General features: G+C 32.0%; 2 protein-coding genes across 5 annotated transcripts; one reads left to right on the forward strand and one right to left on the reverse strand.

The window, feature by feature from the left end:
• Positions 1-6,720: 6,720 nt before the first annotated feature.
• LOC142327325 (uncharacterized) lies at positions 6,721-35,496 on the forward strand. The gene is made up of 5 exons (XM_075370259.1): positions 6,721-7,047; positions 14,317-14,621; positions 20,710-20,902; positions 29,451-29,622; positions 34,693-35,496. Exons 2-5 carry the CDS (start codon positions 14,317-14,319, stop codon positions 35,385-35,387), a joined length of 1,365 nt encoding a protein of 454 aa, XP_075226374.1. The 5' UTR covers positions 6,721-7,047; the 3' UTR covers positions 35,388-35,496.
• Positions 35,497-41,920: 6,424 nt separating this feature from the next.
• On the reverse strand, positions 41,921-232,356 carry LOC142327332 (3'-5' RNA helicase YTHDC2-like). 4 transcript variants are annotated; one of them, XM_075370291.1, is made up of 28 exons: positions 232,085-232,356; positions 230,650-230,805; positions 228,737-228,850; positions 223,399-223,489; positions 214,185-214,384; positions 198,584-198,783; positions 183,862-184,028; positions 182,202-182,461; positions 159,953-160,007; positions 158,222-158,432; positions 156,937-157,086; positions 148,466-148,647; positions 143,921-144,117; positions 131,835-131,959; positions 131,212-131,346; positions 130,678-130,986; positions 119,577-119,734; positions 115,043-115,157; positions 111,706-111,871; positions 109,350-109,482; positions 98,293-98,534; positions 96,495-96,682; positions 87,481-87,607; positions 80,522-80,635; positions 69,782-69,877; positions 62,138-62,313; positions 59,318-59,569; positions 41,921-48,607 (listed from the first exon to the last, which is right to left on the reverse strand). In XM_075370291.1, the coding sequence occupies exons 3-28, from the start codon at positions 228,843-228,845 to the stop codon at positions 48,353-48,355; spliced, it is 4,413 nt and encodes a 1,470-aa protein (XP_075226406.1). In that variant the 5' UTR covers positions 228,846-228,850; positions 230,650-230,805; positions 232,085-232,356; the 3' UTR covers positions 41,921-48,352. The 4 variants fall into 4 exon arrangements, with proteins under 4 accessions (XP_075226406.1, XP_075226388.1, XP_075226397.1 ...); XM_075370273.1 differs by having other exon boundaries at positions 232,075-232,356; XM_075370282.1 differs by having other exon boundaries at positions 228,737-228,860; positions 232,075-232,356.
• Positions 232,357-246,065: the final 13,709 nt, after the last annotated feature.

A 246,065-nucleotide genomic window follows, 5' to 3' on the forward strand; every position in this document is an offset into this window, starting at 1 on the left:
TATTCAAAGTCAAAATTGGCACCCTTGAGATGGTTTAATACTTAGTCATTTATTATTAATCCCTCAAATATACAGTTTGATGAAATACATTTATACACAGATTGTATGATAGCACTAGATTAGATTCATGGACAACCATCTAATAGGAAAGTATTCATCGGCAATAGAATTTCTGAAATTTCAACAAAATACCACAAATGCTAATTGCTATTATGTCAAATCCTCTGATAATCCAGCAGATGTATTGTTTAGAGGTTGTTCACAAAGTAAATTAATTGACATGTCACTTTGGTGGCATGGTCCTCATTGGCTTTCACAAACTACTGCCAATTGGCCGAAAGATATTAATATTTCTTTAAAAATTTTAATATAAGTGCTGAATATCTAATAGAAAAGCGCAAACATACCGCTGTTCTTTGGTAGTTGGATTTCAGTTAACCACACATCTCAGGAATGTGGTCAAACTGACACTGTACAAGACTACACTTTATTTACACCATATAATCCTCTGAAGTAATACCTGAACAGTAATTCCCAGGGCTAAATAGGAAAAATAAAAAAGAAAGGAAAGTAGGAAAAAACAACACCAACAGATAAGAGCAAAAAGAAAGAACATGCTTACATGATTGAACATACTGCCCGTCAAAAAATCATAAATTTTTTTCTTAAATGTTTATAAACAATAGATAACAACAGTAATAATTATAAAATAAATTAATCAATTTTATTACCGTATTCTTTCATTCAATATCGTAGCAGATCTTAAAACACAATTATTTTCGATACAAATAAATCGATACTGAAAATACTATCGATTATCCATTTACAGTCGTATATGATTTTTTTTTTTGGGCCTTGTGGTTACAGTTAAACATACATATAGGTAAAACACATTGGTAAAATCATATGGTAAACAATAAAGCTCAAAATTAGAATAATTTGAATCTTATACATCCTTGTTAACGATTTATTGATTTCTAAGCAAACTTCTTTTTTGTCATTGTATTTGTTATTATATAATATATAAATAATAAATTAATTAATTTAACTTATACCTAACCTTCCAACTCTCATATTGAGTGAATTTGCATATAGATGTTATGGATATTGATAAAAATGTTGAGTTTGCAATGTTTAAAAGATGCCTAAAACGATCTAAACCAAATTTAATTGGAAAGATTTGCTGATATAATTTTTTCGTTTTACCTTAATCAATTTTCATCATTAAAAAAAAAAAACCATTTTTACACAAGTTGTAATCAATTTTGCCCCATTGCCAGGACAACCCGCCTGGAGGTCCTGGCTAAGGAGGACTGTCCAGGGCGTGCATAGGCATGCCCTGCAGCTAGTATACAATGAAACTTATTGTTATTCGTTCAAATAATTCATTATAAATTGTCATTTTTATCTAACTTATTTGTAATTGTAAAAAATCAAATGATTCATGTTATTTATAATCTAATTCTTCATATATCATGATTTTTGGCTGGCAGTATGTGTAGACTTACGTTTCATTCATGTTATTTGAAATTCACTATTAATGAGATACATTAATTTTCATTTAATACAGGACTTTTAAAATTTAAAGATCTTCAGCCCTTCGGTCGGATTCACACTCTGCTCCTGATGATTCAGCGGCTCCGTGAAGTTCACACAGCTCCTTATAGATGCACTTGGCTCCTGATGATTCAGCAGCTCCGTACATAGTATATAACCAAACAACTCACTTCAATCAGGCTGTCCTATTTCAGTCTTCAACAAGATTATTACAAGTTTCTAAGGACTCATCAAGTTTTATTTCACTCATTACATTTATTAATACAATAAATATTTATAATTTGTTAATGTTATACATATAAATGATATTTACAATAAAATAATTATAATCACAAGAAATCAAAGACTTAATTTATTTAAAAAATCTGCACTACTTTTCGACATTTTGAAAAAAGTCATACCTGTACAATTTGTGAATGAATATCTTGTTATTAATATGACCTCCTTCATTCATAATCAAGTTGTGTGGTATAGTTCATTTTTGACAATTCAGTTTTTTTTACTTTTGCCTAAAATTTTTAATTGGGTTTAAGTCTGGGGAGTTGGCTGACCACAGGAGCACTTTAATGTCTTGTTCAAAAAATTTGTCCACTTTTTTGGCAGTTTAGCATGGTGTCAAATCTTATTGGAACACTCCATTACCTTGTAGTAATTTGTTTTGAAGTTGTGTCACAACCCTTTCATTCAGAATCTTGATATAACTATCACTTTTCAACTTACCATCTGCTGGATGTAATGAACAATGGCCTTCAGATGTGAAACAATCCCGAAATATTTTTTTCTGCAGATGTTACCCAACTTGTTGGATATGAGCTGATGATGTACTTTCAGATTAAACTGTAATTAAACTGATCATAATTGTTTTTGAAACAATAAGTTAATAAAGCAACAGGGCTTGCTGATTACAATTGCAGATCAGTTTGGAGGCATGCAGCCTTCACTTGGGACTCAAATTCAAGAAATCAGTTTTTGTGATTATCAGTCTTTCAAGTGCACAATATTCAGTTCATGTAGTAAATGAAGATGAGTCAATTAAAAAATTTGTTGCACAATATTAATATCTCTAATAATTTACTTTTGACATGAGTATTAGCATAGTTAAAAATCAAATGCAATTCAGTGATTTGTTGCCATTGATGTTTGATGGACCTCCATGAACGATTAGAAATTGTAAATGTTAGGGAAAGATTACCTACTTCATGCATTATAGAAGTAATTCAGTTAATATGAGTGAAAGACCACCAATAAAAAAATTGTGAAGAATTACAAACTATGAATAAATTATTTAATCAATAAGTAACATGTATGAAATGTTTAGTTTCTTAGATATTAATGACATTGTAGAAGACCCAACTGTTTCTTTAGAAGAAAGATATGATGATTCAAGTGATGAAGACAATTTTTTTGAAGAAGAGAAAGTAATAAATAGTACACATTATCATCAATAGTTCTAGTGAAAAAAAAAAAAACTGTAGGTAAACCACGCCCCAATATTTAAGTTTAAAAAATAATTAATCTATCATCACACCCAATATTTAATTTTTATAGTAGCAGCTGTACTGTTATTTGCTAGGATGAATATGGAGATGAGGTCAATGTAGACAAATTTATTAGATTTATTTGCCACTTTATTCATACCAAATTGAATTTAGATGCTATTTTTTCTAGTGATACTTGCCCATACCAACACAGAAATAAGGTATTTTCAAATGCCTTGCTTCTCAATTCTATCTAAACTAATTTAGCATTTTTAGAAAAGGATCACACAATTATTTAGTGTAATTATGTGGATGCTTAAATAAAACAAAATGAATGAAAAACACAGATATCTTCTCCTTCCAGGTACTTTGAAGCACAGAAATGACAAAACCGAAGGGAAAATCATATGATTTAAAAAAAAAATAAAATGGGAATCCTGTTTCTATTGTAATATGATGTATACATGGTACTAATCCTAATGTGTATGTGGATTGTATGAAGTTTCATAAAAGTAACACTGACCCTCCACAAAGAATTAAAAAGCTTTCTGAAAAAAAGAAAATGTTACACACTTTTATAATAATCAAATTCTAATTACCTCATTAATGTACATTTACAAGAATTTAAAATTAAATAAATCAAGCCTCTTCAGAGCTTGCCAATAGTTGTTTCATCAGTTGAATGTGAAATTAAAAATGCACCAACATAAACATAAAAATCTTATACATAAACAATAAGGATGTAAATTCAATACACTTAAGCAATTTGATGTCTACAAAGATACATAAAATATCTTTCTAGGTGAACAAATACAATTTAAATCCACCAATTACCCTTCATACACATCACGAACAACAAAAGTACTTAAAAATCTTATTCATATTCCATTGAATACTCAACATTTCCAGTGTTAATCAATGATGAAGTTTGATTTAGAATGAAAGTTAATGCAAACTCATAGTTTTTCTAACTCTCACCTTAAAATTAAGTGTACTCTTGTTGCAAAATAATATAGACATATAACATTCTTCAACGTTATTTGAACCCGGTACAACATTCATATCAAAATTCAATGCTTAAAAATATTGTTTAATATTACGGTTTTGCAAGCAGTTAGCGGTTTTCTACCAGTTTGAGAAGGAATAACTGGACGTCTGGTCACATCAGTTATATTTTAACAGTAGTGGTTCCTTGATACAGTATCTTACTCTTTATTCATTTGCTCAATTTTAATTAACAGGTAATCCTATTCTGGCGATTCAGAGATGTAACCAGCAAAGTACACTCACTACACAAATAAGAGCTGTACCTGCCCCAAAATCAAGAAAAATTTGCTAAAAATCAGGAATCTAACTGCTTGTTATAAGAATAAATTAATGGTTGTATATTTTCTTTTCTCGACGTTTACAGTGTGGGCGAAAAGTACCTTTACTTGTTAATAGCATAGTACAGTTAGATATATAGATAAACATTGTTATGAATACAAAAAACAGTATATTTCAACATTTATATCTGGCTAACATTAACATTTATTGTGAATAACATTGTTACAAAGGTTCATTTTATCAACACCAGTATGCACTCCGCTATGTTCGATGCAAAGATTGATGTGTCGCCATGTTCTTGTGTGCATCTACTGCAGCATATCAGGGGTGATCCTTTCAAATGCCATGCAACTCCGTCTTGCAATTGATCGTCATTCACGTACATGAACGTTCGTGTCTTCTTTTATTATCTCCCATAGTTCATTGTTTGGTGTGGAGAGGTCTGGGCTTTGTGGAGACCATGGCAATGGTGGTGGGAGGTCTCGTGATCCACTTCCAATACTGCGGTTTGGATACAGTTCATTTAGCCGTGTGCGGACACTCACAGCAAAATGTGATGGAGCGCCGTCTTGAAGTGCAACAGATTTAAGGATGTTGAAAATAATAATATTTTGCTTGAAAGCATGCTATTAGATCCTCACTTTAAAAAACAAGGCTTTAAAGATGAAGCATCTTACCAAAATGCTTACACAAAACTTTCACAGAAAGTTCGAAGTATTTAGATTGAACAAGGCGATGATAGGTTTGAAACCCAACAACAAATTATTGAACCCTCCATTTCAACTGCATGAGAACATTTTGATTAACAAGTAACGCCAATTTTAACTAATTCAAACCCAACAGTAACAGGAATTTTAGAGCTAGATAAATATATAAATGAACCGCTCATCTCAAGAACACAAAATGCTCTCTCTTGGTGGAAAGAAAGGCGGTTAATTTATCCAAGATTATTTAAAATAATGCAAACTAGACTTTGCATTCCTGCAACCTCTGTTCCCTGTGAACGAATTTTTTTCAGAAGCGGGACAGTTAATAACAGAAAGGCGAAACAGACTTACATCAAAGAATTTTGAAAAAATTATATTTCTACATGTAAAATACTATAAAGTTTATTTGAAAGGTATTAACTTAATTTTTATTATTATTTTTTATTATTTTTTTGTGATAATAGAACCAACAATTTTTAAAAACAAAATTTTTGTGTGTGTCTGTGTAAGTTACTGTGCGCGTATTAGTAAAAACATCAAAGTAAATATAAAATAACATCGATGTGATAAAAAAAACAAAGACGGAATCAATGGCTCGCTAAAAATAAGGTAACGGTACAAGCTATATTATTTTACATTATTCATTTTGTCATTTATAGCTTTAGAGAAATTAGTTTATGATAAATTTTCTAGTTTTAAGTACTTTTACCCCTCGGGTTGGTCTAGTGGTTAACGCGTCTTCCCAAATCAGCTGATTTGGAAGCCGAGAGTTCCAGCGTTCAAGTCCTAGTAAAGGCAGATACTTTTATACAGATTTGAATACTAGATTGCGGATACCGGTGATCATGGTGGTTGGGTTTCAATTAACCACACATTTCAGAGCTGGTCGACCTGAGACTTTACATGACTACACTTCATTTACACTCATACATATCACCCTTATTCACTTTCTGAAGTAATTCCTGACGGTGCTTCCGAAGGTTAACAAGAAAAAAAAAGATATAAATACTTTTAATGAGTTTAAAAAAAAAATTGGTTCTCATTTCGCTGTAGCTGATGATAAACAAAAAATGTTTTATGGGGCTACAGATAAAATTTAATTGTTTAAGATTAACTCAGTTAAATAGCACAGTTAATGAACATTTTTTATAATCAGAAGTAATAAATTTGCCGAATGTTCAATAAACATTACTGATGGTGATGGAATAAGTTACGCGTCACGTGTGGAAAATAATAAATAAATAGATAAAACAAAAGCAAGCCAGAATTTGGTATGGTAGGAGGATCCTCCTACAACAAGCTATGCATAAGAAAGATTGCTATGAATCGAATTGTAATTGAGAAAAATTTGATTTCCGTCTTTCTTTCTTTTTCCTGTTTAGCCTCCGGTAACTACCGTTTAGATAATTCTTCAGAGGATGATGTGTATGAGTGTAAATAAAGTGTAGTTTTGTACATTCTCAGTTCGACCATTCCTGAGATGTGTGGTTAATTGAAAACCAACCACCAAAGAACACCGGTATCCACGATCTTGATTTCCCGTCGCCTATACATTTAATTGTTAAGAATAGTAAAAAGAATCGGTTTCTCTTGGAAACTGATTCTCGATTTTTTCGTTCAGTATAAAGAATCGAATCGAAGGAACTACTCGTTCACGATTCTTCCCATTACAGAGGTTTTTGTATAGTTTTGTATTCATAACAATGTTTGCCTACATATCTTAACTTTACTATGCTATTATTAACACGTGAAGGAACTTTTCGCCCGTATTGTGTGTGTGATATAATGTGATTAGTTTCCCCATAGGCCATCAGTTCCGATTATTAACATCCGTTATTCATTCGCTTTTTAATTTTTATACTGGTTAATGGATAAACTGATAACCTAAAAAAAATTCTTATGTTCTGTTTGAATAAATAACTTACTGCAGTTGAGGTTTTATGCATTAGCATATTTTTGTCATATGAACCGCGAAAAAGGTAGGTGTTTTGTGACAATTTAGTTTTTAATACTTATTTTTTTTAAGTTGTTAGACGATGATAACTGTTGTACGTTTTTAATACATTAATCATATTTTTGAATGTAGCAGTTTACTGAAGGTTGTTTATAGTTTAGTTTCCCGAATCATTCTTTATGTCATATGTGTAAGGTAGGTTATAATTGAATAGCCCAAATTTTTATTTTGAGATGCTTAAATCTGCACTTTCTCTTGAGTAGATTCAATATTTTGGTGAACTACCCATATAATACGTTTTGTATACGAACATTTTTGGTATTTTTCGATTCTGAATCGAGAATATGATTGCAGACCTCTCTTTAACATACAGTGGGAAGTTTTCACACCAAAAATGTTGTTTTTTTGCCCATGACGGTCGGAGATGATTTTTAATGTAAACAAATAATTAGCTATGTTGTAACTCAACATTACCATAATTTGGCATTACCAGCAGAATACTCGTAAACAGTTGTCTGTGGTTTATTTATTTATTTGGAGTTAATTACATGTATATACATTATAATTTATAAAAGCATAAGTGCCTCTTTGCCCTTATTCCCCTCCAATTATTATACAAATTTAATACATAAAAAAATATATATATTTATACTTTTGCCAGTTTCTTTGGTTATTTCAGGTATTTTAAACAGATATTGATTATTAGACCTTAATGCATGTCTGTGATATAGATTTCTTTTTTTCATGGTTAAGTTCCTGTTTGACCCATGTAAGGATATTGTAATTTTTTCACAGAATGGTTACTAACAGGTGTTCATCTTGGAATGGATTGTTTTCAAAAATAGGGTTCAGTAATTAGCATATATTTAGATCTAACATCACGTATCGTAATTATCTTAATCCCAAATTTTACAGGCTTCTTTGGGATGTACAGCATGAAGCATCTTCCTCAAAATTCTAAGAGCTCTTCATCTTTTGTTAACTATAAAACTGGTTAATAGTTAGCTGTACATGATGAAATAAAGTCTTACCATATCTCTGTTATCAGTGCAAACCTATCTGTTGTTCTTCACTATTGACTGGTTGTTCAAATCATCAAATCTTAATCAGTGATAAATTAAAATTGTTTCTCAGAGAAAGCTAATAACTATAATGCCCTAATTTCAAGAGAGTTAGATAGACCAACTGAGAATTGCAGAGAGTTACTATATTTACTCTGTTTATTTAGCATTTTGGCATTGGTGTGTGTTACAATTTTATTTATAATACCTTTAGACAAATGAAGTGATTTCAAAGGTGACTATAAAGTTTGCACGTTACTCTTTTGGGCATTGACCTACATTGATAATATTCCTTGCCGTAACTTTTGTTATACTGGAAGGAATTACTTTCATCCAGGGTACCCATTTTTATCTTTTACAATACAAGGAACACATGGGCCATTTGCCGAAGTAGATGTGCTAATAGAAATGGAAGTACTATTAGAAGCAGTAGCAGCTGAGGCATCAGCAGGAGTGGATACACCAACAAATGCAATAGAATCAGAATTGGGGACTTAAGGTGTTGTATCACTTGGTTCAAATTCCCAGGTCTCTTGAGCTTTATCTTTAGATTTAAGAATCTTACCTTGATCTTTGGAACATTTGTACAAGGTTTAGTTAGTTAACTTTATGATTTCATGTTTATAAATCTATGTACCTTTTGGGTGTTCCAAAGCCTAAAAAGTTGCCTGATTTCACATAGATAGAATGTCTGAAAGTCCAGTAGAAGGGTTTGGTAAAATATGGGGTGGGCCGCTTTTTTGTGAAGTGGTAACTGGAATCTGCCTTCATACTTTACTCTTTTTCTTAGCAAGGTGAATTACATACTCATCTGAAGAAATATCTTCACATGATGGCTCAATCATCAGTTCCAAGTACTAGAATAAGCAAAAATGTCATCCTCTTCCTTGTTACCACTACCTTCATCAGTATCATTTTCATCATCAATTACTCTATATCAGATGACTAATATCATTGTAAAAGACAGATTCTTTAAAAAAACCCGATTTTGTTTTACATCTTCTAAAATAAAAATAATGCCTACTTAAAATTCTTTGAGTGCATTATTAATAATTTACACACTAACAACTTAAAACAATTAGAAAAAACTGTACGTAAAATAAATCATGTTAATAATTGCACAGATTGTTTAAAAAGAGTTGATTATTCAAAAAGATAATTTATTGTATAAAAAAACATGGCAAACACTGTAGAAAAAACGTATAACAATGCCACATAAAACAACCCAAAAAAACAGCTGTAACAGATGCTCGCAACCCTTACTTATAACTAACTGACATCTATAGTTTCAGATTATATACTAAAATATAATTTATATTATTATTTATTTTATGAATATAACATTATAAACACAATGATATAATTAATATTCAATATTCAACACCCCTTGTTTATACATAATGTTAATGTTATACATAATGTCTTGAATGTCACTTTAAATATTTATTTTTTCACTTATCATTTGGTTTGTAAATAATTATTATGTTCAAACCAGTGATATTTTGGTGGTACTTTGGTAGTGATATTTTAGTATCTTAATATAAGCAAGGCAACAAAAGACAATCTGAACAACTATTATCATACATAAAAAAAATTACTAATATTAAATTTTACACCCAAACATGAACAAAATAAACAGATTCTCTTCCAAATCACAAAAAATTCAGTTTCTAAAGTATATAGAAAACCAACAATCATCACACTCATTCACAACACCATTAACCTTATCCAAATTATTTTGCCTTTTGAAATATACTACACTCAAATGCCTGTAATAGCACATCCGTTGACACTCCTATATAAAAAAAAGGTAAAAATAAAAACAAGTAAAAAAAATACATCTTATTAATATATGCAAATAATCATTCAGGATATAGCTCACAAATTAAAAGAATAAATAAATACATTGTAGCCACTGAACAGCAAAACCAAATCATTACACTCAGAACATAACCACCAAACAATTATATTTCCTCTAGCTTATAAATAGTGAATTGCCCTTGCTGTACAATGTCTATATTGATCAAGTAGGATGCAGTTCCAAACAAAAGATACAAAGAATGCTTAAAAGTTGTACATAGAGGTGACTGTTCACATTTTACAACTATCTCATACACACAAATCCTTGACAACAGCCATAGTATTCTACACATAACATAAAAAGAACCACATCTTAACGTATTTAAACATGAAATATGTAAACTTACAAAAACAGATGACTACAACTACTAAATGGACAGACATAATTCAATCGAACTATTGACCTCGCTTGACAGTTTTTAATACATTTTCCCAATTAAAAATAATAAAAAACTACCTACAATTAATCCAATGTGAGAACAGGGAACAGTAGTATCAGTCACTGTAGATGGTTGGAAAAAGACTACAAAAAAATTCTGAAATAAGTTTTTAAAAACAGATTTATGGTAAAATTTGTTTTTTTCCCAAAAAAACTTTTATAGAGCTGACTACGCCACATCAGGTTTTCTTGAAAGTTCCTTATAAATATGAATAATATTAGTTATAAGCTTTGTTGGTACCATTCATGAGTTTTTATATGCAATAATAGATTAATATTTACTCATCTTATTTTATTGCTATCATTTTGTTTTCTATTGTTTGTTGTGTAAAACCCTAGTAATTTCAAATGGTGTAGGTGTATTCAGCAAGGAAGGTAATTACTGCATGTATATAATGTATACATACATTATGTTTTAAGTGTCTGGGATTTGTCTCTAACAATTGTGATTATTCATTAATTTTTTTTCTAATTCTTGTATGCATTAAAATTTCACTTTGTTAAATATGTTGTATTATATTGCTCTTAAGTCAGTGGATGTAAAAGCAATTAATTAAAGAAAATTAAAATAATAACACTTGCAGTGAGTGCCCTTATAGGATAATACCTTTAAAAAAAGACACAATAAAACATACTTCTCTTCATCATATTTTCTAAGGTATTTGTATTCTTTTCATAGTTTATTGTGACAATAGAGATGAGTAAAGAAATGAAGTAAAATTTTAAAACCTTTTTTTTAATGAGACCCGGAAGTGAGATTAATTTATTTTAATTTGATCTGCATTATATTGAACTTTTTTGGATAATGTAGGTTTACTTTGAGTAGGAAGCAGACTTTAACACTCTCTATTATATTACCATGTTAAACTTCTTATTATTTTACATCCAAATGTTAACATCACAAAATTAATTATTAATGCTGAACATTTGCAACTTTTACATTCTGATGTTCAATTAATACATCCTTCTTTACGTCAGAAATATTGGATCATAAACAGAAAGAAAATTATTTCTTCTATCATTCGTAAATGTATAACATGCTTTTGATTTACCACAAAAACCCAAGTTCAACAGCTTGGTCAACTACCATCTTCCAGAGAAATTCCATCCTGACCATTCTATACTTGCACAGTAAATTACCGCAGTCCAATTAATTATAATATGTCATGGCAGGGTGAGATCCAAGTCTTTGAGTAAAGTATATATCGCGCTTTTCGTATGTCTTGCTACAAAAGCTATACATTTAGAATTAGTATCAGACCTGACTTCACAGTCATTTATTACAGCTTTGACAAAATTTATATTGCCTAGGGGTATCCTACTCAAGTCTTTTCTGACAACAGTTCCTATCCAACTTTTGTTGTGCTGAAAATATTCTTTATGATTTATATCAACGTTTTAAATCAGACAAATTCAAATCAGACATTCAACCACATAAGGAATAAATTGGTCATTTATTGCTGCCTCTTCTCCCCATTTTGGTTGCCTATGGAAAAGCGCAATCAAGAGTGTCAATTATCATATGCATCGAGTAATAGGACAGACAATTCTTAATTTTGAAGAATTATGTACAGGTTTTACTCAAATTAAAGCTTGTCTCACTCAACTCTCTTCTTATTTTTGCTATTTCAATAGACTACAGAGATCCAGTATCTCTATCACCGGAACACTTTCTCATTGGTTGCCCACTCACCTCTTTGACTGATTACAAGTACCAAAGTTGAAATTAATTACTTAGGTCGCTGGCAACTACTCTAAAAATTTATGCAATCCATTTGAAAACACTGGTCTAAAGACTATCTACATTACCTCCAACAACACAGTAAGTGGCATTTTCCTTCCCATAATCTTTGTGTTAGAGATTTAGTATTAATTACCAACAAAAGTTTCGCACTCATGCAATGGAAGCATGGAGTTGTCACCCAAGTTTAACCGGGTTCTGACAACCTAGTTAGGGTTGTTGATCTAAATACACCTAATGGCCAATTACGAAGACCTTTACATAAATTATGCTTATTACCAATCTCTAATGATTGAGTTTATTATTTACATACTTTATTGTTATTACAATTTCATTTTGTATCTCATAATATGATTGATTTATGTTTATATGCTAATTGTTATTGTAATTTCATTGATTGTTCTTTCAAAAATATGATTGTTATTGTGTTATTTATGTAACCCTTTCACTATTAAACAGTTTACAGACTAATTACTATACATAAACATTATAAGTATTATTATTATACTTAATACATATGCACATTTAAACTTTCTTGTTCTGTAATATGGCATAATCTATGCACCATTGTATATTATATTTTTTATTTACTGACTACTCTGTATAACACATTCATTTATAATTATATTATATAATTTATTGAGATTACAAATCAAGCATTGTTGATATTATATGCATATTATTATTATAACATGTCATTACAATATTAACAAGTGAAAAATCATCATATGATTTTTGGCGAGCAGTATGTTCAGATTCATGTACCTTTTCCTCGTCATTAATTATAAATAAAGAACTAACTGTTCCTTTTTATTCATGTAAAGTATAAAGTTGTTACAATTCAGTTGGCTAATTAACCAGATGGCATTTAGAGATTATCACTATCAATTATTATATTGTGTAGTAAAAATTTCACACTTCATTGTTACATATACATAGTAAATTATATGCATTACTCAACAATGTATTAGATAAATTAAGCATTTATATACTCATGTATACTGAGACAATCTTTTGTATCATTTGTTCAAACATTTAAGGATCATATATAAATACAAAGTGAACAATGTGTCTATATTTATTTAGTGTACTAAACCAGCGATTTATATCTGCAGTTGAGGAACCAAACATTTCACTGCAAACATCAGTTAATACCGGTTTAATTAAATTTTCTCCAATTGTGAGCAATTTTTTGTTTTGGCTATGCGTAGTGCAACTGAATATAAACATTTCAATTGCAATTTATTTTGAATAAAAGTTTCTTTAAATTTTTTTCTTTTGGAGATTAAATTCTTGTTTTTGTTGTTCAAAATATTCCAATGGTTTCTCTTCTAGTTCGGGATGTCTTGATATAAAATGTTGCAACATTTTGGATGATTTCTTGGTACTTACATTTTTCCATACATAACTTCCTTACATATTATGCACATTGGACATACACCGTCTTCCATAGAATTAGACCAAAGTATATAACAATATTTCAAGTATTAATTATTGTAGCACCTTGTAAAAGCAGCTTTATTTTTCTTGTTTGGTGAACATTAATTTTCTGTTTCTCAATTTTTCTATATTTCCATTTCCTGGAGTAGAACTTTCAGTGCAGAAAAAATTATGCCGAGTTCCTTGTCTTTTTCACTCATTTAAGAGGAACAAAAATTGTTGTTTTTACAATAATTAAAAGTAAACTACTTCACTAAAACACTAGTAGTCAACACGTAAAGAATGTAATTGTAAATGTAGCGTTTTCAATAAATTGAACATGTCCATAGCTAAGTCATAAAACAAAGGTACCGCCAAAGCCACACCCTTTAGTGCGGCTTTGTTTTGATATTGTCCGCTACTACACTTCACGTGTCAAGGGATAGTTTATTGTTGCCAATTATGCAAAGAATACTATGTATTCAATAAATTAAACATGCACCAATATTCGCCATTGTATATGTATAGAACATTACTAAATAATAATATATCAATTTTATATTACCATCAAATGAATTTTTTTTAACGTTCCTTTTTTCTCATATTTTTAAAGTTTGTGTTCAACTCATTGATACTTTTTTTTACATTTGTCTTATTGAAGTTTTTCAATTCCAGTTTGTGGGTAGATATGTTTACTTTGACAGAATTGTATGTATTTTTTTCTTTTTGTGCAGATATTTGAATAATGTAAATAAGAAAAAATCCTTATTTCAGATGTATTCTTCAAAGATATTTGCTGTAGGTTGTTGTGTTAAAACTAGACAATTACAGTTGCTGGGCAGTTGTAATTGTAGTTTGCTTAGCACATCAGCTGTAGCTCTTGGCCGATATAAAAGCAAACCTGCAACCAGTCGAACCAGACTGGTTACTAATGCCAGAAATCCTGGTTTGGAGGGTCGTTTAAACATAATTAAACAAGATACACCGGATATTGAATCCATTCCTCTACATGCAGAAGACTTTGAGGAACTTGAAGGAGAATTTGATAATGAAAAACAGATTCAGGAGTATATTGCCAGGTATTTGCCATATTTATATCTTGTTAAATCTTTTCTTTTGTTACATTTTTGTCATGGTAATATTGAGGCAGCTCTGTGACTAAACAAAGAAGTCAGGAATATGGAGTTTGTACAATAGGTAACTAAGCTTAGGCAGTCACTGGGTAAGGATGTCTACAAAGCAATATTTATAATAACAATGTAGGAGTTAACCTTGGGAATGTGGGTTAGCCAATTGGCCCAATGTGGTTTTATGATTAAAAAAAATCCCAGGAACATAATTTATTAACATTTTTTACCAAAACAAATGAAACTGATTTTGAACACTAGAAAAAACAAATGAGAATGTGTTTGGTAAAGAATTTTTTTTATTTCAATTGTCAGAGGTAAAATAAGTAATGAAGTATTTCAATTAAAGATACTATACAGTTGTGATTTGTAGGAAATTCATTAATTCTTATTTCAAGATAGAAAGTTAGTTCTCAATTTAAAAATTATAGAAAAAATAAAGCTACAGTTTTTTAAGAATGAACACATTATGTTCAAAATCCATAATTTTAAATGATGCCCAACAAATGAAAACTATTTTCTTGGATCGTAATTTGAATTAAGTACTTTTTATTTATACACTTCATTTAAATAATTACTGCAATATTAATAAATCAGCATGACTAAATATGTTTTTATAAAATAAATTGTTTTACTTACTTTCTAAATACTTAGAATTATACTTGCAGAAGAGTTTTTCAGAACTACAGTTCAGTTACATTTTCAGTGACACTTGGCTTATGTGGATAGGAAACATGTTTAATATGTGGTTAGATACTGCATTCTGTGTATGTTGTCTCTGTTTAGTCCATTTCTTCTGTCAAATGTAATAGATAAGTAAATTTCATACTTTCTGAATTTGATCTACATATTTAAAAGTAAACTTGTAAAAATAATAAATATAATATATTGTAAGTACGAGGCTCTGCTGATAAATATTGCACATATATACGTAGCATGGGAATGAAGAGATACTGGAATGAAATAAAAAACAAATAAAAGTACAGTCTTAACTACAAAATAATACAGTATTTATTTTTCAATGTAATCGCAGTTTACACTGGTCCTCTTTTCCCAATGTGTGACAAGTGTTTGCATTCCATCACTGAAAAATTCTGGCGGTCTTTGTCAGATCCAAGTGGTCACAGCTTCCTTCACTTCATTGTTGAAGATTTAATGATTACCTTTAAGATCCCTCTTGAGATGAGGGAAGAAGTGGAAGTCATACTGAGCCAAATCCAGTGAGTATGGCAGAAGCGGAATAGGCTCAAACTTTAGCTTGCAGAGAGCCTCTGTAGTGGCATGTGATGTGTGAGGCTACGCATTGTCATGTTGCATGATTATTTTTCTTAATAATTGTAATAAGCATGATGGTCTTTCAAATGCGACATACTACTCGTCATCTGATTTGTCTTAACGTCTCAATGTACCATTCAGAGTTCACAATTGTCCCATGTTCCAGATACTCAGTCACATACATAAATGTGTTTGGCGCCCCAAAACATCATCAAAAGGAGTTCTTTGCTGAGGCTTGAGTTTGAATTTTTTGGGTTTTGGCGATTTGTAATATCTGTATTCCATGCTTTGCCTTTATTCTTCCAAGACATATTGATGTACCCAACTCTCATCTGTCACAATATTGAAAAGGAAATCGTTTCTTTCAGTATGATAGCGCAGTAAAAGTTCTTCGCAACATGTGGCATACATGTTGCGAAGCAACACAAGCAGTGTCATGCCGACACTGCTTGTGTTCATCTGTCAGTTTGTGCAGTACCCATCGTGCAAAGATTTCACGGTAACCCAGCTGTTCGATAATATGCCCTACTTGTTCTTTAGATATGCCTAACTAAATAGCGATACATTGCTGGGTGATTTGCCAGTCACTTTAAATCAAATCGTTCACCTCCTTTTGATGTTTCTCGTCAGTCACAGAAACTGGTCATCCACTGCGAGGTGGATCCTCAATTGTCACTTTACCAGCTTCACATTCATGAAATTTCAATGCCCACCTATTCACAGTACTCCTGTCAAGTTTGACTACTGTAAACTGCTTTTAAACCGTGAAAAATATTCGTAGGATTCACATTTACTGCTGTTAAAAATTTGACCACTCCGTGCTGTTTTAACCGTGTTGACATATTGACCATACTCGACTCCTTTTTAACTGCTACTGAAAACAAACTGGTAAATGGATTTCAACACATCATTGCAAGTTTTTAGATGGGGATTTTAGCTATCATGTGCTGCCATGCCCAACTCAAGAGTACCTTTTGTCTCCGTGTAGCACACTAGTGTGCAAAATTTATCAGCCGAGCCTTGTATTTATAAAGTGAGTTTTCAGTCATCTGTTTTATAGAAATCTAACCCTCATTTCAATATGCTAATCTTTGAAACTGTAACAGTTACTATACCTTGTAATTGCCCTTCATTGTAAGCAGTCAATAAATTTTCCTGATCAGAGATACCCCTCTGTGATTTATTTGTTTCCCTCCCATTTTCTTACCCTTTGTTAAGGAAACAGCAGTTCTTCCGTGAATTAATGTCAGGATAGTTCAGTCAGCTGCTATAGAATCATGCTGGCACTTTTTTGTACCTAGCACATCACCAATATCAGTATTGGAACTTTGTGGGATGGTGATCCTGTGTCCCTGTATAACATCCAAGGATTGTTTCTTATGTGGAGGTGCACAAAGGCAAATATAGATTTGCTGTTCCTGTTTTTAGTCTTATTTATCTATTACAATTGTTTGTAAGAGCATGTACCTAAAACAATTTTTGCAATTCAAATTATAATTCAAGAAATCAATTTTCATTTATTAGACTGATGGTTTAAAGTTGTAAACTTTGTAAAGGACATTCTCATTTTTAGATGATTTGTTAGAAATGCTCATACTAAAACATTTTTTAAAATAAATTTTAACAATTTATCTTATGTGTAAATTATTAAAAAAAACTTTGTCTAATTTTGTTTACAGACTATTTTTATTATTTGTTGTATTATTGTCGTTTACTATTATTTACTATTGTCATTATATTGATTTGGCTTGTTTTACTTATGTTTTTAAACCAATAAATTGTAATTATATAAACATTTTAAATTGTTCATCTCTCAATATCCTGATTGAGCTGTGAACACGCGACTACTTTTATTTTGTTGACTTTGCATATATATGACGTACTTACTGTACAGTTAGATGAAAACACAAAAAATTAAAAAAGCATTATTGTAGGTTTTCCTTCATTACATTTGTGTTAAATTGTTTAAACATTTTTATGAAGTAATGACTTCTGCAGAAGCCATTTTTTTTTAGAGAGATGTAGTTTTCAGTAAACTTACTATCAGTTAGAAAAATGTGTTAGCATAACTATATTTGATGCCACAATCATGTCTGGGTATGATAGAATTTATTACATACCTAAATGCTACTGCTACTTTCAGAATAAAATAGACACATTGTTTCATCATATAACTGGACTTCATGAAGAATTATAAAATGGTTTTGCTATCAGATTCTACAAAACGCTTAGAACTACTGATATGCGTGTTAAAAGTGATCTGTTGTGTGAATTTGTTTTAATTTCATGTTATAAAAATAAAAACTTGTTAAACTTATCTTCTTTTTATTAATTTTCACTTTCAAAATGAAATGAATTCAAATTAGACCATAATTTTGAAAATTTGCATATAATGAAATATATCTGATTCCTGACTTTTTTTCTCTGAAGCTCTTCCATATGTAGTCTTGATGGTTCCTGTTCCAGATCCACACTCTCCAGCTATATTTTTATGTCTACCATTAGTTACCATATTCCAATATACCCGCATTATTATTTTTTTTTTTACCTAACCCTTTCCATTCTCTTATAACATTTTTATCTGTTTATACAGTGCATTCAGAAAGTTACTGTGAAGTAGAATTATGTGGTGCATTTTGTTCTTTCAGCATTAGATTGGTTGCCCTATGGGTTCGTTGGGTGTTGCTCAGTAATAAGACATCAGTTGAGTTGCGATTAAACGTGCTTCGTTTTGTTTTGTTTATTGAGGTCAATAGTTGTGAGAAGCATAATGTTTCGGAAGAGGAATGCATTTTTCGTGTTGAATACATCTTTCATGAAGGTGACAAGTATACTGATTTAGTGAAGCATAAGTTTTCTGAAAAGTTTTAGAATACTCCTGTTCCTCACTGAAATGCAGTTCAAAATCTTATCGAAAAATTTCAGGCAACAGATTGTGTTGAAAATGCTGATCGAAGTGGAAGATCACCTAAAGTAAACAAACAGAATGCTGCTTGATATTTTGAATGCTATGGCTGAAAGTGTATCAAAGTCAATGCATAAATTAACAGAATAGCAAGATATTGAACTTGCTACCATACATAAAGCTGTAAGAAAAGAACTGAAACTTTACCCCTACAAAGTAATGTGTGTTTAAGAACTGAAACTTACAGATCATGCCAAAAAATTAAATGATTGTCAGTGGTTTAAATGTTTTATTGGCAAAAATTCCATATTCTCGACATCGTTTTTTACAGATTAAGCATGGTTTCATCTGGAAGGGTATATTAATTCACAAAATTCAAGACTGTAGTCAACAACTATCCCCCACGAGTTGAAGCAAAATTGGAGTCTGGGTCGGTATCAGTAGAATGTGCATCGTGGGTCCAATTATTTTTGAAAATACAGTTAATAGTGATTGTTAATTGAGCTGTTTTAACAAACTTCATTAGTCAGTTAACAGAAGTAGAAATCAATCAGTGGGTTCCAATAAGATGGTGCCACACCTAACAGGTCAATGATTTTTGTGTACAAATCATTTTGAGGTGTTTGGGGCCTGGATGATCAATCAGCCAACCCGACATTCATTGGAATGTCTCTTATGTTTGCTGTTAAACACTTTAACCAACTGATGTATTGAAATCAGTTGGTTAAAGTGTTTGAAAACAAATTAAAAAGTGGCAGTGTTGTACTGTTGTTGGAGGAGGTCATTTTCAAAAACGTTTTTAAACTATTCCATTTATTCTTTTAGTTTTCAGTTATAGTCATAGATTTAGTTTTAGTTTTGGTTTTTAGTTTCTATAAAATAGTGAAATAAAAATACAGAGTAATAATTAAGAAAGTTTTATTTTTACTCTTCCATAGTTCCAGTGCACAGCAACTTTCCGAAGGCACTGTATGAGTATATGCAGTTTATCTCTTTCTGGTTACCGGGGCTCTTAACTCCAATGCATAATCTTAACTATATTCTTATGTAATTTATTTTTATGTAATAACCTTACTCTTGCTTTCATATTATCATTTGCTCTCAAACTTTTACTCAGCTCAAATTACTCAAAATTTTTTGAACTCTTTAACTCATCTCTCCTTTGCCTTTCTATTGCAGTTTGCTTAATTATGAAATACTGGCGTTGTATCATTCCATTTCTTGCTTCACATTCCCTGATTTAACTCTTGTATTTATCCTCACATTCGAAATTTCAATCCTGAGTGTAGATATTTTTCTCATATTTCCCTTAACACATCACACAGTTCTAAGACATTGTCTACCTGGAAATCCAATTGTTGGTACATTACTTTGGAATGTTGTTTTTTAGGAATTACCATATGTATGAAGAAGAGTAGTGGATTTAAAAATACCAAATAGTGTCTTCAATGGAGTGGTTTCCAAGGGAAATACTATGATCTTATAGCAGGATTTCACGATCAGTTTTCCACTGCAGCTGTTGGCACTTAGTAAAGGAGGATCTCCTTATCATAGAAGATGATCAGCTGTTCTACTAGTGAATAAGTACTTTATAACCAAATTATGCCAATATATTCTGAGAAAAAGTACTGGAGATGTGAAAATGCTATTTTGATCCTGGATGTTCTAGACTCTTGTCGTATATATATCAATATAACTCGATAAGTATCAGGGAAATCCTGAAATTTATTATTTCATGATGGATTGGTGGCCCATGTTGTAGTTAGCAAACACATAGTTAGAGTATCTACCATGATACATTATGTATATGTTTCAGTATGATTAAATTAAAATTCATTAAATATTATTTTTGTTTTTTAGAAAGGCAACAAAGTTAAGTCAGAAGGATGAATTAAAGATAACCGAGCGTAAGTACTTCAAACCAGCTGTTGAGCCAAACATGTTGACTTGGTCAGATAAGGAACAAATAAGGTTTCTCTATAATCAGAGTCCAGATGAATGGAACATTGACAGACTGGCTGAAAGCTTTCCTGCTACACCAGAAATAATAAAGGTGTGTTGTGTGTTTGTGTTCATTTTATCATGCATTCATTATAAACACATTGTAGCACTTTCTGTAATTGCAGATTGCATGATTTTAAAAACCAAGGCTATTACAAAAATTAGTGACCAGGATCTTCCCATCAATGATTCTCATCATTGATTATTCATAAATTTTTTTACAAGGCGTGTTTTTAAAGTAAGTTCTGTTTTGAATTTGCCACCTATAAAAGCAATAAAATAGATGGTGCTTGCATAGCTCAGTTATTTCATATTAACAACAATAGTTAAGTCATTTTGCTGTCTGTAGTTTATATTCATCCATTTATAACAAATGCTACAATTTGTGATCCTACCAGTGTAAATTGTGAAGAGTGATCCAATTTTTTTTATGAAAAAAATTCTGTGGCTGAAGTTCACAGGAAGATTTGTGACTGTTTACATGCTAAAGTAAGACAGTGGTGCCTTTCATAAGACTGGTTGCTACCAGTCGGTAATGACAAATGATTTGATAGAAAAAGTTAAAAAAATTCAAGAAAACTGGTGTTTCACCATATCACAATTGCCTTTAATGTTTCACGCTCTTCGATTTATAAAGTTTTGATTAAAAAATTGGGCTATAAAAAATTATATGCCAGAAGGGTGCCAAAGATGTTAACCACACACAAGAAAAAACCATCTTGCTGCTGTGCATGAATTTTTTAGCAATTATGAAAATGAAGTTGTTTAATCACATTATTATGAGATGAAACCTGGATTTCTTATTTGAATGTACAGACAAAGCTGCAGTCAGTGCAATGGCAACTAGACTGAACAAGTTCAAATAAGAACATTTGGTAAAGAAGCTTATGGCTACTTTTTTTCTTTTGAGAAACTTTCTCCAAAAAAAGGTAGATACACGTAGTTTCCTAAAAAAAAGGATCTCTTGCTTGTCAAATTTAATGGTCATGGAAATTACTGTGAATGCCAGTGTGTATTGCAAAATATTAAAAATCTTGAAGAGCTATTAAAAGCAAACTGTGTAGGATGCTATCACATGGGATTTTGTTTTTGCTAGACAATCCACAAGCACACACAGGAAATCAGACAATGAGGCAATTGGAAAATCATCAAATATCTACCTTATAACTCTGATTTAGCTTCGAGTGATTTTATTTTCTTTTCTTCATCTTAAACAGTAGCTGGCATTACAAAGGTTTGACAAATGGTAAAATGGTGTTACTGTGTGTGTTTTAAGCCATTGGCATTGGAATTTTCTAAATAAGGGGTGAAGAAGCTAGTGAAACACTATGAAAAATGTGATGAAGTTGAAGGCAGCTAAGTAGAAAGTAGTAAATAAATGTTTTTTTGCATAAGTAATAGAGTTTGTTCATATTTTTTAATCTCAGGAATGGTCGGCCTAAGTCTGTACAAGACTACATCTCATTTAGATGCCATACACATCATTTTCATCCTCGTCTTATTGGGCTGTGGGGAGGAGTTGCTTATTGCTAGTTGAACAGGTTGCAATGTACACATTAGGAAAATGAAGTGTTTATTGTATATATATATGACGTGTTCTTTATGGCCCGAAGGATAAGTTGAGGTTATTCGAGCAGAAGCGCGTGCACTTTCACAACGTTTTCATTGTGAACAGCTGTTGATGACCTCGCACTTTGTTCGTCATCATCCAATGACTGATTCTCTACCGTCTTTAAACCACTTCCACCACGTGCATGTTGTAGTACAAGATGTGGCTTCATCAACGAATGCTTGCTGTATCATAGAATAAGTTTCAATGAAAGATTTTTGAAGTTAGAACACAGAATTTTATCGCGCTTCTCTGTTTCATGTTGTGAGCTCGCACAAGGTCACATGAACACAATGTTCACAACCGAATATAACTTGAGACTGGAGTGACAAAACATAATGAAATTTTATACACACACTCGTCAAGACATAGTTCCTTGGTTGTCCGAGAGATGGCGCTACTTGTATCAACTACAGAAATTTAGTTCGGGAACTTTTCAGACTTACTGTGTATGTTATCCTGTAAATAAGAAAAAAAATACAGTATGTACAAAATTTATTGTACAAAGAACAAATATATGGTAATGATAAAAAAATTAACATACTTATATGAAATTAAAAAAATTATCCAGAAACAGTACTGTACAAAGAATGATAAATCAGCTTTAGAACAGTTTGAAGATAAATTACAAAATTTTAGAAGTTTATAAAATTAGTGATGAATGAAGTGAATTAATGAATTAAAATGCAACATTTTTCCTATCAAAATACAGTACAGTAACATTAATAAATTTAAAAACTACTACCTTCGCCTATTATTTTTAAAAATAGCCCATTACACAATTCTGTTTCATTTTTTATACTCGATTTTTCAGCACTCAGTCTCTTGAGATGTTTCATCAACAGAAGTTCAGCTGGTGAAGTGTCATTTTGTTTAATATGACATCAGACTTTCCAATGCCGATGTAGCTTCTGTATGGTTCTCCATATTTTCAGGCTCCTCTTCATCATCATCTGTGGTTAATTCATTATGTTTTAGAGACTGTTCAACAATTTTGACATCAGTTAAAGTAGCTTCTCCATTGTCAACTCTGTCAATGTTAATCCATTCTGTTACATCTTCTTGCAAGTTTTCACATCCTTCAATTGCTTTTTAAGGTTACAAGTGAATCGTCTTATACTGCCTTCTCTCAGTGTCTCTTGATTCATCTTCAGCATCACTAGTAGGCATGTTGGGCTAAATCTTCTTCCATGAATTTTTAAGGATTTTCTCATTCACTTCTTCCCATACTGATGCATACATATGTATGACACTCTTGATGTTAATGCCTTTTAAAATTGTTATGATATCGGGATTCTCTTTGTCATTGTCATCAATTTCTTTGATGATTTTCCTTAATAAAGCTTTCCTGTATGTACATTAAAATGACTCGATTGAGCTCTGGTCCATTGGCTGGATGAAATTCCGTCATGACATTTGGCAGTAAAAATTTGGCAAATATGCCCCCACTTCTTAACTCTACGGCATCCGTATGAATAGGGATGCCGTAATATTTTGGCACAAAAATCTTCAATTTTAACTGTTTTTTTTTCCACTCAGACACAATCGAAATCCCTACTCCATAATCATTAGCAATAATTTTTAAAGTCTCACCTGTATCAATCCAATAAATAGTCTCTAGCTGCTTCTGCATAGTGACCACTACTTTGTTCCATTTGGACAACATTTTTTAAATTAAAATCACAAAAGCCAAAAGAAAATTACTGTATAATGCAATCAAATACTGTACGTATGATGTAACAGTATGATCCATAAACTATTCCTCTCACCCCACCCAGTTGCACTTTCATTCTGGTTTAACATACTGCACATGGGCTTTGCCAATCTTGCTATGGCGGTTTGACACCGAACTCTTGCATACAAAATTACTGTATCACTGACAGTTCGGTACAGTAGACGTATACATGATTTTAAATAATTACATACAACTTACGTATGTCATCCATTTAATTAACTTGCAAAACTCTACACACAGTATTCGTGTGATACATCTTTTTTTTTATCATTCAAAATTCAAAGCCATAGGGTAAGTCGGGGTACAGAGGATCCCTCTAAGCAATTTTCACATGTATCTTGTTTTAATCAATTTTAAAAAATTGCAAAAAATAGTATTTTAATACTTGTACTTTGTATTATTGTATCAATTGATTGGAAAGCTATAATCAATAACATTTTTTTGGAAAAAATAATGAAAATCTACGTAATGCAACATGCTGCCCCATGCTTTGGGGTACATAGGACTGCCTGGTCCCATGTGCTTCAGACTGTAAAGTAAATAGATTACACATAATTTTTTTTAATGTTAAATGTTTTCATTTAATTATACTTATATAAACCACTTTATTATATTATTTATTTTTATTATTACATTTATTACTAAATTTATATTGTTCCATACTATTTATTTATTATTTTTCTTCTTACAAATGTCACATATGATACTGCCATCTACCCCTGCACATGCATCATGTGCCCGGTTTTTGCAAGTTTTGCACATTATCCATCCGTCTGGTTTCAAACATAAATAACCTGGTTGTTTATGCCAAATAAAAAAAACAAAGACCAAATTTTAAATCAAAAATATTTAAAAAGGAACTTAATAAAATAAATTCTAAATTTCAAAATAAATAATAAATACCCAAGAAAGGGCTTTCCCCCTCCTGACAATAAATGCAAAGATAATTATCCTGATCATCATCACTTGAATCTTCAACTTGAAATACTTTTTACTGCAGCTCATCTTAAAATTAGGCTTTCCTGCAAGTGCAGTAGTAGGCCTGTCTTCTTTCCCTTCATTTTGCTCTGCTTTATTTTTCATTAATTTCTTGGCTTCTATTACAAGTTTATTAACCCCCTTTTTCAATTTTTTAGTCTCTTCAGATGACTTTTATTAGCGGGTTCAGTTTTGTTTCCTGCTGCAAGCCTACCTGTAGTCTTAGACCCTTCTGTAGCTGAATTTCTTAGACTCTTCTGTAGCTTCTTAGCTTCTTCTCTTAACTTTTTAGTTTGTTCATCTGCATCTTTTTAGTAGCTATTTCTTTAAATCATTTTAAATAGTGTGCCAGGAGTAGTTTTGCTTGTTAGGCTTTTCCTCTCTTCCTTTTTACATTTTTTTTACAGTTATCATTTACAGGAGTTGGCAAAATGTCAGTTAAAATTTAAAAAAAATAACTTAGGTGATCCACTAACATTCACTTTGCTTGTTGACGGTTGATTTACAACTGTGTGGATTGATGTTATTTTATTTTCTGTGTTTTGAATTTTGAATGATTATTGTTTTGAATGTGTTTTGGTGATTGATTTTCTGCTGATTAAAATGATGATGGAAAAATTGTTCTGAATTGATGTACTTGTAGATGTTTGATTCACAATGTGGCTTACTTTAAATTCAGTTACTGTTGATGGAATAAAATCTTCTTTGCTAAAAACATCTCTATCATAAGGCATTATTCTGATTCTTTTGAATCCTTTAACTGTTTTCTCTACGGTTGTAATATTGAGGTAGGCTTTACAAAATATCTCTGATACTTCATTAATTGTTATTCACTGGCCTGGGTGATTTGTCATCCAGTTATCACAATGTCTTGCAAATTGTGCTTTTAGTGGACTAAAATACACCACGTCAAGTGGTTGTAGTTTATGACTACTGTGCGGTAGAAATGACAGTAAAATAACATTTTTTTCTGGCTAATTCTATTTCTTTCAAAGTATGATGAGTAGCACAGTTAATCAAGTATTAGCAGAACTTTTTTTCAGATGTTGGTTTGACTGATTCGATAAAATGTTCAAGATATTTTATGAAATAGTCACTGTCCATCCAGCCTGAGCCATTCGTGTAGCCGAATGCTCTAGGCGGGCAGCCGTTTAAGAAATTGGGAGACATTCTTTGTCGTGGAAATAATAAAAATAGTGGAATATTGTGCCCTGAAGCTGAAAAACTGAACATCGCACTAACTGTACTTCCTATTTTGTCACTTACAACCCGGCCAACTTGTTTTGGACCCTTTTGTGCAGTAATCTTCCTAGGAGTTGGCACAGTTGAAAGGCTGGTTTCATCTGCATTGTAAATTTGCACAGGTTTTAAAGAATCCTTATCAATTGTAATTTTTAGAATGTCAAATTCACTTGTCGTTTATTAAATCCACCAGCTCTGGCAATACTCATAGTTTCAGGGGTTCTAAATACTAAAGAAAGGTTTTGTTTCTTGAATAATGCAAGCCAGTCAGTTGTAACCAGTAATTTTATTAGCATGACTGAAATTATGTTTTAATTCCAATTTTTAAGCAAGTTAATATGCAATTTTTCTAAATCCATAACTGTAAGTCCGTAAAATTGAACTTCCATATCAAGAATATATTTTACCAGAAGTTGTTCTTGAACTGCGGATAAAACAGCTTAAAATTATCATTTCTAGGGCCCGAGACAATGTTGCATTTTACCCTTCTCAGAAGACATGAGTTTGGTATACTAAATGAAAGAGAAGCTTTTCGTATACTAATACCTTTCTTTACAGTATGAAAAGCACAGGATACTTGCTCCTCTGTTCAGGTTGGCCATGAAGTTTTCTTCTTATAAGTTCGTACCATCTGCGAGGACAAACAAAAAGAATCTTTACAGGTTGTTTCTCCTAAATATTTATATTCATGCTAATTTTATTAATTTGTAATCTATTACTTTTAAATAATAAATAATAATAGCATGTCTTATAAGTAAGATAATAACAAAACTTTTATTGAATATTTTATAAAATTCATTATTACGTCAATAAAGAAATTAATTTCATTAGTAAACACAACTTGTGTAATTAATTTTAAAATGTATTTAAATATTCTCATTGTTATAAATTGATAAGTAATGTTGATTCAGTTAATGATTTAAAATCACATAGTTGGGGCACATAGGGCCAGTGGACCTACGTGCCCTTAGCATGGCTGGACCTGATTGCCCCAAGCCGCCATGTTCTAAACCAAACATTTTCCTGTGTCCCTGTATTCAATATGTTCTACAACCTGTGGAGTTATTTGCAGAATATTCCAAAGTTAAATACATTACTTTTAAACAATATAAATGAAGTTATCAAGATAAATTTTTTAACACTTACCTTTAAATCATGAATGAATTTTCTAAAAATAACTGGAATAAAGCAGCAAACAGTGTCCACACTCAGTACTTACAAACAACTGGTCTTTCTTCATGCAGTGATGCATTTCCTGGTAGCACCCTGTACAAGTAAAAATCTCAGTTGGACCTCTCTGGCTTGTCAGGCTTGGGAAGTCAGGTCCTTTTTGCCCTGACTTCCCTTACCTGTACCTGATCATTTATTTTTTAACCTGAACCTGTTTTGGATAACTGGACCTTTGAATAAAGGATTCCAGATAAATGCCTCCCTAATATATAACCATTAACAAATAAACAAGAAGGTTGCCAAATAAAGGGAGGGATGTTGACTAAAGGCTATATAAAGATTAACAAAAATTTAAAAGTAACCAGTGAATAAGTTTTAACAATGGAGTGATTGCAAAATGTATCAACAAGTGATAAAAGAATGAAGCTAAGAAAGATAAGCAATACTTAAGATAGAAACTATTTTAAGGACTTAAGCACTTCAATTTTTTTAATTTATAATTAACTGTGCATATTTGTGACACTGCTCTGTTCAAGATTTTACTTAATTCATCCAGGAAATACTGGAACAGTTCCTACTTTTATACATATATAAGTATACCAAACTATTCCTGAACTGATCAGTGTATATTGATTAAAAAAAGACTGTTCCAAAAAAAAAAAATCTCATTAAGATTTAGATCTAGATAGCCATTTTCATTGTTACAACAGTTATCAGTAAACACTGAGGAAAAAGAACAAAAAAAAATGTTAAAAAAAAACTAAAAAAAACAAAGACTAGTATAAACAACATTAATTGACAAGTAAACAGTACATATGAAACACTATAAAACAAGAATTTTAGGCAGGATTTAGAATTTAAAAAAAATAACTACCATTTTAGACAATTACTATTGAAAGAATAAATTTAATTTTAAAATATTTAAACCATTTTAAAATCCCAATTCAGACTACCAACCTGATTTGGTGCATAACTCTTTTATAATTTAAGTATATAAACCTTATCTCAGTATGAACCTTAAACCAATCAAAGAGAGATCTCTGCCCATGAACAAATATAAAATGCAAACTGGCTGTTGGATATTGATTCCAATCGTACAACAATTAAGTTTCTGCTTTATTATTGATAATTAAATTTTGCAACTATATAATTCTTGTTTATTTCTTAAGAACCATTATTTCTAATAAAGTAATATTTGGACCAATTTCTGCTCACAAGAAATGGTGGTTTTAATAACATAATAACAATAATTAGTTAGGAAATTTATCAGTAGTGAAGAAGAGACTTTATTGTTAAACAATGATACATACCCAATATCCAGAAGCCCATTTGAATTTTTAATTTTGTTGAAATCCTTTTGTGAACGTTTGCAATAATGAGAACGCTATTTAAAATAAAATTTATTCATGTGCAGAGATTTTCTTTGATTTGTTTAAGATTCATGCTGTCTTTATCTTCTTAACCTTTATAACAAAGGCGTGTACTGAATTGTGGTAGGCAGTATGAATTAGTTTTCAAACGGTTTAGGGTTTTCAAACTAAATTTACTCTTTTAATTAGGATTGCCTGGGATAACATGAGTTACTTTTACATTTATATTAAAATCCTGGCTAAATTATTTATTTTATGATTTCATAAAAGTTGCCTAGTTATCAGCTATTATTGTTACTGTTCGTTTTTTTCACTTACTTTTTTAATGTCTATGAATGACTATGCAATTTATTGTAATTAATCTGTTATAAACAACAAAAAGTAGTCTGTTGTGTTTCTGGATATTTAAAAAAATTTTTGTGTATAGTGTTTAGTTTCATATAGTCTTTCTTCGTAAATGGGAAAATTGTCTTCAGTGTTGGATTTTTCTTTTTAGAAAATAATAAAATCATCTTGGAGACCAGAGTCAAGTGATCGTTTGAGGAAACACGATGAAAATGTTATTCGTAATTGGAATGATTTCAATGAAGGAAATCTAAGTATTAGTTGTCCTTTATTAAAGGAACATTTAAAAAAATTCTCTGGAAGATCACTACCTCTCACTTCTGGTATGTATTAGTTTGTAAAGTTAAGTATATTCAGTACATCCCTTTTGTTATTATTAATGATTTATTTTAATATATGTTAACATAGAGTAACTGGACAGTTAGGTGACAGCTATATGGTCAGAAATAGTGTCTGTATGAATGACTCTGTTAGGCTGTGTTAGTAAATGGTCAGGACCTGAATATAACATAGTAAAAATAATCGTAGAATAAAAGTTGTTGATTATTATTTTGGCATATTTACTTAAGTGAAAAACATCTACCAAAAGTAATTTTAGAAATTTTTTAACCTACATTTTTTTTTTTTAATTTTGAACCTTTCACAGTTCCTATTGACTATCAGCCCAGCTGTCCTGCTGCACAGAAATTGCTGTGTAGAAGTCTGCTTTTGACAAGAGACTAATCATGGTTTTAGATTCCTCTTAGCTATCTTAATTAGCTAGCTTAATGGTGTTAAAACAGTGAAATTTTTTCTTGATGCTTATTTTTAGGAACAGATAAAATTTGATGTAGGCCAAGTCCAAGAGTGGTTGGGATGCCATGTTTTTTCTGCCCCAAAACTGCTGTTGTTAAACATACTGTGAGCGAGAGTTACATTTCAGTTTTTTCATGTTTTTATTGTAGCAAAATCACAGTTGAAGAAGAAATTGATGTGCTTGATACTGACAAAAATTCTTTGTGCACTAATAACTTTGTCAGAAAAAACAATTTATGTCCCAAAAAATTTATAATTTTATGTAAATTAATTTGTGTGATTTTAATATCTTGATTGATCTTATAGATACGTCTTTATTGGAGTACAGTACAATGGTGGTTTACTCTTACTCTTCCAAGAGATGGATGGCTCTAAGGATGTTGGATATCTTCCCTAACAATTTTTTATTTGATTTCCTTCTTGTGAATTTTGGCAGACAGTGGGAACTTTCTCCTGGCAAATAAGATATCACTGAATTATGATTTTGCTGTCAAATAGAGTAGCATCTGAATCTCAGTCAGCATCCTCTTTATGATATTATTTACAGGAGGTTTTACTGCTAATGTTTTTCTAATATTAACTACCTAATATTTTCACTGTTACTCTAAATTTCCACATGGACTCTCGCCATTTAATTTTTACTTTGCATGACTACATTATTAATTACCTGAAGTTTTGTAAACTTTTTTGCTAGGTTACTTCTCATATAATGTTTTACTCTGATAAGTCTAAGCAAAGGTGATTCTCTATTTGGTGTTCCTTAATTATTAATTACACAGTTTACGTGTTTGGTTTTTTGGTTGATTTTTCCTTGGAACCAGATTTACTTTGAATGTGAACAGAGCCCCAAGGAAAAATGAGGCAGAATTCACCATTGTACTTCTTCCACCATCTTTGTGCATTTAATTCTGACTACCACTTTTGACTTCTCCATATGACACATTCATTTGGTCTGTAGCATAGGCCGTCCCATGATGTTATCTAGGGTTAGGATGCCAAAATCTCTCAGGCATAATTCCTTGAGCTGCAAGAATTTATCACTCTCAAACATTGTTTGTTCTGTAGTGTCCTCTCTTCTGCAATAGTCACACTTTGTGGGTCTCAGTGCCCATGCTCACAGATATGCTTGAAAGCAAACATGATGGTTGGAATTAGGGTAATGTAATGGAACTAGGATAAAGTAACCATGATTGGTCAGTTCTCTGTGCTTGCAATCCAGCCTTCTCTGAAGTTCCAGGATCAGTGTGTAGGTCCATCTACCCTACATCAATTCATCCCATTTCTCCTAACCTCTCAGACAAGTGATGCTTCCACATCTGCCTTACTTGCCCCTGGAACATCATCTCCTTCTTTCAAATGAAAAGGTCCAGGTGTGCAAGTTTGGCCACTACACCGACAGCACTGCCTGAGATGGTCTTAAAGCAGCAGCATACCCAAAGGGAGACTGCTCTGTGCTCTCCCCCTTTCTAGTGTGACAGATTAGATTGGTGCTCCATATAACACTTTTGAGCACCATTTGTGACAAGACCACCATCTGCTTTGATATGCAGAGAGCTCCGATGTTGTTCATTACCCAACCAATGGCAGCTGCCATTTATTCGGTCTCAGGAATGTAGTGTATCCTGAGGTACTTCGCTGCAGGAGAAGAGTGAACATCCATGGCATGGACTAACCCTGAACAAAATTAGGTCAGCTTCTGCCTACTTGAGACAAAAACCACTTTTGTCTTGTTGGACAAAATCTGAAGCCCTATCCCTTGCAGGTTTGAGATGATCATATATATTGTCTCGTTCCTAGGATCCATCACTATCCATTCCAACTCATGTTTAGTCTACGTTACCAAAGGAGTGTGTTTATTATTGACCAGTGGCCTTTCATTACATCAGTTGGATTCTCATGATCTGTGTAGAGTGAATAAGTTTCCACTTTTTGGTATATTTACCCAATAATTAGGAACATTTATGTATCTCTTCCTACGCAACCACAGTCCCATATGTAAGATTTTGTACTAGGTTCATAGTTGCTTGGATTCCAAGCAATGAAAGAGCTGATCTAGTCACCGAGGAGACTTGTACTCAACTGACTTTTATAACATGAATTATTTATTCTAATTTTGGATGTTTAATGAACTATTGCATTGCTTAAAGAATTTTCCCAGAATAAGTGGTTGACAATAAGCTGCATCATTTGTATTCAATGCTTATCAGACTGACACATAAATCCTCATTTCTTCTTAAGATGCTCCAGTATGCCCTTGGATAACTGCATTTAAGAAAGTTTCATATACTAAAAATGTTTAAATCTATATAGCATGAACTCTGTACATAAAGTCCCTAAGTTCATTCAATGAAATTGTCAAAAACCTTGTCTTTTAATCAACCTAATATCTCTTTTATTTTTTCGCTATAATAAATAGCTAATTTGCATTTTTAATCTGCAATCTACATTCTTTTTTAACAAATGTATTTTTACGTCAACAATCTACATTTTTTAAATGTAACAAAAAAAACAACAATGTTTTTAAACAAGATTACTGATGTGCTGAAAAGTGATGATGAAATGCATATATTTAGGTTTAGAGATACAAAACTAGGTTTGATATAATAGCATCCTAGAAATTGAATTTTGTGAACTAAGGTAAAATGCCAGTGGTCTAAACCAAATTTAATATACTGAAGTTAAACAATAAAGGGTATTTTACATTTAATACGAGCATATTCATAAAGTAAGGGCCGTTTGGTCATTAAAAAAATTAACTCATGAGAAAAGGTTTTTACTTAGTTTTAGTTTACTAAATATCTACTTCACTTTTCCACATAATCGGCATTCAATTCTAAGCACTTTTCATAACGCTGCACCAGTTTTGTTAACCCCTCTGCATAGAAGTTCATCGCTTGGGAATTGAACCAGTTGATAATGGCAGTCTTGAGTTCCTCGCCATTTTCAAACTGTTGTCCACCAAGCCACTTTTCCAAATGCAAAAAGAAGAAATGCAAGAATGGAAGTAGTCGTCAGTTGTAAGGTTGGGACTACATGGAGGGTGGTCAAAAAGTTCCCAATGAAAATTTTGAATCTTCTTCTTGGTTAAGGCAGTAGTGTGAGGATGTATGTTGTGAAGGAGGATTATGCCAGACAACAGTATCCCACGTCGTCAACTTTGGATCACACATCTAAGTTTGGTGAGCATTCAGCAGTAAACATCAGCTGTAATTTTTGATCCACGTTTTGTAAAATCAATGAAAATGACACCCTTTTTGTCCCAAAGAAAGGTAGCCAACATTTTTTGACTAGTATGGAGATTGCTTAAACTCTCAGTTTTGGGGAACTTGAATGGTACCACTGCTTTGACTGTTGTTTCTATTTTGGGTTCGTGTAGGATATCCATGTCTCATTGCTCGTAACAATGTGGAAAAACAAATCATCTCCATCTTGTTGATAGCAGTCCAAAAACACTTGTTCACTGCACATTTTTTGTTCTTGTGTTGGTCAAAGAGCATTTTCAGTACCAACCTTTTCTGTGACAATTGTGTCGGTAGAGGTGCACCCAACATGTGGAAATTCATCAGCCAGAGCACTAATCATCAATCGCCAATCGCATCACAGTTTTTGGTTCACTTGTTCTATGATTTTATTAGTGAATACTGAGCCTGTCAGACCGCTCTTTGTCTTGCACATTTGTGTGATCATTTTTAAAGTAACTATTATTACTATAGGTCCATACACTTGGCACAACACCCGATAAATTTCAGCAGCTGAAGATCCTTTTGCACACAAAAATCTAATCACAGCACGCACTTCACAACTGGTGGAGGAAAAGATTGTCGTCGACATTGCAATTTGCATTCACCGGAAGGCAAATGACTACTGTATCAAAACAACTGCAGTGACTTCGTAAATAGCTGATAGATGGCCCTACATGCATGAAACTTTGTTCAGACCTACTAATATTTAAATATAAGCTGACAACCCTTACTTTATGAATATGCCTAGTATTATAAGTACTAGCTAACCACCATTATTTAGTTGTTCTCATTAAATGAAAATTAAATAAATGTCTTTTAATGTGATAAAAGATTGTATTTCATAATAAATCATATTTTTAGAATAATCAGGAAACTGTATTACATACTTATCAACTGTATAATTACTATACTAAGTTACCCTCCACAAATCTTCTATACCCAGGTTTCTCGGCCCACAGTACAATTTCATCATGTTGTGGACAGAGAGTAAGAAAGGTGTGGTAACACTTATACTATTAAAAATTAACACCTTATGAATTTAGTGCTGCTGATAGCAAAAATGAGAATATTTGCATATCCTTGTAGCCTACTTCATTTCACCAGTTTACTCACCTTAAAATGGTGTTGTAAATTTTAGCCTGGAAAACTGTAGTTTAATATATCTACCAACCACTGGAAGCTAGCCAATCTAAGACAACATATTGTGATTATAATATAGATATATTTAAAGAAAAAGACAAAGTAAAAATACACAGAAAATGTACAATCTATAGTGACACTATAAATAATTACAAATTTATTTTCCTTAAAATTTTTAATTACTTTTAAATGTTACTGATTTTCAAATTTTTTCAGGTAATGCTAAATTGTTTGATATTGAGTTGCCAAAACCACAAGGATCAGAGTATGTTAGCATTATTCAAAGCTATAAGTTGAATAACTTAAAAGATTGTAAGGAGGCAAACAAGGAAGTTGGGGATGGTTTAGGAGCTGTCAGAAGCAGTTTCAACAACTATATTGGTTCAAAACAAAGTAGTGTTCCTGCAGTTATAAATACATGTACAAATGATCATTCAGAATTAGATAGCATGAGGTCTCCTCCAGTTAACATGAATAAGGGAACAAATTATACTCTTGATAAGCTACGGGAAAAATTGAAGAAAGACTATTCAAAGACAGACCCAAAATTTGTAAATGTAGCAGATCAACAGTTGTTGAAAGGATACCAGTCATCATCATTACCAGCTGTTTCATTTCAAAAACCTACTGTAGAGACTATGAAAGTCAGTGATTCTACTTTAGGCAGCAGCAATGATACATCTGTGGAAGAAATTGAAAAAAACACTGCCCCTGAACCTGTTGGGAAGAACTTTAAACAGGGATTTGGTAGTAATAACAGTGACTTGCCTGATAGCAATATTCCTCTTAGAATACATATACCTAAAAGTAAATTTAAATTTGGATATTTGTATAAAGTTAATGATTGCTTTTATTCACATGATGGATTTTTCCTTTATAGAGTTCCTGGTATGAACAGTGAAAGTACTTAATTTTGTAGATTATTTTTTTTTCATATTTGTTCAACATGTAATGTAAAACAAATATTACAGTTCTGAATTTATATATTATAACTGCAAATAAAAATTTCGTTTTTAATAATTTTTCTCTTCAGAAACTCAGAATTACTACTTTTTTTTTTTACAGAATTAATATTATTTATGAAATAATTAGATCTTGCATGAATGCCAGGCAAAGACTACAGATGGCCAATAGGAGGGATAATGACAAACACCATTCCTGTTGCTGGAAAAAGCCCAAAAGGAGTAGGCAGGATCTCTGAAGTACAAGTTCTCTAGGACCAAACGGCAAAGGTACTCTGCGATGCCCTCAACGAGAATATCTGGGAGATGTGTACAATATTGTTACCAAATTTGGTTAGCATCTTCCTGTCTTCAACAGGGCTATTGAGTTGCACAGAGGTTCTCTTTCCTCGATGTAGCAAGATGAACTATGAGAAAATAGCTGCTGTTGATATTCCATCACAGAAGAGCTTGTTGTGGCCAGTTGTAATATCAAGCATGGCAAGAACCCTGACTTGGGCATCCCTGAAACGTGGTTGAACTTGTAACTCAGTCCATGGTGTATGGTTGATGCATCACTCTGGAATGGTTTCCAGAATCCTGGAAGTCTGCCTGGCTTGTGCTTCTCAGGAAGGAGGGATGCGAGGGAGCAAACCAGTATCCTTAGGCTGATCTGCTTTTTCAGTTACCTATGAAAGCTTTGTAAGAGGATGCTGGTTAACAGGCTTAACCAAGAGCTGGAGGCAACTGGCAATCTCATGACCAGATCTGGGAGGCCAGATCGGACTCAAGGCGTACGCATTTGGTGCCCGATGGTGACCCTGTTTGATGAAAAAAACACATTTAACATTGTACCATAGGCCACGATATTCTGGGCACTGAAGGAAGTCCTGGTGTTGGTCCACACATGAGTACAATCTAGGGTTAACTCTCCAAAAGGTCGTCGATGATTAGTTCTGCCGAGGCTGAGGTACAGATTAGGATGAGTTGTGGTGTTTCACAGAATTCAGTGTTTGGGCAACACTGTCGAATATCACATATGATGAAGTCCTAACTAACACACTTCCCATTGGGGCAGCTTTAGCTGGGTTCACTAACAACTTGGCACTCATGGTGACAGCGAAGTCAGAAAAGATGGTAATGGACACTGGAAATGAGGCAATAAACATTATTGTTTCACGCCTGTAGAAGATTGGACTTCAGTTTTAGCTGGAGAAGATCCATTGATTATGATCTCAGGTAGGCATAAGCTGACCCCAATTTCATTTAGGGTTGATACCACAGTAATCCACCCTATCACTACAGTGATACCTTCAAGTGTGGATGAACGAGAACACCAAGTTCCAGAGGAACGTAATAAAAGTGGCGGTCAAAGCTGAGAAAATGGCTGCCACTCTTGGTCAGATAATGATTCACATTGGGTTCCTGCACATTAAAGTGAAGGCTCTTGCCTCAGGTTGTGCTCTCAAAAAGTATGATATGAAGTCCCAGTTTGGTCTGTCACGCTGGACAGCTTGTGCAATTCTTAGCTGGGTACACAGGGCTTTCTCCTTTCGGGTATATTGTGGGTATAGCACCATCTCGGGGAATGCCGCAGGAGTAGGAGGCGGCGAACTTGTACCCTTAGATCTTCTCATTTGGAAGAGGGAGGTGATGTACAGGGGTATGGCTAAGTCATTGCTTGTACACAGGTGGCAGGAGAGATGGAGTCAGCCAACAAAAGGCAGATGGTTCTGCAGTCTGATCCTAGACCTCCAGAGTTGGCTGTACCAAAAACTTGGGGAACTAGAGTATGAGTTAACCCAGTTCCTTACTGGTCTGGGTGTTTTAAGGCATACTTGTATGCACAGATGCTGAGACCCTCCACAGAATGTGATTATTGTGTGAAGGAAGATACCGCAGAACACACAGTGTTCATGCGCAGTCAGTTCCTGCAGCATAGGGAAGCCTCCGGGAGAGAATTACCTCAGAGAACATAATCAGATCTATGCTACAGACCAAACGATAGTGGTACACAGTATCTATAATGTTGGTTAAGCTCATCTGAACCAAGTGTGCAAAAGAGGTTCAGGGAGTGAATAACTACCTCCAAGTTGCCCTTGGGGCAGGTCCCTGACCCCCAAGGTCATGGTAAAAAACCCAGGATCCCAATAAGTTTGAGGCATGGACCCAGCAAAGGAGTTGCAGATGGAGACAAAACACATGGGTTGCTGTGATAATATTGTAAGGTAGGAAGGTGGGCCTGGCATCTCATGTTGTTGGGGAGGAGGGGTTTTAGAGGATAAGCCTGCAAGGGAGAGTCCCACACTACTATGGGATATGAAACCAAATAATGGTGCTTATAAAAGGTTTCCCACTCTGACTAAGAAAAAAATTTAAAAAAAATTATTAATGAAATAATTAAACTTATTGTTTTTCATTAAAAATTAATAGTTTTTTATCATTTTATCAAACAGTATATTAAAAATAAAACTGTTTGGTTTTAAATTCACCAAAACTAAGGCCGACTATACTTGCTACAAAATGTCAGCGACTGATTGATTGTTGCTATAACTAACTTAGTTTTTTATCACACTTTATTCATGTGAATGTGTACTGTGATTACTGAGCAGTCATCAGCTATCACCAATAAATTGACCCAGCAGTACAAAAATTTTATTACAATAAAAGACAATTATATTAGTTCCCTGAAATACTCCTCTTATTTCAAGCACACATAATCCCATAGTTCTTGGCACTTTAAGAGTGAAGTCCTTTTTCTGACAGTTTTTAGTTGCACTGCCATGACTGTCCCACTGTTCTGAATCGATTCAAATTCATGGCCAAAGTGACCTTAAATTTGAAAAAGCCAAAGTGGCTTGGTAACAATCTGTGTCACCTTGATGTCACAGAGCAATCTGTGTCATCTTGGTACAGTTTTTTTTTGCATGAGGAAACCTGGTAGATTACATTGTGAACTCTGAATCTTGATCTCATGATCATAACCAAAAGATTCATATTTCATTTCCTACAATAAAATTTTTAAAAACCTGTAATTTAAACTGGCACGATCCCATAACTCTAATGAAATTGACAAACTGTGGAACAAATTCTGCATCCTCGTACCTCAAGCTCAAATCTGTTGTAAAGTTTTGAACCAAACAAAAATTATGTTTAATCCCTCAAAAAATCCTTTTAATTGTTTGTTTGATAAAATTATTTTGCTTACTCTTCAACATTCTCTTGGGTTTTTTATATTGAAGGATGTTCAAATTTCTCCTCATCTTCAACTAATTCAAAATCATTCTTAATGATTTTATTCATTTCTTAATTTCAATTTTTTAACTTCTTTTTAAGTCTTCATGGTCACTGCAGCATCATATACATTAATTAAGAAATTTCATGTGTATTCTTTATCACGTTTTTTTTGTTATTGATGAGTCGGAGAAATACCATTTACGCATACCTCATAAATGGGACATTGTCGGACTTGCACAGGTTCTGCTAGATATTAAGAGCGTAAGTATGCCTACACCCTACCCACTAAAACTCTTATCTCACCATTTCTCTGGGCCACAAAGAAGCATTCTCAGCCCTATAGTTCATCATCATCACTGTACCCCATCACACAAGCACAAACTAGACTGCAGGAGGCTGTCTGTCCCCCCTCACTCTCCAATCCAATTCTTCACTTAGAAGCTGGAATACTTAGGACTTTCTCAGGCTATACTGCCCTCGCATCTGACTCCTTACTCCTAATAATACATGTGACCAAACAGGAGATGGAATCCCATGTTTCCTCACTGTAAATCATCTTCTCTATTACATTCTCTGGTGTGAGAGGACCCAGATGTCTGTAATTATGCCGCAAATGTTCTCAACGTAAACAGTGAAACGCACATCATCCAGGTCTCTGCAATATGATTTGGAAGTCGAGAGTTACAGCGTTCAAGTCCTAGTAAAGCCAGATATTTTTACATGGATTTGAATACTAGGTCGTGGATACCGGTGTTCTTTGGTGGTTGGGTTTCAATTAACCACACATCTCAGGTACGGTCGAACTGAGAATGTACAAGACTACACTTCATTTACACTCATACATATCATCCTCTGAAGAATTATCTAAACGGTAGTTACCGGAGGCTAAACAGGAAAAAGAAAGGTCTCTGCAATATGGACACACATTATCATCCACTCTCTTGAACTTGTATTATTGGTGGAAACAGCTATGGCCTGTCAGGAACTGTGCGAGCTCATAACCAAACTCACCAAATCCCCTCAGAACCCATGGATTAACCTCATAGATCAGTTTTGTTGGAGTGAAGCATCCACACACCGGTGGACGCTTTACTAAAACAAACCTGCCATCACTCTTAAAAGGTTGTATGCCTCACTTTTGTTCATAACTGAATAGGTTTATCTCATTTTAGCAAGCAACTTGACTGGTGGCATTCCTGTTACAACAAAGATTGCCTCAGCCGAGACAGTTTTGTACACCTCTAAACCCTCCACTGTATGTATTCTCTTCAAACTCATGGCTTTTTTCCACACAGGAATTACATTAAGAATTTTAGAGTTAACTGCATGTATGTATACCTTATACCTGGAAGATTTAGGGCTACCTATGTTTGTGAGTAACCTACTTAGAGCCCGGATGGTCTTCTCAGCTTTCTTTGCAACTTGGTTTACATGTACAGAAAATGAGCACCTACAGTCGATACAAAGTATTTAACTTCATTGTCTGGAACTGTGGAGTGCCCCTTCATCTCGAAATGCATAGGTTCTAGCCACCTCCTTCCATCCAAGACTACCGCTTTAGTTTCGCAGGGAGATAAACTCAAACCCTGTTTAGTCAACAATGACTATTAACAGTTTGCTTTCAAGATAACATCTCTTGCACTCCTGGCAACTACTATGAGAACTAAATCGCCCGGCATATGCTGAGAGATCCCTTTAGGATAAGTCAGACCAAGTACACCATCATATGGTTTCTGAGTTCCAACACTGCTATGAAGAGTGGGAAAACCGTTAGAAGCATTGCGTGGCTTCCCAAGGGAATTATTTCGAAGGTAAGTGCATGTATAATTGGAATGTAAATAAATTTTTTTTCTGAACCAGTCTACTTTATTTACAGACCTTATATTATACTCAACAAGTAGAAAGCTATCAAATATTGAAAAATGGGTCACTTTCCGCATTAAATTTCCCCAGATTACTGTTGTTGACATTCAGCGACAGCATTCACCATACTTTTTTTTTAATATTATTAGTGTATAGTTATAATGCCAAGAACATACATTCATTTCTGTTTGGGTACATAAATAAGTTATATAAAGTGTATAAAAAATAATATTGGGGTTTTAATTTGTCATTTCATAATCTTTGATATGTACAGTTTTGAAAGCTAGAATCATAGAGCTAAAAGAATCATTTTTGTTATGTATGGCCATAGATTGATTCCCATCTTTTCACTTGACAGCACCACTAGCAAAGATGGTAACTCCTGAACAGAAAGCCTTCGTGTTTGTAGTTTGCTAAATGTGAATCTTGTTACAATTCAACATATGTTTCAAGGAAAGTTTAATTGTGATCTTCCAGTAACAACAACATTGGTTGATGGCATCACTTTGAAACGAACAGATATCAGTATAAAAGGAAGAGTACAGGATAATCAAGGGTATCTGAAGAAAATTTAGAACCTACCAACAGTGCTGTGTGTACCGACTTCATAATCAAAATGTAGCAGTATGAAGCAAGAGTATTTTAATAATATCATATTTATTGATGAATCCACATTTCATCCTAGTGAAAAAATTAACAAACATAATGTCCATATTTGGGGGTCAGAAAATCCCCATGAACTTTTATAATGTGAAAGGTATGTTCTCAAATCAAATGTTTTCTGTGTAATATCCTGACAAGCTTATGGGCTGTTCTTTTTGTTGAAACAAGCTTAACAGGAGTTCCTTATATGGATATACTGTGTACATGACCCTTTCCTCAACTGAAAGATCACCAGAGAATTTTATTTGGCACCAAGATTGTGGGTTTTCTCACTGGCAAAACTCTGTACAGGATTGGTGGGTGATATTTTCCCTGAAAATTGGATTGGTCGGCATGGACGTGATGCAGAGATATGATTTTTCTTTTCGGGTTGTATAAAGCATCTTGTATATAGTGCCTCTGCTACAAACTAATCTACCCAATTTGAGGCACAGATTTGAAATAGTTGTCATTTCCATTACTCCAGATATGCTAGTTAAAGCAAAACTCTCCTATCGATTGGATGTTTGAACACTTGTACGGGAAAACTGTAGGAATTATTCTTTCTCTTCATTTGTGAATCATTACTATGTCAAAGTTAAAAGATTAACTTTGACATATTCTTTTACTGTGGTAATTATTCCTCAGTAGATCTTTATGTCAATGTAATACTTGTCTTAATCAACACTGAAATGAAGTATATTCATTATACAGTTTCTAAAATACAATAAATAATTAAATATAATACAATGTTTTTTTTTAACTTTTTTTTTAATGCAGATTAAAGATATACAATAACATTAAAAATGATTCACAAGGATTTACACAGTAAGTAGACATTTAAATTATCTCAAGCAGATTAATAAAGTAATAGTTTAATAAAGTAATTAAACTAGCAGATGAATAATAATAATAAAGTAATTAAAACTTTCAGGCTAATCATCACAGTTAAATTATATCACACACCAGAAAGTTGCAATTAGGTCTTACAGCTAATACATTCATTATTTTCAATGTATTTTAAAGTGCTGTACATTTAATGCAAATATGTAAAAATACAATTGTAATATTTAACATATATATGTTAAATATTACAAAATATTTAAGCAAAATTATAAAAACTTTACTATGAAAATTAGCAGTAATATAACAGTTAAAGACAACTTTTAAGACCCACTTTGGATTTGAAGATTTTTAATGTTACAAAAACTACTTTGTACTTTGTATCCTGCACTACACACATACTGTAATGAGTAGTTATCATAACTGTTATGTTGTGTGTTTCCTTTTCTAATATTAGTATGAACAATATGATTTCTGGAGAGGACAGATTATTCAATTGGTAATCTGTTCATGAGTTGGGTAAAAGTTGGAAGTAAAAAAAATCTGACCATAATTGTTATAGATATAAAGAAAGCTTATATTAGTGTATTCAAGAATATTAGCAATGATAAAACTGATGCAAAAAAATGAGAAAATATCTAGGATTTGGCACAGAAGAGAAAAGAGGACATTATAGTCTAAGCTAGTTCATTCATTTTTAAAGAATGCCTAACGCAATTCAGAAAAATATCAGAAGAAACTTTTGTAGGAAACTTTTAAATGATAGTAATAAATATATTGAGATTGATGAAGAACGATGTGGGTAAAGTGTGTGTTAAGGTCTGAAAAAAGTATATCAATAAAGTTTTTAAGCAGAGATTATCATCACCACCACGTAACGAATGAAAAATTGCATTTTGCAGATTTGTTAATTTACGACTAATTTGAACGTCTTGCATCTTGTAGTAAATTATCCAATGCATATCTCTTTTAGGAAGGCTAGTTAAGACATTTTCACTTTTATGAATATGCATTCCTATTTAAAATTTAACAATGAGACTTGTTTAACTCTCCTAAAAAGTTGAGTTTTTCACATTCGTTACTTTATCATGGTGGGGACGATTATCAACGCTCCAACTTGATGAAAATTGTAAAAGATAATAAGATGATTAACAATAATCAATAGTAATTGAATAAGCAATGTATTTCAAGAACTAGAACTTATTTCTTCTGATGAGTTTATAGCACACCTAGAAAGCTGTATACATTTCTTGTGAACATTTTTTCCACAAAACATTTTTAAGATGATGTAAAAGCCATATTTATGCTGGTGGTGGTTTTTTATGCCAGAATTAAGTTATATTTTCTTAAATAAATAAATATATATATACTTATACAAAGTAGTAAAAGATGAGCATTTGCCAGCATTTATTTTTTTTTTACAAGTTGCATCATCAGTTTAAATTAAAAGTACACATATTTTAATTATTCTTAAGCTATATTTAAAATTTATTACAGTAAGATTAAATTTTTATTTTTCACATTTTCGCCAAAGAATTTTTTCTTAGACTAAATGAAGTACTTTAGTAATAAATCATTATTGTTTAATGTTTGGTCAGTTTAATTATTACATTTAAAATTGAACATATTAGCAAGTACTGTGAATTAAATATTTCAAAGATCACTATACTTAGGCAAATATAATTATATTTATTAACTAAAACATAAATGGTAAACATTATTTAATTAACAGTATTCACAACCAGTTTAACACAAATAATATGTTATAGTAAGTACAAGTTAAACATTTATAAGTAACTATAGATAAAAAAATCAAAATCTAAGAAAGCATTAATCATAAACTGAAAACAAACAAATAGAATTTTGTTTGTTCCTGAATGAATGAGATAAATCATGTCAAAAGTATAAATATCACTTTTAGTTTATAAAGAAAAACTGCTACTGTTGACCAACTTTTGTTAAACATGATGAAACTAAAACTAACTGTCTACATAAAAATAAATATAATATTGAATTATAAACGCAGAAGATTTAGAAACAATTATATTTAAAATAAAATATAAGTAAAATAATAAATGTAACAAGAAAAATCTAACTAAACTTGTTAAAAAAACTGATTTTGAAAAAACAAACTTCTTTTGTTTTTCCTTTACTAGTTCAGGTACCAAACAAAAATGAAGAAGTTTAGTGAAAAGTGATGTCTGATTCATGTCATCAATTAATATAAAGAAGGTGTTATTGACCGTCATTAAATTAGCCCATTAATACAAAAAATAATAACTACCCAGAAAACCATTTCATTTTATATTATTTTTACCAGAGTGAATACAACAGTTGTTATGTAAAACTTGTCTAGAGGATTACTGCACTCTGCTTATTTTATGGTAATGAGAGTAATATACTATCTATAAATGTAAATAATTGAGCATTAATGTATTTAAGAAGAAATAGATTAATGAATAGACTTTTTTAAAACAAAGTTGTTCAAATAACATTTCTTTAGCAATAACCATATCAAAGTAACAGATGTAGACTAAATTTTAGATTTTCTAGAAACAAACAAATAGCTGATACAGTAAAAGCCAATCAGCATAGTTACGTTTCTTCATTAATTTATCATTTTTGCATTCTATACTTTATTTTAATGACTAATGTAATAGAAACAGGAAAAAATTAGTATAACAGAAAAACTGTTATTCTAAAAAGTGTTTCTTTTTACCCTTACCAGAAAGATATTAAAATTCATCTTTACAACCACACTTCCTTATAAATGCAATACAATAAGCTATATGATTATGAAAAATACCAGTAATTAGGAAAAATATGTATTTACATTACATTTTACTCTCATGAAGTTTTTAACTCTTAAACTTTACAGAAAAAATAAATAATACCGCCTTGCAAATTTGAAAAATTGAATTTTATGTACAGCTAATATAATAATGTGTAATATAAAATTTTGTAAAAACACTTACCACTAAAAGACTAAAGTAGTATCGTAAAACAAGGTGATCTGATACAAATTGCATGTTTTTGTCTTTTTTTGAGGTTTTTGCCCAAACTGTTCAAAACTTTTACACCAATTTTGCTATCAAGTAGGTAACTTCAGTTTTTTAGATTATTAAGTTGTAATTCCTTAACTATCAGCAACTTTGTTTGAAACAGTTCCTGCACTGTTGTCAATTTTATTTTTCGTAAAAAGGTAAATCATATAATTAGTATCACTGAATTAAAATTAAATTTTTTGTAATCTAACCTGTTTAAAATTATATATTTTTTTAAAAATTTGAGCATTACTCAGGGTGACATGACACTGCATCAAATCACATTAGCATTTCAACATCAAACACCATGCCCTGATTTTATAGAAGGGTTCCAAGTACAAAACCAAGTAAAGTTAAAAACAATGATGACTTGAAAAACACAATTAATGATGTTCAATCAGCAAAGCTAACTTAACGAGATGTGTCTTAAAAATATGGAATTGATAAAATGAAAATATTTTCATAATGTACAAATATACACCAGCATTTAAATTTTATTTTCAGATAAAATTATGTTTGGCTGAGTTGGAATTTCCATTAAATGACATGGATATGTGATTTGTCATTAATGGATACTTGAATAAAGTGGGATGAAATGCAAGAAAGTTTGCAAAAACCTGCCTGGTGAGGATTTACTGCATCATTTTTAAAAAAACAAAGAGCAACTGAATAAAAGAATGTCATAAAACATAAAAGAGCCCATGCAGATATATCAGTAAACACAGTAAATTGTTATTTTGATAACTTGGAGGTACTCTTAGTGGAGTGCTTCCATGTAGTATTCTAAATTACGACAAAACAAACCTGATTTTTTGTTGACAACAAAAATACTCTGAGAAAGAGAGAAACTTTGCTAAATCTCCTACATCTATCATGTTTTCTTGTAGTAGAGATGGCCAATTGCTGCCCACCGTTTTATATAAAACAAAACTTGTACGACTCTTGGCATACAGGAGGTTCAAAGGCCCACTGGTTGCATGAAAAGTGGGAGGTTCAACCAAAAACATTTTGAGATTGGTTCTTTCTTCACCAGTGACCTGTCTTATCTTCAAAAACAACCAGGATCAAGAGTTTTAATTGATGATAAACTGGCAAGCCACCTTTCAGAGGCTGTTGCATTGAAAACAACATTTCTTTTACTATGTTACCTAAGCATTCTACCTACCTAGCTCAGCCATTTGATGTGGTGTTTTTGACCTCTCAAATAAGTGGCAGTCTCTCTCACAAGAAGGAATCAGGCTAACCAAGGTACAATGAGCAAAATCTATTTTTCTCCCATGTTTAAAAAAAACTTCTTGGGGGAATCCTCAAAATAAAATAAAAAGCGACTTTAGAAAAACAGATTAATCCACTTGTTGCCAGCAAATTTTAAATCAGCTTCTCAGCAAAGGAGGTGGGTTTATTGAGGGAGCTGAAATATGAAAAGGAAAAGCCAAGGCCAAGAATGACTAGAAAAGACAAGCAAGAAAAGGTTACAAAATGTTGGTCACAGTGAGTCAGAATCAGAGTTTTCTGATGAGAGTGACCAAATCATCAATGATGACGAAAAAGATATGGATCCAAACAATGACTCGCCAAACATCTCCTCATACATATGGAGCAGAAAAGCTAGACAATGAATTAAGAACAGAACAATAACCCGCAGCTGATTATGAGTCTAGAATATTAAAAGAACTTTTAATCATCAAGTTGAAAGATTTAATTGCAAAAAACGATAAGTGATAACTAGCAAAAGTGTCATTCATATCTCAAAATTACAGTAGTACTTCTAGGGTTGTTGAAATGAAATTTTTTAAATCCTACAGAAACCATGAGGATATTTTTATGTGGCCAGACATGGAGAAGTATAGTGTGGTGTATCCTCATGAAATCCTCTGGCACCTTCCTACCCCAGAAAACATTCATTATGAACAAAGTTTTCAAAATATGTTTTTTGAACCCTATTAAAAAACAAAATGCCTAAGTACTCTAGAATAAGAGATAGTTTTTTTTTTATATTTCAAATAGCACTAGATTGTTTAAAAGTAGTTAATCTTAGTAGTTTTACTAGTGTTTACCTAATTCATTAAATATTACTAGTCTTTGTACCATTTTCTTTTCAATAAATATTTTTAAAAATACAAACTTTGTTTCAGTCCACCCCCACCAAATTTTTAGAGTGATATTCAATGAAAATTGTGTGGTATATCAATTTCCTCACCTTCCCAGGGCGACTTGATACAGAGGGTTTATTTTTTTTTTAAAGAAAAGGTAAAGGAAATGAAAAAATAAAAAGATTTTATTGCATGATTTGATAAAAACAAGTCATAAAAAGTATTATTTAAAAAAACAAAAATTAATATAATAATTTTAAATGATACTGAACTTTAAATTCTAAAACTGTATCAAATCACTCCATTTTTCGGTAGGACCTCAATTAATTTCCTCATCATGTATTCTATTCTACCTAAAATCATTGTAAAAGAAGGATGTTTGTCAACGACAAGGTATATTGCCATGTTTAGTATAGAACAGCCCACATTATTTCATTAACCTAAGAATAATACATGTTTTTACGTAAATTACTCTTTTTTACTTGAGCTGAAATTACAACAAAAAAAAAATCACAAAATAAGGATGGATGTGATCAATTTAAAAAATACACATCCCTAATCAAACCTGAAAAAAATATGTAATTTTACATTTAAAAAGCATGAACAGAATTTTCTTTGACAATTTAACACATTTGTAACAATCCGAATACCAGAAATGAATTTTCAAAAATGTTACAGCTTTTGTGTTGCTACTCTTAATAATGTCCTGTTTTTATTTTTATTAATAATTCCTTTTATTGAAATAAACAATTTTTTATTATTGTTAAGCTATAGAAATTTGACATTTAAATCTATCAAGTTTAATGCTATAGAATTTTCATCCAGTAGACTACATGCCAGCTTAAATTTTACTTTCAGTTCAAATGAGATTATTTTGGTTTTTCTGGAAAGTGTTTTTCCTATCTAACTAAAACTGTACAAACGTACAATGACAACATAAAAAAGATAGTGTACAATGACAATTGTCTGATACAAAATAAATTAGTTATTGAGGAACAACACATTTCAGCATATTACGTTGGTGGATGGATGTATTCTCATGAATTTCAATAGGTTCAATTCTAATAACTAATACATTACTAACAACATAAAGTTGTCGGTAAATGTTATACCTAATTTATAAAATATAAAAATTTAAATTTCATTCTTGTCTAAAACTATATGATTTCACCCATGTTTAATTAATCAGTGTTCATGTAGAAGACAATAAGAATTATGTCTTTCGTTGCTGATTAAGGTAAGGCGGTGGTGGAAGAGAATATGAATTATTTGTGTGCTGATACTGATGCTGGTTGTGATGAGGCTGATAAGGACCTCGAATTGGCCGACCAAACCCAACACCTCCACCAGACATTTGGTGGAATACGTTCTGTGGTGAAACTGATGTATTTTTTGACACCCACTGTACTGGAGGTGGCATCTTATCCCACAAGTGGCACAACCTTTCACCAACATTTGGTTCAATTTCCTGCAGATAAAAAATATAAAAAAAACCTTTACACTAAATTTACAGTGAAGTTCTTATAATCCAGGCAAATAGGAAGAAACATGAATGATGGCATCAGTTTTAAACATCAATACTATGAAGTTTTTATTAAAAATTAGCTTACAGAAATAAACAGTGAAGGAAAAATTATTATTGCATGCCTTGCAATAGACACAAATTTAAAAATTCTGATAACATTAGCTGACATAATTCCAATAAATCTTTTACATATATGCAAACTACATATGTCATAAATTTTATACTGCAGTAAAGTTTTTTGGATTTTACAGATCTTAAGTAAAAAGAATTTATATAATAACAAGAAAAGAATGGAGTGATTTGTGGAACAATCCTGAGCAGAACAGTATAATTTACATCTGAATGATTCTATAACACATCTCAGATTCAAGATATAGGGATTTAAAATTTATTCTTCTAGTATTATATTGATGGCCAACTGATTTCTGTGTGGTTTCACAACACAATATCAGCATCCATTGTTATACCGTTGGGCAAGAACTTAACCATAAAAGTTTTTGACCTTTCTTCTAGCAAAAAAACTGCTATCTCTGGCTAAATGTTTTTAATATTTTAACCAAAAAACTGAGTGGCCTCCATAAACTATCGCTTTCAAACATACAGAGTTGGGGACTAAAACAATGTGTTGTTTATTTTGATCTTTAAGATTCTGTGATCCCAGTAGGTACAAAACCTTTTTACAAGTCAATTTTGTTTGATAAACCATTGTCTTTGAAACTTCAGGTTTAATTTCATTCAATTCTCTTACTGACAAACATCAATCTGATCAAAGAGTTCCATTAATTAAAATCAAAATGACTAATTTTTTGCAACATTTTCTTACATCATAATGACAAACAAACATAAGAGATAAGATTTTTCAATAGATGTCTACCGGGTACTAACATTTATCTCAGAAAAATGGATACAATCTTAGCATCTTCTTTCATCTTTCTAATTTTGATATGATCACTGCTTCAATCATTTATACTAGCCAAATAAATTAATTTTTCTTTTCCATGATGACAAACTATCATGAAATTAGTAACATGTAATTCTTCCTAATTTTTTTATTTTTAATTACTTAAAATATGAGTAATTAAATCACTTACACAATTTCATTATTTTTTGGAATAAATAATACATTAAAAATAAAACTCTATTTAATTGGTTTTAATCAAACTGTTAAAATATCATCCAAGTTAACAGCGTAATCTACTAATTTAATTGCTTTTATATTAATTTCTTTAATTCTTGATCAAGGATTTTCATTTTAACAATTCTGGAAGCAATGAGATTTATGAAACTTCAAATAATTGAAAAACAAATATTTTACCTTTCATTGTTAAAGTTTTTTTATATAAGTATTGTTTTTTTCTTCATACATCTATGGTTTTATTACACAAAGACATTAAGAAATAATTCTAAAGTGGATAAACTGTTACATTAAATGAAAAATGTGGAATAGGATACATTAAATTTGGTAGAAATAAGGAACAGCATATAAACATGGGAATTGATAGAATAATATATCTTAGTAGACAAGATGATCTGAAATAAGTAGGATTTTTAATTAATAAAGCAGCAGTAACCATTTAATAAGCTACAAAGTGTACACATAAATATCTGAATTAATAAGAAGGATCAAGGCTGAAGTCGATACAGATACATGCATCAATCTCAACAGTGGTGGAAATTGACATAAAGATTTCTATAATTTGTGAATGGTGTTATGAAGGTAACAGTAAATGTATCAAATCATGCAAGATTTCAGTAGTAAAATACTAAGTAATAAGGGGGTGAAAGTAAATGAAATGAGAAGAACGATTGATTGAATGTATCAAAGAAGATAATCTATAATAATTTCATTTTTCATGGAAAATGAAGAAAAAGGATTTGGACTAGTCCAGATGGATTAACAAAAAATTAGATATTATTACAAATAAAATTGGGGCAGGATATTGAGACAGAAAGAATAATTAAATGCAGTAATCATAGAATAAGAGTAGATAGAAAATTAGAGAGCAAACCATAACATAAGAAAATTAAAAACAGACAAGATGAAACTTTTCAATCATGGAAAATCCCACTGAAGAATAAACAAAAGAATCTAAACAGAAAATGAAACTTATTGTAAAGCTGTAAAAATGACAACCAATAAGTGTTAAAATCTAATATACACATTAAATCAATAAAAATCTTACCAGAATATAAAGAATTTAATTGGAAGAATGAGAAAAATGAAAAATATTAGTAAAAATAGAGCACAGGTATCAAAAATAATCAGATAGAAATGAAAAGAGTGCTTACTAAGAAAAAAATTGAATGAAGTACAAAAGATTTTTAAGACTGGGCAAAGTATAAGATTATGAATGAGAAACAACAAAAAATATTATAAATAAAAGATGATAATAAATGTATATATACTAAGAGAAAAGCAAACGAAACATTAGATATAATATGTACATTCTATGGTAATTTATATTCTTTTGAGAACTCTTACAGGAAAGAAGAGAACTCTTCTGTCTTACAGACAAAAGAGAACAGGAAAAATGTGATTTCATGCAAAAGAGGAATCAAAAGTTGATATTGTGAAAGTGACATGTATTTTAAGTGAAAAGACTGAAAAAAGAAAAAGCACATGGTTAAAACATATGAGGAGCAGCTGAAATGAAATCCAACCAGAACATAATGGGAGAACAAAATGCCACAAATAAGTGACAGGTGCTGCCACCTGTCACTCATTCAGGCAGGGTGCTGCCTGTGTAGTTTCATTTTCCTACAACTGACATTTCAAAACTCACTGATCTATGCCCTTTTCAATGGGAAAACCCGTTTTTTGATAAACACCTTTGTTTTCGAGTTGAAAGCAGTCAATGTTGGAAAAACTGAAAAATCATGGTAATAATAAAACAAGATAAACATCCCTTAGTAACTTTTTTATTTTGTATTACCTTCAGAATTAATTCATTAATGTTGGAAAAAATTAAAAATATATATAACAAATTGGAGAGTAGTAAATCAGCTGTTACTTCACAAAAACACAATTTGTATTATGTTACAATGTAAGTTATTAACTTCTCATTTTGGCTTCTTACTTCAACATACAAGTACAGTATTTGATTGTCTTTAAATTAAATATAATGGAGAGTTAAGTTGTAGTAGTTCAGACTTTGTTCTCCAGTACTAATTCAATTATTACTGTCTTTGCTTATCCATTTAGTTTTATCAATAATCATCTTACCAGGAGATCAAAAACTACACCAGTTTTGTTATATTGCAAAAACTGCAATAAATGTCTGATTGTTTTGCATTCATTTATTGAGGATCCTCATTCAATAATTATCAACTGTTATCCAACAGGACATTAGTTATTTTTCAGTTAACAAAATTCGTAAAAACAATAACTTTTACTCTTATAACCTACACCTAGTGCAAGAACTTTCAGAGGAAGATTTTGATTATCATGTAAATTTTGTGATATTATAATGCAAAAAATAGACTAGGATGCAAATTTTTCTAATTCAATAATATTTACAAATTAAGCTACATTTATGTTAAATGGCCGTGTGAACAGGCATAACTGTCTATATTGAAGCAATGAAAATCACAGATGGATGTTATGTTTAGTGAAAACAAACGTTTGGGTAGGAATCATTGATAATCATATCATAGGGTGTTTTATTTTAATGGAAATCTTACAGGAGATGCTTATTGCAAATTGTTAGTCAATAGGATTCTACTAAATAGCCACAAAAATTTTGGATGACAATTAGATAACTTATGGTTTCAGCAAGATGAGGTGCACCTCTCTATTATATAAAGGAATGACAAATTTTAAATGAAGCATTTCCAGATCATTGAATAGGTCATAGAATGCCTTGCCAGGTCTCCAGATCAGTCTCCTCTAGATTATTTGGGGTTATTTCAAACATAATGTATACAAAACAAAATTTTAAACATTGATGACTTGAAAAGGTGAATAATTGACAAATATACAGGTGTAGTACCAAACAAGTTATGAACAGATATTACTTAGGTTAATGCCAAGTTGTACAGGCAGGGGAAACATTTTAAACATTTCATATAGAATGGTACGCTTTTTTCATTTACTGTATAAAGTAATTTAGGATTGAAAACATTTAACTGAATTTTAAAATGAAATATTTTGACAAGGTAAATAATATACATTGTCTTATTAGTTATTTAATTTATAGTAGTATTGCAAATTATTAGTTGTGAATATTATTGAGAAGGCTGTTATTATTAATATTTTAGCCTTAAACATTAACTGTTTAAAGTCTATTTCTGGATAGAATTCTGAAGGTAATAGAAAATGAAAAAGTTACTATGAGGCATTTTAATTTTTTTATTATCTTGAAAACAAAGACATTTTATTGATAAATGGTTTTCATAATTTTTCTTATAATACTTTACATTAAAATCATATATCACATGATAACCTTCCTACCTTAAAAAAAATTGTTTATCTTGGATCCGCCATACTGAATATGAACTTTTTTATTTAAAGTTAGCAAGTAGGTAGATAAGTTCAAATACACCATAAAATAGTAATTTTATAACTATACACATCTAATTTTGCTTTCAATTACTAGAATCCTTCAGTTTTAAAGATTTCCATTCTTTAATTAACCCATACTGTAAAAGTATGTGAATGTGTGTGTGTGTATGTATATATATATATATATATGATTCCAATTTACCTAACTGTACAAATCATTAGTAAAATATAATATAGCTATAATGAGATTTTATTCTATTCCAATATACATTCACAACATTAAAATAACAGAATTGAAAGAAAAAATACAATATAAGCTGTTATACCTCAATATAAAGGATTTTTTTTTTACTTGGAGTAAAGCTCATATAATCTGAAATAAATTCCATTACAAAACTGAATGATTGATCAAATCAATCTGCATCTTACATTATTAAACATAAAAAAAATAATTTACAAGTTAGCCTGAACTGAAATTAAATTAAACCAAAGCAGGCTAACACCATGGTAGAGTGGTAACATTCCAGCTTTTCATCTGAAAGTTCCATGTTTAAATCCCTAATTCACCATTACAATTTTTCCATATCGCATTCCCATATAAATAAAGGCTTCAAGCATATGCAAAGAAAATATCTTCTAAAAAAAAACCATTAATTCATCTTTCAACTATACTGAATAACTTCATACTGAACTGTAACTTTTATCTTTTAAAGATAAAATTTTTGTCCATTCATATTTTCTTAATTATGACCAGCTTATGTCAACTGGCTAGGTTTAATGGAGTAAAACATAAAAGCCCAAGAGCATCCTGACCTGGTAGGGGAAGACACCCTCTGCCACCCCCTCCGTTCTGAGCCCTTATGGGCTTTACCAAAGGTCACATCTTTGAAACCTTGGCTTTTGACATATTCCAGTCCGCCTCAGCCAGGAAGTCATCGATGCAAATGCCATGAATGACATTCCCATCAGTGTACTACAATTAATGAACTCAAAACAAAACACATCTGAGTCTTAAGCAAAACTGAAAGTACCTAACTAACAAAGGAATTGAACTACCTACCCACAGAATGTAAAAGTGAGTTCAACACACAACACAAAACATAAAAATATCACACAGAACAATAACAACACAGAAACATTGAAACAAAACAAAGGACAGGAACAACAATTTTTTTTCTTATTTTTATCAGATTTTACAAATGGCACAACATGACAGCCATACAACAACAGCTTTTGAATCAGCCTTCAATTGTGTAAGAGAACAAATCATTAATGAATTGCCAAAAAATATTAAAAAGACTATAATAATTTAACAATTTTGCTGAGTGATTACTGAAAAATAATTTTAAAATCTTAATAAAAAATTTTATGGGTTCAATTCATAAATTTCAGAAGTATACTTTAACATGGAATGCTCATATCCCTGATATGCAAAACATTTATGCAGCACTACTGTACTACACATATGTGGCTCTATTTACATCGGACAAGATTTCAATTTCTGATTGTTACAAGAATGTTAATAGCTGAATATTATAGTACTTTTGATGCTAATTTCAAATTTCTAGGTGCTTTCTTTCTAACAGGCATAGTTTTTTATTATCATTTTTTGTTATAAGAAAAAAACAGTAGTATAAAAATATTATACAAGTCTTAAATCTGCTTCTTTTGGATTTTGTGGTACATTCAACAAAATACTTTCTTTTGTAGATTGCTATAGTTACATCAGTCTTGAGATTACAGCAGTAGTCAACCAGCATTCTTGCTTTCCATTTTCCTTGGTAGCATATCTTCATGGTGGATATCTCCTGGTGAAAGTGTTCTTCAATCACAGCTCCAAGTTGGTAGGAAAATATCCAGGTGAAAATCTGTGAGCTGGTTCTTAAGTGACATATTACATCCAAGTGCTTTTTAGTTTTTAAGAACCTCAGTAATAAATTGTCATTATCTGCCTTGTGGTTTCCAAGAAGGTAGTTTATAAACCTTTTATAAAATCATGCACCACAGTCATTCAAACTATCAAATTCAATATCATTCATTAGTTTACTTATTTGCAGTCTAACAAATATACCTTCCTTTATCTTAGCATCACTCCACAAATGTTTCATACTGAATCATATCCAACAAAGTTTTCATATAATTCCTTAATGTGAGCTACATGAGCTAAAGAGATTGATGGGATATTATTTCCAACATGAAGGACTGCTTTCAAACTACGTTTTGAGAAGTCTATAAAAATATGCCTTTATTAGCAAGGTGAATATGTCCCAAAAACTTCTAGTAAACACTTGACATCATTACAGTAAGCTAGTCTTCATAGTGGAAGAAGAAACATTCAAATTAATACTGCCTGTTGCAGGAAGCACTTATTTTAATACTGTGTTGTAAAAAATTCCATCCTTTCATTCTTCATGTAGAATTTCTGCTTGATTCTTGAATAAAGTTAGATCACGAATGAAATCATTTAATTTTGACTGATTACTTAAGTGTAGTTCAGTATTTTATATTTTCTAAAATATCTGGGTTTCTCCTTTCCTCATAATCTGATATTCTGTACAGCCAACATCAACTGCTTCATCTTTGTCTAATTTCCATGTTTTTGGTGGCACTGGAGTCAGCTTTTATCTCTGATATTTTTTGTATACAAAAGTAGCAAAATTGTCTCCTTCTGTTCTCCAAACCATTAGAATTGCAAATGTTACGTGATGAGATCTATTCCACAAACAGTCAACAGTGTTAATACTAACCATGAAACAAAAACATTGTTGATCAATGTTTTTGAATTATATCCAAATATAATTTTGTTTTTAATATTAAGAGTTGGCAAAATGTTATCACTTGTGAGTTTCTGATAAAACATCAAATTTAACTTGTACACAAAAATAACATTTTATAATTTTTAAAGAAAAAACTTTTAATACAAAAAAAATAAACTTACTATTGTTGGAATTTGCAAAACAGTGTAATGTTGCTTATGCTTCTCTACCGAGTTTTACAAAAAAAATTACAATAACTCAACAAATCAAAAAATATTACTAACAACAATGAATAATACACATTACTTATAAAAATAACGAAAAATAACAATAAACACATTTGACTCAGTACTCCCATAACTAGTCTACTTCAGTTCGTAGAACCACTATTACATAACTACTTGTACACATCATAACTTAACAAAATATCTTATTAATACTTATAATACTAAGGAATTGGACAATCCAAAATTAATTTTAATTATAATTTTAAACATAATTTGTCATTATAACATGTTATATTTTCAATAATAATATTTTTTAATGTTATTTTTAAAAAAAAGTCGACAGATAAGCAATCTTCTGATAAATCCATGAAATATTTTTATGGAGAGGCCTCTGACATTAAATTCTCATAACTGTATTCTGTACAAATCATAGTTTATGAACTTCCTGATCAGTTTTCTTAACATACTCACTGTACTAAACCAACCACATCAAAATCCAATACAAAACTGGGGGTTCCGATGGTCTCACCAGTCTAATCCCACCACCATTTCTCCGAATTATCAAGTCTGTGTGAGTATATGTACTCACACAAACGTAACGCTCTTTGTATAGAAAAACTTTGTTCATTTTTTAAACATGAGGTCATATTTCTTAAAATTCTATTTTAACAAATAATTTTGTTAATTTTGTTGTTTTACTCTTGAAAATAATGGAAAAAGTTCATATAAACATATGTTGTAAAATGCTTCATTTGTGAGTTATGGCTAATGAAAGATTTTGTTTGTATTTCAGTTCTCCCAGTAAAACAAAATCATACCGGAATTTGTAGGACATTAATTAAGGGGCAAAATTAGTGATCTATTATGATTATTAATCTGAAAAATCAAATAAAATTGGTTTCAGAACCATATCAGCAGTAGTTTTTGAGAACTTTGGAGTGAAAACCAATAAATTTAGGTAAAAAAATTGTTTTTTATGTTTGATGTAAAATAATTTTGTTAAATGGATAATAAATACATAAAACCTTTAAACAAAACTTGTAGCGAATTTAATTCTGAACAAAATGATGTAAGATAAGTTGAATAAAACAAAGAAAAGTTAGAAAAATTAGAATTTTATTTAGAAACTGTATACTAGACCAAAACACATTATACATATCGGTTTATAATAATGTTCTAAAATGAGCCCGAAATTTTTAATACATTTCTTGGCACACTTCTGTACTGCTTTTGTTGCTCTTTTTAGGTTTTCAGTACCCTTTTTCTCACAAGAATGTACTTTTGTTTTGTATACAGTATTTTTCATCCATCCTCCGACAAAAAATCTCAAATTGTTAGATCAGGCAATCTTGGTGGCCAGGAATGTAGACCTCCACAACTGATCCATTTCTCAAAGAAATGAAAATTTAAGAAGTGGAAATAGCAGAAAAGAAGTGGGGAGGTGCTGAAAGTATACATTGCGTCTGAGCACTAGAGGAACATTTTCAAGCAGCTGCAGTAATTCTTCTTGAAGAAAATGCAAATAGACCTCAGCATTTAAGTGGCCAGGTAATATGAACAGTCCAAAGAGCTGACTGTGAAGAAGGCTGCACCATACATTAACACTAAAATTGAAAATTGCTTTCCATTGTTTCATAAGGATCTACTTTTGCCCATGTATTCTCATTGCGCAAGTTGTTGTTGCCATCTTGAGTGAAATTTGCCTCAACAGTAAACAAAATATACTTGTAGAATTGTCAATATGTATTTCAGCAGTTGCAGAACTCCAAGCGAAGCAGACCTTCTCCTGGGTATAGATGCTGAACTGACTGTTTATGATAATGATAAAACTTGTTTTGTTTAAGTATCCTCCAAACCATTGAATGTGGAACTCTGATCCGCTTAGAAAGACATCATATATTGACTGATGCCTGGACTGCACTGAAATGCATCAATAAATAATAATTTCATCCATAACAGCATTGTGTTGGACAGATTGTTTGTAGCTGGTATGAATAGTAGGTAGTGAACCTGTTTTCCTGTTTCTGAAGATTGTGAAAAGTTGGACTAATTGTTTTGGGATCTGGAATCCTGCAATTCAAAAAATGTATTTCATATTCAACAGCAGTAGCATTAGCAGCAGTAGCAACAGCACACACACCCAAAATGAGTACCATATCAGCATGTTCCTCTGTTGCAAATAAGTAGGCATTATTTCAGTGGCAAACTGATCCAGTTCAAACTAAAATTCACAAAAAACCTTTGCTAATGACAGCACAATTCACAGTAGCTGATATACTTAATAACTTACAGAATACTACAGTATTAATCACTAATACAGTATTGTGCATTGTTAATCAGCTGTTGTTACTTTATTGCCAATTTTTAAATAATAATTTTTCAAATAATTTACAGTATTTCTGTCATTAATAAAAAAATTATGTAATGTATTATGTAATTATGTAATAAAAAAGTAAAGTTTTTTTTTACTTTCATTTTATAATTGTGAAATTTTCAGTTTTTTTTTATTTTTTAACAATAAATTTTGTTTTTACAAATTTTTCACATCACCAAAAAGAATTTGATTTTTTTAAGTTAAATAAGTACTTTCTATCTTTTCTTTGTTTTATTCAACTTAGCTTTCACCAATTTGTTCAAAATTAAATCCTCTACTAGTTTTGTTTAAAAATTTTACGTGTTTATTACCTATTTAACAAAATTATTGTACATCAAATACAAAAAACAGGATTTTTTAAACCCCAATTAATTAATTTTCACCTCGGATTTCTCAAAAACTACTGCAGATATGATTCTGGGACTTATTTTATTCAATTTTTCATGTAAAAACCATAATAAATTGCTAATTCTGTCCCTTAATTAATGTCCTCAAAAGTTCAGTATGACCTCATTTCACCGAGGTAGCTGAAATCCGAGCGAAATCTTTCACTACCCATAACTGGCAAACAAAGCATTTCAGTACATTTGTTTAAATACATTTTCATGAACAGAATAAGTTATAAAAGTCTTGGGAGAACTTCCTGATATATCCTGTATAATAGCTATGCAAAAGTTTAATGTTATGTGGTGAATTAAATATTTTTAAAAAAAATTATCTCATTTATAATTCTACATATTTTTTTTTTTTAATTCTTTAATATTATGTATTATAATATTAGCATAAAGTACTTACTTGACCATCACGGCTGGTTTGAACTTTATTATGATCATTATAAGGATTCAGTAGATGTCTTGTACAATTAAATGGAATATCACCACGTTTAATCCATTCAATAGGCAACGGGGGATTGAAATTAGTACCACTAAGATCCAGTGTTGAGGTTAAAGTATCTGTTACATCAGGCTTATCATTAATTAACCGAGCATAGCCTTGAAAGTGACCACTGCCTTGTATGCCAAAGACTAATATCACAGTAAAGCCTTCCTGAAATACACAATAAAAAAAATGATTTATTACGATATTATTTGTAATATTGTAATTACTAAAATTACAATAATTTTTTAATGAAGATAAAGAAAAATCTATCCATATACTGTCAGTACAATCATAATACAATGATACTTCCTTGCATTTTATATATCTGGTCACTTTAATATGTTGCATAACACCCATTGCACCCATAACTTCAAAATACTTTAAAGTTGGCAGAACTACTTTGAAAAATGGTAAATTAAACTGTGGAGAATAGGTTGTTTGTATATATATATATATATATATAATTTACCAATTTTTAAAGTATATATATATATATATATATATATATATATATATATATATATATATATATATACATTTCATGTGATAGCCCTAACTTGCATTATAAAATATTTGTTTAAAAACAATATTGAGGTAATAAAAATAATTACGATAAATTACAGTAAGGAAAAAACAGCTAGACTACAATAACTGTATTCTAACTTTTAAAGAGCTAGAAAATAACTATATTTTCAGCAATCTTGACAATTTAATACAGGATAGCACCAGTTGGAATGGTTAACAACTCTCAAAAAATTAGTTGTGTTAATGGTATTAGTGATAGATTTTATTTGAAATAGCTGAATGGTATTTTAAAATGTAATTTAAATTCTATTTATTTAATTCTTTACTAGGCTTTTAACATCTTAATTATGAATATGACTAAACATTTACTATCCAATCAATAAATTCAAGTTATGTTATTCTATTCAAGTTAATGGATCCTTAATTTATTCAAAAAATTGTAATTGTAATTGTAAACTTTTTAACTGCTTATTCCCCAATAATTTAATTTACAATTTTTTGAAGTAGATCTGTCAACTTCATATACATAAATCAGAAGTATTTTACTTCAGAGCACATTTTATACGTTATAAAGAAATGAGGTAATATAGTAACCATGCCAAAAATCAGTACTTTACATTTCTGGATTTTTGGACTCTGGTCATGAATTGTCAAGAAACAAAAAAGGGAGGTGTAAATTCTGTTTGTTTGCATATACGACGGTTATTTTTTTTTTCAAGGTCCGATTGGTCGCGAAATAAAAACCCATGCAAAAATCGGACGAACCTTTGCGCATAGTGTTGTGCAGCGTCTCTAGTAAGGCCTTTAATCACATCACATCACTTTGTTAGTTCTGAACACGCAGCTAGCACATAAACATGTCTACAACAACAGCATCTCCCGCCAAGTGTGAAGTGCGTGCGATTATTCGATTTCTTCAGGCTGAGGGGTGTAATGCAGCTGAAATTCATAGACGAATAAGTAATGTGTATGGTACAGGAATTTTAAAGCGGGACGTACAGATGTTCATGATGCAGGCAGTCAGGGAAGAAAGCGAGTGTCAACCGATGATCTCGTTGAACAAGTGGATAAGGCAATTCGAGAAAATCGTCGGTTCACAATTTCTGTATTGAGAGATTAGTTTCCTGAAATTTCAAGGTCAGCTCTCTACACCATTGTGAGTGAAAGACTTCAGTACCGCAAACTGTGTGCGAGATAGGTTCCCAAGATGCTGTCCGACCATCACAAAACAATGAGAATGGACGCCTCCCTAACGTTTCTCCAGCGCTCCATGACAATGCTCAGCCGCACACTGCAGCTGTAACAAAGAAGCTCCTGCAGTTTTCGTTGGGAAGTGTTTGATCATCCACCATACCACCATACAGCCTGGACTTGGCTCCATTAGATTTTCACCTCTTTGCTCACATGAAACGCTGGCTAGGAGGACAACATTTTGGCACAGACATTGAGCTGCAGACCAGCGTAGAAACATGGCTGAAAACACAGGCGGCTCCGTTCTATGACAAGGGTATTGGAAAGTTGGTACCATGCTACTACAAATGTCTAAATCAGAATGGCGACTATGTAGAGAAATTGCGTAACTATGTAACTACTTGTTACAAATAAAAATAACCCTCGTATTTAAATTTTTTTTTACATAAATAAGGTTATCTATTTGGATTAATAATTTGATTGTCTAACTAAAAATGTTCAAATTTAGCATGGTGTCATACATGAAAGAGGTGTTAAAAACTAAAATTGCTTAAAATTTTAATTCATGGTTTACCATTCAGTTACAATTAAAAACAGGAAATTTCTGAGAATTAAAATTCAAGTACAACTTCTTGTTCAGTTTGCAGATGATCTTTCGGACATGAGTTTTTTGTAACATATGAAAGTTGTGAAAAATTTATTTGTTATCAATAAGTAATAGTTAAAAACGGAAAATGATGAATTTAAAATAAATATTTAATTCTATACTTCATCTGTTTACTGAATGTAAAAGAACCTTCCACACTGAATGCTTAGAGGCTGTTTTTTAACCAAACTCGCTAGAGAAGAGAGTGTCTTATGAATACGTTAACGTCTAAAAAATTGTATGATATTTTTAAATGAGACCTTCTCATTTACACAAGTACAAGACAAAATTTAGCCCTACCCATTCCCTTATTCATAAAAATCTGTAATTTCCATATCCATAAAAACAATACTTCAGCTATTTTGCTATCATACCTTAAAAGCCCGTACAACTTTTTTCTCTGTGTTAGCAGTAAATGGCCAGACCTTAGCAGAAAGATTTAATATGGTTGATTCAGTTGTCTTAGGAGAAGCCTTAATGACAAAGTATCGAGCACCTACAGTACCTGTTGCACCAATTCCAGATCCAGTACCTACAGTTACAGTTGAACCTATCCAAAACAAATGTTGAAAAATATATGATTAAAAGGCACAAATAATTACGATGGTAATTTTAGTTGCCAAATCGATCAAGGAAATGTTAATTTTCAGACTTGATCAAGTTGCCAATAACATGGCATTGAACACATATAAGCAGAAATGTTTATATTTATTTATCAATACCAGTTATTTCAAAGCTTAAATTTTTTCTAACATTGGTATATGCTGCCAGCATGCCATTTATCTGAAAGCAGGTAGCATTTAGTTTTACAGTACAAATATAGTATTCTCTACATTCATAGACAGTGAATATTAATACACCTCCTACTTAACCCGATATAATATGATAGTGATTAATTAAATAATGTGTTCTTATTTTATTATTTATAAAATTTAAATAATTAAATTGTAATTGCATATTTTACACACTGTGGCAGAACAGGCTAGTTGAATACCAAGGCTGGAGGATCTCAAGAAACTTTGAGGTTTATCTAGATCATTCATTCTCAAAGTGGGCAATAACTTGCAGGTGTTAGAGGCCTCAGGGTGATAGTAGAAGGCCCCCACAAAATTGAGGGTGTTCAGGTGGTCTAGAAAGGCGACGGCTGATTTAAAAAAAGGGCAAAAATTATGTTTTCCTGATATTTCAAACTAAAATTAAATACCTACTACACTAGTACAAAAAATTAAAGGGACACCTATATTTTATGATAAAAAATGATTACACTGGATTATGGCTGATTGTTCAACGATTTCTGATACCATTCCCACTGTTGCATTTGAACATGGATTTAGTGTTCTAGCAACGTTGCTAACCAAGAAGAGAATGATATCGAACGTGGTGACTTACAGCTCTGTTTAAGTAAATTCGAGCCTGATATTAACAAGCTTGTTAAAGCACATCAGATTCATCCTTCACATTAATTATTATATTGTTATATTGAATATGCTACCACTATTTAACTATATAGATGCAATTATAATATTTTTGAAAGCAATTTTAATAAGAATACTTCCAAATATGATTTTTTTATTTTTAACAGATGGTACATTTTAAAAATTTTGGGGGCGGTAGAAAATTTTTGATTCTCAATGCGGGTGATGGGTGAAAAAGTTTGAGAATCAATAGTCTAGATGATGATGATTAGACATAACCAAAAAGCCCAAACCTTCAAAGAAGCACCCAGCAGGTGAGCCTTCAGCCGCAGTGGTCATACAAGCTGAGGGGAGGTTATATGCTGATCTTCTCAGGCTGGTTAAAATAAAGGTTGGGGTGTTGCTGAGGTAATGCCAGCTAGAAAAGAATCCAACGAGGACCTATAGATCAGGATGGGATGAGAGGGCCTGAGAGGGTTATCAAACTCACAGTAAAAGATCTAGATGAGTTAACCTCTCAGAAAGAGGAAGAGGAGACCCTGAGTATTGAAACTGGCAAGAAGCCTGTCCAGCTGATCGCTATAAAATCGGTCTTTGACAATACAAAGGTAGCTTACTGTGGCAGTGTCTGCAAGGCTCGTCCCCTCTACTAAAATAAAGACAGATAAAGGTAGAATGGGTCTCCTGTCAGGTGACCTCAAGATTGGTGGAAGATCATTGTTTTAAATGTTGATTGCCAGGGCACCAAGCCTCATGCTGCAGCGGTACTGACCAGAGCAATCTTTGCTTCAACTGCGGAGAGGCAGGTCACAAGAAGGAACAACGTACCTCAGCCACCAAGTGTGTGGCTTGTGGCAAGGAGAAAGTCCTACAAGTCAATCTGAACAGATATAGAGCTGCACATGATTTACTATGGGTGATAGCTTCACAGGAGGAGGTAGATTTATTGCTGATCAACAAGTCCAGTTGCAGAACGGTTTGAAACTATCCTTGAGTGATCGACAACTATTGTGATGTTGCTATCTACCTAGTATTATGAAGGTATGTGGTCAGGAGCTATGGTTACGGCTATTGCTACTACTGCTGGCTTCTACATTCCTTCTAATACAGCTTGCTTCCAACAAGGGAGGTCTGCAGTGGATGCACTGATGAGGATCACCATGCTGACTGAGGAGGCAGTTCATGGCACTAGATGCACCAGGAGGTAAACAGTGATCGTGTTCCTAGATGTCTGATATGCCTTCTACAGTGTGAAGTGATCGGCGATCCTCAAAGTGTTGGAGAGGAGGAATATCCCAGCATACCTCAGAAGAATGTTGCAGGCCTATCTTTCAGAGAGGATTATTACTGCATCTATGGAAGATGGGCCTGTGGAGTTCCCCATGAAGAGGGAATGCCACAAGGATCACTGCTGGGACCCCTCCTATGAACTATTGTCTTTAATGGACTCCTCAGGAGGAATTGGCAAAGATTTAACCCTGGTAGTGGTAGACAAAATGGCTAATGATCTCATGATCACGGCCAACTAAGCCATTGAAACTGTGAGGACATGGCTAGACAATAAAGGGTTGAAGCTGGGAGCAGACAAGGTGGAGGTCCTTATCCCAACCAGCAGGAGAAAAACAAATAATCATAAATAATTATCCAAGTGGAAGAGTCAAGTGAAACGTCTGTTAAATACCTGGGTGTATGAATAAACACAAGAATGAGGTCCTCAGTGTATATCCACAAAATGGCGGAGAAAGCATTTGTTGACACAAACTTTTGTGTTAAAAGTGGCAATGGTGCTCTCCAAACTTATGAATAATACAGGAGGCTCATGAGCAACCCTTAGGAGGTTACTGGCCACAGTTGTGGATCTATCACTTCGTATGCTAGTCCAGTTTAGTACAGAGCCTTATGAGAGGTGCAGGAAGGTGCTCAACAAGGTTCAGAGGAGGAAGGCACTCTAATTGCTTCTGCATATAAGAAAGAACACCTCAACCGAGACAGTGTTTGTGGTTTCCAGGATACTGCCATTGGATCTCAAGATTAGTGAATAAGTTGATAGGACAATAAAAATGAAGGAACATGCTTGGAAACCTCACTATTAGAGAAGTAGCAAGAGATATGGGATGATGTCGTTATTAAACGATGTACGAGTCATCCTGAGCACAGAAAGAGAGTCTGCCAGGGGCATGGGAAGGTTAATTTTTGGCTAACCCAGCTCCTGATGGGTCATGGTGCATTCAATGCCTATCTGAAGAGCAGGAGGAGAAGAGAGGATGCAGAGCGTGACTACTGTGGACTAAATGACACAATTGGCCACACTTTTTTCAAGTGCTCAGATAGACTGAAGAGAGATTACAATACACTGAAGTCACTAGAAAGCTTAGTGCCACAATCGTCTTGGATAAACTGCTTGACAGTGAAATCTTTTAGAAGGTGATAACTACCATGAGCCAGGCCATTCTAGCTATCAACAATGATTGTAACTGGATTGGGTGGGGATGAAACAACCTGGGCGTGGAGAGAGCTGAGGGCCCCTACTTGTCACCACCTCTATTGAGATGCCCAGGACTGTCTGAATCACTCACTGAAATTCACCATGCCCTGAGTAATATCAAAAGGCAGGTATTGGGCCATGTTGTACTAGCGAGAGGAGTTTTAGTCGGTGCAAGCCAGACACTGCTACCTGTACAGGCAGGTGGCAGCTGGAAGAGCTTTACCCTCCTCCAACAGAAAGAAAACCGCATTAACTGAATCTCTTCTTTAACACTGTAGGTGTTGTCATTAGGAATTATGTCCCTATAGGTTATGTTGATCACTACTTTACATAAGCTTTCAATAAGTAAATACAAAGAATCCTTCAGGTGAAGTTCAATCAATAATGTATTGAGTCAAAGTTTCCCAAAACTCACTGTACTAGATACCACAGAAGATCCTTTATATTTTATATGCTACAGCAAGCAATCCAATTAGAAAATAATAATCTATACTATAACAACAACAACTTCCCTTTAACTAATTTATAAATATGTTTGGCAAATAACTTTATTTCCAATGCATGCAAAAGTTGAAAAAGTTTGTTAACGGTGTTCAAATAATACACAGATAACCTATTTTCAAACAATAAATAAAGTTCTCTGACAACATATGAAAAAAAAATCTTAGATGCAGTACAAAATGAAAACAATTTGAACAGTCACAGTTTAATTCAGGTATTTTTTAATTTAGGTAAAATTTATTTATTTATTCTATTCTATATTAAGTTTACAGCAGTGGAATTTTAATATGAAATATTAGCATATACTTTCTAAAAACGATGTGATACGTAATACTGGATTAAATCAACCTTGTTCATTAAAAGTTCAAAAGAGATTCTGCTCTACACTACATCTACTTACGATGAAAATAATAATAAAGAATGATTCCTTGTAACTAATTAAAGTTAATTAAAAAGGAATGTTACATGTATCCTTTGATTGTAAACAGTTTCAGTCACATGCCTGTGCTATGTTCTGTAATGTCAAATTAGACCAATTTACCATTCCCATATGTACTACTTGACTTTGTATAACAAATGCATGAGCACTCTGTGTAATGATCAAACAAATACTGCTACAATATAAAAATATTATATTATTTACAATATGCTGAGTTAGAGATTTTTTAAACTCTGCCAATATTCATCAATATTTTATTTAAAATTCTTCAATGATTCACTGAAATATTCTTCACTGAACTATACCCAAAAAGTATTTAAATAATTCATCGAGAAGTTTTACATAAAAGTGCCATATTATATATATAATATGGCAAGAAATAATATATTGTATGCAATACTAAATTTAAAACAAATTTTATTAACAAATAAAATATCGATTGAAGAGTATAAGGGAAAATTCAGATGGATTAGAAATGAAGAGGTTGTCGGGAAGGGGGTGGAGGATGTTTCTCTTTTCTCCTCTGATGACAAAAGCCAAGTTAGTCAGGTAAGAACATCCACCCGATTACCAAAAGGTAGCCTGATTAGTGATTTTGTTAAGGTTGGGGGTAGGGCCGGTAGTTCTATCCTTCGAAAAGCACAATTTGAGAGACAATCTGAGCAGTTGTTGGAGTTTCTTGAAAGTCCTTGAAGCACCTGTACAGCGATTCACAGTGACGAGTGATCCTGAGGCTTAATGAGTTTAAGGCAATAACCTCTGCTTTGGTAAATGGATCTGAGATGATTGCCTCTAAGCCAACTATAGTCAAGGAGGTTATAGTTATATAGTTAGAAGCAGAGAAAGCAATGATGATGTTGCTCAAGGGCAGACTAGGTATTCACAACAACCTCGTGTAACAATGGTAAGTCATTGAATTAGGTATGTCCTGCTGCAGAAGTATCTAGGTTTTATCTTTGATAAGAATCTTCGATTCAAGGAGCACTTTCAATATCCTCTCAAAAAGGCTTGTTGTGCTTGTATTCAAAGAGCAGTTCATTCGAATTGGGGGCTTAATTACTTATATAAAGGTGTATATGAAGCTATAATTCTGTACACTACACCTGTCTGGGCACATCGAATAAGGTACAAATGAAATGGGAATATTTTGTTAAGAATATGTTAACAACAGGAGAGCTCAGCGTCTCCTATTGTTATCTGTGATTGGTGCCTACAGAACTATCTCCCAAGAGGCATTCCTTGTTATTTCTGATATTAAGCTCATTGATATCCTTGGAACTGAGCACCGATTACATTATGATGCTAAAAAGATATGAATAAGAACTTACCTCAGGGCACATAAAAGAAATAGATGACCAAGGTTTCCATTTATGGCAGGTAAGGTGGACTGAATCATCCGATGATTGTTACGTGCATGGTATTTTTCCTGAAGTGAGAATTATACAGGTAGGTTGGTGAATTTCCCCCAATCAGCATATTACACAGTTTCTTTCTGGACATGGTGCTTTTTGAAATAGGAAGGTCAGATTTGGTTTGATTAATTCAGACTTGTGTCCAGAGTGTACGGCCATTGAAGATGTGCACCATGTCTTATATGTCTGCTCCAGATATGAAGCTGAACATACTAAAGTAGTCAGAGAGCTTGTGAAGATCAATTCTGGTTTTGATCTGCAAGTTAGTTGGAAAACCAAAAGAGAATGGAACATAGTTGCTGGCTTCCTTTGATTCTTAGCTCTGCAAAGGATAGCTGAGGGGACCTGATGCTGTAATAGATGCAAAGATAGAATAGCAACCCAAGTGACTAGGGGCCTGCCTGGGTGCTTATCTTACCAAGATAGGCATTTTGGCATCAAGTCCCGGTTTGCTGAGATATACGCTGTTAGGATGTGCCTGAAAGCAAACCAGAGCCAAAATAGAGTATATTTGAGGCTGATTAAATATGTGAATCTGTTTCTTCATTTTTAAGTAAATCAAGAGGACTTGAGTAAATTGAACTGTAGGACAAAATTGTTATTGATATGAAAATAGTATTTTTAGTATTTAAAGACTCCATCAGGTAATGATCTGAGTTCACAGTCTAATTGAAGTTAGATATAGGAAGAGTTTTTGTGTGAAATCTTTAGTTTAAGAGGAAGACGCAGGAACCAAATTAACTTCCATGAATTGGTTAATTCTATAGTTGAAGGTTGTAAGTTATGGTAGGTGGTCATGGTTAGAAGAGGTCATACAAAGGTGAAAGTAGGTTATGTAAATACAATGATGGAAATGACTGCCAAGGCATTTGCAATGGTAGCATCCTAAAAGAGACCAAACTGATTATTGTTGTATTATCAAGTTTAGAGGGTTTAAAGATGACCTCTGGTAAAGCCCATCAGGGCTAGGATGGAGGGGATGGTGTGAAAACTGGAGTCGACACAAGGTGGATTCCTCTACAGGAGTCAGGAAGACTTAGAGTATGGAATAGAAATATCTGCAATCCCTACCATAAAAAATGCATAACTCAAATGTCAGCAGCAAAATCTACGTTAACAGTATTTTGGGACTCAAAAAACCCCCCATTACTGAAACATTATCAGGAAAAGGGTTCAACATTAAACAGTACCCAGTAAACGTTGGATTACATTATTTATATTTGTGAGTTATATGCAGAAAAGTTAATAGTAGTAAACAGCACTGAGACACTCACTAACCTCTCTGCTGAAACCAGTGCTCCAAGATTAAGTTCATACTTTAAAAAACCATACACATATTTTAAATGCACTATAAAATACAATGCTGTCATTTGCTAAAAATCGTATTTATTATATACTAGTGGCATAATGGATGCAAACTGAAGTTAAAGTACATTTAAGAACAAACTATATATAAAAATATACAATTACTAGTCAGACTATAATCAACTAATTCACAAACTTCAAAAAGACATGCCATCATAAAATGAGTTTTTGAGATTATAAACAAAATAATTTTACTCAAATAGCTGTTACTGTTTCCACATACTGTTTTGAAAGTATCATCTCTTACCAACTGTTGAATTATCCTTATGTACGTGTGTGTGTGTGTGTGTGTGTGTGTGTGTGTGTGTGTGTGTGTGTGTGTGTGTGTGTGTGTGTGTGTGTATGTGTGTGCATGCACACACGCACAAGTATAAACATCATTAACAATAAAAATTACATACCACTATGTGGGGAGTCAGTAGCACTGCCATGTGAAGGTGTAGGAGATGGACTAGCACTGCTGTAGGATTTGATACTATTGCAGTCTGATTTTTCACCTTAACAAAACATAACATAATATAAAAAATTAAATAACAAAGCAAATATCTGCCATCATGCATCTACTTAATATCCCATTACCATGACATATATTCACTTTATATGGCAAGCATTATACCAAATGATCATGTGGAAAATTACCACATTGATTATTCAAAAGCTATCAGTCACATCGTATTTCTGTTTGCAGGCATACATACCATTCTCTGAGAGAAACTTTTTTAAATTATTTTCAAAGGGGTGGAACCTACCATCTCTGCTACACTTACCCCCAACTCAAAAATCTTAAATGACAATGGTAACATTTGATTACATTACTTGATAACCCAAAAAAATAATGAATTTTGGTGAAAAGAAAATTAAAATTCACCCACCCCTTCGCTTGCCAGGTGCAAAAACCCATTTAGGGTAGTACTTTTTTAAATTTCAGTCTAACAAAAATAATTATAACATTACATGACAGACTTCTTAACCATTTGAAATAATCATAATCATTGGATTAATACTGTGAAAATTATGTTTAAAATTACCAACACAAAATTTCACCCTTAAATATTTTCTAAATTTGCAAGGATTGAAAACTTTTTTTTTTTAAATTAGACAATATATCTGAACAACATATATTGTGTAGATACATACATAAAACAAAAAAAATCATAACTTCAATAACAGCAAACCACTTTTTATTTTATTTATACCAAATTATACCCTTAATTATTTATACCCTTATTTATTTACCCTTATTTAATTATTTATACCCTTTGTCATTCAAAGGGCCGTCACCTCATCGGAAGGCCCTTTGAATGACAAGTAATTTGGTATAAATAAAATAAAAAGTGGTTTGCTGTTATTGAAGTTATGATTTTTTTTGTTTTATGTATGTAAAAATTAGTTCAGTCCTTTCTTCCAGATAATGTCATTTTAGCGAGACAAATTTACAAAAAGACAAAGAATGAAAGGCCAAACTGTAGAACAATAACAAAAACCAAATGCCAATTTTAACTAAAGAAAACAACTTAAATAAAATATGATGAATTAAATACAATAAATACTCTTTGCCACTAGTTACATACAATATGAAACAAAACAATTTGCAGAAATTGACCATAGAAACTAAGATTTCAGTAATTGGCAGAAAATTATAACCTGTTATAACAAGCAAACACCAAAAATGGGATCTTTAGCTTTTTATAATTGTAGGGTGCAGTTGCCAACTTTTGAACTCAAAATATCAATTGTTAATTCAATTAAATTTAATTGTTTTCTTTGTAACAATGGAAATTTTACTTTTAAGCATTAATTATATACTGATAATAGATGGAGTAATAATACTGGTAATAGATTTTTCAACATGTTACCAGCAAAGAAGTAGGTACCTTATTATTGTTTGTTTTTTTTTGTATGTATGTATGTTTAACTGAAATTATATTGCTGTGTTTATTGGTATGTTATTTCAATGCTGGAGAAATGTAAAATCCTTATTTTTTAAGAAGAACTGACAATTTCAAACCCAATGCTTTGGGTCAGTAACACTGTATCCCAACATAACCTAAAAAAAATCCTAAAATACACATTTTTAATCAAAACTTCAATACCAACGAATCAATTTTTATTTTACTTTAACTAAATTACTTGTCATTTAAAGGGCCTTCCAATGAGGTGTCACAAAATATATCTACTCATTTAAAAAAATAAGTTTTCAACCCTTAAAAATTTAGAAAATATTTACGGGCAAAATTTTGTGTTGGTAATTTTAAAAATAATTTTCACAGTTTTAATTCACAGATTATGATTATTTCAAATGGTTTAGGAAGTTCTATCATGTAATTTTATAGTTATTTTTGTTGGACTGAAATTTAAAAAAAAGTACTGCCCTAATGGGTTTTTGTACCTACCGAGCGAAGGGATGAGTGGATTTTAATTTTCTTTGCACCAGAATTCATTATTTTTTCGGATTATCAAATAATTTAATCAAACATTACCATTACCATTTAAAATTTTTGAGTTGGGATAGGTGTAGCAGGGAGGGTAGGTTCCACCCCTTTGAAAATAATTTTAAAAAATTTCTCTCCTAGATACCTACAAACAGAAATACGATGCGACTGATAGATGTTGAATAATAAATGTAATAACTATTCAAATAATCACCCGGTATAATTAAATGAATCATACTTTTCATCCTAAACCACATAAAATGACAGCTTTTAATGTGATGATTTGTCAGAGCAAACTGAATGCCATGTGGTGTAAAACATTTGTTCTCAAAATGGGTGATAACACCCCCTTGTGGGCGCTGGAGGCCTTCAGGGGAGATGGTAGAAGGCCCACAGAAAATTGGGGAAAAAGCACATCAGACTCATTCTTTACATTAATGTAAATGTAATTATTCAATTGAAAGCTTTGTTTTAATTATTATATTGTTATTTTTAATATGTTATTACTATTGTTATTATACTACTGTATAGATACAATTGTAATTTTTTTGAAAGCCATTTTAATAAAAATACTTCCAAATATGATTAATATGCGTTTTAATTGCCCTCATTTAAAATGTAAGTTTCAACTCAGAAACAGGATATGCCACGTTTAAAAACAATAATTGCAATTGCTAATTTTAAGAGTGCATCTTAAAAACAGCAACTGCAATTATTATTTTTAACAGATGGTAAGTTTAACAATTTTGGGGGGTGCTACAAAATTTTTGATTCTCAATGTGGGGGCAGTGGGCAAAAAAGTTTGAGAATCAATCAATGGTCTAAAAGCTTACTACAGACAATTAATTTTATTAAAGACACAGCTAGTTATGCAGTTATTAGAGAAACCATTGAAAGCATACAATAAAGAATTAATAAAAAAATCTATTAAATGCAGCTAAAAATTCTTTCTGCAGAATAATAACGAAGAAGACTACTGAAAGTAGCCAAAATTTGCTTATTGTCCTCTGTTTAACAACAAAACAAAAAATAATTTAAAAAAAAAATCGGTTTAACATTACTATGGCTATGGGGTGTCTAAACTGGGGTTGCTTTCCAACTTGCTGGAAGGTGGCTTTGGTGAGGTTGCTCTTAAAATCAGGACAGGATCCGTGTGAGGTCAGCAGTTATTGCAAAGAATTTAATTCTGCAATAAAAAAGATAGGTTCCTATTTTAAAAAATTAAGTTAACCTTGAAATGACCTTTAGTTGACCTTATCAAGGACATATTTCCCCCTTGAAATGGATAAACTTTAATAGGAAACATTTTTTTCCTAAAATGTGTAATTTTTTAAATATAGATGTGTCTCAATTTAAATGGACCACCAATTTAAATGGAATATATATATATATTCCAGAAGCATAAAAGATAATATGGACAAAAAAAATTTATTTTATTAAATTAATATATATATATATATATATATATATATATATATATATATATATTTATATATACATATAAAATGAACAAAACTCTCGTCTATTATTTCATTCAGTTTGTCCTTTGAATTCTAAGTTGCAACTGTCTTTACAAATCAAATTAAATATTCTTCCTCTTTCAATAGTTTTATCTATAGCATTTCCAAACAAAGAGGAAACTTTCCTATATATAGCTACAGTAACATTAATGTTGTGAAATGTTAGGATTTTTTTTACCTTGCTGCTACCCTTATGGCAATATACAATTTTCATCTACACTTTACTCATTCTTTTTTTACTATTCTGAAGTAAGGACTTTTGCTGTCTGTGCTACATTTTCCATCAACTTTTTCTGTACATTCTCAGTAATTATTCTCCAACAAACCATTGAACAGTACCTTTATTAAAATTCATCTCTTTGCAATAAGATTTTCAACCAAATGAAACCTGTATTCAGTAAAACATCGCCAAAAAAAAACCTTAAAAACATCCATCTTTCATGGTTTAGTTTTTTTATTATTATTATTGCTGTTATTCTACATTGTAATTTTCTATTTTATTTATGTTTATTTTTTTAAATCTCAAGGTATTCTTCAACATCTACTGATGTTTGTTTGACGATTGAAATGGCCAATCAAAATGAATTAATTAATTACATTTAAATAATTTTATGTATGGTTTTTAATATTCCCTAGTTGTGGAATAGATTTTTAACATGGCTGTCAATCAAATAAAAGAGAATACTTACTGATTTTTTCCTTTTTTAAGTATCACAAATGCTTTCACAGTGTGCACTGTTTCATCAGATGAACAAATATAAAATTATAAATTAGTCAATCATAACATTTTTAGATAGATACTCTTGTCAATGAACAATTTACAAACCAATCAATAGTTTATAAAACTACTGTTACTGCCATCTGGTGATAGTATGAATTTAACTAAATTATTTATATAAATTTTATTGTTTCCCTGATCTGTTCACCATAATCAAAATTTACCTGTCCATTTATAATATTATTATTTTTATTGTGTGGATTTTTTCAAGAGTTTGGGTTATTGATTTATTACTGTTTATTTCTAATATTGAAATATCTTCTAATTTTGAAAATATGTGTTTATTTTTGTGTATGTGATCTGCACAAATAGCTTTCCATATTTATATGCTGTATACATTCTTGAAATTGCTTTTTAAATGTCCTATTATTCATATCTATGTAAAATTTATCATAATTATCAAAGCCACATTTTATTTTACATAGACCAATTATTTTACCTTAATAGACCTTATTTTATATAAATGTTTTTTTTTTTTTTTTTGTAACAGATTTATTATTAAATAATATATTTAATTTTTTATGGGTTACTTTTAGTATGTTTGTGGTAACCAGGAGATTGTTTTAAGAATTAAACAGGTTGAAAGGACTTTGTTTTTTATTTACTACTTTTACATCTAAAGTGTAATCAATATAATTATTGAAAACTACTTATTTTGTAAAGAATTATAGTGTTCTAAAATAATTTGTTTATTTTATAAATTTCAAAATTAATATAGAAAACACAAAAATAATACTATATGTAATAATACTGATATGTAATAACACTATAGTTATTACTAGTAAAGTTGTTATTTGTAATGATTGATCATAACCTCTTTTGAATGATCATGTAAATTGCATTTGTAAAATATTTTAAGAATATTTGTTCGAATACCAATATTTTGGTTTATTAATTACAAATTTGTGAGATTAAATTATTATAGATTGATAATTTCTAATGCCTTCTCTATGAATCATGAGACCTTGCCGTTGGTGAGGGGGCTTGAGTGCTCAGGGATACAGAGTAGCTGGACCGAAGGTGCAACCATATCGGAGAGGTATCTGTTGAGAGCCAGACTAAGGAATGATTCCTGAAAGAGGGCAGCAGCTCTTTCAGTAGTTGTTAGGGGCGTGAGTCACAATGACTTAAACGGCCATATCAACATCACTCAGTCCTCTGAGTACTGCGCAGTTGAAAGCAATGGAAAACTATAGCTGTTTTTTTTTCCAAGAAAATGTGGCTCTCTGCATTTTCAAAAGCAATAATGGAGGCGCCTTCCTTGGTAAAATATTCCGGAGGTAAAATAGTTCCCCGTTCGGATCTCCGGGTGGGGACTACTAAGGAAGGGGTCACCAGAAAAGTAAAAAATAACATTCTAAGAGTCGGAGCGTGGAATGTTAGAAGCTTAAAAAAGGTTGGTAGGCTAGAGAATTTAAAAAGGGAAATGGATAGGGTAAACGTGGTTATAGTAGGAATTAGTGAGGTTCGGTGGAAAGTGGAAAACGACTTTTGGTCGGGTGACTTTAGAGTAATTAACTCAGCGTCAAATAATGGGCAGGCAGGAGTAGGTTTCGTGATGAACAAGAAGATAGGGAGGAGAGTGGAGTATTTCAAGACGCATAGCGATAGAGTCATTGTAATAAGGATAAAATCAAAACCTAAACCGACAACGATTGTTAACGTCTGTATGCCTACAAGCGCCCATGATGATGATGAGGTAGAATGTGTATACGAAGAGATTGATGAAGCAATTAAACACGTAAAAGGGGATGAAAATTTAATAATAGTTGGAGATTGGAATGCAAGCATTGGAAAAGGCAAGGAAGGAAATATAGTGGGTGAATACGGGCTGGGCAAAAGGAATGAAAGAGGGGACCGAGTTTTGCATGAAGTATAATTTAGTAACTGCCAACACCCAATTTAAAAATCATAATAGAAGAATATACACTTGGAAAAAGCCAGGCGATACTGCAAGGTATCAGATAGATTATATCATGGTTAAGCAAAGATTTAGAAATCAACTCGTGGACTGCAAAACTTACCCTGGAGCAGACATTGATAGCGACCATAATTTGGTGATAATGAAATGTAGATTGGGGTTTAAAAACCTGAAGAAAAGGTGTCAGATGAATCAGTGGAATTTAGAGAAGCTTGAGGAAGAGGAGGTAAAGAAGATTTTTGAGGAGGACATCGCAAGAGGTCTGAGTAAAAAAGATAAGGTAGAAAATGTAGAAGAAGAATGGGAGAATGTTAAAAAGGAAATTCTTAAATCAGCAGAAGCAAACTTAGGCGGAATAAAGAGAACTGGTAGAAAACCTTGGGTTTCAGACGATATATTGCAGCTGCTGGATGAACGTAGAAAATATAAGCATGCTAGTGATGAAGAAAGTAAAAGGAACTATCGGCAATTAAGAAATGCTATAAACAGGAAGTGCAAACTGGCGAAAGAAGAGTGGATTAAAGAAAAGTGTTCAGAAGTGGAAAGAGAAATGAACATTGGTAAAATAGACGGAGCATACAGGAAAGTTAAGGAAAATTTTGGGGTACATAAATTAAAATCTAATAATGTGTTAAACAAAGATGGTACACCTATATATAATACGAAAGGTAAAGTTGATAGATGGGTGGAATATATTGAAGAGTTATACGAAGGAAATGAATTAGAAAATGGTTTTATAGAGGAAGAAGAGGAAGTTGAGGAGGATGAAATGGGAGAAACAATACTGAGATCTGAATTTAAGAGAGCATTAAAAGATTTAAATGGCAGAAAGGCTCCTGGAATAGACGGAATACCTGTAGAATTACTGCGCAGTGCAGGTGAGGAAGCGATTGATAGATTATACAAACTGGTGTGTAATATTTATGAAAAAGGGGAATTTCCGTCAGACTTCCAAAAAAGTGTTATAGCAATGATACCAAAGAAAGCAGGGGCAGATAAATGTGAAGAATACAGAACAATTAGTTTAACTAGTCATGCATCAAAAATCTTAACTAGAATTCTATACAGAAGGAAAGAGAGGAGAGTGGAGGAAGTGTTAGGAGAAGACCAATTTGGTTTCAGGAAAAGTATAGGGACAAGGGAAGCAATTTTAGGCCTCAGATTAATAGTAGAAGGAAGATTAAAGAAAAACAAACCAACATACTTGGCGTTTATAGACCTAGAAAAGGCATTCGATAACGTAGACTGGAATAAAATGTTCAGCATTTTAAAAAATATAGGGTTCAAATCCAGAGATAGAAGAACAATTGCTAACATGTACAGGAACCAAACAGCAACAGTAGCAATTGAAGAACATAATAAAGAAGCCGTAATAAGAAAGGGAGTCCGACAAGGGTGTTCCCTGTCTCCGTTACTTTTTAATCTTTACATGGAACTAGCAGTTAATGATGTTAAAGAACAATTTAGATTCAGAGTAACAGTACAAGGTGAAAAGATAAAGATGCTACGATTTGCTGATGATATAGTAATTCTAGCCGAGAATAAAAAGGATTTAGAAGAAACGATGAACGGCATAGATGAAGTCCTACGCAAGAACTATCGCATGAAAATAAACAAGAACAAAACAAAAGTAATGAAATGTAGTAGAAATAACAAAGATGGACCACTGAATGTGAAAATAGGAGGAGAAAAGATTACGGAGGTAGAAGAATTTTGTTATTTGGGAAGTAGAATTACTAAAGATGGACGAAGCAGGAGCGATATAAAATGCCGAATAGCACAAGCTAAACGAGCCTTCAGTAAGAAATATAATTTGTTTACATCAAAAATTAATTTAAATGTCAGGAAAAGATTTTTGAAAGTGTATGTTTGGAGTGTCGCTTTATATGGAAGTGAAACTTGGACAATCGGAGTATCTGAGAAGAAAAGGTTAGAAGCTTTTGAAATGTGGTGCTATAGGAGAATGTTAAAAATCAGATGGGTGGATAAAGTGACAAATGAGGAGGTATTGCGGCAAATAGATGATGAAAGAAGCATTTGGAAAAATATAGTTAAAAGAAGAGACAGACTTATAGGCTACATACTAAGGCATCCTGGAATAGTCGCTTTAATATTGGAAGGACAGCTAAAAGGAAAAAATTGTGTAGGCAGGCCACGTTTGGAATATGTAAAACAAATTGTTGGGGATGTAGGATGTAGAGGGTATACTGAAATGAAATGACTAGCACTAGATAGGGAGTCTTGGAGGGCTGCATCAAGCCGGTCGAATGACTGAAGACAAAAAAAAAAAAATTTCTAATGTACAATACTCAATACTATTTTAGGAATCATCTAAACAAAATTCAAAAAAATATTTTAGGCTAAAATAAAGCCATTAGATGTATGATAGGAATAAAGAAATATATAATACATAAGCAAACTCTTAAAGATCTAAAATCAATTATGGTTCTTTTATTATTTTTTTTTAAGCAGTAATCAACTGTCAGGGTAACTTGGATACTTATAATTACAACAAAAGAAATGGAAGAAGTAGAATTGCAGAAGTTTTTAAACAACATTATTAGAATGCAAGCCATCTCTGGCAGGACTAAAATTCAAGGAAAAATTACCATATGACACTAGTATCTGTGACGATAGAAAAAGTTTTATAATAAAAGTTAAAGTCTTAATTGAAAAATATTTTTAAGTTACTGAAGAAATCCTAACATCTTACATTGCTTAGGATGAAAAGTAGGGTTCCTATTTTTCATCCTACATATATATTAAGTAATAACTTCAAAACATAAAAAAGTATACATGCAACATGGGAAATTGGAGCACCTAAATGTAGAAAATACATATACTATACAGAAAAAACTTCACAAGATGGAAAAATTTAGTATACAAAATAGTTAACTACATGGTAATTAAACATTATCTTTAGTTGCTTAGTACCAAGTCTGGGCTGAAGTGAGCTATGTCAGAAAAATCTCCTCTTGAACTGTTCAAGTAATGCAACCCTGCACTGGAGACATGCAGAAAAGACAACCTCATGAGCAACCAATATATTTTTTTTTTGAATTGACCTCTAAACCTCTGCATTTCAAAAAAAAAATTTCTGATGTTATTGTGGTCCAAGTAGCATGAATTCTATCAAAAAAAAATCTAGCAGTCTACAATACTATAACTATAATTTTTTTGGTAAACTGTACCAGCTAGAATTTGTTTGGCTTATCACATGAATAAGTATGCATTCCATTTTCTCAATGATCCTTGGTCTGTATGTACATGAACCTGATCCAAGTCTCATCCTCAACCACAATGCTCTCAAAGTACTTAACCATTTGAATCGTGCTCTATCTTGCAGCTGACAGAAGTGTCAGGTTTCAAGAATAGGATTCCTATTTTATCAACACTGAACAGATTAGATAGTAGACCTGATCACTGTAATGATATTAATTATTGCTCATATCTGCTGAGCATACTCTGTTTGCTAAAACAACTAGTTAATTCTCAACATCTACTCAGAGGTCAATTTCAGAATAGCCCTTATACATACTAACACTGAGGAAATCTCAAACAATTCTATACTTTTAAACTAAGTAAATGGTTAAATACTGAAAAAAAATTACAACATAATTAAATTGCTCAATTAATGAAAAAAAAGTTTCTATATCCTATTAACCTAGTTTTCATTAAGCAAAGTAAGATTAAGAAAGGATGCTAGTATTTTATTCATCATTATAATCAATTGTGCAATTTTACAAACCGAATTAATGTTCAAGCAAAATGTTCTTGCTGATCTGAGAAGAATAAAAACTCATGCAATATTGGACCTACTAAGTTCAAAGTGAAACAAAGAGGGATTTTAATATTCTTCATTATAACTCTCTCTAGAAACAGTGAGTCCTGATTTATGGACAAAACAACTATAATAGCAATGGAACATAAGCCTATACAATTCCTTTTATATAATATACTATACAATTACTTTATACTTATACTTTATACTTATACTTATACGTATACTTTATACTTATAGTATATACTTGTATATACTACACAATTCCTTTTCTGTGCATATTATTAAACTGGCAAGAACATTTTGTTCTACTTCTATCCAGTGCACCTCTAGTTACCACTTCTTATCTATTAATGACAAAGGAACTAATTAAAATTCTAAAAAATATTATATATAAAAGACATATCTGATAAAATTTAAAGCAAATATCCTTTAACTACAGTACATTTAACTGCAATAAATAAATAAAAACGCTAGTATTTTAACCTGATAGAAGCCTCTTCTGAAATTCAAGAACATTCCTTACAGATGAAACTTGTTTAACATTTCTCTTATGTCACTATTTCAGTTCTGAATACAATATTTACAGTATTTATTTAAACCTCATTTTATCATGCTGATCTACGAATCATATAAAATGTAGATTTACTACAAAACAGCTTTCATATAACATAAAACTGAGCTAAATAGTAAATTCTAAAAAAATTACCATAATTTTTTGATGGTGAATATTCATGGTGCCTCCTCTGATTGGTAAAACGATTACCCAAGTTTTCAATACTAGACAGAAATGCACTGTCCTCTGTTTCATTCATACGATGACCTACACTTCCCAAATACAAAAAACAATGGCAATTATATGTTATAGTCAAAAAATGAATAAAACTATTAAAAGACCTACAATGTAACTATAATTCTATTTATAAATTATTAATAATAAGAGAATTTCTGAATGGTATAAAACTAAAGTATAGTAATAGATTACAACACACAAATTTATAACTCAAAAAGCATTTTTTAAACTCTTCTAAAGTTAAATATAATACATAAACAATTGGGAAAATATTAGTAAACTAGTAGATATTTTAACCATACTACTCCATATTCAGTGAACTATAAAAAATACAGGTGCAGCTTAGTAATCTTTCTGCAATTTTAATTACAATTCTTACAATGGCTACCATCAGAGTTCAGTTGGAAAGTCTGTAGGTGTAAATCTAGCCCACCGGGTTGGTCTAGTGGTGAACGCGTCTTCCCAAATCAGCTGATTTGGAAGCCGAGAGTTCCAGCGTTCAAGTCCTAGTAAAGCCAGTTATTTTTACACGGATTTGAATACTAGATCATGGATACCGGTGTTCTTTGGTGGTTGGGTTTCAATTAACCACACATCTCAGGAATGGTCGAACTGAGAATGTACACTTCATTTACACTCATACATATCATCCTCTGAAGTAATAACTTACATTGGTTGCGAAGGTGAAACAGAAAAAGAAAGTGCTATACCTAGCAGTTGTTGCAATTCTAGGAGCTGTTTAGCCGGAGGCTAAACAGGAAAAGAAGAGAGGTGTAAACCTAGTTTATAAAGAGCAGAAAATTATAATAATTTACATTCTTTTGTGACTTCATTACATAGAACTCCTTCTGGTTCTTTTAAAACCTTTTTATGTAAACTGTCCAAAATGTTTTTTTTAAATTCCAGATAAATTCAACGTCATAATATGTGGTGATTTTAACGTTAATTTTCCAGAGAATTCTGTACTTTTGATGACTGACTATTAATACAGTTTCATTTAATAGGATTAAATATTTCTGTATACTCGAACTAGAATTACAAGTAACTCTGGAAACTGTATTGGCAAAAGAAATAATTTTTCAAACATTTTTTGCTGATTACAGTCTATAATGTTTTAAACATAAAATGATTAAGTTATGAATTATTAAACGAATTGTAAAATCTCTATCTAAGTTATATACTCCATGAAATGTAAAATTTATCTGTGACTTCCAAAGTCTGAAAAATTACAAATGGATTTATTAAAATTTTATATAATGATAATCTGATATCTATTTCCACAATAAAGTTCAAAACGATGTAAGAAGTTATTAAAAATGAAAGTGAATCTGGAAATAAAACAGGTCACACAACTACACCAAAAATGCAATAAGACAACTACTACTATCTCATATCCTGTTCTTTTCTAAATTCTTTTCCAGTATTTTAAACAATAATATTAGTCTACTTTAAACAAGGCATTTTTCAACTTGAATGGCTTTTACCGAGGAATCAGTATTTTTATTTCTTGCTCATGCTCAAAAGGTTAATAACTGTATAGTAAATACAACTGTATAGTTATTCATAGTAAACATTCCAGTGAGTTCTGGTGAAATTCCTCTACTATATTAAAAAGATTATTACTTGTTTTAGTGACATTCTTACAAATTTAATTAGTAAGCTTTTACCAATGGACTGTTTTTTGTTGCCATCTGTTACTATTCTCCTCCATACGAAAGCTTATTTTTTATTGTACAATTATGAATTAAGAAAAATTGATTTAAGAGTTGATGAAAACCAAAATCTATTGATAAATCTGCAGCATAGTGTTATTAAAAGAACTGTCCATGATACAGCAATTTCCCACTTCTTAGAAACTATTTTAAATGGCGTATGTAATAGAATTATTCCTTTTTTAATTTTTTTCAATCTCAGTAAAATGATTGGTTTAGCTCTGCATTTCTTATTGATAAAATAGCTTCTTTAATATGGAACCAGAGGAGCTGCTTACAACTGGTTAGTTACATTACCTCATAAATGCCTACTTGAATTCATTTTTAAAAAGAATACAAATGTAAAATACAGGTCCTCACTTTAAGATGTATCTGTGCCATAAGGAAACGCTGTTGGGGTCCCTTGCTCTTTTTATTATTTATTAATGATCTGCCTCAAACTTTTGAACCATTTACTATTTCCTTCTTTGTAGATGAAATAAATATATCTAAACTATAGAAAATTATTTAAAAAGATTATTAAATTAACAGTTCAAAAGATAAATCACTGGATGGATCGTCAATACCTCACTTCAAACATGGATAAAATTGTTGAATTGTGCTTCTCAGGTAGATAAAATACTGCTCTGCACAGATAGTATATGACAAAATATTCATATGAATAGTAATAATTCCCAAAGATAACGACAGTATTTGTTTTCTACATAGTGCAAAGCATTTAGGCATTGTGACAAATTCTTGTGGGACAATAGAACTGATTTCGTTTACAACAAATTCAAACTGAACTATTTAGTTTTGAAGTGCCTAAAACAAATACTAACTTTTTTAAATATTTCTTATCCTTGCATACTTTCTCAACAGAAATATAATATCATGGCTTCCGGCTATCTAAAAGAAAATCAGAACTAATTTTCAAAATATAAAAATACCGTCAGATATTTTTGTCTGGTGCAAATAAATATCAATTATGTATACCAACTAATATTTAGTAAATTTTAACTTAACCATGGGTTCATATTTATGAATTACAACCTTATATAACCTATATACTATATTATACTATTATACTATAAAACTACACATGAGCGATTAATAATCAATGCCCAGCAAAAACTATGGACGATATATTGATGAAAATTTATATACATGTTCCTCTTACAGTTTAAGTTCACTAAGGAAGAATTTTTGGTTCCGAGTTTAAAGGGATAAAGGGTTACAATGGAATTTATTATTTTTCAAATGTCTAGGTAAAAAATGAAATTATCAACATGATTTTTAGTTTGTGTAATCTTCATGTGAATATCTAAGAACATTTCTAGATTTTTCAAAATTCGACCTTGAAAGGCGATGAAGAAGGGTAAAAAATTTTGAACAACGGTTACAAATTTTCCCCATTTCCAACTATACTAAATGAGATTTTTAGTAGATATGGGCTTGCAAATACTCTTCAGATTAATATTTAAAAACCATTTTCAGGGTTTTTTGTTTGAGTTTATTAAGTGCGACAGCTCAACTAACACAGCCATCGCCACTATTACTGTATGTGCAATGTGTCTGGCTGCACATGCCTCTGGTTACTTGACTAAAAACATAAAATAAAAAAAATTGACCGTGACAGGAAATTCAAGTAACAATACAGCGAGGGTGAAGCCATAATGGGGATGCTACAATATATATATTTAAAACCACTACTATCAAGTCAATAGTTTTTCCTAAAACCAAGCTGAAATTTTGTGTTTTTGGGTTACTCAGCTCAATACTTTGGCATGCATGAAGAGCTTTATTATGCTGCCATTGTCATTTTTAATAAATCCGTTTAAAATCATAAAAATCTTCCCCCAATTTAACAAACAAATTTTTATTTAAATATTAAATAACCTTTAATATTATTAACCTAAATATTATTAACCTTTAATTATTACCAATTAAAAAAAACTCCGGCTCAAAAAATATGTATTGAAATAATTTTCAATAATAACATCTTAATTGTTGTTTTTTTATTCAGTAAATACAGAAATTTAATTTACTATTATTTTAAATATTTATTACTTTTTAATTATTATTAATATGGACTTAATTTAATTCACTTCTATTTTTTATCTTTTAATTAATTATGTTTACTATGAGATGCTCCTCTGGTCAAAGTTTTACTGTGAATTCCACTGATCTGTTAAACAAACACTGATGGAGTTTCTTTTTATCCTTGTAGTACAGCAACAAACCAAACCAAAGTTTTATACAATCTACTACTAGATGTTCATCAAAATATTTATTTATTAAATTCCTGTCAAAATTATTGAACTTTTCTGTTTATAAAATGGATTATGAACAGGTCTAACTTCTTATGTCTACCTACATATAATTAGCTTTCGTTAAATGGCTAAGAGAAATAATGGATTGAAATAGTTATATAACAAAGTCAAATAATATTTGTGCTATTTTAGTTCATTTTATAAGTAAAACTCTCATCACATCGCAAAAATGTAAAAAATCACAATAATGTTCAGGGTATCAATAATAAATACTATATTAGTTCAAGAAGAGTTCAACTTTCCACCTAAAAAGTTCCCTGGTAAATAAATATAGCAGTTAAACCAATTACATAATCTAGTAATTAATTTATAGCAGATCATGAGTATCTCAAAATTTATTAAATTATACCAATAAAATAATATTAATCTAAAAAAATGATTCCTAGACATTCTATATTCAGAATTTATTTTAATTTTCAAAATAAATATAATTAAGGACATAATTTTAACATTTACAACAAGGACAATGTGCCTGAAAATGTTAGCTGTAGATCTCTAGTGTTGATATCTAGTGCTTATGTTCAACAAATAACTAACTGAAAATTTAAAAAATAAATGCAGTAATTTCTCATAAAATTATTTTGTCACATATTAGTTATAGCATTTTAAGAATGCTTCATCACAAGCTAATTAAATTTACAAGGAACTATTAATTACACATGCTGACATCGGATCTGTGCTAAATATGAATCACTTAAGTAAACAGGTTTTTAAATCATTTGGTTTATTAAGATTTTCATGTTTTTATATACGAGGCATATTCATAAAGTAAGGGCCGTCGTCGGCTTATATTTCAGCATAAGCAGGTCTGAACACAGTTTCACGCATGCAGGGCCATCTATTGACTATTTACAAAGCTACTAACTGCAGTTGTTTTGATTCAGCAGTCGTTTGCCTGCCAGTGAATGTAGATCGCAATGTCCATGGCAATCACTTCTCCTGCCAGTTGTGAAGTGGAAGTTGTGATTACATTTTTGTGTGCAAAAGGATTTTCAGCTACTGAAATTATGCAGCTGAAATTAGCTGCTGAAGTTATGCCTAGTGTATGAACCTACAGTAATGAGTGAAGGAAAAGTTTGTAATGGTGTTGAGACTTTAAAAATGATCGCACAAATGTGCATGACGAACAGCAAAGTGACAGGCTCAGTATTCAGACTGACAAAATTGTTGAACAAGTGAACCGAAAACTGTGATGTGATCGACAATTGATGATTAGGGCTCCAGCTGATGAATTTCTGCATGTTGGACGTACATCTATCCACACGATAATCACAGAAAAGCACAATTATCACAAACTGTGTACAAGGTGGGTACTGAAAATGCTCACCAACCAACATAAATATCAAAGAATGTGCAATGGATGAGCATTTTTGGATCACTATTGACAAGATGGAGATGATTTGTTTTCCCACCTTGTTACGGGTGACGAGATGTGGATATCCTAACCAACGCAGAATCGAAACAACAGTCAATGCAGTGACACCATTCAGGTTCCCCAAAACAGAAAAAGTTTAAGCAATCTCCGTACACAAGTCCGAAAATGTTGGCTATAGTTTTTTTGAAACAAAATAGACATCATTTTCGTTGATTTCATGGAACATGGATCAACAATTTCAGCTGACATGTACTGCAAAATGCTCAATAAGCTGAGACGTGTGAGTCAAAATTGACAACGCGGGAAACTATCATCCAGCATATCCTCCTTCACAACAACGTGCAACCCCACACCGCTGCCTTAACCAAGAAGAAGATTCAAGATTTTCGTTGGGAACGATTTGACCGCCCTTCATATAGTCCCAACCTTGCCCTAGCGACTACTTCCTCTTCTAGCATTTGAAAAAGTTGTTTGATGGGCAACGGTTTGAAAACGACAACAAACTCAAGATTGCCGCTGTCAACTAGTTTAATTCCCAGACAGTGAACTTCTATGTAGAGGGGTTAAAGAAACTGGTGCGGCGTTATGAAAAAGGCTTTGATCTGAATGGCGATTATGTGGAAAAGTGGAGTAGATATGTAGTAAACTAAAACTAAGTAAAAACCTTTTCTCACAAGTTAATTTTTTTTAATGACCAAACAGCCCTTACTTTATGAACATGCCTCATATATATCAAACTATAAATATGCTGTATGAGTGACACCTGCATTAAAAAAAAGTTTGACTGGCAGCAACTGAGCATTTCAAGGTAATTTTTCAAAATCAGGAATGTAAATGTATTTCATAATAACATGTATGACATTGTGTGTGCATGTGTTAATAAAAATTGTACTGGGAGGGGCTGAGGTAACAAAGAGAATGAAATAAGGAAGGATATGTTATCTCTCTCTCAAGAATACATTAGTGGTGGCTGCAGAAATTGTCTAGTTTTATTTATGAACTTTTTTACAAAATATTATATTACACAATATGACATAAACTGTAAATTAACTAAACATACAGTTGCTACAAACATAAGGACAATTCTACATTAAAGTTTAATTTAAATAAAATAAAAATTTAATTCCAGTTACTTACCAATGTGAACCTTATTATTTCTTACACATTTTTTAACAAGATCTTTGCACAATAATTGTTTACTGCATTTTGTTAAAACTACAAACAAGGCTGTGCACATTTCACCACAATAAGTTTCTTTGTATTTTGTACATCAAATCATGTATTCCATAAAAAGAACAGAAAGAAGTCTAGTAGTCTATACTAAAAACTTAATGATATGACAAGCATTCTGAACAATTTATAGATGCAATTTTTTGAAAGTACCAATGATACTTTCAGGTAGCAAGTTTACAATAGTTCTGTATTTCCATCAAAGATAAGAGGAACAATATCAAGAAAATAACGTGTAAAAATTACCTGGGTTATAACTATCAACTGAGAATTGCTTAGGACGTGCTCCAATACCAGATGGTTGCTGCAGTCCAATCAAAGATTCTTCCTCTGAGAGTATGGCCATTATACTACTTACTAGATTATCATCAGCCTAAAAAAGAAAAGAAAAGAAAAGAAAAGAAAAGAAAATATAGAGGAGATATCTACAAGTGAATTAACAACTGACTTAAAAAAATAAGTATAAATAAATCAAATTAAACAGTTCACAGTTCAAAATAAGAGAAAAATGGAATGATTATTTAACAGAAAATACTCACTAAACGTAGAAGTGGGAAGTCAATACTAAGGGCATAGCTGGATTACAATTTTCAATTCAGTAGGCCTAGTTTCTTGAACTGCACAACACTGAGTGTTTACATTACTCAAAATGCAAAACACTACTAAAATCATTTGATATTTTATTCTCAATAATTTAGCAACATTGTACACAATAAGATAGTTTGGAAAATTATAATAATAATAATAATAATAAATTATATTCTAATATAAATCAGCAGATATTTATTTCAAATAGTTACAAAAATAAACAGTAAATCAGATTTAATTATTAATCCAGCAATTACTTTATAAAATATCAGATTTAAAAAAATGTTTAAACTTAAATTAATTTAATGTTTAAATTAGGTAATTCTGAGCAATTATTCCCCCAACCTCAATTTTTCCCATATTACAATATGTTATGTTAGAGGTCAACATGAAGCAAAAACAAGAGAAAAGATTTGCCAGAACGTTCATTGATAACATGAATGAGTAGTTGAAGATAATGAAAAGGGCAATATCGATGTTCAGTTATGAGATAACAAAAGACGCTGTAATTAGTCGGTGTAGTGCTGTTCTGATGTGAATCCTTTTCTTTGTGCTACTTGTGAGTATGGTATAACTAGTTCATTATTTTGTCTGAAGACGAAGAGAAATTGGGAAAGTTTTTATTTGATCACAATGTGCTGCTGCAATCTAAAACTTATCCAGATTGTGGGCTCTCTATGACTTTGGACAAAAATAAAGGCGGTTTTCAATGTTACAACTAGGTAGGAAAAACTGATAGAAAGAAGAAGAAGATTAAGTTAAGTGTGATCAATTTGTATCGCAAAATAAATTCACTTTTTTTGAAAACCACACTCTAAGAAAACTAATTCTCACTTTGTGGCTTATTGGTGTTTACTTTTACCCCCTAGACATAATCTGCTTCTTAATGAGTTAGACTTGTCCCACCACGTAGTTATTGACTGGAGTAGTTATTTGAGGGAAGTATATTCCGTTGTAATTTATGTACAGTTGCAAACAATTGGAGGAATTGGTAAAGACATGGAGATTGATGAAGCGAAGATATGAAAAAGGAAGTACAATAGAGGTCTTACTATTAAAGCCAGCTGGACGTTCAGTGGAATAGAGCGTAACACGAAGAAATGGTTTTTAGTTCCTGTCCCAATTCAAGGCCAAGAAACTTTGTTGCCTATAATGAAGAAATACATTTTGCCATGTACAACCGTAATAAGTGACTGCTGGTAGATTTACAACTGTCTTCAGTTTGAAGGTTTTAATCATTTGACTGTTAATCACAGTTACAGTTTCATTGACTAGGATACAGGCACACACATGCAACACATTGAACGGTTGTGGCGTGAAGTTAGAAATAAAAATACCTAGATTTGAAAACATAAAACACCACCTGATTGGACATTTGACGGAGTTTATGTTTAAGCGGCAGTATTCAGTTTACAACAAACACATATTCAAGCAGCAGTTTACGTTTCACACCATTGGTTTTGCATGCTCAGCATAGCACATCATCAGATACAGATTCTGACATCAATCTTGACGACTTTTAACATGTAACTTATATTTTTAATCTGTTGTTAATAGAAGTGATAGTTTAGAAGGTAATTTTGAGCAATTGCCCTTTTCGTTATCTTCAACTGCTCATTCACATTATCTAGGAACGTTCCGGCAAATTTTTTCTCATGTTTTCTCTTCATGTTGACCTCTAATATAACACATTGTAATATGGGAAAAATTGAGGTTGGGGGATAATTGCTCAGAATTAATAAAAATTAATTTCTAGTTTAAAATTTAATGTCATGTTGGTTTTCAAATCAATATGAAAACCAACATGACATGAACCATATAATTCCAGAAATTAATTATTTATTGAAGTTAAACGGATTAAATCTTTATTCTTTAGTGCCTTAAAGTATTACTTTTAAGTTTATTTCTTAATTTTTTACAGCCTGGTTTAGTAATGCAATATTATGATGTAAATATTTGATAGACCAAAATTTTAATTAGAAATTAGTCATCTTACTGTTTATTTGAAAATAATGAAAGATGTGAAAAGATAAAGATGCTACGATTTGCTGATGATATAGTAATTCTAGCCGAGAGTAAAAAGGATTTAGAAGAAACAATGAACGGCATAGATGAAGTCCTACGCAAGAACTATCGTATGAAAATAAACAAGAACAAAACAAAAGTAATGAAATGTAGTAGAAATAACAAAGATGGACCGCTGAATGTGAAAATAGGAGGAGAAAAGATTATGGAGGTAGAAGAATTTTGTTATTTGGGAAGTAAAATTACTAAAGATGGACGAAGCAGGAGCGATATAAAATGCTGAATAGCACAAGCTAAACGAGCCTTCAGTAAGAAATATAATTTGTTTACATCAAAAATTAATTTAAATGTCAGGAAAAGATTTTTGAAAGTGTATGTTTGGAGTGTCGCTTTATATGGAAGTGAAACTTGGACAATCGGAGTATCTGAGAAGAAAAGATTAGAAGCTTTTGAAATGTGGTGCTATAGGAGAATGTTAAAAATCAGATGGATGGATAAAGTGACAAATGAAGAGGTATTGCGGCAAATAGATGAAGAAAGAAGCATTTGGAAAAATATAGTTAAAAGAAGAGACAGACTTATAGGCCACATACTAAGGCATCCTGGAATAATCGCTTTAATATTGGAAGGACAGGTAGAAGGGAAAAATTGTGTAGGCAGGCCACGTTTGGAATATGTAAAACAAATTGTTGGGGATGTAGGATGTAGAGGGTATACTGAAATGAAACGACTAGCACTAGATAGGGAATCTTGGAGAGCTGCATCAAACCAGTCAAATGACTGAAGACAAAAAAAAAAAAAAAAAAAACTGTTTATTTTATATGGCAATTTACAAGCATTGGTTATTGCCAACCTTAATCTATCACTTTGTCTACAGGAATCTACCAGCAGCCATCTAGGAAAATGATGGAAAACAATTAAATAATTTAATGTTTCAGAAAGATAGAGTATCACCTCATTGCTTTTTACTGGGCATATTAGTAGTCTACACATACTAATATACCGCAATGAGAAGTGGCATGGATTCTTGTAGGCGGGGTATGGCGAAAAGGCCTTGGTGAGCATGCACATGAGAAGCTACTACTCGTTCTTAAAGTATTAGTAAACGCAGTGCTAACCGCTTATCAGACTGACAGACATTATAAAATCAATCGGGTAGTGTATTTATTGTTTTCGATTTCTAATGTTGTGTTTTGACTGTTACGCTGTATGGTTAATGTTAGAAATACATACCAGTATTGTTTTATTTTTTTGATTTTTGTTTTGTAATTACACAACTTTTTAAGTTAGTTTTAAAAATTATGATGGAAAAAGACTCAAATTTTTGTAAACTATGTAAAACAATTTTCAGCTCTGAAAGAGAATTGCTCATATCGTAAAATGTTGCATGGAAGAGAAAAAATTAAACAGGCTGACAATTTCACTAACTAAAGCAATCAAACAAGCAGCAAAATATTGTAGTGTCATGAAAAACAGCGACTGCTATAAAAAAATAAGTTTCAGTTAGTAAAGGTGAATCACTAACAACCTCTGGGAAAAAAGGAAGCATCCTCATTACCATAGTGCAGATATTGATAATTTGATCAGGACGTTATTAGAAATATAATTGAAGATTTCTACATCTGACAAATGTTATCCTAACAATTTAAAAACTTCTTCTGGTCTTAAAAGAGCAAATCAGATTTAAATGGAAAAAACCACTTTCCAGAAAATTTTAACTGAAATGGGGTTTAAATGGAAGACCTGTGCTTTGAAATGTACGGTGTTAGTGAAAAGAAAAAACACGATTAATTTAAGATGTGCATATTTACAGAAAATTCAGCAAGTTAGAATGAAACAAAGAAAAATATATTTTTTATACGAAACAGGCTGATGATACCAATTTAAATTTTCAAAAATGTTGCCAAAGTAAAATGTTTTGGAAAAACTTAAAACTACCAGGGTGTCCAACAGACTTGACATCATTCAAATGGGGTTGTCATTTGTAAATTTTGAGAAGTGGATAAAAGGGAAAATAATCCCAAATTTACAGCAAGCATTATCATTAAGGACAATTTACCATTTACGCCGTATCACGTAAAGCAAATAAATAAGTACCAGTTAAGTCATCTTTAAAAGGAGACATGATCAACTACTTGAGGTAAAATGGGGTTCGTTGTGATGAGAAACTGAGGAAAGTTGAACTATTTCAGTTGACACAGCAATTGCCACCAAATGAAAAAGAATACAAGATTGATTAACTACTGGCCCCACATAGTTAGCTTTGGCAAAAATTAAGACACATCAGATCTAATAACACAACCAGTGACATGTAATTAAGTAGTGCAAGAACTAGTGACAGAAGGTATAGAAAGTGTTACATCTGAGGACTAGTTTACTGCAAAAATTTCATCAAATTTGCAGATAAGTTTTGGACTACTAAAGATGGAATTCGGTGGTTATGATAGTAATGAAGATGAATCACAGAACAGTGATGAAGAATCAGTTGAAGGTGACTTGGAGAAAGAGAAAAGCAGTGAAGATGAAGTTCTAGCGATTTCACTAAGGGTGTAAGAAGTTCAGCAAATCTTCTTGACTTTATATATCACACACACTAATTTTTTAATCTTATGTGATACTGCAGGCCTACTGATATTCTCATGTGGCCAAATTACTAAAGTGAGATTTAAATGTGCATATTAGGACGTGATACATTTATCTTTCATGCTTTCAATAGGTATAAGCTAGCCTAAGAATCCTAATTTGTATGAAAAATGTGTTGACAATGCATTAGATGTCTGGAATGTGTTGAAGAAATAAATGATATATGCATAATCATGAAAAAAGAATTCTAAGTGCTGTATATCTTGGAAATGGAGTTCTAAATTTAGCTATGTTATTATGAGTTACTTGCAAAATGTAAACAGGAAAATGAATTCTACTATTATGAAAGAAATTCTAAGATAGTATAAGATAAGAAACAATTTGTTTTTATTTTATAGGAATGATGAAATTATAATGTGGGTATACCATAAGAATGTGTGATTATATTAATGAGTCAATTTACTCTGTTTAGAAAAAGACAGAATATTATCTCAATCACTCTCACTCTAATGTTACTTTTTGTAACAGCATATCAGTAAAATAAATTTTAATTCATTTTTAAATCAATATCTATAGTCACAGAGGAGCAATAGAGTTCCTTGCCAGGTTTCCATAGAATTATTTTTCTTGTAGTTACCTGAAAAAAGCAAATTTAAACCCATTAATGATCTGACAAGATCTATAATTGATGGAGCTGCATGTATCATTTGATATTAGTGTGCTGTCAAAGTTAATTATAAAATTTATTTTATTATATAATTCAAAGATGAAGACACTTATACGAGGATCAGCTGATAAATTTTGCACATATATACATAGCATGGGAATGAAAAGAGATATTGGAATGAAATAAAAACTGAATAAAAGTGCAGTATCTTAGCTACAAAATGCAGTATTTATTTTTCAATATATACTGTTTATACTGATAGCCTTTCCCCAATGTGTGACAAGTTTTTGCATTCTGTCATTGAAAAATTCTGGCAGTCTTTCTTGGATCCAAGTGGCCACAGCTTCCTTCAACTCATTTTCAGTGGTATAATGATTACCTTCGAGATCTCTCTTGAGATGATGGAAGAAGTGGATGTTGCACGGAGCCAATTTCAGTGAGTATGGTGGATGTGGAATAGGCTCAAACTCAGCTTGCGAAGAGCCACCAAAGAGTTTGCACAGTACCCATCATGCCCAGATATTACCCATCGTAACCCAGTTGCTCGATATTATGGCCTACTCATTCTTTAGATATGCCGAACTGAATAGCAATGCATTGTTGGATGATTTGCCAGTCACTTTGAAGCATATCGTTCACCTCCTTTCGATGTTTCTTGTCAATCACAGAAACGGTCATCCACTGCGAGGTGCATCTTCAATTGTCGCTTTACCAGCTTCACATTTGTAAAATTTCAACGCCCACCTACTCACACTACTCCTGTCAACAGTTCACTACCATAAACCACTTTTAAACGATGAAAAATATTCATTGGATTTACATTTTCTGCTATTAAAAATTCGATCACTGCGCTCTGTTTTAACTGTGTTGACATATTGTCCGTATTCAACTCCATTTTAACTGCTACTGAAAACAAACCGGTACACAAATTTCAACGCATTATTGCAGGTTTATAGAGGGGGATTTTATCTATCATGTGCTGCCATACCCAAGTCAATAGTACCTTTTGTCTCCGTGTAGTACACTAGTGTGCAAAATTTATCAGCCAAGTCTTGTAAAAATCATTTTAATATTTTAGCCGAATTAAAAATAATATCAGCTGATTCAACAGCAATATTTATAATAATTTACTACGTGTCATTATTGTACAGAGTGATGTACGGTAAGTTGACACATTTATAACGTCAATTATAAATAAATGTTTTTTACTTGTTATTTCATATTGTGCAAGCATAATTCCTATTTCTTGGAAATACTGGTAGATGTTGTCTAGTCTTTGTATTCACTTCTGATTCTAAAACACATCAGTTATTGTTGAGCTATGACCGATCACAATTTTATCTAATTCACAGCACACTAAAGTTGAGCTTCGTTATGCTGAATTAAAAAGTGTTACAGTGACTCAGCGGCAATTTCAAGCTCATTTTAACAGTCAATGAATTTCAGCAACAAACACCATTTTCTGTTTAAACTGTAAACTTGAGGAAGAAGGCAACATAAAAGAAGAGAAACGACCTAAACCAGCTCCCATTTATTCTCTGGAAAATATCAAAGTACTTCAAGTTGCTCTGCAACATAGTCTGGAAAAGTCTACATGGTGAGTTTAACAAGAAATGCGAATATCTCCTCATACAGTACAAAGAATGTTACAGAGTGATCTCAAGCTGTTTTCATACAAACTGACTATCCTGCATAAGTTAACACAACCTAACATGTAAGAAAGATTGGAGTTTGCAGTGATTGGAAGGGAAAGATGATGTTCTGTTCAACACCTGGCTTTTAGATAAGGCCTATTTTCACATTGATAGGACTGTCAACAAACAAAGTGTTCACTTTTGGACAACAGTAGCATCACAAACCGTGCATGAAAAATAACAACATGGTCCTAAAGTAATGATTTGAGCAGCTTTGCTAGTAATAATAAAATAACTTTAATCATAAAATGACAACAGATTAAAAAAATTTTAATTTTATTACAATAATTTTTACATACTCAATTACTAAATGGCTGAAAATTATTACAGATTTATAGTAACTGTTGTCAACTTAAAAATCAAAATCAGGCATTTGGATTCCTTAGTTGAATTACTATGCAAGTTCCACTAACAATTCTCTTCTACTATTGTAATTTTATGCGATTGCAAACTGCTGGATCAGCAAAGTGGCACCTTTTAGCAGTAAAACACAATATATTGATGATTTTATATCTGAAATATAATTTTTAAGTGAATTTATACTAATATTTTTGGTTATACTCTTTAATAAATCTAGTGAGTTCACTGGTTTTATTTTTTTCTCCTAAAGCAAACAGAAAACAAAATATAAACTTAGTGTTCATATTTTGTTTTTGAATCCAAATTTCAAGTTCTATTTTGTCAAGTGAAAGAAAGCAGGGCAATATTTATTTTTGTAATGGAAGAGGTTCAGCCAGAAAGTATGTATTTTTTTTACCCTTCAGGATGTGTATTGCTTTTTACACAAATACATAATATTCTCACTCAACAAAAATACACACTGATGTAAAAAATATAATTTTTATTTAGATAGCATAGTGTAATTAATTTACCATCCCTGAGAGGTACAGGCAATAAAAATTTGTCAACTCAGTATTTCTTCCTATTCTAAAACCTACTGATATATCAAATCAATAGCTGCTATTTGGATATGAAGCAAGGTTTAGTTTTTTGTCCCTAAGTTGACTAAAGGTGAGTGAAACTTATCACTTCAGTGATTTTTCTCAGGTAAAGGTACTTAAAAGTTTTCAAAAATTTCAGCCCTCTAGCTTATGTGGAAGTGACAAAAGAAATTGCATAAGAATTTTCATGAAAGAATAAACAAACATGTATCTCATTTAATCCATTAAATAATCACACACATTTACTCCTCATTTTAATACGTAATAATAATGATAATACTCCTTAAAAATAAAATAAATTAGCAATGTTTAATGTCTTTTTGTACAGTTTCACAAAAAAAGAAGACATTTTTAAGATGATGGGGATCCTCTAAACTTCTGACTGATCTTAAGCAAGGATTTTACTTAAGTTAAGCAAAGATTCTGGTTAATAAGCCAAGTCCATTTACAGATGAAAAAGTTCCAAGTCATCGCTAGAAATTTAACCTCAGACCTACTATAAGCCCCACACATCACTAGGTACAACTGTAAAACAGGGAATAACTATAAGCAGACCATTTTCATTAAATAATATCTGTATTTACGTGTCTTTATGAATTTCTGCTAAAAGGTGCATTAACCTTTATGTATAAATTGTTTGGCAGCCAAACAATTCATAATATATCTACATCTGTATTTATTTGTGGTTATATCTGTATTTATGTGTCTAAAAAATAAATAAATAATCATAAGACTTGATTGCAACAGATGCATTTACTTTACCTGACTAGAAGGTTTATTTGGAGCTCTTAATTTCTTCATTAGTAAAGCATGCCATTTGAATCTTAGAGTTAATGCTAGCTTAGCTGATTCAGGATCAATACGGAACATGACCCATTCATCTAATTTTAATATGGCTGTCTTTCCCTCTGTGACTTCCTCTTCTTCACTGTCGCTGCCAGGATCCATTGCTAAAAAAAAATATCAACACCATGCAAATTTTTGAATCATTAATAGATGTGAGGGTGAATCAAATTTAAATGGTAACTTTGCTATTCTATGCAAAAAGCAATTACAAGCTGGATGGTGGAATGGGGAGTTAATGTTTGGTGTGTTAATGGGGAACCAGTGGACTACCTACTCCACTCTGTTCAGTCGTCAGTATAGCCATGAGTGAGCAAGAGGTTCTGTCATCTGTTGCACAATGTATATTCATAAAGTTTTTAACTAACAAAGGCGTTAAACCCATGGAAACTTTAAATCATTTAAATGTACAGTTTGGGGAAGGTACAATCTTCCAGAACCAAGTGTATATGTGAGCCAGACAATTTAAGGGTGGGCAAGAAAGTGTAGAGAACGAAATGTCATGATCAATACCCAAGGTCAAGTCTCATAGCTGACAACATCCATGCTGTCTGAGAGCTTATCAAAGGTGATCGCTGGTTCACAGTTGAAGCAATCACATCAGAAGTGGATATCAGCTATGAGAGTGCTCAATCCATTATCACACTGATCATCTTGGCTTTAGAAAAATTATTGCTTGATAGGTTCCGAGGTTGCTGACTGAAAATCAAAAAGAAAGGTCAAGTTGGAGATCCGTGAGAGACTTCTGAATCAATTTCGGCAAGAAGAGGATGATTTTTTGAGGCGCATCGTCACATGTAACAGATCTATCACTATACTCTGAAATCAAAAATGGTGAGTAAGGAGTGGTGAAGGAAGAATGAGGGTTGCCCAGTGAAGGCCAAAACCTGTCTGCCAACCAAAAAAGTTCTTGCAATGAATTTTTTTGACTCAAGGGGGGTTTTACTCATTGATTTTCTCCACAATAAATTTTCTCCAGGAGCGTGTGCACAATTGGTTGACAACTCGTCCTCAAACTTTTTATGAACAAGGAATATTCAAGCTTCCAAATCATTGGCAGAAGTGTTTAGATCATGCAGACAATTATATAGAGAAAAGATGAAAGTATGAATTGAGTATATTATTAATTAATAAATTTTAAAAAAACAATTACCGTTTATATTTGATTCACCCTCGTAGTACATGTCTTTTACTATGAGTTTTAAACTTTGGTTTTCTACTTAAATATCTCCTTACTTAATGGTTTTTTTCCCAGCATTTGCATTTTTCTCTACCACAATAACAAATTTTACAACTTCCTGTGTATTTCGTTCTTCTCTATTAAAATAACTAAATAATCATACAATACAACTCCCAAATTACTTACCACTAAAACACTCAATTTTTACTGGAGATACAGTAATTATTCACTTAATGTTTAGTTACAATTAGATTTTTCACTCTTGCTTTTTTTATACCAGTTAAGACATTAAAGCTAAACTTTTAAACAAGTGTAGATTATGGACTAAAAGAAAGTGACTATAATAATTGGCAAAAAGCAAAAGCCAATCCATATAAACTACTTAACATACAGGTTTAACAGTATATGGTATCCTACAGGCTAACAATTTATATCTGGCAATACCTTTAAAAAATAAAAATTTAGCAGTTCAATTAAAATTCCTGTAACACTAATAGGTAATAAATTATGATAAATTTTTTAATGAAAAAAGCTTACTTTCAGGGTCAGATAAGCAGTCCGCAGGTAAGCGAGCTGGTCCAGCAAAAATAGCAACAGTTATAGGAGAAACAACTGTGCACATGCGAATGTGACACAGATTACCAACCCTACTTAACTCTTCAAATAAAACCCAATCTGAAGGAAAAGATGCAACAGCTGCACTGTGTGCTTGAGCAATCCCACCGCGAGTTGTATCACGTAATGTTGATGAAGGATGCAACAGCACTTTAAACTCTCGTCTGAAACAAACAGAAAAAAGTTAACATGCAAAGGTAAAAATAAAAAAATAAATCATGAAAACGAAGTATCTATTATATAAGAAAACATTACTAAAAATATCAACAAAACATATAAGACAGGCCACAAGAAAAGCAAACCCAAAGAAACTAAATAGAAATATAAGAATTTAAAAGTTCATTAAAAACAAAACACGACAGATTTCAACTAGCTATTAAATGAAAAAAAGATTTCAATATTTCCAAACAAAAGAATTAAATATTTTAAAAAAATAACAAATACAAATAATAATTTTTTGTGGGGGTTTTGAGGGAGAAAAATGCTTCCGCGTTATCATCACCTGAACACGATATATTTGTTGTAATAAACAAATACAATATAATACAATACATTCTACAATACAATCAAAGTAATAAAATAACCGTCTGCTTTGTGGCAACTGACATGAATAGCTGAAACTCACTAAAGTAATTCAAATACCGGGTCGGGCATAAAGACCTCCCACATTTGGAGGAGTCACTGTGCAGGCTGTAGTGGAAGTAGAGGTGGGGTAGGTCTCATACGATTGGTTTGCCTCTACTCTTTTCAGTATCCATCATGAGTTGGATTGGTGAACATTGGGGCTTTGCTGTTGAAGCAGATTATTAGAGCAACCGGTCTCTGATAGCCACATAGAGAGAGTTTCGTATACACTTCGCCCTCAGTCAAAATGCATCTGTACCAGATTGAAAAACGATTATTCTATGGATTTCTAACTTTCAGACAATCGGGCAACTGGATTCACACTGAAAAGAAAATCAACTGGCAGACCTAGAACTGTTGGAATGCCAGAAAATGTGGAAATAGTAAGACCATCCATTACGCAATTGCCAAAGTGTTCCACTACTAAGCATGCTACAGCACAGGAGATATCACGTCAGAGGAGAATTCTGCATGCCAATTTAAAACTGCATCATTACACGATTATGTTGACTCAAAGATTAAGTAAGAGAGATCATGCTAACCGTAAAGCCACCAGTGTGGAAATTCTTGAACAGTTCCTGCTGCAGCTGTTATTTTAAGTTTTGATGAGGCTCATTTGCATCTGAGTGGAAGCGTAAACAAGCAGAATTTTTGCTACTGGGCGGAACACAAACCCTCGTGATCTCCAAGAATGACCACTCCACTGTACTCACGTAACTGTTTGATGTGCAGTTGTCAACTTTGGTGTGATCGGCCTTTACTTTTTTGAGGAAGATGGTGCAACAGTATCTGTGACTCCTGACCAGTATGTTGAAATGTTGGAGACCTTTCTGCACCCCAAACTGAACGATGTGGATACAGAACAAGTGTGGTTTCAACAGGACTGCCTGGACATGCCCAGGAATGCCTGGGCATTTGATGTCTTTAAGAAGAGATGTGGGATGGCCAGCATGATCACCAGATTTAAGCCCATGTGACTTTTTCCTTTAAGAGATATCTAAAGGAAAAGACTTTCAAACATTGCCCTCAATCTCTTGAGGATTTGAAGGAATGGATCCGACAGGAAATAGATGCCACTCCACCTGAGCTAACCAAGAGAGTGATAAAGAACTTCCAAAAACATTTTGACAAGAACATTTGTCTAATTGTTAAAACCCATTAAATAAAACTGTTTTTTACGTACTTTTTAGAAATACAAGGTGTTCAAAAAGTAATGAGAATTTTTTGTTTTTTTGGAAAGAATTTTATTTATTCATCTACATTAATGTTATTCCCTTCAAACTAGTCCCCATTAGATATTATACACTTATTCCAGTGCTTTTTCCAATCCACAGAACACTGCTGGAACTTGATCTTTGGAATAGTGTTTAACTCATTCAGTTATTCGCTTTTAATCGCATCTATGTTTGTAAAACAATGGCCCTTTATTTTTGGGAGTAGAAAAAAGTCACACGAGGCCATGTCTGGCGAATATGGTGGCTGGGGTATCATTAAAGTATTGTTTTTGGCTAAAAACTGAAAAACAAGCAATGAAGTGTGAGCAGGCGCATTATCATAGAGCAAAAGCCATGAATTGTTTTGCCATAAATTTGGGTGTCTTTTTCAGACTGCTTCATGCAAATGGCATCGAAGTTGTACGTAATACTCCTTATTGATAGTTTGACCTTGCAAGAACTCATGTTGCACAACGTCGTTAAAATCAAAGAACACGGTTAGCATAACCTTCACATTTGACTGTACTTATCGAGCTTTCTTCGGTCTTGGTGATCGAGAATGCCTCCACTGGGACGATTAAGCCTTAGTTTCAACATCATACCCATAAACCCATGTTTCATTACCTGTTATGACACGTTTCAGTAGTTCTGCATAGTTGTTGACTCCATTTAGTGACTACTGAGCAACTTCCATTTGCCGCTGTTTTTGTTCAAAATTCAACAATTTTGGAACAAATTTTGTGTCACACGTTTCATACCCAAAACATCCAAAAAAATTTCATGGCATGAGCCAATTGATATCCCAACATCATCAGCAACTTCTCTGATTATGATTCAGTGATCATTCATAATCATTTCTTTCACTTTTTCCAAGTTTTCATCAGCTGTTGATGTGTTGGGATGTCCAAGGGATGTGTTGGCACTCGTCATCTTCAAGGTCTTCACGACCTTCTTGGAAATGCTAATACCACTCGTAAATCCTTGCTTTACTCACAGCAGACTTACCAAAAGCAGTATATAACATTTTTAAAACATTGCTACACTTTATTCCATTCTTATAGCACAATTTAATACAAATTCTCTGATCCATTATTTATACAAATAAAAAATCGTTGATTGTAGTAAAACACGTGTTATCCTTTTGACAGTTTACAACAGAATAAACATCCAATATGGCTAAAAATGTACAGATACTTTTCAGACATGTTTACCAATACAACAAAAAAATCCCAAGAATAAGACTAATACAACCTACGAAATACAGGCAACCAGCCTGTATGGCTGGGGATCCAGCAGAAGCTCACTGTTGTATTACAACTAGTAATTTGTGAAAAAAACACACTGAATCTCACAAACAACAATGTATCTGGAGTACATGTCAAAATAATGGGCTAATTATACTTAAGGCCTTATTTAAATAGCAAACAGTTCTGCCACATAAATACTGTTGATGTTGTGAAAGCCAAACATGTATGTTCTGTTGCCTACTACAAAAGCACAACAACAGAATAATATTTTCAGAGCCATCTGTATAATATGTAACACCAGGATTCATTCTACTTATAATATTATAAAATTTATTTCACAAAATAACCAAATTTGTGTTCTTTTTATAATACTGACATAGATCAAAGCAGTAATTAGCAAGAGGCCTCCAAGGGAGATAATAACATGGAGCAATAGTAAGGACTGGAGGTACAAATACTGTATGTTTAGAGCTGAGAAAAGGCGGTGAGCTCTGATACCTAGTGGAGCAGTAGATCTCAGCTGTTCTTTGTATCGAATCAAATTTTGGTTAGAGAACACCGCATCAAAGGTTTGATGATTTTGATGCACTTTAATATGAGCTATATAAGTGCAGATCATTTGATTTTGACTGACCACTTTCCACCAGTAGATTTATCACAGGTCTTGAATGAAATGCACCTGTAGCCAGACGGATGAATGAATGATGAATGGAATCCAGCATTCTAAAAACAGTGGACTGAGCGGACGAATGTGCCATACAGCTGTAGTCCATGCGGGAATGGGCTAGAGCTCAGTAGAAGCACAACGTGCATACTCAATCAGCTCTCCATTGAGTATTACATAATACTTTCAGCATGTCCAACATTTTTGTACACTTTACCTTCAGCTCCTTCAAATGTGTTACCACATTAATAGTAGTTGGTCAAACCACTTCCTATAAATCTAACCCCTGTGCATGCTTCAACTTTCACTATGTAAAAATACTTGATTCAGTATCTTCCCTCAAGCGTGAAATGCAGATGTGTTTCGTTTTCTCTGGACAAAATGTGAATCCAGTAATGTTTCTAAATGGGTTATTGTATTCTGGAACAGCTTCTTCCTAGTAGCTAAAGTTTTAGATGTTACGTAAATTAAAAATCATCCTCAAATAAAGAACACATAACAGGTTTTCGCACACAATATATTATACTACTTATGTCTATGGCAAATAAGCTTACACTTAGGACACTACCCTGTGGTATTTGGTTTTCTAGTGTGAAACTTTCAGATACCATCGTTCCACCTCAAACTCGAAAGGACCTACTGCTGAGGAAACCCCCAGATAAATGCAAGAAGATTTCCTTGCATACCCCATTCTTGCAGTTTATTTAGGATTCCTCTTCTCCAAGCCATGTTGTACACCTTTTACAATATCAAATAATACCGCAACCAGGCGTTGGCAAAGTAGGAAGGTGTTTTAAATAATAGATTCCAGGGCAACTACATGATCGATAGTCAATTATGGCAATAGGTGTTTCTCTAAAGGTACCACACTAGATGACAGTTTAACATGCATTCCATCAACTTGCACAGGTACTCATTAAGGATATAGGATGATAACTGGAAGGGCAAGATTTATCTTTACCAGGTTTCAGTACGGGGATGATCAATGCTTCTGATCAGGAATCTGAAAACACCTGGTCAGAGAATATTTAATCATAAATAGATAAAAGATGTTGTAATGCACTATTCGGGAGGTGAGATAACATAATGAACTTGATATTATCATTTCCAGTGGAAGTGTCATGGGAAATTTTCAATGCATACCTTAGTTCACCAAAAGAAAAAGGAATGTATAATTAATTTTGCAAATCTACAATAATAAAAGGCATTTTCACTCTGCCCAATGAACAATTGGTGCTTTCTGTATTTCAACAGGGTTGTTTTGTATTAGTTACACTGCACTGAGAATTTTAATAACTAACTCACCTCTTGCATTACACCTTTGTTCATACTAATGATTTCAAATGGCCTGACAGGTAACAGTCCAGAAGTGTTAACTAAGGCAACCTAAGAGGCGAGTTGATACGTCAGCCACATCCAATCCACTTGTGTAACGATGTGGCATTTAAGTGTTGTCTAATGCTAAAGAAAAGTGTGGAGTTGCCAATCATGCTGGGCAATCATTTGCCTTCTTGTTATCAGAGGAACATCTTCCAAGCACTCTGGTTTAAGGTTTAAGTATGAAGCACCTGAAACAGTCTCATTGAAAATAAATGTTCCCAATATTTTGTTGCCTATAATACTGCAATGCTTATGTGGAATCTGTGTTGGTAACCAGTTTCGACACTGCCAAGTGGATTTTCATCACTGCCATGTGATATTTATGGCACCATATGAGACTTGAATTGAAGCAGATGATTGAATTGAATTGAATTCCACTTCGAGTAAATGTGGCTTCATTGTAACAAAATAGAATTTACATTTTTAACAATGTCCAGATTCCAGTGACAAAAATTTAAACATACAGGAAGATCTTTAGGAAGTAAATTTTGTACCTTTTGTAGATTAAAAAAAATGGAATTTATCTTTCTAAGTATTCACCAAACCCTACTTTATGTTAAACCAGTGTGGTAAGAAATTCTTCTGGTACTGATACTCATGCTACATTCAATGTTCTGAATTATGTTTTCTTCTTCCCTGACAGGATGCAGTTCTTGTAATTCAGTAGCATATGATCCTGTCGTGCGTAAGCAACAAAATACTGAAGTAAACATTTTGTGGCCTGGAATCCTCCTATTCAGATTTTAAAATATTCTCAGTGTGCAGCTTGTGTGTTTCCATTGCAGAATCATAAACAAAAATGATGTCAGCATATTGTTTGCTGGGAAATTTACAAGGCAATGTTAGATAATGATATACACACACTATTCCATTCAATTATTTAGATGTTTATTGCTGTTCAAATGCAACAAAAAACAATTTGTGATAATTTAAATACTGCTGTAATCAAATATCTCTGAAAAGGAAAAGAACTACCCATCTCTTCCAAACTCTTGGCTTAGTATACCTCACTAGTGTTGCCAAGGCATTGCATAAAATGTTACAGTTGTATGGGTGAGAGTCAAACCTATTTTCAACTTTTATACTTATAAGTCATACTAACACTACATTAAGAATATTAACTACATTTTAGTAGTAGTACATACACTACATGTGATAAATTTTATCAAGTTTTAATAAAAATCAGAAAATAACAGGAAATATATAGCCAATGGTTCTTTCTTTTTATATAATTACAAGAATACAGCAACTATAACTGGGAACAATAATAAAAAACCTTCTGAAGCAGCTGCTACTTGGACTGACCATTTCCTCTCTGTATCCTTCACCTTTTCTCATATCTAACAGTATTAACAGATAATAGCTTTGCATAACTTAGCATACTGACTTCATTCATGGTAAGAATGCCCAAGTTACTAGGAGAACAACTTCCTTAATACATTGAAGCCGAAACCTGAAAACTTTTGGGCTAACTGAAAACATGAACAGACAAAGACCGAAAACTTTTGGTCCATCAAATTTAATTCTACATAAAAGCTTCCATGGCTTATTTCCGTGCCTAGGGTTTTTGTAAACCATTCACTGAATAGTTTAGTTTAAGTCGCTCTGTTATCACTGCATTCTGACACGATCTTTGAAATTATAGAATTAAAACAGACTATTTGTACACTGAGGTTATACATGTTATTCACGTTCAAGTTTCGTTCGTGAGGCGTGTACTTTGCAGTTTACTGCAGTAAGTCTTTTCTTTATGTCTGTGTTTATTGTGTTCTTTGGTAGGTTATAAGATTGATAATTCTTGTTTTGTAATAACAAAGATTGCATGCATTTACGTATGTTTTATAATTGCGCATGTTTTTTTTTTTATTTTCTTCCGTATTTTATGACTGACAACTGACTTTATGAATGAATATCTTTGTTTAGCAGGTCCTACTCCATGTACATTTTTTTGTTGTTACTGTATGTATGTAAATTTTTCTGTTACTATTTTGTATTAGTGTAAATTGACAAGACGTAAAATTTTGTTAGTTTTATATAGCTATAATGAATGAGATACATGATAAAAAAAATGCCAGTTTAGTAAATGAAGTTCTCATGGAATCTGATTCAAAATTATTTGATTCTGATTCAGAAAATTCTTTTAGTTATGGCCAGGAAAACCAATCAAATATTCAATTGTTTTTTAATTTGTTTTGTTGTTTCAATCGTTTTTGAAAAATTAGACAAACCTATTTTTGATTCTGTGTCTGAAGGGGAGTTAGATGATTCTGATTGTGATCGATTATATTGAATCTACTCCAACTGATAGGCCTATTAGTTCCTCTGATGATGATGGTGATGATTATGATTATCATCAAGCTAATGATATCTTAAATAATGAAGATAACTCCATCCCATCAGTCAGTAGTGAGAGAAATGTTACGCCATCTAAAAGAAAGAAAGTTGCCAACAAACAAAGTGATACAGACTTAGGGTGGATATTTATTGATAATCTGCCACCACTGCCAGTGTTCAACAAAAATCACTGTTGCTACTGATGAAACTTCCACCCCCTGTAATATATTTTTACTTTTTTTCTGGAATCAGTCATAGCAGTAATAAAATCAGAAATAAACAGATATTCAAAATGCATTACTGATAGGCTAAAAAGAAAAAATCAATTGAAAAAAATAGCATATAGGGAAAATGGGTTATAGTGAAACTACATCAAAGATTACTGAGCTAAGAGAAAATATGTGCTCTCTTCTTACACCATTTCATGTATGTCAAGGGATCACTTTCTATCCTCTCCAACTTTCACCTCAACAACAACAATCTGTATACTCCTTATAATAAAGCTGGACATGATCACATATACAAACTGAAGCCATTCTTAGATCAACTGCTTTCACAGTTTCCTGCACACTTTTCCCCTAATGAAAATTTGACAGTAGATGAAGGAACATGTAGTTTTCGAGGAAGGATTCAGTTCCGGGTTTGTAATAAAAATAAATCACACAAGTATGGGCTAAAGCTGTACATTATGTGTCTCTTCAACTGGATATGCTCTTCAGCTTGAAGTTTATACTGGCAAAAGGGATTCAGTTATATCACTATTCCATAGGCTATTGTCTCAGTATCTTGACAAGGGGTGTACTGTATTCATGGACAGATTTTATACTTCACCAGCTTTATTTGATTTTTTATGGTAGAGAAAAACAAAAGGTGTTGGCACCTATAGGCTGAATTGTAAAGAATTGCCTAAACAAAATGTAGTATTAAAAAAATTGAAGATATCTGAATTTGTTTTCATGAGACATGAACATCTTCTATGTCTAAAATGGAAAGACACAAGAGATGTTCTACCATTGTTATCAGCTCACAAAATGACAAAATCATACAGGGTATGATTACAAAATCTAAACCTGATGAAATCGTTGACTATAATAAAAATAAAACCAGTGTTGATAAAAATGATCAAATCATTACCCCTTCAAGAGGAAACAAATGAAATGGTGGAAGAAACTCTTCTTTAATTTTTTTTATGATGGCTACTTCAAATTCATTTCTCCTTTACCATGAATTCTGACCTCCAAACTTGAGAAAAAAATACATTTAGAAAAGTTTACTGAGTCACTTGGAGTAGAATTGGGCAATAAAGGTGGATCTCTTGCTCAAGAAACAATTCCTATGTCTGTTGATTCAAACAGACTCACTGAATGTCACTTTTCAGACAGATCCACCACAGAAAATAAAGCTCAGCCAACACGACTTTGTAAAGTATGATCTGAAAAGAGTAAAGCATCTTCTGGGAAAGGAGAAAGACAAGAAACTGATTGGTGGTGTTCCAATTGTGGTACAGCACTGTGTCTTCCAGACTGTTTCAAACTATATCATACCAAAGCCAAGTACATATAGACTAATTTCACATCTACTTTTTGTACATATTTATTGTTGTTATATAGGGTCTGCCACGGGAAACGGACTTTTTTAAGTTGGTATTACGCATCCGGTAGGAGTTGGAGAGGGGAGCAAGGCCGGCGCGTTACTCGTCTGACCTTGCAGTTAATGCTTGTTCATTGTTTAGTTGCCATCATGCCTCTTTGGAATGTAGAGCATAGTGTTTTCGTGTATGACAGTTTTGTGCGGAGTGGCGAATCAGTTACGGAAGTTCAACGTCTCTTTCATCGATGGTTTAATGTTCCTCGGCATGGAGATATACTAAGCCGGAACACCATTTTGCGATGGGTTAATGCCCTTCGTAGTGGAGGTAGTCTAATGGAAAGGCAGCCACCGGGACCACGTCGCACAGTTCGAACTCCGGAGAACATGGAACATGTAAGACAGGCTGTTTTAACTAGTCCAAGACGTTCAGTTTGTAGGCATTCTGCAGCACTACGAATATCCAATAGTTCAGTGCGGCGAATTCTACAACGAGATTTAGGTTTTCACCCTTATAAAATGTCAGTTGTGCACAAGTTAACAGAGGGCGACTACCCACAATGTGCAGCTTTTGCTGAAGCGATGCTCCAAATTTTGGAAGATGAGCCCAATGCGATTTTGATAATGAGCGACGAGGCTCATTTTCATCTCAATGGTGTTGTGAATCGTCAAAACTTCCGATACTGGGCCTGTGAAAATCCACGCACTTTACATGAATTACTATTACACAGCCCCAAAGTTACGGTGTGGTGCGGCGTCGGGAAATTTGGTATCGTGGAGCCATACGTTTTTGAGGAAAACAGGAACACTGTACCGTAACAGCTAATCATTACGTAAACATGGTGAAAACATTCTTGAAAAGTGAACTGAGACGATGACGAATCAATCTGCCAGATGTTTATTTTCAACAGGATGGAGCTACAGCCTATATGCCCAAGTGTCGATGGCTGCTGTTAGACAAATGTTCCCTAATCGTGTTATCTCCAGATTCGGTGATCTGCATTGGCCCCCTCGCTCACCAGACCTTTCGATGTGTTATTTTTTCTTGTGGGGGTATTTAAAGTCTTTGGTGTATCAAACCAAATCTCGTACATTGGCCGAACTGCGACAAGCGATAGAGCAGAACATCGCTCAGATCGATCGTCAACTATTGGAGAGAGTGGAGGCTAACTTCTGAGAGCATCTCCACGTTTATCAGCATGAAAATGGACACCATCTTAACGATATTATTTTTCGTACATAGGTAAGTCAAACTGCATATTCTCAGAAACTTATTTCTGCCAATAAATTATTTTTTAACCTTAAAATACGGTTAATAACTTATTTATACGGAGTGTCGTTAATTTGTAAAACGTCCGTTTCCCGTGACGGACCCTTTATTTAAGTGAATAGTATAGTTTTTTTTTTTATTTGTAATAATTTTGAGATACCATAGTGACTTTATCTTAGTTTGCAATCTTGTAAAATTAGTGAAAAAGTATGCAGTACAGTGAACTAAACACCATTACAATTTTTAATTTTGCACTTTTTAAAACAACATTTTCAATGGATTGTTACACAAATGATGAGTGGTCTAATTTTTTTCATTTATATACTTACATAATCTGCATGATTTTCTCTTTAAAATGGTATATAATTTACTTATATTCAATCCATATTTATTTAAAACAAGTTTTAAAAAACTACCAAAAAACCCCAGGACACTAGGTCTGAGCATGGTTACTATGGCTAGGCTTCAATGTGTTAAAAGAGTGGGAGTCTGCTTATGGATTTGTCTGAGTAAAATATTTCTTATGAAGAGGTTTCACAAAAAATTTATCTGGTGGTCAAGGTACACATGTGAAAAGGCCAGATTTCTTAATTCCTCTCACAATCACTCGCAATAAAATTCATTATTTGATCAATCAAGATGGACGTTTAATAACTTACTGAGTTCGCAAAGTATTATGAGCTGCCTCTCTATCTGCTCTCGCCAAGTTTGGATAAAGTCCACCAGTTAAAGCAGCCTTAACAAGAGCCCAATTTTCAGAGTTTGTGTTTAGATCTTTCATATCACCAAGAACTGCAATTAAAAGTTATCCAAAATTACCTAAACAAGTTATTCATAAATTATAAATTCCCAGGCTTGTTAGGCAAGCCTTTAATAAAATTAAAAAATTTCCAAGATACATGACTATCAAAATATTAAAATCAAGAGTAGAAAATACGAAAAAGTGAATTTAAATAAATTAAATGTTATTCACCAAATATCAAAAGTATACAGTCATTATTTTATCTGAGCTCCTAAATAATGTTGTGTGTTCTAAATACAACTAATACAATTCATAAAACTAAACCAACACTAATTATTATGATACATTTCTACTGACAGGTATGTTTACTAAAGCATATCAATTACTAAAGCGTATAGCAATCTGCTTTATACTTGCAATTCCAGATATCATTTTAATTCCACATTACTCTCTGTTAACTATTTCTATTATGCTGAATTTTACTATTCTGGCAGAAATCTATATCAATTCAATAGATTCATGTCATTATTTATTGTCAATTCCTTACAGGAATTAAAAGAATTCAATATTACATAAGTAAGAATATTAAATGTAGTTTCTTCCAATAATTAAATTTTTTATCACACATCGAGGTAGAAAAACATGAAAATTTAATAAGAACAAAAAGGGGATTGTAAGAGGATCCAGTGAAAATGAACACAGCATTTTGTACTAATGGACAAGAATATATCTTTGACTGGTTCAAGGTTTATGTTACCTTTATCTTTATTGAGGTAAGTTTTACCTATCTATCAAACCTGGATAGGTAAAACTTAGGTTCTACATAAGGTTTAGATGGTTTTAAGCTAAACAAAGCTTTTTATAGGCAATGTCTAAAATGACAACAGTTATTTGTATCTATTTCTTATTCTAAAAATACTCATTTTATAGTGCTTCATAAGTATTTGTCCAACTAATAATTTTTATTTTTCCTTCTTATTTATTTAAATATTTTTTATATATACTTTTCCTTAGTATTTACTGATGACATTGTTTAAAAATTGAAATTGCTGTCTTTTTTTAGATTTTAGTAAAATTGATATAAATAGTTTTGGTGGGTATTCTTGTTTCCCAGTAAGGTTAATGATTAATAAATAAATATGGTAATTTTTTTTTAAGTTCTACATCTTACTCATTCCAGAATATATCACTTTTTTATAATTTTTAATAATCTGTATGAGGTGTGATCAAAAAGTATCTGACCTAATTTTTAATTGCAGTAACCAGTTGAAACACGGGAAGGAGACTGTAGTAGAATGTGACCTTGTCTAGTATTGCTTACATATGTTTCACTTTAACTATCATTACAGTCAGTCACTGCTTATCAGCCTTGAAAATAAAACATGTGCCTAGTACTTTCATATTTTTGTTGTCCAAAATGACAGGGTTAAGCATAGAATCTCGATTATAAGTGGCATGCAAGCAGAGACAATAAGGAAGATTGAAACAGCTTTTGGTGAAGAGTATACCTGTGATAAACCATGCTCCTCAAGGACAACTGTCAATAAAGAATACTATGCAACTGTTCTTCATCAGCTAAGAGATGTTGTTTACAGGTTTAGGAAAATGGTGATTGGCTAATTCATCATGACAATGCTCCAGCCACGCATCACAACTTATCCAGATTCTTGGCAAAACACAGGAAACAAACAACTTGGTTCCTTACTCACCAGCCATGGCTGACTGTGATTTCTAGCTCAGACTTCTGCTTAAAATTCCACTTAAAGAAAAGAGATTTGAAAACAGAGAACAGATCAAAAGAAATGCAACAAGAAGACTTACGGTACTCGTTAAAAATGACTTTGAAAAATGCTTCCAACAGAAATATTGTTGGGATGTGTTATATCAGAAGGGACCTACTTTGAAGAAAACAAGTCAATGAACTAAATAGATTAAGTATTTTGTTTTTATAAGCCAAGGTTGAGTACTTTTTTATCACACTGTATTTCAAATTGCTCTATTATTTCTCAACATTCTACCAGCAGCACAATGTGCACCTACTCAGTCTCCTTCACCCAAACAGCACAGTAATTTATAACGTAATCAATTCCTACAGTTTTATTCTGTGTACGTCTTTCACAGCTTGGTTAAATGTTAAACATAATATAGTTTCATCTACAATCATCATAATGCTTCACTTTCCTTAAGTGCTTCCAACACTCTTTTCTTTTCTGAAAATATGTTTTTCATGAACATGCAGTAAAACAAAAAAAAACAAGACAATATACAATTACCTTGTCCTTGATTGTGAGTTCCTCTGTTTTTAACAAAACCAGCACATCTCATCTGCTGTAAAATTTGAGCTCGATGGGACAATATCATTTCTAAAGTAGCTTCATTTAAGAAATTCTGTTCACAGAATTGCTTACTAGACCCTTTCTCCTTTGCTATTAGCCAACCCTATGCACAGCAACATGGAAAAAAATATTTTAAAATAAAATATAAAAACAAAAAAAACACATATTTTAAATGCTAACATTGTACAGTAAGCATGAATTATATTTATTTTTTTTAAGTAAACTGAATTTTGTTTCCAAAGCTATAAGAAGTTTTAATGAATTTGGTATGTAATTTTAAAAATATCAAAGTTTTGTTATTAATGCATTATCTTGCTTATAAGTTAAGAATAATTTAAGTCTCAATTTTCATTAGGGCAACGACTTAATGAAAATTTATCTTTATCCCAAGCTTTATTCATATTTATATAGCTGTTAATTATAATTTAACCCAGTTACTATGAATCCCTACATGTATCATACTAATCTAAATGTTGTACTCCAGCAACACAAGAAAAATCTTTAAAATCAAAAATAAGGAAATACAGATTTAAAATTTACCATAATAATCACAAAATAAGTGTTTTGTGAAGCAATGAACTAGAAGAAATTAATGGTTAATGGATATGAGAAACCACCTTTCAATGCAATTACTGATGTTACATTAAAGAAACAGACATTTACAAAAAATTAATGTTGTATAACTGGTTGCAAATGATTTACACTGTAACATTATTAGTGTGACTGGAAAACATAAACATTTGTCATCCAAATTGTAATGAAGAAATATAAACACAAAGGTTGACTTACCAAACTGGTTTTACGTTAATAATCTTATTGTGCTTAATTTTTATTGTGTGTATTTTTTTAATGTTTTGTAGGGGTCCATAAAATAAGAAGAAATAATTACACTAGATGCACTCTATACTCGAATAGAAAATTTAAGTCAAACTTGGCAAAAATTAATATCAGTTAAAAATAAAAGTAAGGTTTCTCCCTAAGAATACTACATATTGCTGGAGATCAGTTAGAACAAATAATGGATTAGAAAATTTGGACACAAGAAATAATTATGTAGTGGGCTATATTGCTTATAAAGTAAAGGAAAAATGTCCTACTCTAGAAATGATTACAAAGGACAGGATATGCCAGACATTTAACTTGTACAGACATTTAACCAAGTAGTTAGAGGAATGGAAAGAAATTGTGTTACTATTTAAAATTAAGTTTTAAGTAAAACAGAATAAATAATTCTGTGTAAATATGATATTTTAGATTAAGCAAAAAATCCACCACTATACATGTTGTTCCAGAAGATGCAAAAAAAAATCCCTAATGTATATAATTAAATAATAAAGCTATATTCCCAACTAAAAATACATAAAAAGTAAATCATTACAATTATTACACATCTAAGGCTTTTAAATAAACTTACATGTGTAAACAGAAACAAAAGTGGAAAAGTGGATTAAAGCTTTAAAAAAAAAACTTGATGGCAAGAGATCAGTTTTTATTTAGTTACAGTTTGTTTATTTGAAAACATTTTCACAACTGTTAATATTTTGTTTTGTAAAAAAGAAATAATACTAAAATAATCTATAAAAAATAAAAATAAAAACAGACTTCAACAAATAATAGAACTAAAAAGTTAAAAATAATTATATTTTTATTTATTAACTAAAATAAAAGTATTTATAAAAAATAACAATTTTTGAAGTTGGTGCCAACACAAATTAAACATAAAGTTACGTAAAATTAGTGTCCCTTCACCGACTCAAGGCAGCTAAATGGGAATCCCACATGTAAAATTGGATCTGAAGAGCATATAAGAAAGAGAGTGATTCAGGATCATATCTCATCTTGAGTTCGCTAAGGCATATATATATATATATACTTGGTGATAACAAATGTACCTAAACATCTCATATTTCTTATATCTATGTATGTCGCATTTTTTTGTTGTATTATATTTTTGTAGATCTCATTTCATTGTACTAAAACTATTACCAATTTTGCATTGTTTGAAGTAGGATTTGTATTATATAGATCATAGTTTTCTTTTAACTTGTGTTGGCTGGCACTGACTTCAAAAGTAGTTATTTGTTGTAAATTGTACTTTAGTTAACAAATAAAAATATAATTATTTTAAACTTTTTAGTACTATTACTTGTTGAAGTCTGTTTTTATTTTTATAATTTTTTTTTTTCACAACTTTCAGTTGATACTAGTACCTATATATATATTATATATAACTATAATATATTTATACTATTACACAATTCAAATATGAGTAGGCCTACTAAACAAGCTGCTCAAATGAGTCAGCAACGTTTAAAGGAAAGTTGCCAAGAAAGGAATAATCACTTAAGGAAAAACAGAGTAAAAAGTGCCATGAATATTTCCACAGAAACTTCTCAACAACGAGAATGTTTGCTAAAATCTGTTTGCTAAAATAAGCGATGAAATGTGTGAAAAGAAAAATCTCATACAGAAGTCAGATGGTTATCGGGGAGGAAAGTGTTAACCCGGTAATTGGAATTGTGAGACGAATTAATAATATTTTTCGAAGATAAACAATGTCATTTTCAATTTTTTTTACAGAATAATGAGTATATGATGTTGGCTTATTTAGTTGATGAATTTTTGCATTTCAACAACTTCAACATGAATTTTCAAGGATGCGATAAAAACATTTTATTAATGACAAAGTTCATGCTTTCATTACAACGCATTATATCTGGATTATTCAACTGGGTTTTTCATCTATGGTTGCACTAAAAACTAAATAGGAATCGTCTTTTATCACTTGAAAACAATTTGCTTTTGTATTTCTAACATTAACATATGGAGAAAGTTTAAAACTATAAACAAACAAAACCATCTCATTAATTTATTTCCTTTACATGTTACTAATAAATGTAAGTAAAATGTTTATCAAAAGTGATTATTTTTCATAAAATGATTTCATTATTGTTTACATGTAAAGTTGTAGGCTAATTTCACGACCCCCATTTTATATCACCGCAACTCCCATGCATAACTACTCACACCTCAGCCTTCACAGTGACCTACTTTCAAAAGAATATTCATTCAGTATTTTACATTTTCAACTCAATTAACAAGTGCTCTCAGAAAATATGCAAAACATTCAGATATAAATTTTAAATGTATATAATGTAATGTTAATGTACTGCAATGTACATTATAATAATTTCATAAATAAAAAGTTATAAATAAAACAAAAGGTTAAAAATATAAAAAAGTTTTTTTAAAAATAATAAGTCAAAGATATAACCTGAAATGTCCGCAGTAAAACCATATGATCACTGAACGTTCTAGCACCAAACTTCTTTCTGATCTCAGCAACAGCCCGTTTTGATTGTGGCAAATCAGGCATTATAAATGGATCCCTAGGAACATAGAAAACAAATAAAATGTTCAATTTAAAATTAAACTGTTTGCTTAAATACATTAACACACATAAACATTTGCACGAGCGCACACATGTACAAAACATCGGATGATGACTGTTTAAGTACATTTTTTAATGCAGATAAAAAATGATGTCCTACACTTTACTGACAAAGTGTGAAGGGGCACAGGTAAATTAGATTAAGTGATAGGAAGTTATTGAGCAGAATGAATATACAAAACAAAGAATGAAAGAGATAGATAGACAAAGGAAAAGATTTGTATAATGTCCATTGATCAGGCTAGTCAATCCCATGTATCTAAAAACTTATAGGTTAATATAATATAGGTCATCTGAAGGAATTGATCGAATTACTTTGACTGAATAGTAATTGTAATGATTGAATAATATGAGTGAATAAAAAAGAATTATATGATCGATTATTAATTGTATTATTTTGAAAATAATACAATAGATGTTGCAGATTGCTTTAATAAAATTCAAACAAAACACTTCAAATGAATTATAGTTTAAATATTGAACCTAAGGAAACTAGATAAATTACTATGAAGAAGATCAATTACTGTATAAAGAATGTATAAAGAGTATCTGTATAAAGAATGTAGAAAAAAGGTTTTAAGTTAAAAAATATCAAATTAAACAAAACAGAAGAATAAAATTCTAAAACTTAGGCCTAAATATTACTGGATTCTATTTTCAGACACACTTTTTTCACCATTATAATATAGTTCAACATTTACTGCATTTGAATTAGTTTTAATCATAATAAATCAAAATTAGACTTATAAAATTCATGATTAGTTTTTAAAAATCAGATTTATTTTGAATAAAATTATAAACCTAATGTATTTTAATTCATCCTTTTTAAATTCATGATTAAATTATGTATTTTTTTCAGTAACATTAATAATTAAGCTTGATAATATTCTACCGCCCTTTGATCACATTCGACCAAAGTTGAATCGCTTTTGAAATGTGTTGTGTTCATTTGCTTAACTCCTATAGCACTGTTGTCAAATTCTTGTTCATAAATATTGTTATCACTCTGGTAAGACTGAACATTTTTAAAAACTTGGTATTATAGTTTTGTTGAGATTTTCATTCTATCTTCATGTATCAAATTGTGATACAATTGTTATTTAACTCAGTTTACCAGGACTGTATAGTAGTAAATTACTTCACTGAAAATGATAGAGAAAACCATGTATAGGCAGTAAGATTTCCTACAGTGCTGTGTTACACTCTCCCTCTTTTTGACTCTAGCTGCTTTCCAAGGTAAAAGTAAATGGACAATTATTCTTTTTATTACCTTCTATTTTATCTTTACAGTGCATGGCAGTTTCATGCATTATTAGTCAGACATTGTCTATAGTATTATGTACCAATGTTTTGAACATGTGTGCGCTCATACACACGCATGTGTTTAATGCACACACATGTTAGATTCTTTTAAAAAAATTTTTTTTAATTTAAAAAAATACAGTTTGAACTAAAAAACTGTGGTAAAAAAATATATATTTCATAAATGGGAAATATTTTTAATTTATTCCTAAGGGTTTTTAAAACCACATACAAAAACTAGAGCATTTTATGAATAATTTAATTAAATCAACAAAATTTTATAAGTTTTCACATCTACACACCAATATCAGAATTTGTAAATTCTTACCCTTGATGAAAGTTGGAGCAGTAAATGAATAAATCCTTTTGAAGTAAGTACGAATAGTTTATCATTTTCACTGGGAAATGTTCTTATAAGTTTTACAAAAAAAAAAAATCATAAAAAATATAATAAAATGAACTAGAAATTATTTATCTGTTTTAGAAAATTTAGCAAATATGCTTTGCATTACACAAAGAATGCACACCCTTATTACATTTTTTGCAAATGTACCTGGTTTTTTCTTTTACCACGTTGATTTGTGCTAATCTTGCTACTAACAGAACAATTTTACTCTTTTTTGTCCGGTAAAATTTCAAGAGGTTCGTTGTCGATGCCCGGTCGCTGGATCTGAAGCGGCGCTTGATCACCAAGCCATTCAGCAATAAGCTGATCAACCAATGAAACTTAGGTCGTGATAAGGGTTTGTCTGTATTGTCTTTATACAAAATGTGCAGATTTACAATCGTTCTTCCTATAATGTGAAATGTCACTTTTTCCAGTATTTCAAAGTGCGTCGCTCATCTAAGCAGTACAGCATCTGATCAGATGATTCAACTCCGCTCATAAAAAAGTTATACTGGCAAATAATGGATTGCTTTCTTGTTATAAATATTTTATTTCCCTTCTTCTTCGACTTGCATTCACTATTGGCTAAAGAATTTGTTGACAGGAGAAGTACTTGCTTTATTGAGACTTTCTGCCAGCTGCCAAGCATGAGCAAAAAACCTCTGCAGCAATACTTTTGTTTTCTCCAACTTCAAATTTTCACTTCATGGATGATGGTATTCCTTTTCTATTACTTCGTAATGTCCCTCTTAAATGTGTACGTTTTGAATACAAACCTTTTGCTACGGGAACTAACAAAGAAAATGTCAAGAAACATGTCAGCCTTTGTTAAAAAAATTTCCCTTTTCTAGGAGTTTCATTACAACCGTAAAACCAAAGCCTTTTTTCACGGTTTCCATCTTTATCCCTAGCACCTTTGTAACAAAAGAATGGCAAGCAGAAATTCATAGCACTACCGCAAAGCAAGTAATCCAGTGAGTATGGCGGATGTGGACAGACAGGAACACTTTATTTGGCCAAAAACTCACGAATGAGAAGCAAGGTGTGACACGGCGCCTTGTCGTGGTGAAGAAGGAAGCCATTGGTCCATTTTTCTGGTCGCTTTCTTCGTACATCGTTTCGCAAACATTGCAGTACACCCTTATAAAATTCAGAGTTTACAGCTGTTCCCCTTGGAATGTACTCTGATCGCACTATGCCCTCACTATCGAAAAAAACAACGAGCATGACCTTGATGTTGGATTTTGACTGACGTGCCTTTTTAGGGCGAGGAGATGAACTGGTTTTCCATTGGGAACTCTGCATTTTGGTCTCAGGGCCATAGCCATATACTCAAATTTCATCTCCAGTTACAATTTTGGCCATGAAGTCCGGATCTGCATGAAGACGACCCTTCAACTCCATGCAAATTGACACATGATTTTCCTTCTGTTCATCACTCAAAAGTCTGGGAACAAATTTTGTACTCACTCGTCTCATTTGCAATTCATTAGTTAAAATGCTTTGAACGTATCTGTACGAGATGTTAAGGTCTTCTGATAGCTCTCGAATAGTCATTCGCCTGTTTGAATGCACCATTGTTTCCACTTTTTGCACATTTTCAACTGTTTTTGAGGTTACTGGACGACCCGCATGCTGCTCGTTTCAACAGACTCATTTCCGTTTTTAAATCGGTCATACCACTTGTACACAGTCTTCAAAGTTACCACATTATCACCGTACTCCGATTCTAACATTTCGTGAGCTTCTTTGGCAACGAAATTTTGCAACTTAAAACAAAACTTAATGTTAATGCGTTGTTCAAAATCCATGTTGCGCGACAGACACGATAAACACAACCTCACTTTAGCGGCTCTGGCAGCTGACTGGTAAGCTCGAACGTGTTACAACTTGTCCCTACCTGTCTCAGTTGATCATGCTATTGGACAAATTACAGCATATGGATATAGCGTCGGCAGTTGCCGCTATATAAATTCATTCACCGTATTTTTTTATCACACCTCGTATGTCCATCTTTGGAATGTAAACGTTTATAAGTATCATTCATCTGCCACAATGGCCTCTTAGGCCATATTAAATTTTTATTTCTTAATTGACATCATGCTTAAATATATGTAATTATTTTTATTTAATTGACTTAATGTTCTCAATATATGATAAGTAATTTTAATTTTATTCTTTTAATTTTGTCTAAAAAAAAACTTGTTTTGATATGTAATTTTATATAATTTATATACAACTGATGATGCGGGATTCCATGAAAGTGCTATTGGAATAAAGAAAAGAAAAATTAGGTAAGTGTCATTTCATTTACCTTGTAATTTTGTACTTGGGTTGTTTAAGTTGGTTTTTGATTATAAAAATACAATATATTGGTATAAAGGAATATGGGTCTATAAGCATTGACTTTAGAAAAAAAAATATATATAAAACACATAATAACAAATTATATGTGTGAATAATGTTAGTTATGGCCACTTTCACAAATGCAAAATTCTAATTTTATAGGTAGCACGTAATCAAGAAACACATAGCTAATCAGTCAGTGTGGTAGTAAAATTTACACTAAAACTTAAAATAATTATTTGGTTTGGATTACAGAAGTCTTTCAAATACATTAATCTTATTGACTTAGACATCAATGTTTGACATAAAAAAAAGTTATACCTGTACGAAAGAGATGCAACAATAGTTAAAACAGGATCAACACATTTAAGTACCACAGAATAGAGTAGCATCTTGCCAAGGTGGGGATCAACTGGTAGATCTAATAAATGATGCCCTAACTGCGTAAGATCTTCCCATGCATCCAAGGCATCTATTGTCTGAAATCCACAATTAAAGAAACTGTATAAGAGAAATAAATTTTTTTAATGATCAAAATCTAAAATAAATATTATCATCAGCGTGTATAATACAACTAGTCAGCCAGTTGGTGAAGTGGCTAGCTGCTCCAGATATAATTTAGAAGCCAGTATAACTTCTCTATTAGCCCATTTCATATTCAATTCCTGACAAGGAACTGGCAACTTTTACCTACCATTTCATCCAATTAATCTTCCTAGTTAAAATTCCAAGTCATTTCCAAAGTTTTAAATATTAAGATAAAATAAAAAATATACAGCGGCCACTGTTTAACATACTACAGTTTAAATAGAAAACAATAACTGTTAACAAAATTTGCTTAAAATTTAAAACCGGATGACCATTTTTAATGTACAAGGTTCGGTTGATAAATTTTACACACTAGCATGCTACATGGAGACAAAAGGTACTATATCAAGTTGGCATGGCAGCACATGATAGCTAAAATCCCCCTCTATAAACCTGCATTGAAATCCATTTTCCGGTTTGTTTTCAGTAGCAGTTAAAATGGAGTCGAGTTAAAATGGAGCACAGTTAAAACAGCATGCAGTGACTGAATTTTTAACAGAAGAAAATATGAATCCTAGTAATATTTTTTAACATTTAAAAGCGGTTTACGGTAGTAAAATGTTGATAGGAGTACTGTGAATACGTGGGTGTTGAAATTTCACAAATGTGAAGCTGGTAAAGCAACAATTGAGGACGCACCTCACACAGATGACCAGTTTCTGTGACTGACAACAAACATCAAAAGGAGGTAACAATTAGCTCCAAAGTGACCCACAAATCACCCAGCAATGGATAGCTATTCATTTAGGCATATCTAAAGAACAAGTAGACCATATTATCGAGCAACTGGGTGCACAATGTGCACCCAATCTGTGCATGATGGGTATCATGCAAATTGACAAATGAACACAAGCAGCGTCATGTTGAATGTTGCGAAAAACCTTTACAGCATTATCGTGTCGAAGGAAAAAATTTCCTTTTCAATATTGTGATTGGGGATGAGAGTTGAGTACATCATTATGACCAGGAAGAAAAAAGGCAAAGCATGGAATTCAGAGATTACGAATCGCCAAAACCCTAAAAATTCAAAACTTAAGCCTCGGTGAAGAAACTCCTCTTGATGGTGTTTTGGGATGCCAAACATGTTTATGTGACTGAGTATCTCAAACTTGGGACGACTGTGAACTCCAAACGGTACATTGAGATGTTAAGACACCTTAGATGATGAGTATGTCACATTTGGAAGACCATCATGCGCATAATCTTGCAACATGTCAATGAGCGGCCTCACACATCACACACCACTACAGAGGTTCTCCACAACCTGAAGTTTAAGCCTATTCCACATCCGCCATACTCGGTGGATTTGGCACCATGTAACTTCCACTTCTTCCCTTTTCTCATGAGGGATCTCAAAGGTAATCATGACACCACTGACGATGAGGTGAAGGAAGCTGTGGCCACTTGGATCCAAGAAAGACCGCCAGAATTTTTCAGTGACGGAATGCAAAAACTTACACCTTGGGAAAAGCGTATCAGTGTAAACGGGGATTATATTGAAAAATAAATACTGCATTTTGTAGCTAAGGTATTGTACTTTTATTCATTTTTTATTTCATTCCAATATCTCTTTTCATTCCCACGCTACGAATAATATGCAAAACTTATCAACCGAGCCTCATAGATACTATGGAAATAATTTATAAATAACAACATAATTAAATCAGAAAATAATAAAGAAATAATGATTAAACAATAATTTACAAAACACTAAAAAACATGTATTACTATCAATATTTATAGACTAATGGTGAAAAGTACAAAAAATTTTCACTGCAGGCAACACCATTCTAAAGGTTAAAAAGATCTAAAACACAAAAACCTCCAACTTGCTCAACCAAACATAAAAGTATGCTCTTTATTGGATAAGACAACAATTAATTAAAAGAAAGAGATAGTATGAACCTTAAATTATTCAGACACGTATCCTGTCTCACGAACAAAATTTAAAGAGGGGATAACCATTAAACGATTTTGACAGAAAAATTTCAAAAAAAGATTTAATATTCTAAGATTACTAAATATTTAGTAGTCTCTATCCTCTAACTATATTCTATATTCCTATCCTCTATCATTATTCAACAAAGTAAGGTTATTCCCCTACTATGCAATTCCAGTTTATTACATGAATTTTTATAACATTTATTTCTAATAAATTAAAATTTGGACTAGCTGCCAGGCAATCTTAGTCAACTCCCAATTACTTCAGTCTTCTATATTTATAATGAGCCAAATGATTCTTTATTCTAGTTTCAAGAGTTTCTTTTAATTTGACTTGCTTATGGTTTAATCGAAATATTTACCTTTAAACTTCAGTCTATAAATGACTTCTTTTTTTACAGAATCAGTATTTAGTACTTCCAACAGAGGTCATTTTTGTAGATGTAACCATATTGAAAATTGTAATTTAAAAAATAATTTGTTACTTTGTTAATATGCTGAATATTATAAAACAATTTAAATTGAAGAGTTCAGTATTTTAAAGTAACTTTAAGCTTTTAATTGGGTTTACCTACTTCAGTTGTTTGTATTTTTCACTTTTAACTTATAAATACTGTTAGCAATATAAGTTTTTTATTATTTCATAACACAGTGTTCATTTGAAAAATTAATATTTATTATGTCTTCATTATTTTCCAGTTTAGTTATTTTGTATATGAATTATTTCCTCAGTATCCACTATTGATAATCTATCAACTACCTAAATTGCCACCTAGTTTTAAATGTTAAATAAAATTTTATTGTAAACAGTGTTTGAGCATTTTATTACTTTCCAATTTATTTCAATAACTGTTAAATATAGCTGTTTCTTGGTACATTTCATGATTGTCAAAAATAAATATGTAACAGTATCAGAATAACCATTATAGAAATGATTTTAAGCTGTAATATTCCCAAAATTGTGATATGAACTTTCTATGAGACACGATTGTCATGAAAAGGCACTATGTATCAATTATGAGTTATACAGCAAACTTGAGGGTTGATGTCTCCATGTTGCAGCCTACCATTCTTTATTAGCACAATCTCTAAATGCAATTCCAAGAAAAATTTTTTTGAATGAATATCAAATTTACAGCAGTTCAAGAGCCAGGAATGTGGTTTTCTGGGCTAAGGAGAACCCTCATTTTGTGTGCAAGTTGGAAAGGAATCCATCTCATATCATGATGTTGGCTGGGAAGATACTGCAATATTTATTACAATCTTTTTTTTTTAAACTAGTAAACTAGATGAATGGTGAGTCTTACTTCCAAATGTTGTTAAAGTAGTTAATAGCATAACTTGAAGAGAAAGGATATCATGGAATGGATATAGCAAGAAGATCCGCAGTTCATTTTATGCTTAAAATGCATGATTTCTTAAATGAATGATTTCCAGGCCACTGCACTAGCTGTAGTTGAAAAGCAACATAATATTCCCCCATTTCAATGGCCATCACAAAGCCCAAAATTTATCAAACCCAACAATTCATTGTGGGGAATAATCCAGCACAATGAATCTCAACATTAATGTGCAGCAAATGAATTACACATCAATGTGGAGGAAGCCAATCAAACCATAATTCCAAAGGTGCTTCCAAAAATGTTAGTTGTGAAGATGCATAGTTCTGTTTTTTCAGCATGATGGTGAGCACACAGATCCACTGGATAAATAATCTATAAGTACAAATGTAGATAATGTTCAAAATAGTTAATAAGTCCACATATATATTTGTTTAGGGATAGAAGGACTTCTTGTACATGCTGTATGTTAAAGGTATTAGGTTTACTTAGGAATATTTCCAGGAAAATTAATATAATATATATATATACACATATGATTATTTTTATAGATCTATAATAAAAGGTCTGGACAGTGAAATTAGTACTGTAAAGAACATTATAAAACAGAGCATCAAAAATGTAAGGAGAGAGGGTTACAGAAAATGCTTCCTTAAGAATTGAAAGGAACATAATTCTTGAATCATAGCTTGTATTTAAGTTCGGCTGGAAATGGAAGTTCCTTAGTATTATCTTTAGTGCATTTTGATCATTCTAATGATTAGGTTCTGTGACAAATGACATTTTATGAACAGAGTAAATTATAGTGTTATTTTTATTTAACAAAATGTTAGATCCTTAAAACGTAAGGTTGACTTGTTGGAAGATTTAATTTTTGTGTTTTAACACACATATGTTATTATTGGGTATAGTTGAATAATAATTATATTAATCCATAGTTCTGAAAAGAAAAATAGATCCACTATTCTGTCATGTGAAAGGTAGCACAACATGCATGAGCCGTTTACTCTGAAGTTGTCACATGAACATTTAATAAAGACGTGGTTTTTCATTTCCATAGCCAATATCTTTGTGGGTTTTTTGAAAATCGATACCATCACAGCAAATATTACTGACATGGGAGAAGAAGACTTTTGCAACAGGAAGTGTTCTTGATACGCCACGCAATGAGAAGCCGAGCACTCAAGCTGAGACGTGTGCTGCTGTGGAGGCATCGATTTAACTATCACTGATGAAATCAATGCACAAATGTTCTGAGAAGTTCTACATTCTAAGATTGACAATGCAAGACTGACCACATGCAGAAGTACTTAAAAGTTAAATGTTTTCACCCAGCCATGGTTAATGTGATGAGTGATAATGACCTTGATCAACATGTTTATGCATGTCAGTCAGTTATTGCATGAATGCTTTCTGATAGCAAACGATAAAAGAATATGTCATGTTCTCAGACAGGTATGCAATTTATCGAAGCTCATGTAACCAAAATGTTTTTTTCTGGGCAAAAAACAACCATTTTTTTTTTTAAGGAAATTGAACACTATCCGCCTCATGTTATAATTTGGTCTTACATTACACCTGAACAACTCCTTGGTCCTTATTTTTCTGAATTTTCTGAATCATTGGATCGGATGTGGATTAGAAGAGTTACCAGCTCCATTGCCTTGGCCACCAAGAAGCCCTGACCTCACCACACCTGACAATGCAATCTGGGATTTTGTAAAAGGAGAGATCTGAAAATGCAGAAATATCAACAATGAGCAGGTCCAAGACGCTGTTTGATCAGCATTTGAAATCATCACCCCTACTATGCTGAACAACCAGACACAGAGGCGCATACAACTGTGCTTTAAACATGGTGGAACCCAGACAAACGTTTTATATCCGTAGAAGGTAAGCTGCACCTATCCTAATAATTTCACGTAGATGCTAGCAACATCACTCTTTAATTTATCACATTAATAGGGAAGATAATTTATTTAAAAGCCACAGCACAGGGTCAATTGATTTCAGATTACCAGAAGGTATTTGCTACTAAAATTTATTTATTTTTTATCACTGAATTTTACAATATTAAAGGAGCTGAAAATAGGGTATTTTATTTTTAGGATGTTTCACATTTTTTGCCATAGCGAGTAAATGCATCAGCCAATTTTATACTTTTTCAAGATTTGCAAAATTGTCAATGACTTCCTTATTTTTGAACATTAATCTGCGTTTAAAAAACCTATATTTTGCCTCCCTAGCTATTTTATCATATACTAAAAGAAACAGCTCAAAAACTATCAGAAAATCTAAATTATAAAAATGCAAAATCTCAACTCTGGAACAAAATATTTTTGGAAAAAGAGTGACATTCAAGTTTTTTTGGAGGAAAGGGAGAAAAGGGTTTGCACAGAAGTTTGGGTGAGAGGACTTGAGTACTCAGTGATACAGGGTAGGTGGACCAAAGGTACAACCATATTGGAGTGACATCTGTTGAGAGCCAGACAAAAAAAATGATTCCTGAAAGAGGGCAGCAGCTCTTTCAGTAGCTGTTAAGGGCGTAGGTTAGGAAGATTTAAACGGTCACATCAGCATCACTCAATCTTCTGAGTACTGCGCAGCTGAAGGCAATGGAAAACTACAATTGTTTTTTTTTCCCAAGAAAATGTAGCTCTCTACATTTTTATGTAACAAATATGGAGGTGCCTTCCTTAATAAAATATTCTGAAAGAAACTAGTCTCCCATTCAGATCTCCAGGTGAGGACTGCTAAAGAAGGGGTCACCAGAAAATTATAAAATAACATTCTACCAACCGGAGCATGGAATGTTAAAGTTTAAAAAAAGTTGGTAGCTTAGAAAATTTAAAGAGGGAAATGGGTAGGTTAAATGTAGATGTAGTAGGAAGTAAGGTGGAAAGAGAAAAATGACTTTTGGTCAGATGATTTTAGAATAATTAAATCAGTGTCAAATAAAGGGCAGGCGGAAGTAAGTTTTGTAATGAACAAGAAGATAGGAAAGAGAGTAGAGTATTTCAAAAAGCTTAACGATAGAATCTTTGTATCAGGACAAAATCAAAACCTAAGCCGGCAACGATTTTTAACATTCAAATGCCTACAAATGCCCATGATAATGATGAGGTAGAGTGTATGTACGAAGAAACTGAATAAGCAGTTAAACACATAAAAGGGGTGAAAATTTAATAATAGTTAGGGATTGGAATGCAAGCATCAAAAAAGGTAAGGAAGAAAATATTATGGATGAATACAGGCTGGGCAAAGGAAATGAAAGAGGGAACCAACTTATTGAGTTTTGCATTAAGTAAAATTTAGTAATTGCCAATACGCAGTTTAAAGATCATAATAGAAGAATATACATATAGAAACTGCAAGATAAGATGGGGGATACTGCAAAATATCAGATAGATTATATCAAGGTTAAGCAAAAATTTAGAAATCAACTCAGGAGCAAATCATATCCAGGAGCAGACATTGATAACAACCATAATTTAGTGATAAAGAAATGTAGATTGGGGTTTTTAAAACCTGAAAAAAAGGTGTCAGAAATATCGGCAGAATTTAGAGAAGCTTGAGGAAGAGGAGGTAAAGAATATGTTTGAGGAGGACATTGCAAGAGGTTTGAGTAAAAAAGATAAGGTAGAAAATATAGAAGAAGAATAGGAGAATGTTAAAAAGGAAATTCTTAAATCAGCAGAAGCAAACTTCAGCAGAACAAAGAGAGCTGGTAGAAAACCTTGGATATCAAAGGATGTATTGGAGCTGATGGATAAGTGTAGAAAATATAAGAATGCTAGTGATGAAGAAGGTAAAAGGATCTATCGGCAATTAAGAAATACTATAAACAGGAAGTGCAAATTAACAAAAGAAGAGTGGATTAAAGAAAAGTGTTTAGAAGTAGAAAGATAAATGACCATTGGTAAAATAGATTGAGTAAACAGGAAAGTTAAGGAGAATTTTGTGGTACGTAAGTTAAAATCTAATAATGAGTTAAATTAAGATGATACACCAATTTATAATACGAAAGAAAAGGTTGATAGGTGGGTGGACTATACTGAAGAATTATATGGAGGAAATGAATTCAAAACTGGTGTTATAGAGGAAGAAGAGGAAGTCGAAGAGGATGAAAAGGGAAATACAAAACTGAGATCTAAATTTAATACAGCATTAAAGGATTTAAATGGGTGAAAGGCTCCTACGATAGATGGGATACCTACAGAATTAATGCACAGTGCAGGTAAGGAAGTGATAGATAGATTACACAAACTGTATAATCTGTATAACTGTAATAAAACTGTATAACTGTGTATAATATTTATCAAAATAAGGAATGTTCTATAAGACTTCAAAAAAAGTGCTATTGTCATGAAACCAAAGAAAGCAGGAACAGATAAACGTTAAAAATACAAATAAAAACTAGCTGAACTACTCAGGCTTAAAAAATTTTAACTAGAATTCTGTACAAAAGAATTGAGAGGAGAGTGAAAGAAGTGTTAGGAGGAGACCAATTTGGTTTCAGGAAAAGTATAGGGACAAGGGAAGCAATTTTAGTGTTCAGACTAAGTAAAAGGAAGATTAAAGAAAAACAAGCCAACATACATGGCATTTATACACTTAGAAAAGGCATTTGATAACATAGACTGAAATAAAATGTTCAGCATTTTAAAAAAATTTAGATTCAAGTACAGAGACAGAAGAACAATTTCTACATTTACAGGAACCAAATTGTAACAGTAATAATTGAACAGCATAAGAAAGAAGCAGTAATAAAAGAGAGAGTTAGACAAGGATGTTCCCTATTCCCATTACTTTTTAATCTTTACATAGAACTAGCAGTCAATAATGTTAAAAAGCAGTTTAGATCCAGAGTAACAGGCAAGGTGAAAAGATAAAGATGCTACAATTTGCTGATGATACAGTAATTCTAGCTGAGAATAAAAAACCTGATATGGACACCACATGACTTCCTAGTATATCTATTAATTACATATACACATTTTTGGTGCACTTCATTTAAACTTATTTCAATTGAAAGTGAGATACGATCCTCCAATTCTTTAATAAAAGTGGACAGGTAATTGCTAAAATATTATTTTTTATTAACATCACTTTTAATTTTAATTTTAATTCTGATTGCAATAAAAAAGTGAGGTGCACAACTATATGTCATAACAGTGCAAAATCCAAAATTTCAACATCCTGTGGCTTATCATTTCTGAGTTATGTGAGGTAATAAGTATAGACATCACGCCGAAACTAGTCAATACAATTATTAATTCAACAATCTTACCAGAAATATTAGGTTAGAGTAAAAATCCCTTGATTACTCTTTAAATAAACTGTTTACCAAATAATCAAATAATAAAAACTGATTATTCTACACCATAAGGTCAAAATTAATATCTGTAATCAGTATATATGAGTTCACTAATCGGAATAGTTTAATTATTATTAACTTCTATTTAAACGTCATACCAGAATTCTTGGGCATATTACACACAAGTGAAAAAAATTTTTCAACAATCACTTTAAATTGGATTCAATTCAAAAATGTATTTTACTTTTCTGTCAAATAATTAAATAAATGATTTTTAAAAAAAATAAATATACAATTTTTATAAGAATTTGTTAAGAAAATTCACAAATAATACGATTCTAAAGTATAATTTCAATTAATATTAAATAATCACCATAATCATCGTTTGTTTCACCTAATCTATTATTTTCATTTTATTTCACTTATTTATTTTAAATTCACTAATTTTTTCCTTTTTTTATTTTTATTATCAGTGATTATTATTTATTGTAAAACATTTTTTACAATCACTGGTTAATAATTATTAAATCAATAAAATTAAAAAAAAAAAATAGTTAAAAAACACAAAAGGAGATGGAAGTCTGATTTGAACCAAAATGCCTTCCCTTTAAGATCCAAATATTTCATTAATTAAAATTTTAAATTTAAATTTTGATTGCAATCAAAAAGGGAAGTGCACAACTATATGTTACAACAGTGCTAAATACAAAATTTTAACATCCTACGGCTAATCATTTTTGAGTTGAATGTTGTATGAAAGATACATACAGACGTCACGCTGAAACTAGTCAAAATTGATTCAGGGATGGTCAAAATGGCCATTGAAATATGAAAACTGAAATGTTTCGTGATCAAAATACTTCCTTTATTTCGTACAAGGAAGTAAAAAAAGTTAAGAAAAAAGGAAATTAAATCTGAAGACCAAAATTTTTTGTGATCACAATACTTCCTTTACTTCATACAAGGAATAAGAAACAATGAATGGCATGGATGAAGTCCTACACAAGAACCACAACAGGAAAATAAACAAAAACAAAATGAAAGTAATGAAATGTAGTAGAAATAAAATAGATGGACCACTTAATATAAAAATAGGATGAGAAGACTGTGGAGGTAGAAGAATTTTGTTAGTTGGGAAGTAGAATTACTTAAGATGGATGATGCAGGAATAGTATAAAATTCTGAATACCACAGGCAAAACGAGCTTTCAGTCAGAAATATAATTTGCTTACATCAAAAATTAATTTAAACATCAGGAAAACATTTTAGAAAGTATATGTTTGGAGCTTTATATGAAAGTGAAACTTGGACAATCTGAGTACCTGAGAAGAAAAGACTGGAAGCTTTTGAGATGTGCTGCTATAGGAGAATATTAAAAATCATATGGGTGGATAAAGTGGCAAATGAAGAACTGCAGCAGCAAATTGATAAAGAAAGAAGTATTTGGAAAAATTTAGCTAAAAGAAGAGACAAACTAATGGCCACATTTTAAGGCTTCCTGGAATAGTCGCTCTGATATTGGAGGGGCAGGTACTTGGGAAAAATTGTGCAGGTAGGCAATGTTTGAAATATGTAAAACAAATTGTTAGGGATGTAGGATGTAGGGGGTATACCAAAATGAAACAACTGGCATTAGATAGGGAATCTTGGAAAGCTGCATCAAATCAGTCAAATGAGTGAAGACAAGAAACAGACGTTTAAGACCTTCAACAGTGGAGACATTTGTGAGATTACACATAAGTGTAACAATCAATAGACAACTACTATGAGGCTAAATATTGAACAGTACATGAACAGTATACATGAAACATAATTTAGTATGAATAGAGTTTATAGCAAATTTAATTATCCTACAAATGATGATAACAGAATATCTTCTTAACAACAAGGAATGCTTCTAGTCAAATATTAAAAAGAGCTAATAATATACTGCTCATATGTGTAAATAAAATTGAACAAATAGTAATACCAGAACTTAATGTAAAACAATTTTTAAACAAAAATAAGTTAAAATTAGTACAGTTGAGCAAACCAACACAAAATACAATAAAAAAGTAAAATTTCTAAAACATGGTGGTTTTCTATTTCATGTTTAATTTCTAAAACATGTTTAAAAATCAAAACTATCTTTGTGATGGGGGGCTATATCAGGGAACTGAAAAGATAAAAAAAACAATGGACAGAAATACAAAAAAAAAAATAAGTTACATAAGCTATCCTGAAACCAATTCATTACCTTGAGCAACTGAACAGCATTTCTAGTAACCATAAATGAAGGTGGATCAATTGCTTTAGCTAAGAAATCAGCTATCGGAGTATTTGGTGGAGCTAGTAATTTGGTCTGCAAACATAACTCATGTAAAGGTGTACGAAGTATCTCTGGTGTCTGGAACTGTTGCATTTCACGATACTCAATACTAGAAAACAGATGATAACATACACCAGCCTGTGATCTTCCAGCTCTACCTCTTCGCTGTCTGGCACATGCCTGAGATATTTTCATTGACTTAAGCATTGTAACACCAGATAATGAGTCAAAACATCTCTGTAACACAAATTTTTAAAAAATTATAAGAAATTTGATGACCTTCAGAATGACCTGAAGGGTAAACAAACAAGAGTAGATCCAATAAGCAGATTAAGAATAGTGCTTACACTATAAGAAAAGCTTCAAATAGTAATTAATGAAATGAATAATAGTGACAACAGTAAATTTAAATGACATAATATAAAACTGTTAAACAAGAACATAACAATTCTAAACTGTTACCTCTTTAACTCTACCACAGTCAATGACAAACACTACATCATCAATTGTGATACTAGTCTCTGCAATATTAGTAGATAATATAATTTTTCGAACACCTGGTGGTGATGGTAGAAACACTCTTTTCTGATCATTTGTCTGAAACAATAAAATATTCAATCAATAAACTTCCACCAAACAGTAATTACCACGCAGTTCACTACCATGGCGGTTCATCCAAGCTGCATTCAACTATACTGCTTTAATAACAATGTTTGCAAAACCAAATTTCTCAATAGATAATCAACTTTTACCCATTGCCTAACAATTTCACATTCATAATACAAATGAACCACTACCAAATTTCAATGAAAAGTCAAATTTATTACTATTATATTTAACTTATAAAAGTTAAATAAAGTTAAACAAATATAAAAGTTAAATTATTATTATTACACTTACAAAAATGATCAATGTTTAAAAAATGTAATTTAAAAATGGGTTGAAATAGTATATCCCAAAAGTTGCCTACTTCTCCCATAATTTTAGCACAAATCAATAAAATTATAGACAGTAAACTGATCAAGTACCAGTAAACGAAATAAATAAAATTAATATTAAATGAAGGAATCAATGAATATAATTACCGACATCTTTGAATACAAAGTCATAAGATTTATTTTCATCTCCTTAGATTTAGGTTCCCTGGTCTTGATTTTATCACGAACAGAAATTATATCATCATAACCTGGTAAAAATACCAGAACCGATCCTGAAACAAGAAAAATAATAACCTTTAAATACACATAATACAAAAAAATAACCACAAACAGAAATTCATACCACTCTTTTGGGCAAGGGATACAGAAAAACTAATTTTATACAGATTAGTGCTGATAAAACTATCTTTGTGATTTCAAGTTTCTCATTTTAAACACACTCCTACCATCAAATAAATAACTATCAAGTACTGATTAATTTATTATATACAATTACTTTGCCACTTAACTTATATCTTATTATTTAATTTAACTAAACAAACATACATAAAATTGTCACCTCTGATTTGACAAGAAAAACAAACAGCTTAAGTTGCGTTTTATTAGAATGTCACTGCATCTTCTAATCAGTATGAATTGCATAACTCACAAGACACAGTAAGCATTTTAAGTTATGAAAAAAAATATTTCATCCAGTCTGTCCGAAGTAGCATAGAGTACAGAAGCAAACAACACTTGAAGGAAGTAAATTATGAAAAAATAGAATGTTTGGTACTGAAGAAGGAGGCTTAGATATTACAAAATTGTAGAGAAATTTAAAAGTCTAATTTTTCCCTCTTCAGCTAGCAAAACTAACCTTTATATAAAGAATAAAAGATTATAAAAAATTTTTTTTAAATTATACATGAAAAATGTGCATAATACTTAATCATACTTCATACTTAATTGAATGATCCCTTCAAAATAAATATTTTTGAAAAAAAATTCTTTCTATATTAGTCATAAATTAAGAGGTAAATAAATAATTAGTTGATTTTACAATTCTATCTTAAAATAGTAACAATAATCTATCAATACTCAATCTTTATTTACGAATATGAAGTACATTCTTTGAAAAATATTCTTTCTACATTATTTAGTTTTATCCTAGAAAAATTATTCTTTCACACTCTCTGAAATTATATTGGTCAAAAAAATCTAAGTATATTTTAATACAGTGGTTCTCAACCTTTTTAGCTCCACAACCCCCAAAAAGTAAAAAAGGTATATAATGAATATTTCATGATCCCCCCCCCACCACCAAATCAATGGAAACCAAATTAAATCTATAAATGAAAAGTACAAATGAGCAATTTACAGGTTCCAACTTGATGTGTCCATGCTCTTTGTAATTTGGTCTGCTTGCATAATATTTGCCAATCATCATATTCGAACATGCATATGATGTTTGAACACATCGTGCTTCAACAGTATAGAAAAGGCGTAAGAGATTGCAGAACATCAGATTAGTTTTGAATATGAAGCATGCATCGAGTGCCTTTATTTAAGTTTTTTAAAGCATAGTTGCATTGAAAATAATAAAAATAAGTGAGGTTTCAGTTTTTTTAGTGTACAGTCAAATGGTGTAACTGTTTTTTTTTCCAATTCTTATGCAAAATAAATAAATTTGTGAAAAAACGAAGTGAGCTACCTACATCAAGTCAATCAATGGTAAAAAGGAGAGATTTTATTATGACAGTTGTTTAAATTACAGTTTTACCTCATTGGATAGAAAGCAGCAACACATTGTTTGCTTTCAATCTCTCCAATGATAGCATGACACCATAAAAATTAATTTGACACTTGGAAACTAAACAACCAGATCATAAAAGCAAGCTTTGGAATTAAAAAAAAATTAATTTTTTGAGAAATTAATAAGCTTCTATTTGTAAATCAAGCCATACTGATAAAAGTATACTTGAAGCATCTTATCTCATAGCATTAAGAATAGCTAAAATATCCAAACCCCCTACAATTGCAGAAAACCTCATATTGCTGCTGCAACTGATATGGTCAGTGTTTTAATAGGTGTGAAAGAAGAAAAAAAATTGAAAAAAATTCTTTCTAACGACACAGCATCAAGGCGAATTGATGACATGGGTAGTAGATAATTTAGCAAGTGAGTTCAAGAGAATTTTTTAGTGTTCAATTTGATGAATCAACATACAAGACAAACATTTCTCAGTTCTTATCTTTTGTAAGATATGAATGCGATAGGGACAGATCAATCAAAGAAAATATATTGTTTTGCAAATCAATATCTGTTCATGCAACCGAACCATTTTTTGATGTTTTTTATGAAGTTACTAAAAACTATAACATAGATTGGACAAAATGTATAACAATTTCTAGTGATGGTGAAAATGCAATAACAGGAGAGAACAATGAACTTCTGAAAAAATTAAAATTTTGTCTTATACCAAGGGCAGAATAAAAGCACTGTTTCCTTCACAGACATGCTCTTGCCACAAAACATTTGCTGAAAAACCTCAAAGAAATTCTTTGTAAAACTGTAAAAATAGTTAATTTTATTAAAATTCAACCACTACAGAGTTTGCTAAACTATGCGATAAAATGAGTGAAAAAAAATCTGTTTTCCATACAGAAGTCAGATGGTTATCACAGGGGATATAATCGGGATTAACCCGATTATTGGAATTTTGAGATGAATTATTTATATTTTTCCAGGATAAACAATGCCAATCTCATTGTTTTTACAGAATAATGAGTATAGGTTGCTGTTGGCTTAGTTAGCTGAAGAATTTTAGCATTTAAAGAACTTGAACATGAATTTTCAAGGACATGATAAAAACATTCTATTAATGATGAACCTTCAAAGCAAAAGTTTGATATGTTTTCCCTCACTTTCAATTACATTAAAAAAAATTTGGATGAAGAAGACGCTATTAATTACCACAGTTTGGATAGCATGAAAATGCATTTGCATGAGCTAAAAATTCAGTGGGCGAAGTGTATTTTCCGGAAGATAAAAATGATTTCTCGAAGAGATGGGTACTGAATCCAATTAATGAAAATGTAGTTGCAGCTGCTAAGTTACAAGTTGGTATTCACAACCAGCTCATCAAAATGTCTGCCAATAAAACATTACAATTACAATTCACATCTGAAGATTTAGATACATTTTGAGTTGCTGGTTGAAGCAAATATATTAATTTGTCACAAAAGTATTGAAAATATTAATCCCTTTCGTCACATCTTACCTCTTGAAAAGGGTTTTTGTCTTAAGGTTGCGCTAAAAACTAAATTAGGAATCAGCTATTATCACTTGAAAACAACTTGCTTTTGTGTTCGTAACATTGATCCTCATATGGAGAAATTTTTAAATGGAAAACAAATGCAACCATCTCATTAATTTATTTTCTTTACATCTGTTCTTATAAATGTAAGTAAAATGTTTATGATAAATGATTTTTTCTCATAAAATGATTATTGTTTACGTGTAAAGCTGTAAGTTAACTTTGTGACCCCAGGTTGAGAAACTCTGTTTTAATACAATATTAAAGGATTAAATAAAATTAAAATATCCACATTTTGATAATTAGATTTTAAAAAAATGTTTAAAATGCTTGTTAAGTAAATAGTCAACATTATAAAAGAAGATTTTCAATTCATTTATCAAATTATTTTACCCTCTTGAATAGGTGATTCTGAGAGTATTTTGCACAGTCACATCTTGCAGTAAACAAATTGCCATAAGTCAATATGGAGCACTAGGTAACAGATGAAGAAATGAAAATTGTTGAAATTCATTAAAAGTATGGAGAATGTTCTGTGAGACATGTTATCACATGTCCACTGCACACACATTCCTTTTGCACTAAGCCAGCTAACTGCACAACTCTTCCACCACAGCGCTGCTGTGGCCCAACCACTCACAGGCAGCTATAACACACTGGTACCAGTAAAAGCAATCCATCACTGAGCTCCATCAGAAAAAAGAAGGAAGAATTTCCCTGGCTGGCCCAACATGAGACCTCCCAGCGGATGCCTACATCACTCCTGGAGTAATAGGCCTTACCAGCCTGCCAAGGTAACTGCTGGCAGACCGAAAATCCCATCAGTCACTGCTACTAAACATTTCAAAAAGCATAATACAGAAGATCTATACTAAAGATCTGCAGACATTCAAGATCTAGCTAACCCAGGAATAGAACCTAGATGACCATTTGATTGACCAATTCACCACCATTTGCTGGAGATTAGAAAATGGATGAAGATTTTCCTACGAAAACCATCTTTGGCAAGAAGGTGCATTTCCACCTCATTGGGTATGACAACTTGCAAAATTGTCACCTTTGGAGGACATAAAATGCTGGATCATTCAATAACGATCTATGGTTTCCCAATAAGTGACATTTTGTTATGGATTTCATACTGGTGGAGTAATTGGGCAAATCTTTTTTGATAATGAAACTGGAAATGCAGTAACTCTCAATGGCGAATATTATCATGAAATGATATTGGGCTTTTTTGATCTCATTTGGATGACATCTGTTTCCAGTAGATGGCATCTGTATCTTGTTGAGGGATATCCAGATAGTAACATATGTTTAGGTATTAAAAAAACAACAGCTGGTGAAAAAAATATTTATTATATACAATTATAAAGTGCATTCTTAAACTACTTTTCTACATAGCCACCAAACTGAGACACCTGTCACATCTGTGAATGAGATTCTGTACCTTTCATCAAAAAATTATGCCACTTGGTTTTTCATTCATTAAGCAACACATTTATAGAGCTCCTTGTTGTCATTGTCGTGCTTAGTTGCCAGCCAGCTTTTCATGCGAGGGAATAAATTGTAATTCAGATCCAGATTCCAGAGGGAATAAATTGTACTCCAAATTGGTGCCAGATTTGGGCTGTATGTAGGATGATATAAAATTCCCCATCCAAAGTTTCCCAAAAGTTCTTGAGTACATGAGCTGGATGCAAATGAGCGTAGTCATGAATGTAGAAATCCCATAAGTCAATATGTCATGACAATTGTATTGAACTTATGGACTGGGATCTGTAGTTATCCCTTTGCTGACCTAGACAAACGTTTTGGAACCCATCGAACACAAAGCTTATGGTAATCCAACACTTTTATTACAACTTCAAGCAAAGGGCTTATGAAATTTTCAGAAACTGGAATGAAAGCTCTGTAATGGTAAAACACTGACTAGTACAAATTTTTTCATCAACATTTGCTCATTAGAAAGAACACAACATCATTTTTCATCATGAACATTTGTGCGGCTATTTTTAAAAATATACTGCCTCAACTACACCTTTTCTCATTACATCTTTCCCATAAACATCTTATAGATCCCAATAAATCTCAATCGGTCTGTAGGTTTTTGCTGAAATTAGACAAATAAAAGACCTTGCTCCACAACTGGCAGGATTTTCTATTGTGGCACACATTAAAAAATTTGTAAAAACTCAACAAGACATGTCACAGTCCTTCACATAGCACACCTCAATATGTACTTTCTTTTTCTGTTTAGCCTCCAGAACCACCATAAAGTATTACCTCTGAGGATGATATGTATGAATGTAAATAAAGTGTAATAGCCTCCGGAACCACGATAAAGTATTACCTCAGAGGATGAATGAGGATGATATGTATGAATGTAAATGAAGTGTAATCTTGTACAGTTCTCAGGTTGACCATTTCTGAGATGTGTGGTTAACTGAAACCCACCACTAAAGAACACAGGTATCCATGATCTAGTATTCAAATTTGTATAAAAGTATGCCTTTACTAGGATTTGAACCTTAGAACTCTCAACTTCAAAGTCAGTTGATTTGCAATGACGAGTTCACCGCTAGACCAACCCGGTGGGTAGCTCAATGCATACTGAATCAGGTAGCAACAAGTACCAAAATGGCATCAGTACACCCACTCTTTCACACACAACAGCAAAATATAAATCATTTTCAGGATAACTCTTGTATTTGGTATGTGAAACAATCCACTTCTTGCACCAGGAATTTAATGGGTGACTTCCATTACATTCTCACCCAACAGCTAAGTTAATTGACCACTGACATTGTACAATTTTTTCCTCTGGGAGTTCATTAAATCCAAAGTTTGTGCTGCATAAGAATGATTCCTGAATTTGAAAGCAGAGATTCAAAGATTATCAATGGCACTTAGTGTTAAGTACATCGCAGAGGAAATTTGCTAGATATCCCATTCCTCATTTAATAGCAATATTTACCTTTTCAAAAAATGTAATAGCTTTGTCAACTAATAAATAAAAGAGATGTTTCTTTCTGAAATTAAATCCTGTGTTTATTTTAGAAAATTTTACTTTACAAAAGAGAACTTATATTTTTAATTTTATTGGGGCAAATTAAAAGTACAAAAAATTACTTAATTTTTCTTCATAATCACAATTTGGAAACACATTTTTCCTACTTAAATAGACGTTTAAGAAGTCTTCACTGTAAAAAGAGGAGAAGGGTGATGTAAGCCAATTGCATATGAACGTCTTCCCTGTTCATCTGTGTAATGCTCTTCTCCCAATGTCTTTTTCACTTGTTCAAACATGTGGAAATCACAAGGTGATGGGTTTGGCTGTAGGGTGGAGTTTCATTGGAATCCAGAACACTTGATTCAATTTTTTATATATTTGGTTTACCAGGTAAGGCCTAGTGTTGTCATTGAGCAAGATGCATCATTAATGGGTTGTCTTTTGGTTCTATAAACAGTCTTAACCTGATCAAATATGAAATAGGTAATGTCATAGTCTGGCTAATTAATTGTTCTCTGTTCATTGAAAAATTTCTGAAGAAAGAGACCTTTTGAATCCAAGAACACAGAAGCCAAGACTTTCCCTGCATACATACAGTTAATTGAACCAAATGTTTATTAAAAACATTTGTGAATGTTAATCACAGGTTAAGTTAATCACAGGTAATAATGCAGTCAAAAAAGGTTACTTTTCTGTAATTTGTAATGATTCATAGTCTATCCACAGTTGTCAAGATGAACATTTCTTGATCCTTAGGGAGAAATCATGGGACCAATGAGATGATACTGTTGTAAATCATGAATGATTTTTCAGTTACTGCCGTAACTGACTAAGTTGAACAGCTATTTCACAAGTAACAAGATGAGAAGCCTCCAAAAGATTTTGAACTATATAAATGTTCTTGTCAGTGAGATTCCACCTGGAGTGGTGACTGTGGCTCAGCTCTCATTTTCAACTTTCTCCATCCATCAGAGAATATTTTATGCCAGAAAAAAGGCATTATAAAAGAGTGAATCACCTGAACTGGTCATATAATCTCTGAGAAATTCCAATGGCTGGACCTCTTCCTTTGTTAGGAATTTGGTTAAAATTCATTGCACAACAGATGGAAATACTTCTTGCTCATCCTGTTGTAGGTTTGGTGATGTTCTTAGGGTAAGAGCCACCTCCTAATCTCTCAATCAACATCACCTAAAGAATATCATCCTTCTCAATAAAATAAATGATAAAAAATATGTAAAGTAATGTATTAAACTGCAACAAATTTAACAGGTGATTCAGCTGAGATCTCATTTCATAGAAAAACACATCAAGTTTTGACTCGCATAGTTCATTAGTACGAAACTCGACCACCAGTGTTGTTAAAAATGCGTATATTTACCTGTGTGGAACATGCTCGCTGTGTGTTTTGGTTTCATGATTTGCTGTCAGCAACTTTAGTTCAATAAATTTAGTCTCATAGAGAGTTTCATAGGAGAGTAGGGAGCCTCCTAGTAAGCATACTCTTGGCACCAAACCCTCATTGAGACAGGTTGTGCTGTTAAATAAAAAAAATTACCAGGATGCCCAACTACCCTGAAGTTGCTGTGGAACAACTCAGAAAAAGTTTTGCAAGTAGTCCAAAGAAATCAAGTTGACATGTCACATGACACTGGCATTCCAAAAACAACTGTTTGGTGCATGTTACATACATGATTGCACTTGAAGCTACACAAACTAACCATGGTTCAACACATTATAGATGATGACAAAGTTGCTCAGCTGCAGTTTTGTGTGGAAATACTGCTGTGGTAATTTTTTAGTAATGAATCAACTTTCACATTAGTGGCAAGGTGAATATCCATCCATAACTGCTGAATATGGGGTAGCAAAAGCCCTCATGAAACTCTGCACATTTGAGACAGCCCTAAGGTGAACATACTTCAAAATTTTCTGATTCCTCAGTTAGACGATGATGACCAAGATGGATGCCATTACTATCAGCAAGACGAGGCACTACTTCAGTACTGCCTAGAAGTCCAAGATTTTTTTAATACTCGATTCCCAGGTCAGTGGATTGGTTGTGAAGGTCCAATTACATGGCCACCTTGCTACCAGATTTGACCCTACTAGATTTTTCTTGTGGGGTTTTATTAAAGATCAGGTTTATGTACCTCCTTTGCCTGCTGATCTAGTTGAGCTAAGACTTCAAATTAATGCCAAGTGGCAGATGTACCGCCCAACTTGCTGGCTACAGTCTGGAATGAAATCAACTACAGATGAGATATATGTCACATTTGAAATGTAAGCCATATTGAACCAAAGTGAATGTTGGGTGACAAATTTGACGTGTTTTTTTATGAAATGAGACAGACCTCAACTGAATCTGTAAGTTATCTCAATAAATTTTTATATGCTTTTAAAGTTGCGAAGTCTTTTTTGAATCATGTGGGGTATATATTTCAGAAACATATATTTTTTTTGTCTTCAGTCATTTGACTGGTTTGATGCAGCTCTCCAAGATTCCCTATCTAGTGCTAGTCGTTTCATTTCGGTATACCCCCTTCATCCTATAACCCTAACAATTTGTTTTACATATTCCAAACATTGCCTGCCTACACAATTTTTTCCTTCTACCTGTCCCTCCAATATTAAAGTGACTATTCCAGGATGCCTTAATATGTGGCCTATAAGTCTATCTCTTCTTTTAGCTATATTTTTTCCAAATGCTTCTTTCTTCATCTATTTGCTGTAACACCTTTTCATTTGTCACTTTATCCACCCATTTGATTTTTAACATTCTCTTATAGCACCATATTTCAAAAGCTTCTAATCTTTTCTTCTCAGATACTCCGATTGTCCAAGTTTCACTTCCATATAAAGCGACACTCCAAACATACACTTTCAAAAAGATTTTCCTGACATTTAAATTAATTTTTGATGTAAACAAATTATATTTCTTACTGAAGGCTCGTTTAGCTTGTGCTATTCGGCATTTTATATCGCTCCTGCTTCGTCCATCTTTAGTAATTCTACTTCCCAAATAACAAAATTCTCCTACTTCCATAATCTTATCTCCTCCTATTTTCACATTCAGTGGTCCATCTTTGTTATTTCTACTACATTTCATTACTTTTGTTTTGTTCTTGTTTATTTTCATGCGGTAGTTCTTGCGTAGGACTTCATCCATGCCATTCTTGTTTCTTCTAAATCCTTTTTACTCTCAGCTAGAATTACTATATCATCAGCAAATCGTAGCATCTTTAACTTTTCACCTTGTACTGTTACTCTGAATCTAAATTGTTCTTTAACATCATTAACTGCTGGTTCTATGTAAAGATTAAAAAGTAACGGGTATAGGGAACATCCTTGTCGGACTCCCTTTCTTATTACAGCTTCTTTCTTATGTTCTTCAATTATTACTGTTGCTGTTTAGATCCTGTAAATGTTTCCAATTGTTCTTCTATCTCAATATATATCTCTGCTGTATTTGAACCCTAATTTTATTTAAATACTGAACATTTTATTCCAGTCAACATATATTTAAAAACATGTATAATGTTATACTATTAAAAATAATACTAATAAGGTGATATAATAGCTTTAGAAAAAAAACAAATTTCTTTTTGTTAAATAACTCCATCACTAATCTTTTGGGATTGCCAAGAAGGAAACAGTTGAGGATAGTGATCAAACAAATCGCACCTTTAACATGGAAAATAACTTCAATAATAAATTGCAATAAATTATTTCATAACACTTAACCTCTTTTAAATCAACCTAAAGCAAAAGAAGTTCAAAACTAACAAATTCTGAAGCCAGAATAATTAATAGTGATTTTTTTACTTCAAATTATGATAAACTTTTAAACCTTTAAACCCAATTTATGTTAAATCACTGTAACTACCTATAGGAGAATGGTTTCATTAAAACCATACTTATTCAGAAAACATCTAACAAACAAGAGGATTTCTATTAATTAAAGACTATGCAATTTTAACAGTGCTATAAATTATTGTATTTATTACCCTTCTAATTTCTTGTTTTTAGAATTGAAAGGAAGCAAAGTTTCCATTTAATAATAATTGCATATATAAGAGATAGCAATAGAATACCATATAGTCAAAGCAAGAAAAGATTCCTGCTTTATTCTGAACAATCAAATATGTTATATAAAAGAGATTGATGTAACCCTTAACGTACATTAAATGCCATAACTGTAACAGTTATGTCAGTGAATGTAATAACTCTTGTCAGTGACTGACATGAGTCGCAAGTCACTTCCCAAAATTACATACACATTTTCAAGATAATAGCATCCCATGAAACTTATAATGGAAACTGAGATGATTACAAAGTTACAAAATATATCTACATTATTGCACATCAGCATAGAGCATGCCAACATACCCAAAGTAAGCAATAAAGATACTTATCAGTGTAAACATTATAACAATTTAAATTCAACAGATTTTTCATTAATTATCAAAAACCCGCATTAAAATGAAGTTTGATTTAAACAATAACATCTATCCTACTTACATAGATGAGAAAAATTACAAAATGATATATATATATATATATATATATACAGTAGTATGCAAATTAATCCGAACACAGGAGATTTTTTGTTTACTTCTTTATTGTGGCTACACTGCTTGACCACACCCATTCTTTAAGTTGTCTGTGTAACGTGAGGTTATTGTTTTTTGATTATTTGGCAATTTTCAGGTTATAAATAGTGTTTCATGAAAGTTTATTTCATTTTTTATTACAAAATCATATTTTCTGTTCTCTGTCCTGAATGTATAATAATGGATATCCAAGAAAGCAATCAAGAATTGTTTCTCTTTCTGAGCATACCAATATGACATAATGACAAATAGTTTCTGAGTATGGTGTTAGACAAGGGACAGTGAATGCTATTTTAAAACAATTTAAAGAGACTTGTTCCTTTTCATTTCAAACGAAAGGCAAATGTGGCCGCAAAAGAAAAACTACTCCAATACAGTATCAGTTATTAGTGAGAAAAAGTAAACTTGATCCAAAATTATCTGCTGTGGACTTAAATTGAGAATTAGCAGCCAGTAGAATACATTTACATGTGACAACTGTTAGATGCCGGCTTGCAGCTGGACAGAAAGCTCATTGCCCAGCTAAAAAGCAGCTTTTAACACCAACAATGTGCAAAAAGATGCTATTGTGGGCCGAATCACACGCTAACTGGATCAAAGAAGACTAGAAAAATGCTCTGTTTCCTATGGGTTACATTTTTATGTTGAGGGGGCAAATAATTTCATACATTAGAAAAGCATCAGATGAAAATACATCTTCGCTTCATTTACAACAATCAGTCAAACATCACTGGAAAAATTGTTTTTGTTCACATTTGAAGGCCCTTCTTCATTACTTCCAGTAAATAGTATGTTGAAAAGTGATGAATATTGCAAGATTCTGAAAGAAAGGGCTGTAAAACAACTTCAAAACTAATTCCCACAAGGAAACTGAGTGTTCCAACAAGATTTGATGCAATGCCATACGGCCAAAAAAGGAGAAAAAATTTCATAGAATGAAACACTCAAGTGCTACAGTGGCCAGGCAACTCCCCAGACTTAAACCCAAGAAAATCTTTGGGTAATAGTCAAAAAACGACTCTAAAAAATGAACCAAACCACAAAATTGACCTCATTAAAGCAATTATATTGGTAAGGTTTCATGATGAAGAGATGAAAAAAATGTAGTATACTTGTTGAAATTGACACGAAATCGTGTACTTGAAGTGGTTAAGAATAAAGGAGGATATATTAGTGACTAGATATTTATAAGATATACAAGTATGATATTTTTCTCTAAACAAAGTTACTTTTTATTAAATAACATCCGTGTTCAAATTAATTTGCACACTACTGTATATGTACTTAAATATATAAATGTCCATAGCAGATAACCTTTTTTGTTAGAAGACTGTATTTCATTAATTATTGATATTATAAGATCACAATTAATATTTTCTTCATTGTTAAAACATTTTTTGTATATCTCCAATAGTTGACTATCCTCTTCAGATAACTGAACATTTACCCCAACACCACTACTGGTGTGACCTGCTGGAAAAGTTTCAGTAACTTTACACAGAAACATTATCCTGAAACAATATTAAACTACATATTGGTAAACTTCATGCAGATATGTACAGAAAGCAATATTGCTGGATTTTGTATTATCAAAAAATATTTAATATAATGTAATTATTCATTGGAAGACTTCTTTATTTTATGTTCACATAGTTTGCAGGATTTACAAAAACAAAAAACTGTTTTATGTTATTTATAATGGAAGTATTCTGTTGTCTAAGTAAAAAATATTTAACAGTAAATTCTTTGCATGGGAACATTTTAACCAGTATAGAAATACAATATAAAAATATATATATATATATATATATATATATATATATATATATATATAATATTAGTAATAACAAACTTAAGAAGAAAATAAATATAATAAACAAATAGCAGTATTTAATGGTTTTGATATTGGGGTTATAGAAAATATATACAGAAAGCACAGAATTAAGTACCATTATAATTTTACACAACTGCAACAAGAAAATAACAAAGAGGTTAATAATTCTTTCTTAGAATAGTTATACAAATAAAATAATAGAAAAAATTACTGATATTTATGATAAAAATAAATACAAAAAAGTTTACAAACCAAATAACCATATTATAAAATATTTAAGAAATAATAATAATAATTTTTTGTCCAAAAAAGGAGACAAAAAGGATGGATGAAGGCTGTCATCCAGTGTTCTAGTACTTCTTCTTTGATTTAGATGATGACAAGCTGTTGATAAAGGGCAATTTTTGTTGACCTTCCTGCATGTTTCCAGATATCTACAAAAGTCTGATTTTCTCCCACTTCTTTGTAATTCTTCATCTTACCCAGTGCTTGGTAAACCTCTTTTATTGTGGGAGGGTTGATGTTTTCTGGTGGTGTTGTTACTGGGGTGTTTGTGTTGAAGTTTAGGAATTCTATTTGTTCTTTGCAATTTAGCAGTTTGTTGAAATATTTAGCTAGGATGTCTGCGTTGTCTTTATTATTATTGGCCAGTTTACAGTTTTCATTCTTTATTAGTAGGGTTGGGAGTTTATATTTTTGGAGCTGATTTTTGAAGGTTTTGTAGTAATCTCTCGATAACTATAACTTAAGCAGTTGTTCTACTTTTAAATTAGATAACGAACTGCATGATTATGCCTGAGGTGATATAACAGCAATACACTTTTAGATTAAATATTTTGAAATAAAATTGTTAATTATTATTTTATCTAAAAAAAAGGAAAGAGAAAATCAACCAGCACAATGAAGGTTACTTAATTAAAACAGCAGTGATGATTCACTGTCATAAATTAGAAATTTCCCTTTTATTAAAAAATATCAATGATTATTTTTTTAAAAAACAGGAATTTTTTAGAACCCTTACCATTTTAAAATAATTTCAGCCTATAATAACAAAAATAAATCAGTTTATGCCAACAAATTAAGTCACACATCCATGTGAACTTAAAAAACAGATTTGTGGGGAGTGACTTTGTGACTAGTGGGGACACTCCATCTTTATTTGGTTTTAAACCTATCACCAAGCTCGGAAGTAACAGGAACTTGCAATGGCACAATCTGATAGTCTGAAACGTTCTGCAACCTAGTGGTCACTCAACAAAGCTCTGCCTCACTCTGTGTTACTGCCACAGTTCATTGAAGAGAAACTAAAAGTTTTAACTTATTGAAAACTTTGTCAAACTTTCCGTGCAGCTTCGAATGTCTACTGAATTATTAATACTGGTAACTATTTCAATAACTAATTGACACTAAAACTAAGCAAAGAGATTGTAATTAAAAGTTTAAAGATAAATAGAGAAATATACTAGATGAATGGAAGAAGTCCCGTTCTGGCAGTAAATGTACAAATATTCCAAAGGATGATTTACCTGGACTTCTGAAACAACTTATGAATGAAATGGAACCAGCCATGAAACAAAACTTAGAGTTCGAATTCTGTAAGACAGGCATAGTACTTCTTGACAAACACCAGGTTACATCAAGACTTCCTTCTACCACTCTTGAGAAAAGTTTGGCCACTCTAACCACTTGTGTTAGTGACACATTTACAAATGAATTAAAAATATGAAGAGAAGTATCCAAACCCCAAGAAAAAAAGGGGCGTAAAAAAAAAAAAGATTCATGTGCCACCAGGGAAAAGTATTTCATCTTCAGATGTTGTAGTAGATCCAGATAAAGAAAAAGAAAAAAAAGGAAAAGAAGCAACAAAAAATGAAAAGAAGAAGAATGTGCAGAGGAAGTGGAAGAAGTTAGAATTTGATGAAGAAACTGACATTAATAACATTTTATCACTCCAAAATTTAGATGCAAGTGCGGCAATGTTTGATACAGATACTGAATTTTCTGAAGAGAAAGAAGAAGAAGAATTGGCTACCAACACCTCTTTCCTTGCAGAAACAAGTACCAATACTCAGAAGAACACTGGTAACACTGGCTTTAAACTTAATTTGCACTTGGCAAAGAGACTTATTGTATTTTTTTTTCTTTTTCATTTAGTAACCTTATTTTTTAACTTGCTTTTTTAAGTATATTTTAATCACACTTCACATTTAGTAATCCACAAAAAAAATATAGAGTACATACATCATAAAAATTCAATTATCTTTTGTACTCTCTATTTTCTGACAAGAAGCAGTGAAGGTATCCAAGACCACCAAAGGACCTTCCACCTGTACCACTCTACCATTATTCTTGATGGACATCAACTGGCAGCTACCAGGATGACATCTGCAGCCTGACATTATTATTCAATTGATACAATTATATTTTTTATCAAAAACTTACTTTCACAAGTATAATTTCAGCACTAGCATTACCACAATTCTAGGAGCAGAACTATCCTCTCAACCACCAAGGGTTTAGTCACCTATTTTTTTTTTTTTTAATTTATCTGTTTTAAATTTCAAACTTAAGAATTTTTCCTATTTTCAATATTAAAGATCGTAGTTTAATTTTTTCTTCTAAAATTTAACTTCTTTTTACTATAATTTATTTTTACTGAATCAATAAATCAGTATATTTAATAATTTAATCAGCGTAACAATACATTTATTATTAATTAATTTTTTTTTCCTCGAATCCCCTCAATAATATTCTAACAATAATATTAGTCTTACTTTTATCCATTACAAAAAAAAAAAGAGATATATATATATATATAGAGAGAGAGAGAGTTACGCCATCGCAACTTCACCCACAATATTTTTTTAATAGCAAACTTACTTATTTATAAATAAAAATGATTTAATAAAAAGTAGTGCTTTTAGATTTTCATTACATCCTGATAAAAGGATTTAAATAACAAATTGTTGCCCAATGCTTAAATATATATGGCTCTGATAAGGGTCGATTTAGAATGTAGCACTGAAAAGTTCACCATTGCTGTGGTGTATCTAAAAACCATTGGCTTTTATATATTTACATGAAAATTACACACCAAAACTCAAATTGATAACTTCATTTGTTACCGAGAAATTAAAAAGTAGTAATTTCACTGTTACTCCCTTTTTTAACCCTTTAAATTCTGAATTTCAAAAAATTCTTTCTTAGTGTGCACTTACACCATAAGAAAAACATATGTACAAATTTTCATCAATTTATAGAATATTATACATGTCAAAGCATGCTAGTTTTACAACTAGCACCCACATCGCAGCTTCACCCAATAAAATGATAAATAAAAATTAAAGACTGTTCAACTTATAAAAACTATCAGTTTATAGTAATTTCTTCAGAGCAACATTTTGGTCAGTAAAGGACCCACTAATTGGTTTTTAGATTTCCAGTCGTGGCTTCACTCACAAAATTCGTAATCAGATTACCATCACATAAACATAAATTACCATCACAATGTTACCAAATCTCATAAAGACTAATTCAATAGTGATCGCGTAAAATGGCAAAAATGTGAAAAAAACAAGAAATGGTTTTTAGATATTTATCTGAAGAGTATTTGTAAGTCAAAATCAAGTGAATATCTTGTTTAGTATAGTTGGAAATGGGAAAAATTTGCAATCATTGTTCAAAATTTGTTTACCTTCCTTCACTATTAATTATTGCTTGCATAAGATGTTACCAGGTATGCATGAAATGTTGCCTCCAATTATATTTTCTATGAGATTATACTCTTCTTTATCAGCACCCCATTCAAGTATTGATTGGAAACATCAATGTTGAAGTATTTATTTAGTAAATAAGGAATTAGCACCTATTGCATTTATCCATTTTTAATCTACTCACTCTATAATTTTCACAAAACAAATTGCTAACTTAATCACTAATAAATATTCAAGTTAAAATCACAGTGCATAATTATAAAGAAAATAAGAATATTAGAATGAAAAAAAAAATTCAAAATTAATACATACATATAAGCGTTTAATAGGTCAACTACATTATCTCGTTTCATTATAGCAGCAAACTTTAAAGCAGTAAAATTATTACTAGCTTCAATAGTTAATGATGCTCCAAGCGTCAATAGTTGATCAACAAAATCAATACGACCTCTGCCAGCAGCTACCATAAGAGGAGTGACACCAGTATTAGTATGCTGTAAACAAAATAGCACAAAAATTAGATTAACACTATCAACCACATCAGTAAAAACATAATAAAAATAATAAGAGAGGACTTTATTCAGGATTAATAAATCTTTAAATCTATAACTTTGTCTATGTGTAATTTAGAACAAAAATCTCAAAATATCACACATTATTTGGTAAAAAACTAGCGTTGTAAAATGTTACTTTCATAAATAAATTTCTTAACACCAAAGAAAAAATTTCCAATTAAAATTTATTAAACACACAATCACACATTCACCTATACACTTTACTTCAATAATGATCAAATTTCTGATAATACATATTAACTAAGGCATATTACTTGGCTGTATCACTCTCTTAATTGTACAGCTTTAAATGTAATTACAGGGAAAAACCACTGTATAGAAAAAAACATCATTAAAATTTTCACTTTACTCGGAGACCAAAATAAAATTCATTTGCTGCCTTTTTTGGCTGACAAATAAGAATTATACTAATATTAAAAATAATATATAATACACACATAATGAATAAAATGTAGCAAATATCATGATGTAAAAGTTAAATTTTAACTCCAAAAAACCCTTTGTAAAGGCAAACTGTCATCTCAGGAAAATTGATGGAAAATATTGTCATTAGCACAAATGAGTAGATATTTACTGAAATTATAAAATTGAAAATCTTAACCTAAAGTAATTTAATGAAAAAGCGTCTTGTGATATATACCTTACTTTACTAATGAATAGTGTTTGAGACACGGTGTTGCCAATGCGCTCTAGCCTCCTACCTAAAAGAAATGAAGGGGGCTAAAAAGAAACTGAGTAGTGAAGGTTAACCAGATACTCAGTTATTTCTGGAATGTTTTTTTTTTATAAACTAACAGGCTTAATCATCAAATTTTTCATGAGGACAATTATTAAGACAATGTTGTAGTCAAGCTCAGTTAAACATGTTCATTTTTTCATCCCTGATTATCAAAAGAAAAAATTTAATAAAAATTAAAAACTGTTTTAGTTGTTTAATAATAGTACATTAAAATATAATAGTATGAAACCTTTAGCAGATATTGTTTTTTTTTTCAATTTCTTTGTTTTTTCAGTACTTTTTATGCACTGATTAAAACTGTTAGTTCCCCTCATTCAAATCTGAAGAGAATAATGTGAATGATAACTACCATTCCTAGTCACTTGTTTCTGTGTCATAACTTGTATTTATTGAGACTTATATGAATGTTCTTAGTACAAGGTCTGTTCAAAAAGTATTAGCTGTGCTGTTACATAAAGCCATCAAACCAGCTCCTTTCAACACCATCCCAGCCTGGGAAACAACCAAAAATAAAAAGGAGCCTGAGAAATATTGCACTTCATCAAGAAATCCTGGATTTGACATGATGAATGGGTGGATGAAATATCATACTACAACCACAACATTCACGATTCCCACAGGTCCTTCAGAGCCTTCATATAGTAATGACTGCTAACAGAATGGCCTTTTGGAAGATATTCAAGCACAACTCCATGGTAGCAGAAAATAGTCAGCAAAACTTTCACTTCACTCCACACCTGTCTCGCTTTCTTAAGGATGACAGTAACTTCAATTAAGCCAACTGAACTTTGGTTTCTGGGTTGTACACATACATTCAAGATTCATCACTAGTTTTCATCGTCTTAATTTAGTTAGGATCATCATTGGCATGCTCTATTATGGCTTATACAACAACAAAATGAACCTCTTGCTGCTCAAGCAAAATTTGTTTGGCACAAATTTCTTCTTTGGCACAATCAAAAATCATACATTAAAATCAATTGTACAATACCAATGTTATTTGAAATTTCTTGGATAGTCAACCAAAATTTCCAATGTCAAACACAATGTTAACGACATTTGAATTTTAACTTATTGATGGTCTATCGTACACTAGTCAGTCTCAACTTTAAGTTCAACAATTTTAAAAATGGTTATATAATTACATTTAATTCTCCATTTAGTCTTTTAATATGTATAACTCCACAGCTTCACTTCCAAATATCTTCTTAAACTTAAAAATTTCTTTGATTTGGTTATCATCAAACTTTTAGCAGAATTCAAAGCATTATCATTGTTTAACATATCCCCTCCTGTTAAAGCCCATCATGGCTAGGAATGGGGGGGGGGGTAACCGGAATCATCACAAGGTGGACAGTGGGCATCTTCCCTCTACACTAACACACAGAATGACTGCTTGCTTTTTTTTCAGGGCAAAAAACACTTTCGTGCTATCATCACCCAAACATGATATGTCTGTTGACAAAAGAAATGTTAAAAAACTGGACATTTAAAAATTAATTAAAAACTTAATAACCCAGAATGCAGAAATACATCTTCAAAGTAAAAAGCTTGTAATACTTGCTAAAAGCTAAATAACAACACAAAGATATATCACATTATATATCTCAAAAGAATATTCATGCTATGTACATTGCAGCAAATGGCAAGAATATTTGGAACACACTACAATAATTTATATATTTGAATAAAAACATATGGCCGTAAGAAATCGTGAAACTGAAAATAACACTTCACTATCCCCTAGAATAGTTTGCATGTCAGCCACTAGTTTAAACTTGCAACGCAATGGCGCATAACAGATATAATCCACAAAGATATGGAGTGCTGTTAGTTGGTAGTCACAGCAAGCACAAACTAGTGCATCAGTTGAGTGAGCCTAATGTGCCAAATTCACAAACAGCAGATAATAACCGCCTCCTGACGGTTATTTCTGTATGAGAAGCTCCATAGTGAAACAGTGTTCTTAAAAGGGCAAAGTTTATTGTTCATGGTAGCATCCCACTTACTTTCCCACTCATCAAGAATTAGCCTCTTCAGGAAACAGACAAGATTGTTAAAAGCAACGCAACTGGTAAAAGGAGGCTGAAAATAAGCCTCTTTTGCCACACTGTCTCTGTGCTCATTACCTGAAATTCCTGCATGGCTGAGGATCCAGCAGAAGCTCACTGTTGCATTATGTCTAGTCATTTGCAAAATGACACATTGAATCTCAAAAACAACAGGGTATCTGAAGTATATGTAACTAATTATCTGTAAGGCACTCATGGAATCTGAGCAAACAAGATAGATCGAAATTTTGAGTTAACCAAATATAAGGCCTTATTAATGGCGTACAGTTCTGTAATAAAAATACTGGTGATGCTGGGAAAGCCAAACATGTACATTCTGTTGCCAACCACAAAACCACAACCAACAGAATTAGCATTTCTAGAGCTGTCTATATAGACTAATATCAGGATTCATGCTGTTTATAATACCATAAAATTCATTTTGCAAAATAACCAGATTTGTGTTCTTTTAATTGTACTGACAAAGATCAAAGCAGTAATTAACAAGAGAAGGCTGGTAGACAACTAACAACGTACTTTCCAAAAAATATGGTTGTATACATTTGAACCAACTTCCTATATGTATGTACCAAGAAAATATCAACCAGCCAGTTGACACTAGTGCCAAAAAAGTTATATTCCCAAGTTTACTATGCAGTAAACTCACTTGCCATATGATGATCACCTACCACAAGTTATTTTCTCATAATTATGTATCACAAAATTCTCCCAGGCCTTTCTCACCTATTCTACTCGTGAAAATAATGGAAAATGTTCATAAAAATATATGTCCTAAATTGCTTCATTTGCATTATGGCTAATGAAAAACTTCAATTGGATTTCAGCTACCCCAGTGAAAAATTTCAGTATGACCTCATACTGAAATTTTTAGGATGTTAAATAAGGGGCAGAATTAGTGATTTCTTACAGTTTTTGACCTGAAAAATCAAAATACGACCCAGAACCATGTCTGCAGTAATTTTAGAGAAATCTGGGATGAAAACCAATAAATTGGGTAAAAAACTTGTTTTTTGATGTTTGAAATAAAATAACTTTGTTAAATGGGTAATAAACACAAAAAACTGTTAAATAAAACTTGTAGAGAATTTAATTCATAGCAAAATGTTAAATAAAACAAAGAAAAGTTAGAAAGATTTTAATTTTATTTAGAAACAATACATTACTACATTTGTCAAAAAATACAGGTGATTCAAAGAAACGGGAAATTTTTAAAATTAAATAACGTTTAATAAAAAAATTTTTTTTGGAAATGAATTTTATTTCATGTAATTGTAGAAATGTTGCCATTTTAGGATACATACATTTTAGTTTATTTTTTAAAGATGACATCTTCCAGGTGACCTCCTCTTCTACGTAAACACTCACGAAGTCTCTTCGTTAGATTGTTCATGGTTTGACGTAACATCTCAACTGGAATTTCCGCAATTGCTTCTCGGATCTTTGCCTTCAGTTCTTCCGTTGTAGCAGGTCTACTGTGGAACAGTTTGCTTTTAAGGTGACGCCACAAAAAGTAATCGCAAGCTGAGAAATCAAGCGATCTGGGAGGCCATCTAATGTCACTATTTCGTGAAATGACACGTTGTCCAAACAATCGGGGTACAGCTGCCATCAATATTCGTGCAGTATGTGGCGTTTTTCCGTCTTGTTGAAACCAGGCTGTGTTAAAGAATTGGTGGAAATCTCTTTTGCTGTTCCACAACAAAGGTTTCAAGCATGGCTATGTAACGAGCCGACATCACTGTAATCGCAAGACCGTTGTCATCCTCAAAAAAATAAGGGCCTATAACACCGTAAGATGACATAGCACACCACGCGGTCACTTTCTGGCTGTGCAACAGACGCTGGTATAGCTGCATAGGATTTTCTTGTGGCCAGTATCTGAAATTTTGCTTGTTAACAAGCAAATCCACTGAGGTGGAAATGTGCTTCGTCTGACATCCACAGTTCGTGAGCAAACTCTTCGTTATCATTTATCTTCTGAAGCATTACATTACAGAACTGTGCTCGCACAACTGCATCGTTCGGTTTCAGTTCCTGGACGATCTGCAACTTCTATGGATGGTATTGCAAGTCCTTCACTAACATTCTTCGAACACTTGAACTATGCAATTGTAAAGATGCTGAGAGACGACGGATTGACCGATGTGGACTTCGTGTGACAGCATCTTGTAAAGCTTGAACATTCTGTGGTGTACGGACGGTTCGCTCACGGCCTGGAGGTTTCTTTTTCATTGCCGAACCAGTTTCCTCAAAATTAGATATCCATGTTTTAATTGCATGTGCTGATGGAACACGGTCGTGCCATCCCAGATTAAAATGACGGCGAAATTCTCTACGCGCTCCCTCCACACTCTCATTATTTTTGTAAAACGCTTTGATAGCAAATGCACATTGCGCACCACTCCAAGGATTCATGACAACTAAATGGCAGGTTAGGTTACAGAGGCTGGCGCCACTTATCAAGTGGTACCAATCGCCCACGGCTACCAACACAACTTTCAAAATTTCCCGTTTCTTTGAATCACCTGTACTTATTTAGTGTAAACAAAAATCAAATTCTTTTTTGCTAATGTGAAAATTCGTAAAAGCAAAATTTACTGTTAAAAACTATTGTTAAATTTTTTTTAAACTATTAATTACACAATTATTATAAAATTAAAATAAATAAATAAAAATTACTTAGATAATGTTTTTTTTAATGACAGAAATACAATAAATTATTTGAAAAATTATTATTTCAAAATTAACAATAAAATAACAACAGCTGATCAGCAATGCACAATACTGTATTAGTGTTTAAATCATTCTGTAAGGTATGTTAAGTATATCGGGTACTATGAAATGTGCTGTCATTAGCAAAGGTTTTCTGTGAATTTTAGTTTCAAAGTGATTGGTTTGCCATTGAAGTAACGCCTACTTATTTATAACACAGAAATACTGATATGGTACTCATTTTGGGTGTTTGCAGTTGTTAATGCTAGTGCAAATCACAGGATTCAAGATCCCAAAACAAATAGCATGACTTTTTCCAATCTTCAGGAAACAGATTCACTACCTAGTATCCGTACCAGCTATAAACGATCTGTCCAACACAATGCTGTTATTGATGAAATTGTTATTGATGCAGTTCAATGCAGCCAAGGCATCAGTACACTATGTCTTTCTAAGCTAATTGGAGTTTTGCATTCGATGGTTAGGAGGACACTTAAAACAAGTTTTATCCTTATCATAAACAGCCAGTTCAACATCTACACCCAGAAGACGGTCTGCTTCACTTGGAGTTCTGCAACTGATTGAATGCAAATCGACAACTCTACAAGTATATTTTGTTTACCAAAACATATTTCACTCGAGACAGCACCAACAACTTACACAGTGAGCATACACGGGCACAAGTAAATCCTCATGAAACAGTGGAAGGCAACACAGATTTAATGCACAGAGTTAATGCATGGTGCGGCCTTCTTCACAATCAGCCATTTGGACCATTCATATTATTTCGCCACTTAGATGCTGAAGTCTACTTGTACTTTCATCAAGAAGAATTGCCATAGCTGCTTGAAGATGTTCCTCTAGCACTGAGAAACAGAGTATACTTCTAACACGATGGTGCACCTCCACCACTTTTCTTGTGCCATTTCCACTTACTAAAATCATCATTTCCCTGTGAAATGAATTGGTGTAGGAGGTCCACATTCCTGGCCACCAAATCACCTGATCTAAAATCTTTACACTTTTGTGTCTGAGGATGGATGAAAAATATTGAAAACAACAAAAATAAATTCTCGTGAGGAATTAATTGTCCACATTATGGATGCAGCTGAGCAGCTTAATTACAGCCCTGAAGAACTAAAAACAGCAAAAAAAAGCAGTACAGAAGCATGACAAGAAATGTGTTGAAAATGGTAGGCTCATTTTTGAACATTTATTATAAACTAGTAAGTATAATGCATTTTGGTCTACTGTACTGTTTCTAAATAGAATTTGAATTTTTCTAACTTTTCTTTGTTTTATTCAAATTACAACATTTTGTTCAGAATTAAATTCCTTTAAGTTTTGTTTGAAAGTTTTATTTGTTTATCACCTTTTAACAAAGTTATTGTACGTCAAACATAAAAAGCTGGGTTTTTTACCCCAATTTATTAGTTTTCACTCCAGATTTTTCAAAAACTACTGCAGATATGGATCTGGAACCTATTTTATTCAATTTTTTCCAGTCAAAACCGTATGAAATCATTAAGTCCCTTTAATTAATGTCCAAGAAATTTCAGTACGACCTCATTTAACCGCAGTAACTTAAATATGAATGAAATTTTTCACTAACCGTAACTCACAAACAAAAAACTTTAGAACGTATGTTTATATGACCTTTTTCCATTATATTCACAAGTAAAATAGATTATGAAAGTCCCGAAAAAACTTTGTGATACATCCAGCATAAAGTAACCCTAAATCTATTAGTTTAAAATGCACAAGACATAGGTACCCAAAACTGACATACATTTTACATTTGAGAAAATACAGTAAAATCATGTTCTTTTGAATTTTGGTAAATCGAGTTTCCAATGATACAAGCACTAGAAATCAAAGTAAATTTAAGAATACAGATATTATAATACTGTAAGTAGTTTATATTCAAATATAATAATAAAAACATGTATTATTACACAGTTTTTTGTATAAAAAACATAAAACGAATAAATCCACAATTGCTAGTTAAATTTTTTACTAGAATTTTATTACAACACAAAAATGAAATATAGCTTGTTATTCATATTTAAAAAATGTTCTTTTTATTAATTAAAAATTTTATCATCTAACAAATACAAAAAAATTCAAGCCTTACAGAAAAAAAATACTACTTCTTAAGCTTGTTTAAGATAGACTATTATTTTCACTTTTTTCATCTTTCCTTCTTCGTATCTTTTCCTCATTCATTTGTCACACACTGTTTTAATCAGCCTCTTTCCTCTCAAGATACTTCTAACCAGTTGAATCCTCTTTTCTGAGTTGTTCTGATTAAGCTTTTATTCTCACTTACTCTCATTATTACTTCTTTATTTATTAGTCTACCTATCATTCAATCCTTCCAATCTTTTCATGCCAATCTTTTAAATTTCAAATTTCTCTAGCCTTTCTTTGCATTTTATCTTAGTATCAATGTTTAATGGAAAAATTTATCATATTCAACATAAACAGAAATGATATTCCCCCACACAGGTAATGCACACAGATGTAAAACAATTGCAAAGGTAAAGCAGCCTATAAGTAGAAGTAAAAGAAATAAATCAACTGTAAATATTACAATCTAAAAAAATATTAAATGTGCTTCAAACCATTTAACTAGTATAAAAAAGAATAATAAAACAACCACTAATAATGGAAAAACATATGTACCTGGTAGTCGACAGAGACATTCTCAGATCGAATCAAACACAGTAGCTGTTTAAACGCTTGTTCAGATTCTTCATCTCCTTTAAGCCAGGCCTGTTCTAAATATGTATCCATATCCTGTATAACCCACTCCTGGAGTGGTTTTTCTGTTTGCTAGATTCATAAAATAAAAATGTCAGAACATCCAAAAATAGCATTTTTAAATCAACTGTGTACTTAATGTATTAAAATAAAAGACTTGTTTTTTCCAAATTCTAGTCAAAATCACCTCTTACAGATATTTTTACAAGTAGCTGATAGTGACAGCAGGTAAAAATATTCAATGTAATACATTTGTTAGATATTCCACAACATTGTATTTACATTATGCATTGTACTGAAATAAGCTGGATAGTATGTAAACAACTAAACAGTTTTACATCTTACAAATACTAATTATACAACATAAAAATTGATGTCTGACTTTACATGTTTCCAAGAACAATTTACAAATTAGTGTCACCAAACCAACTCAGAACTGATTTTTATTATTATTATTATTATAATACTACTTCATATAAGACTAAAAGCCCTGAAAATTTCAGTTTATGGCATGGAAGGAAATTTAAAGAACATGAGAAATCAACATATAAATATTCAAGTTTCAGAGAAAATAAATTTTTTTGTTATTATTGCATTGACTTTTACTTCAATTCAGGTTTAAAATAATACATTCACGTTTTTTAAAGATCAGCAATAAAATCCAAAAATTATCTCCTTTCTCTGCACAATGGACCAATTCCTGGTCAGTTCTTATTAAAAAACTAAGAAATATAGTATTTAAAAATAAAACTACTAACTCAAACATGTCACATCAGCAGAAAATACACAAGAATTAAATAATAGATCTCATATGAAATCATTATATTTGTATCAATAACTGGAATAAAAAAATTTAATTACTGATCTCCAATGCAATGCACAAAGCATCCTAAAAAATAATATGTTTTATGATATCTTAGAAGAACAATTTAAATTTATCATAACAATAAGATGTCATAAATGTTATAACAATTTTCTAAAAGTTGAGAAAAGAAATTAATTTTCAGACAGATTAGGCAAATATTCCCTTAATCTGCACTGCTGAGAACTGGTTGCCAAGCCATAAAAAATGTTACAGAACACCGGTAGGTCAGCACTAAAATGTGGTATACAAATAAGAATTAAATTTGCTTCCAAAATAAAAATAAAATTAGATTATGTAATTATGGAAATTTATAACACATAAACAGTAACAATAATCAATTACATAATTATCAGCATGCTGTCCTAATATAGGAGTTGGGATACTTGATGAATTGTGGTAACTGGTATTTGAATTATTGACATTAGAGCCTTTTTTATCATCAAGACTCATATTTGCCATTGATGAAACCCACTTATCAAGTTCTGTTTTCTGTTGTTTCTTCTTATCCCAATCTCTTTTCACCTTAATCATCTCCTTTGTCATAAACCCAGTCCTGTGAAAAGGAATTAAAATAATTACATAGAACTGGAACAAACCAAAATTTAAACCCTAATTTAAATAACAAACAATCATTCAAAAAAGAAAAAAATGTTCTCAAAGATTTGAAAGAGAAATTCTCCCTTTTAATCTTTAAATTAAATTTTTCACAAAAAATTTACAAGTGCATTAGTAACTTATACTTTGGAATTGTTACAGTTACAATGAATATGAAAAAATATTTAATTACTACTTGTTTAATGCACATTTCGCAAAGATATAAGAACACAGTGTAACAGAAGATGTAAAAAAATTTTAATTACAATTAAGATAAATAAAAGAGAAACTGCTATTCTCATTTCATGAAAGGAAATTAACTAAATGCAAATTTCACGGCATTTTGTTAGAATCTGAACAACACATTAAAAATGATTTTCACAACTAAGCAATAGCTAAAAAAATACCCAAAATGATCTCATAATTTTCATGAAAATCAAATTGTAAAATCGTACATGATTGTTAGATTTACAATCTGATAAATTAAAGTTTTACTCAAATTAGATTTAAAAAATATATCTCCAATAATAAATATACACAAAACAAACAAAACACAAAATTAAGAACACAAGAAGCAAATACTAATAAAAAAAGTTCATATAAGACCAGCAACTCAAGCTTGTAGTTTAACAATAAATTTCATTTGTAAGGTCCAACTCTCTTCAAGTAGTATCTTTTTATAACTTGATAGTCAATTCATTGACTATCAAATTGACTATCAATAAATCATCATTTATTCTCCAAGCCAATCACAGTAAAAATAAACTAACTCTGCAAAATAAATGTTTCAAATTAAAAAATAATTTCAAATCTTATAACTATCTCTTGTTACTTACTTTCATTATAAAAAGTTGTATCATTTTTTTTAATCATACAACATTTTGCTGTAAGTAACTATGAAATACAGCAGTTTTAATTCAGTATTGTTAATGTAACATGTTCAAATTTTTAAGATGCATTCTCCATATCAGAAATGGTTCAATTATGAAGCTGATACCACTTCTACAGATGTTGTTCACATCTTTGAATTTCTTTATGACATTAAAAATTTGCGACTTTATCAAAGCACCCATAACCAATGTCATTTTCAATAGCTTTAACATTTCAGTATCACTTTTGCCACTTTTCACAGGAGATTTTATATTAACACACACTATTCTAAACTTCAATCATTAATTTTACAACAAAGTTTGCAAGGAGATCTGTTTTACGTTCACAATAACTACCTGAACTGATAGCTAACTGTCAGTATGAGGTATATACAAAATAAATTTAAGCAAAGTACAATGCAACTACTCTCATGATTCCAACTAAATCACTACAAGAGTGATTGGTTGTCAATATAGGGATATGGACAAGGAAATTAAATTGTCACACCTGTATAACAAAGTTAAAATTTAATAAAGAAGCAAATAATTTTAAAAACAATCTGATACATTACTTGTTTTTAAAAATCATTTAATTAAACATTTTTATCACCTTTTCAATATATCTTCAAGGAAGTATTCATGTACTTCATATAATCTTCCAGGAACTGAAACATCATCAGTAAATATTCTATGAAATCATTAAGATAATCTTAAAATAACAAAATACGAAAGAAATTAAATACAACTCTTCAACAACAAAAAAAAGGTAAAAATTGAGGATAATAAATATCATCCTTTTTAAATAAAGTAACTAGTTAATTAAAACAAGCTAAAAGTAAAATATAAATTTATTTAAACAAAGAATTGTTTTGTTAATCTTACCTATGACTCACATAAAAACTATTTTTCATGATTATTTTTAAGTTCTTAGTAGATTAAAATAATTTCTCATTGTGCATACACATTTTTATATATATATATATATATATATATATATATATTATATTAAACTTTATTTATTGATTTGTATTTTTCACTAGAAATTACTTTTTTCAGAAATGGTTTTTTTAATTACATCATAAAATTCACAACAAGAAAGTTCTGAATTAATTTTAACATTTAGCAGATGTTTAACAATAGATACTGAAAGTCTACCCCTTTCTGCAGACCAAATGTTCCCCGTAATTGAAAATACTCTCTCAACTGGAGCAGATGTCCCAGGCAGACATCACAAACTCAACCATTTTAGAAATATTGCAACATGAAATATCAGTCTTTGAAACACCTTAAAAATTGCTTTCCGCTTCTCTTCAATGGTATCTGGTACTTTTTCAGAATTTCAACCACAACCTACTCTTTGGTATTGATTCATCAATATTTATGGAATCTTTTATAATTTCATTAACAATTTGTGTACTCTCTTCTAGATCAGACCAGGCAATTTCAGTCTCTAAATTTATCCACTAAAAATTACTAACTTTATCAAAACTGGTTCTCCACAATTGGATACTAGAATTATAAAAATTGTCTGCACTTGAGAAGAATTTTTGTTCAACATCATTATTTTCTTTTAGAGTGCATAGCAATTCTTTGACAGAAGATGGCATAAATTTGTGGGTTTATCTTACCTGAAGTTGACAAATTAATTCAGAATATATCTAAAATGCTTCTGTTGCTGTATAGAATTAGCTTCAAATTTCAGAACTACATTATTAAATAACTGTAGAGCACCATATAAAAACCTCACAAACAGTTCACTTCCTAGATTTTCAAAAGAATGAAATAATAATTTTGGTCATTTTTCAAGATAAGAAACATGATTTTATGCCGTCAAAAATGGTAAGAATTCTTTCTATCGCAGGTAACAAACTAAGGAACCTTGTGCTGCTATGATATAATATTTTTTTGTAATCTGTTTTCACAAATTCACAGAACTCTAAGTTTCGTAACTCTATATATATGAAAATATTTATACATTTTTATAACAATAACTTCTATGTCCAGGGGAAGAGAATCACATGCTGTTTGTACTGAATTGTGTACAATGTGGGCTGAACAACCAATTCCTAAAATAGGTCTATCTAAATCACTATGAACTTTTCTGAACACATTTTCATTCTCCTTTCTTCTCACACCACCAAAATTGCTGTTAGTGTTATCAACAGTATAACATATCAACTTTTCTTCAAGTTAATATTTTTTCACACACTGCAAAAGATACAGAGTCAAAATTTGAGCAGTTTCACGTGACACTTCATTGAGTTTAACTTGAATTCCTTCCTCCAGACTGAAATATCTTATAACAATTGGAACAAGTTTTACCTCACTTCTGTTTGAGCTATCCATTGTTACTCTTATATAATAAATGTTTTCCAAAGAACACAACACATCAAATATAAATAGTGAAATAACGTTAAAAATAATTGCCTCAGTTTTGGTTCTAGCAGATGAAAATTTTGGGTCATATAACTTTTTAACCAGTTTAGATGTTAAGTTCAATGTTTTGAAACCGAGTTCGTGTCTAGCAGTGTGGTATGAAAATGCAGCTTCTTTAGCAGCACACTCCAGATCACTGTTATTGTTATTCCCATCTTTGGCTTTAAAAAAATCTCTTATGTTTGTTGAAGCAGTAGCATTAATAGCACTCCTATGTTTAGCTGTTACCACGTGGTCTTCAATATCACCCTTTCCTTTATGTGCAACAGAAAATTCTCCAGAACCTAGTCTGCAATAAACACGTTCATTGTTACTGTCATTACACAAATTCAAAAATTTGTATTCCTGTTGCAAGTTAACATTAAACACACATTTTCTTTTGCCCAATGCTAAACGACGAGACAAAAAATGAATAGAAATGAAATGATGTATGGAACAGTTACTTCACACAAGAAAACAATAAAAACACATTGCCCCTGTTGGGTTGCCAAATGACTAAGTAAAATGTTGTGGTGAGACCGGTAGCCATCTCCATCAAAATCGACGTCAGCACTTGCTCCAAGATCGGCTGAGAGATGCACGGCCGTAAGAGAATGTTTAAAAACGTAATGTCAAACATACAGATCTAAAATTTAAAAAAATCCTCACCAATCATAAAATTCTCAAACCCCGAACATTTTTGCAACCCTGGACAGCACTAAAAAACCAGGACTGTCTGGGCTAATCCTGGACATATAGTAAGCCTACTTATAGTGTTATTTCTTCTAATTATCATACATATAAATCAGATCCTTTCTTTCATATTACAACACTACTAGATTTTTTTCTGGAAAAAGGCAAAGGACCCTAACTGAAGTCAATATTTACAAAGTTCTATCCACTGTCTTTACAAAAACTTTTAAAGTGCATAATTACCTATAGCTTTATATTAGTGTATAATCACTACTTGCTAATCACATGCCTGAAAGAACATGTTGATTTTGGTTTTATCTGTTATTTTTAAGTAAATTTAAAAACTTTTAATAAATAAAACATTTCTCACTTATCTTTTATAGGCGAAATGACAAAAAATGATATTACTTAAACTATTTATTAACAACTGAATAGATTACATTGATCTTAAAAAACAGCATAATTTATTTATACTGATAAATATACAACAAACTTGAGAATCAAAATGAAAAATTAAGATTAAACAAGAAGGAAAAATTTTCCTATTCTACAACTTTAGAAATCAATTTCCTTTACAAAATCTGTAAACTGAAGCAGCTAACTGACAAACTAGACAAACAAAAAATTCTAATCACCACTATTCAAGAATTAAGGAACAAAGATCAAGAACCCATGGAATCCGGAGGATATCGTCTCTACAAAGGATCACTGGGGAGACGTCAATTCTGCAAATCGGAGTTGGATTTTTAATATACAGCAGTATTATAGACTCTATAGAAGATTTCTCATCTAATTCACCCCGCTCAGCTCTTTTGACAATTAAAACACTGAATAAAATATGCACCCTAAAATATGTAAATGCCTTCACTGACATTAAAAATATAACAGAAAAAGAAGAAATGACTGAATCCTGGGAAAAACTCATCTTAGAAATTAAAAACATTCCCAATCAAAACACTAAAATTCTACTGGGAGATTTTAATGTAAGAACTGGTCAAGATAAACAATTCCGGCAAATGGCCAGCCCATAGAACAACAAACATAAATGGAAGAAGGCTTATTGAACTCTGCCGAGATAATTACTTAATTCTAAAGATAACAAGATTCAGAGGAATTCTCATAAACTTAAACTTGGTGATCTCCTAATCCAGACCTTGGAGAATTTCAAACTGACCACATTGTCATGAACAGAAATTGCCATAAAGAGATATATAATGTTTAAGTACTTCGAGGAATTGATGTACACTCTGACCATTATCTACTTAAAATTAAAATAAAAAATTACTCTTAAAAAAAAAAGAATTAAATTAAAAAGCTAAAAACGCAACAAAAAATATAAGCCAGAAAATATAACTGTAAACGTGAACTTATAAAAAAATACAGGATCAACCTTAAACACTAAATTAAAAGATTTAATCAAAAAACTGAAATCCATAGAGAAGAACTAGCCCAGTCCAGAAGAAGAAACATCAGTAGTGGAATAACAAATGCGGCGTAGCGATACAAAGACACCAAGTCTGGTTTAATGATCAGCAGAAGAAAACAAAGGAATCAAGAGAGAAACTTCTGAAAATCAGGAGAGAAACAACCAAAGAGATCAGAAGACAAAAAAGGAACCACCAAAAAGAAATTCAAGATACTGAAGAAAATTACAATAAACACCAAACAAGGGATTACTACAAAACATTTAAGCAACATCTTTCTAAATTTAGCCAAGCCTCCCTAATGCTTAAAGATAGATGGAAAAACTGCCAACAATAATAAAGCAAAGACATAAAAATACTAGCCAATTACTTCAACAAACTTTTACACTTTCGAAGAACTTAAGGAATTATTAAAAATGAATGAAAATGCCCAAATAAAACTCTACTAGAAAAGTAATACCCCCTACATTTAAAGAAATAGAATATGCTCTAAAATCCTTTAAAAAGGATTTAAAAGGAATTAAAAGTATCTGGAGAAAACCAACTTGTCACAGAACTATGGGAAAATGCTAATGGATAAACTAAAAAAAGTTTACAGAAACATATAAGTGATATTTGAAATACCAAGAAATTCCTAAAAGAATGGAATACTGCAATCAACCATTCTTTACACAAAAAAGGAGATAAGACAGATCCGAACAACTACAAAGGAATCTCCTTGCTAGATGTCACAAAATTTTCTCTAAAATTCTCTTAACCTGTATACAAGCTGACTTGATGAAGAACTTCACCAAGCAGGATTTAGACTAAGAAATAGTTTTCCAGATCAAATCATCAGTTTGAAATAGATAATAAAATATTATAAAATGAGAGGAAAACCACACTGGAAACCTGGTCTACCTATGTAGACTTCAAGAAGGTGTACAACTGCATTCATCAAGAATCCCTTTTAAAAATCTTTAAAGAATTTGGTCTACACCAAAAATTAATAAATCTAATTGGAACAACCTTTAAAAACACAATTTCCAGAGTGAAATATAGAGATGAATTTTCTGAACCATTCAAAATAAAATCAGGACTTCGACAGGAGGATGGACTCTCTCCTTTACTAACTGCATCCTTGAAAAGGTCATGAGAGAATGAACTAAAAGTGCAGGTTAACTATTAAGATTGGTACCAACATCAATCTTAATTGCCCTGTATTCACTGTTTACCTCGCTCTACTTGTAAATAATGTGGAAGAAGCTCAAAACATAAATCGAAGAACTGAGAAGATAGCAGTGAAAATTGCATTATTGATCTCATTTGAGAAAATAGAAGTTAAGCCACTTTTAAAACAGAATCTCCAGTTCTTCAAATAAATAACAAGAAACCAAAAATTGTTGAAAAATTTAAATACCATGGCCAAATAATAACTTAGAATTAAAGAAAAAACAACAATTGAGAGTATAATAACTTAAAAAATGTCAAGGATTAACATGGTCCATACAAAAAAAGTCAATATACAGACTAAACGTTTGTATACATACAAAAGTCAAACACTAAACTTAGATATTAAAATACAGTTGTACAACCTGAAGCCACATACTCCTATGAAACTCTATTCAATCCTAACTCTAAACCCATAACCAATATACTCCAAATAACTGTTAGAAGAGTCCTCAGAATCATTCTAAATAATAAACTCCAAGTCCAAGGAAGAATGGATAATTCCCAACAAGATTCTCTATACCAAGTCTGAATCAATCATTGACACCATGAGAAAACGAAGACTAGCATATTATGGATGCCAGAAAACCAGGGTGATGAAACAAATCATCAATAGAATCAGGAATTAAAAACTGAAGAACAGTGACAACTGTTTTAAGATCAAAGATCTAAAAGAACGTAATATCACAAAAGAAATGATTCTGGGAAGAGAAGACAAAAGAATCCCAAAGGAAAATTCCATCAGACTTCCCCTAAAAAAGAGAAATGTACAACATAATTACAAAGAAGAAATAAGGGCAGCCAGGTCTCAATGGATGAAAAACTGTATGAAAAAAAAGGGAGCAAATGAAGATGCAGATTGCTCACCCTCGAACTCGTTTTTCAAAGATTTTGAAATAATGGATTGATTAATTTGCTCCTCAGTAGATGTAACAATAGAAGTTAAGCCACTTTTAAAACAGAATCTCCAGTTCTTCAAATAAATAACAAGAAACCAAAAATAGTCGAAAAATGTAAATACCATGGCCAAATAATAACTTAGAATTTTAAAGAAAAAACAACAATTGAGAGTACAATAACTTAAAAAAGTTATTGTAACTGCAAAAGTACAATAACTTTTGTAGTTATGAATAATAATTCATAAATACAAATTCCAATTCCCAAATTACCATTACCGTTATAATTACCATTATAACCCTATTTGGTTCAGAAAGTAAAAATATCTGAAAAATATGGAAATTTTATCTGCAATAAACAGGAAATGATCCTACCAAAAAAAGAAAAGAAACAGGCTGAAATAAGCTTGAATCATATTGGAGAAAAAAATTAAACTTAAGTGTAAAGTTTCTGCATGAATGTTCCAGTTAATAAGTTAACATGTTGTCAAAGATTCATAGTTTAACAACAAAATCTGCAACTGTAATTTTCTACAAATGTTAATTTTTTTTACAGTAAATACTTCTTTTAATACAATATATACAATGTATCATTTCATTCAGAAAGAGAAAATTTTTTTTGTATTTTACTACATTTTCTCATCTTTTTAATGGCCTTAAAGTAAAAGTATATGAGGTTCAAGAGGTACTAATAAAGAGTTTGTTTCAAACAGAAAAATTCAAGAGAATCATACAGCCAGTGCTCATAGTTAAAACAGTAAGGCGTTATTTTAGAACTGAATATTACATCCATTTCAACTGGTTTGATTTGTTACGTTAATATTAAGAAATATTTATGTTATAAAAGTGAGATATAACGAAGTTGCAATGAATTTTATTCAATCCTGGTGATTTAAAATTTCATCTTCACTTCCCCTAAATAATTTGTTTAAATTATTTAAAAATAAATAATAAAAGTGTATAAAATCAAACACTGCAAGATATAATAATGCACTATACAAAATATAATATGTGTTATAAAAAAATACTCAAATGTAAATCAAATATTTTTTTCTTCAAAAGAGAAGGAAAAATGCATTAATTTTTAATTTGGTGGATGATTTTAAGGATATTTTTGTATACTTCCCCTCCTATAATTTTAAACACATTAAAAGAAGTTAATATTTTAAAGAATAATAACTTTTAATAATTAATAATTTAATAAATTTATTATTAAATATATAAATAATAAACTACAAAAAATGAATGCAACTGTTCAACAGCAACAACTGCAACTGTTCAATATGTTCTTTGTTTGATTAACATCATTTTGAAACCATCTGTTTTAAATGAAAATATGTGTATTTTAGCAATCTTTTTTTGCATAAAATATATGAATACAACTATCTGAAATCTGATATTTTAGGTTATACCTTAAGATTACCTTACAATTAATGAGATTTCATTTAATATTTATAAAATTTCAATATTTTCATTTTTAAATAATAAAAGTTGAGAGCAAAAGGTTAATTTTTGCCAGAAATTAAAAAAAAATCTGCTAATAAACTACATTATCAAAACTTTATCTTCATAGGTCTTAGAAAAAAATAGAAATAAATTTTTAAAAATCAGTAGAAATTAAGCATATTAAAAAATTTATCAAATAATATTTATTACCTAGATAACATAAAATGATACAATTAATAAAAAGTATGTTATGTTGCAATACAAAAATTGTAACTGGAGAATTTCAATTATTCTTAAAATTGTATACGGTATAATTTACATTTAAAAATTAATAATTTTGTATAAAACTTTTATCACATTAGTTAATTTTAATTAATAATTATGAGAATAGATAAATGACCTGCTAGTAATAACTAAATATTCAAGTATTATTTGAGTAAGAAATCTAGTATTAGTACAAAGTTATAATTACAGTAAATTCATTTTCATTATTGCTTAGCAATTTTACGTAACTTTGTAATGAAACATATAAATGAATACATACAGTCTATCAAATGAAAAGAAATGGATCATGACCAACTATGAACAAAATTAAAAAATAAAAACAATAGTTCAGAATTTGTTACAGACTGTATACAGCAAATAAAATATGAAATGAGGAAAAGGAAAGTAATATCCATAAATAAAGGAAATTTTCATCAACTAAACTTGGTTTTTTCCATTTACTCCCAGCAATGAAATTTTAATTGACCCTCTGATGAGATACAGTAAGTAATGAGAATCAAACCAAATACAAACAGGGTTATGAATAAGAATGTTCAATGAATATGAAACACCACACAAAAAAGTACAAGAGAAACTTCATAAAACTAATAATCAAAATAAAAAACAACTAATCAACAAATAAATAAGTCTTCTTTAAAACAATTTTAAAATCACTTGATAAAATATAAAATAAAAAAATTCAAAATAAATATCTACACAACCAACTCAGAAAAACATTTTTTCAACTTCTTTTAAATGACTTCAGTAATTGAAAATCCTCATGAAGTACTTTTTCTGTGCTTCAAGGCTTCAAGAAAACCTATATTTTTGAGGCATTACTTGTTTTTCCAGATCTAAAATGCAACAGAGGAGTAGTAACTTATGATCACACGTTTTAATGGTAAATTTTAACAATTTCCTTAATCTGTTTAAAAAAAGTGAATAATGGGAAAAAAGAAAGGGACGTTTATTGCTATAAATACATCCTTGCAATGGTAGTTCAACAGTTTGTTTTCAGCAATTCCTTAACCAAAAATTTACTCCCTGCTTCTGTCAAATGTTATTATTTTACTTTCACTATATCTTAAAGTTACAATACACTATTCTTTTTTACATAAATCCATTTTTATAATAGATTCAACATTTTTTTTTTTTAAATCTATTGCCTGACTTTCTTAGTAAACCTTTTTTTGCAATATTTTCTTATCTTGACTTTTTTTTAATGTTAAGATTTACCAAGCTTAAGTAATTTTATCTACTTAAGATTTCTGTTACTATGCTTCTGTGTTGTGTTGTGAAGAGCACAGTTATTTTATATTTTTATGTTAACTTTACAATCATATCAATTAATAACTTTTATCAAATAAATTTTCAGTTTTTAATAAATAAACTATGAACGGCATAGATGAAGTCCTACGCAAGAACTATCGCATGAAAATAAACAAGAAGAAAACAAAAGTAATGAAATGTAGTAGAAATAACAAAGATGGACCACTGAATATGAAAATAGGAGGAGAAAAGATTATGGAGGTAGAAGAATTTTGTTATTTGGGAAGTAGAATTACTAAAGATGGACGAAGCAGGAGCGATATAAAATGCCGAATAGCACAAGCTAAACGAGCCTTCAGTAAGAAATATAATTTGTATACATCAAAAATTAATTTAAATGTCAGGAAAATCTTTTTGAAAGTGTATGTTTGGAGTGTCGCTTTATATGGAAGTGAAACTTGGACAATCGGAGTATCTGAGAAGAAAAGATTAGAAGCTTTTGAAATGTGGTGCTATAGGAGAATGTTAAAAATCAGATGGGTGGATAAAGTGACAAATGAAGAGGTATTGCAGCAAATAGATGAAGAAAGAAGCATTTGGAAAAATATAGTTAAAAGAAGAGACAGACTTATAGGCTACATACTAAGGCATCCTGGAATAGTCGCTTTAATATTGGAAGGACAGGTAGAAGGGAAAAATTGTGTAGGCAGGCCACGTTTGGAATATGTAAAACAAATTGTTACGGATGTAGGATGTAGAGGGTATACTGAAATGAAACGACTAGCACTAGATAGGGAATCTTGGAGAGCTGCATCAAACCAGTCAAATGACTGAAGACAAAAAAAAAAATAAATAAATAAAGTATGGAAATAATTTATATATATTTACAATGGCAGAAAAAAAGAAATCAAAACCTCTTCAAAAAAAGAATATTTAAAAGAAAATTTTCAAACTATGAGAAATAGAAATGAGAATAAATTAAATGGTTGTAAAATGTACATTATCAGCTAAATATAAAATTAGAAAAATCTTAGACAAGAGTTAGAAAGAAGTAAAATGCACTACTACACTGACACTCTTGGAGAAAATGAGAATTCATGAAAATTACATACTAACATTTTAATCAAATGACTTAAATATCCACTAGCTAAAAATGGGTATATAATGCATTTTCGACAATAACATATGTTAATTTATACTATCTGTCCAAGTCTTTCTTATGGTTGTGACACATTTAAAGAATATGAAGTACAAGCGACAGAATTTCAGGGTTCCTTTCTCTAAGAGTGATAATGATCAATATACAGCCAGTCCCTGCAATGAATGGACTGAAGGTGACAAATCCAAATATCATCATATTTTAGTGGGCTTGACATGCTAATATGAAACATTATATTAAGATCAATGAATAAAACAAAAGGAAACCTGTGTACTTTTCACTCCAACAAAGCTGATATTAGATGCTTATTATTTAATGAATGGTTGTATCATTTTTAAGACTGGCTTTTGTCTAAATCAGGCATTTGGTTATGGATCTAGCATACCTAACTAGTCTGACTACCTAACTAGTCTGTTATTTCATTTTTTTTATAATCCTACTATAAAAACTTATTAAAAATTACTATTATTACCTTTTTTAAAGACAAAAAATAAAAGAGCAATATGAAAGGCCAAAAATGAGAATGATATCAATAAATGTAAGCCATTAAAATAACAAAAACTATAATTTACCATTAACTTACAGAAAAATTTTAAAATTAAGCAATTATAAACTAAATTCTGAAATAAATGGGTACTTTTAACAGTGCCAATAAATATTTTATTTTTTTTTAATATACTTTTAAGACATCAATTTCATGGTGATAGATATTAATAAATGCTAATATTTAGCAAAACTGCAATAATGTCATTTAACTTCTGTAAACTATGAAAATGAATCTTTAAATGTGGATTTTGGCATTTACATTTTATCTTTGCTCTATTTCCTTCAATTTCTAGCATGACATTCTTTGAGATATTTCAGGTGTTTTACAACCATGCAATCTAACCTGGTATCCACTATTTTATTATTGCAGTAGCACTAAAATTTTAACATCTATTGTTTATTATGTTAAAATTATTTCTAAAAAGGCCTAATTGTTTATATTATAATTTTAATATTTTTCACAAAATAAAAAATTTGTTTATCATGATATTTAAGAGAAAATATTATTAATTACATAAACTGAAAAATGTGCACTGCTAGATATCATTTAATATGCATATATGTTGATGATTTTAGAAGACAAGCAGGCATTAAGTGAGTATGAGAAGCAAATGTATAATCTTCTGCACAGCTGCAGGCTGTCTATTACAATACCTATATTTGCTATTCCATTATCAATTTGCCTCTATTATTATTATTTATGTGCCTCTTCCTTCCAAATATGTAATTCTGATTTCTTCATTCTAATTTTTACTTTCCCATTTAAGCTATATTAAAAAATGATATTGCTATACTCCTGTCACTGACCAAGAAATATATAGAAGTTTTGTTTCGTATTAGAAGGAATATATTAGTATTATATGTAATATATTATATGTATTATATGTATTAATATGTAGTAATATATATCAGTATTATATGTACATCCACATCACAAAAGTTTCATGTTTTTAACACTAAAATTCCTTTGCAAGTTATTTACCATTAAAAAATTAAAATTACAACACCAAAAAAAATTATCTTTAAAACAAAATATATTTTCCACTATGCAATTTTATCCAAATATCAACATTATTTTATAAAAATATTTGTATTTTAAAAGCATGACAAAATCCTCCAGTACTGACTTAAAAACAGTACATCCCTATTACAGTAATATCTTACTCCAGTAACCCCCAACTAAAAGTAATAAGAAAAAATACATAAAAGAAACAGTCAATAGTTTAACACATCAAAATCTTCAACATTTAGTTCTAAATGTGATCAATCAATTTTAAATAAAATTCTAAGTAAATTTAAGAATATAATGCAGGAAAACAAAAAGATACTGCTCCAGATAGTATAATGAGACTATTAAACTGGGATGAGACTACTATATTGGAATGGAGGAAAAGTTTCATTGTATTCTCCTGATAAAAGGCTTAAAGAGTGCATAACTCTGGTAATAATTATCAAATCTGGCAACATTTGTAAGCTTTTGAAAGGTAACATATCAGTGAGTATTTTTGTTAGTTATTTATTTAAAAGTTATTGTGTCTAGAAAATGAATGAAAATAAAGAAATATTTTATTCATATTGTAATTTTTTTACAAAAAAAGGAAAAATACAACTAAGGCTGTAAAAAAAATTGTGATGTTTATGGAGCTAATGCAGTATCTGTACGTGTGGTACAAAGATGGTTCAAAGACGTCAAAGATGGTTTCAGTATGGAAATTTTGACGTCAAAGATGCACCTCACACTGATAAGTCAATGAATGAAAAAGTAAATGAAATCATGGTGAAAATTCAGCAAGACCAGCAAATTAGCAGTCTTGATGCCAGTTACTAACGAAACATTGACTACAAAACAGTTTTAAACCATTTGAAAAAGGCTGGTTATAAAAAAACTCAATGTTTGGATGCCAAATGTTTAACAATGGAAAATTTAAGGGATCAAATTTCCATCACCAAATCATTATTAAAACGGAATTACCATTGTTGAAATGGCTCATTGCAAGTAATAAAAAATGGATCACAAATGATAATAAAGTAAGAAAAATATTGTGGTCAAAGCAAGGTGAAGATCTGTAGAGTGTTAAAGCCAGAATAGACAAAAAAGGAATACTGTGTGTACGATGGTACTGGAAAGGAATTATTCACTATGAGCTGCTGCTGCCATCCCATCAAAACACTGATTCTAACTTCTACTGTTAACAGCTTTAAAGATTATCCCAAGAAATCAAAATAAGCAACCAAAATTGACAACAGATCCTTGATGACCCATCGACAATTGAAAGAGTTTGGAAGGGAGGTTTGGATGCATCCACTGTATAATCCTGACCTTCCCCAATCAGACTACTTTTTTTTTTCATCTACAGAACTCTCTTAATGATATAAAACTGGATTCAAAAAAAGGTTTTGAAAATCACTCATTATAGATTTTTATCCAGAAAACAAAGAGGTTTTACTGGAATGGGTTTATGATTTTATCACAAAATTGACAAAAGGTGGTTGATCAAAATGGAACATTTTGGTTTAATAAACTTCATTTGAAATGTAAAAAAACCTTGCTTTACTTATGTGTTAAAATACAAATACATTTTTCTCAACCCAATATTTAGAGCAGTATACCCACATTATTGTTACAAGAAAGTCTCAAATAGATTGTACAATTCATATTATTTTTCTTTCACAGAATGTATATGTAGTTGTATCAAAGAATCATCATCAACTGTACAACATATTTCCAACTAGTTATTTTCAAAAAAAGATTGACAGAATATGGTTTTATAATTATTTAGGAATTACTAAATGTGATAGTAAACTATTAGGTAATAGTATAAGAATTGTGGAAGATGTAACAAACTGCACAATTACATCATCTCATAAAATATAATTGAAGCAAGTTGAAAATGTTTGTTACAGTAAAATGAACAAATACTGCAATAAAAACAGCTGCTAAAACACAAGCTTGATAATAACAAACTGTATTATATCTGCATCAAAACATATAATGATAAACAAGATTTTATTTGATCACTTTAATAGCACATACAATAAATTATACAACATATTTAACAGTTAAAACAAAGTAATTTTTTTTTAAACTTTGTAATTAGTTACAGTTTTTAGTCTGGTTCTAAAAACATAACATCTTCCAAAAATCAAAGTACAATAATATATGTAGCAATATTCTCATGTACTACTAAAATATAAACTAATAACATCACTCAATGCCTTGAAATTTTATAAGTATATCAGAAAAGAAGGGTTCTATGGTATTATATTGCATAAGACAACATTTCATTCATATTTAAATTAGATTAAAATGCTGAAATTTTCTACAATAGAAGTTAAAATACAAATAAAAGTAAGCAATAAAACAGTAGTCTGCAAACCTTATTATAATATCTTATAAAAATAACAATATCTGTAGAATGGAATGAGGTACAAACCAGTAACAAAAATGTTTTTTTACTGGTTTAAACCTCATATTAATTTCCAAGAATTTATTTTCGCAGCAGTTGGTAGATTTTTTTATTTAGTTCTTATGTAATCAAATAAATGCTAATATTATGCACTATATGAGCACATGAATATTCCCTTCTGAGTTGAAGCAATGTATATCCATTGTTTCAAAATAGCAGAAAGGGACACATTTACTTGTGTCCCTATGTTATATATATATTAAACAACAAATATTAGTACTAAAAAGTTATAAATAATTATATCTTTATTTATTAACTAAAGTAAAAGTATTTAAAACAAATAACTACTTTAGAAGTTGGTGCCAACCAACACATGTTAAACAGAGATTAAAAAAAACAGAGATTAATGAGATCAAAAAAAAATATAATAAAACAATAAAATGCGACATACAAAAATATGACATAAGAATATTTTATAGATGCTTAGGTACACATATTATCACCAAGTATATATGCCATAGCGAACTCAGGATGAGGTATTTTCATACGATGCTCTCTCTTATATGCTTTTGAGATCCCATTTTACACGTGGGAATCCTATTGAGCTGCCTAGTGGTCGGTTGAGGTGCTAACTTCAAGTTACTTTGAATAACTTTAGTGAGTAACTTTGGGTAACTTTGAACTTTTTTAATGTTTAATTTGTGCTGGCTGGCGCCAACTTTAAAAATAGTTATTTCATATAAATACTTTTACTTTTAGTTAATAAATAAAAATATAATTATTTTTAACTTTTTAGTACTATTATTTGTTGAAGTCAGTTTCTATTTTTATGTTTTATAAATTATTTTATAAAAATGTGCTTCAAGTTTTTTTTTCAAAACTTCCTTTATTAGTAGTATTGGAAGTTGGAAATCTAATCCCCATAAATTCACCACCATTATTAAACAGCATTAATGGTAATTGTTAGTTTACCATAGAGCAGTGATCATAGGTGTTGTCGAAGGTTAAGAAATTAATGCTACAAAAACTGTCATTATCTCATCCTCTGAAAAATTATCTTACAGTGGTCCGAGGTTAAAAAAAAAAAACATTAAGAAATTATTTTAAATTCAAGCTTGTGCTAAAACACAAGCTTGATAATAACAAACTGTATTATATCTGCATCAAAACATATAATGATAAACAAGATTTTATTTGATCACTTTAATAGCACATACAATAAATTATACAACATATTTAACAGTTAAAACAAAGTAATTTTTTTTTAAACTTTGTAATTAGTTACAGTTTTTAGTCTGGTTCTAAAAACATAACATCTTCCAAAAATCAAAGTACAATAATATATGTAGCAATATTCTCATGTACTACTAAAATATAAACTAATAACATCACTCAATGCCTTGAAATTTTATAAGTATATCAGAAAAGAAGGGTTCTATGGTATTATATTGCATAAGACAACATTTCATTCATATTTAAATTAGATTAAAATGCTGAAATTTTCTACAATAGAAGTTAAAATACAAATAAAAGTAAGCAATAAAACAGTAGTCTGCAAACCTTATTATAATATCTTATAAAAATAACAATATCTGTAGAATGGAATGAGGTACAAACCAGTAACAAAAATGTTTTTTTACTGGTTTAAACCTCATATTAATTTCCAAGAATTTATTTTCGCAGCAGTTGGTAGATTTTTTTATTTAGTTCTTATGTAATCAAATAAATGCTAATATTATGCACTATATGAGCACATGAATATTCCCTTCTGAGTTGAAGCAATGTATATCCATTGTTTCAAAATAGCAGAAAGGGACACATTTACTTGTGTCCCTATGTTATATATATATTAAACAACAAATATTAGTACTAAAAAGTTATAAATAATTATATCTTTATTTATTAACTAAAGTAAAAGTATTTAAAACAAATAACTACTTTAGAAGTTGGTGCCAACCAACACATGTTAAACAGAGATTAAAAAAAACAGAGATTAATGAGATCAAAAAAATATATAATAAAACAATAAAATGCGACATACAAAAATATGACATAAGAATATTTTATAGATGCTTAGGTACACATATTATCACCAAGTATATATGCCATAGCGAACTCAGGATGAGGTATTTTCATACGATGCTCTCTCTTATATGCTTTTGAGATCCCATTTTACACGTGGGAATCCTATTGAGCTGCCTAGTGGTCGGTTGAGGTGCTAACTTCAAGTTACTTTGAATAACTTTAGTGAGTAACTTTGGGTAACTTTGAACTTTTTTAATGTTTAATTTGTGCTGGCTGGCGCCAACTTTAAAAATAGTTATTTCATATAAATACTTTTACTTTTAGTTAATAAATAAAAATATAATTATTTTTAACTTTTTAGTACTATTATTTGTTGAAGTCAGTTTCTATTTTTATGTTTTATAAATTATTTTATAAAAATGTGCTTCAAGTTTTTTTTTCAAAACTTCCTTTATTAGTAGTATTGGAAGTTGGAAATCTAATCCCCATAAATTCACCACCATTATTAAACAGCATTAATGGTAATTGTTAGTTTACCATAGAGCAGTGATCATAGGTGTTGTCGAAGGTTAAGAAATTAATGCTACAAAAACTGTCATTATCTCATCCTCTGAAAAATTATCTTACAGTGGTCCGAGGTTAAAAAAAAAAAACATTAAGAAATTATTTTTGCACATACTAAAAGAAATCAGTTGTTTCCTAATTTCAGATTAAAAATATCATGCAAAAACACCACTAATAAAATATAAAGAAACTGAGTAAAAAACTGTTAAAACATATTATGGCACATTTTTTTATAAATTTAGAAAGTGAACCATAATTATAATAATTCATTAAGATAAAAATAAGTTTGAAGATGGTGTTCAGATTCATTTGTTTTCTTTGTCCTCTTGCTTAATGTAAACATCTCACCCTCTTTTTTCTTCTTATTTGTTAATGAAACAGCTGGTCTTAATTATTGTTAGAATTATTAATGGTATGAATTTTAAATTCCATTATAATATGAACGAGTTAACATGAAAAAGTATATTTGTGCTAGCCAGAATGTTTAATATTCTATAAAATGTGTAATTAGCCCAAATATCATGATTTAATATAATTTAATTTAATGTAAATTAAAAAGTAAATAAAGGAAATTATTATTAATAATTGGTTATCCAGCATTACTATATATACACAGTTTACAGAAACAACAAATTACTCCACATCTGAAATTATTGTACAGATGGCATCTCAATTTCAATGGTTCTAGACATTAGCTGGAAAACATTTAAGTCTTGATTTATTATTTCCAGTTCAAATCTGCATTTTCTTCAACATCTCAAACATAATGAAATACGTTTGAGATGTTAAATCATCAAATCCTCAGAAACATCAAGGATTTCCCTTCCCCCAAATTAATAAATAAATAAATCAGCCATTCAGTAAAAATCAAAAATTTACATTTCATTTCCCAAAAAGGATCACTGATTACAGGTATTATTCTAAAATAAAAATCTTTCTAAACAAAAAAAAAAAAATATTTATGGACAGCTGATATACAGAAATTTTTTGATGCACAGTCAAAAAAACACAATGTTTTGTTTTTCTTTACATATTAAACATTTCACTTAATTTCTTACAATATGGTCAGTTCTCTACAAGTAAAAGTAATTTCATACATTCAAATGAGCATTTCCAAACAAACAAGACTTTCACTTATTTTTTTGTCTTCAATCACTTGACTGGTTTGATGCAGTTCTCCAAGATTCCCTATCTTGTGTCAGTCGTTTCATTTTGATATACCCCCTACATCCTACATCCCTAACAATTTCTTTTACACTTTCCAAATTGTGCCTACTGGCACAGTTCTTCCCATCTACCTGTCCCTTCTATATCAAAGCAACTACTCCAGGAAGCCTTAAGATGTGGCCTGTAAGTCTGTCTCTTCTTTGAGCTATATTTCTTCAAATGCTTTCTTCATAAATTTGCTGCAGCACCTCTTTTGTAACTTTATCCACCTATCTGATTTTTGGCATTCTCCTATAGCACCACATCTCAAAAGTTTCAATTTTTTCCTTCTCAAGTAAGACTGTCCAAGTTTCACTTCCATATAAAGCTGTGCTCCAAACATATACTTTCAAAAATGTTTTCCTGATGTTTAAATTAATTTTTGATGTAAGCAAATTATACTTCTGACTGAAAGCTCATTTCACCTGTGCTATTCAGCATTTTATGTTGCGCCTGCTTTGTCCAACTTTAGTTAACATTCCAACTAACAAAATTCTTCTACCTCCCAAGTCCTTTCTCATCCTATTTTTATATTCAGTGGTCCATCTATTTTATTTCTATGACATTTCATTACTTTTGTTTTGGTTTATTTTCATATGGTAGTTCTTGTGTAGGACTTCATCCATGCCATCCATTGTTTCTTCTAAATCTTTTTTACTCTCAGCTAGAATTACTATGTCATCAGCAAGTCGTAGCATCTTTATCTTTTCACTTGCATTGTTAATCTGGATTTAATGTTAAACTGTTCTTTAACATTATTAACTGCTAGTTCTGTGCAAAGATTAAAAAGTAACAGGGATGAAGAACATTCTTGTCTGACTCCACTTTTTATTACTGCTTTCTTCTTACGCTATTCGATTATTACTGTTGTAATTTTCGAAGATTCTGGAGTAAAGTCAAGACTGGTTAACTTTCTTAATAAAAAGAATTTTTTCAGTGTTGATCAATTTGGCTATCAGAAAAATTTAGGCACTGAAGATACCTTACTTAAATTTGTTTCACAATTTTTGTAAACCGCGTCACTGAAGATTCTAAAGTTAGTATTATGATGAAGCAAGCAGAGGTTTAGCCTTTAACTGTTTTGAATCCTACTTAAAGGGAAGAACTCAAAGGGTTAAAATTAAAAATATGCTCAGTAACGAAGGAGTATTAGAACTGGGTGTCCCTCAAGGTCAGTTTAGGGCCCACTTCTGTTCCTAATTTATATTGACTTCTGTTCTGACAAATTTCAAGATTATTTGACCTCATATGCAGGTAATAATGCCCTTTTTTTTAGAGAAAAAAGCTTTCACCGGAATTTAAAAATCTATCAAAGAGGACTTATTTAAAATTAGGTTGTGGTTAACCAAATAAGGAATTACATTAAATGTATCTAAATCCAAATACATAATCTTGCAGTTAAAAGGTGAGAAAACTAACAACTCGCATGTTAGATATCATAATCTAAATTCCTCTAGAATAGCCGAGTGTAGTTGCATTAGTAGTGATCAAGACGATAGTATGAAATATCTAGGGGTAACTAATTAATTAATTAATTGCAATCATTCATGGGAAAATCATATTCTTAGTCTAAAGAATGAAATGTTATGTTAAATGAGAAAGTTTTATTATCTTCGGGATTTCTGCCTGACTGGTGTTCTAAAAATGCTTTCTTGGCTTTGGTTGAATCTCGTTTAAATATGGAATTGAGTGTTGGGGTGGTGAGTATATGAGAATTATATATGAGAATATATATGAGAATTGAGTGTTGGGGTGGGGTAGGTCAGATTTTAATAAAATCTGACCTATCATGATAGGCCAGAAACATCTTATACATATATTATTAGAATACCTGCTAGGACACATTCATTCCCGTTTTTACGTGTCTTGAACTTGCTCCCTTTGAGGCATTTATACTTATTTAAGGTATTTAAACTTTTTTTTCTCAGGAGTAGAGATAATGCTCTTAAATATAAACTAATTGACTGAGACATGTGAGGCAAGGGTAATTTTTTACTTCCTAGACCCTGGAAGGATCTGGAATAATTTGTGTTTTCATACATTTTTCACTTATATGGCACAAAATAATAATTTTATAATATTTAAATTTGTTCAGAACTTCTCTTGAGCAACGGCTCATTCAGTATGAAAACATTGAGTTCTTTTTTGATTCAATTGTGACTAAAATTGACAAGTTATCCTGGGGAAGCATACAGCTTATGGCTTTTGTGAATCACCTTTCGACTTCTAATGACAAACTCAATGATTTTCCCTGTCTTTAATATTTCTATAATTTATAGTAATTGTTAAATTTCTATTCAGCCACTTCTATCCTCATTTATATATCTTTAATATTCTTCTTTAAAATTCTCCTCAAGTTGTATGCTCCGTCTATTTTACCAATGATCATTTGTCTTTCTACTTCTGAACACTTTTCTTTAATCGACTCTTCTTTCGTTAATTTGCACTTCTTGTTTATAGTACTTCTTAACTGCCAACAGGTTCTTTAGGACCTTCTTCATCACTAGCATTCTTATATTTTCTACACTCATCCATCAGCTGCAATACATACTCCGACATCCAAGGTTTTCTACCAGCTCTCTTTGTTCTACCGAAGTTTGCTTCTGCTGATTTAAGAATTTCCTTTTTAACATTCTCCTATTCTTCTTCTATATTTTCTACCTTATCTTTTTTTACTCAGACCTCTTGCCATGCCCTCCTCAAAAATCTTCTTTACCACCTCTTCCTTAAGCTTCTCTAAATTCCACCGGTTCTTCTGACACCTTTTCTTCAGGTTTTTAAACCCAATCTACATTTCATTACCACTAAATTATGGTCGCTATCAAATTCTGCTCCTGGACATGTTTTGCAGTCAACAAGTTGATTTCTAGTCTTTGCTTAATCATGATATAATCTATCTGATATCTTGCAATATCGTCCAGCTTTTTCGTATGTATATTCTTCTATAATGATTTTTAAACTGGATGATGGCAATTACTAAATTATACTTTATGCAATACTAGATAAGTTGGTCTCCATTCATTTCTTTTCCCAAGCCTGTATTCACCCACAACAATTTCTTCCTTGCCTTATTTGATGCTTGCATTCCAATCTCCTACTATTATTAAATTTTCAACCCCTTTTATGTGTTTAACTGCTCAGTAAATTTCTTCATATACACACTCTATCTCATCATCATCATCATGGGCATTTGTAGACATTTACTATCGTTGCCGGCTTAGGTTTTGATTTTATCCTGATTACAAAGATTCTATCGCTAAGCTTTTTTAAATACTCTACCCCCTCTTCCCTATCTTGCTGTTCATTACAAAACCTACTCCTGCCTGCCCTTTATTTGATGTTGAATTAATTATTCTAAAACCATCTGACCAAATGTCATTTTCCTCTTCCCACCTAACCTCGCTAATTCCTACTATATCTACAGTTAACCTACCAATTTCCCTCTTTATATTTTCTAACCTACCTACCTTTTTTAGACTTCTAATATTCCACACTCTGACTCGTAGAATGTTATTTTTAAATTTTCTGATGACCCCTTCATTAGCAGTCTCCACCCAGAAATCCAAATGGGGGACTAGTTTACCTTTGGAATATTTTACCAAGAAAGGCGCCTCCATCTTTGTTACATGAAAATGTAGAGGGCTACATTTTCTTGGAAAAAAAACCGTTGTAGTTTTCCATTGCTTTCAGCTGCGCAGTACTCGAGTGATGTTGATATGGCCGTTTAAGTCTTCCTGACCTACTTCCTTAACAGCTACTGAAAGAGCTACTACCCTCCTTCAGGAATCATTCCTTAGTCTGGGTCTCAACAGATACCACTCCGATATGGTTGTACCTTCGGTCCACCTACTCTGTATCACTGAGCACTGAAGCCCCCTAACCACTGATAAGGTCTCATGATTCATACAGAGAGTCACCTCTATTATTACAGCATAATCAAGTTATACATCTCATAGTTTTTGATACAATTATGAGATAGTAACCATGCTATCTGGTCTAATTAACTTATTGAAATTAAAAACTTGACAAATAAAATAATTAAGTCTTTCAAATATAACGAATTGAATAAATCATACAAAGCAGATGTTATAAGAGCTATAGCAGCTTTTATAAGAGTATAGAAGAAACACTGCAGAGTTTAAAATTTTTGACAAAAATAATTAAACAGAAAAAATAGATAAGTGACTAAAAAAACAAAGCATATGTCCAAAATAAAACAAAGTAAGTTACAAACATAAAATAATATAATTTAACTAGTATTTTTGTAACTAATTTTTATAAAATTACACCATTATATATAACAAAATTTTTTTTTCATAAAATAAAATAAACATACCTGTCAAAACAGGACAATTATTGAAGTATTTTGAGAAAACCTGTGTATCAAGAGTAGCAGACATCAATATTAATTTAATTGACCTGTACTTTGATACAACATCTCTCAATGTTATTAATAAGAAGTCAGTAAATCTGTCACGTTCATGAACTTCATCAATTAATAAGTGAGTAACAGTAGCAATTCCTGAATCATTACCCATTAGTGTACGAAGTAACACACCATTTGTACAATAGATAAGAACAGTGTTTGGTGATATTCTGAAAAATTTAATTGCAATAAATCATATGTTTATATTTAAAATTAGAAAGAAATGAAAATATGATCCTAAAACTAGCATAAAAATAATAATTTAATGCAGAACTACAATAATAATATAATACTGCAGGTGCAGTGCAGTGTAGTAGTATACATTTCATATCAGACAAAGTAATTTAAGAGAAAGTGTGTAAATTACTTTCTTTGAACACTTTAAAAAATTTCTTTGATTTCATGAAATGAAATCAGAGAATGTGTCAGCATATTAAAACTACTGGCTAACTCTGATAGTTAGCTTTTTTGTTAGTTTTATCTTGCACAAATTGTATTTTACATTAAACTGATTACAAAAAGCAGTAACATTTTACTTTAAACAGAATACAAGTGCAGAATAAGTAATTGGTTCCTGCAGCAACTCCAAAAATATTACATCAATTTAGTGACTTAGCATACTGAATTTTCTTTGCTAGAGCACAATTCAGAGTAAATGACTAAGATCTATTGCACTTACTGTTACTACTAATTTAATGTTATTTTTTCCATTTATCACATACAACTATAAACTTGAATGTGATAATTTAAATTTTATTCAAACCATCACTCTAACAGGTTTTAATTGCTTTTTCATACTTGAAAATAACAAATAAGCCAGTATATTGTAACAAAGAAGCATCACGTATTACTCAATTTTACTTGGGACTTTTGAATCTGGTACAGAGTTTCCAAACACTGTAAAAATTCAGAAAAAAAACCACTGATTTATCACTAACCTCAAGAAATAAATATCTTTTTACGATATCTGGCAAAAAAAATATCAATAATCAGGCCTTAAATAAAACACTGCTTCATAACAGTAACAGCCAATCTACTGTTAAATCATAGGCTGTTGCTTCTAACAACTTTAATCAGATAAGCAAACAAAAAAATAAAAATAATAAACTTACACACAAAAATAAAAATTTTTTAGTTACAATACAAAAACACATGAAATTTAAACAAAATCTCTGTACATTTGATTTTTGATGGACATTGTACACTACTTTTTATAAGACATTGGTGTTTTTACCCTCACTTATCTTTTAAAACGACATTTTCAGGCTTTCAGATAAGTGCAATACTGTTGACCATAACTGCAGGATTCCCTTCACATCCGCATCCATACCCTCAAGAGAAAATTTTAAACTCTTATGATAAAAATTAAATTACATTGATAAACAGAAAGGACTTTTCAATACAAAAATTCCTAAAATATAAAGAAGACAGTCTAGTCAATATAATTTGTTACTCAAAAGACAACAACGATAAATACAAAAGAAAGAATATTCTCAAATCTAAAACTAAATATTTCCCAATAACCAAAAAAATACATTCACTACTCATAAAATCTCCGAATAGTACTTACCGACTTTCATGTCTAATCTGGTAACCCACTTCAGTACCAAGTTTAATATTTCTTTCCAAAGCAACTCTTTCTGCAGTCATTACAGCTGATATTCTTCGGGGTTCGCAGCAGATAATTCTGCAAGCTCTTGCAACAGTATTATGGTATTCCATTATAAGTTGAGGTACCTATAATTAATTTACTTATTAAATATGCATAATTAAAACATTAATACTAATCATAATTGAACAATCATCATTTAATATAACAAAAGGTTGAATAATGATGGGGTACAAGATAAGAAACTTTTGATTTTTTTTAGAACCTGTTAACTTTTAATCTAATCTATTAATTGCTATATTTTTTCAAGCCATGTAATTTTTCACCTAGTTTCTTCTTTAAATTTAATAACAATTTATATAACTCCTATAAATACACATTTTACTGATAATTATGTCTGCATTCCAGTTCTACAATAAAAATAATTACCTAAAAAACAACTAAGCAAAATCAGCAGTTCTACAATGGCCAACAGAGAGTACACAGGTCCTTTTGATGGCCAAATATATTTTGGTGAAGCGATGAAAAGGCAATCCAAGTTTTACATTCTAAAAAAAATCTAAAAAAAAAGATGTGCACCATCTGTTTATTTTACATGATAAAAAATAAACATAATTTATAATAAGGCTTTTCTACGATTTTTATTTTGCTTTATGACCTGTTTTTGATTTTTGGTCAACAACCTCGGTATCCATCGAGCACTAATTGTTTTAAAGCAAAGATGATCAGTGGTAATGGATTGAGCACTCCCATAGCTGATACCCACTTCTGACACAATTTCTTCAACAGTAAACCAGCGATCACCTTCGATCAGCTCTCAAATGGCAGCTGCAAGACTTGACCTTGAGCATGAATCATGATTTTCGTTTTCTACACTTTCTCAACCGCCCTTAAATTTTATGGCCCACGTACACACTTTGTTCTCGAACTGTATAGTGTCCCCAAACTGTACCCTTAAACAAGTTAAAATTTATGCGGGTTTAATGCTTTCAGTAGCTAAAACCTGTATGATTATACATTGTGCAACAGACAATGGAACCTCTTGTCCACTCATGGCTCTACTGATGACCGAATAGAGCGGAAGAGCTAACCAGGCTGGTTCCCCCTCTCTAACACACCAAACATTAACCCCCCACTACGGCATCCAACTTGGAACAGCTTGCTATGTAGAATAGCAAAATCACCGTTTAAAATGATTCACCCTACAAGTCGTACACCAATTAAAGCTAATTTGAAAGTTGGTAGGTGAAAATCTGGTTCAATTTCTTCATCTTAATTTTCCTTGTCACTGCCACAAAATAATATTGTTGTGATTGAATAATACTATCATCACTAAATTCAATTGATGGAACAACCTCATTGTCAACTCTTAGGAACTGATCCAAACTCCCAAAACAATAAAATTGTTAAGGTTTCGGCGAGAGTTTGCCGTCAGTTGAAATCATAAAAAATCGAGAATCAAAATTCTATAATTTATTTATTTATAGTTCTTCAAAAAGACATTGCCCAAATCAAAAAAGTACAGGTATGAAAGGCGTGATAATAATTGTTATATATTTTTCCTACTTCATTTTCTAAACACAACAATATACACCATTAAATATTTTATTCCTATAGATTTATTATTAAATATTCATAAATATTAAATATTTTATTCCTCTACTAATATTATAACGAAATGATAGAACTTTTTTAATACAAAACAAATATGAAATCATCAAGAAATAATTGGAGATAAACAATTTTTTTATTTACTTGTATATATACTTAATAACACAAATCATATAATAAAAAATTCTTCAGATTTTCTCAAATATGTTGATTGAAAATGCAAAAACTCTTGCCGGCCTGATTTCATACTTTAAACAACTTCATAAATCCTTATAATTCATAATCAATAAGTGAGTGTTCTACTTCTTTACTTGCTTTTGAAAGACGATAATTACCAATGCAAATCATATGAGTGATGATTCTCTAGTTCTAAATCCTAATTAGTCATTTATAAGAACTTCTATGGTATTATGGTACAAATAATTTGATGCAATTGAATGCAAAACAATGTGCATCTCAATTTATATAATTATTTTTGAATTTTTCTTAAAAATATACTTAATTTTTTATCTTTGAATTTTTGTCAATGTTTAAAGTTAATGAAAAAAAATTTTGATCTATTATTTAAAATTTGACGAATTTTTTATTATATGATTTGTGTTATTAAATTTATAAACAAGTATATAAAAAAATTGTTTATCTCCAATTATTTCTCTATGATTTCATATTTGTTTTGTATAAAAAAAATTCTATCATTTAGTTACAATATTAGTGGAGGAGAAAAATATTTAATATTTAATAATCAATATATAGGAATAAAATATTTAAGGGTGTATATGGTTGTGTTTAGAAAATGAAGTAGGAAAAATATATAACAATTATTATCTCATCTTTCATTCATATCTGTAATTTTTTGATTTGGACAATGTCTTTTTGATGACCTATAAATAAATAAATTGTAGAATTTTGATTCTCGAATTTTGATGTTTTCAACTGATGGCAAACTCTCGCCGAAACCTTAACAATTTTATTGTTTTGGAGTTCGGATATCATCTGTTTTTTTGTTTTCTGTTCATTCATTAAATTGAAACTGTTTTTATTTTTATATTTATAAAAATTCTGTATCTGTCATGTGTTTGCTAGTAACATTTCAACTATTGTAGTCATGTATCTAATAACAAATTTAATTTGTTCTAAAACTTAAACATAAATGTTTTTGGAATATCGTGGCCAACTTTTTTTTGCAATTAATAAATCATTAGCTTCAATCCAATTTTTCCCAATTTTGATCATACTACTATAATTTCCTTCTTTCATTGACTACCCGTGATGAAATACTGCACTTATAACTTTATATATTTACCAGAATAGTTTGCAAGCATCATTAGACACTTTTTTTATTCCATTAGTTTCAGTTATTTTGCGTAAACATACTGCGTTGTTTTTGAATAATTTTATTTGAATGATCAACAGTTTACCTAAAGAATGAATTTCCATTCTATGTATGAAATCTGTGTTTCCACATTCAGCAGCACATATACCTGAGATTTTCACTAAATCTTCTTGACTTATCTATGTGAAAAACTAACTTATTTTCTTTGTGCTCTGAGCATAATTACAGTTATCATTTGCAAAGATAATCGTGTATTGGATAGTGTGTTCTATAATGTTCTTGAAAGGTTCAACTTTGTCAATTAAATATTGAAAAATTCAACATCTTTTTGAATATTGAAATTTTTATGTACAAATTTTCTTATTTCTATCATGTCTATGTTTGCTCTAGTTATATAATTTTTAATTGATTTTTCGGTAATTTCAGGATCTCATTCTTTAATAATGTATAATTAAACAAACACTGAATAACTGAATTAGCATAAAACTGAATCACCATTAGATAATCCATGCAATTCTCTATCTTTTGCGTCGTTTATATCACTTGCATCATTCGATTCTTGGCACTCATTAATATGTTTAGCTATAACCCAAATAACATCCTTGACTTTTTTTAAATTCATTTTCCCTATTCAAGAACTAGAAGATCAGGCCTATATTTACTTTTTAATCTATTGTATTCATGTATTGCTTCAGAACTGGCCTTGATTGTGGATGGATCAAAATTGATCAAATGCAATCCCTCAATAGAAGTTGTTCTTTAAAAAGTGACGTATGCTTAACCAACTGTAAAAATATTATTACTAGCAGCTATGAAGGCATTTTTTATACTCATTCCTTGTGATTTATATATGGTGATATCATAGCTTAAACACATAGGAAATTCTTTCCGCATGACGAAAACTTTGTCTATAAATTCAAATTTAACACTTATTCTTTCAACTGTATGTTCTTCCACAGAAAATAAAGTAATCGTTTCTTGTTGAACATCATTTTATCATCAACTTTTTTTATACTTTTTACAATACCTATGACTAGCACTAGATAGGGAATCTTGGAGAGCTGCATCAAACCAGTCAAATGACTGAAGACAAAAAAAAACAATACCTATGGTACCATTAACAAGTCCTTGAGATACATTGATATTTCTAGTCAACATGACTTTAGCACCAATTTTTATAATAATGACCTTAGGAAGACCACCAGTCTTAGAATAATTTTCATCATCTGATTTTAGAGCTTTATTGATTTTTTCCTCAAATAGGTTGCACAGTCTAATGAATCATAATCACCTAATTCAATTTCTTCAGAAGAAATGCATCTTAACATTTCATTATTTAATGTTTCACACATGTAATGGGTTGCTAGAAGAAATAACATATCTATTGGTAGTTCATCGATGTAATTGCACAATTTGAACAAATTCTTATAATAGTCAATATTTGTAAAAACAAATTTTCTAGAATTACGTTGTTTAGATTGTCACTGTTCAAGTAACCGATTCTAATTCGAGATAGCACTTTTGAATATTCTAAATCATTTTTTTTGTCACACATTGATAGTCAATTCATCGTAATGGAAAAGAATCTTCCATAAATCAAAGGAACCAAATCATCCAAGTATTAGTTGTTTCACCTGAAGTAATTTTGATGTAAGTTGGATTGTCACGCACTGGTTGAAGTTGCAACTAATCTCCAAATAATAAAATGTGTAGTTTTCCAAACCAACCATCTTGTTCACCAGATGTGTCGAATATTTCAAATATGGTCGCATTAATATTTGATTATGCTTAACTTTATCAGGCTTAATACCACATATAAGTGAAGCCGCAAAGGCTATAGAAAAAACTCCATAATCAATATAATTATTTTGATTTTGAACTGTTGGGAATTTTATAGTTTTCAAATCAATGTATACAAAGAGGTGTCATAAGCAAAATTCCAATTCTTTATTCAGTTTACCAGCATTTATTGAGTCATAAATATAAAGAAATTTTGCATCGTAGTAACAACAAATATAATGTCCAGGTGTGTACAAAATTACAAAATCTGAATACATTCAGTATCTTTCTATACAAGAATAATTCTTGAAGGGTCATCCATCCACATGCATTTTGACTGAAAAGAAAAATTCAAATTTTTTTTCATCAAACACCTAAACAGATTGATATGCATTTCTATTAGTCCTGGATTATTGAGAATATCTTCCACGTCATCATGATGTAATGTAGTAGTGAAAAAATTGTTCTCCATTTTCAAAATAGGTTATTATTCACTTAAATTCCTTATCAATATATCAAAAATACAAGTAGCTGGTAAATAAACGTAGAATGCTTCAACAAGATCTCTTGAAACCTGGAGCAAGTATAATCTGATTGCTTCAACTAGAATCAATTTTGAAGATTTTGGAGCAAAATATCAATGCTTTAACAAGAATTTGCTGAAAATCTTGGAGCATTGATTATTATGCTTAAACAAGAATTTGTATATGAAACCGAGAAGTTTTACGACCGCTTTGCAGAATACATATACGAAATACTTGGAACAAAAACGTAGGTAATACTGTGAGCTGAAAAAAAAAATGAAAATGTGTAATGAATCAAAATGTATTTTCAAGATGATAAAGTAACGCTTTTCTAATTTTGAAATTAGACACAAAAGTATTTTTATTCATTAAAATATTAGAAATATCAAAAACTTTAATGTATTTATTTGACTAACAAATGCTTAAGATATACCAGAAAAAATCAATTCATCTTAAATGAAGTTTTGAGGAAGATTAAATTTTTAGAGTGTTCTCTGTTAAGCAATATATCATGAAAGTGTTTCGAAATTGTTAGAAAAGTTATCAAACATTTACAACGTTATCCAACTTTATTTATTCAAAATAAAACCATTACAATTGTAAAATTTACAATAACATTCACACGTTCATTTAACCACGATGTATAATATCTACTGATGACTAAAAAAAATGTTAAAATTATGTTATTTGCTAGAATCTATTTCAATTTATAATTAATTATGTTATTTTAAGAATGTGTTTTAGTTTAGCCTTATATCACTAAATTGATTTTTAAAATTATAATCAAGTTTTTACTTTAAAAAAATGAATTGGACATATACTATGTACAATATCTACCTAATAAAGACCTAATTAAAATACATTAAATATTACTCATTGTTAATATTTACTTATTTATTCAAAGGTAAAAATTTCAAATGATAGGTTATGTTGCAGTGAAGCTATTTTTAGAAATTATTTCTGTTTTGTGTTAATATTGTTAATAATGAGAGCATCAGAATAATAATTAAAATTACCTGTGAAACTATACAGCTATGTAGCTGATGATCAAATTGAAAAGATTTTACCAAATACACTGAAAAATTTACCTAAATTAAAGAGAATGATTCCACTCAAGTAAAACAGCAAGAATGTATATTCTAAATCTGAAATCATGCGATTGGTTGATTGGACGATATATCTTGTTTAGTCAATAAATTCATCTGTTAATAATAAGATTCTTCTATTTTTATGAAAAAACAACTTCAAAATTCTCATCAAATAAAGCACTCAATCTTCATGAATGAAAATCTTTTTTTCATTTTTTTTGCAAAAACGTCTTTTCATGTAACTAATGTAAATTCCAAAAAAGAGCTAAATCAGACCATAAATACAATTTTTCAAAATATCACGATCCCAGCACTACCAAATAGTTGTAATAGTAGAATAAAAATTTTACCAATTTATTTCTGTTTCATTTATTCCTTTTATTTATTCCTAAAACTAGTATAACCTCTTTTAAATTTTATTATTTCAAGTACACAAACCCAGTACTATCAAGTACTGCTATTTAGCGATGTGATTTGTAAATGGGTTAGGAAAAAACTCAGGGTTAGAAGAACAAAAATTTCACATTTTCAAATTAAAAAATGTGAAATTACAATCACATATTTTTTGAAAAAAACCTATATTCATTAAAAACACCTATTTCTGCGATGATATGTAGCTTTATTTCATCAAAATTATTTTTTTAATATTTTAAACAATTTTTAGAATTTTGAAATGTCGATTTGCGAGTTGGTCAGAGTAAATAAGACTTCGGTGTTTCCACCATCGGACAAACTCTTGCCAGCGTCATTATACCAAACAACGTGATGGGTATTCCACAATTTACTTGATGTGGCAACAAGATAACTTTTTTTCTTTTCTTTAAGTGTATCATCCTGATATTTTTATTATTTTTTTAATATTTTCATTTATTTTCTTTGTTTTTATATATTATTTTTTCTGTAGGAACTAAGCATCCATTAGTTAAGAAGGTATCTGGTCTGATGCCTGTTACAATCATTAGTGATTACTGGTAAATAAATTAACAGCATATTAATTTGTTAAATGTATTTGCTGAGTGTCGATCATCACTTCTTTTATCATATCTTCACCGACAGAAATTGTCAGCTGTGTAATAAGAAAAACATGCCAACTCAAAGAAATTTTTTAAGTGTAATCAGTTATCAAGTTCAAATGGAGTATGCAGATTCCATCACATATATTAAACTCATTTCTTTCTTCAGTAAATCTAAGAAGAGCTTTCTCCTACAATGGCTTTTAAGAATTTTAATTACATTTTGATCTATCAGGTGGAATACACCTGCAGTGTTGATAAATAGAAAAATTTTCAATTTGTCTGAATCCTCTGAAGTTTACATCAAGAACACGATTTTAACTGTTTATTTATTTTAATTTTTAATAGTCTCCAAATTGCTTAAATGGTTTAAAACATCTTATGCATACCTTGTTTTAAAATCTTACAACTTATTTTAAAGATCTAATATGTTCCAGATACAAGTTCCTACACAGTACGTCTGAAAAGTTCCCAAACTAAATTAAATAAAAATACAGATTTAAAGATAAATGAATTTATTCACATCACCCCTCTATATAGAACCCTTCTCTAGTTATAAACTCATTGCAGCGCTGATAAAGCCCATCAAATGCTCTGGGAGAAATCACTTTGTGGGATTGCCTTCAACTGATTGCTGCAAGCCCTTCGGATGGCCAAAATGTTGTCGGAAAAGCGGCCTTTCATCTTCAACTTGACTTTCAGGAACAGAAAATAGTCTACTGGAGCCAAGTCAGATAAATAGGGCAGGTGGAATAAGACGGAGATTTTATTTGCGGCGTAATAACACATTAAAACTGTTACCATGTGTGCTGGGGCATTTCATGCAAGAGACTCCAGTCCATCTTCCTGGATTCCGGTACTTGGGTCGGATACAACAAATGCAATGCATCAGGTGTTTTATTACTTCCAAATAGAATTTAGAATTCACAGTTTGACCAGTGGGACAAATTCATGATGAATCAGGCCCTTTGAGTTGAAGAATGCAATCAAAATCATTTTCACTTTTGATTTTTGCTGCCTGACTTTCACCGGTCTTTGTGCTCCAGGACTCAAGCAAGTAGCAGATTAATGCTTAGTTTGCGGATCATACATGAAACACCAGCTTTCATCCCCAGTTATAATTGTTTGCAAAAGATTCAGGTCGCTATCGGTAATTTTAACAAAGTCTTGAATACAAGAAAGATGCACTGTTTTTGTTCTTCGGTCAAGAAATATGGAACAAAACAAGAATACACCTTTCAGCAGTTCATTTTTTCTGTTAGAATTGTACATACCAATGTCTGGCTCTTCTGCTATGGCCCGAAGGGTAAGATGAGGTTGTTCGAGCAAGAGCGTGTGCACTTTCACAACGTTTTCATCGTGAACAGATGTTGATGACCTCCCGCTTCGTTCCTCGTCATCCAACGAATCTCTACCAACTTTAAACAGTAGTATGAAATGCAGCTTCATCACCAAATGCTTGCTGTATCATAGAATAAGTTTCAACAAAAGATTTTTGAAGTCAAATACAAACTTTTATCGCGGTTCTCTGTTCTATGTCATGAGCTCGCACAAGGTCACATGAACACAACGTACGCAGCCAAATATAACTCGAAACTGGAATGACGAAAGGAACTGAAATTTTGTACACACACTCATCAGACATCATACTACACAGTTCCTTGGTTGAAGAAGAGATGGCACTACTTATATCAACTACATAGATTTATTTTGGGAACTTTTCAGATCTACTGTGTATCATAAGACATTATTATACTAGTCCATTATTGTAGACCATGATTAAGTTAATATGAAAAAACAGAACAAAAAAATTCTTTTTGTGCAAAAAACACAAAAAAAAAACAGTTAAAATACGCACTGTATTGATGTCAGATATCTTGCTCGTAGACATCTGAGTAAATATTTCTGTTGGACCAATCTTTATATAAGTATCACAATCAATTTACAGACACGATATATACAGTTGAACAAAAGTTTATAAGAAAAACCAAACCATTAGAATCATTAGATCCATGAAACAGACATAAATAAAAAAAGTGCAAGGCAGATTTAAATAAAGGTAATAGTTTTTACCGGGAATGATTTAATGTTTTTCAAAACATCTAGATCTTTTATATTTCCTCACCACAAAAAGTCGCCTTTTTCATTTCTCTTATATTAGCACAAAACTGAAACAGTTACTTGTTCTTTTGATAATTTTCCACCCATATACTATTCACCTTTCAACTTCAAATCTTATCACAAAGCGTTAAAAAAAGATCCCATTTCATCGCCATTAAAAATTCTATTCTTGTCTTTGCTATACCCTCACATTTTATATAATTGTTTGATGCTAACCACTTTTTAATGCTAATAATGTAAGATGAACACCACAATAGCATTAAAAAATTTAAGAACTACACACAGCTACACGTCTGAAATGTGTTCCTAAAAAGAATGGTAATTAGACAATAAAGATGAAATGAAGTTATAATACAACAGTAATTTCTCACTATTCGCAGAGGTTTCACTTTGTGTAAACTAAACGAATAATGAAACCACAAATAACTAAACCAAATTTATATGGCAAAACATGGGGTTATGGCAAAAAGGGAATATATGGCAAAAGGGGGTTAATTTAAATAACCCAAATGTCAATTTTGTACACTAGAGTACCTATTAAAGCACTACATACTACATCCTTATCAATGAGTGTAGCCATAATAAATATTTTTATTTATGTAAAGTATTGTATTTTCATTCATATCATATTATTTTGAACAATGAAAAACTTATGTATAGCATTTATAAAATTGTAAACACTAAACACTAAGAAAATAATGTTTTAACCAAGTAATCTAGGCCTATGTTAACTTACTTTATTCATTTAAAAAAAAAAATCATAACTTTCATTTGTTTATTAGTTTTTTTAACCTTCATTATTAGCTGCCTGGATAGACAAAAACTTTTCTTACAGTAAGTTTAATTCACTTGTAACTTCATCTTCATTTTTGTGTTCATCTTCCGGAGTAGGTAAAGGCCGTGTTATCAGCTCTTCAAGTTGTTCTTCTTCTGTGAGCTCCTACTTGTCACAGTGCATCAGCACTGAATACCTGAAGTGCCAATTTCATTGAAACTGTCACCTTGAATTTTATGTGCTATTTGCACAATTTTATCAGCAATTTTGTTTTCTTCATTTTTTCTTAACAATGTCGGGCCACAGATTCCACCAGTATGCAATGATCACTGATGGTTTAATTTCAACTGACTCCTTAATGTTTGCAATGCAATCTGCAATGGTATAATTTTTCCACCAATGACTCACAGTCAATGAATTATCCACCTCTGTTTAACTCATCAATCCACTGAAAATCTCCTGCAGATAACAGGCTTTGAAAGCAGCAATGATCCCTCGATTCAAAGTTTGAATCAAGAGCTGACGTGTTTGGTGGCAGAAATAACACTACTACAATAGGATGCAAAAATTCTACTTCTGGATGTTCTGGAATTTATCAATTAAAAGAAGAACTTTAAATGGCAAAGACTTTGTTTTCAGATAAAGTTCAACATGTTTCTCAAAAAATGAAACCACTCAATAAAAAGAGATGCTGTTACCCACGCTTTTCGGTTTGATTTTCATAAAACTGATAAATGATTTTTATCTTTACCTTTCAACGCCCTTGGATTTAACTATTTGTAAACAAGAATTGGTTTCAGCATGAAGTCACCCATTAACATTGCAGCAGACCTTTCCTTTTACGATAGAAATATTCATGAAGGCATCATCTTCCAACATAAGCCTGTTTTATCTGCGTTAAAAAGATCCGCTAAATAGCCTTTTAGTTGATATGAGGTTACACAGTTGTTCTGGAAGTAACATGCTGCTTTGTGATCAGCTGATGCTGCTTCTCCAGTTATGCTAATATTGTGCAGGGAAAACCATTTCTTGAAGTTTTCAAACCAGCCTTTACTAACAGAAAACGTAAATGCACTGATCCTACTTTCATTCTCAGATTTAAAAAAAGTGGTCATACAACAAATGTCATGCTTTTTCTCAGATAAAAAGTGAACTGATAGAATTCAGTTTTTACAATGTTTGAGTCACGACATACAGACGTAACCTTAGCTGATTGAAAAGAACCTATCATTGCACTTGTCCGTACCTTTTCTTCATTTTTCTTTATGTAGCAAACAGTCAATTTATTAACATTAAACAGCCTTGCTGCTTAAGCTGTACTTTCACCACTTTTCAGTTTATCAAGAAGGTCAACTTTCCTAATTAGAGTTATAACTATTTTTTGTCTTTTCTTTTCACTGTTCACTTTGGACTTTTTTGTTTAATAAAGACCAAAGACTTCGTAACAAAGACAAAACCAATAACCACAACACGCATCTTGGAACTTACTAAAACCATGCACAAACATTTAGCACAAACTAAATATATCTGCTCAATTTCACAACTGCAACTTGCCGGTTGGTTATTTTTACTATACGAATTGAATGTGAGAAAACGACATAAGGGGCCCACATTCCAACTGCTACGGGGTATGCAGATGAGTCAGCATTGAGCCAAGACTGATAACAGCAATGGAGCAGTGGCTTACGGAGCCTGTATTTTCTTTATCATCATGATTAGCCACAGTTAAAATAAACATTTTCACAAAAAATAACCTCTTCTCAAATATGGATGAAAATATTGTTTTCAAATAATAAAAGTAGTACAATAATAACAAAATGCTTGTACAAAGTACTGTACTAAATGTTAATTTTTTAATTTATTTGCAGTTATAGTAGTATAATTCACTTTTTAGAAAATTGGATGAGGCAATTGTGAATGCCAAACTAGCAAACAGCAAGGGATTACTGAACAGTATATGCTTCCTAAAATGAGTTCTTCCAATGACAGAAATTCTGTAATGATCAGCAAATGCTTTTATCCAAGACATTATTTTAAGTCACTATACTAATAAAATTTCATTGATTATACCATTACGATACTTGCTAGATAACATGGGGAATTTGACTGCTTGAAGTTCATTTCTAACAAACATAAAAAATCTGATGTGGACAATATATGACATCCTTGTATGCCTATTAAACATTTACACATTTTTTTAAAATGAAAAGTACATAAAATTTTATTTCATGTACTTATACTATTATAAGTTCTTATAATATCAGAAGTTAATTATTAACTTCTGATATTTTTTCATTTTTATTTTTTTGTTATTGAATTATTATTCACCATAAAAAGTTTTTTACAATCAGAAGTTAATAATTATTAATAAATCAATATTTAAATTAAAAAGAAAGGATATGAAGTCTGATTCGAACCGATGTGCCTAACCCTAATATCCAAATATTTCATTAATTAAAATTTTATTTGGTAATAACTCTGGAACCAATGAAAATAAGTACCGCTTATGATACATCGTTGAAAAGCTCTCAATGAGGGCTTATTATTGCAATTAAGATAGAGTCCAAAATCGAAATGTTTTTGGCATTTGGGCTTTTTTTTGGACACTTTTGGTTCAGTCGATTGCAACCAAAAGGAGAGGTGCACAACTAGATGTTACAACAGTCCTAAATCCAAAATTTCAACATCCTATGGCTAATCATTTTTTGAAGTATGCAAGATACATACATATGTATAGATATACATGCATACGTAAGTACAGACGTCACACCGAAACTAGTCAAAATGGATATTTCTGCTGAAAAATGGAAACCAAAATTTTTCAGGATCACAATACTTCCTTTACTTTGTACAAGGAAGTAAAAAGGTATTACTGTCAGGTTACAAACAGTAACAATAAATGTAATGGAATTAGGAGGTCCTTCCTATCACTCATTATATATTTGTTATCTCTAAAATGTACAAAATACAAGATAGTGAAATTTGTTTCTATTTAAAATGTTTGAATGCTCTGATAAGTGGCATACCAATTTCACAGATGATAATATGAAATAGAATAGAGATCCTAAATTATGGTGGTTGGTAAATAAAATGTGAAGGGACCACCCACTACTGAGAAATTTAACACTATAGTAACTTCAATCTGCTGCATTATCAATTATTTCTAACTACCTTTTATGTTGTAGTGCGCACACTTCTGGAAAAATCCAACACTGTGAAAAATTTGTTTACTTTTGTATAATAAATAAACTTATAAATTTTAATAAAATAAAAAAAAAATTGCTAATCATACATAACTTCAATTTAATACTAAACTTACTACAATGAATTCATAAAAATATTGCAACATATTTAGTTGGAATCTAAAGATGAATAGATGATGCTGAAGAGTGAGTATCAGTAAGAAGTGACAATCTTTACAAACAGCGCAAAAGATTGACAAGTGTAAAAATTAGTACTTTGAAATTTACAAGAACTACTTAAATACACTGATAAACTATATTTTGAAAAATCTTGTTATGGATTTTGATATTATCTGCTGTCTAAGCTGGTGTCACAGGTTAAAAAACAGGATCTATTTTCAGATTTCTTCAATAAAATCTCTCAAATAAAGTGTCTAAAAGATTTATAAAGGCAATCAACAAGTGAAATATTGAAAAGGGTGTATATTTAAGAAGATATGAATGTCCATTTCCAACATATTTATTTCAAATTTGACTACATGTAATATTTAATCGGATAATGATTTATTTGCATATTCCTCATATACATGTATATTTATAAAATATTTTCGTGAATGTATTATCAATAATAAATAAAATAGAATAAAGTAAAAATATCGCTTACTGGAAGCAATTCTTTTTAAAAATTCACATAGCACTTTTGTAATGTATGACACTTTAACAGATGATGTATAAAAGTTTTAAAAAATCAAAAAAGAAGGATATTACTTCTTATTCAGATTGTTAAAGTTAATCTGAAGGGAAATTTATCACTGATAACAATATATACTGCTATCTATTGGATGAATTTATAATTATATGAATTCTGCTATTTGTTGAATCCATTCATCATAGTCAAATTTCACTTGTTCATTTATAATATTAATAACACTGTTTTTTATTATACATATTTTTTCAAGAGACTGTTTTTAATTTATTAATACTTATTTCTAAAACTTTTACGTCCTATAAATTTGAAGATGTATGTCTGTTGTATTTTACGGGATCTGCATAGTTTGAAATTTGTTTATTAAATTTAAATACTCGTAAGCGTTTTTAAAATCTTTTTTTTTTATGAATGTGAATTTCTTCATGAATGTATACAAAACAACAAATATCTAATTAATGCTACTGCTTATCTGTACGCTACAATATTTTACTAAATAATAACTTTGTATAATGTCGTTAATGTACTTTATTCTTCTACAGCAAATTTACCTGAGTCGTCTTTCCTGAGCCAGTCTCACCACTTATAATAACAACTGGATTATCATTAATACACTGCATAATACTTTCACGCTGTGGCCATAATGGTAGGGACTGTCTGTGTGCTAATAACTCCTGATTAACTGCAGTAGATGATGGTATCAAAGGGACACCACTACTTAGCCGTCCTATCTGTTTTGAACTGTCTTTTACTGCAAAACAATAAAGTAAACACATCCACATAAATGCTACTATGCAAAAAATACTTCTACAACTTTAAATAAAAACAAGCTATTCCTATAAAAAAGTTTGATAAACATACCCAAAATATAACTCCATACTCTTTATCTGTATTTGAACTAAATCATAATAGTACACCAAATAAAATCATTGGAGATACCCCAAAGCATTATTTTAATAGTAATTAGGGGAATGGACACAAACCAATTAAAAATTCACATTTTAGTTAATCATCATAACAATACAAGTAAGAAAACCAAAAGCCCATAAACAGTGATTTAATTAATTTTTTTTAGAAAATAATCCCATAACATAGTCCTTATGAAGCAATATTACTACTGATTAAAGATTCTAACAAGAGATAGATTTTCAAAAATATTATGCAGGTTCACATCAACTATATAGCAGATTTCTTCAAACATAATGAAGAATTTTATAGTACAACATTAATACAATGACACAAAATCACTAACAGCTAGGATTAACATGCATATAATTTAACAATACTTAACAAACATCATGAAATTTCTATATTACAAATTTGTTTCATAACAGGCTAAAGTATTTTTTAGTATAAATATGTATGGCATTTGTAGATCTTGAGAAGGCTAGAATGCAGTAGAAATAAAATAACTTTTAAAATTTTATATAAAATAAATTCAAAATTACAAGAATTATTTAAAATAATTGCCGATTTAAATAATAAATCAGAAAGCTACATTAAGAAAAGATGCAAAAATACAATTTCCATTCCAGCGATAAAATGAAAAATACATCTATACTCATATGTAAAATTGATAAATCTTATTAACTCTTTTTTTAATTCATATGTAGAGCAATAAAATTTCTAAGCAGGAATGACAATCTAAAATGACAAAAATCAGTTTGTTAAAATTCATAAAGATAACAAACTTTTGGCTGGAATTATTAAAATACAAATATTGATGTGAAATCCAAATAATTAGATTAGATTGTTAAAATACATCCTTTCCCTTAAGTTAGGCACATTTTAAGTCTTTATAAACAAATTTAAATAATTAATTGTAATAACATTTTTTATTGAATTTAGCGCTTTGAAATTTCCTATATATTATTTGTATTCTTTGTTCAATACTGTACACATTCTGTTGCATTAACTAATAGATAATATAAGTTGTAAGTTTTAAATCCCTAATCATTGATTTTTTTAATAGATGATCATAATATGATAGAGAAACAAATGTTATTTCACAAATTTTTAGGGAAAGCATAATGTTCTGTTTTGTTAAAAATTTTTTCAAAGAAACATTTCCAAGATCTACTGTGCAGTCAGATTGAGAGCAAGGCAAGTGAAGCACTTGCATCAAGTGAAAAACATGAAGAAGCAATAAATTTTAGGAAAACTTTAAAACAATACTCTCAACAAACTCATGCAACAAAGAGGTAAATGCAATTGCATAAGTCACAACATCACACAAATGCCTAGATATGTTTATGTTGCAGTTTGGCATTACTGTATCCTCTGTGTCAGTTTGCAAAAAGTGCAGCGGTTGATAGAGCTAATTGTTGGAAGTTATATCTGTTTTATTGACATTCTCTTACTACCTAAGTAAATTTTATGATTTCATCTGACAAACAAGGATGTAGATGTTTATTCAATTATTTCTATTTAAATTATGACAACAGTTGAACTGTTTATAGAAAGAAAATAGAAATCGGAATGAGGTGAATACTGATAACTGAAAAAACCTTGAAATTACTTACTGTTATTAATACAGTTACTTTTATTTATAGAACTAATAGTAAGCTGTTGCATTTTTAAGATTCTACTGCGACTATTGCAACTATTCTAAACAGTTTTCTTTTTACATTCTATATCTCAAATAAGTGTAAATTTAACAGAATAAGATTATGTACTTTTTTAACAAATTACACTGAACAGAATTACATAATACAAAACATTTGTATTGTTACATTTGTATTGTTAAACATTTGTATTGTTGTTGTTTATAGCAACTGCTATAAATTTAAAATTTCAAATCATTCATACGTGTTTATAAACAATTTGTAATATTTTTGATCTGATAAATTTGTATGGAATATTTTTATATACGAGGTATGTTCAAAAAGCAACGAGAATTCTTGTTTTTTGGAAAGAATTTTATTTATTCGTCTACATTAATCTTATCCCTTCAAAATAGTCCCCATTAGATATTTTATACTTATGCCAGTACTTTTTCAATCCCTGAAACACTTCTGGAACACGATCTTTGGAATAGTGTTTAGCTCTTTCAGCTATTTGCTTTCAATCTCTTATATGCTTGTAAAACGACGGCCCTTTAAGGTTCTCTTTATTTTTGGGAATAGAAGAAAGTCACATGCAGGCCATGTCTGGCAAATATGGCAGCTGGGTATCATTACAGTGTTGTTTTTGGCTAAAAATTGATGAACTAACAATGAAGTGTAAGTAGGCGCATTATCGTGGTGCAAATCATTCATATGTGCTTATAAACACATATGAATGATTTGCACCACAAATAATTCTATGATTGTTTCAACACAAATCCGGGTGGTTTTTTCAGATTGCTTCATGCAAATGGTATTGAACTTGTAGGTAATACTCCTTATTGATCGTTTGACCTTGTGGCAAGAACTCATGATGCACTATGCCATGAAAATTGTTGTTGTCGAGCTTTTTTCGGTCTTGGTGATCCAGAATGCCTACACTGGGATGATTGAGCCTTACTTTCAACATCATATCTGTAAACCCATGTTTCACCACCTTTTATGACATGTTTCAGTAATTCTGCATCGTTGTTGACCTCATTTAGCGACTCCTGAGAAACATCCATTCATCACTCATTTTTTTTGTTCAAAATTCAACAATTTTGAAACATATTTTGCTGGCACACATTTCATACCCAAAACATCCAAAAAAATGGATATAAGATCGACTATTAGATGGACTACCATTGGCAATGAAGGATATCCACTCTATCGTTGATCAACTGAAGATGATGGCATTGATAATACAGGTTGTCTCTTATTCACCATTACTCTCAAAAACATACAAAGTACACATCAGTGTCGAGTATTGCAATTCGATAAAATCAATCAAGTACATATACAAATATGTCAACAAAGCAAGCGATATGGCAGTTTTTGGAGCAGGAAATGCAACTGCATCTATCAATGAAATTGACCAATATCAAATGGAATGATACATTAGTAGCAATGAAGCAATATGGTGCATTTTATCATTTCCAATCCATGAACATCCAACAGTTGTTCATTTGGCAGTGCACCTTGAAAATGGACAACGCATGTACTTCACAACAGAAAATTCATGTGCAACAGCATTATCACCACTGCCAACAATGTTAACTGTATTTTTCTCATTGTGCGGGGATGATATGTTTGCAAAGACACTACTTTACTCTGAAGTGCCAACATACTATACATGGAATGCATCAGCGAAAAACTTTCAACACTGCAAACAAGTTAAAGCAGTTGAAGGACATCCCAATTTATATTCGACCGATGTGTTAGGCCGTCTGTACACTGTTCACCCAAACAATGCAGAATGCTTTTACTTGTGATTACTGTTAATCAACGTACATGGACCGACATCCTTACAAGAATTGAGAACAGTAAATGGTCAAGTATGTGAAACTTATCATGAAGCTTGCCAAAAATTAAATCTCTTGAAAATGATGCTCATTGGCGCAATTCAATCAATGATGCATCAAATACAACCCAACCACAGCAAATATGCACATTATTTGCAATCATATTGACAATGTGTTTCCCATCCAATCCAAAATATCTTTGGGAAAAATACAAAGACTGCAAGAGTGAAGACATCGTCATTTGCGTGCAATGACTCATAATCCAGACATTCAATTCACATCAAATGTATATAATGAGGCATTGGTTTCGATTGAGGGCATATGTTTGGCAATCAAAGCACTACCAGTGCTTTGTATTGCCAAACATATTTGTATTTTTTTTTTTTTTTTTTTTTTTTTTTTTTTACAATATGATGCATCCGCTTAACATTTCACAAAATAATTGTTGGATATTGGGAATGGAAAAAATGACCATTGATGAATCAACAAAATGTATCATATTGCCAACAAACTTCTATAAAATCAAAGCAACCACAGATGTATTGATTGACAAAGTTTTCCCAAATATCGCACACAATTACAAAAATCATCAGTGGCTCAGTGCACGTGCTATATTAGCAGCCAAAAATAATGATATCAATGCCACCAATAGCAGGACTCAAAATACCAGGCAAAGCGACAACATATAAGTCTATCAATACTGTGTAATTAATCAAGACGACGTTGTCAATTATCCAACTGAATTCTTGAATTCGTTTGATTTGCCAGGCATTCTGCCGCACGTTTTAACATAGAAAATTAGTGTGTATATCATTCTTTTAGGAAACATCAATCCACCACAACTTGCAACAATACCAGGCTTTCAGTGAAAAAGATGATGAACAATATCACTGAAGCTACAATTTTAAATGGAATATTTAAAGGAGATGTACTGTTGCCATGCATCCCACTGATTCCAACAGATATGCCATTCAATTCAAACATTTGCAGTTCCAGTGCAACTCACATTTGCAATGACCATCAACAAAGCACAGGGACAATCGCTACAAGTGCGTGGACTAAATTTGGAAAATCCATACTTCTCACATGGAAAGCTGTATGTGGCCTGCTCACATGTCAAAAAACCTTCTGATTTATTCATGTACGTACCAGATGAAAAAACAAAAAATACTGTGTATCCGAAAGCACTTCAATAAACAGAATTAAAACAAAAACAATTTCTTTCTTTCTTTGAGTGGCATTGACATGCATGCCGGATATTAGCTAGTAAGTTAATAAATATTTAAACAAGAAAAATATGGCAGGAAAAACATTAATAAATAGCAATAATAATGATGATAATCAAGAATATAAATGTTTCACATAATAAATATATTACTTTTAAATATCATAATAACAATACTACAGACATCACTAATATAAATGCGAATGTTTGTTTGTCCTGTATGCATCCCTATACCATTCATCTGATTGCGATGAAACTTTGGTGAGTTGTTGTCCGCACACCCATATGAAGGTTTCTGAATTAGTTTGGACCAGCTAGGTGGCACTGGGATCGAGATATTTTGAAAAACTGTATTCATGGTCTGATTTGGCTCATACTCAGAATATACGAGGTATATCTCTAAATTAAAGACTGCTGGGAAATTCTCTCCTCAAGGTTGGTGAACCTGTGTCGTTCATGGCTATGCTAGTAATGTACACACTGCATTGTTGCCTGTAAGTTGTTGCATTGTAGTATCTTTGATTATGTACCAATTACTACGTTACAAAATGAATAGGAAAATCGATGATGCTACCGACTGTGAAATACGTGGAGTCATAAGTTTTTTAAACCATCAAAACATTAAGCCAGCTGAAATTATAGCCAATTGGTTGCTGTGTACAGTGATAATGTAGTGAATGAAAGAAACATCCGAAAATTGTGTGAAAGGTTTAGAAATAACAATGTTAATGTACTGATGAAGAATGTTCTGGGAGGCCCTCGATAATCACCAAGGACTTGTTGAAACACATCGATAATGAAATCAAAAAGATCGACGCTCAACGATTTCCAACCTGATGTTCTTCTTCCTGATGTTCTTGATGTTCTTTTTCCTGATGTTTCAAGAGTTGTCATTGTTCATGACCATTTAAGCTTCTAAAAGGTTTTGCATATTGGGTGCCACACATCTTAACGGATTATCACAAAAAAATCCTAATGGGATCTGCTTTGGAATTTTTGATGCTCTATACAGAAAAAGGCGAGTTCCTTAATTCAATTGTTACCGGTGATGAAACATGGATTTCATATTACAGGTCAGAGAGAAAATGGCAGTCAAGTAAGTGGAGTCAAGCTCAACACCAACCAGACCAACAATAGTCAATCCACAGCCATTTGGATGCAAACTGATGGCCACAGTCTTTTGGGATCAGTTCGGCATACTGCTGATTGATTTCATGCCTCACGGAACAACTATAAATGCAGAAGCCTACCTAGTGAGTTTTCTCTCATATAATTTTCTGCCATAACTCAACTATTTGTTAACCAGTTTTAAAAAATAAAATGTAATTTTGTTTAAAATAAAAGGCTTAATATTTTACAAATAACATACATCTTCATAAAACTTATATTTATGGATAAATAATGGACTGAAAAATAAACATGGCCACCATTTTGTAATTTTCAAAGGTATTCAAGAACTGATTGTTTGCTAATTTTAAAACTTTATTACAAAGACGCTTACCAAATATTCATATGATTCTTCTATCCAAACTTTGGATATAAATTTTTGTCAGACAGGGGGAGAACAAAGGAGAAATTGACATTTTTTGTTTAGTTTTACAAAAAGAATCCGAAAAAGAATAGCCAGCCCACCATTTTAAAAACAATCTGTATATAAGTTACGTGAAAAGAAATATTTTTGCAATAAACAGGCCCAGTATATGGTGCTCCGGTCGAGGTACTTTGAAAAATTCTAATTATGTATGGTTTGATTTGCCTCATATTCAGAATATAAATTAGTTATGCAAAAAGAAATATTTTTCCACAAAATAGAGCTGCTAGGTGGTGCTGGGGTTGAGATATTAAAAAAAAAATTGTATTTATGGACCGATTTGGCTCATATTCAGAATATATATATTAGTGAAAAGAAAAATATCTGCAAAAACTATACCCGCTAGATGGCGCCGGTGTCGTGATATTTACAAAACAAACAAATGTACGAACAGACTTTCTTCTTCTATATACCAGGTGATCAATTGAAATTCAACAGCTATCAGTCCCATCAAATTTCACTTTGCAGGCATATATACCATTCTCGGGAGGAACCTTTTTAAAATTATTTTCAAAGGGCTGAAACCTACCCTCTCTGCTACACTTAACCCAACTCAAAAATCTTAATGGCAATGGTAACATTTAATTACATTAATTGAAAACCCGAAAAAGTAATGAATTTTGGTGAAAATAAAATAAAAATCCGCCCACCCCTTCGCCCAGTAGCTGCAAAAAACCATTTGGGATAGTACATTTTTTTAAATTTCAGTGCAACAAAATTAATTATAAAATTATGTTATACTACTTCTTAAATCATTTGAAATAATCAAATCTGTGGATTAAAACTGAGACAATTATTTTTTAAATTAACACAAAATTTCACCCTAAATGTTTTCTAAATTTTCAAGGGTTGAAAACTTATTTCTTTTAAATGAGATGATGTAGCTTGTGACACCTCATTAAAAGGCCCTTTGAATGCCAAGAAATTTGGTACAAATAAAATAAAAATTGGTTCACTGGCATTGAAGTTATGATTAAAAATGTTTTTTTTTTTTTTACATTATGTTGCCATACAGTGTTACTGACCCCAAGCATTAGTCTGAAATCATCCATTCTTCTTAAAAATATGGGTTTAACAATAATTTAAAAATTTTAGATATAACTATAATAATAATATAATTGATTGATACACAAGAGAAATATTATATTGGTAAACATAAAAATAAATACATTTTTATTGATATGCAAATTGAATATGATAATACAATATTTAAATTGGTACACCTTTTTCTTTTTCCTGTTTAGCCTCCAGGAAATTACATTCAGGTATTACATCAGAGTATGAATGAGGATAATACCTATGACTGTAAATGAAGTGTAGTCTTGTACAGTCTTCAGTTCAACCATTCCTGAGATGTGTGGTTAATTGAAACCCAGCCACCAAAGAACACTGGTATCCACAATCTAGTATTTAAATCCATGTAAAAGTAACTGCCTTTACTAGGACTTGAACGCTGGAACTCTCGTCTTTCAAATCAGCTGATTTGGGAAGACGTGTTCACCACTAGACCAATCCAGTAAGTGAAATTGGTAGACCTGGCATAACGATTTATAATTTGATAAATACTACTCATTATCTTAACGTAGTGGATGTAATAAGTATTAAATATAACACTGGTATATACATACTTAAGTTAAACTCTGAAAGTGCCACAAACAGGAGAGTATTCTTACCTTTCATTTTAACAGTATCTGGTGAAGTTAAATAATTGTTCTTAAAATAGTTTATTTGATACAGTGGTATATAATGTTTAAAAAATAGTATATATGTTAACTAGGCGTAATGTTTAGGATCAGACTTTCTAACTTTTCTTCAAAATAACAACTTTAACAAAAGTCAGATTGAACCTCCACATGGTGTGCCTGGATATATCCAGAACAAATAGGAAAAATTTGTCCAGTGAACTAAATCTAAACAAACTTCTCAGCTTCATTTATCATCAAATCACACCTCACTAGATCGCATTTACAGTTATAATTTGGGACTTAGTCCCACCACAGGTAACCGCTTAACAATCTATCATGAAAGGCCTTTTAAGGAATACTCCACCGGTTGAACCAAGCAATGCCAGAGTTCTGAGAAGGCAGCATTCAGATAAGTGGGCTGCCACTTAAAAGATCACATGCGATCGGAACCACTGGAATGCTCTAACATTACATACATGAACAAGAAAAAGTCCAAAATCAAACCAAAGCAAATTATCTGCATTTCCACATACAATGTAAACTCACACATGCAGACTGGTAAACTAAAAATAATATCTGGCCTAATGAACCAACACAAATTCTCATCATGGGTCTGCAGGAAATAAGAAACGGCAAACAGGATGCCATGGAATCTCAAGGGTATAGGCTCTAAACAAGTATACCTGGGAACGGAACGGAACGAAACGCAAGAATGGCGGGAGTTTCAATATTTCTCCCTACAGATCGCAGAGCCTGGACAATGTCCCTTCCTGCTGTATCTTTCTATTATCGGGTGGGTTTCATGGGTTATTTAGTGGCGGTTATAAATTTTAAGTTTTATTTATGGACAGATTTGGTAATTTGCATTCCCATCCGTATGGACCAGCATGAAATTTATTTACTGGGTCCGACCATGGGAAACTGTTTTTGAGCCTAGTACTCCTGCCATGATTCCCCTTCAGTCCATCCACTGAAGTCCTTTTGGTGCCAACACCTTATGGGCTAGCAGGAATATGCCTACTGGGGCCCTAGTTATTTGGAGGGAGCAATGCGCCCCCTTCTCCGGAGGGAGTCGCACATGCTGACTGAATTAATTATGGTGTCTTCGTGGGACGGTGTGAAGTGTTGTATAGGTTTTTATAGTTTTAACGAAATTTAATTGTGACAACTGTCACTTTCGCTGACAGAATTTTCGCGCGGTTTCCATTTATATGTTACGCGATATAGAGGCTCCTAAGCCTGGTTTCTCATTTTTTGACTCTCGTGCCGCGTCTTCACGGTGGTTCATTTAATAAGGCATGATGCCATTTTCTTATACCCTGTGGAGTAGGGTCCTCTCGCAGATGTCCCTGAGATGACTATGTTCAGACATGGCCGCTCTCCCGAACAGTCTGCGTACCTGCACCACCCCCACCTCATATACGATTATAGTCCTGCATCGTAGCAAAGAGTGACATTTCTGATAAAAGCCACGGTGCTCCAAATATCGTCCATAACGCTATGTTTTGGACGGCTTCTAATTTCTTTTGAAATGTGAAGTTAACAAAGTTCCCCATGCCGAGTAAGCATATGTTAGAATTGGCAGGGCGTACAGCCGAAAAATGATCATTTTGGTTGCCAGTAGATATGGGCTGGCACTGTTCAGTACTGGGTATAGTAGGGTCCTGACGGCATTTGCCCTTTGGTTCACATATTTAACAGGTTCTCCTAAGGTAAGCCGTTTATCCAGGACTTCTCCCAAAGTGGATTTTCTCTCCAGAGATTTCCAGCTGCCTGGCTGGAGCACGTGTCTTGTATGTGAACATCACTGCCATCGATTTCTCACCGCTGACCTTGATTCTCCACATATCGAGCCGCTCTACTAGATCCAGTTGTCGTTGGAGTCTCTCGATTGCGTAATCTACACTTCTGGATTCATAATAATATGCAGTGTCGTCTTGTATACAGCTGTTTTGACTCCCGACAGCAGCATATCGATGACGTAGGCCGTGTACAAGAACGGCAAAATCACTGCTACTTGGGGGACTCCAGTGGCTATGTCTCTGGTGAAGGAGATTGTTCCCCCTACAGGTACAACAAATTGTCGGTCTAGTAAATAAGGACATATCAATCTGACATAGCAACAGGGAATCATCGTATGCGCGAGTTTATATAGCAAGCCGCTATGCCAAACTTTGTCAAAGGCTTTAGCCATATCTAGAAAAATGGTTGCAGTTACCGCATTTCTATTTAGGCCAACAAGAACCAGTTGGAGGGTCGTCGAGTGGCCCTCCCTGAACTCAAATTGCTCAGGCCATACTTCTTTTCCCAAATGTCGCCTAAGTACCTCCACAAAAATCCATTCAAATAGCTTTGACAACACTGGTAATACAAAGATCGGCCTGTAATTCTGGGGAAAGAGCAGACTTTTCCCAGGTTTGGGTAGGCATACCATCTTTGCAGTTTTCCAGCAATTCGGAAAATATCCAATGTACAAAACTGACGTGAATATTGTGATAATGGTTGCTATAAGAGCGGGTGGAACATTCCAGAATGCACGAACACCAATCCCATCAACACCCAGAGCCTAGTCGGGGCTTGTGGCTTTTATTGCTGCATAAACCTCCGCCTCAGTGACTTGGTCTATTTCTAGTGGGGCGTCCTCCAACTGTGCTAAATAATCTACAAGGAAGGACTCCACCTCAGTTGTGTGGGCATGGTTCAGGGCGGGAGGGGAATTTGGAGTAAATTGATTCTCCAAGGTGTTGGCGAAAACCTCCGCCCTGTCCACCTCCGAATATGCCAGAAGGCTTCGTTGCCCCACAACCGGGTGGCAGGGCTTCTTTCCTTCTCGTAGTCTTTTGTTTAGCCTGAACACCAAGGACTGGTCATCTGAAACCGAAGCGGGATATTTGTCCCACGAATCCTCTCGATGTTGTGCCAGCAGCTGTTTCACTCTGTCCGTTTGAATATAAAAAGCCCTTTTATCATCGGGGGACAGGGTGATTCGCTATCTCCTCCTCAGTCATCGCTTCTCTGATATAGCGTCAGAGATGTGAGGTGGGAGATTATTACGGACAGGCCACATGGACCTTTTCCGTAGAATTGTTTGACAGAGCCTCAGTCACTGATGATGTGACGTGTTCAACCACGTCGTCGATTTCCTCCGGTGTGGTCAGGAGTTCAGGATGCACTGGCCTGTAATCCTGTTGGGAGAGTTTCATAGAACCTTTTCCAATTCACTAGCCTTCAGGGTATAGTTGGGGGGATCTCGGCCGCCCCCTGCTTGGCCCAACTCCAATAAGACAGGAGGATGGTCTGAGCTGAGATCTTCTATCATTTCAATCATGACCAGAGTTGTTACCACCTTCATGATTGCGATGTCGAGTGCATCAGGTCTCGATCTGCCTGTTCGATAAACAAAGGTGGGCACCTCGGGGCCTATGACGACTAACCGGCATGCTCATGCACTTTCATATAGCAACCTGCCATTTGCACTTGTCAGATAGCTATTCCAAGACTCGTGCTTAGCGTTGAGGTCGCCCATGAGTATCATGGGCCCATCCTAATTTTCTAGCACAGCATCTAGATCTGTGGCAGGTATCACTGAGTTTAGTTTTTTATAAGCCAAAACCAGCAGATACACCGTGCCTAGACATGTACACGTTTGCTCCATCACATTAGTGTAGAGGTCGACCCGTGTTGTATATGGTGTCTGTGGACTAAAATTGTGGTTCCGCCGCTGGCAGGGCATCCAGGTCGTACTAGCCTATCTGTCCTATACATAAGGTAATTCCAAATGGTCAGTTGTTTGTTCATGTTCAGACACATCTCGGACAACAGTATCACGTGTATTAGTAGATCCTCGACCAGATGGCAAAGTTCTGCCATCTTGCCTACTACTGAATTGGCGTTCTACTGTAGCAGTCTGAGAGTTTGCCTAAGCATACCTAGATAGCAGGTTCATGAGGCACTCTATGATGAACTGAATACAGTCCTTCAGAAATTTAGTAGGCGGGGCAGTATTGCTAGAATTTCCAGTAGGACATCCCTAATTGTCACTTGTGACAAGAAATCCATACCGGAACTCTCCTTCAGGGGGTGCAGTTATATTTATTTTGCCGCTGGAGGGGCCGGGGATCGTTAACGCCTTTTTGGTGAGATGTGGGGCTTCTGGGACCTTGGTTAGTCTGCCAGACATAGTGGGTTTGGCACCCGCCCTCTTTCATTTTGCCAATATTTCGGCTGCCTTTTTTTCCTACGAAGCAGGCTTCATCGCAGGCTTGTTCAGCTTTTTTGCCTCCACCTTTATTGTAACTACTGCCGGTTTAGGCTTGGGTGGTGTGGGGGTAGGTGATTCCCCTTTTTCCACCATCACTGTTGCCGCTGATAAACTACCTGTGGCTGGGGGCTTGGTTTCCCCCTCAGGCAACAAGTGCCCAGCTACATCCATCAGTAACGGAGGACATTTTCTGGGTGCCCTTTTGCTTGTTTAGCCGTTCCTTATAATAAGGGCGGCTCCTGTAATTGGCCTTAGAGTTTGCACATGAGGCAGGCTTCTTGCGCGGCTTTAGACACGTCGCTGTGTCGTGGTCTCCACTACATTTCATGCAGAGCTGTGCCCTACGACAAGTGGAACTTTTGGAATCTGTGGCACTAGGGCGGACCCCCTTGAAACACAAATGCAGTCACCTTAATTCTGCAGTAGAATAAGCTTTCCAGGTCATACATGCCCCTGGTGGCTGGTGTTCATTTTAAGGCGACAAGGCACATGGGAGTCTCCCATTGGTCCCTCGTCAACAGCATTTTCTGAAACAGATTAGATACCTGGGAAAGAGTGATGAAAAATGTGCATCTTTAAAGCAAGCTTTTTAGTCAGCCTCAAAACAATAAACTCCATATAAAAATTCAAGTCACAATCCCCAAGAATCTAAACACTCACCCTAAAAGCATCTAATAAAATCTATACTATAATAAACATCCATGCATCCCCTAATAATAAAAATAACTCTCCAAAAGACCACAAAGAAAGGGCTGGGATGTACACTCGACCTGACTATAAATAATATCTCCAAAATCCATGTTAAACAATTAATCAGAGACTTCAATGCTCAATTAGGCAGAGATAGAAGATATCACGACGTATTGGAAAATGGCCCAACTAGAAGAAAACAAACAAAAACTTGTCACTCACTGCAGACACCACAATCTAATAAATATAATATATATATTAATATTATATATTATATTATAATATAATATATATTATTATATAATATATATATTATATATAATATATCACCAAAATCTAAATATTTCAAGAGGATACTTCAAAATCTCAAAACCTGGGAATACTCCGACACACTAAAATAATATGACAATAGACTATGTCTTCATGGACAAATATCACCAGAAGAAGATCTAAAATGTAAAACCCATCCAAGAAGTAGAAACAGGCTCAGACCACTATGTAGTCAAAATTATAATTAAATTTACTCTCCAAAGAAAGCAACAAAACCAAGCCCCTAAAACTAAAAGAAAAATTATAACATTCCTCGATTCCAAGGAAGCTTATGACTGCATCCACAGAGAATCCCTACTAAAAATTTTAAGAAACCTTAAACCACATACAAAATTAATAGACATGATAAAACTGACCCTCACAAACACTAAGTTGAAGGTAAAATTCAGAGCTGAGCTCTCAGAACCATTTGAGATCAAAACAGAGCTGTGCCAAGGCAATGGGCTCTCACCGCTATTATTCAACTGCACTCTAGAAATGGTAATGAGGAAATGGCTCAAAATATGACCCCTAAAAGTAAAAATAGGCCGAAAAATCAAGACAAACTGTCTTGGTTTCGTTGACGACTTGGCACTTCTAGCAAACGACATAAATGAAACTAAATCACAGATATTAGAAGTTCAAGACATTGTAAATAAAACTGGCCTCAAAATATCATTTGAAAATACAGAAATTATGCCCCAATAACCAACACATTTTAAATAAACTGTAATAAAATCAAAATAGTAACCCAATTTAAATACCTCGGAGAAATAATAACAAACAACCTAAACAAAAAAACCTCGATTCAAATAAGAAACATACCAGCTAAAGCTCAAAAATTAACCGGGCACACTTACAATAAAAAATACCTACCAATAAATGCAAAAATAAGACATTACAACAAAGTTACAAAGCCAGAAGCCATTTATGCAGCAGAAACTCTCTTCTGCCTGAACGAACAAAGACAGACAGACTCTAGAAAATCTAAAGAAGAATTGAAAGAACCTGCATCAATAAAAAGTACCAGAAAGATGGGCAGTGGTGGATTGTGCCCAACAAAGTCTTGCACAAAAGTTAAAAACCACAACTGACACCATGTGTAAGAGACTAGGATTCTTTGGACATACTATAAGGATGCAAAATTTAAGACTACTAAAACAGCTAGTACATTATAATTTTCAATCTAAAAACACCAAGACAGGATGCAGATGCATCAGAGAAATAAGAGAGGATCTGAAGGAAATTGGCTTTACACCAAGAGACACCACAGATAAGATAAAATTAAACAAGAAATTCAAGAACAAAAATCACATGCTTCACACTCACAAGAAAAAACTCAAACACGAACATTTTCAACACAAAAAAGGTCACAAATATCCGAAGTATGAAAACGTACATCAATAAGTTCATTAATTACTATTACATCTGGCTAGTGGAACAATTCTAACATATTTGTACTTAAAAAAGTGATGTAGTACAACTATAGAAGATATTCTTCTAGAAGATATTCTTGTGGTACAACACATCTAACAAATTCAAAAAGCTGCAAATATTTATTTATTTTACAATTTTATGAATGATGAAAGGAATTTTCAAATCCCAGAACAACTTTTTTAATACTAAAGACTATAATATGCACTACAGAAAAGATTTTAAATGTAAAATAAATCAATAAACAATAAAATAAAGAATGATTAAAAAAGGTTAATTAATCAGCAATCAGTAGTTCAAAATAAATTAAAAGTGTATTCATTATAAGCACACACAATATAAAGAAAATGCATTGCATTTATGATGATATGAAGGAAGTTGTAATAAAACAGTTAATGGTAGTACACAAAATATCTAACAGTACAAGCAGCCATTTATTTCTGTATTTTTTAAACAAGGAATTTTACAAGCATCTGCATATAGTACATAATCGACAAAAGCAATCATATGTGACTATCTTGTTTATTAGAAATTTGTCATTTTTTTAGTAACAAGAACTGTACTACTAACCTGAACCTTCAGGTGCAAAATTCCTGTCTCTTTCAGTCAACGGCATAACATCTTGTTTTTCTTTCACTGAGAGTGGATATTTATTTAATAAATTCATAACACTACTTCTAGAATTCCTTGACAAATTGAAATGTGCATCTTCCTGTACAATTGTTGATCCTTCTCTTTTATAAACTGTTATGTAACGATTCAAACCAGTCCTAAAAAATATATCAATGTACAAAGATAACGATAAATAAAAGCAATATATCACTCACTTCCATATTCATTCACTCATTAAAAGCCTATCAAAACTTTATTGTATATGAGGTTTTATATAATTGTTTATAGGAGGTTTAAAACCGTTTATAAATTAGTACACTGATAACTGCCGTATAATCTCACTTGTGATACTACATCATTGAACTTAATATGGCTTTATATTGGTACACTGATAATTGTCACATAATCACACTTTTAATATTACATTGGAATATTCATTTATCGTTGAACTTAATTATGGCATTTAATGAAGTGTGCCTAATATGTAAGACAGCTAGTGTTTGTTGTCTGAGATCTCATGCATGAATGCAATTTAGATGAGACAATCATCTAAAATTTTGAACCATCGAATATCCCTATTAAAGGCTCTAATCAGTATGTATGTGCAGCAAGTCAGGTTGATTTGTAGTACCTTGCTGGGATGGTAAATGTTCACCATTGACCAAGAATACGATAATGATGGACTTACAATACGAGATTATGAATTTAAATAAAATATTAAGTTTGCAGTTGCAGGATTTGGAAGATCTTGGAAGGCAAAATGTTAATATTTCTAAACTTGTTTTAGATAAAGAAGAAATTATTTTGGCCATGCAGCAGAGGTTAAATAAGACATCTGTTCAGTGTATTGTAAATATGAACAATGTGGTTTCTCTTCTCTTAAGTATCTTAGTTGCGATAAGAATGATAATAGTGGTAGTAAAACTGAATTAATGTTAAAAGAGTGTCAGAACCAATATAAATTAAAAACATTATGTGATAATTCAAGTAAATTAAATAGTAATGATGTAACTTTAAAGAAAAATTGTAATGTAATAGTTGGTCGAGAGGGTTCTGAAGGCATATCTTGGAAATTCTCAATGAATACATAAGTAATAGTGGATAATAGCCACAGCAGCGATATTGCAACAATTCTTAAAAGAAAGTGGATGGCTTATATTATGTGAAATCTAAGATTTGGTGTGTGGCTCCAGTATGTACATTTTTGCTCAGGAGGCTGTTCATCTTGCTGGGAGCCTCACAAAATCTTACCTTTAACTTTCTCAGTTAATTTAATTGTTAACACTATTCCATACCCATGGCAAAACACAGACATTAGTCATTTGATAGAACATGCTAACTGTGCTATACTGATATGAAAATAAGCAATTTTTTGGGGAAAAAAATTTAATGTTTTTTTATTAATGAAAGATTGTTGGTAAAGAATTTTCCATATAGTAATCATGCTAATAGTAAACAAATTATTTGTAATAGGATGAAAAAATTATTAATTTTAATAATATAAAATTAACTAAAATAAATAAACCTGGTAATATAAATTTACATAAAATTGAATTAAAAAATGATTTGGTTACATCTACTTATGATTCAATTTTTTTTTTTTTTTTTTTAAATACTTTGGCATTATCATTACCCGGAATAAAACGTTATAAAATAAAAGAAATGAACTAGCTTAAAAACTAAAAAATTAAGCAAAAACTTATAACTAATATCACAGCTAAAATTTCTCTTAAAAATTATTTAAAACTAATATCACAGCCGTGTAGTTTGAATTAAAACTAAGGGTAAAGATAAAATAAAATGAAGTAAAAAAATTTAACTAGAAATAAAATAGAAATTAAAAAAGTCCAACAGGGCTGTAAAGGCCCCTTCTCAGATAATGTAAAATCTAAAAAACTAACATAAAAACTAAAAATAGGTTAAAAACGAAAACTTACAATTAATAACACAGATACCATACCACTGAAGGCTTAAAACTAATATCATTAAAAAAGTATAACTAATATCAAAGTGGGTAACTTAAGAAGATAAAATTTAAAACTTAATAAAAATAAATAAATAAGACCTAAATAAAAAATCAATAAAGACTGAAAGGGGTGTAAAAGGTCCTTTCTCTGATATCGAATAAAAAAAAAGAAGCAAAATCAAAATAATTAAATGAAAATAAAAACAAACACATTAAAATAATTCTTTAATACTAGAACAAAAAAATATATTAAAATTTTAAATTTTGTGTAAATTATTAATACTTCGTAAAAATAGCAACACCCAGTCTAAACCTCCTTATTATTGCCCATAATTTGATGAATGTTTCTCTGTAATTTAAATTTATAACGCAACACTGCATAACATATGCAGCCCACAAGTATGTGGCACACAGTAGCAAGTAGCAGTTGCATCATATGCATAGTGGTGTGGCTGACATGAGGTACTCATGTGTGACCGGTATGTCCTAACTGCAATTGACAGAGAATCATTTCCTCACAAGTTTTTCTGCATGAGGAATCCCATGGCAACACAGAATCTTTAATGTGCTGGAGTTTGTTGTCAATGGTAGCCATCAGTCACCTTGCCACTTTGCTCAAAGAGACTGTTTTATAAAATTAATAAAGTCAGAAGCAGCAACACAAATGGTGAAAGGAGGTTGTACATCTTTATACAAATACATCTTTAGCAGCGGAATCTGCATGATCATTACCTGGAATTCCAACATGGCTAGGAATCCAACAGAAACTCACTTGTGTTGCAATGGTTCAACTCAGCAACTGTGTTGTAGATTTCAGTGACCAAAGGATGTCTAGAGTAAAAATTTTCTAAAGCTTGGAGTGCATTACACAAGTCACTACAAATAAAGATATTTCGGTACTTAGGGTTAATGATATTCACAGCCTTATTTATAGCATATAGTTCAGCAGTAACACTTGTAATAAACCAAAACATATAACCAGACATATAAGTTTTAGACCAAACATATAAGTTTTATCATTGAGAACAAATGTGCAACCAACCGTATCGTTCTGTTTCAATCCATCAGTGTACACTGCTGCATCTGGGTTTATCTTGGAGACTATAGTGAAACATTTTCTGGAAGACAGTAGGTGGTGTTGATCCTTTATTGTATACCATAAGGTCAAACATAAAATTTATAAGATCGATTCTCCATGGAGCATATGAGCATGGATACATTGGAAAAATAGAAAGTACATCAACACACTTATAAGGAGCAGTAGATGATTGGTACAAAACACCTAGAGGTGCAGTACAATCTGGATGGTTCTCATACCTTCCTAAATTAGGATTCCCATGAACTGAGTCAAAAGCCGGGCGATTTAGCTGTCCTTTGAAACAAGCAAAATAAGATGCTAAAGGCTGGTCCTGTCTATCCCAAAGTGATGGCTCACCACAGTCAACAAGAAAGCTTGAGATAGGGCTTGATCTAAATGCACCTGTGACAAGCTGAAGGAAAGTATGATGTACAGCATCTAGCATTTTAAGCACAGTATGATGCGCTGAAGAGAATGTGACACAACCATAATCTAAACGGGAATGAACTAAGAAATAATAAAAAATATCATAAATGACTGATCAGCTCCCCAATTGGTGTTGCTAAAGGACTAGCATCATATCTAAAAGTTAGAAACATTTAGTTTTTAATTCTTTGATGTGTATGACCCAAATGAGGCGACTATCAAAAAATAAACTATAAAAACTTGACATCAGGAGAGATAGCAATAAGCTCTCTGTTGAGAAAAACTTGCAGAATGGAAGGATCCCACAGCCAAGAAAAGACTACACATTTTGTTTTTTTAGGTGAAAAAGTGAAGCCAGTAACTCTGGACCAAGCTTCAAGGTGAAATATAGTGTTCTGTAGTAGTCTCTCTGCTGTGGCTGTTGAACGGGATGTAATATATATAGCAAAATCATCAACAAATAATTAACATGAAACAGGGGACCGCACACATTTAGTAATACTGTTGATGGCTATAGAAAATAAGGTGGCACTTAAAACACTTCCTTGAGGTACTTCATTCTCTAACATGATACTGCTGGATAGAGAATCTCCAACACTAACACAGAAAGTTCAGTCATTTAAGAAACCTCTGATAAAAGCAAGCATGATGCCCTTGACTCCTCATTCTTTGAGGGTGTATAGAATACCACATCGCTAGGCCATATCAAACGCCTTTCTGATATCAAAGCAACGAGGTACTGACATAATAGAAAAGCATTTTGAATGGTTGATTCCAATGACACTAAATGGTCAATGGAAGATCATCCTTGTCGGAAACCACACTGTTCTAAAGATAAAAGGTCATGTTTGTCTAAGTACCATGTGAGCCTGCGGTTCACCATTCTCTCCATCTCTTTGCATAAAATGCTTGTCAAAGAGATAGGGTGATAGCTTGAGGGACTTCCCTTACCAGGTTTAAGTACTAGTACAACAATGGCTTCTGACCAGACCGAAGGGAAAACTTATGAGGATAATAGACTATTATAAAAGCAAAATAGGTGTTGTAACACTGAATTAGGAAGGTGTGAGAACATACTAAGACGAATGTTGTCAGGTCCAGGGGAGGTGTCACATGAGTTTTTAAGTGTGACACCTTGTTGAATGAAAATGGAACATTTAATTCACCGACTGAATCACCAATGTTTAATGATAGTACTTCCATCTGCAATTTGTACCTCTGAAATTCATTACTGTATGATGAGGAGAGGGACACCGAACGAAAAGAATCTGCCAAAATACTTGCCACTGTGAAGGTTATGTAACCTTCATGAATAAGTCTCAGATGGATTGTTTTGGTGAGCCACAGATTGTACGGATCTTTTTACATACAGTAGACATGGGAGAAGTGTGTGATATGTGTTCCTCCTAGCATCTAAGAATACCTGACGACATACTGCTCTAGCCTTACAATACAAATCTAGGTGTTCATTTGTAGGTCTACAGTTAAATTTGCATAGTGTTATCGCTGACTGCTAATAGCGTTTTGGCAATCAGCAATCCACCAAGGAACATAAAGACGTCTTGGGTTTCCCAATGTTTGTGGGATATACCTATTAGCATTGTCAAGTATCAGAAACATAAAAGAGGTAAATTCGCAAAGGGCATCTGCACTTTTGTCATAATGTGATGGGAACGCTTTAGGGCAACTGTTCCAATCTGTCTTTTCAACAGAAAAGGCAGATGTTGGAGGGGGAAATTTTGAAAAATGGGAAGTTGTAAACGACATACCAGAGGTGGATATGAGGACTCCCTTAACACGGAGCTTATTTGGTGGCTTATCACCAGCTGTATTTACTTCTGTCTGCAAAGGTAAAACTTTAGGGGTAGGAACTTTCAGAGGGATCGAACTGTTGGTTTCACTGGCTGCAACTATCTACTTTTTAATCATTTTAGTAAGCTCTGAAATAGTGGCTGTCAGTGAAGAGACTTGATCAGATAACATCTGCAGAAGTTTTTTAATTCACTGTAAGATCCATTGTTGGTTATCTGTATTTAAAGGAGCTTTGCTAGATGTCGCAGCAGCAAAAAAGATATCAGGTTTAACTAAGTTACGAGAGTTAATTAATTTTCTATATTCCCTTCATATGGCTAGAAAGGATAGTTTCTGCTCAGTACAGATTCTGAGAATTGCCTTCTCTTTTTTAAACGTTGGGCAACCCTGGAAACAAGCTGTATGTGATCAACTGCAGTTTGCACATTTCTCGTTTTCCTGGCAATTAGTGTCACTTTGACCTTTCTTAGCACAATGAGCACAGATCTCTGTTTTTGAACAGGACATGTAGTGTAACCGTACCCTTGGCATTTGAAACATTGCCGTGGGTTGGGTATGAATGGTTCCACACATCTCAGGAATGGTCGAACTGAGAATGTACAAGACTACACTTCATTTACACTCATACATATCATCCTCATTCATCCTCTGAAGAATTATCTAAACGGTAGTTACCGGAGGCTAAACAGGAAAAAGAAAGGAAAGGGTATGAATGGTTGTATTCAAACCAATAGATAACCTACTTTTATTTTCTCTGGTGGTAACAGAAGGTTAAATGTTAAAATAATGGAGGTGTAGGTTCTTCCACTCTGCTTTGCCTTTTCATTATTCGCTTCACCACAACTTCCTGAGTACAAAGCTCACTAGCTATTTTATTAACATTCATTTCCAAAAAGATGAATGTTACTCGGCAAAAGATTACCCCTCAACTAGTACTTAAGGATTTGTGGCATACTGCCTTTATGTTTATACTACCAATATTGGAAAGACATAAGAAGGATTGGCTCTGATTATCACTAACCGTCTCAACCAATATTGATCCGTCTCTTAACTTCTGGATGTTTGTCGGCGAACCACCTAAACCCATTATAACTTTATTTACCAGGAGTGGAGAGACCTTTTAAAGGGAGCCTCCTTCCTGATTGTTCTGAAGAATGATAAATCGTATATTTTTATACAGTGGATGGGATGCCACCATTCACAGTATTTTCATCCATATAGTTTTTATCCTCATCAGACAACGCCGAATGAGATCTTTTCACATGACAAGATTTGGTGGTTTTTTCAGATGAACCACCAACCATCATAGAATTATTCTGTGGACTTGAAATCTTGGTCCCATGAGTACCAGCAATATAATGGACTACTCTAGCAGAATGTACACATACTGGAGCTGGAGCTAATTACAACTGGGTTCGCCCAGGTACCCAGAGGATATCATTCGAGACTCATTACATAGAGCCATTCACCCATTGGTATGATAGTTTCCATCATGGGTTACTGTTGGGTTTTGTAAGGTGTTGCAACATCACTGAGTGTAAGTGAAAGAGGAAATAGTGTGGAATGTTGTTATGTAGTTGTGTAAGAGTATATGTTGTAATTTGGAACAAATTATACTATGAAATCACCAAATAAGGGTAAGGCTGTATGAGAATTAATTAAAATTGAAAGTAATATAAATAGAGGTGGATTTAATATACTCCTGACTCCTGATATTTTAAATGAACACTTTGTAAGTAACATTAACATGTGCTATTCTCAATGAAGACAATGATGAATTGATTTTCTTTTGAATATTAGTAATATAGGTTCAGTAAGCATGTAAATAATGAATTTACCTGGAGTTTAGTCATTGAAGAAGATATTACTGACACGTAATGAATTTTTCTAATTCAAAAAGCGACGATTTTTATGGGTTCTCCAACTACCTCCTAAAGAGAATATTATCTATGATTCTGAATCCATTGACTTATTTTATAAATTATGTATTTTCCTCTGCAATATTTCCTAATAAACTTAAGATTTCTAGAGCTGTACCAATTATTAAAAAGGATGATAAACAGCAGCCTGACAATTACAGACCAGTTTGTATGACACCAATCATCTCAAAATTTATTAAGGGTGTATTGTACAGATAGATTGTTTGTCATTCTGTTCATTACAATCTGATTTCTTTCACTCAGTTCAAATTTTGTGCAGAAAGGTCTACAGTCAATGTTCTAGAGTATGTTGTTAACCAGATTATAGATGCCTTCAATAATAAAGTAATACCTCCTTAAGACTGTGTGATTTGTCAAAAATCCTTGACACAGTTTCACATAATCTTGTGATAAAGAAATTTTCATTGTAGGGACTGGGGAGCATTCTTTGAGGCTGTTTCAATCATACTTATCAGTCAGAAGACAGATGATGAATGTTAATGGTGTACTCTCTGAACCTACAGAAAATGAATTTTGGGTCCCACAATCTGTACTGAGCCCTTTTCTCTTTTTTATGATAAATGATCTATCATTGCACCTCTCTCCACCTCCAGTACTCTATGCTGATGATAAAACTCTTTTGTCAGTTAATTCAAAACTACAAAAATTAGACCAAAGCATGCAGCAAATTTTCTACGGTAAAGAGATGGTTTCTTGTAACGGCTTGATTCTGAATTACAAGACCAAAATTATGACCTTTGGCATGAGAGAGTTGATCAATGTTAGAGATAAGATGAAATCTTTTGGGATTTTACACTTACATCCCACTCTCACATGAAAGGATTGCATTAAACATTGTATAGCAGATTGTCAAGAGAGTTTCTGTGATGAAAAAATTAAAATAGAGCTTGAATTGACTGTTTGCATATGGTTTATTTTAGCCTATTTTAGTTTCACCTTAATTACAGTATTCATGTGTGGGGACTGTCGGCTCATATTCAAGATATCTTATTTTGTCAAAAGAGGACTGTAAGAGTAATGTTGAATAAGGGTAGTGGGAAAACTGCAAATCTTTGTTTATTAAATTAAATATGACAAGCTCGGTCCATAATCTTTTACGGCTTTTAAAAATAAACTGCATCAGTGGTTAGTTGAGAAGCTGTTTTACTCAGTGAATGAATTCCTGGAGTGTGCTAAAAGTACTGAGTTATGATAATATTACATTTGTTTATTTTAAGTACATTTTTAATGTCTTTGGTTATACTTTAACTTACATATATTGTATTTTATTTTATATTATGTATTTATGTACTATGACAAATTCTATTTCAACATTACGTTGACAAATAAATGAATAAATTATTTATTATTATAATTAATATTATTCATCACATTACTTCTGAATCTGCTGTCCAAGGAAATTCAAATTTTTTAGGTGTTCCAATTAGGGGTGCTTGCAAAATCTAAGTGCCCACTACGAGATATTTTTTTTTTTAAATTATCCCCCAAAAGACACAAATCAGTATTGAACTGAATGATCAAATATTAAAGTTCCAGTTTTTAAATAGAAAAAAAGCAGGCATTCTGATCATTACCTATTATTCTACTGATAAATTATTAATTATGAGCCCTACAACATTGAAAGATTTTCAACAACTCAAAATATTATCTCCAACCACAAAAGTCTCTACAATAATGCCAAATAATATTTTTACATTTTAATTCCACTACTGAGTAAATGTAACAATTCGAAAGAATCAAACTCTTGACTTCAGTAAATTAACTACTTTTTTGAATCCATATAGGAAAAGAAACATCAGAACAGTACTTCAGATAAAACACAAAAATTATGTTTCAAACACAAAATTTTTAATAAATTAAACTAATTAATTACTAAATATTAATTAATTATAAATACTGAAGGTGAAAAAAATCTATACAAGACTTTGTATTAACATGAAGAATGCATACCCTCTGCTCTTTGATCTCAGATTTAACATTCTAGCAATGTCATGTACGTACGCCCTCTCTGATGCCAACAATGATGATGGAAACTCATATTCTGAAATAAGAAGTAGCTATTGAATATATTTATTTGTTTGTATAAATTCATTCATTTAAAAAAAAAGTTGTCAGTAACAAAGTACAACACACACTGTGTATGAAAAAATAATTAAATACATGTAGTTCCAATTAAGAGTACATCAAATAATTCATCTATTCAATATATTTTTATATTATAATAGAATTTTAAAACTACTAGTAGTATTTTTATAGGCATTAATAAAAAATTTTAATTAAAAAAAGAATTCTAATTCATGAATATTTATTTTATTTTTAAATATAAATCAAATAAATCTACATAAAATAAACTTTGTAAAATTTTACATAATTGTCAAAAACTTACCCAGTGATACTACAAGAAATTATCAATTCCTTTTAAAAATTAAAAATAAAAAAAGTCAGATCCTTGGAATGACCTGGCAGAAATATGGTTGTAATTATGAGAGACATTCAGTAATTAACCCATTTGAATCATATGACGCCCAGAGGTCATCACACGATTTTTTGGCATATAAGTCATATAATGAACTCAGGTCACAATGCTGCAGTGCTCCATATACATGCATACATTTTAGTTTGTAACTCATAAATGGCATTGTAATGTATTCTGAAGTGAAGTGCTGACATGTGATTTTTGTAAATTCCTCTTTTTCTAGCCTTGCTCACTGCTTCTTACTGAAATAAAATAATCTCTTTGTTTTTTTGTATTTTTTTAGTGATCTCAGTAGCCATTATGGCTACTGAAGAAAAGGTTTCATGATGATAATGAGGAAGAACTGACAGAGTGTTTAGAAAGCATTCTAAACAGTGATAATGAATGTAGTGATTTTTCTGATAATGAATCAGTCTGAAGAAAGCTGCAGTGATAGTTCTAGTAAATCTAGTAATGAAATTAGTGAGAAAAGCAATGATAATGATGATGACGCACCATGCCCTTCTAAGTGCATACGTACTGTGATGCAGAAAAAACAAAAATGATTAGAATTGGATAAAAACTCAAAATAACACCATTCTATAATCTTATACCAAACACAGTGGTGTTTGTGAATATATATTGAATAAGTCTGAGTCAGATCCACCTTCAGAACTTCAAATTTTTTCGGAAAATATGGAACCTTTGTTTGATAAAATTTGTGATGAAACTAATGCGTATGCTATGAAGCAACTAAACCATCCTTTTAGGAAAAAGTTGAAAAATGAGACTGCAAGCAAATATGTGGGCCCACTTTCCAGTTCATATTCCCTCTTCAGCAAAGAAAAAAGTGAAAAAACAGTGTGTTGTATCCTATGCTAGGGGAAAAAGAAATGAAACTGTATGGCAATGCAAAAAAACTGTATGGCAATGAAAAATAGTAAGGCATCATTGGTGACGAGATTATTGTTTCAGTAATATGCATGTAAATTTTCAGTGAAAAATCTTTATTAGCTGATTTTATATGATTTTTTATGTATTGCTTTTTTCCCCAACATACTGCCAGGGGATTTAAATAAGATTTCTAAGTTAGCTGTGTAGGCATTTAAATATGACATCACTGGGTTAAAGACAAATGGCATCATCAGAAAAACTATTTACAGAATAAACTGAAACTACCTAGCATTCAAGTAAATAAAATATCAGCTCTTCAAAAAGAATTTCCATCATTATAGTCTCTTTTATTCATTTCAAAATGTTAACTCTGCTTAAAAATATATGATGTTAAAAAAAAGTGTATAGTTTGCGAATAAGCATATTCAAAAGGAAAGACACATAAAAATTGGGAAATTGCTGGAATTTTTAGTGCGAATACTGACATGAAATGTTCCAATATCCAAAAGAAGCTGAATTACTGCAAAATGTGTTCAAGGTGGATTCTAAGATAGTCGACTCAAAATCAAAAAGACATCTGGATTCACAATTGTAGAGACTTTAAACAACGGTTTTTAGCAGAAGGTAGTGTGCATATTTAATGACATAATAACTTATGATGAAATTTTTTCTTACATTTTCCTGTTTAGCCTCCAGAAATTACCGTTCAGGTATTACTTCAGAGGATGAATGAGTTTGATATGTATGAGTGTAAATGAAGTATAGTTTTGTACAGTCTCAGATCGACCATTCCTGAGATATGTGTGGTTAATTGAAACCCAATCACTAAAGAATAATGGTATCCACAATCTAGTATTCAAATTTGTGGAAAAATAGCTGACTTTACTAGGACTTGAACGCTGGAACTCTTGACTTCCAAATCAGCTGATTTGAGAAGACACATTCACCACTAGACCAGCCCGGTGGGTTATGTGATCGAACCTTTCTTTTTCCTGTTTAACCTCCGGTAACTACCGTTTAGATAATTCTTCAGAGGATGATAATATGTAATGAATGTAAATAAAATGTAGTCTTATACATTCTCAGTTCAACCATTCCTGAGATGTGTGGTTAATTGAAACCCAACCACCAAAGAACACCGGTATCCACGATCTAGTATTCAAATCCGTGTAAAAATAACTGGCTTTACTAGGACTTGAACACTGGAACTCTCGACTTCCAAATCAGCAGATTTGGGAAGATGCGTTCACCACTAGACCAACCAGGTGGGTGTCTTTGTGATGGAACCTGGATTTATCATTCTGAACTAGAATCCAAACATCAAGAGTATGAAATGGAAATAACAGAGTTCACTCACCAGGAAAAAAATTCAACATCTACACATCTAGCATGTGAGGCTACAATGTTTTGAAATTATAAAAGCTCAATTTATTGTTATTATTTGGAAGAACCATCAAGGAGAAAGTGTTCTGATTCTCTCTCAAAAGAAGATTCTCTTAAAAGGGTGATCTGCATGATCGCTCCAATGCTCCTCAAAATACAAAGGGAGCTATTCTAAAGTTGGATTGAGAGGTATTGCCACATCCACCTGATCTTGTACTATCAGTCCTGATCTTTTACCATCAGACATTTTCTTTTTTTTAGTCCTCTCAAACAGTTTTTACATGATAGCAACTTCAGCAACAATGAGCTGGTCAAGAAAGACTCAGACCCAAGGTGAATAATTCTTTACTATAAATTAAGCTCACAAAAGGATGAGAAGTGTTTAAATGTGGCTGGGGATTATGTTGAAAAATAGTGTTAGTTTCATTGTCACTGAATAATAATTTTTCCAGTCATTTGTCTATTTAATTACCAGATGAATACACGTACACACATACATACACATAGCACTTGTATGAAAAATTATGACAAACGTGGTCTTGATAGGGAAGTTCCACAAGAGTCAGTCCTTGGACCGACACTCTGGAACCTGGCATATGATGGTGTGTTCTGGTTTGCTCTTTTGCCAGGAGGCACACTTTATGGATATGCTGATGACCTGGCAATGGTGATGCCTCACACATAGGGAGGCTGTCACTAAGATACATGACTTATTTGGCAATTAGGGCATGAATGGAAGATGCCGGGCTGGAGCTAACACGGGAGAAAACTGAGGGGAAGGTAATCATTGCTGCTAAAAGAGAGCCTACTTATGAGAGCCTACTGACACCTATGCTAAAGGGTAAGAAGATTGCTACAAGATCTGCTATTAAGTATTTTGGAGTATGGATAGACTCCAGACTCTGTTTTGAGTTCATGGTATTGAAACAAGTGATAAGGCTGATAGGGTGCTGCAGCTGATTGCAGGCCTTCTGCCAAATAGAGGTGGACCTCAGTAACAGAGAAGGAGGTTGCTGGTCGGAGTTGCTTATTCCTCTCTCCTGTATGGAGCCGAGTTGTGGTTGATAGTAGCTGGATACCATAAATACAGAGGGAAACTGGAGTTCCTTCACAAGAGGTGCTGTTTGCAAACTATATCAGCATATAGAACTGTATCATTAGCGGCTGCGGAAGTGCTGGCCGGATGTGTGGTACTTGGTATTGCTGCAACATAAGAGAATAAGCAAGTTGGAGGATTTGCAGCCTGTAGACAGGAAATTGGCAATTAAAACAAAAACAGGTGAGCTCATGGAATTGTGGTACGAGATGAGACCAAAGTGTAGGGGTCAGTGGACACATTGCCTCATTGGTGATTTGAAGGGATGGTGTAAGGAGTGCATGGCTTGCTGGGATACAGTCATATACAGTTCCTGACGGGCTATGGCATCTGTAGATCATATCTTTATAGGTTTAACTTGGACCGCTCGGACATTTGCCCAGAGTGCGAGGAAGAAGAAACCCCAGAGCACTAATATTTTTGGTGCACACGTTTCACACAGGATCACTTGGAAATGTTAAACACACTGGGTTGTTACCATATGTACATGCTGAATGAAACACAAGGGAACCTTCCTAATTGGAAGGTGAGGAAAACTGGAGAGCTGTGGAAGATTTCACTAGGAAGGTGATGGCGAAACTGTATGCTAAAGAGGAGTCTTGTAAGGGAAGGAGATTTCGAAGGGTGCCGAGTTGGACAGGCTTGCGGCTGAGCACTTTGGGGGTCCCCCAAGCATCAGGAGGTCACCTTGGTATGATGAAACCATGGTGCCCGATAGTGTGTCTCACTGTGAAGAAAGATAGTCTCCGTTTGGTAAGTACTGTGATTTGACAGTATAGTTGGGTGTTTCTTGTGGCTGTATTGCATTTTGTGAGTTTTGTCTTGTGATGTATGTGTGTTTTGGTTGTTCCTTGATCTGTTGGCGTCTTTGGTGCTTGTTGATCTTTTTGGCTTAATTTGTTGGCTTAAAGCATGTTTGGGTGTTCCCTGTTGTGCTTGCGGTGACCAATTGTATGTGTGAGGATTTCCCCCTTCCTGAAGTAATGCCATATAAGCAATTTCCAGGAGGAGTGGTTAGCCAGGGGTGGAGGTTTAGTTGGTAACGCGCAGGAACACATACATACTCACTTAATAAAATCTTGCGAAACCTGTTAGCAAGCCCGACACTGCCTTGGTGCCCGTAAATCAGTTTCTCCACCTCTTTAAAAAAAGGTGTTTTATTTTTATCATACAGAAATGTTATCAATAAACAAATAGATAATGAGAAAAAGAACTTGGATAAGTAAAATATTAACATCACTACTCTAGCAATCAACCAAATGATTACAAAAATGACATAAATCTTATTATTTGGTTTCTTTGTCACAAACATTCTCCTTTCTCTTGGGATAATATTCCAGAACATGTGTCAACTGGAAGACATTCAGTAATGATATAGTTGCTGAATAAATAAATGAATGATGAATTCAATTTTTAAAGGATACCAAGTATCATATTAATGTTATATGCACTTTACATACCTTTGGAATTACTGCTCAGGAACTTCTGCAATGCCAAATTAGTTGCTCTTCTCACATCTTCACCCACCACAGCATGCTGCGTCTTATTACAGCTTTTTCTCTTCGGCATTTTATCTATACACAACTATAACAACTATTTACTATTTCAAAGATTATATAAATTAACAATAATTTTTTCATTAAATGATGTTTTACTTGGTACCAACTGTACCTTCATTCAACATTAACACTAACAGCATTATAAGTAAATAATTTTTGTCATGACAGCTTCAGGATATGATCACAGTTTTAAATTCAAGTTTTATTCATATTAATAAACACTTTCATTTAGATTTGAATGCCCATGTTATCAGTTTATTTTGATCACTGAGGTTCAATCAATGGTACTCTGTTTGGTGGTCACCAAACATAAAAAAAAACTTAATTGAATTTCTCGAGGTGACAGTACAAAAAAACTTAATTCAAAAAAATAAATCAAAAAATGAACTGGAAAATTCTGTCAACAAATACAAAATGTACTTTTTCTATAATTTATAAATGATATAAACTAGCATTTCCTGTCGCAGCTTCGCTTACAATTTACATAATCAGAATTTGAATAAGAATATAAAAATGAATTTCTCAATGCCAAGCTTATTTAATTTTTTTAATTACAAAAAATTGGTAATTATTCAAAAATACAAAGTATCTTAAAAAGAAATAAACATAAATAGTAGGAAATGTGCAGGAGTTGAAAAAAGGTAGAAATATCAGGTCAGGAGGCTCTGCCCCCTGGACCCCCTGTGTTCATTAATAATAAATAGAAATTAAAGCCTGATCAATTTATAAAAACTACCAGTGTATTATAATTTCTTCAGAGCAAGAGTTTGGTCAGTACAGGACCTGAAACTTTGCGTGATCAGAAGAATGTAGGTTTCAAAATAGTCTACCTCCATTCTATAAATAGTAAGCTAACATCCTAATAAATATTCTGCATCCTAATAAATAGTTGTAGCTGGTTACCGATACTTCATACGGGTAAAAATGTATTTTGTCCATTTCTTAACATTACCTGGACAAACATCAATAGGAAAGAGGTGACCAAATTAGTTTCTTCTTTTTTTTTATTTTATGTTTTATAGATAAGTAACCAGAAGCAGGTGCACCCAGCATATTGCAGGTACAGTAACAGTGGCAGTGGCTGTGTTGGTTGAGCCAGCAAGCCAACCATCATCACAACCGTTAAAAAATAAAAATTCAAAAAATCCTGAAAATGGGTTTTAAGGTATTTATTTGAAGAGTATTTGCAAGCCCAAATCAAGTGAATATCTTTGTAGTGTAGTTGGAAATGGGAAAATTTGCAATCATTAAACAAATTTTGTTTACATTTCTTCACACCTTTCAAGGTTGAATTTCACAAAATCTGGACATTGATTTTTAAGTAATCAAATGAAGATTATACACACCAAAAATCAAGTTGATATCTTCTTTTTTTACAGAGAAATTCAAAGAAAAGTAAAATTCAACATTACTCAATTTTAACCCTTTAAACTCACAATTTCAAAAAATCCTTTCTTAGTACACACTTACACCATAAGAAGAAAGTGTATACAAATTTTCATCAATTTATCTTCGGGTGATTTTGATGAGCACTGATTAGGAGAAAGATATCTTGTTTATATATTATCTTGATGTAAATTATACAACTAACAGTAAGCACAATCAAATGATCTAAAGGCATCAGTAAAATAATGGTATTAGAACACAATTTATGTAATATTGACAACTAACTACACATATGAGAAAGCTAGAGAATATCAACTTAGTAAAAGAGATGTCATGACCACAACACATAAATTTAAACTAATACAATCACTTCGGAATTGTAAAACCAACCCAAATAACAAGATTTCTTACATGAAGTAATAGCTTACTTTTTATATGAAATGATGTAGTTTAACTATACAATCTTGGACATGCTTTGCACGTATTTTAACAAAGAAGATGAGATGATGAATGAAACAACAGGTGACAAATGCCAGGCCCTTTCTGCCTATTCCAGTCTGTACAAAGAGATGTCAATGAAATCTCTGAAACAACAAAATTATTAAAAAGATAAGAGTGCTTTTTATCTAACAGCACATTCCTAACAGTCAAATATTTTCCCACACTCACGTAATCTAAATATCTTTATTATAAAAAACCAATATTTTATATAAGACATAGATATAATAAAATTATACATGAAAAAAAACATACAAATATGAATAGGTAAAAATTGAGAAGTATTTTTCAAAAGGATTCATATGTCAAAGACAAATTACAATACACAAAAGAAAAATCATACATCACAACACATTTTAGACCACTAAAAATTTATCAAGGAGGTTTATAAATATAAAATATTAATTATTATTAATTCTGTCAATAAAAAATGTAATATTCTTCAATTCAAAAAATCTTTAGAATAGAGTTTATGAACGACCAACCTTTCAATTCAAAACATTTTATCATCAATCTCATTTTAACATGACCCACCAGTAACTATCCTAATTTTGTAGAACTATTGCATTGTAATAATACTAATACATTATTTAATAAAATTTATACATCAAAACAATGCAGAATGTACTTTCCTGAAATGCTCAAAATCACAGTTATATCACTTACCATAGCATTTAAAACTTAAACTAATGCCAAGCATAATTTAAACATAAAGCTTAAATTAATGCCAAATAAAAATAAAATCTGTATAATTTTATGGCATAATCGCCATGCAGTCAAAGGAATAGTTGAAATAAACCAAAACTTTGGTTATCAAACTTGATACAAATACAATGTATTGGCACACGGATATTGATTAGGCCGTTATATTGGGCAGTAACATGCAAGTTTATTCATTAGTCTAAAATTAAAATACGTAAATAACACTTTCATTGCAATAATGTTCTTATCTGGCCTCTTTGCTAAACAAACTGTTTTTAGAAATAACGAAACGAAAAAAGCGAATTTGTACTGCTTGATACTAGTTTCTAGTAAGTTTAATTTATAAAGAGAAGGTAATAAGTTTTCAAATTCGGATTCCGCAATTACTGTCACTAAAAACGAAAAAGATTTATAAAAAAAACACATGAACTTAAATTATGTTCTTCTATGTGAACTTCCTATTTCCATGAAACTCTGTAAAAGATCATTCTGCACAAAAACGTTTTCACTAAAAGAAATTAACCAGATTTAAATCATAGTTTCAAAACAAAACTGTTCAACTATTCCTCACAAAGCCAATATCACAACCTTCCAAGAAATACAAGCTTATAAACTAATATTTACAAGAAAGATATAAAAGGTATAGTACTTACTTTCCCTCACCTTTTTAAAATCACCACCAACACTAAAACTATCAGTATTAGATGTCAGTTTTGCCAATAAAATACTGTACCAAACAAACTTCCAGGTTATGTTGGACTACTTTCAGGCGAGGAGTTGAGCTTTAAATATCGAACTTATCGTTATTCGCTGACCGATCGACAAAAAAGTACCGATTAATCGTAGTATGATGGATTCATGGAATGGAATGGAATGCAAAGGTGGCGGGAGTTTCACATATTCTCCCTTCGAATCGCAGAGCCTGAACAGTGTCCCTTGCTGCTGTATGATTCTGTAATCGGGCGTGTTTAAGGGTTTATTTTTATAATGGCGGGTCAAAGTTTCATTATATTTTATATTTTAAGGACGGATTTATTAGCATTCCAATCCGTTTGTACCAGCGTTCTCGAACCCATTTCTGGGTCCGACCGCGGGAGGCTCTCTCTTTTTCCTGTTTAGCCTCCGGTAACTACCGTTTAGATAATTCTTCAGAGGATGAATGAGGATGATATGTATGAGTGTAAATGAAGTGTAGTCTTGTACATTCTCAGTTCAACCATTCCTGAGATGTGTGGTTAATTGAAACCCAACCACCAAAGAACACCGGTATCCACGATCGAGACCGCGGGAGGCTAGGCTTTTAAAACCTGTCCTCCCGACGTAACTCCCCTTCAGACCGTCCACTGAAGTCCTTTCGGTGCTAACGCTTCATAGGCTAGCAGGAATACGCCACAACGGGGCACTAATTATTTGGAGGGAGCAATGCGCCCCCTTATCCGGAGGGAGTCGCAATTGGTGATTTAATTTAATTTAATAAATTGTAAGTATAAAGGTATTTTAAGGAATGGATAATGAGAAGATCTTCATCCACTTCTTTAATGGCTGCCCTTCATGGTGCATCTCTGCTGGGCTCTTTTTCCGGACTCCTGTCCGTGACGTCGGGTCGCGTAGTGGGTCTTCTTTCTTCTTCTACAGATGACCTCTTCGTTCTTCTTTGGCCTGCACTTTCCGAGACTCGGCAGTAATCGAAATTACATACCAGTAACCTTCATATTCCCGTGGCCCCGAAGAACTGAACGGGAGAAACTGCAGGTTTCTTCGTTCTTCTATGCTGTCGGTGGCTGCTGGGCAGGTGACTGCTGGGCTCTTTCCTTCTTCTTCTTTCTTGAAGGGAAAGAAAATAGGGAACTTACAATTTTGGTAAAACTGATTTGCGATCGCGGTTTGGGAGCGGCGATCGCCTTTTGTCGAAGAAGTAAGGGCAGATTGCTCACACTACATAATATTAATCTTCCAGACACACGTGTGTCCGGGAAGGGTTTGGAAGGACCGCGTGGCCGCAGTGAAGAAACCAGTTTTGTTGGCTGTGGTGGCTGTCGTGGGTGTGATATCTGGAACATAAGAAACAGAACACACACACGAAAAAAGAAAAAAAGGCAAGTTTATTATTATTTTAATTTATTTTATTTTGTGGTGGATAGGATAAAAAGGAAAGGGATTTCTCTCTGCCGGTGGGCGCCAAACATATACATCTCTGATATTAATATAAATAATATATCAATTATCAAGCTGTATTATATATATTGAATAGGGGGCACAAATCTCTCACGCGGAAAAAAATAAAAATACAAACCGCGCATTCCCGACGCCAAACGGCGTTTATTCGATTTCTTACCTCTGTCGGCATTGTGGCAAGGCTCCAGTTTTACAGAATAGTCAGTCCAGTAGTTGTTAATCTGAAAAAAAAACTTACTGCCTTTAATTGTCTCTCAGCGAGACGGTACAGCTCGTTAATTCGTATTATAATTCACAGTGAAAATGTTCACTCGCGATTCCGGAAACTTTTTCTAACGCGGTATTCCGGTTGTAGCTCACGCGATACAGAGGCCCCTAAGCCTGGTTTGTCAATCTTCAACTCCCGCACCGCATCCTCACGGTGGTTCGTTCAAACGGCGTGAGGCCGCTTCCTTACAACTACTGGAGTTGGGTCCTCTCGGCAGATGTCCCGAAGATGACCGTGTTCGGACACGGCCGCTCTCCCGAATAGTCTGCACGCCTGCGCCACCCCCACTTCGGACACTTTGAAATCTCGCGTCGTATCGGAGAGTGGTGTTTCTGACGAACCACGGAGCTCCAAATATCGTCCGCAATGCTACATTTTGAACGGCCTCAATCTTCTTTTGAAGCGTGGAGCTAAACAATGCCCCCCATGCCGAATAAGCATATGTCAGAATCGGCAGTACGTACAGCCGAAAAATGAGTAATTTAGTTGCCAGTGGGTATGGGCTGGCACGGTTCAGTACTGAGTATAGTGAGGCCCTGGAGCCTTAGCCCTCCGGGTCACATAGTTAACATGTTCCCCGAAGGTAAGCCGCCTGTCCAAGACTACTCCCAGGTACTTAACTGTTTTTTCAAAAGGGATTTTCTCCCCTGAGATTTCCAGCTGCCTGGCCGGTGCACGTGTCTTTTATGTGAACATCACGGCCACCGATTTCTCACCGTTGACCCTGATTCTCCACATTTCGAGCCACGGCTCCACTAAGTCCAATTGCCTTTGGAGCCTCTGGACCGCGTAATCCACATTTACGGATTTGTAAAAATACGCCGTTTCGTCTGCATAAAGGGCCGTTTTTACCCCTTCCGACAGCGGCATATAGTTTATGTACAAAGTGTACAGAAAGGGAGAAAGCACTGCTCCTTGGAGAACTCCAGCAGCTATTTCTCTGGTGGAGGAAATCGTTTACCCCACACGCACGACAAATCGTCGGTCTAGTAAATATGACCGTATCAGTCTGACATAGCGGCAAGGAGTCGCCGATCGCGACAGTTTATATAGCAACCCGCTATGCCAAACTTTGTCAAAGGCCTTGACCACATCTAGAAAAACGGCTGCAGTTACCGCTTTCCTGTTCAGGCCTCCGATAAGGTCATCTATTATTTTTACCAGTTGCAGGGTCGTCGAGTGACCCTCCCTGAACCCAAATTGCTCCGGCGCACTTTTCCCCCAATGTATCGCCTAAGTTTTTCGAGGAAAATCCTCTCGAACAACTTAGACAATACAGGTAACAAGGAGATTGGTCTATAATTCTGGGAAAGAGTAAACTTTTCCTAGGTTTGGGTAGACATACCCACCTTTGCCGTTTTCCAACAATTCGGGAAATATCCAACGTACAAAATCGACGTGAATATCACCGAAATAGTTGTTATTACGGAGGCCGGTATGTTTCGGAATGCGCGGGCGCTGATCCAGTCGACACCCGGAGCCTTGTCGGGGCTTGTGGCCTTAATAGCTGCGGAGACTTCTGCTTCAGTGACTTGGTCTACTTCGAGTGGGGAGTCCTCCACCTGTGAGAAATAATCTACAAGGAAGGACTCCACCTTGGTTGTGTGCTCGTCGTTCGGAATGGGAGGGAGGGTTCGGAGTAAATTGGTCCTCTAAGGTATCGGGGAAAACCTCAGCCCTCTCAGCCTCCGAATACGCCAGGAAGCCTCGTTGCTCCACAACTGAGAGGCGGGGCTTCTTCCCTTCTCGTAGTCTCCTGTTCAGCCTGAACACCGAGGAGATGTCGTCAGAGACAGAGGCGAGGTATTCGTTCCACGAATCCTCTCGGTGTCTTGTCAACAGTTGTTTCACCCTGTCCGTTTGATTATAAAAAGCCCGTTTATCATCGGGGGACAGGGTGATTCGATATCTCCTCCTCAGTCCCCGTTTCTCTGTTATGGCGTCAGAGATATGAGGCAGGAGATCGTTGCGAACAAATCTGTGTTTTTCGCCGTAGTGCTGCCTGACAAGGCCTCGGTCATTGACGACGTTACGCGCTCGACAGTGTCGTCGATTTCCTCCGGGGTGGTCAGGAGCCCAGGATCCGCCGGCCTGTACTGCCATTGGAGAGTTTCATAGAATCTTTTCCAGTTAACTGACCTTCGAGGTATAGGCGGGGGGTCTCGGCCATCCCCCGCTTGCCCCAGTTCCAACAAGACAGGGGAGTGGTCCACCAACTGAGGTCTTCTATCGTTTCAATCATGAACGGGAGTGTTACCGCATTCATGACTGCGATATCCAGGCCTCGATCTGCCTGTTCGATGAACGAATGTGAGCACCTCAGGGCCTACGATGACTAAATGGCGGGCTCGCGTCCTTTCGTACAGCAATTTGCCATTTGCGCTTGTCAGATTGTTGTTCCAAGACACGTGTTTGGCATTGAGGTCGCCCATGAGAATCATGGGCCCATCCCAATTTTCCAGCACGGCATCCACCGGTTATTGCACCGGTTACCGCTGTGTTCGGCTTATTATATAAGCCGAAACCATCCGATACACCGTGCCCAGATGCTCCACATGCACGCACGTCTGTTCCATCACGCCCCCCCCCCCCACCCTAAAATTTAGTCTTTGATGAAGCGTCTGCCACCGAAAAGTAAGCTATAAATTAGATATAAAATAACATTTTAAATAAATTATTTATTTAAACTTTCATTAATATAACTTTTTAAAAAAATAATAAAAAATTTTAAATATTTAAAGCATTCATGAATTATAAATAAAGGTATTGATCTACAAATGCTACAATGTCATTCTACAGTTGAACGAGACCATTTTTTTTAATTCATCGATAACCTTATCGAGGATCTATATTAACAGCAAGATCTTGCTCTATAAATGGCACCATCAAATTTTCTAAAACGTTTTGCCCCATTGTTGAGCGAAGTTTCGTTTTCAATGCTAAGCTTAGAGAAGCTTCGCTCGCAAGAGCAGCTTGTAGTCGGAATCGTAGTAAATTCTGTCATTAATTGTTAAAAATTAAGAAATGTTGTCACGCTTGGATAACCAATCTAACCATTCCTGAGCCTTGGAAGGGGGAAAATTTTTACTTTTTTTTTGTTTTCAAAAGTCTTATTTTCGCCTCCAGCTCTGAAGAGTTTAGATGAAATTGGCGTGAAAGACATTGAAAATCATTTTGATTCAGCTCGTAATCACCTAATCCTAATATCATCAGTTTGCCTACAGCATAAATTACTTGCTTCGTCTCGTGGCTAAACCTATCGTTTAACGACGCAATCATCTTGTCTAGAACGGCATTAAATACAAATAGCTTAGCTTATTTTTTCCCCCTTAAACACAAATGCCGTATTGGGATTCAATGTTAAGACGAACACATGTATCTTTTGCTCCGGAATAAATATTATTTAATGCAGTTTCTTCTATTCTTAACTCTTCTAAAGCTTGAGCCAAACTTTCAACTTCTTCAATAGCTTGACATAAATCTATCCTATGATTGAAGAGTTTTGTTCACTTTTACGACGAGCTGAAGGATGGGATGCATATTTTATAAACCTATAATAAAATCAAAAGACTTAATTTGATGCAAAATTCCTTTTCCTTTAGCTCTTGTTTTTGAATCAGATGCATTTTCAATAGAAATTGAATTGAATTGAATTGATGATTTCTCAATAGATTTTATAATAGAGTCAAGCTGCTCATTCACGATAGAAACTGCTTCCCAACGACAAGCCCAACAAGTCTCAGACAATAATTTGAGGATTTTTAATTTGCTGTACGTTAATTTCACGATTTCCTCAAATACAGTATGTCTTTTCGGACTGCCTTCGATGAAACTATAAATTAACTGTATCACGCCAAAAAAGTAAAAAATTAAGGATTGGTTTTGTGGTTTGTGCTAGCACTTAAGGCAATGACCATAGCAGTGAATATATAAGATAGAGTATTTCATTTCTTTACACCTTGACTGCGATTCAGTGAAATAACCTGATATGTTCGAAATTCCATCGAAGCATACAGCCTCAACGTCCTTCCATGAAACACCCATTTCTTCCAAAGTATTGTTTAAAGTTTCGAAAATCGTTTCAGCATCAGTGAGCTTCAAATGTTCCAAGGAGATAAATCTCTCAATTGACTGTACTGAATTTCTTGGCATCGACATTTGCTCGTGATGACCTACGTCCGAAGTCTTGTCAGCAATAACAGAAACGGACTAACCTTTAATTTCATCCTGGATTGTTCGTAAAATTACATTTACGTCTGTAAATGACATTTTATATCAGATTACTAAGATAAGTACAGTTTTTAGGTGCATTTTCTAAATATGTATTAAATTCTGCGTCACATTTTCTTAACAGCGGCACAATCTCAAATAATAACCCTTTTTCATCGTTGTCTTCTCTCTCATCATGTCCACGTAGTGGTTTTCCTCCCCTGGCTAAAGTACGATCAATATCGATAAGTCCTTTGATAGAAATAACATTTTTTGAGCTGCTTTTCTCTAATTTTTAATTCAGCTTCTTTTAGCTCATCAAGCTGAACGTCGACTGCCTTGCTTGTTTTAAAACTTTCCCATCTAAACTTGAAAGGTACTTTTGGTGTACTTTGAACCATTCTATAGCTTTGTTCCAAGACGAAAATCCTGAAGAAATGAAAGCAGTCTCCGTCACGCCACCAGTATCTGAAAGTGTTCATTCCAAAATATCGGCAAGATAAACAGTAAACAGCGTCATTGATTGGACTATATTCCAGCCATTTGTAACTATCATACCAAATAGAGGTAAAAGACCTATTTCTGGCATTGTCCTCCTTGCCCATGATTTTCACAGGATATTGTTCAAGACGGGCTAATAAGGACCTCGAAGAATTTTCATAAACTTTTCCATTTGCTCTATTGATAATTTGAAGGAAAGTTAATAAATTTCAGCATTACTGTTCTTCTGCAAGTGAGTTGTAACACCATCTTTTTAACAACAGGTTTGCAGATAACATAAAAGTGAACATGGATTCATCAAAAAGAGAAGCAGAGAATCGTGATAAATTATTTAACAAAAGATTTTTTTAACATCGATCTAAGATTTTACGAACCGAATTCAGCTGTAAAAAAACTCCAACAGATCGTAAAGTGATCCCCTAGTTAGTTGAGTATTTTACTTTAACTATATCATATATGTGGGTGATTTTCAAAAAAGCGCTAATATAAATCTGCAAATATATTGTAAATTCAACGGTTGTTCCATATAATATACAAAAATTAATTTATAATTTTCTTACGCACGTTAATACTTAAAACGTGAGTACCGCGATTTAAAGCTTCTTTTTTTATTCACAAAGTTACTCTGTAAAATTTTCAAACATATATGCATGAATTGAAGCGATGATGATATGCAAATATAATTTTTATGCATGACTTATAAAATAATTTTCAAAAATGCTTCCAATATAACCAGAAAAATATTGAGTCCAGTTTTTACGAAATTCCAATGTTTTATTATGCCATCTACATAAAATTATGAAAATATTCATTATTCCATTAGGGCCACCTATGCATTACAACATTAACTACATTTTCTGAATTTTATTTTCACTTAATTTAGATAACTGACTGCGCGGAAAGTCTGAAATGGAGTGGGCGGGTATGACGAAGCAGACTGCGAGTTCTCCATCCGTCACCTTTTTCAATTAGGTGCAAACAATATTCTTCAAAATATCGATTTTAAGTACCCTGAAGTTTTGTCGTTTATCCCAATTTTTCAATTAGTTTTAATCAAAACTCATCTCATCCCAAGAATTTTGTAGATGTTTGAATGTAAAAAAAATCATTTTTCGTTCATTATTTATGCGACTACCATAAAAATGGTACAAAAATCGAAAAATTCATAGATTTTCGATTAAGTATTACTTTTTCGAATTAACTAAAATCAACTTTAAAAAGTAGTTCATCAAATCGAATTTAGCACTAGCACTCGCCAAATGGAGGACGCTGAATAGTGAATTCATTGTACTCTAACAGTTTCCTGTACCTCGTCTTCGGATGTTGATGCAAGATCATCAGTAAGAAGGAAGTGCTGATTGCATGCTATCTCATCGATAGTTTTCTGAAACTCGACTTCGGGTAATGACGCAAAATTATCAGCAGAGGTAAGCCGCTGACTGGCTTCCTCAATTCTGACTAAGCTTAATATTGTAAGTTGCGACAACTTACAATTCTGTAAGTTGTCGCAACAGCATTAATAGAAGTGGTATCTGCTTGCAGCTCTTTTACTTTATCGCCGCTTTTCTCAAATGAAAAAATATGTACAGTACAGTGATTATTTATAAAATGTGAGCCGTGAAGACTACTCACTAATTTTTCATTTTGATTTTTTAATAGTTAAATACTGTAAAAGCTAAATAGTGTTAATCAAGGGCGCCCTAATACAATAAATTTATGTATCGAAAGGTTTAATACGTTATATCGAAAGCTTTTTTGTGATAAAGTGCTTAATATTTTATTGATAGAGATACTTCTTTTACGATTTCATAATTATTAATATACGTTTGTCTCTAAAATGATTTGATTCAAATAGCATCTCCACACAATCACAAAAAGATTTGAATTTTCATTTTTCCCGTTACTTTATCGATATCTTCCAAATCGACATACAATCATATAGAGGCATATATATTTTGTACATTATAAAGCATCGCGCTGTTATTATGGTTCCTGTAATAATGCCTACCTTGAATGTTTTATCTCGAACATAAGATGTTTAGGTTTTGTGTCGATTTACAGGAATTTTCCGGATTTTTAGCGCTTTCAAATAAATAAAGTATTAAACAACTTGGTAAATTATACATATGTAAATACGAATTTAAAAACTTTTTTTAGTCTGTAAATCTTGTTATTGATCATTTTCAAACAATTATTTTATTGTATGCTACGACTGCCAAAAGAAAATGTTTTTTTGCACTTACCTTGTGCTTCTTTTACATTTCGTTTACTTTTCAACCGTCAGCAAAAATGGAAGAACTCTTTATCTTTTTCTTGTGCTTTCTTTCTATATTCAGAACCCGATGGTTTTTTCGACATATTCACGTTAATTCAATAGGTTACATAAATGCGCAATACTGATATGAAAAAATTGTATTATAATTTATATTGTATTAATTCAGCTAAAAGAGCAGGTGACACAATTGCACTTTACATTCCACCTATCACCGGCTTCTTCTGCGATATACAACTTATATGCAGTAAGAAAAAAAAACTTTTTCCTGTTTAACCTCAGAGACCACCGTTAAGTAATACTGCAGAAGATGTGATGAAAGATTTTGTAGTATGTGTGAAAATGCCATGCCTGACCGGGATTCGAACCTGGGACCTCCGGATGAAAGACCGATACACGGAGGCCGGCAGTAAGAAAATATTAAAATCCACTAGGGCTCTAAAAATTCTTTTTTGTTACATTCCGGCGTAAAGTAGGTTTTTAGAACCGTTGCGTGAAACTGAAATGCCACTTATCTTTATGACTGATGGGGATTACAAAAAAGTGCATATGCTGATATGTAGTTTGAGTTACTTTTACTCCCATGTTCCATTCTATAATGACTCTAATATACTATTTTTTTTTCTATTACTGGTATTGTATACATATCAAAACAGCTATGTTCAATGTTCAAGTCGTATCTAAAAAAAAAATCACCAGATATTTTAATTTATGAAATTTTATACATACTTTGCTTGTTTTTCTACGAAATTGGACGTCCGTATTCATAATTGCCATAAATATTAATGAAAAAAGATTTTAATTTGCAATTTTTTTCAAAGTAGATTAGTACCCAGTACCTAATTTCGGCGCGCCTCTGAGGACGCGTGTGGGTGCACGGCACCCACAGTGGACACGCCTCTGAATATTACTCTGTCAATGAATCTTTAAATAATGCTAATTAAACTTAAAAACTGTATATTCTGCATCCCATTCAACAAATACAAAAGATGTAGAAATAATTTTCAATAACGCTCTCTGAATTGTGACATTTTCTGTGATTGCCTTTTATACTTAGTAACTTGATGTATTTACCTCAATATTATTTATTTTTAATAATTAAAACTTCACAATACGCTTTTTTATTTAATTCTGTTTTGTGATAATGTTCTGATGAAGGCTTCACATGATTTCCCTTGATTTGTTCAGGCAAATGCTGAAACAATTCCTCTTTTATCTGTGGAGTAGAAAATCTGCTATTCCTGACAATCTATATAATGTATTATTATAATACATATATATATATATATATATATATATATATATATGTGTGTATATATATTTGTGTGTGTATATATATATATATATATACACACACAAGGAGTAAAAAACTTTCAAGACATATTTTTCTGGTGAAAATAAAGAAGAAATTTCATATAAACATAGGTTCGGAAACACTTTGTTAGTGTGTGTCAGCTGGTGAAAAGCTTTGCCCTGATTTTTGTGCCTTTGGTAAAATTAAGGCAATCTGTAATTATTTTTTAATTCTGCAGCTACTTTTATAAGGATCTGAATACTAGATCATGGAAACCGGTGTTCTTTGGTGGTTGGATTTCATTTAACCACATATCTCAGGAATGATCAGACTGTACAAGACAGTCATGTTCATTTACATTCATCCTCTGAAGTAATACCTTACGGTGGTTCCAGAAGCTAAACAGAAAAAGAGAGAGTCTGTAATTCTTAGAAGCCAAATTAAGGGGTATATTTAGTGGTTTTATATAAAATTTCAACTGAAAAATTGAAAAAATAGGTCTCGAAACAGTATCTTTAGCAGTTTTTTAAAAAAGGGGTAAAAGAGAAAATATTGTCATCAAAAAACACATTCTTTTACGTTTGGCTTAAAATAACTTTGTTAAATAGGTAATTTGCAGAGAATTTGATTCCGTATTTTTTTTTAGCCAAAAACCAATTCTGTGGCTGAAATTCACAGGAATGTGATATTTACAACCGAATATTGAGTGAATGTTAAAGTAAGTCAATGATGCTGTTCATTTCGAGACGGATGAACGAACATAATAGACAGCCGACGATGATTTGAAAAAATCATTGAAAAGTTAACGAAAAATTACAGAAAAGTGGTGCTTCACCATCTCATAATTGCTTATTGATGAGTAAAAGATGTTTCATAATCTTCAATTTATGAAATTTTAGGGTATGCTCTTAAAAAATTCGTCAGATGGGTGCCAAAGAAGTTAACTGATATAAGGAAAAACGTCTTACTGCAGCTTGTGAACTTTTGTGACATTATAAAAATGAAGGCGATTGTTTGATCACATTGTTACTGAACATGAAAACAAGATTTCTTATTCAAACACAGACTAAGCAGCAGTTGATGCAATGGTGACATTAGCTGATGTCCAAAAAATATTCTAAGAATAACGTTCTGTAAAGAAGCTTATGACTACTGATTTTGGGAAAAAGGGTGTCTTTCTTGTCAAATTTAGTGATCGAAGAACTACTCTGAATGTCGATATGTATTCCAAAATGTTAAAAATCTTAGAAGAGCCTACCCGATCACCTGACTTAAACCTGTCAGGCCATTTGAAACATATTGCTTATTCAACTCCAATACTCAGCATCGAGGATCTTCAACAAATGATTTCAAGAAATTAGGAATACTCCTGGAATTTTTGAACAATTAAGACAATCTCCCTGAAAATGAATGGAGACTTGTGTAATTTCTAATGATGGACACTTTGAACATCTCTTGTAACTTTTAACAATTGTTAACTTTAATTTAAAAAAAAAAAAAAATAATAAACCAACATTCTACAACAATTAATGTAACAACTATCACAGGTTGTTTTATTTTTTTTAATTATTATGTCTATTATTGTGAAAAAATTATTACTTAATCTAATATTAATTTACAATACTAGAATTAACAATAAAAAAAAAAATAAAAATATTTAATCGAATTGAACATAAAGTGGATATGAAAACAGACACAAAATTACAACATCAATTTTCTGCCGTAACTTGGCTATTTGTTAACAAATTTAAAAAAAATAAAATATCATTTTGTTCAAATAAAATAAGAATTAAGTAACATACATTTTGATAAAACTAATATTTATGGATATAATGGATTGAAAAATAAACATGCCCGCCATTTCCAAAGGTATTTAAATCCTGATTTTTTGCTAATTTTAAAACTTTATTACAAAGATACTTATCAAATATTAATGTGATTCCTCTATCAAACTTTAGATATAAATTTTATATAAAAATAACAAAATGGCGGACAGGGGAAGAACGAAGGAGAAATTGCCATTTTTGCTAAGTTTTCTTTAGTTTTACAAGTAGAATCTAAAAACATATAACCAGCCACCATTTTAGAAATACTCTGTTTATAAGACAGGGCCAATACTGATCTTGTGGCCACCTGTCTTTATAAATGTTCAGCCATAATCAAATTTGCTCAAATAATCAGTTACCACAATTGAATTAAATAAGTTTATTATTACAGTAATTCTTTTTTTTCTTTAATTTTTACTTTTTTGAAATTATTATTATAACTGAGAAATATTTTAATACAAATATCTGATACTTGTGTTCTTAAATATGGACAAATATAAAAAAAAGAAAGTAGTGATCTGCAGTTCAACTTGTAAAATAATTAAGCATAAAATTTTTCAATTAAAATTGGGTCTTTAAAATTATTGTACTCAATTTTCAAATTAAAGGAGTTTTACTTGCAAAAGCTTTGTACAGTCTACCTACGCCTTTATTAGCACCTTCTTCCTTCAATGGAGGATTTGATAGCACTATTGTTAATGTCATCTGTCTTTAAAAGGTTAAAAAACCCTCTTAAGCACATTCTCAAATACAATGTTCGATTTATGTTACATGTCATACGTTATTCTCTCAATTTTATTTATTTGTAAAAATTCAAATTTTTTCATTTGTGATTTTGGTTTTGTACATTATATGCAAAATTTTCATGTGATGCATCATGTTTCTATTAAGTAATTTAGAAAAGCTGATTCAGTGTAGTTTGTGTTCCTTATATCTGTACATAAATTAGTTCAGTCTGTCTGATGAAGTATTTAGTTCAATTACTGCAGTTTAAAGTTACCATGTTTCATTATATTGATGTATGATCTTGTGTATTTTTTTTATTGTTTTCGTAAGGATGTTAACCATATTTTATATAATAAACTAAATACACAAGATTATACAGTGATACAGCAATAAGTATATGGACATTTACAATGACTATATTTATTGCTACATTACATGGATTTTTTTAATCCTTTTATTTTCATGTTTGCACCTCTTATTAACAAAAAACCTTAAGTTCAACATTATAAATCACCATTATGCAAAGACTAGGTCAACCCGTCATCTGTAATACAGTTTCTTTATATTTTCAAACAATAACATCTCATCCATCCTTTGTTCATGTTATTCAGATTTTAATTACAGAATTATAAACGATAAAACGGTGCTGTTTATTCTTCAAATTTTCTTTGAGGGCAGCTGAAATGTAAAGCACATTGGAATGTAACAGAAAAGTCACAAAGCACAATGTTGCCATCTTTTAGTTTCATTCCTTTACTACTAACATTCTTAAACTTATTGACCCACATCCCCTAATTTTCTGTCAACTGCCATTATTAAGGAGTTTAGTATGCCTGATGTCAAAACAACATGCAGTAATTGGATTTTCAGTGTAGAAAAAGAGAATGTCAATTTTAAACTTATCATTGTTTAAAAAATATATATGGTGATGAAATTTTGATTGAAATACTGTGAGTAAATAGGCAATAAAATTTTATGCATTAGAAGCTGGTAAAGCTAATATTGATGTTGAGATGAACCTTGCAGTGGTCAACCAATATATCTACAACTGATGAGAGGTACCAAAAAATGGCGGATAAATTGATTCAAATGACCATCCCATCACTCAGCAGCACATTGCTACCCATTTACACATATCAAAAGAACAAATAAGACACATTATTGCACAAGTGGGCTATTGTAAAATCTGTTTGCAGTGGGTGTCATACAAATTCACAGAAAAGAACAACAAAAAGAATGTTGTGAGTGGCTTCTTAAATGTTAAACATGATGAGAGAAATTACTTCTTTTACAATATTGTGATGGAAGAAAAACTTGGCTGCATGATCATTATGACCTGAAGGAAAATGGGAATGGTCTGCTGCAATCAAAAA

This window comes from Lycorma delicatula, chromosome 1 (assembly GCF_047948215.1).
Source record: "Lycorma delicatula isolate Av1 chromosome 1, ASM4794821v1, whole genome shotgun sequence".
In the NCBI taxonomy this organism is placed as follows: Eukaryota; Metazoa; Arthropoda; class Insecta; order Hemiptera; family Fulgoridae; genus Lycorma; species Lycorma delicatula.

Bases quoted from the DNA above. Each gene is read 5' to 3' on its own strand.
- LOC142327325 (XM_075370259.1), top strand. From the start codon at position 14,317: ATGTATTCTTCAAAGATATTTGCTGTAGGTTGTTGTGTTAAAACTAGA. The intron at 14,622-20,709 runs GTATTTGCCATA...TTTGTTTTTTAG, and splicing joins ATTCAGGAGTATATTGCCAG to AAAGGCAACAAAGTTAAGTC. The intron at 20,903-29,450 runs GTGTGTTGTGTG...TTTTCTTTTTAG, and splicing joins CTACACCAGAAATAATAAAG to AAAATAATAAAATCATCTTG.
- LOC142327332 (XM_075370291.1), bottom strand. From the start codon at position 228,845: ATGCCGAAGAGAAAAAGCTGTAATAAGACGCAGCATGCTGTGGTGGGT. The intron at 223,490-228,736 runs GTATGTAAAGTG...TTCTTATTTCAG, and splicing joins CCTGAGCAGTAATTCCAAAG to AATATGAGTTTCCATCATCA. The intron at 48,608-59,317 runs GTAAGTACTTTA...TTTTATCTGCAG, and splicing joins AAACCAGCCGTGATGGTCAA to GAAATTGAACCAAATGTTGG.